At 43.9% G+C, this 213663-nt stretch overlaps 4 protein-coding genes and 1 pseudogene across 14 annotated transcripts; all 5 read right to left on the bottom strand.

Moving 5' to 3' along the window:
* Positions 1–368: 368 nt before the first annotated feature.
* Positions 369–25482, bottom strand: TEAD3 (TEA domain transcription factor 3). Of its 2 annotated transcripts, none has more exons than XM_053603701.1 (13): positions 24571–25482; positions 13194–13445; positions 11310–11374; positions 7961–8023; positions 7193–7204; positions 5534–5671; positions 5379–5428; positions 3912–3973; positions 3131–3264; positions 2754–2927; positions 2373–2513; positions 2144–2296; positions 369–1961 (listed from the first exon to the last, which is right to left on the bottom strand). In XM_053603701.1, the coding sequence occupies exons 2-13, from the start codon at positions 13198–13200 to the stop codon at positions 1848–1850; spliced, it is 1113 nt and encodes a 370-aa protein (XP_053459676.1). In that variant the 5' UTR covers positions 13201–13445; positions 24571–25482; the 3' UTR covers positions 369–1847. The 2 variants fall into 2 exon arrangements, with proteins under 2 accessions (XP_053459676.1, XP_053459675.1); XM_053603700.1 differs by lacking the exon at positions 7961–8023 and adding an exon at positions 8222–8284 and having other exon boundaries at positions 24571–25481.
* Positions 25483–25816: 334 nt separating this feature from the next.
* On the bottom strand, positions 25817–41437 carry TULP1 (TUB like protein 1). Its single transcript, XM_053603716.1, has 15 exons — positions 41391–41437; positions 41226–41277; positions 40776–40866; positions 40380–40544; positions 39427–39567; positions 38073–38174; positions 37877–37996; positions 37438–37556; positions 33430–33435; positions 33156–33326; positions 32885–32997; positions 31005–31116; positions 30831–30929; positions 28229–28400; positions 25817–26086 (listed from the first exon to the last, which is right to left on the bottom strand). The coding sequence occupies exons 1-15, from the start codon at positions 41435–41437 to the stop codon at positions 25953–25955; spliced, it is 1644 nt and encodes a 547-aa protein (XP_053459691.1). The 3' UTR covers positions 25817–25952.
* Positions 41438–94847: 53410 nt separating this feature from the next.
* FKBP5 (FKBP prolyl isomerase 5) lies at positions 94848–213172 on the bottom strand. Of its 9 annotated transcripts, none has more exons than XM_053603725.1 (12): positions 213012–213172; positions 164784–164898; positions 161695–161823; positions 145410–145554; positions 138552–138694; positions 137128–137242; positions 114475–114631; positions 109916–110006; positions 106071–106154; positions 98700–98885; positions 96042–96281; positions 94848–95356 (listed from the first exon to the last, which is right to left on the bottom strand). In XM_053603725.1, exons 3-12 carry the CDS (start codon positions 161797–161799, stop codon positions 95249–95251), a joined length of 1374 nt encoding a protein of 457 aa, XP_053459700.1. In that variant the 5' UTR covers positions 161800–161823; positions 164784–164898; positions 213012–213172; the 3' UTR covers positions 94848–95248. The 9 variants fall into 9 exon arrangements, with proteins under 9 accessions (XP_053459700.1, XP_053459699.1, XP_053459695.1 ...); XM_053603724.1 differs by having other exon boundaries at positions 161695–161820; XM_053603720.1 differs by lacking the exon at positions 213012–213172 and adding an exon at positions 212269–212379.
* On the bottom strand, positions 126019–127405 carry LOC128594861 (small ubiquitin-related modifier 1-like). The gene has a single exon (XM_053603731.1). It carries the CDS (start codon positions 127087–127089, stop codon positions 126787–126789), a length of 303 nt encoding a protein of 100 aa, XP_053459706.1. The 5' UTR covers positions 127090–127405; the 3' UTR covers positions 126019–126786.
* On the bottom strand, positions 180243–182512 carry LOC128594859 (ubiquitin thioesterase OTUB1-like; annotated as a pseudogene). The gene has a single exon (XR_008382642.1). The product of XR_008382642.1 is annotated as a ubiquitin thioesterase OTUB1-like (transcript).
* Positions 213173–213663: the final 491 nt, after the last annotated feature.

The raw sequence follows: 213663 nt of genomic DNA, 5'->3' as shown, positions 1-213663 counted from the left end.
TGAGGCTCTTACCAATGTGCTGGTTTAGCAGAGGCCCTGGAGCTCCCTATTGTGTAACTTTGGGCAAATTGCTTAGCTGCTCAGGCCAACACTGGGCACAGAAAAGTGCTCAATTTAAGGCAGGAGGGAGTGTGAGAAATGGAAGCTAGTAAAGCTCTTGTGGGGTCCTTGTATCACTGAGTTGAAGTATGGGTAGGGCTTGGGCCCCTCAGCAGAGATGGAGAGGTGCAAGGAAGGGAGGGTGACACACCGGAGCCTATGAGGAGCACTCACTTGAAGCTGTTCCAATCCAGGTCTGTCTGACACACACCTGGTCAAATAACTGATACACAAATTATATATATATATATATATATATATATATTTTTTTTTTTTTTTTTTTGAGCAGGAGCAAGGCCTTGGCCCCTGCCCTAGCCCCAAGCCACATTTATGATACAACCCATCATAGCTGGATTTAAAAAATACACAAAAATATATATAATATACATTATAAAACCTAGGTGGGGTCTGGAGGTGGCCTGAGCAATATGCAAACTGTGAAGACCATCAGAAGTTCACGCATGGTTGGGGGATGAGGAAGGAAAGGGCACAGTACTTCATGTGAATGCATAAATATCCAGGCTGGCCACTAGACAGGCCAGGCTGGCCCTCAGGGGCCTGGGTGCAGAGAAGGGGCCACAGGGGAAAGGTTAACCTTCAGTCTCAGAACTGGGAGCTGCTGTTCCAAGACAGATTGAGTTGGGGAACAACAGAAAGGAGCACTGTGCACAAAGCATTTGTCAAACCCAAGTGGAAAAAAGCCTTCTGCTAGCCCTGCTCCTAGTCTGGTCAGCCTGGAGGTTGGGACTGGATCTTCCTCTACCTGGTCTTCAATCCTATTTCTCAGCCTGGGCCTGCCTCTGGAGGGTGCTGGGGCCCTTGGGCACCTCATGCCCTGGGACAGGGCAGCTTGGAAGCGTGCCTAGAGGCTTTTGGGGCCTGGCTGGTTTACAGGCTGATAGTGTGCTAACAGGTGCTTAGTAGCTGCTCCCCTCCCCTCTTCCTGCCTAGTCAGAAATAGGAGCTCTACTGTGCTGGAGGACTCTGGGAAAAGGTGGTTCTGTCTAGGCTCCCAAGGAGGTGCCACTCCTCACTCCCAGTGCAGAGGCCCTCCCCAACCCTGTGGCCAGCTTCTGCTCCAGGGAGGTAGTGTAAACCTGGACTCTGGGGACAGGCAGCCCTGGATGAGAACTCCAGCTCTGTCCACCCCTCCTGTGGGTCCCTCAACTTCTTGGGAGTCTCAGCACTTCACTTAAAACAGAGACCCATGCTTTGCAGGGTCTAAGGATGGCACAAGCCATTTAAGGAGCCTTGGCACCAGGCCTGGCACATAGAAGGTGCAATAAAGTGGGGGCCCATCTGTTTTCTCAACCTAGCTGTGACTTGACACTCTCCTTCCTCAGCCTCTGCATGCTGACTCCCCCGTCTCCATTCTGCCTCACCTGCCATCCCACTCCCCTGGAGGGGGGACCAGTGGACACACATGCTGGAGCCCAAAGAGGTCCTCCATCCCCACTTCTTGCAGGTCACTCAAAGCTAGGCAGAGCTGAGTGATGGAGTCAGTGCCACTGCCAGCCTTCCTCTCTCTTCTCTCACAATTAAAGCGCAGAATAGTGGCAGGGAGTGTATGTGCTGGGGTAGTGGGGAGGCCTGCTGGGTCCTGGGCCTGAGGCCTGGCAGGTAGATGAGTCCTCAATCCTGGACCCCCCGGGGGTACCCAGGCAGGTATATGGAGAAGATGCTCCTCTTGCGTTCTGGTGGGGGAGTCAGAGGGTACCCTAGTCTTGAATAGGAAACACAGAAGCAAGCTAGTCTTTGACAAGCTTGTAGACATGATGCTGGGCCCCGTGCTCACTGGTGGAGACTTCAAAGACAAAAGCAATGACAAGCAAGGTCTCCTGGGAGTCCCGACTTGTGACCACCTGGAAGACAGGTAGGAAGATTCAGGAGTTCAGGCAGAACAGGGCCACAGGGCAGCGGCTGAGCAGACCCTTTCCTGGTTTCAGTCTCTCATCTGAGTGATGGGTCTGGCTACCTCACTTTGAGGCAAACCCCTGGCCCATGGCCCTCCCAGGAACCCCAGTGACCCCTACTGCCCCCACACCTGCAGGATGGTGAAGTTCTCCAGGACACTGTTCATCATGTACTTCTCAGGCAGGTGTTTAAGCTTGTGGATGAAGTTGATCATGTACTCGCACATGGGCGAGCGGTGGATCCGGTACACGAAGCGCCCATTCTCCAGCCTGGCATACTCGGTCTGCAGAGGGCCCCAAGATTGTATCACCCAGTTTGCCTGCTCCCAGCCCCACCACAGCACCTGGGCCACCACTCACCTCCACCTTCTCCACCACTTGCTTGCCAAAGGAGCACACCTTGGTGGAGACGCTGATGGTCATGCTATCAGCAGAACTGTACTGGGAGCTGACCCCATAGAAGGCTCCTGGGCCCTCCTGGATGGTGCTATTGAGGTCAGCCTGGGGTAGGCATTGGCGGGGGTGGGGTGGAGGGAGGGGCGCGTCAGGTGCTGGCAGAAGACGGAGGGAGGCTTCCTGCTACACCTTCCCACTGCACATAAGCATTCTACCCATCTCTGGTACTCTGCCCATGGGCCACAGGGAGACAGCAGCACTGGGGGCGGTGTGGCAAGCCAGGGTGTGCTGCAAATCTGGGCTAGGGAAAGGGGCTGGGAGCATAAAGGGCCCAGGGCAGCTCACCCAGAACTTGACGAGGAAGAAGGCGTTAGGGGGCCCCTTTTCATAAAGCTCTTTCAATCCACCCTTTTTCTCAGGGAACTTGTCGTAGATCTGGCGCACGTCAACAGCCTCCAGTGGTGGGTCTGAGAAGGCGGGGTTCGTTTGTCCGATATGCACAAACAGGTGTTTGCTGTACTGTGGGGAGGACCCAGACAGGGTCAGGAGGGCACTTGAGCATGCTGGCCCAAGGCGGGAAAGGGGGTGCTGCACAGTGACAGAGCTGCCAGTAGCTTCTCAGGCCAGATCCCAAAGCCCAACACCTTGAGCTGTGATCCTGGAACACCCAGCCAGCCTGTCCATGACTGTGTAAAGCCTCACCCCAGCCTCAAACACATTACCGTGTCAGGCTCTCGCTGAACCTCCATGAAGGCTGAATACTCTAGGAGCCGCAGCCGGGAGGAGGCAATGGTACGGTCCTGCCACACGGGCACAGAGGAAGCAGCTGGGGGGAGCGGGGCCAGGGGCTCATAACCTGGAAGGACAAGAAAGAACCTCATCTGCATGAGAATGGCCCATGGGTGCATATCAACCTGCATGGCCTGAAGAGCCTCTGTGCAAATTAGAGAACAGTGCCCCTTTTGGGCAGGAACATGGGTTGGATTTTAACTTTCCTACTGTGTGTCCTTGTACAGTGTACAACCTGCACAATTATATGTGGTGGCCCTAGTAGTATATAACAGGGACATTTTTTGTGTGTCAGTATTAAAGTGTGTTTAAATAAGAAACACAGAAGCAAAAGGAGTAAATAATTACCCAGAATTCAACCACCTAGAGAGAGTAAAACCCTATTAAGATTTTGGTGTTATCTCCTTACCAGGAGTTTTCTATCCATGGAGATATATGTTAACTGTAATACTTTGGGTATTTACTATGGCTGTGTATTGGCTATGGCTTTGTGTCAGAGTTTTGGAAGCAACAATGTACAAGGTAAAGGAGCTATTTCTGGCCTGTTCCAATCCCTTACAGATGCTATCTCCCGCTCCCTCCCAAAATACACACACACACACACACACACACACAGAGTTGGGCCCCAGCTCTCCTGAGCAGAGGCAGAGGTGCAGGTACCAAGGGAGAGAGATTTCAGGTTCGTGTGGCAACAGTTTCATGTGGGGAACTTACTGCTGAGTGTTGGCGGCAGGGGTGGCTGGATGGGGTAGGCTGGTTGTGCAAAGGGCTTGATGCTGTAGACAGGAGCAAGCCTGGTTAGAGGGTCACCCTCTTCCCCACGTTCCACCTGGCCCAGCCCCTCATCTGGGACTCCAACAGAAGACCACCTAGCCTTTCGCTTGAGGCTGAGAAACACATGGTGACAAGCTAACTCCTAAGCTTGTTTTCTCCCTGTTTTAACTTTTATGAAAACCTGATGCATTTCACAACTAATGTGCACATTCAAAGTAGCATTTCAACCCCATGCACCTACCCTCATCTTCAAAAGCTATTTAAGCTGAAGGTGTCTTACAATGAAAGTTGTCATAAAACCAGGTGTGGTGGCTCATGCCTGTAATCCCAGCACTCTGGGAGTCTGAGGCGGGTGGATTGCCTGAGCTCACAAGTTTGAGTTCGAGACCAGCTTTCAGCTGGAGCAAGACCTCATGTCTAAAAATAGCCGGGCATTGTGGTGGGTGCCTGTAGTCCCAGCTACTCAGGAGGCTGAGGCAAGAGAATCGTTTGAGCCCAAGAGTTTGAGGTTGCTGTGAGCTATGAGCTCATGGGTTTGAGACCAGCCTGAACCAGAGTGAGACCTCATTGCCAGGCGTTGTGGTGGGCGCCTGTAGTCCCAGCTACTTGGGAGGCTGAGGCAAGAGAGTCACTTGAGCCCAAGAGTTTGAGGTTGCTGTGAGCTATGATGCCATGGCACTCTACCAAGGGGACAAAGAGAGACTCTGTCTACAAGAAAAAAAAAAAAAAAAACATTGTCATAGAATTGAAGAAACCAAGCATACTTGACTTCCTGACTTAACTGGAGGTTGACTTAGAGATTTGAATGTAAGACAAGTGAAGGGACAGTGGGGTGAGTGGGCTGATGAACGCAGGCACATGGATGTGCAGACTGGCCATCAGCTCTCCCACTGCTGCCCTCCAGCACTCTCTCTTTTTTTTTGTAGAGACAAAGTCTCACTTTATTGCCCTTCGTAGAGTGCTGTGGCGTCATACCTCACAGCAACCCCCAACTCCTGGGCTTAGGCAATTCTCTTGCCTCAGACTCCTGAGTAGCTGGGACTACAGGCACCTGCCACAACGTCCAGCTATTTTTTTTTTAATTAATTAATTCATTTATTTATTTGCAGTTTTTGGCCGGGGCCGGGTTTGAACCTGCCACCTCTGGTATGTGGGGCTGGTGCCCTACTTCTTGAGCCATAGGCGACACCCCCGGCTATTTTTTTGTTACAGTTTGGCCGGGGCCAGGTTTGACCCTGCCACCCTCGGTATATGGGGCCAGCGCCCTACCCACTGAGCCACAGGCGCCTCCTGCCCTCTATTTTTAAATAAAATTTTGCTCAGCTGTTGCTGGAACCCAGAAGGGAGGGGAAGCCCCACATGGCTGCCAGGAGAGAGGGCATGGCAAGGATGAGCCACAATACTCACTCCTGAGAAGGTCCAGGCTGCTGTCCCAGGAGAGCGGGGCTGCTCCAGAACTGTGAAGGTGGAATGAAACCAAGGAGCCCCTCAGTACCCCTGAACCCCACTAAAATCCAGTCCCGGCATGCCCCACCCTAGCCCACCTCTCAGGATTCCCGTACCCGTGAGGAAGCAGAGAAGACGGCCTGGGGTAGAGGGGAGGGTGGGCTGAACTTGTTCTGCAGGACACTGGCAGAGACGATCTGGGCGGAGGACATGGATGCCATGCTCTGGAGGGCTTTGTCCTTGGAAACCTGGTCCTGGGGAGTGGGGCCAAGTGAAGCCTGGGCCAGGGGCAAGGGCCCCCTCCTAGGCCTCAGGGCCCAGGGAGTCCAGGTCTGATGCATGGTCTCAGGAGAATCTCTACCCCTCTCTGGTCTCAGCCTCCTAGGTGCACATCACCTCTGACCACACTCACAGTAAGAAAGAATTTTATTCCATAGTCTAGTATATATTGATATGTCTTCTTATTGTATGTCATACATACTCCTGTTTTCTATTCTGTTCCATCAGTGGTTCTCAAGGTATGGTCTATGGACAAACAGCACAAACATCACCTGAAAACATGTTAAAAATGAATTTTTTTCAGTCCCAGCAGCCCTTTTGAAGGCTAAGGTAGGATGGCTTGACACCAGGAGTTCAAGACCAGCCTAAGCAATATAGCAGGACATCATCTCTACTAAAAATAAAGTAAAATAAATTAGCCAGGTGTGGTGGCACACACCTGTAGTCCCAGTTACTCAGGAGGCTGAGGCAGGAGGATCACTTGAGCTAAGAAGTTTGAGGCTGTAGTGAGCTATGGCACCACTAAATTTCTAGCCTGGGTGACAAGTGATACCCTGTCTTAAAAAAAAAAAAAAAAAAGAGAGAGAGAGATGTACATTTTCAGGTCCTGGACCTACTAAATCAGAAATTCTGAGGGTTAGGCCCAAAAACATTTTGACAAACCCTCTAGACCAGCAGTTCTCACCTGGGTCAAGACCCCTTTGCTCCATTTGTAACAATGCAGCAATTAGGAAGGTTGAGAACCACTGCTCTAGGCGATTATAATGAGCACTAAACTTTGAGAACCACTGTATTTCATTTCTCAAAAATGCTGGCTTGGCGCCTGTAGCTCAAGCAGCGGGGGCTCCAGCAACAGACACTAGAGCTGGTGGGTTTGAATCCAGTCCCGCCTACCAAACAGCAATGACAACTGCAACCAAAAAAAAAAAAATGGCCAGGCCTTGTGCCGGGCGCCTGTAGTCCCAGCTACTTGGGAGGCTGAGGTAAGAGAATCGCTTAAGCCCAGGAGTTTGAGGTTGCTGTGAGTTGTGATGCCACAGCACTCTACCCAGGGCAACAGCTTGAGACTCTGTCTCAAAAAAAAAAAAAAAGAAAGAAAAAATGCTGCTTGTGGCCAGGCATGGTGGCTCACACTTATAATCCTAGCACTCTGGGAGGCCAAGATGGGAGAATCACTTGAGCTCAGGAGTCTCAACTAAGACCCTGTCTCAACTAAAAACAGACAATTTGGTTGTTGTAGTAGCAGACACCTATAATCCCAGCTAGTCAAGAGGCTGAGGCAGAAGGATCTCTTGAGCCCAGTAGTTTAAGGTTGCAGTGAGTTAAGATGGTACTCTAGCCAGAGCAACACAGCAAGACTCTGTCTTGGGGGGGCAAAAAAAGGAGTGTTGCTCGCAAACCTATTAAACTGATTCTGTAGTCTGTAATTGTAAAATCCTGTATCAAGTGCTCCTTAAAACCCTTCCCCCACCCCCAGGGGTAGCAGGGCTACTCACCAGGTTCATGGCCTGCAAAGGAAAGCAGAAGGGTGGATTAGAAGGATGCACATGAGGGCTCTATGGCTGGGGGATGTGTCTTTGCCTAGCTCCACCCAGTGTTCACCTGGCTTTAATTCCCAAGGAGCCCAAGGAAGCTGCTTAGAGGCAGCTGTGGATCCTCTCCATCCCCCTCAGAGGAAATGCCTGCTACTTAGGGGGCAAGCCCTGGAAAAAGGAGGATGAGGGAAGAACAAGCTGGCACCCCAGGCCTATCTGTGTCTTACGGAGTGAGTTATAGGCATGGGAGCAGCTGTGAGCAGGCAGAAGAGCACACAGCCAACATGGGGCCTGATGAGGGCCCAGATCATGACCCCCAGACTCTGACGTCCTCAGCAGCAGACAGCCAGCTCTGCAAGCAATTGCCATGCCCCCTTCTATAACCCCTCCAGCCAATGCCCCCCAGTGCTTCCTCCCTGCCCACCTAAAAGTCTCCACACAGTTAGTAAGCAGCACTCAGCAGGAAGGAGAAAAAGAAAAATGGAGAAAAGGAGAGGCAGGCCTTTTCCCTCTCCCTCACTGTAGGGCTGGCTATCCCTCAGTCTTCAGGGCCTATGGCCCTGTGTACCCTGACATGGTTCCTGGACTTGCTGCCGCCACTTGTGTTTCTGAGATCCCTTCATAGCCTCTTAGCCCCTCTCTGCCCAGGCTGTGGCCAAAGAATAGCAACAGACGTGGGCCCAAGAGGGTGCTGGGTAGGACCAGCCTAGGTGGCAAGGGGGCCCATACCTTCAGCTTGGACTGAATCTCCCGAGATTTCCGCCTGGCTAGAACCTGCAAGTGGCTAGAGACCTGCAGAGAGAAAGAGAAAGGAAGAGAAAAAGGAGAGCAGAAAGAGATGCAAGAACAGAGCTTCAGCCAGAAGAGAGGCACAGTAGGGCCAGAGAGGCAGCTAAGGCAGGGGCCTGAGCTGTGTAGAGATAGTGGTAGAGGTGCTGTAGGTAAAGGGCCCAGGAGGAGCTGGAAGCCCCAGTCAGGCACCCAACATACCTTGATGCCAACCTGGTACTCGCGCACCTTCTTCCGAGCTAGAACCTGTATGTGGCTGGACACCTAGGGGCCGCCCCACGTCCCGCCAGAGAGGAAAACACAGACAGTGAGGAGGCACAGCCACAAGGTGGCCACGGAAATAAGAGTATCCCAGCCTTCATCTCTGGGGGACCAATTATAAATGGGGGGAAATTTGGGGCCCCTCTGGGCAGACACCTTTGGAACTGCCAATTTTGCTCTCTCCTTGGCCATGTCTGCTCAAGAGCCTATAATGGCTTCCAGGGCCACCATGTGCAGTTGTATAGGTTGTTCACTGCATAAGAGCACCTGGCCCAAAGGGCACAGGTGAGAACTGAAATCCAGCCCAAGTTCTGCTGCCCAAGCAAGCTATATGCCCTGGGACGAGGCTGCTCTTAATTGGGCTTCTCTCCCCTCCCTTAAAGGATGTAACTTTTTTTCTCACTGGTGACCTCAGAGATACTAACTAGCACCACAGGGGCTAGCAGTGGCTATGACCCCCCTGTTGGCCTTTAGGTTACAGAACAAGGGCACATCCTTGACCAAAGATCTTCCCATATACTACTGTCTAGGTCCTCTGTCAACCGCAAAAACAACCCCAGCCTCTACAACCAGGCCTGCTTTCCTTGTGCAGCTTCTTGCCCCAACACACCCTCCTTCTCCCTGGACTAATTTATGCCAATATATATTTATGTGCACAGTAGCTGCTCTTAATTGCATTTCTTCTCCCTGAAGCCTCTACTGGCAAACCTGAGCTAATCATGGTCTGGACATGCATGCCCTGGGCTGTGTGGCCAGCTTGCACAACAGACCCTTGACTTTGTCAAGGATCTGACCCTAAGCCTCAAAGAACCCAAATGCCCCTGTTTTCTCCAGGAAACACCAGCAGATCCTTGAGGCTACTTCACACTTTCACTATCAGCAACTGCTCTAGGCTTTCTTTGCAAGTTGTTTTTATCCCCACAAAAGAAACAGTTTTCTTTTTGGAGATAGTTTCACTTTGTTGTCCTTGGTAGAGTACTGTGGTGTTACAGCTCACAGCAATCTCTTAAATCTTGGGCTCAAGCAAATCTCTTGCTTCAGCCTCCCAAGTAGCTGGGACTACAGGTGCCCACCACAACACCTGGCTATTTTTAGAGACGAGGTCTTGCTCTGGCTCAGGCTGGTCTTGAACCTGTGAGCTCAGGTAATCCACCTGCCTTGGTATCTCAGCGTGCTGGGATTACAGGCCTGAGCCACCACGCCAGGCCAACAGTTTTCTTTTTAATCACAGCCTAAAAGTTATGAAGCATGTGATGCTGGGCAGCCCCTGACACTTACCTGGTTAGAATCTAGGTGGGTGCCCCTCATGCTGCCTTACCCAGGAATCAGACATGTCCAGCAAAATTACCAATCACTTCATACTGGACACAGTAACTGATGTTTTACCAAACATAGTTACCATTGTTCTCAGTACTCTACACATACCCACCCATCTGATCTTTATAGCAAAGCTAAGTAGGTATTATTATAATATCCTTGACTTACAGGAGATAAAACCAAAACCAGAGAGGCTAAGCGACTTACCCAAGGTCTCACACAGCTAGATGCTAGAGGAGGATTCTCCCTAGGAGTTCTGACTTCAGAGCCCACTTGCTTCACCACCAAGCTATGCTATCATGACTTGTTTGCACCCTTAGCACAGAGGACCATCCCCAAATGGCTGACTCTCTGACAGCTCAAAGTCACATGGAACTTTATCCCAATTTAATATTTAGCTGTTTTTGTCAACATGTGGAGGCACTCTACTTGCCATCAATTACTGCATGTATCTATAAAAAAACTAAAACTGCATTTCTTTGCCAAAAGTCAAATGCCACATAAAAAATGACCAGTTGCTCTTTGCAACGCATAAAGACACGTCTTGTCCTCTCAACCATAGGATAAGTCCTCTCTTAAGAGGAAATTAGACATAAAAACCTAGAGTTCAAAGAAAGGACAAAGTTAGAGGGAGCCCCACCCTTACAAAATGATTAAGGCCAGTGGTTTTTAAAATTCTGAGCCTGTCAGTGGTAGGTTTGTAAAAGCTCATTGTCCAGGCAGCCTCTCAAGAGGCTATATGGGAACTGATATAATGGTGGACCCAGAACTAAGAGGCAGGGATATGCCTCACCTCTGCTGCCTGCACCTAGGTTCAAAGTAACCAAGCTCCATGATCCCTGGCTGCTTCCCACTCTGAGAACAGGTTCCTATGAACACCATCTTTTCAGTGAAGGCTGACTCCTTCAGATTTCCCTTCTGAGCTCAGGACAGCTTTCTGCTTCCAATGATGACAGTAATAATAATAGCAGCAGCAAATTCTTATATAGCACTTACTCTGTTCTCAGTGTCTTCGCATAGTTAATTTAATGGCTGAGGAACAAAGGCTGGGAGATAAACTCCCTTCCACTAATGATCAGATCCACCACCTAGCAGCTGAGGGACCTTGAGGAAGTTACTTAACTTCCCCATGCTCAGTTTCCTCATTAGTTAAAAGGGAGATAATTACTTATAAGGATGCTGAAAGAATTAAATAAATTAATAGAGTAAGCTCAGCATGAGTTTATGACTGTTATTTATATATCCACCTTCCTCACCTCTTCTCTGCCTGGCTAACTCCCATTCCCTTTTTAAAATGCCCCTTGATTGTCACCTTCTTCAGGAAGCCTTCCTGGCCCTCCCACCTCTCTGCCCTGTCCAGGTCTGGGTCAGACACTTGTCCAACAGCACCCTGAACATAACCTCTTTCTCTGGGACTATCTGGTTCCCTGGCTGGTCAGTGGGCCATTCAGGGCAGGGCCTACACAGGAGTACGAGCAACCCCATCTCTCCAAGAAAAGTGGAAAGAGTAAATGGAGCTGCTGGGGAGTATGTGAAGTGGCCAGGAGAGGGAGGCTAGGGGCGTGACAGGGCAAGAAGGGTGTCAGGCTGGGTGCGGGCATCTCTAAGGGGATCGGCAGGGCAGAACAGGCCTGGAGGGTGGGAGAAAGGGGCTGAACAGCAGCTAGTGGAGTGTGTGTGGGCAGAAGGACTCAGCATAAAATGTCTCTACCTGTTTTCTTGTCCGAGTCTTCCCCGTCCTCAATTTAATGTAGCGTGCGATCAACTCATTTCGACCTAGATTGGGGTGAGAACAAATTAGGACTGGGCAAATGGTGGGAGGCTAGAAGCAGGAGACCCCTGACCTTGCAGGAAAGCCACCCTGGGACCCTCCCCCAAACACTGATCCTTTCCCACTCTCTTCACTCTAAATCCTCCCAAGTTCACAGCAAGGCAGGCAAAGGTGGCTGGGGAGGGGGCTGCGGGGTAGGAGGAAGTGGGGCCGGCAGGCTTCCCTACAGAAAGACAGGGTGAGGGTGGTGCAGGTCAGCAGGACAGTGGCCAGCGGGACCTGTCCCAGCATGGCAACCTGCCATGCCAGCCCCCAGCAGTGCTGCCCTTCCTTGTCACCAGCTTCAAAGCTCTGAGTGTGTGTATTTGGCGTATGCGTGTGAATAAGGTAGTGGAAACATCTCACACGCATCCTCCATGCAAGTCTGAAAGAGCTCAGACTGGGCTCCTGTCCTAGCTCTGTCCGACCTTGCCATGGGGGAAACCTTGGACCAGTCTCTTTCCTTCTCTGTAAGGGAAGACCAGGAAGGACAGAAGGGAGCGACCAACAGCCTCTAACATGCCTGCTACACTGTGTCAAGATTTGTCACTGAGCATGTTACCATGTCCTGTGCCTGTCACTCCTATGTCACGGGTTACCAGCCATGTTCCCACCCAGTGAGAAAGAACCTTGTCAGCCTTAGGGTGGGGGGGCTCTACTCAGCACTGTGGACCCCTGTGAAGGGACAGAAGCTGGCTAGTGTACAAGGCAGGGGTACTTTCATATGTCAGCATCCTCAGGGTATACACGTCTGCCCCAAAAATCCAGGCCCTCTGTCCCCCAATCCCATGGCCTCCCCAGATTGGCCAAATTCTCCAAATTCCTCTCCGATGACAGAACCAGCCCCACAACTCCTCCCTTCCTGCTAGCCCCCTCCACCCCACTCTCTCCACCCTGGCTAAAAATACCCTGTGGGGCTGCCCCAGCCATCTGGGAGGTAGCAGTTGGGGCAGATGGCCCCCACCCTATGGAGCACCCTGGAACATTTGCCTGCCCCATTGGGGCTCTGGGGCTGAGGGTGGGTGTGGCAGAAGGGTTGGGCCAAGGGACACAACAGCCCATGCTACACCCCACACCCACCATGGTCTGGGTGTTAGAGGGAAAGCTGCAGCCCTGCCTCACTCAGCTAGGGGCTGGTAGGGAAGTTGGGGGTAGCTGGCAAGGTATCAGGCCAAGAAGGGTTAAGCTATCCCAAAACACAGCTCTAGGAAAGACTTCTCAGGGCTAGACAGGAGGGGACACTCCCTTCTGGAGGCAGGCAAGGTGGCAGAGAGGCCAGGGAAACTGCTGAGAAGGGGGAGGGAGCCTGAGGAATGAATGCATCCCCATGTCCCTCCAGCCCTCTTCCCAACACAGGCAGTTGTCACAGAGTGACTTCCCCCTTACACTGGAGGGAACCATGTGGGAACCTTCCCCCAGGACTCACCCCTCAGGCCTCCTTCCTACATCCTCCCAGGAAAGGACCCTCCACCAGGCCTCGCCTGGAGTATATTGGACTGACCCAGTTTCCTAGGTCCACTGAGTCAGCCCAAAACCTACAGGCCAATGGAGGGGAGGACGGAAGGACAGGCAGGAGTGCAGAGGTATGGGCTGCACTCTGGTAGGGGGCAGGCCAGGCTTGTTTATGAGGAGGCAGGTGGAGGACGATCCAGACACACAGGCTTACACGCCCAGACTTGCCAGGCAGGTGCTGGTGGCCTCCAGGACTTCACCAAACCGGTTAGGTGAGGGGGGGGGGAGTGGCCAGGGAGTCAGTCCAGTGTCTCTGGGCCTCCCTACACGCACCATACATCTTGCCCTCGTCTGACAGGATGATTTTGCGCCGGCCGCAGGGTGGGTAGATGGCCAGGGCCTCCTGGAAACTCTGCTCGATGTCCGGGCTCCACACACCCTCCGCATCGTTGTCCAGCCCTTTGTCCAGGCCCTCGGGCCCATCCTCCCGGGCCTCCCCGGGGCTGCTGCTGGCGTTCCAGCTGTTGGACGCTATTGTGCTGGTTGCTCTGGGCTCTGGGCCTGAGCCCACTGGGCAGCTGGAGCCTGAGGGTAAGACACAGAGGGTTCATGGCCAAGGTCTCCCTGACCACAGCAATCTCCTATCCCCTAGCTGCTGGCTTTAGACCTCTGCTCCCACTCCAACCCTACTCCAGGGGGAGGTGTTCCAGGGTGGGATGGAGGTAACCAGAAGTTACGTTACGTTCATTCACAGTTGTGTGACCTTGGATGAGTTACTTTACCTCTCTGAGCCTTGGTCCTATAAAATGAGGAAAGGGTTTCTCTGAGGTTGCAAGGGTTAAAATTTAAACGAGATCATGACAAGGTGCCAACTAAACGCCTGGCTCATAAGTGAGGCGATCAATGACAACATTAATAATGCCTTATTTTCATATTCATTCAATCCTCACAAAACTAAAGCAAGGAAGGCAGAGAGTAATCTCCATTATTCAAAGAGGGAAACTGAGGATCACATGCCATACAGCAACCAGAGACATCATAATGAGGAAGAGAGAAGGGACAGAGGGGCAGGGCTGTGTTTCTACAGCTTTGAGGGGCTTTAGGGCTCTTACTCTCTCAGCTCCTCTTCCCTGGTGTCCACATTCCTCACCAAGGACCCCACCCCTCATTCTCAATCTAGCATCAAAGCAACCCTGATGAGAACCCCTTGTGGGATGAGGGGGAGGCCCTAACCCAGGAAAGGTATAGCTTCACCTTGCCCAAATAGATAACTGATCAGAACATACCAAGGAACCTAAACCTGGGGCAGGAACTGCCCCTGAAATACTACTACTACTACTACTAATTATTATTATAATTAGGAGCAGCTGAGAAGGTGCCTGGCCCACATAGCCTGGCTCAACCCCACCCTCTCCACCATCCCACTTCCTGTTCCTGTACCTCCCCAGCCCACAGCAGCTCATAAACCACCCACATGCTGGCCCCTGGCCTGGCCCACATCGTGGATGGGCCAAGGCTCTGTAAACTGTGAGTTCCCTGCACTTGCCAGGCTGGGATATTAATTCAGACCACACCCAGACAATGCCCCCATCACGCAAAGCCCTGATAGACTCGCCCCAAAACCCTTCAGCCCCAATGCCCAATATATATCAAGGTCCTGGGAGCCTAGATCCTAGAACTCTGCTCTGGGCAGCAGGGAAGTGGGGCCAGAGGGACGATGCAGAGAGATGGGGTAACCTGTCAGAAACCAGGGAGAGGAACATGAATTCCAGGTCCCATTTGTTTAGTGAGGCTTGAGGCTGTCACTAGTGGAATAGGTAGGAAGGTCCCTGGCCTTAAAGTCCAAGACAGATTTGGAATTTATTTATTTATTTTATTTATTTATTTTTTTGTAGACAGAGTCTCACTTTATCGCCCTTGATAGAGTGCCGTGGCATCACAGCTCACAACAACCTTCAGCTCTTGGGCTTAGGCGATTCTCTTGCCCCAGCCTCCCGAGAAGCTGGGACCACAGGCGCCCGCCAGAACGTCCGGCTATTTTTTTTGTTGTTGCAGTTTGGCCGGGGCAGGTTTTGAACCCACCACCCTTGGTATATGGGGCTGGCGCCCTACCTACTAAGCCACAGGCACTGCCCCTATTTATTTATTTTATTTATTTATTTTGAGACAGCCTCAAGCTTTCACCCTGGGTAGAGTGCTGTGGCATCACTGCTCACAGCAACCTCCAACTCCTGGGCGCAAGCGATTCTCCTGCCTCTGCATCCCAAGTAGCTGGGACTATAGGCGCCTGCCACAACGCCCGGCTATTTTTTGGTTGCAGCCGTCATTGTTTGGTGGGCCCAGGCTGGATTCGAACCCGCCAGCTCAGGTATTTGTGGCTGGTGCCTTAGCCACTTGAGCCACAGGCACTGAGCCTATTTATTTATTTGAGACAGAGTCTCAGTTTATCGCCCTCGGTAGAGTGCCATGGTGTCACAGCTCACAACAACCTCAAACTCTCGGGCTTAAGCAATTCTCTTGCCTCAGCCTCCCGAGTAGCTGGGATTATAGGCACCCACCACAATGCCTGGCTATTTTTTGTTGCAGTTGTCACTGTTGTTTATTTAGCAGGCCCGGGCCAGGTTCGAACCCTCCAGCCTCGGTGTATGTGGCAGGTGCCCTATTCACTGAGCTATGGGTGCCAAGCCATAGATTTGGAATTTAGACCTAATATGATCAGTACCCATTATATGCTAGTTACTATTCTGGGATTTTACACACATTGACTCATTTAATACTCATAATAACCTTATGTAGTAGATACTGTTTTATTCCTACTTCACAGGAATCCAAGAAACAGAAAAGTTAAGCATCTTGCCCACGGCACATAGCAACTAAGTGCTAGATCTGGGTTCTGAACCCAAGTAATCTAGCTTAAGTCTCATAAACTTGTGGAATAAGGGGAAAGAGCTGAGAAACCCTGCCACCAGGAGAGAGAAAAGAGGCCCAGTTGCCATAGCAACTGCCTGGAGCCTGCCCATGGGGCCTAGACCAGAGGGTCCCACTCAGCCCACGCAGCTCCAGCATTAAGGACCCTCACACTGCTGTATAGCACTTTCTGTAAAGCCTCTAAGACCACCAGGAATATGTACCCCATGGCCAGTGGGCCTCACTCCAGGAAACTATATGTAGATCCCCAGCCCCCTCCTCACATCATAAGGGGAATTCTTAGAATAGAAATGTGAGGGGGCAGGGGTGTGCCAGCTGAGAGGTACCCAGCAACTCCAACATGGAAGCAGTTGGGATGCAGGGCCTTCCCTCACTGACATTGCCATGGGGCTGTCAGAGAGGAAAGAACAGAAGGGCTGCAGTGTGCTAAGATCCCTCCCAACAGAGTCCTCAACTCATTCCCTCCAAATCCTTCCTGAGGCCTCCCTGAAAGCAACAGGAGCCCAGAACATGGGGGGTCCTGGCAGCCCAGAGTTCTAAAGCAACTTTCCTGCCTCCCCTCATCTAGGCTGTGCCCCCCCTTCTTGGGGTGATGTCAGCCCAGCCCCGCCCCGCCCCCCGCAGGAGCACTGTGGCCAAATATGGCGAACACAGCAGCAGGCTTGGGAGCTGCGACAGACTGGGGGGGCGGAGCAGGCGGCCCCTGGCTGGGACCGCTGGCAGCTGGTGAGGGGGAAGGGATCTGAGGGGTGGCCCAAAGTACTCACTCATCAAGGAGAGAATGGGACCACCGTCCCTTCTCTCTGCTAGCTCCTAGGCACACGCAAGACTTTCTAGAAATGCTCCTGAGGCAGAGGTGCCAACACAGGGGCCCACAGGTGGCACCCTCCCATACACAGCCATGCACAGGAGCACACATGTGCAGGTATGCTGCATGGTCAACAACCCAATAAGAATATCTGCACCCCTGAGCTCACCCGCGCACATATACGCTGGCTGGCAGGCAGGCAGCTGCTGTGGGCTGGAGGCTGAACTGGCATCTCAGTCAGAGGGAGTCAGGAGAGGCCTGAGCACTGCTCCCCCAGTTACTGCTGTGGGTGAGAACAAAGACCAGCACATGCCCACCCTCTTCTTCCTAGACCCCCAAACCACTGGGACCCTGCCCAGAGTGAGAGAGGCGGGTCACAGCTCCCTGGACGGATGCAGGCAGGACTACAGCAAACGGAGGCCTCAGGTTTGGTGAAGGGGTTGGCTGAGGCCAAGCGGGCAGCCCCCCTGGGGTGGCAGCCCCAGCCCAGGGCAGTGGGTGTCAGTCCCCAGATGTCTAGAACCTCTGCCTTGCTGGGCTGTGCCACTAAGAGGGGAGAGAAGAGAAGGGGTGGGGCCTGGGATAGAGGGAGGGGAGGGGGAGAATTAAGGGCTGGAATAAAGAGAGGCCAGGTGGGAGATGGACCCAGGGGGACAAACAAGAGATACAGAGGTGGGCGGCGCCTGTGGCTCAGTCGGTAAGATGCCGGCCCCATATACCAAGGGTGGCGGGTTCAAACCCGGCCCCGGCCAAACTGCAACCAAAAAATAGCCGGGCGTTGTGGCGGGCGCCTGTAGTCCCAGCTACTCGGGAGGCTGAGGCAAGAGACTCGCTTAAGCCCAGGAGTTGGAGGTTGCTGTGAGCTGTGTGAGGCCACGGCACTCTACCAAGGGCCATAAAGTGAGAGCCTGTCTCTACAAAAAAGAAAAAAAAAAGAGATACAGAGGCATCTCAGAGAGTAAGAGACAAAAAAGACCAACCCTGCAGGAGTCACACAAGAGACCAGAAGAGTGAACGTTGGGAGACCCAGAGGAGGAGAAATACAGAGAGAGACAGCAGACAGGGTGCTGGAGACAGAGCCAGACCCAAGGACAGACAGACAGCTGGCTGGTGGGAAGAGGAGCAAGTGATCATAAACAACAAGACCCAGAGAAAGGGAGACACACAGCAGGGGGTGAAGGGGCAATGGGGTGGGGACCAAGAAACTCAGATGTGGACAGGAAGTGCAGGAGGCCCAAGCCAGGAGGGACCAGGAGAAAGAGAAAGACAGAGACCCAGAGGCCAGGAGACCCGAGAAAGGGAGTGTCAAGGGAGGCCACTGCTGGGGGCTGGGATCAGCCACACAGGGAGTTCCACCCTCCTTCTACCTCTTCACTGAACACCTCCATGCGCCCCTGGAGAGGCCCTGTTATGACACCTCGCACCTGCAGCAGCTATAGGGCCTGGTGAACTCAGACTGCTCTCTGGCTCAGACACACCGTTCATACCCTTCCCTTCTCCTGGGGCCCTCAACCTTCCAGGCTCAGAACCTTCTGGATGGCGGCAGGAACAGGAGCTAGGAGGCTGGGTAGCAGGCTTTGGGGCCCTTGGGGAGATAAGGGACAGCTTGCTGCCCACTCCCCACCCTGAGGCCAGACCTGCCGGAAGAACTGGCTGGACAGCTCCAGGATCCAGGCCAGAGCCAGAGCCAGGGCTGCCATAGGAAGTCCTGGACCCCCACCCCCACAGACCCTGCAGCCAGACCACCCAGCCCTATAGCTCCTTTCCTGGGGGAGTGGGGGGGGAATAGGCCTAAAGCATGGGGTGTAGGTGGGTACTCCTCACTCTTACCCCTCCCCTTGCGCCAGCCCCACTAGAAGGACAAACTGAGCTGTAACCTTACTTGCTCTAGCAGCCAACAGCTGTCTATCCTTACAGGGACTCCAGCCCCCAAAGTGCTCTCATTTTGACTAAGAACATCACACTAAAGTGAGGATGATCAGTGGAATCAGCAGTTTCCTCCCAAATCTCTGCCCTCAAACTTAAGCCACCTAGGCCAGGCTGACCTGCCAGGAGGTTGAGGATAGGGAGGGCAGCTGAGGAGGGTTAAGGGAGCCTCCCACCCCCTTTGCCTTTTCCTCTCTCCTCCCCCACCCACCCCCACAGCAGGCCAGCTGTTCTCCAGCTGCCAGAGGCTCCCACCCTAGAAGCGGCCAAGTTGGGGGCAATGAAGAGGGGATGGTGTCTGCCTCCTTTATCTCCAGCCCCAGGATCCCTGGGGGACCCTGCCAAATGCCCACACCCTGCCAGGCTGGGGAGGGAGTACCCTTCTCCTTGGAGCAGAGTCTCAATTTTTACAGGAGGAAGCAATTTGCAGATCCCACTAGGAGGGAGGTAGGGCCCTCCCCCTCCACCCTCTGCTTATTAATATGCTTCCAATTTGGGAATCAAGACTCTGCCCCTCCTCCCTTTCTACTTGGGACAGGGGCTTTCTCGGGGAGCAGCTCCCCAGGTCACCTTCTGCAAACCTCTGGGTCCTCTTCCAATAGCGGGTAGGAGGATAAAGACTCAGAGCCCTCTAGCCCCCTGCATAGAGGAGGGGCCCAGCTCCCAGCCCTCTGAGACTGTCCAGTCTCCTCACCTTGTCCCATTCCCACATACCCAGTGGGGGACAAGCTGAGCAGGCAACCCAGGTAAGTGGGTTTCACAGTTCTCAATGAACGTGTCAGGGCACTTGTACTCTGGGTCACCCAAAAGCTGCCACCAGACACTTGGTCAATCCCGCCACTAGTCACAATGTCTTCTACAAACACACAGGTGTCCTCCCTCTCATTCTCACACAGTCTCCTCACAGTACATTTGCTCTTATTTATTTATTTATATATTTTTTTAGAGAGAATCTCACTTTGTCACCCTCAGTAGAGTGCCCTGGTGTCATAGCTCATAGCAACCTCCAACTCTTGGGCTCAAGCGATCCTCTTGCCTCAGCTTCCTGATGAGCTGGGACTGTAAGTGCCCACCACAATCCCAGGCTCTTTTCTTAGAGCCAGGGTCTCACTCTAGTTCACGCTGGTCTCACACTCGGTGGGCTCAAGCAATCCACCCGCCTCAGGTGGCACCCGTAGCTCAGTGGGTAGTGCGCCGGCCACATACACTGGGGCTGGCAGGTTTAAACCCAGCCCAGGCCAACTAAAACAACAATGACAATTACAACAACGAAAAAGAAATAGACTGGCGTTGTGGTGGGCCCCTATAATCCCAGCTACTACCCTGTTTCCCCGAAAATAAGACCTACTTACAGGAAAGCTAAGATGTCCCCTGAAAATAAGACCTAGTGCATCTTTGGGAGCACACCTTAAAATAAGACACTGTCTTATTTTCGGGGAAACAGGGTAGGAGGCTGAGACAAGAGAATCGTTTAAGCCCAAGAGTTTGAGGTTGCTGTGAGCCGTGACACCATGGCACTCTACCCAGGGTGACGTAGTGAGACTCTGTCTCAAAAAAAAAAAAAAAAAATCCACCCACTTCAGCCTCCCAGAGTGCTAGGATTACAGGCGTGAGCCACCGAGCCTGGCCTGCACATTCACTCTTATTTTCACCTCTCTTTTTCTTTTTGTTTAGCAGGCCCAGGCCTGATTTGAACCCGCCAGCCCGGTGCACTGGGCTGACACTCTAACCATTGAACTACAGGCGCCCAGCCCCTCTCTCTTTTCTGTTTCTTTTCTTTACAGTACTTTGAGTTGCTGTTTTATCCTTTTTCTGTTTTTTTATTTTATTTTTTTTTTGAGACAGAGCCTCAAGCTGTTGCTCTGGGCTCAAGCGATTCTCCTGATTCTCTGCCTCCCAAGTATCTAGGACTACAGGCGCCCGACACAACGCCTGGCTATTTTTTGGTTGCAGCTGTCATTGTTGTTTGGCAGGCCCGGGATAGATTTGAACCCACCAGCTCAGGTGTATGTGGCTGGCACCTGAGCCGCTTGAGCCACAGGTGCCAAGCCCCTTTTTCTGGTTTTTAAAAAACTTTATTGTGGTAAAATGCACATAACATAAAATTTACCATTTTAAAGAGTACCAATGAGTCACATTAAGTGCATCCCTTCTTCCTGTTTTCTTTTTTTTCTTTTTTTGAGACAGAGTCTCAAGCTGTCGCCCTGGGTAGAGTACCCTGGCGTCATAACTCACAGCAACCTCCAACTTGGGTTCAAGCGATCCTCTTGCCTCAGTTTTTCTATTTTTAGTAGAGATGGGGGTCTTGCTCTTGCTCAGACTGGTCTTGAACTTGTGAGCTCAAGCAATCAACCCGCCTCGGCCTCCAAGAGAACTAGGATTACAGGCGTGAGCCACCATGCCTAGCCGCCTTCCTGTTTTTTTTTTTTTTTTTTTTTTTGGCTGGGGCTGGGTTTGAACCCGCCACCTCCGGCATATGGGACCGGTGCCCTACTCCTTGAGCCACAGGCGCCACCCCACCTTCCTGTTTTTATCAGTATCTTTTTCATGGTCTTCTACATAGATGCCATATGTATCGGGGGTCACAGGCCCCCATACATGTCCTACATGACACCCCACACCCTGTCTGGCACAACCCCTGAGGATGTTCTATACTGCCTGATAGTCTCAAACAAGCCCAAATAGTGACTACCCCGGAAGCCAGGTGCAGTGTCACCCCACGGTTTCTCTCACACACCGAGCTACCTTCTGGGGTCAGGGTCACTCACATACCATTTTCACACTCATCTCCTCAAAACTGCTACACTGTGCACATATCAGTGTAGTCCATTGTGCCACACACATAACACTGTTACAGAGTTGGCCACATCACCACATCATTTTACTCAGACATAGTGTCACAAAGGCCGACCTGAAGCCATCTCCCATACTGGGTCACAACACTCAACATCACAAGTAGTCACGCCACAGCATCAAATCACACAAAATGTCATGCATTCTGCTTCTGACACACCCCCTTATACAGCATCACACAAATCACAGAGTTCCTCACATACACATGTAGAGTAAGCATCAGAATCATACCCAGTGTCACCCACAGGCACACACAGATGGTCAAGCAAATGGTCTCCTTCATAGACGTGTCCTGTGTGATGGCCACGCACACATGGAGAGCACCACCCATACAAATTCTCAAGTACACATGTGGCAGCACCCTAAGATTTAGTTTCTCTCATGAATGTAAACTATCAGTAACATATGGAGAATGTCAGTTTCTCTCATACATAAGTCCTGCCTCACACAAGCGGTCCCATCCAGGCTCCCTTCCATGCACACATGTCTCACCCACACAGAATGTCCCACTCACGGCCTCTCTCTCACCACAGCGTCTTTCTCACATGCATCCAGTGTCACACACAGTTGCACTCTCATTTCCCTCTATCACTTCCTGTCCTTTGGGCCTGGCAGGGAGTACAGGAAACAATCAGCACTCTAGGAAACCCCAAGGGCTGTGCTTTGGGGATCTGCAGGGGTATGGAATTCTCTGGCCCTGGCCTCCAGCCCCTCCTGCGATCTGGGAAGACAGGCAGAACCCTCACTCCTCCTCTGGAGAAGCAGTACCCCTTCCTGCAGATAGCCCTCAACAGGCACAACACCAGGAGGGCAAGGGCAGGACAGGGCTGAGTGTGATAGCTGACCTCCCCAGCTCTGAACAGAGAAGCTCACTCCATGGTCCAGGCTGCCCAGAGGTCCATAGAGACCCAGATCTTCAAGGTCACCCCTGGGACCCCATAGCTTCTGCAGCTCCCATGCTGGAAGAGAAGGCTGTGACCTCCTAGCCACTTCCATAGATACAGTGGCCTTTGGACTCCTCCTGCTCCCTTTTTTCACTCTTCCCATTGTGAACTGGCCCCTTGCTCCTCTCCTAGTCCTAAGCAAAGCAGTGGGCAGGATTTCCAGCTTCCATACTGAGTGCTGGGGAGGAGGGTGCAGAGGAATCTAAGAGTGGGATAGAGCGTCATCCCATCCAGCCCTGCAGACCCCAACTCCATTGGGTCTCTCATCCCTTGATACCTGCTGCCTGCAACCTTTTCAGCCCTGATCACCTGGTTTAGTTATTCCTCAGTCCTTGGTTTGTCCCAGCCTTTTTCCTTAGACCACTGGTACCCATACACCGCCAGATCCCACAAGGATTAGGTTCCATAATAGGAGGAGAAGGAAAGCAGACTGGAAAACAGAGACTAAGAGAAGCTCAGAGAAAAGGGACCTGAGAAGTCATTTATTCCAAGCAGGGAAACTGAGGTAAAAAGGGGCCTGCCAAGATGTCATAATTAGTCAAAAGTCCAGCTAGGACCAGATTCTTGAATTTCTCGGCCTCCTCTGTTGAGATGTCTCCTCCTGGTTTTAATATTTCTTCTACTGGCAGAATGTACCATGGTGTGCAATCTGAGGGTCAGGGTGAGAGCAGTCTTCTCTCTCCTGGCAACCACTGACCATTCTACTAAGCCATTCCCCAGACCAAATGCACTAATTAGCATTAATTAGGGTTCCTTCCCTAGGGGAATGGGGGAAGGCCTAAGAGCTTGAGATTCCTACTGGCTCTAGCTTCTCCCTGAGGAGGGGGCATCCAGGACCTCTGAAGTCACCCTTACCAGAGAGCTCAGTCCTGGACAATTCATCTGTCCATTCTCAACAGGGTGTGCGGGGATCCAGATGACCACAGAACCACATCCTTTGAGAGTGTCCCTAAGGGAGAGGATCTTGGGAAAGGGACTATAGGAGTCTGAAAGGCAGGGGATATAATTCCCCCAAATTCCAACTTTGGGGAGTACTACCTTCCCTTCTTACCCCCAACATCCAGATAAAAGAGGTGTCCTACCCTCCCTCACACTCCCAGCACTGGGGTGGACCACGTGTACAGCTGGTTCTGTAACCAGGCCTCAGGAAAGGAGATACACACAGCCGCCATGGGCATCTGTGTGTATCTGGCCACTCTGAGCCATGTCCAGCTCCCACCTCCATCCCCTGTTCTCCTGGGCTACAAGTCCAGGCCTGACCTGGTCCTGCCCCTACCTGGAGAGGGAAAATACAGAAGGAGACACCACCTGAGACACCCTCCCCCAAGGCCTCATTCTCCCTTGCCCTGAAAGAATCTCTCAGCCAGAATCAGGGCCCCTCTCTAGGAAAGGAGGCAGTGGGATCTTAATAACACTGCCCCAGGGCCTTGGCTAGGCTGGAACACAGACCCAGCACGAACTCCTGGTCCTCCCTTCCCAGGCAAGAGTAAAGAACATGACAGACAGTCCATGGAAGGACCCACCAGCCACCCTCAAACCCTAAAGTCTAAACACGGGCCCTGAATAAGTGTGGCAAAGAAAAGGCCCCAAATCCAGCCCCCTTCGGAGCCAGGCTCCCCAGAGCTCAGAACTGAAACTCTGAACCTGAGCCCCGACACAGACAGCAGAACTGGTGAGAACTACAGCCCCTGCCTCTCAGGGGTCACAAGCCCAGAGCGCGCGACTTTGCTCCTAGACACTCCACACTCCACTCCAATCCAGCGCAGCCACCGGCACTGCGCGAACAAGCCGGAGGCCGGGCCCGAGGCCTGCGTGGAGCTGGGGCCGGGCGGGCTCTGGAAGAGCGCGGGCCGGGAGTCCAAAGGGCGGCGGGGCCCGGGACTGGGCGCCCCGGATACTAGCTCACCGGTGGCAGGCCCTCCAAACTCTGCGGCCCCCAGATCCCCACCCGGACACCCCAAGCGCGGACGGCGGGACAGACGATGGCAAGGGGTACACAATATCCTGGCTCCCTTACCTCCCCCGACCAATTCGCCCTGGTTGCGGAGGGGTGATGGGCGGGGCTTCCTGGAGAGATCTCCCCCCCACCCCCTTCTCTCTAAACTTCCAGCGACCCAGACCCCGGGCTCCAGCTCCGGATGGATAATAGCTCGGGGACCCAGCCCCACTCGAGAGTTGCCTCCCCATTTCAGAACCACCCAACCAAACCACCTCTCCCAAGCAGGGCCTCCTCCGGCGTCCGCCGGCTTACCTGGTCCGAGCTCAGGGGGGCGCTCCGGCCGGGCCGCTCCGCCGAGCCCGACGGAGCTGAGAGGGGGGCCGGGGAAGGGGGGTCGTGGGGAGGGGGCTGTCCGGAATGTGCGGAATGAGCCGGGCTGGAGCGGGAGGCGCCGGGCGCGGAGGAGGGAGTGAGCGGGACGGAAAGTTTGTGTTGAGAAGCCCGGGCGGGGGGGGGTGGGAGCTGCGGGAAGGAGGGGGCGGGGCGCGCGGGGGGCGGGCCCAGGCCGGGAGGGGCGGGGCCGCCCCGGCCGGCGCTCGAGCTGCCCACCCCGTGGCTTGGGGACCCCCGACCACTCCGAGCCTTCCGGCCCCTGGGCGCCCTTCGCCTCGCCCGCCGGCGCGAAACTCCCTAACTCCCCCTGCACGCCAGGCCTTATCCCCGTCCCCTGTACCCAGCCGAAATTTGGGGTCCGGCCTGGGTGGGGCTGAGGGCGGGGCTCTCTCCTCGGGGGCTGGGCTCCCGTCGGTGCCGGGGACCGTGGGTGCCGCGTCACGAGGAACCCGGCGGAGCGGGCGCCAATGGGCCTCTGGGCTCTGTACCCCCTCACCTCAGTCCCGAGCCGTCCAGGCGGAGCGCACCCTCCCGCCCGCGAGCCCGCCCCCCATTCCCGGGGCCCCAGACCCGGCTCCGCCCTGGCGGCTGCGCCCGCCCTGTCCGGACCCGGTTTGGCTGGTTCTCCCCGAGTGGTTTGTTTCTCGAATTTCGCCCTTTCTCTCTCTTCCCGGACCTCCGAGGCCCTCCCTGTCGGCCCGGCTCCCCGGGGCCCCCGCGGGGGGCGTCTCGGCACTGCGCACCCGCACAGTTTCGGTAGGACCCGCGACGGGCGCGGGGGAGGGGAGGCGGGAGCGCCCGGGGCTGGGGCGGGAGGGGGCGGGGAAGGAGGCGTCCAGCCCGCCCTGCGGACCCCTCCCGCCGCCCTCGTCTCCGCTGGCGCCGAGGAGCCACCACACCGCTTGACCGAGGACCGGCTTTATTGGGGATGTGGGTATCTGGCCCTAGTCCCGCACAACCTACCCTCCCCTCTGGGTCGGCCCCAGCTCCTCAGAGCCCTAGTGCGGTCCCGGTGGGGGTTAAAACAACACTGAGTACTGCTCCCGGACAGGAAGTGACTACGGCGTGGGGAGGAGGGGGTGGTCAGTGGGCGCAGGCGAGCTCGGCGACCAGATGTGCGGCTCCAGCTCCAGATGTTCTTCATCTCCGTCCTGTCTGCCGTCTGAGCTCCTCCTGCCTCGCCCTGTGCCAGGCTGGGGAGCGGATGCAGATCCCTGAGAGGCAGTGAGGGGTCATTCCCCAACAACCCTGCGAGCCTCCTGAATCCTTTCCCCACGCTGGCGGGTTCCGGGGCGCTGGGGTCACTCGCAGGCCAGCTTCCCGTCGAAACTGGAGAGGGCGATGGCGAAAGCCTGCAGGGCGCACAGCGGGTACCGGTAGTCGAGGGTGAAGACGTCCTCGGCCACGCGGCCAAACTGCAGCAAGATATAGTCGGCTGTGGACACAAGACGTGGGTGGAAGCGAGGTCTCCTGGCACCCACATCTTGGCAGACAGAGCTTTCGGCATTACAGGAAGTCTCTCTCCCTTGCTTTGGGGTCCCAACCATCAGCCACCATCTCAGTTACACCAGTCCCTGTGTAAAACCCCAGGACAGGGAATCTGCCTTACCTGTTGCTGCCCAGGGCCATGCCTACAGCCTACTTAGTCAAACTTACCTGTCAAATTTACCCAAGCCCAGAGCCCTTCCTTTCCGGCTTCTCTATTGTCTTTTGGCCCCATTCTTTTCTTTCCTCTCTCAGCCACCAAGTCCCACCCAGCCCCTATCCTGTCTCTGATCCAAGTTGCCAATTTCAATCTCCACACCTCCCTCAGCATCTATAGGAACAGGAAGCTGCTAAAAATACCCCCAAACTCAGGCAGACCAGGCTCCACTAGAAACATGATCTGGAGAACAGTCCCAAAGCCATGGGACAGGTGACACTGGGGCATCCCATCCCTAGGACGGAGTGGGGGAATGGGAGCTTACTCCCTGTTGCCCCAACGCTGTGAACCTGGGAGATATCCTATCCCAAACTTCCTCATCCTAGTGAGACCTCTCCCAGGCTTGTAACGGACATTTTTACTTAATTGTGTTGCGGGTACATCTTATTTCACTAACTTTTCAAAGATAATCCTTTGACCTCACTTAAGAGAAGACATAGAGTATGAAATAAAAAATGCTTGATTAATATTCCCTGCTACTAAAAGGCAACCATCTTTTTTTCTTTTTTGAGACAGAGTCTCACTGTGTCAGCCTTGTTAGAGTGCTGTGGTGTAACAGCTCACAGCAACCTCAAACTCTTGGGCTTAAGTGATGCTCTTGCCTCAGCCTCCCAAGTAGCTGGGACTACCAGTGTCTGCCACAATGCCCAGCAATTTTTTGGTTGCAGTCCTCATTGTTGTTTAGCAGGCCCGGGCCGGGCTTGAACCCACCAACTTCGGTGTATGTGGCTTGTGCCCTACTCACTGAGCTACGGGCGCGGAGCTAAAGGCAACCATCTTGAAGGGGTTAAGAGCATGGGCCCTGTAGCCAGACTTCCAGGGTTCTAATCCCAGCTCTACCTCTTACTAGCTATGTGACCTTGGGCAAGTAACTTAAGCTCTCTGTGCCTCAATTTTCTCATCTGCCAAATAGGAATAATAATACCTTCCTCAGCACTGTTGAAGGGATTTAGTGATTCCATATTTATAAGATCCTGAGAACAGTGTTTGCCACATAGAAACCAGTGTGTAAGTTTTGTGAAATAAATTTTGAGGGCTAATGTAACTGCCCAGAGGAGCCAAGAAACTTTGGGTAGAAGGCCGCCCTCTCTGAGCCTCAGTACCCTCTTTGACCTCAAAGGGGTTGGGCTCTCAGTGGTTTTCAAACAGTAGCAGCTCAAATCTCCCTTCAACACAATGTTGCCCAGAATGTTTCAGTATTACCCTACTGCCTTGGTCAGTGCTGGAATGAGAACCTGGAACAATGGGCCCCAAAACACCTCTTTGGATGATTGGAGTATCTGAGTCTCCTGGGAGCATACAATCAATGCCTATGGAGAAGAGAGTGACCTTGCTGGATGTCTCAGCTCCAGGGTAAATTTCAGGGCAAGCTAGTGTGTGTGTGTGAGAGAGAGAGAGGGAAAGGGTTGTGGGGAGGCTCCAGGGACAGTAGGGGTCCTGGCTCGGTGCCTGTAGCTTAGTGGTTAGGGCGCCAGACACATGCACTGGGGCTGGCTGGTGGGTTCGTACCCAGCCTGAGACTGCTAAATAATAATGACAACAACAACAAAGAAATAATTGGGCATTGTGGCAGGCGCCTGTGGTCCCAGCTACTTGGGAGACTGAGGCAAGAGAATTGCTTAAGCCCAAGAGTTTGAGGTTGCTGTGAGCTATGACGCTACAGCACTTTACTGAAGGTGACATAATGAGACTCCATCTCAAAAAAAAAAAGTATGGGGTGGTGCCTGTGGCTCAAGGAGTAGGGTGCCCGTCCCATATGCTGGAGGTGGTGGGTTCAAACCTAGCCCCAGCCAAAAACCAGAAAAAAAAAAAAAAGAAAAGTATGGGTCCTGCAGGTAGTGGGAAAGAGCCTGCCCTAGGCCCTCAGATACTCACGGTCATCAGCGTGGACAATCTGGAAGTTCTTAACTGAAGCCTGGGTGACCCGGCCTTGAAAGTTCAGGGTATAGGAGCCACTGTCTTCATTCCAAACAGGTGGCTTGTTGTGCAGTTCAATGAGACTCTCCAGTGTTTTGTTCTGCCAGCGCACCAGCAGCCCGTCGCTGGCCTGGGGTTCCCAGACGGGGAGTAAATAAGGATAGGGCAGTTAGAGGTGGCCATGATTGCTCAGGACTGACCAGAGAAGGGGCCTGGACACCTGTGCATGCCCTTGCGTGTGTGTGCAGTATGCAGCTTGGAGATCAACATCCATTCAGGGTATTTTCAAGAGCATGCTTGGCATCTGTGGTGTCCTGAGGACAGGGTGCATGTCTGTGAAAATGGGGCTTTGTGGGATGCTAAAGTGGAGGGCCAGAAAATGGAAAGGGACTTCTGGTACGCAGTAGATGCTTTATGCCTTTAGTACTCAAGTGGTCTTAGGAGATGACCACACACCACACGTGATTATAAACAGATAATTCAAGACCTCAGAGTAGAGGCTCACACCTGTAATCCTAGCACTTTGGGAGGCCTAGGAAAGAGATCCCTTGAGCCTAGGAATTTGAGGTTGCAGTGAGCTATGATGACTCCACTGCAGTCTAGCCAGGGGACAGAGTAAGACTGTATCTCCACAAAGAAGAAAAGACCTAAGAGGAGCACACAGTTGAGCTCGGGGAGGGAGATGGGTAAGTAAAAGAAAGGGTCCTTAGAGGAGAGTTTCTGAAAGGAAGGCCCAGTGTCTGTATAATGGTGCTCTTCATATATTTTTTTTCCTGAGTTTCCTTGTCACCTGTTCCTGGGTTAGAGTGAGTCCACTCAAGATTATCTCCTCCAAGAAACCTTCCTGACTCCACAGCTGACTTAGACGCTGCAGTTCTAAGCTTCCACAACATCTTGCTCTTACTATTCCTACCCCTGCACTGTGATTGACAGAATTAGATACTCTAAGGGTAAGAAGAATAGTATTTTGTTACATTTGTGTGCCTGCCTCAGTTTCCCTCACAATAGGGTGCTGTGAGGAGTTAATAAATTAATAGCACATGCACTGTTATTTGAGCAGTTCCTGGCACAGAGTAGGTGCTTAGTAAATACCAGATATTACCTTATCATGTTGATTTTGGATCTCCGGTGTCTGGCACTGAGTGTGTGTTTAGTGAATGTTTATAGAATGGATGAACTGTGGGGATGATGAAGAGACCTAAAGCAGCACCACATAGTTCTTACCAAGCCCAAAAAGGGAAGGAGGCACTGCCTCTGGAGGATTTCTGTGTTTATCCAGGCATGGAAGGAGCAACTATGGGACCCATAGGCTGAGTGAACCCTCAAGACCAGGCCTCCCATGGCTGGTGTCCCGAGGTCAGCCTGGCCTCTGATTACAGCATGACTTTCCAGCAGGGAAGGACATATGATCAGCTGACAGGGGTATTACTTTTCATTGTAAATGAGTACAGTGACATCAGTCTCCTGTGAGTATGGGGCATACGAGTCATCATGGGCTTATCTGCCCAGCAGTGCTAGCAGAGCATAGGACTGATGCTCTGAGGGAGGCCATGTCTCTCCAGGGCATCTCTTCACCTTGTTCTTTGCCCCATACATACACAAAACAATCTTTGCTTTTTAAAACAGAAGTCATGTGATTTCTTTGCTCAAAACTCTGCTAGGCTTCCCATTTCTTCCAGAGTAAAAACCGGTTATACAGGCCCTATCTGACCTGATCTCTCTCCAACACCCAGATACCCTCCTGTCACAGGGCCTTTGCACTGGCTCTTCCCTTTGCCTGGATGCCTTTTGTCCATCTATCTGTAGGCTCTCTGCCTCATTGTCCCAGAGGCCCACTCTGACCACTGTATTTAATATCAAAGCCTACACACACACACTTGTCATCTCCTGTTCCTGTTTGACTTTTTCCCATAGTCTTTATCACCTTCTAACACTCCACAGTTTACTTATTTATCATGATCATCATGTATTGCCTGTCTCCTTTCACTAGAATGCCAGCTTCTAGAGGGCAGATCTTTGTCCACTGATGTCTTCCAGGTATCCAGAATAATACTTGGCTCTCAATATGTGTGTTCAGTGGATATATAAATAAATGTAATAGATGAATTTGATTTAAACTCTGAAAAAAGCCCAAAAGCCCATTGTGATTATTTCAGTGAATTCAATAATAAAAAACTCTCCAATCCATTCCACAATTTGCCAGAATGAATTTGTGCTGCAGTGGTTCTCAACCTGTGGGTCACGACCCCTTTGGGGGTCGAACAACCCTTTCATAGGGGTCAATTCATACGATTCATATAATTCATAATAGTAGCAAAATTACAGTTAATGAAGTAGTAACAAAAATAATTGTATGGTTGGAGGTTACCACAACATGAGGAACTGTATTAGAGAGTTGCGGCATTAGGAAGGTTGAGAACCACTGTACTAGAGGGTGATGGGTGTGCTTAAAGGTTGGGTATTGGGTAAGCTGAGTCCCCCCCACCCATTGCTTCCCTAGAGTGGGTTACATAGATAGCAGGACCGTCAAGGACAGGGGTCAGAGAGATGCAGGGCTCACATTTCGGGGCCGGATGGGGACCCTCTCATTGTCCGAACTCATGCCAGGAATGATGACTGTCATGCGCCGCGGACCACGGAATCCCAGCACATTGGTTTCCTGGGAGGGAGATACCTGTCAGTCTGGCCTCTGTAATGGAAAAGGCCTGGCACATAGGACGGGCAGAGTTCTTACGTAGATCACAGCTGCCAGCTCCTGTCGAAGGCTCCCCACATCAGAGCTGCCTCCACGCTGGGGGTTCTGCCCATTGTCAAAGACAGTAAAGCGGTTCCCCAGGAGGTTGGACCTGCAAGCAGGGTGACGCTGAGGCTGGGGCTGAGGGGGATTCCACATCCCTGCCCTAAGACCCTTCTACATAGTCAAGCAGTTTTGAGAGCTTCTTGCATGAAGGGTGGAGATGTCTTGGGAGCAAGCAATTCTTGTCCCCAGCCCCAGGCTTCCCTCTATGGGGAGGTCTTTTTAAAAGTTGGACCTACAAGAAGACTGGGCAGTGTTCAAATCCTAGTTCCATCTCTTACTAGCTGTGGGACTCTAGCCCAGTTACTTAACTCTCTGAGCCTCAACTCCTTCTATAAAATGGGGGAAACTCTTGGAAAAAAACCCTTATTTGGGTGATAAGAGGATTAAATGGTTTCTAAATAGGTTACTTAGAACTATGTCTGACACATAGGCAGGCCTTATAAAAATTTTATTAAATACATAAAAGAAATAGGCTTGGCACCTGTAGCACAGTGGTTACAGTGCTGGCCACTTGGACCGAGGCTGGCAGGTTTGAACATGGCCCGGGCCAACTAAACAACAATTCGAACTGCTACAAAAAAATGGCCGGGTCTTGTGGCAGGTGCCTGTAGTCCCAGCTACTTGGGAGGCTGAGGCAAGAGAATTGCTTAAGCCCAAGAGTTTGAGATTGCTGTGAGCTGTGATGGCACAGCACTCTACTGACATAGTGACAGTCTCAAAAAAAATAATAATAAATAATAAATAATAATAAATAAATAAAAGAAGTAAGGCCCGCCTCAGGGATTTAACCTCACCTGCTGACCTCTCAGTTTTGTGGTGGGGATTAGAAGAGGTAGCACAGAGTAGGGCTGAATATTTGTTTATTCATTCACTCAGTTAATTTGTTGAGTAGGTACTACCCTGTTTCCCCGAAAATAAGGCAGTGTCTTATTTTAAGGTGTGCTCCCAAAGATGCACTAGGTCTTATTTTCAGGGGACGTCTTATCTTTCCTGTAAGTAGGTCTTATTTTTGGAGGATGTCTTATTTTCGGGGAAACAGGGTGTGTGTATATATATATATATATATACCAAGTGCCAGGAAGTCAAGCATAAACAAGGCATGGTCCCAGCTCCTCAGGGAGCTTATGCTCAACTGCAAGAGGGCCCTAGACAGCTGTGGGGATCACAGGGGTGCTCGTTAGAAATGCAGAATCTCAGCTCAGCGCCTGTGACTCAAGCGGCTAAGGCACCAGCCACAAACACCTGAGCTGGCGGATTCGAATCCAGCCTGGGCCCGCCAAACAACAATGACAGCTGCAACCAAAAAATAGCTGGGCGTTGTGGCGGGCACCTGTAGTAGTCCCAGCTACTTGGGAGCCAGAGGCAAAAGAATCACTTAAGCCGGAGAGTTTGAGGTTGCTGTGAGTTGTAATGCCACAGCACTCTACCTAGAGTGACAGCTTGAGGCTCTGTGTCACAAAAAAGAAAAAAAAGAAATGCAGAATCTCAGGCCCCTGAGGCAAGAGAATCACTTAAGCCCAGGAGTTGGAGATTGCTGTGAGCTGTGATAGCACAGCACTCTACACAGGGCAACAGCTTGAGGCTCTGTCTGAACAAACAAACAAACAAAAAAAAAAGGTCCACTGCAGACTCACTGAACCATTTCAACAAGATTCCCCTGTGATCTATGGACATCAAAGTGTGAGAGGTCCTGGGCAAAGGGGCATTTCCAGAGTGTCCAATGTGGTGGGCGCTCTGCCAGGCACAACAGGACAGAGGTGACTAGCTATGGTACTCTTGCTGACCCAAGCCTCCACCAGAAAACCCAGCCCCACCTCAGCTTCCCAATGAAGTTCTCCCCTCCCCGGGACAGGTTGGTAGGGTCGCTGGAGATGAGGTAATTGGCTGTCTTGCTCCGTTTCCGTTTCCTGCCAGCCAAGAGGAACACCTAGGGACAAGGGTGACAAGTGAGAGGATGAGAAGGGAAGATGAGGGAGGATGGAGGTGGGGCTTGGGAAAAGAGGCCTGTTTGTCCCATGGCCACATCCTGGCCCCAGACCCTCCCTCAGCCTGGGTCATGGAACCTCTGCTCTCCCGCCTACCCACCTTCTTCTCCGTGTCCAGGTGCAGGAAGTAGGAGGGGTACATGCCCCGGTCCATGCCCTTCTTGTCCCGTGTCAGCCGGCAACGAACCGTCCGGCCCTGGGGAGCAGGCCGGAGCACAAACTCCCGGGGTTCGTCCACCTCCACAGGGGGAGATGGGGCCCTTTCCTCCTTCTGGCGGGGCAGAGGGTGTGTGCATCAGCCCCAGAGCACCAGCTCCCCCACCCTCAGCAGGTCCCAGTGCAGGGTCGTAGGCAGCACTGCCAGGACAACTCACCGCCTTCTGCATGCAGAGAGAACAGAGAGGCCAGCTAGAGCCCAGCGTGTCTCTTGAGGCTCAGTACTCCCCATCATGCCTCCCAGCAGCCCAGCCCAGCTATGGAAGGAGGCTCTGCAGAGCTCTGTGCTTTATTATTTTTCTGTTTAGCCTGTGATTGTTGGTTAGGAGCCCAGGCTCTGAAGCCAGACTGTCTAGGTTCAAATCCTGGTTCCACTACTAACCATCTGTCATGTTTGTTAAGTTTAACCACACCATGACTCAATTTTTTCATCTGCAAAGTGGGTACGGTGGGGGTGGATACGTGGAACAGACCTTACTTAATTTAATACTTAACACACACTGTATAAACACTACCGATGCGCTCTAGTTCTAAGCACTTTCCAAATGTTCATTTAGTTAACCCTCACAGCAGCTCACTGAGGTCATGGTCCCCAGTGTACAGATGAAGAGGCTGAGGTTCTTCATCTTGGGAATCTAAGTAATTTGCCCAATTCACATAAACAACTAAGAGGTGGAGCTTCTAAAAGCTCGAGAGCCATTAGAAAGACCTTCCTTCATGTGGACACTGATAGCCAGTGGGCTGAGGCTGACAGAATGTATTGCTATGTTCTAAGCCCGTGTTAGCTACTACTACAATAGTTAGCATACAGTAAATACCCAATGAATGTGGTAACCAGCCTTCAGGAGGGCTCCCACAACCCCTGCCTCCTGGTACTTAATCCCCTGTGTAGTACCCTCCCAGTGTTCTGGGGTTGCTCTTCATGACCAATAGAATATGGCAGAAATGATGGGGGGATGTCACTTAACAAGGCCAGGTCATAAAAGATATTGTGGGCTAGGTGTGGGTGGTGCATGCCTGTAATCAGGAGTTTGAGACCAGCCTGATGAAAAGCAAGACCCCATCTCTAATCAGAGTAGAAAGACTCTGTCTCAAAAAAAAAAAAGAAAAGAAATGGATCCTTCCTTTCCACTCAAGCTTTCAGAATGAGGGCATCCCCAGCTGACATCTTGACTGCAACCTCATGAGAGACCCTGAGTCTGAACTATCCTGCTAAGCCACTCCTGGATTTCTGACTCAGAAATCCACTAAGAAAGCAAATGCTTGTTTTTGTGTTTGTTTGTTTTAGAGATAAGAATCTCACTCTGTTACCCAGACTAGAGTGCCATGGCATCAGCCTAGCTCACAGCAATTTCAAACTCCCGGGCTCAAGTGATCCTCCTGCCTCACCATCCCCAGTAGCTGGGACTACAGGGTCCTGCCACAAAGCCCAGCTAATTTTTCTATCTTTAAGAGAGAGTTTTTCTCTTGCTCAGGCTGGTCTCAAACTCCTGAGCTCAAGTGATCCTCCTACCTTGAGCCTCCCAGAGTGATAGGATTACAGGTGTGAACCACTTTGCCCAGCCAGTAAATGCTGGTTTTTGTTTTTTGGCCTTTTTTTTTTGAGACAGAATCTCACCATGTCGCCCTCAGTAAAGTGCTGTGGCATCACAGTTCACAGCAACCTCAAACTCTTGGGCTTAAGTGATTCTCTTGCCTCAGACTCCCAAGTGGCTGGAACTACAGGTGCCCACCACAACGCCCGCCACAATGCCCTATAGTAAATGCTGTTTTAAAACACTAAGTTTGGGAGGTGATTTGTTATACAGCAATACCTAGTTAATACACGAATGAATTAATAAGCACACTTTGCTCATTGAGAAACTTCCAATAACTATTTGGTAACATATGACCCTAGGATGGCCTGTTGACTCCACAAAGGCCCCTTCTGTCCTCAAAAAAGCCTGGTGTCTTTTTTTCTACTTTTTTTTTGTGGTTTTCGGCCAGGGCTGGGCTTGAACCTGCCACCTCCGGCATATGGGACTGGTGCCCTACTCCTTTGAGCCACAGGCGCCGCCCTTTTTTTTTTTTTTTTTTTAGAGACAGAGTCTCACTTTATCACCTTTGGTAGAGTGCTGTCGTGTCACAGCTCACAGCAACCTCCAACTCCTGGGTTTAGGGATTCTCTTGCCTCAGCCTCCCAAGTAGCTGGGACTACAGACACCTGCCACAATGCCCAGCTATTTTTTTGTTGCAGTTTGGCCAGGGCTAGGTTTGAACCCACCACCCTTGGTATATGGGGCCAGCGCCCTACTCACTGAGCCACAGGCGCCACCCCTTTTTTTTCTTTTTGAGACAGAGTCTCACTATATTGCCCTGGGTAGAGTGCCATGGCGCCACAGCTCACAGCAACCTCAAATTCTTGGGCTTTAGTGATTCTCTTGCCTCAGCCTCCTAAGTAGCTAGGACTACAGGCACCTGCCACAGTGCCTGGCTATTTGCCTGGTGTCTTTTGTCCTTATGTTCTGTTCTCCACATAAGGAGAGCCAAGCCTCTGAGCCCAACTTTCCAATAGGGAGAGCATGGCCTGCCAGCCTGGGTGGTGCATTTGAGGATTAAATGCTATTCATGAGCCACCAGGAAGCCCTGATGTGCTGTAGTTGACCATTTTTGCTTAGGGTAGATTTGTAGTGTGTGTGAGATGAGGCTGGTGTAGGGCAGCAAGCCCTTAGCTCAGGGGTAAGTGACCATCTGTTCTCCACTCGAGGCTGCTCTGGAATGTGATGTGGAGAAAGCCAGAGCTTGTTCAAACGCTTCCACAGCTGTAAATTTCAAAAGCCTACTGGGCTCGGCGCCTGTGGCTCAAGCGGCTAAGGCGCCAGCCACATACACCTGAGCTGGCGGGTTTGAATCCAGCCTGGGCCCACCAAACAACAATGATGGCTGCAACCAAAAAAAAAGAGCCGGGCATTGTGGTGAGCGCCTGTAGTCCCAGCTACTTGGGAGGTGGAGGCAGGAGAATCGCTTGAGCCCAGGAGTTGGAGGTTGTTGTGAGCTGTGATGCCATGGCACTCTGCCTGGGGTGACAGCTTGAGGCTCTGTCTTAAAAAAGAAAAAAAAAAAAAGCCTACTGTATTGAAAGCTGCTGTGCAGTTATATTCCTCCTGGGAGATAATAAACTGGCCTTTCAGTTTATACATCAGCATTTGGTGATCTTGGTTGATGTGAATCAGTCCCCCAAGACCTCACCACTCCTGCACAAATTAATAAACCCATAAAGCTAAGACCCAGGCCCTACCATTGAGGTGATTATTTATTTTTTGAGACAAAATCTTATTATGTCACCCTCTGTAGAGTACTGTAGCATCACAGCTCACAGCAACCTCAAACTCTTAGGCTTAAGCGATTCTCTTGCCTCAGCCTCCCAAGTAGTGGGACTACAGGCAACTGCCACAATGCCCAGCTTTTTTTTTTTTTTTTATAGTAGTTGCCATTATTGTTTAGCAGGCCCAGGCAGGGCTCAAATCCGCCAGCCTCAGTGTATGTGGCTGGCACCATAACTACTGAGCTGGTGTTGAACCCCATTGAAGTGATTTTGCCACTAGTGGAAACCTATTTTTCAAAGATTTTCATCACTTTCTCTCTCTTGGTTGGACCTTCCTCTTCTACTTACTCTAGCTTATGTGTGTTGGTTTCTGAGTCCTGTTTATGTGCAGGGGCAATATTCAAAATAATTAACAACCTGTTCTGCCTGTGAATAATGCATGTCAGAATGGACACTGGTATGCTGGAGGCCCCTGACAATCAGGTATTAACCTTTTAGTTGCTGGATTGTGGAGTTGCTGGGAGGTCAGGAAGTCCTGGGCTGGGTAGCAAGAAAGAACTGGTACAACTGACTATCAGTATGCCCAAAGCTGTGTACACATGTGTCTCTATGTCTGTGTGCACCAATTCCTAGGTACATGAGGGACCGTGAGGGCAACTCTAGCTGTGTCTGATGGTTACACAGCAGAGGGGAGGCTTCAGAGACCAGATGACCAGGCTGACCTCACAAATGCCTTCCTTCTCTGTTCCCACAAACCTGGTGCCCTTTTCTCAGATTTTAATCCCACGTGACACCAAGGCACCCTGCAGGCCTCTGCTACTGCTCCCTGAAGGGACCTCAGCCCTCTTCTTTGGGCCCCAACCTTTTTGCCTTTTCCTTTTGCTTTGCCCTTCTGATTGCTGTTCTTGGTCGCCACAGCTGCCACATCCTCTTCCTCCTCTTCCTCCTCCTTCCTCTCCTCTTCGAGGCCTTTGGGAGTGCCTGGGCATGGAAGAAGAAACAAAGGTGTTCATTCCCTACCCTGATTTGCAAAGTGCTTCCAACACTTGTGTTTCATTTGGATTCTGTCCACAGCCACAAGAGGGTCAATCTCATGTTCTCATTGCCAGAAGCTCAGAAAGGCTGATGTCTGCCTGAGACCACATAGCTATCAAAGCAGAGGTCATGATGCCCTCATGTTTTCTGAGTCTAGAACCCATACTCCTCACCTGGCCCTGCACCACATAACATAAGGATACCCCAGCTCCCCACTCCCAGGACCTCTTCAAGGTATCATGGCACCAGAAGCCATTGTCACCCACCTTTTTTCTTCAAAGCTTTTTCGGCAGGGCTGTCATCCCCAACCAGAAACATGGCTGTGGGGAGCTTCTTCTTCAATCTGCCCGGGCTCACTGAGGGGTCCTTGTCAGCCTCCCCAGACTCTGCAAGCATGGATGTGAAAAGGTCACAGCCCTCACCACATCCAGGATCCCTTATTCCTCCCCAGGCCAGGCTCACCTTTCTTCTTTGTCTTCCTCATTTTGGTCCCCTCTCCTACCGGGGCTTCATTCTTCTTAACTCGAAGAGGTTTGGATGTGGGGTCAGGGCTTCCTAGATTCCCTGGAAACGGAAGATGGGGTTAGACAAAGAAGGAGCCTACTGGGGCTGAGGGTTGCCTCCAGCCCACTTATCTGCCTTTCAGCACTCATTCGCTTCTTAGTTCTCAGGGAGGCTAGAGCTGCACAAGGTCCACAGTCTGCTTTCTGTTTCTCTTGGGTTTTTTCTCCCCAAGTCCAAAAAGATGCTGGACAAACAGCAGCAGATTTATAAGCAGTTAATGAATGAAGGCCTTCCAACTGAGCTTCCGAGTCCTGCCTTCTGCCCGTCTCTGCCTAGAAGCCTTCCCGGGCCACTGTTAGAGTATGCTCTCTCTCCCTCAGAGGCCCAGGGTTCTAGCACTGATAGCTGGATGATGAAGTGCCCAAACCAGGGAGCCACCACCCAGGGATACATCACCACAGAGAATTTATTCAGCAATTTCTGGCTGGGCACAGTGGCTCACGCCTGGAATCCTAGCACTGGAATCTCAGGCTGGTCCGGAGTTTGAGACCAGCCTGAGCAAAACCAAGACCCTGTCTGTACTAAAAATATAGAAAAATTAGCTGGGTATTGTGGCAGGCACTCGTAGTCCCAGCTATTGTGGAGGCTGAGGCAAGAAGATCATTAAAGCCCAAGAGTTTGAGGTCACTATGAGGTAGGCTGACACCATAGCACTCTAGCCAGGGCAACAGAATAAGAAGACTCTGTCTCGGGTGGTGCCTGTGGCTCAGTGGGTAGGGCGCTGGCCCCATATACTGAGGGTAGCGGGTCCAAACCTGGCCTTGGCCAAACTGCAACAGAAAAATAGCCTGGCGTTGTGGCAGGTGCCTGTAGTCCCAGCTACTTGGGAGGCTGAGGAAGGAGAATCGCCTAAGCCCAGAGTTGGAGCTGAGATGCCACAGCACTCTACCGAGGGCAATAAAGTGAGACTCTGTCTCTACAAAAAAAGAAGACTCTGTCTCAAAACAAAACACCCAAAAAGCAATTTCCTTTTACTATAGTCACTTTGATACTTTTATAAACATTGTAATAATAATTCACATTAAGTTAAAAACAAAAACTAAACATAAATTACAACTAAATCTTCTGCCATCTCTTGGCTCAATGTACCCTTACCCTAGGCAGGGCCAGGTGGGACTGGGGTGGAGGATGGCATATATTGATCTGTGTCCTTAAGGTAGAAACTATTAGAGGAAAAACCCTCTGGTCGGGGCACTAGGTACCTTTTCCAGGTCTCAACTCCTGTGTATCCCTCTGTACCCTTGACACCCACCCTTTGCACTCTGGGCCTTAGCCTTTCTCTCTTTCATGTCTGCAGAAGACTTCTCCTTGAGGGGCTTCTTAGGAGGCAGAGGGGTTTTCTCTTTCTTTTCTTCCTCTTCCTCATCATCTGTATCGTCTTCCTCCTCATCCTCTGTAGATAAAAACTCCCCGTAATGGGGGATCTGGTACCCCCCTTCTCTGGGGAGTCCAGTTCCCACAGACTGCTGGGAAGTGGAGATTGGGCAGAGGGGTGAGAGCCTGTCCTTTTGAAACAGGGACAGTAGGAGTTCTGGCACTCTCCTGGAAGAAGGAGGGTGGCCCCCCAGTCTCAGGGCCTACCAGTCAGGAGAGTGAGCTGGAGTTGGAAGAGTCCTATTCCTCCTTCCCTGCCACCCGCCTCTCTTCCCTCAATCTCCTCTTGTTCTTCCCTTTCTACTGCATCCACCGGGCGTCTTCCTGTCCTTTCTGTCTCTGCTTCTGACCTTGAGTCTGGGCTACTCCTGGCTCCTAGCTGTAGTTAAGGCAAAACCTTTAACTTCAGGCCCCGCACTCTGGGAGGCCCAGGCAGGTGGATTGCCTGAGCTCACGAGTTGGAGACCAGCCTGAGCCAGAGTGAGACCTCGTTTCTAAAAAATAGCCCTGCACCGTGGCCGGCGCCCGTAGTCCCAGCTACTCCGAGGCTGAGGCAAGAGAATCACTTGAGGTTGCTGTGAGCTGTGATGCCATGGCACTCTACCGAGGGTGACAAAGCGTGTCTCAAAAACAAAACAAACACACACCATTAACTTCGCTATGTCTGTTTCCCCATCTGTAAAATGGGGAAAAGAACAAGAGAATCAACCTCATAAGGTTGCTGTTTAGCACAATACCTGGCTCAAAGGCAAGGCCAGATACGTGGGGGCTGTTTTCTGCCGGTGCGGCTGTTCCAGTGCAGCCCCCGCTCTCCCGCCCTTCCTTCCCAGCCTCTCTCACCGTCCTCGGCGTCTGGGGCTCGGGCTACCAGGAAGGTTTCCCGGGGGTCGCGCTTCTTCGCCTCGGGGTCCCTGAGGAACTTGGTGTAGACGGTGGGCTCCGGGGCCTTGGCCGGGGCGGCGGCAGGCTCCTCCCGCGGCCGCCCCCTCCGCCCGGCTGAGCGGAGACGCGGGGTTCAGGCGGGGTCCACTAAGCTGGGGCGCGCCGCCCGCGGCCTCCTCACCCTGCGGGTCCCTCTGGCTTCCGTTTGCACCTTCACCCCCTCCACACACAGCCCTACACCCCGGTTTCATTCTCTTTCCCCCTTCCCCGCCTGTCCCCTCGCCCCGCGGATCCAGGGCACAGTACCTCCCTCGGGTCCCTTCCTGCTGCGACCCTCACCCGCGCCTCCAGCTCTCCGGGGCTTGGACCCCGTGGGGCCGGGGGACTCAGGGGCCTCCGGCTTCTTCTTCCTCAGCCTCTGTTCCGGGGCGGGTCGCTGCAGAGTGGGGGTCAAAGAGAGGCCAAGGAAGGAAAGGGGGGTTCCGAGGGCTGCCCGTCACCTCTAATCCCTTGAGCCGCCAGAAATAACTGCGGATTATCTGCAGGGACCGCAGCCCCCTTATTGGGGTAAGGAAAGATGACCCCTTCCACACACCACTACCTTTCCAATGCCCCAGAGTCCCAGTTCCTCTCCTGGGTGATCCGTGCCCCTAACACCTATCCGCCCCTCTCAACTCCAGATAAGCACCCCCCAGGTGCTGCTGAGGGGACCTTTCCCACCCCCAGACTCTCTACCCTGAATGGGTTTACAGGCAATGGTACCTCTCTGCTTCTTTTCCAAGCGGGGTGACATACCTGCTTGGGGCGCCGCTGGACCTCCGGGCTCAGGCCTTCTTCCTCATGCCCACTGAGGGTAGCAAAAGAATCAGCCTCTCTCTCTCACCCTTCCCTGCCCACCACCCCCAGCTCCTCCATCTGGATGCTCTGGTGTTCAGGTAGGGGTCGTAAGGGGCTTCAGACCTGTCTGAGGCCCACACCTCTCGGAGGGTTTCGTCCTGCAGCGGCATGGTGCATTCACCTATCTGCAGCCCCTTCTCTGGCCAAGCTGCAGGTGGAGGAGCCTACAGCTAATCCCGGCTCAACTTCACCCCCACCTCCCAGGACTCAAGAGGTGGAGGCCAGGCTGCACTGCGGGAGGTGAGACAGCTCAGGACCGGACCCTCCCCTACTGGCCCAGGCCTCCAGGGACCGATCTGGAGTGCTCCCAAGTTCTTCTCAGACCCCTACTCCATAGCTAAAGGTACCAGCTCCACGCTGCTGCCCAGGAGCTCTTTGGGTTATAGGTGCCCATCTGTAATTTGGCTGTGGTTAGTGTGGGAAGAAAATATCAGACTGGATCCTGTATTCATCTTTATTTCTCATAAAAAGTAAGAACTACGGGCAGTGCCTATAGCTCAGTCCACAGGGCGCCAGCCACATACACCTAGGGTGGTGGATTCAAACGGGACCCAGGCCTGTTAAGCAAAAAAAAAAAAGTAAGAACTACGATTTACTTATATTTAATATATGATTGACAGAGGCACATGTATATAATTTATAAAGAAATATGCTTATATTGGGGGTGTACACTTAAATATTTTTTTTTCTGATGGGTACTTTTTATTATTTTTTCTTTTTTGAGACGGTCTCAAGCTGTTGACCTGGGTAGAGTGCTGTGGCATCACAGCTCACAGCAACCTCAAACTCCTGGGCTTAAGCCATTCTCTTGACTCAGCCTCCAGAGTAGTGGGACTACAGGCGCCTGCCAGAATGCTTGACTAGTTTTTTCCAATTTTTTTTTTTTTTTTTTTTGTAGAGACTGGGTTTCGCTTGTTCAGGATGTTCTTGAACTTCTGAGTGCAGATGATCCACTCTCCTGGGCCTCACAGAGTGCTAGGATTACAGGTGTAAGCAACCTTGCCCAGCCTGTTTTTTTTTTTTTTTGAGACAAAATCTCACTCTGTCATCTGGGCTAGAGCACCATGGTGTCAGCCTAGCTCACAACAACTTCTAACTCCTGAGCTTGAGACATCCTCCTGCCTTAGCCTCTCAAGTAGCTAAAACTGCACGTACATGCCACCATGCTCAGCTGATTTTTCTTTATTATTATTATTATTTGAGACAGAGCCTGAAGCTGTCACCCTGGGTAGAGTGCTGTGGCATCACAGCTCACAGCAACCTCCAACTCCTGGGCTTAAGCGATTCTCTTGCCTTAGCCTCCCAAGTAGCTGGGACTATAGGCACCTGCCACAATGCCCAGCCATTTTTTGGTTGTAGTTGTCATTGCTGTTTGGCAGGCCCAGGCTGGATTCGAACCCATCAGCTCTGGTGTATGTGGCCAGTGCCTTAGTCACTTGAGCTACAGGCGCTGAGCCTATTTTTATTTATTTATTTATTTAGACAGAGTCTCACTTTGTTGCCCTTGGTAGAATGCTGTGGTGTCACAGCTCACAGCAACCCCAAACTCTTAGGCTTAAGTGATTCTTTTGCCTCAGCCTCCCATGTAGGGGAACTGACCCACAGGCCCCAGTGCCCGGCTATTTTTAGAGATGAAGTCTCGCTCTGGGTCAGGTGATCTCAAACCTGTGAGCTCAGGCTATCCACCCGCCTCAGCCTCCCAGATTGCTAGGATTACAGGTGTGAGCCAGCCCCTTTTATTATTTTTTTGAGATATAATCTCACTCTGGCACAATGGGTAGAGTGCCATGGCGTCATCATAGCTCACGGCAACCTCAAACTCTTGGGCTTGAGTAATCCTCTTGCCTCAGCCTCACGAGTAGCTGGGACTACAGGTGTCCGCCGTAATGTCCAGCTACTTTTAGAGACGGGGTCTCTCTCTTGTTCAGGCTGGCCTCAAACTCCTGAGCTCAAGCAATCTACCCGTCTTGGCCAACTTTTGAGTGAGTGCATTCTTTATTTCATTTAGTTCTCCCAAGAGTCCAGTGAGGTAGGCAGGATAGAGGTAGAGAAACTGAGGTGAAGTGACTTGCTCAGTGTCAGCCAGATAGTAAAGCAGCTAAGCTGGGGCTTGACTCCAGATCTGTCCCCTGTCAGAACTTTTGCTCTGACCCTTGCTATTTTGATACAGTCCCAAGGATTAGACATGGAGTTTGAATGAAACAGTCCGGGTTTTTGTCTTTCTTCACTTCCTTGCTCCATCTGTTACAGATTTGCCATAATTAATCTCTCTAAAATACTACTTCTTCACCTTTGCTCAAAAACATTCATTGGCTCCTATTGCCTGAGTATTGAGTTTAATGTGTTGGGGTGGCATTCAAGGTTCTCCCTGATCTGGCCCCAGTCTGCCTTTCTAACTGCAGGGTTGCCCCACGCCGTGCTTTTCATCCTGCCACGCAGGCTTACTTTGCTGCCTCTAGCTTCCTCTCCTGCCTTTCCTCAGGCTGGTCACTCCTAGAATACCCTCCCTATTCCATGAAACCTATCCAGCTCTAAACAGCCCTCAAGTCCCCACCTCTGGGAGTCTTTAGTCCTCACTTACCTTTGAATATATGATAAAAATGGCATTTATTGACCACCTACTGTGTGTCAGCCTGCTGGCTCCCATTCTTCCTCCACCCTCACAATAATATTTATGAGGCAAACACTAACACACTAATATTAAAGGTGAGGAAACTAGAAGCTGAGTCAGTCAATAAATATTTCCTGAGCACCTATTATGTGCTAAGTGCTGTGCTAAGTAAGTACTGGCCACACAGTGATGAACAAAATGGAGCCCTCCTGGAGCTTATATTCTTGTGAGAAAGACAAATAATAAAGACATAAATACTCAAGGGCGGTGCCTGTGGCTCACTGAGTAGGGTGCTGGCCCCATATCCGGCCAAACTGTAACAAAATAGCCGGGTGTTGTGGCAGGTGCCTGTAGTCCCAGCTACTTGGGAGGCTGAGGCAAGAGAACGGAGGTTGCTGTGAGCTGTGACACCACAGCACTCTATGGAGGGCAATAGAGTGAGACTGTTTAAAAAAAAAAGAAAAAAGACATAAATACCCCAATTCATTATAATTATAATGATCTCATTATTATTAATTGTTATAAATGCAAAAAAAAAAAAAAAAAAGAGGTTGCATGAACATAGCAGGTGGGATCCAGTCTAGATGTAGAGAACAGACAAGGCTGTGTGAAGAGGGAATTTTAAAACTGAAATCTGAAGGATTTCAAAGACGAAATGAGCATGCTCCAGGCACAAGACACAGCATGTGCAAGCTGCTTCCAGGTAGCAAGGAGCTTAGTGCATTGGAGCAGTGCCACTCCCAGGACCAGAGCAAGAGGGCCCTGCCTGAGACCTGCACTTCACAGGGCTCCTGAGGACTTGAAACTCCACACAAATACATTCCTAAGAACCAAGAGTAGGCCCTTACCCCTCGGGGGACCTGGGGTGCATGCTCATGTAGCAGGACCAAAAACCTGAACACCCACACTGCTCTGTCCCCAGGAACACTTCTGCATGTCTCTCACCTTCTGTCCTCAAACCACAGGTGCCTGTACCCAAATTTGAGGGAGGTGTGTGGGCTGAGCTGCAGCCAGTATCCCAGATGGAAATTACCTTGGGCTGAAGAAAGGATTTGAGTGGCAGAAGGTCTTAGGTAAGAGAAAAGATACACAACTTTCTCAGATCTTTCCTTTCTGGGTGCACAGAACAGGTAATAGGTGTCCATTTTTTGCTTCTCTTCATGATTTGGAGGTTCTTGTATATTAGCATGATGTTCATAACAGCTGCACATGGCAGCTAAGGAACTTTAGACAATATCAAACAATTCCTACTGCTGTTAAATTGGCATATATGTAAATCTTGACATAGCGTGAAGTATAATGGAGATTCCCTTTTTTTTTTCCCTCAGACAGCCACTCATTCTTTTGTTGCTTGGCCAGAATGCAGTGGTTTCATCATATAATAGCTCACCGCTACCTCAAACTCTTGGGCTCAAGTGATCCTTCTGCCTCAGCCTCTGGAGTAGCTGGGACTACAGCTGCCTGCCACCATGCCCAGATAATTTTACTATTTTTTTTTGTAGAGATGGGGTCTCCATCTTGCTCTGGCTGGTCTTGAACTCCTGAGCTCAGCATGCCTGCCTCAACCTTCCAGAGTACTAGGATTGCAGGTGTGAGCTACCAGGCCTAACCAGCTGAAAATATTCTTTATACTGAATATTATTTTACAAACTTACTTTTTTCTAAAAATAACAGGATGGATTAAAATGTCAAAAAATCATCTAAGTTATGCTGGGCTTGGTGGCTCACATCTGTAATACTAGCACTTTGGGAGGCTAAGGTGGGAGGATTGCTTAAGTTCAGGAATTCAAGACCAGCCTGAGCAAGAATGAGACCCCCATCTCTTCTAAGCCTCTTGAGTAGCTGGGACTATAAACACCCAGCACAATACCCAGCTAATTTTTCCTATTTTTAGTAGAGTCAGAGTTTCACTCTTGCTCAGGTTGGTCTTGAACTTCTGAGCTCAAGCAATCCTCCCACTTTGGCCTCCCAGAGTGCGAGGATTACAGGCATGAGCCATCTCACCGAGCCTATTAAAACTTTTACTATTTATTTTAGTCACTTTTGAGTAGGATGTAATAAAATTTTGTGTACTTTGAATGAAGTTGCATTCGTTTCAATTCCTTAAGAATTTGTACAGGTTAGCGGGCGTTGTGGCGGGCGCCTGTAGTCCCAGCTACTCGGGAGGCTGAGGCAAGAGAATCGCTTAAGCCCAGGAGTTGGAGGTTGCTGTGAGCTGTGTGAGGCCACGGCACTCTGCTGAGGGCCATAAAGTGAGACTATGTCTCTACAAAAAAAAAAAAAAAAAAAAGAATTTGTACAGGTCAACATCATAATAGAAAGAGAAAGTACCAAAGTGGAGTTCAGAAAAGAATAAAAAGAAACTTCCAGGTTTGGGTGAGGCTGGAGGGATGAGCATGTGGAGGGAAGTTAGGGGCAGTATAAACATCCAGATTTGGGTCAGGGGTGTGTTGAGGACTGGGAGCTGAGATTTAGTTAAAATGAGAGTTCTGTTTATGGGTAAGGTTCAGATGAGGAACACAGATAACTTCTAGTATCTTTTGATCTAATACCAGTACTCCAAGCTTTAAGAAAAACAGGCTAGAAGCTCTGTAATTATACCTTGTTTAGTCTAAAATGACATTTCTCAGCTTAATCACAGGCATTGAGTTACCAGACTCAATCTGTATGAATTTTAGCTATTTTTAAAATGAAATCTACTTTCAGAAAGCAAAGATTTGCTACCACTATCAATGCTGATGTCTCCTACCATGTCCCTAGTGCTCCTCACTTGGCCTTGAAGTGTCTCCCATGTCTGATTCAGAGAAGTAACTTGCTGAAGATCACACAGCTGGTAGTGGAGCCCTTCCACTGACCAAGCTCCTGCTGTGTGCCTGGTATTTACTTGTTTTATTTCTAGTCCTCACAGAAACTTTGAGAGGCAGGTAGGCAGTTTAAAAAATTTTTTTTTAATTTTATTTGGCATTAGGGTCTTGCTCTGTTGCCTAGGCTGGAGTGCAGTGGCATGATTATAGTCACCGTAGCCATGAACTCTTGGGCTCAGTGATCCTCTCCCCTCAGCCTCCCTAGAAGCTGGGATTACAGCACTCCATGCTGGATACATTTCTTCACCTCTCTGTGCCTTCATTTTTATTCTAGCCTGTAAAGTGATGACAATAGGTTCGGTAGCTCGGTGGCTAGGGCACCGAGCACATACACCAGGGCTGGTGGGTTCGAACCTGGCCCAGGCCTGCCCAACAACAATGAAAACTACAAAAATAACAACAGCAACAGAAAAAATAGCCGGGCGCTGTGGCGGACACCTGTAGTCCCAGCTACTGGGGAGGCTGAGGCAAGAGAATCTCTTAAGCCCAAGAGTTTGGTTGGTTGCTGTGACCTGTGACGCCACAGCACTCTACCAAGGGCAACATAGTGAGACTCTGTCTCAAAAAAGAAAAACATAAAAAAATTAAATAAATAAAATGGTGGCAATAATAGTACGTGACTCTGTGGAAGTTGTGTTAAATGGATTGATATGTACATGTGCGGTGCTTAGGACGGTGCCTGCCCTGTAGCAAGTGTCCTGTAAATGTTAGCTGTTAGCTATGTGTTGCTTTACCTTCATTTCACAGATAAGGAAACGGGAGGCCCAGGTCCCTAATGGACTCGACCTCAGGCCTCCCTGGCTCAGTGTATGTGGTGCAGAGGTGAAAGGAGGAGACTTTGGAGAAAGTCTGAAGTAGTGGTTAAGGGCTGGTGGATTTGCTTGAAAACAGCCCAGAGTGTTCAGCTTCACCCCTTCCAGCTGTGTGGCCTTGGGCACGTTTTCCCTCCAGCTTGGAGGCTCTTGCTCAGAAATCAAAGTCTCAATCTGGCAAAATGCATTAGAAAGGATCCATTTAGGTGGGCTTATCAGAAACCCAGGGTGGGGGTGGGTGAGGACTGTGGCTGCCTGAAGGTGTGTCCAGCCTCTTGCAAAACAGAGAACAGGTCTGAGCTTTGAAATGGCTGGTTTCTGTCGGCTTCAGTTTGTTGAGGTGATGTTGTTACATCACATGGCCCCCTGAGGACTGTTCTATAAGGAAGTTTCTCTCAGCGAACTCTGGGACTCCAGTGCCAGGGTCCTCTTCTTATTCTTGCTGGGCTCAGAGAGGTAAAAGGCTCTGTGGGGTCTCCAGGTGGGCAGCGAGGAGTGGGATTCAGAGTCCGGGCACGGCCCCACCTCGGCCTGCACAAGGCCTTCTGGGTTGTTGGTTGTGTTGGCTGCAGGAGCTGAGAATGGGTTGCCAGCCCAACTTTCCCCCATCGGGGTCACAACCTAGGAGAGAGTTGGCTGTGGGTGTGTACAGAGAATGAAACTAGGACATACGGGTGGTGCCTGTGGCTCACAGGAGTAGGGCGCCGGCCCTATGTGCCAGAGGTGGTGGGTTCAAACCCAGCCCCGGCCAAAAACTCAAAAAAAAAAAAAAAGAAAGAAAAAGAAACAAGGACATACACGTTTCTGCTAGAAAGCAGAATGTGACAAATGACGCTACTGGGGGAACTCCATGACTTTTTACCAAATGGAGGTGGATCTGAGCTGGCCTCCAGTGAAGTGAGGAGGCTGAGGTGTTCGCAGTACCAGCTCACACGCCCCAGGCGCATTCTGCTCTCTGCCTTCCGGAGCCACAGGATGCACGGGGAGGCCGCTTCTGTCTTAGGAAAGGCACCCCTGCTGGGCCCTCTACAGGAGAACAGTCACAGTCTCAGGTCATCCAGAAAGGGCCTCCACCCTCCAGAGGCCTCCACCCTCCAAGTTCCTGAAGACCTCCGGTAGAAACAGCAGCAGCCTCCCACCCCCAGTTCTCAGACCCAGGGCACCAGGACATGTAAATGGGGAGCAGGTCTGTTTCTGTCCGGTCGGCCAGAGGTCGACAGAAGAGATGGACAGGGCTGGAGCCAGAGGGAGAGACAAGAGCCAGTGCAGGCCGTTTTGGCATTGAGGAGGGCTCATTCAGTGCCCACTGGCACTTCTGGTACTGAACACACAGTAGGGAACAGAATGGGGGAAAGTCCCTGCTCTGAAACACTGACATTCTTTTCTTTTTTTTTGAGACAGAGTCTCACTATGTCATCCTCGGTAGAGTGCTGTGGTGTTACAGCTGACAGCAACCTCAAACTCTTGGGCTTAAGCTATTCTCTTGTGGTGGGATCACATGCGCCCACCACAACGCCTGGCTGTTTTTTTGTTGTAGTTGTCATTGTTGTTTGGCAGGCCCCAAGCCGGGTTCGAACCTGCCAGCCTCGGTGTATATGGCCAGCGCCCTCACCACTGAGCTACAGGCGCCGAGCCAACACTGACATTCTAAACTATCATGTAGTAAAGTGATACATAAGTGAATGGGAAATAAAGCAGGATAAGAGGAAATAGTAAAAGTGGATTGGAGTGACAAGTTAAATGGAGTGATCAGGGAAGGGCTCACTGAGAAAGTGACCACTGAACAAAGAGGTAAAGTGAGGGGGGCTGCAGAGCAGCAAGTACAAGGCCCTGAGGTGGGATGTGCTTGGCCACAACACAGAAATAGCAAGGGGGGTCAGCATGACCGTGCAGAGTGAGTAAGGCGAGGGGAGAAACAAGGTCAGAAAGGAACTAGGGTACAATGGGGCCAGCAATGGGGTTAAGATAACATTGGGTTATACTTGGTGAGAACTGGGGAGCAAGGGATTTGGGGTAGAGTCAAGAACATGGCAAGGCTGTTTGTTTTTACCCTCCTTTCAGGCTAACATGGCAAGACTTTTTTTTTTAGAGATGGAGTCTTATTTTGTCACCCTTGGTAGAGTGCTATGGTGTTACAGCTCACAGCAACCTCAAACTCTTGGGCTTAAGCGATTCTCTTGCCTCAGCCTCCTGAGTAGCTGGGACTACAGGCACCTGCCAGAACGCCTGGCTATTTTTTTATTGCAGTTTGGCCGGTGCCGAGTTTGCGACCCTTTGTATATGGGGCCGGTGCCCTACTCACTGAGCCACAGGCGCCTACCTGTTTTGTTTTGTTTTTGAGTGAGACTCTGTCACTCTGGGTAGAGTACCATGGCACCATCATTGCTCATAGCAACCTCAAACTCTTTTTTATTTTATTTTTTTTGAGATAGAGCCTCACTTTGTCACCCTTGGTACAGTTTAGTGGTGTCACAGCTCACAGCAACCTTAAAATCTTGGGCTCAGGAGATCCTCTTTTTTTTTGGCCAGGACTAGGTTTGAACTCGCCACCTCTGGCATATGGGACCGGCGCCCTACTCCTTGAGCCACAGGCGCCGCCTGCAACCTCAAACTCTTAAGCTCAAGTGATCCTTCTGGTCTCAGCCTCCTGAGTACCTGGGACCACAGGCGTGTGCCACCATGTGGCTAATTTTTCTATTTTTAGTAGAGATGGGGTCTCACTCTTTCTCAGTCTGATCTTGAACTCTGGAGCTCAGGCAATCCTCCTGCCTTGGCCTCCCAGAGTGTCAGGATTATAGGCGTGAGCCACTTTGTCTGGCCTTCAAATCTTATCTTAGTGGCTGCATCTAAAAAGTTATGTTTGGAAGATGACATTTAATGCCAGTGGGCATTGGTGGATGCTAAGAAGCCTTTGAAAATTGTTGAGCAGAGCGGCACCTGTGGCTCAAAGGGGTAGGGTGCCGGTTCCATATGCTGGAGGTGGTGGGTTCAAACCCAGCCCCAGCCAAAACCCACAAATAAATAAATAAATAAATAAAACTAATAAAAAGCAAAAAAAAAAAAAAAAAGAATGGCTATGTTCTTATTAAAAAAAAGACAGAAAATTGTTGAGCAGGGTGTGAGCTGAGTGGAACTGTATACTTAGAAAAGCTATCGAGAATAAAAAGTAAGGAGGAGAAGGCTGAGGTGAAGATGAATCGTTAAAGGAAGAGTTAGTGTTTAGATATGCTGACGGCTTGGATCAATGGTAGTGTTTGAAAAACTGGGTCCCCGGGCAGCGCCTGTGGCTCAAAGGGTAGGGTGCTGGCCCCATATGCCAGAGGTGGAGGGTTCAAACCCAGCCCTGGCCAAAAATTGCAAAAAAAAGAAAAACTGGGTCCAGGAGTCAGGTTTTAGGAAGGTTTTGAGGTCAGTATTAGGTTTAACACGCAGTTCAGGAACTTGATTATGGTTAGAGCTGGATTGGGCTGAGATTTGGGGCTGAAGTTTAAATTAGAGATGGATTTCAAGTCAGGAAAGGGATGACTCTAATGGCAGGACTGAGTGTCCTGGAGGAGGTATCTAGCATTTAAGGGTTCTGGGACATGACTGGCACCAGGATTAGTGTTTGATGCAGGGCTCTTAGATGAGGCATTTGGAAATGTGTGGGCCATTTTGAGTTGTTGCAATGACTGGAGTTGCTCGTGGTGCTTAGGGGCAAGGGCTAGAGAAACTGGATGTTCTGTAATGAGGGGGACAGGCACAGTGGTCTTGCCTCAAATGCCAGAGCACCTCTGGGAAACACTGATGGGGGAAGAGAAGCAGGCTGTATTAGGTTTGATCTCTGCTCTGCTGCTCTTTTCACTGGATGAATGTAAGTCTTCAGTCTCCCTGCACAATGAGATGATGATAGAGGCCTTGCAGGACTGTGAGAATGACATCTGCAGATGGCCTGGCACAGGGCTGCAACTGGGAGAGATGGATATTCTTAGAGCTCTATGCCAGGTTCAAGACCAACCTGGATAAAACTGAAGTTAGGTCTGGGTTTGGGTTAGTTTAGGGCAGCAGTGCCCAACCATAGTAGAGCTTTGAAATCACCCAGGGAGCTTTAAAAATACTGATGCTTGGCTTGGTGCCTGTGGCTCAAGCAGCTAAGGCGGCAGCCACATATACCTGAGCGGGCGGGTTCGAGTTCAGCCAGGCCCACCAAACAACAATGACGGCTACAACCAAAAAATAGCTGGACGTTGTGGCGGGCGCCTGTAGTCCCAGCTACTTGGGAGACGGAGGCGGGAGAATCGCTTGAGCCCAGGAGTTGGAGGTTGCTGTGAGCTGTGATGCCACGGCTCTCTACCCAGAGCTTGAGGCTCTATCTCAAAAATAAAATACTGAGGCTTGGTCTAAACCTCTCAGAAATTACAATTTAGGTAGTAAGGAGTAGAGCTTGGGCACAGGGAATTAAAAAAAACTCCTCAGGTAATCAGGCCTTCTGTGGGGCCTGAAAACTCTGTCTCTGAAATAGTGGTTCTCAAAGTGGGTTCTCCAGAACAGCAGCATCAACATCACTTGAGAACATGGTAGAAATGCAAATTATCAGGCTCTAGGGTGGGGCCCGGGCATCAGTGTTGTGGCATAACGTGGTGGTGGGGGCTAAGGCACACTCAAGTTTGAGAAGCACTGCAGTAAAGAACCGTCTGCCTGAGGCCCTCATCAAAAGACGGTAGCGCCGCACCCTGGGTAGTTCTCCACATTTCCCAGTGTGGAGGGAAGGGACTCTGTCCATCCTGTTCACAGCTGTATCTCCAGGGCTGGACGCGTGTCTGTCTTAAATGATTGAATGTTGAAAGAGAGAGAATGAAGGAAAGCGAGAGACAGAGAGTAAGTGTGGAGGGAACTTCCCAGGTACTGAACATAGCGGGGAGACCCACCCCATTTTTCTCTCCTTCTGTCTTGGTCCCATAGACCAATGTAAGTCTAAGTGCATCTAGTTTACAGATACGGATTTCTGGCACAGATCAGCCCTCAAGGCCTGCCCCTTCCCCTGGAGCTCAGTGGGAGAGATAGGAACGTATCCCACCACTGGTGCCACATCAATGCTTGGCACTTGTTCGAGTCTGTTTGACCCAGCTGTGGGTCAGACTATTTGACAGAAAGTTTACAAGACTTTTTTTTTACTTTTTATTTTGAAACAATTTAAAATTTACACACGAATTACAAGAATGGTATAAAGAGGGAGGCCCCCGTGGCTCAGTGGGTGGGGCGCCAGCCCCATATACCAAGGGTGGCGGGTTCGAATCCGGCCCTGGCCAAATTGCAACAAAAAATAGCTGGGTGTTGTGGCGGGCGCCTGTAGTCCCAGCTATTCAGGAGGCTGAGGCAAGAGAATTGGCTAAGCCCAAGAACTGGAGGTTGCTGTGAGCTGTGTTGCTCACTATTATTTTGCCCAGGCTCGTTTCAAACTCCTGGCCTCAAGTGATTCTCCCGCGTTGGTCTCCCAACAGGTGTCAGCCACCCTGTGCAATGTAATGTCTTCTATAGGTGCAGGTCTACATTTTACATTTGTTTTGTCTCTCTAGTTTCACCTTCTGAGGGACTGCCAATGGCAGTATATGCAATTTTCTTTTTGAGACAGAGTTTCACTGTGTCACCCTTGGTAGTGTGCTATGGCATCACAGCTCACAGCAACCTCAAACTCTTGGTCTTAAGTGATTCTATTGCCTCAGCCTCTCAAAGTAGCTGGGACTACAGGCGCCTGCCACAATGCCTGGCTATTTTTTTTTTTGTTGTAGTTGTCATTGTTGTTTAGCTGGCTTGGGCAGGGTTTGAACCTGCCAGCCTCAGTGCATGTGGCTGGTGCCATAAACACTGTGCTACGGGCACTTAGCCATGCATATGCGATTTTCATTCATGGGTAATTACTGTGATTTGTGGGTTGCTTTTAGCACACAACCTCCATGTAAGAAGCCATTCCCTGAATGGCAAGAAGCCACTCACTGGACATTGAGCTTAATTCACAGTGGCCCTGGGGTGAATAGGGACTATGAACATGACCTCAAGCTGGGCAGGACTCTGCTGATGGCAGGACAGAACCCAAACCAGGGCATATTCAAAAGAAAATTGGCCCACGGCGCCTGTGGCTCAGTGAGTAGGGTACCGGCCCCATATGCCGAGGGTGGCGGGTTCAAACCCAGCCCCGGCCAAATTGCAACAAAAAAAATAGCCGGGCGTTGTGGCGGGCGCCTGTAGTCCCAGCTACTCGGGAGGCTGAGGCAAGAGAATCGCGTAAGCCCAAGAGTTAGAGGTTGCTGTGAGCCGTGTAACGCCATGGCACTCTACTGAGGGCCGTACAGTGAGACTCTGTCTCTACAAAAAAAAAAAAAAAAAAAAAAAAAGAAAATTGGCCCATAACTGGGACTTCTAGGAGTGTTGTCACGTCAGGCATGGGTGTACCCAGGGGCTCAAAAGACTTCCTTGGGTCTCTCACCGTCTCTGCTTTCCACTGCATTGGTGGGAAAGGTGCCCTGGCACCTTCTTCATCAGTATCAGTCCTTCCAAGAGGGGCCTGACTGCTCTACGTGGGTCACTTGCTTACCCTGGATTAGTAGTCCCACAGGCCAGCTAAATCAAGTGTCCTGGATCTCTTTGTTTGATAGCCCTACCCTGTTGGGCAGTGACCACCTTTTTTTTTTTTTTTTGAGACAGAGTCTCACTTTGTTGCCTTCGGTAGAGGGCCATGGCATCACAGCTCAGAGCAACCTTATACTCTTAGGCTAAAGAGATCCTTCTGCCTCAGCCTCCCAAGTAGCGGGGACTACAGGCACCTGCCACATAGTCGGTCTAGTTCAGGGGTCCTCAAACTTTTTAAACAGGGGGCCAGTTCACTGTCCCTCAGACTGTTGGAGGGCCTCAGACTGTTGGAGGGCCGGGCTATAGTTTAAAAAAAAAAATCTATGAACAAATTCCTATGCACATTGCACATATTTTATTTTGAATTAAAAAAACAAAACGGGAACAAATACAATATTTAAAATGAAGAACAACTAAAGTTAAATCAACAAACTTATCAGTATTTCAATGGGAACTATGGGCCTGCTTTTGGCTAATGAGATGGTCAATGTCTGGTTCCATATTTGTCACTGCTAGTTGTAACAAGTGACGCAAGTGTGCATCAGTTAGTCCCGAGACTGAGAGGAGGAGTCGAGAGACAGAGAGGAGGGGAGTCAGAGAGTGCCACACACTTTCCACACATGCGCACTGTGGCAGGACAGGCAGCAGTGGCAAAAACACCCGGAGGACTGGATCAATGTCCTCGGCGGGCCGCATGTGGCCCACGGGCCGTAGTTTGAGGACCCCTGGTCTAGTTTTTAGAGCAGGCCATCCACCGGCCTCAACCTCCTAGATTGCTAGGATTACAAGCGTGAGCCACCATGCCTGGTGACAGTGATCATCCTTAGAAGAAAAAGAGGGGTTCTTTTGATAATTAGCGAATAATCCACATGGGGAGTTACTGATGGAATAGTAACACTACTATCAGCAGTAGCAGTTGTTGTAACATTCATTGAGATTACAGGCACTGAGGCCAGGTGTGGTAGCTCACACCTGTAATCCCAGCACTCTGGGAGACCAAGGCCGGGGATTGCCAGAGCTCATGGGTTTGAGATCAACCCAAGCAAGAAGGACACCCTGTCTCTAAAAAATAGCTGGGCGTTGTGGTGGGTGCCTGTACTCCCAGCTACTCGAGAGGCTAAACAAGAGAATCGCTTGAGCCCAAGAGTTTGAGGTTGCTGTGAGCTATGACATCATGGCACTCTATGACTCATGAGCAACAAAGTGAGACTCTGTCTAAAAATAAATAAATAAATAGAGATTACAGGCACTGGTCTAAGCACTTTATCTGTGTTAGCTTGTTCAATGTCCAATAATTTTATGTAATAGATGCTACAATATTTTCTTACCTATTTTACATTTGAGGAAACTCATAGGCACAGTTACTTGCCCAAGGCCAGTGCATAGCTGAGCTTCATTCCAGAGTAGCTCTGCTCCAGGCTGAGGCTGTCCCGAGGCCTCTGCCTTCCATAGGTGTGAGCCCCTGGGCCCACTAGAATCCCTCCTGAGCCTTACAAAGCCCTCCAGACTGGTCCATCAGAGTCTGTGGGTGGAGCCCAGGCATCGGTATTCTGCAAGGATCTCCAGGTGAACTTATTGTCCAGCCAAAATGGGAACTAGTAGATTAGAGGCCCTGCTGCTTTAGTATGAATAACTGGTTTATGATCCATCTGGGTTTGAGACTTGGCTTGGTCATTTCATGCTGTGTGACTTTGCGCCAGTCCACTTTACTTCTTTGAGACTCTATTTCCTCATCTGTGGAGAAGGCATTAGTCCCTCCACAAAGGGAAAGGGTTTGTGAGAGCAGAATGAGACAGTGTCTGTAAGGCTCCCAGCACAGAGCTGCACAGAACTCCTTCCTTCCTATTACACGTATTCGGGAGAAGGCGGAATAGACCAGGCCCTGGTCACAGGGTCAGGTACGCAGAGCCGCCCAGGGAGGCAGAGCTGCGCCGGTGACTCACCACCGACGGGATGGGGCTGTGGAACGTGCCTGGACCCCAGGTGATCCCAGCGTGGGCTTCTGCCCTCGCCCAGGGGCTTTCTGAATCCGCAAACCCAGGCGTGGGATGGGATGGGCGCGGTGGGAGAGGCAGTGTGAGCGCGCAGACTTCACCTCACCACCAGGTGGCGACACGAACCCACCCAGTGAGGGAGGACACCAGCTGTGCGGAGGGAGAGGACAAAGATACTAGAGGCCTTCTTTTTTCTTGGGTACTGGTTATATGCTTATGCCTTCTTTTCTTTCATTTACATTTTCTTAGTACAACAGTCTCGCGGTAGTGCCTTTACCCTCCTTCAAGGGGTGAAGGAACTGAGGTGGTGCTGGTAACCAGAAATTACAATGCGCACTCCAGATTTGTCTCTTAACCAATGAGTCAGGTCAGAGCTGCAAGGGCCTTTGGAAAGCATTAGGTCCTGTGACTGCTAAACCTGTCTGATGACGGCAATCATCTGAGGCTTTAAAAAAAAAATCAATTTCCTGAGCCCCAGGCTGAGCACTGAATCAGAATCTCCCAGGAAAAGGGACCCAGGAGTGTGTGTGGTTAATAAGAACACCTGCTTTGGAAATATAGACCTGTTTCTAAAGAGGGAAGGTAACTTTTTAAAAAAAACTTCATGGGCAGCTCCTGTGGCTCAAGGAGTAGGGCGCTGGCCCCATATACCGGAGGTGGTGTGTTCAAACCCAGCCCCGGCAAAACAAAACAAAACAAAACAAAACTTCATGAGGGCAGCACCTGTGGCTCAGTGAGTAGGGCACCAGCCCCATGTGCCGAGGGTGGCAGGTTCAAACCCAGCCCTGGCCAAACTGCAACAAAAAGATGGCTGGGTGTTATGGGGCACCTGTAGTCCCAGCTACTTGGGAGACTGAGGCAAGATAATCGCCTAAGCCCAGGAGTTGGAGGTTGCTGTGAGCTGTGACACTACAGCACTCTACTGAGGGTGATAAAATAAGACTCTGTCTCTACAAAAAAAAAATAATAATAACATGAATAAGAGATAGTTCTTTGTCATTGTTTAAAATTGCGTTAATATGTACTATATATAGGCCAGGAGTGGTGGCTCAGGCCTGTAATCCTAACACTCTGGGAGGCTGAGGTAGGTGGATGTTGAGCTCACAAGTTTGAGACCAGCCTGAGCAAGACTGAGACCCCCCACCATCTCTACTAAAAATAGAAACACTGAGGCAAGAGTATTGCTTGAGCCCAAGTTGGAGTGTGCTGTGAGCTATGATGCCTCAGCACTCTACCCAGGGCAACAGCTGTCTCAAAAAACAAAAACAAAACAAAACAAAAAAGCATGTACTAGATATAAGCGGAAGGTCCATAATTTACTAATGTCATTTATGGCCTCAGAATGATTTTCCCCAAAATGTCGATATCCAATTTTTGACAACTAAATAAAAGAAAGTGTCTCAGGCATGGTGGTAGCTAACACCTACTATCCTGGTGCTCTAGGAGGCCGAAGTGGGAGGATTGCTTCAGCTTGGGAGTTTGGGACCAGCCTGAGCAAGAGGAGAACTTTTCTGGTGGGAGATGGAGACCAGAAAGGATGGTGAAGCACAGCTTCATGCTGTGAAAGGAAGAAACAGGAGAGGAGAGTGGATTTTTGTACTGTGGCTGTGAACTGTGTATGTGAGTCCCTTTAAAGTCCTTTGAGAGACGTGACTAAAGAGTGAAATGGCTGGTTGGACCCAGTGGCTCATGCTGGTAATCCTAGCATTTCTGGAGGCTGAGGCGGGAGGGTTGCTTGAGCTCAGGAGTTGAATACCAGTCTAAGCAAGAGGGAGACCCTGTCTCTACTAAGAAAAATTAGCCAGGTGTTGTGGTGGGTGCCTGTAGTCCCAGCTACTTGGGAGGCTGAGGCAGGAGGATCTCAGGAGTTTGAGTTTGCTGTGAGCTATGATGCCATGGCACTGTCTTTTTTTCTAGACTCTATAAAAAAAAAAATAGAAAGAAAACAAAGAATGAAATGGCTTTTTAATTACTTTAGGCTGTAGCGTTATATTTCTTGAATGGCATGCTATTCTGACGTTGAATTGCATGGGACTTAGCTTTATTAGGGTTACACCCTTATTAATGAAGACTCAGGCACGGGGCTTCCGAACCTTCAACACCTTGGCTTCCTGGCTCCTTGACAGGCTGGCCACCCACAGCCATGGCCCCGGCCACACCCTGGACCCTGTCATCACCTGAAACTGCTCCACCTCTGAAATTACAATTCAGACGCTCTCTATAACGACATCGCCTCCACCGCACCTCTCCTTTGACCCCACTGGAATTAAATTAATGATGAATGTATTAATCTTAATGAAGTCACATTCAGCAGACTTTCCATTTAAGGTGAGTGATGTTGGGTTGTGAAAAGAAATCTCCCACCGTCTGGGGCTTTCATCCAGTTTTTTTCTTTCACTATTATTTCTTATATGCTTTATTGTTCTATTCTTCTTATTTATTTATTTATTTTGAGACAGAGTCTCAAGCTATCATCCTGGGCGATTCTTTTGCCTCAGCCTCCCTAGTAGCTGGGACTATAGGCGCCTGACACAACATCAGGTTATTTTTTGTTGCAGTTGTCGTTGTTTTAGCTGGCCCAGGCCGGGTTCAAACCCGCCAGCCTCCGTGTATGTGGCCAGAGCCCTATCCACTGAGCTACGGGTGCTGCCTTTATATTTATTTATTATTTATTTATTTATTTTGAGACAGAGTCTCAAGCTATTGCCCTAGGTAGAGTGCTATGGCGTCATAGTTCACAGCAACCTCCAACTCTTGGGCTCAAACGATCCTCTTGCCTCAGTTTTTCTATTTTAAGTAGAGATGAGGGTCTCGCTTTTTGCTCAGGCTGGTCACAAACTCCTGAGTTCAAGCAACCCACCCGCCTCAGCTTCCCAGTCCTAGGATTACAGGCCTGAGCCACCATGCTGGCCTACTCTTCCTATTTAGAACTACAACCACTTGGAATTGTTGATGGTGTGAGGTAAGAGTCAAGTTTGAGTTTTTCCTCATAGGAATGCTCAACCTGTTTATTGGAAGGCTATTCTTTCCTTGGGCTCTTTAGTGCTATATAAGTCACAGCCCAAGTGTCTATGGAAGTTTCTTCAACCTTTTTTTTTTTTTTTTGTGGTTTTTGGCCGGGGCTGGGTTTGAACCTGCCACCTCCGGCATATGGGACCGGTGCCCTACTCCTTGAGCCACAGGCGCCGCCTTCTTCAACCTTTTTTTTTAATCTCAAGGCACACTTGAACCTATAGTTAAACTTCTGCAGCCCACTTAAATTATGTTGATTAAAAAAAAGAGGCTCGGTACCTGTGGCTCAAGCGGCTAAAGCGCAGCCACATACACCAGAGTTGGCGGGTTTGAATCCAGCTCGGGCCCACCAAACAACAATGATGGCTATAACCAAAAATAGCTGGACGTTGTGGCGGGCGCCTGTAGTCCCAGCTACTTGGGAGGTTGAGGCAAGAGAATTGTTTGAGCCCAAGAGTTGGAGGTTGCTGTGAGCTGTAATGCCACAGCACTCTACCCAGGGACACAGCTTGAAACTCTTTCTCAAAAAAAAAAAAAAAAAAAGAGTAGGCCAGTTGTGGTGGCTCATGCCTATAATCCTGGCACTCTGGAAGGCTGAGGCAGGTGCATTGCCTGAGTTCAGAAGTTCAAGACCAGCCTGAGCCAGAGCAAGACCCCCGTCTATGAAAAACGAATAGCTGGGGGCGGCGCCTGTGGCTCAGTCGGTAAGGCACCGGCCCCATATACCGAGGGTGGCGGGTTCAAACCCAGCCCCGGCCAAACTGCAACCAAAAAATAGCCGGGCGTTGTGGCGGGCGCCTGTAGTCCCAGCTGCTCGGGAGGCTGAGGCAAGAGAATCGCTTAAGCCCAGGAGTTGGAGGTTGCTGTGAGCTGTGTGAGGCCATGGCACTCTACCGAGGGCCATAAAGTGAGACTCTGTCTCTATAAAAAAAATAAAAAAAACGTAAAAAAAAAAAAAAATTAATAAAAAAGAAAAACGAATAGCCGGGCATTGTGGCAGGCACCTGTAGTCCCACCTACTCAGGAGGCGGAAGCAAGAGGATCACTTGAGCCTAAGGGTTTGAGGTTGCTGTGAGCTATGATGCCAGAGCACTCTACCAAGGAAGACAAAGTGAGACCCCGTCTCAAAAAAAAGAGTAAAGAAAAGAATATACTTATTGTGCTTTGAACTTTTTTTTTTGTTGTTGCAGTTTGGCCCAGGCCGGGTTAGAACCCGCCACCCTCGGTATATGGGGCCAGTGCCCTACCCACTGAGCCACAGGCACGGCCCACTTTGAACTTCTTTCAAAAATAATTTAATTTAAATCTTTGAAAATGTTCAAGGCACACCTAAGATCCTCTCACACTGTACGGGTCTACAGCTACATCAGCTTGTTTCTGCGTTCTCTACAGTCTGTGTTTTAGTCTGTCTGTCCTTGCACAAATACCATGAATTCCATCCCATCTCTTCAGCCTCTCTGGGGCTCATGCCCCTCATTATCTCTTTGTTCAATCCTATTCAGTCGCCCTCTCCCTCCCAAGCAGCACAATCCCATGTAAGCCTGTGAACATGCTCTAGTCTCTTGGTCTTAGAATAAACCTCCCCAATCCCTCCAGGTCTTGCCATGGCCTTTTTTTTTCAGTTTTTGGCAGGGGGCTGGGTTTGAACCTGCCACCTCCCGTATATGGGGCCGGCACCCTACTCCTTGAGTCACAGGCACCGTCCCACAACTACACTTTTATTATTATTATTATTTTCTTTTAGCTGGGCCTGGGTTTGAACCCGCCACCTCTGGCATATGGGGCTGGCGCCCTACCCCTTTGAGCCACAGGCGCCACCCCACAACTACACTTTTAAATGGTTGTCTATGCCCGTGATTTCTTTTTTTCTTTCTTTTCTTTTTGAGACTGAGTCTCACTATGTTGCCCTTGGTAGAGTGCTGGGGGGTCACAGCTCACAGCAACCTCTAACTCTTGGGCTTAAGCGATTCTCTTGCCTAAGCCTCCCAAGTAGCTGGGACTACAGGTGCCCGCCACAATGCCCAGCTATTTTGTTTTTGTTGTTGCAGTTGTCATTGTTGTTTAGCTGGCCGGGGCCGGGTTTGAACCTGACAGCCTTGGGGTATGTGGCTGGTGCTGTAACCACTGTGCTACAGGCACCAAGCCTACACCTGTTATTTCAAATTTTTATTCTTGCTTATCCCTCTAGATAAATGAAAAACCATGAAGCCCCTCATACATTTTATTTATTTATTTAGAGGCAGAGTCTCATTTTGTCACCCTTGGTAGAGTACTGTGGTGTCATAGCTCACAGCAACCTCAAACTCTTGGACTCAAGTGATCCTCTTGCCTCATCTTTCCCAGTACCTGGAACTACAGGCGACTACCACAACACCCAGCTATTTTTTTTTTTTTTGAGACGGAGTCTCAAGCTGTTGCCCTGGGTAGAGTGCTATGGCATCATAGCTCACAGCAAACTCCAACTCTTGGGCTGAAGTGATCCTCTTGCCTCAGTTTTTCTGTTTTAATAGAGATGGGGTCTCACTTTTGCTCAGGCTGGTCTCAAGCTTGTGAGCTCAAGGAATCCACCTATCTTGGCCTGCCGGAGTGCTAGGATTACAGATGTGAGCCACACTGCTTGGCTGTTTTCAGAGACAGGGTCTTGCTCTTGTTCAGGTTGGTCTTAAACTCCTGAGCTCAGGCAATCCACCTGTCTTGGCTTCCTAGAGTCCCGTACACGTTTTAAAATTGCCATCTAGGGGTGGTGCCTGTGGCTCAAAGGAGTAGGGTGCTGACCCCATATACCAGAGGTGGCGGGTTCAAACCCAGCCTCAGCCAAAAACTGCCAAAAAAAAAAAAAATTGCCATCTAGTTCAAACCATCCTTACCCACCTCTGCCTCTCTAGTCTACCAGGTAGCCTCTCTTTACCCTCCTCATACATCCCCTCTCTCTGCAAAACAGCTTCTGATGCCCACAAGCCACGAAAGCCACTCTGCTCGAGGTCTGTAGGCCTCTGTGTCACTAAATTGCAGGGATACTTTCAGTCTTTGCCTGACTTGCCTTCTTTGCAGCATTGGAGGATCTCCATGCTCCCTCCTTCTTGACAGCCTTAGCCGGATGCCTGTGGCATCATGCTCTCTTGCCCTCCCACCTCTGTACCACACCCCTTATGGACTGTGGTGAGTGATCATTAAAGAGAACAACCAGAAGAAGTGGTCATGAGTACCTGGGTGCATGCAGCGGCTCCACCCTCCTTCTTCTCCCCGTGCCAAACCCATGCCAAGACCCCCTATACATACACAATGAAAACAATAATGTTGATCATTATAAAAATGTAAGCATGCTAAAAAGAAAAAGAGGGAAATGAAAATCTCCTGAAATTGGACGGCGCCTGTGGCTCAGTGAGCAGGGCGCCGGCCCCATATACCGAGGGTGGCGGGTTCAAACCCAGCCCCGGCCAAACTGGAACCAAAAAATAGCCGGGCGTTGTGGCAGGTGCCTGTAGTCCCAGCTGCTCGGGAGGCTGAGGCAAGAGAATCGCGTAAGCCCAAGAGTTAGAGGTTGCTGTGAGCCGTGTGACGCCACGGCACTCTACCCGAGGGCGGTACAGTGAGACTGTGTCTCTACAAAAAAAAAAAAAAAAAAGAAAATCTCCTGAAATTCCTTTACTTTGAGAAAATCCACCATGATGATGTTGGTACCCATATCTTCATTTGCTTCTGTGCATTTATATACATTGGAACGTATTTATAAAAACTTTACAAAACTAGTTATCAGAGACAATTGTCCTTTAAAAATTTTTACTTATTTATTCATTTGACTTTCCTTTCCTATAAAAACAAATTTTTCTTTTTTTTTTGAGACAGGTCACAGGCTGTTGCGCAGGCTAGAGTGCAGCGGCATCATCATAGCTCACAGCAACCTCAAACTCTTGGGCCAAAGCAATCCTCCTAGTAGCTGAGACTACAGGCACCCACCACAACACCTAGCTAATTTTTCTGTTTTTTTTTTTTTTTTTTTAATAGAGACAGGGTCTTGCTCGCTCTTGCTCAGGCTATTCACGAATTCCTGGCCTCAGCAGTCCTTTTTAACCTTGTAGTGTGGATCCTGTCTTGACTTTCTACTCTTTTTTTTTTTTGAGATAGAGTCTCAAGCTGTCACCCTGGGTAGAGTGCTGTGGTGTCACAGCTCACAGCAACCTCAAACTCTTGGGCTTAAGCAGTTCTCTTTCTTCAGCCTCCCAAGTAGCTGGGACTACAGGCACCCACCATAATGCCCAGCTGTTTTTTGGTTGTAGTTGCCATTGTTGTTTGGCAGGCCTGGGCTGGGTTCGAACCCACCAGCTCTGGTTTATGTGGCTGGTGCCCTGGCCACTGAGCTACAGGTGCCAAGCCCAGACTTTCTATTCATTAATGGAGTCATGTTCAAAAACACTGGTGTATATGTAGCATTATCTTTACTACATTGTTTTTTTTTTTTTTTTTGAGACGGAATCTTATTTTAATTTTCTTTCTTTTTTTTTTTTTGAGACAGTCTCATTATGTCACCCTTGGTAGAGTGCTGAGGTTGTCACAGTTCATAGCAACCTCACACTCTTGGGCTAAAGCGATTTCTCTTGCTTCAGACTCCCAAGTAGCTGGCATTACAGGCACCTGCCACAACGCTCAGCTATTCTTTTTGTTGCAGTTGTCACTGATGTTTAGCTGGCCTGGGCTGGGTTCAAACCCGCTAGCCTTGGGTGTATGTGGCCGGCGCCCTATCCACTGAGCTATGGGCGCCACCCCGGAGTTTTATTTTGTCATCCTTGGTAGAGTGCCATGGTATTACAGCTCACAGCAACCTTAAACTCTTGGGCTCAAAGTGATTCTCTTGCCTCAGCCTTCCAGTAGCTAGAACTACGGACATCTACCACAACACCTGGCCATTTTTAGTGATGGGGTCTCGCTCTGGCTCAGGCTGGTTTTGAATTCCTGAGCTCAGTTAATTCATCTGCCTCAGCCTCTCAGAGTGTTGGGATTACAGGTGTGAGCCACCACACCCAGCCTACCACTGTTTTTATAGAAGATTGTGTTCATGTTATATACGGATCCCACCTTTTTCCTTATTTAACTTAATACTTCACATTAATTAGTATGTCTCTAGTTCATCCTTTTAAATGGACGGATCATATTCCATGCTGTGGGTGCACCCAATTTATTCACCATTGATCCATTAAGGAGTAACCCTTTGCTTTGCTGTTTGGTTTGCTTTTCACACTGTGACTAATAATGCAGTAAATATTCTTGTACATATCCATTCTCATGTGCTCTTGCTTTTATTTTTATGAATTGCTAGGTTAAAGGGTGTGCATATTTCAGTGTTGTTAGATACTTGCAGATTGTTTCCAAAAGGCTGTCACGAAACACGTCTTTACCAGCAATGAATGAGAATGACATCATTTCCCCCATATCCCCACAAGCAATAGTTATCATTTGTGGGTTTGTTTGTTTGTTTTGAGACAGAGTCTCACTTTGTTGCCCTCAGTAGAGTGCCCTGGTGTCATAGCTCACAGAACCTCAAACTCCTGGGCTCAGGTGATTCTCCTGCCTCAGCCTCATAAGTAGCTGCTGTGATTACAGGCACCTACCATAGTGCCCGGGTATTTTTAGAAATAGGGTCTTGCTCTTGCTCAGGCTGGTCTTGAACTCCTGGCCTCAAACTATCCTCCTGCTTCAGCCTCCCAAATTGCTAGGATTATATGTGTGAGCCACCATGGCTGGCCATGATTTTATTTTTGTTTGAGCTGTGGGAATTTTGTGATAGTACACTGTTACTTTTTTTGTGACAGAGTCTCCACTTTGTCACCCTCAGTAGAGTGCCATGGCATCATAGCTCACAACAACCTGAAACTCGTGGGCTCAAGCAATCCTCTTGCCTCAGTCTCCCAAGTAGCTGAGACTACAGGTGCTTGCCATAATGCCCAACTATTTTTAGAGGTTGGGTCTTACTCTGGCTTCGGCTGGTCTTGAACTCCTGAGCTCAAGCAATCCAGCTTGAGGCTCTGTCTCAAAAAAAAAAAAAAAGGTATTTCAGAGTATATATTTTATATGTTTTGAATATTGTTTACATTTATGTGTTTAAACCATCAGAAATTTATTTTTATATGGCTTTGGCAAAATGTAGAGGTTCTACCTCGTTTTCTTCCTGATGGATAACTAGTCAGGTCAGCATCACTGACTATATAAAGTACCATCCTTTTCTCACCAAATTGAAATTCTACCACTGTTGTGTATTAACATCGACTCATGTATTCTCTTCTATGGGATCTGCTCATGTATTCTCTTCTGACTTCTTTTATTCTTTTCTTTTTCTTTTTTTTGAGACAGAGTCTCATTATGTTGCCCTCAGTAGAGTACTGTGGCATCACAGCTCACAGCAACCTCAAACTCTTGGGCTTAAGCGATTCTCTTGCCTCAGCCTCCCGAGTAGCTGGGACTACAGGTGCCTGCCACAAGACCCAGCTTTTTTTGTTGTTGCAGTTGTCATAGCTGTTTTTTTTTGGTTGTTGTTGCAGTTGTCATAGCTGTTTAGCAGGCCAGGCCGCCAGCCTCACTGTATGTGGCCAGCTCCCTACTCACTGAGCTACAGGAGCCGAGCCTTTTTCTGTTATTTTCTTGACCATTCTTACAAAGGTGCTGGGGGAAGTCAGTGTTCTGGAAAAGTCAGCCTTCTACCTCTCAGCGGGCCAGACAGTAATCTGGAAGATTTGTGAAATCTGGGCAGATCCCCTCCTGCATACAGTGGGTGTTTCTGCATTGCACGATCACAGACATGTCTCCCCCCTCCATTATCCTTGCCAGGCTCGGTCCACCTCTGCTGTGTGGCAGACACCAGGACTAATCTCATTACTCTCATTAGCCCTTTTTACACTGCTCATCACAAGAAGCCTCAGATGCCTGCTCAGCCCACCTCCCTGTTTCTAATCCCCATCTGGCTCTACTTCTATTTTCTCAACCCCTCAGCTGCTGAAATCCTCCACCAAGTCCTCTGGAACTCAGGCATGAGAAGGACCCTGGGGGCGGCGCTGTGGCTCAGTCAGTAAGGCGCCGGCCCCATATACCGAGGGTGGCGGGTTCAAACCTGGCCCCGGCTGAACTGCAACCAAAAAATAGCCGGGCGTTGTGGTGGGCGCCTGTAGTCCCAGCTACTTGGGAGGCTGAGGCAAGAGAATTGCTGAAGCCCAGGAGTTGGAGGTTGCTGTGAGCTGTGTGATGCCACGGCACTCTACCGAGGGCTATAAAGTGAGACTCTGTCTCTACCAAAAAAAAAAAAAAAAGAGAAGGACCCTGGGATTTGTTTTCTTTGAACATCTTCTTTACCTTCTAGCTCTTGGGAAACACTCACTGAGGACATGCCTCCCCACCACTAACTCTTGTGCAGGCCATTTTCTCTCCCTCTCCTCCTGCCCCTGGGCCAGGAGATGGGATCAGTGTCCCTCTTGTGTGCCAGGAGATGGGATCAGTGTCCCTCTTGTGTCACTTCCAGAACATGACCTTCCCTCTTCCCTCTCCCCACTCCCAGCTTTAAGTCTCATGCTATTTGGCAGTATCATTGCTGCAGACATTGGATGACCTCGGGTGGCCCCTTCTCATTCCTCCGGACTCCCCATCCTGCCCTCTGTTGTAACTCTTGCCATAATTCTTGATTCGTTTGATGTCCACATAGGTGATCCTTCCCACCCCCGCCTCCCAGTCCCTCCTCCCATGGCTTTGCCCCTCCCCTGACCTCAGCACTGTCCCCTGTGGTCAGACCTGAGGCTTTGCTGATGCCAAGGACAGGCCTCACAGCCTGGGGACTGCTCTTCCTCAGCTCCACCTGAGATCTGAGCTCTGGGCATCTTCTCCCACTCACCTCCCCGTTTCTGGCTCTCCATTGCTTTGGGCACCCCCTCTGTCTATCTTGTATTTTAGGGTTTTAGTAATCTCCTAGTTGCATCCAAGATGGCTTTTCTGTCACTGTCTCACATTCCCTGATCTGAGATCACTTGCCAGGGACTCTGGAGGTAATGTGCATCAGTTACCTTCTGTTGATAACTCAAGTGTCATAGAATAACTACTGTTTTATTTCCCCACGATTCTGAGGGCAGTGATTTGGCTTGGCTCAGCAGGCGTTCTTCTTGTCTTGACTACCTGTCACTCACATGGTGGCAGTCATCTGGTGGCTCAACTGGGGCTGGATGAACAACCCAAGATAGCCCTCGGTGCTGGCCATCAGTGGGGACTGTCTCTCCGTGTGTCCTCCTGCCTTCCAGGAGGTCAGCCCAGGCTTCCTAACCTGGCAGTCTCAGGGCTGCAAGAGAAGGAAAGTGGAAGCTTCACAGCCTCTGGAAAGCTGGCTCAGAACACCCACAAAGTCACAACACATCTGTCACAAGTCTGACTCTGATTTAAGTGGGTTAAGTAGACCCCTAACTCTGGATGGGAGTTGCAGTCGAGTCACACTGCACAGGGGTGTGGCTACTGAGAGAAGGGGGATTTATGGGTGTTTTATTTGCAGTCTGTGACAGTATGTCAGCTTGTACAGCTGGGAGAGGATGAGCAGTCTGCTTGGTTGATTGACTATAACTTGGACCTAATATGGGCTCCATTCAGTGAAGGTGAGATGCTAGCACTTTCCCGGAATAATGTAGAATACGGAATCCAAAAGGAAGAGAGAAATGTGAAGTGGATTTATCACATGTGACCAGCATATCCCCTCCCCATTGCATCTCCTGCAAACTCCCAGAGGGCACCACCAACTCTCGGCATTAGAAATACATTAGTGAGGGGTGTCCAGTAACCTTGTACAATTCTTTGCTGGCCAGGGGTAAAAGGAGCAGACCTACTAGTGAGATGGGCTCCCACATTTCAGTAGGAAACCTGGGGTCCTGGAGAAGCAAAAGCCAAGAGTTTGCTTTAGTCACCAGAGACATAATGGACACTGGAGAATGGTAATCAGAATGTCTTGACAGGCATGTGGTGGCCCGTCGATCCTGGTATCTCTAGGAATAAAATCGATACAGCCTACTAAGACATTGGTTGACCTGTAGAACAGAAAAAATCCAGGTCTGGTGGCCAGAAACCTGACTTGGTTTCCATAATAATGGTCATAGTCTTTCACCCAGATTTTGGACCTAAGGCATTTCATAGGCCTGGAGCCCCTTAATTGACCTGTGGGCCAGGGTCCCTTTGAGATAGGATCTTGCAAAGTTCTTTTATTATTATTATTATTAATTAATTTATTTATTTTTTTATTGTTGGGGATTCATTGAGGGTACAATAAGCCAGGTTACACTGATTGCAATTGTTAGGTAAAGTCCCTCTTGCAATCATGTCTTACCCCCATAAAGTGTGACACACACCAAGGCCCCACCCCCCTCCCTCCGTCTTGCAAAGTTGTTAAGCATGTCCTATATATACATCTTCCTCCAAACGATCCTGTAGCTATTTGCCAGGGGAATTGTATCTTGGGGAAAGTAACAGTTGTGGACATTTTGGAATTACTAGACACTGTCTTTGAATTGTCTTTGATTCCTGGAAACCAAACAAGCCAGTAGAGGCTTATAGTGGCCAGATGATAGATGAAATTTTGGCTAAACTCTAAAGCACAGTGAGCCAAATAGGACCACAGACCCAACCTGTGATTATTTCCCTAGTTCTTGAAGAATACTTGGCATGTGATAGAATATTCACATTGGCTCTTAGGACCATTATAAAGGCTAGTGTGGTCTGACGAATCACAAGAAAGGACACAGCATCTTTCTCTTCCTCTCTGGATAGCAAACTAAGAGCAGTGTTGCACCCCTAGGAGACTTCCAGGATGAGGTTACCTGTGACACTACCATTTATTGCAATTGTTTGGCTTATGCAGAAGGCAGATGGCTTTTAGAGAATTTCTGTAATTTATCATAAACATAATCAGATAGTGACTTCAACAGCAGCTGCTGTGCCAGACGGGATAACTTTTTGAAGCAAATCAGCATAGCCCCTTGTCCTCCAAAATACCTCTATAGATCTGTCAAATGATTTTTTCTCTATAACAATTTGTGAGTATTATCAAAAACAATTTAATTTCACTTGGTATGCCCAACAGTTTACCTTCACAATCTTGTTCTCTCATTATCTGGTTCTCATAGTCTGCAGAGGTTTTTTTTGGTTGTTGTTTGTTTTTATTTTTATTTACTTATTTAGTTTTTGAGACAGTCTCACTATGTCACCCTCGGTAGAGTGCTGTGGCATCACAGCTCACAGCAATCTCAAATTCTTGAGCTTAAGCGAGTCTCTTGCCTCAGCCTCCCGAGTAGCTGGGACTACAGGCACCCACCACAACGCCTGGCTATTTTTTGGTTGCAGTTATCATTGTTATTTAGCAGGCCCAGGCCGGCCTCAAACACACCACCTTTGGTGTATGTGGCTGGTGCCCTACTCACTGAGCTACGGGTGCCAAGCCATGTTGTTTGTTTTTAATTAACTCTCTGTCACCCATGTCTCACTCTGTCACCCATGCTGTAGTGCCATGGCATCAGTCTAGCTCACAGAAGCCTCAAACTCCTGGGTTCCAGCAATCCTCCTGACTCAGGCTTCCGAGTAACTGGGACTACAGGCACTTCCTACCCTCCTGGCTAATTGTTTAATTTTTAGTAGAGACAGGGTCTTGCTCTTGCTCAGGCTGGTATCAAACTCCTGAGCTCAGGCAATCCTCCTGCGTAGGCCTCCCAGAATGCTAGGATTACAGGTGTGAGTCACTGTGCCCAGCCTGTTTCCAGAGTTTTAATCATCTTACTATCTCACAGATCATTACTGCATTAACATAACATTGTTTTGAATGGGCCTTATGAGCAGGTAGTAGCAAGGACTTCAGATTCTTTAACAAAGGCCAACCAAGTTAGAGGGTAGAGATGAAGGCTGTCCTATCCTAGTTAATACAATATTTTAGGGCGGTGCCTGTGGCTCAGTCGGTAGGGCGCCGGCCCCATATACCGAGGGTGGTGGGTTCAAACCCAGCCCCGGCCAAAAACAAACAAACAAACAAAAAAATGTTTAAATCCAGACGTAAACGTATGGCTTCGTTATTAACTTCCTATATAGTCCATTACTATATTATTTCCATTATCAAGTAGCATCTATTTATAAAGATGCTTTCTCTATTTAAATTTCAGGCTAATACGGCCTTATAAACAATTAGGCACTCCCTACCATGTTCGCCCTGCTTGCGTTTGTTAGGTAAAGTCCCTGTTGTAGTTGTGCCCCTTACCCAGGAGGTGTGCCGTGCCCCTGACATTGTGCCCGTTGGGTGAGAGCACAAATGACATCTGTTGTTTTTTTTCTTTTATTTTTTTTTATTTATTTATTTTTTTTGTGTGTGGTTTTTGGCCAGGACTGGGTTTGAACCCGCCACCTCCGGCATATGGGACCGGCGTCCTACTCCTTGAGCCACAGGCGCCGCCCGTTTTTTTTCTTTTAGACAGAGTCTCACTATGTCTCCCTTGGTAGAGTGCTGTGGCATCACAGCTCACAGCAACCTCAAACTCTTGCCTCACCTTCCTGAGTAGCTGGGACTACAGGTGCTGGCCACAATGCCCCGGTTTTTTTTGAGACAGAGCCTCAAGCTGTTGCCCTGTGTAGAGTGCCTTAGTATCACCACTCACAGCAATCTCCAACTTCTGGGTTTTAAGTGATTCTCTTGCCTCAGCCTCCCAAGTAGCTGGGAACATAGGCACCCGTCACAACACCTGGCTGTTTTTTGGTGGTAGTTGTTATCATTGCTTGGCAGGCCCGGGCTGGATTTGAACCCGCCAGCTCTGGTGTATGTGGCTGGCGCCTTAGTTGCTTGAGCTACAGGCTCTGAGCCAGGCCCTGCTATTTTTTTGTTGCAGTTGTCATTGTTGTTTAGCTGGCCCAGGCCAGGTTTGAACCTGCCAGCCTCTGTGTATGTGGCTGGCACCCTACCTACTGAGCTATGGGGTTCCACCACCAAATGACATCTTAATGTTCTCTTTCAATCCATGAACACAAGAGTTTGTCATTTATTTAAGTCTTTTATTTTTTGGATATGTTTTTATAGTTTTCAGTGCTCATGTCTTGCACTTCTTTGTTAAATTAACTCCTAAGTGTTTTACCCTTTGGTGCTGTTGTGAATGGAATTGTTTTCTAAATTTTATTTTCATTTTGGATTGCCATTGCTATTGAATAGAAATACAACTGATTTTTTTTTTTTTAGAGACAGAGTCTTACTGTGTTGCCCAAGGCAACCTCCAGTTCTTGGGCTTAGGCAATTCTCTTGCCTCAGCCTCCTGAGTAGCTGAGATTATAGGTGCCTGTCACAACGCCCGGCTATTTTTATTGTTGTTGTTGTTGCAGTTTGGCTGGGGCCAGGTTTGAACCTGCCACCCTCGGTATATGGGGCCCGTGCCCTACTCACTGAGCCACAGGCACTGCCCTACAACCAATTTTTATATATTGATCTTATACCCTGCAACTTTGCTGAACTTGTTTGGTTACTCTAATGGTTTCTTTGCAGCAGATACCTGATTTTTGGTAGGCATGTGGCTGCTCACAGCATGGCCTGCACTTCAACTTCCCTTGTAGTTTGATATGGCCAAAGGATTTTTTTTTTTTTTTTGGTTTTTGGCGGGGGCTAGGTTTGAATCTGCCACCTCCGGCATATGGGACCGGCGCCCTACTCCTTGAGCCACAGGCGCCGCCCGATATGGCCAAAGGATTAAGTTTGGGCCACTTGATATGAGGAAAGTGATGTGTGCACCTCCAAGTTGTGCTGGCACGTCTCTTCTGTCCTCTCCCTTTTGACTGGAATGGTCAGCCGGCTTGGCCTGGCTTCCAAAGATCTGCCATCTGCTTTTGCAGCTAGAGTTTCTCTGGATTATAGGCACACTCATCTGTTTATGTATCGTCTATGGCTGCTTTCCTGCTGCAATAGCCATGTCAAGTATTTGTGATAGAGACCCTATGGGCCGCGCAGCGTAAAACATTTACCATCAGGCCCTTTATAGGAAAATGTTTCCTGACCCCTGGTTTAGAGGACTGCTCCGCAGTAGGATTAAATGATCTTGTCTTTCCAGAATTGGTTTTATAATTATTGGTATTGGAAGCATCACCATCTTTGGTTTTACTTAATTTCTGTTTCAGGCTGGTAACCTGCTGCTTCTCTCCAATGAGAGCTCTTTTATTGTCATGATGCTCTGATCATGAAGAACAATTGATTTTATTAGATCTCCCCACCCACCCCCGTAATTCTTCTTCCTGTTCTGGAATTCTCTGCCTTGTTTTTTTTGCTTCCTCTGTAGCTAACAGCTTCTGTCCTCTCTCTTCTTGGTCTCTCTTCTTGTGCAGAGCCCCATCCCCTGCTGACGCAGTACTTCATGTCTGCTCCCTGCATCAAGGTTCTTCATACCTTCTCCACTGCCACCCCAGGGCAGATCTTAGCTATTACCTAGCTCACATCTCATCACACAGTTTAGATTAAAAATGGTTTCTTTTTCGGGCGGCGCCTGTGGCTCAGTCGGTAAGGCGCCGGCCCCATATACCGAGGGTGGCGGGTTCAAACCCGGCCCCGGCCAAACTGCAACCAAAAAATAGCCGGGCGTTGTGGCGGGCGCCTGTAGTCCCAGCTACTCGGGAGGCTGAGGCAAGAGAATCGCTTAAGCCCAGGAGTTGGAGGTTGCTGTGAGCTGTGTGAGGCCATGGCACTCTACTGAGGGCCATAAAGTGAGACTCTGTCTCTACAAAAAAAAAAAAAAAAAAAATGGTTTCTTTTTCAAGGGCAGTAGTTTTAAAAAATTGAGCATAAGTTGGGTGTGGTGGCTCAGACCTGTAATCCCCACCCGCTGGGAGGTCGAGACAGGTGGATTGCCTGAGCTCATAGGTTCGAGACCAGCCTGAGCAAGAGCAAGACCCTGTCTCTAAAAACAACCGGGCGTTGTGGCTGATACCTGTAATGCCAGCTTCTCAGGAAGCTGAGATAAGAGAATCACTTTGAGCCCAAGAGTTTGAGGTTGCTGTGAGCTGGGATGCCATGGCACTGTACTGAGGGTGACAAAGAGAGACTCTGTCCCTCCCCCCCTCAAAAAGAATTGAGCATAATTTACATACAATAAAATACACTACTGTTATTCCATTTGATGAGCCAGGAGAGGTGGCTTATGCATGTAATCCTAGCACTAGGCGCCTACCGGGTAGATCACTTTACCGCCTAGGCGGGTAAATCACTTGAGCTCAGGAGTTCGAGAAACCAGCCTGAGCAAGAGTGAGTGAGGCAAGAGGATCACTTGAACCCGAGAGTCTGAGGTTGCTGCGAGCTGTGACATCATGTCATTCTACCAAGGGGGACATAGTGAGATTCTGTCTCAAAAAAAAAAAAAAAAAAATTCCATCCAGCTCAAAGTACTCAGCTGAGGATCTTTGGGTGTGGGGCCCAGCAACAAGAGTGTCTTTTAATGCTCCCCCAGATGGCTGTAATGTCTGGTCGGTAAGGGCTCCTACGTGGAGTCTTCTGGCGACACAGGAAGGCTGAGGAGGTCGCTCATTCATCTTTTGCCTCCTATAGTACCTGTTCTGTGTTCTCAAGTCAGGTATTTTTTGTTCTCTTGAATTTGATGGTGTTCTCTTGACACCTGGTTTTGTTTCATTAATGGTTCTTTTTTCTTCCTTAAAGCTTTACTTAATTCCTTGTTACAACATATAATCTTTTCATAAAGCGCTGGCTTTCCATTCCTTCACATTCTTCCCTTCTGGCTAGTTTTTCTATTTTTAGTAGAGACAGGGTTTCACTCTTGCTCAGGCTGGTCTTGAACTCCTAAGCTCAAGCAATCCACCCATCTTGGCCTACTGGCGTCCTGCGCCCAGCCCTTCAATTGTATTTTAAAGCATCTCTTCAGACAAATTCTCCTTCTGTGGATTGGTTTCTTCAAAATACATCATAGCTGCTTTGCTCTTTCAAATAATTAAAGATTCCTGCAGAGGCTGTTGTATCACTTGATATTTTCTCTTTATAGATAGGAAAGGTGCCTGGAAGAGAATGGCAAAGGTGCCGATTCCCAGTAAGGCATAACAATTTTAGGCTCCCAAGGTGCCCCATGAATACCAGGAGTTCTGCATCCAAAATAACTGTTCTCTCCTCAGTGGTCAGGAGTGTTATTTCTTGGCCATATCAGAAGCATTGCCATCCTTCAGCTGTGAGCAAACCACTAGCCTCTCCTAACAGGTGGAATCTCTTTCAGCTCATCCATCTAAGCCAGCGGTTCTCAACCTGTGGGTCGCGACCCACAGGAACTGTATTAAAGGGCCGTGGCGTTAAGAAGGTTGAGAACCACTGATAAGCTCTTGTTCTGCCTTCTCTGGGGGAGTCTTGTCATTCTCTGCTGGGCCATGACCCTCTTGGTCTTTTTTTTTTGAGACAGAGTCTCCCTTTGTTGCCCTTGGTAGAGTGCCATAGCATCATAGCTCACAGCAACCTTAAACTCTTGGGCTCAAATGATTCTCTTGCTTCAGCCTCTCAAGTAGCTGGAACTACAGGTGCCCACCACAACGCCTGGCTATTTTTAGAGATGAGGTCTTGCTCTGGCTCAGGCTGGTCTCAAACCTGTGAGCTCAGGTAATCCACCCGCCTTGGCCTCCCAGAGTGCTGGGATTACAGGCGTGAGCCACTGCGCCTGGCCCTTCTCTTGTTCTTATTCATGGCTGTCTTCAATTCTAGCATCTTCTGGACTTGCTGCTAGTTCCTGCGTGGATCTCAGGAGTGGCCATAACAGGTGTGTCCATGTCTGTCTGCACCTGACCTAGTCACCATTACCTCCAAGCAGGAGCACACTCCTACTTCACCTCAACCTCCCAGCAGGTGAGTGCCAGGGCCAGGTAACTAGGGCAGAGGCCTGGGGAGACTCTAGTGCTGGCCTGGGGCAGGGGCCCAAGACCATCTTTAAGCCAGAAAGATTGAGAGGAGGAGGATGAGGAGAAGTTGAGGTCTTACCTGCATCTCCAAGACTGGGTGTTGTTATTATCTGGTTCTGGCCATCAGGCAAATCTTTACTCAGTTGCCTGAACCCTTCCCTTCCTTCTTCCCCTCACCCCAACCCTGCAGGACAGGGCCAGCCCTGTAACTCCCAGGATGAGAGTGGCCCTCTAACCCTCTGTCCTACTTCTACTCCATTCCTCTCTTAGCCTTAGGCCACCTGCAGGCCTGACCCCAGACTATAGTCTTAACTAGGCCAAGAGATCTTATCACCCAAGAACTTTATCTGAATCATTTTTTATGGGGAGTGGATTGGGGGCGTGTCTCTCATTATGTCGCCCAGGGTAGCCTCCAATTCCTGGGCTCAAGCAATCTTCCCTCTTCATCCTCTGGCACTTGAGCTTCCTTACTAGTTGGAACTACTTGCTTCTGTGCCTGAGGTAGGGCTCTATTATCTGAATCTTGGGGAGAGGTAAATAGGGGCAGGATAGGGGCAGGTCAGCCCCAGGTGCTCATAATAAGGGGGTAATGATCTGTAGAGAACTTCAAAACAATAATAAAATTGATTTGCCCATCTCCTCCTTATTCTTTTTTTTTTTTTTTGAGACCGAGTTTCACTATGTTGCCCTCAGTAGAGTACTGTGGCGTCACAGCTCACAGCAACCTCAAACTTTTGGGCTTACGCGATTCTCTTGCCTCAGCCTCCCGAGTAGCTGGGATTACAGGCGCCCGCCACAACGCCCGGCTATTTTTTGGTTGCAGTTTGGCCGGGGCTGGGTTTGAACCCGCCACCCTCGGCATATGGGGCCAGCGCCCTACTCACTGAGCCACAGGCGCCGCCCTATTATTGAAAATTTCTTGTATAGAGAAGGAGATGTCAAAGTGATCTACCTGGGGTGTCATAGGTGTTGGTGATGCCACAGAACACAGCTACTTGGGAGCCCAGGAGATCTGCTGTAACAGACCTTCTCCTTTGGCTTCTCCTCTCGGATGGTGGGGTTTTGCCTTCTAGTGTTTTCCTTGGGAAGGCCTCATGATAGCAATATTCTTTGAGTTTTATATGTTTGAAAGTGTTTGGGCTGGGTATAAATGTCTGGGTTACATTTGCTACTTTCAGGATTTCCAGGTTTTGGCTGCTGCCCAGTCCAGTAAGACTGGATGATAGCTGTGGAGATACATGAGCCAAGCCACAGACTCTTTTTTTTTTTTTTTTTTTTGAGACAGAATCTCAAGCTGTCACCCTGGGTAGAGTGTTTTCAGCCTCCCAAGTAGCTGGGACTACAGGCGCCCGCCACAGCACCCAGCTACTTTTTGGTTGCAATTGTCATTGTTGCTTAGCAAGCCCAGGCTGGGTTCGAACCCACCACCCCGGGTGTATGTGGCTGTCGCCCTGCCGACTGAGCCACGGGTGCTGCCCACAGCCACATTCTTTTTCTCAGAGGTGATCTGGTCTGTTTGCCTGTCAGTTCAAGGGATTCTGCCCTTTGAAGTTCAGTTTCTTTACTAGTATTAATTTAATTTAATTTAATTTTTTTATTGAGACAGAGTCTCACTCTGTCATCCTGGGTAGAGTACTGTGGCGTCATAGCTCACAGCAACTTCATACTCTTTGACTTGAGCAAGAGGGACTAATCAAAACTAGTCCCACTAGTTTTTCTATTTTTAGTAAAGATAGGGTCTTGCTCTTGTGCAGGCCAGTCTCAAACTGGCCTGCTCTTGTGCAGGCCAGTCTCAAACTCAAGCAATCTACCCACCTGAGCCTCTCAGAATGCTAGGATTACAGGCCTGAGCCACCTGCATTTATTTATTTATTTATTTATTGAGACATAGCCTCAAGCTGTCGCCTTGGGTAGAGTACCGTGGCATCACAGCTCACAGCAACCTACAACTCCTGGGCTCAAGCAATTCTCCTGCCTCCACCTCCCAAGTAGCTGAGACTACAGGTACCTGCCACAACGCCCAGCTATTTTTTTGTTGCAACCATCATTGTTGTTTGGTGGGCCCAGACTGGATTTGAACCCGCCAGCTCAGGTGTATGTAGCTGGCGCCTGAGTCCCTTGAGCCACAGGCACCGAGCCGAGCCACCTGCATTTAAAAGTGTTGACCATTTATACTCACTTTTATTGGGACACGGTCTTGCAAGATGTGTAATCCTGTATTCTCTCTGTGGAGAGAAAGAAATGCTGGAAATGCTTTCAGGATTCTGTTAAGTTCCTTCTTCTTTTTTTTTTTTTCCTTTTGTTAAGTCAGATAAACATAGATCATGAATACATTTATGCATTTGTGGGGTACAATGTGTTGTTTTTTTTTACAATTTGGAATGCTTACATCAAACTAATTAATATAGCTTTCACCTCATTTACTTAATTATTGTATATTGTGTTAAGACATTTATGTTCTATGCTTGATAGATTTGACTTGTGTCCTTACAATATGTTCCAAAGGTCTGGTCCCACCATTTACCCTCTCTCTATCAAACCTCTCCCCTCCCCTCCCTTCCCTGTCTACTTCTCTCCTTCATCCTGGGCTATAGTTGTGATCTATCTTTCATAGGAAAGTGTAATTATACATTGGTTTCATAAAAGTACTGAGTACATTGGATACTTTACTAAGAAGAATATGTTCCAGCTCCATCCATGTAAACATGAAAGAGGTAAAGTCTCCATCTTTTTTAAGGCTGCATAATATTCCATGGTATACATATACCACAATTTATTAATCTATTCATGGGTCAGTGGGCACTTGGGCTTCTTCCATGACTTGGCAATTATGAATTGAGCTACAATGAACAATCTGGTGCAAATATCTTTGTTGCAACGTGATTTTTGATATTTTGGATATACACCTAGTGGAGGAATCAAACGGCAGGTCTACTTTTTGATCCCTGAGTGTTCTCCAAACTTCTTTCCAAAAGGAACTTACAGCTTGCCTTCCCACCAGCCGTGCAGAAATGTTCCCTTTTCTTCACATCCATGCCAACATCTGTAATTTGGGGATTTTGATGTGTGGTCTGCTCTTACCGGAGTTAAATGATATCTCAAAGTGGTTTTCATTTGCATTTCTCTGATGATTAAGGATGATGAGCATTTTTTCATGTGTCTGTAGGCCATGCACCTGTCTTCTTCAGAGAAGCTTCTGTTCAAGTCTCTTACCCACAATGAAATGGGATCACTTGTTCTTTTCTTATTAATAAGTTTGAGTTCTCTCTGGATTCCGGTTATCAGACCTTTGTCAGAAACATAACTTGCCCATTCTTTTGATTTTTCTTCCTTAGGAACCACAATCACATATTTATTAGCTTTCTTTTTTCTTTTCCTTTCTTTTATTTATTTATTTATTTATTTTTTTTTGAGACAGCGTCTTACTATGTCGCCCTCGGTAGAGCACCGTGGCATCACAGCTCACAGTGACCTCAAACTTTTGGGCTTAAGTGATTCTCTTGCCTCAGCCTCCCAAGTAGCTGGAACTATAGGTGCCTGCCACAACGCCCAGCTATTTTTTATTGTTGCAGTTGTCGTTGTTTAGCTGGCCCGGGCTGGATTCGAACCTGCCAGACTTGGTGTATGTGCTACGGGTGCCGAGCCCCCTTCTGTGTTTTTAATGGCATCTGTTTTCCTGGCAATACTTTAAGTTTTCTCTCTCTTCCATGTTGCTTTAACTTCTTTCTCCCTCTTATTTTCTGGGGTTTGCCAGCTCTCTTTTGCTACCTTTTGTTGTCTTGCCATTCTCATCCCTCATTTTTAGTCTCTTCTTTGTGCTCTGGTTTTATGGAAGAGTTTCTTTCTTCCTCTCTTTTTTCCCTTCTTCCTTCTTTCCTTCCCTCCTCCCTTCCTTTGTTTAAAATGAAATACTTGATTGAATTTTCACCTCCTCAGTGGTAACAATTTTCTAGTAAGTGTTTGAGTTTCTAGGCTTTTCTTTTGTTTTCACTTTTAAATCTAGAATGTGCAGCTAGAAGGTTTCTAGGTTTATCTTATTCCTTTCCTCTTTTTCCTTCCAGTATCTTTGCATAGACATCCCTGCCCCCCCCAACTGATTCCTCTTTGATTATTCATCTTTGGCAGCAGTGAGCGTTCCAAGTAGAGTAAGAGCCAGGGCCTTTTTCCAAGGAGAAAGTAAACTCTAAACAGAGCTGTCAGCTGCCAGGCTGGCTGTTGAAGGCATGCCCTAGCATATACACAGAGACCGATGGCAGAGACTGGCAGGCTACTGGTTCCAGACTGCCAGGCTACTGGTTTAAGAAAACTCTGACCACTAAGCCAACCAAGAAGAGAGTTCATTGCTCATACACAGCACAGAGTACAGACTTGCAGAATTAGTTCGGAAAAGTCACTAAGAATGGCAATTACAAGAAACCCTTGGGATGGAAAAGAATATTTCTAGAGCTGTTATATATTATTAAAAATGTCAATTTTTCAACAAAAATTATGAGACATGAGGCTGGGCACCCTGGCTCACACCTGTAATCCCAGCACTCTGGAAGGTCAAGGTGGGTGGATTGCCCTGAGCTCAGAGGTTCAAGACCAGCCTGAGTCAGAGCGAGACTCCCGCCTCTAAAAATAGCCGGGTGGGGTACCCATAGCTCAGTGGTTAGGGCACCGGCCACATGCTCTGGGACTGGTAGATTTGAACCCTGCCTGAGTCTGTTAAACAAACAAACAACAACAAAAAAAATAGCCAGGCATTGTGGCGGGTGCCTGTTTAGTCCCAGCTACTAGGGAGGCTGAGGCAACAGAATCTCTTGAGCCCAAGAGTTTGAGGTTGCTGTGAGCTATGAAGCCACAGAACTCTACTGAGGGCAACATAGTGAGACTCTGTTTCAATAAAAATAAATAAATAGGCTTGGCACCTGTAGCTCAGTGGTTAGGGCATTGGCCATAAACACCAGTGCTGGTGGGTTTGAACATGGCCAGGGCCTGCTAAGCAACAATGAAAAAACAAAAAAAGGGCAGCGCCTGTGACTCAGTGAGTAGAGTGCTGGCCCCATATACCGAGGGTGGCAGGTTCAAATCCAGCCCTGGCCAAACAAAAAAATAGCCGGGTGTTGTGGCGGTGCCTATAGTCCCAGCTACTTGGGAGGCTGAGGCAGGAGAATCACCTAAGCCCAAGAGTTTGAGGTTGCTGTGAGCTGTGATGCCACGGCGCTCTACCAGGGCAACATAGTGAGATTCTGTCTCTAAAAAAAAATTCCTGGGGAGTTGTCGTGGGCACCTGTAGTCTCAGCTACTTGGGAGGCTGAGGCAAGAGAATCCTTAAGCCCAAGAGTTTGAGGTTGCTGTGAGCTGTGATGCCACAGTACTCTACTGAGTTCAATGTAGTGAAACTGTCTCAAAAAAGAAAAAGTCCTAAATTTTTATAAAAAGCACTAAACTCATACTTCATTTCTTTTTTTTTTTTTTTTTTGGAGACAGAGTCTCACTTTGATGCCCTGGGTAGAGTGTTGTTGCATCATAGCTCACAACAACCTCAACTCCTGGGCTCAAATGATTGATCCTCTTGCCTCAGACTCCCAAGCAGCTGGGATTACAGGCATCTGCCAACCACCCTGCTAGTTTTTCTATTTTTAGTAGAGATGGGATCTGGCTGTTGCTCAGGCTGGTCTTGAACTTGTAAACTCAGGCAATCCATCTGCTTCGGCCTCCCAGAGTGCTAGGATTATAGGCGTTGCCCCTGACCAAACTGTGCCTGGCCTCATAGCTAATTTCTCTATGGCAGCTAGTAGGCAGAGGGATGGCATATTTAAAATGCTGAAAGAGAGCTGGGCACAGTGGCTCATTCCTATAATCCTAGCAATTTGGAAGGTCAAGGCCCAAGATCACTTGATGCCAGGAGTTTAAGAATAGCCTGGGGAACAGAGCAAGATCCTGTTTCTATAACAAAAAACTCTAAAAAGTAGTTGGGACTGGGCATGGTGGCTCACACCTGTAATCCTAGCACTCTGAGAGGCTGAGGAGGATGGATTGCCTGAGCAAAAACAAGGCCCCTGTCTCTTCTAAAAAAAAAAAAAAAAAAAAAAAAAAAACAGAAAAAACTAGCTAGGTGTAGTGGTGCACGCCTATAGTCCCAACTACTTGGGAGGCTAAGGCAAGAGGATTGCTGAAGCCCAAAAGACTGAGATTGCTGGCTGGGCTCGGTGTCTCACACCTGTAATTCTAGCACTTTGGAAGGTGGAGGCAGGTGGATTGCTTGAGCTCAGGAGTTCAAGACCAGCCTGAGCCAGAGCAAGACCCCATCTCTAAAAAAAATAGCCGGATGTTGTGGCAGGCTCCTGTAGTCCCAGATACTTGGGAGGCTGAGGCAAAGAGATTGCTTGAGCCTAAAAGTTTGAGGTTGCTGTGAGCTGTGACACCATGACACTCTGCTGAGGGTAACAGAATGAAACTCTGTCTAAAAACAAAAACAAAGAAAGATCTACCCAATAACAACTGACAGGAGGGGGAGCCCTGTTAACCCAAAATTCTATATTTACAAGCAATCCTTCAAAAATAAAGGAGTCATCAAAACATTTTCAAACAAAAAATGAGAAAATTTATTGAGACAGAATCTCTGTCTAGAGTACCATGGGTCACCCTAGCTCACAGCAACCTTAAACTCCTAGGTGCAAGCGATCCTCTTGCCTCAGCCTCCTGAGTAGCTGGGACTACAGGCCCCACCACAATGCCCAGCTAATTTTTCTATTTTTAAGTAGAGATGGGGTTTTATTCTTGCTCAGGCTAGTCTCGAACTCCTAAGCTCAAATATTCCTCCTGTCTTACTCTCACAGAGGATTACATTTGTGAACCATTTCATCTGGCCAAAACTGAGATAATTTATTGCTAGCAGATCTACCTTGCAAGAAATACTAGAGTCCTTTCACTGAAATGAAAGAACAGTAACAGTAACTTAAAGCTATATGAAGAAATAATTAACCTGGTAAAGGTAATTACATTGGTAAATATAAAAGATAGCATAAATCGAAATATATATATATATATATTTTTTTTTTTTTGAGACGGAGTCTCACTACATTGCCCTCAGTAGTGTGCCCTGGCGTCACAGCTCACAGCAACCTCTAACTCTTGGCTTAAGCGCGTCTCTTGCCTCAGCTTCCCAAGTAGCTGGAACCATAGGCACCCTCCACAACGCCCGGCTATTTTTTGGTTGCAGTTGTCATTGTTGTTTAGCTGTCCTGGGCTGGGTTCGAACACACTGGCCTCAGTGTATGTGGCTGGCACCCTACCCATTGAGCTATGGGAGCTGCCATAAATGTATCTTTTCAGGTTCCCCACTCTCCACCATTTTACAATTCATACACATAATTACAAACTTTCTAGTAGCTGCATTTTTTTTTGCAGTTTTTAGCCAGGGCTGGGTTTGAACCCACCACCTCTGGCATATGAGGCCAGCACCCTACTCCTTTGTGCCGCAGGTGTTGCCCAATGTATTTTTCTTTTTGAGACAGTGTCTCAAGCTGTCCCCCTGGGTAGAGTGCTGTCGCATCACAGCTCACAGCAACCTCCACCTCCTGGGCTCAAGTGATTCTTTCACCTCCACCTCCCAAATATCTGGGACTACAGGCGCCTGCCACAACACCCGACTAGTTTTTGGTTGCAGCCATCATTGTTGTTTGGCACCCCGGCTGGATTCGAACCCACCAGCTCAGGTGCATGTGGCTGGTGCCTTAGCCGCTTGAGCCACAGGTGCTGAGCCTTTTTTTTTTGGTTGCAGTTGTCGTTGATTAGCTGGCCCAGGGCATTCAAACACGCCACCCTTGGTGTATGTGGCTGGTGTCATAACCACTGTGCTACGAGTGCTGAGCCTCATAAATGTATTTTTGTTTGTAACTTTTTTCTCCTTTATGATTTGAAGACAACTGCATTAAACATTAAAATTTGTCCCCGTGGGCACACACGTATAAAGGTGTCATTTTGTAAGACAATATAGCACAAAGAAGAGGGGAGGAAATGGAGCTATACAGAAGCAAAGTTTTTGTATACCTTTGAAATTAAATTGATATTAGAACAAACAAGCAAAAATATGTTGACAAGAACTGTAATGCGTCAATGCAGATCAAATAGGATAAAATCTCACCCAGTCTTTGGTTGTCTGGCAAGCTGTGTGTGTTATGTGAATTATATAGCTGATTAAAGCTTACTCAGCAATGCTTAATATTCTTCTTCAGAACAGATCAAAACTGGCAGCGCCCATAGCTCAGTGAGTAGGGTGCTGGTTACAAATACTGAGGCTGGCGGGTTTGAGCCTGGCCCGGGCCAGTTAAAACAATGACAACTGCAACAACAACAAAAAATAGCGGGGCATTATGGTGGGTGCCTATAGTTCCAGCTACTTGGGAGGCTGAGGCAAGAGAATCACTTAAGCCCAAGAGTTTGAGGTTGCTGTGAGCTGTGACGCCATAGCACTCTACTGAGGGTGACAGCTTGAGACTATCTCAAAAAAAAAAAAAAAGAAAAAAAGATCAAAACACATTTTACCCCAAACCTCTGTTATTGTCATCTGGCTCATCAAAGTTATTAAAACTAAATTAAATTTGCTTAGTTTTATTTCCTGGACTTTAGAAGTGAAAAAGATACAACTAATCTAAGAGACCAGGAAGAACTAAGGATAATCAGGAAAGAATTAAAAAATATTAAATCCTATTTGTCAGAAAATCAAATGAAATGATGCATGTAAAGTTCTTATCAAGATGCCTCAATAAATATAAGCTTTTAAAAAAATTAAGTCAGTCAGGAGTGGTGGCTCACACCTGTAATCTTAGATTTTCGGGAGGCCAAGACGGGAGGATTGCTTGAGCTTAGGAGTTTGAGACCACCCTGAGCAAGAGCAAGACCCCATCTCTACTTAAAAATAGAAAAACTGGGTGTGGTGGCTTACACCTATAATTCTAGCACTCTGGAAGGCTGAGTCAGGTGGATTGCTTGAGCTTAGGAGTTTGAGACAAGCGTGGGCAAGAACAAGACCCTGTCTCAAAAAATATCTGGATGTTGTGGCAGGTGCCTATAAGTGTCAGCTACTGGGGAGGCTGAGGCAAGAGGATTTCTTGAGCCCAAGAATTTGAGGTTGCTGTGAGCTATGACGACATGGCACTCTACCAAGGGTGACCAAATTAGACTCTGTCTCAAAAAAAAAAAAAAAAAAAAGCAAAAGAAGTAGCCAGGCATTGTGCTGGACACCAGTAGTCCCAGCTACTTGGGAGGCTGAGGCAGGAGTATCACTTGAACCCAGGAGTTTGAGGTTGCTGTGAGCTAGGCTAATGCCATGGCAGTCTAGACTGGGGCAACAGAGTAAGGCTCTAACTCAAAAGAAATAACCCAGTTAAAATAAAATAGATCCATTTGATGGGTGGCGCCTGTGGCTCAGTGAGGAGGGCGCTGGCCCCATATACTGAGGGTGGTGGGTTCAAACCCAGCCCCAGCCAAACTGCAACAAAAAAAAAATAGCTGGGGGCGGCGCCTGTGTCTCAAGGAATAGGGCGCCAGTCCTATATGCTGGAGGTGGCGGGTTCAAACCCAGCCCCGGCCAAAAGAAAAAAAAAAAATAGCTGGGCGTTGTGGCGGACGCCTGTAGTCCTAGCTAATCAGAGGCTGAGGCAAGAGAATCTCCTAAGCCCAGGAATTGGAGGTTGCTGTGAGCTGTGATGCCACAGCACTCTACCGAGGGTGATAAAGTGAGACTCTATCTCTAAAAAATAAATAAATAAACAACATAAAATAGATTCATTTGAATCTAAAAAAAATGTTGAATTAAAAAACAGTTACAAAACTACCTGTTTTCAACAGGGTTCTTAACTGGTCTTCAGCTCCTGGCCTCAAGTGATTCCGCTACCGCTGCTTCCCAAAGTACCAGGATTATAGGCAGGAGTTGTGCCTGACCCAAGGTCCTTAACTGTAAGCAACAGGAAATGCTTCTGGACTGAGAACTGCCCAGGGTGGTCAGACCTGGCACTGGGCATGCAGAGTGTGCTGTCTTCTGGCTTCCAGGGATAACCCAGGTGCGGTGGAGCCACTGTGGTCCTACACACAGGGATCTCAGGAGAGACAGGAAATATTACCCCAAGTTAGCCAAGCTAAGGAGGGGTATGACTGGGAGCTCAAGAAGACCCAGCTTATCAAAGCTGCTGCAGCAACAAAAACAAGCTGTGTTTCTGAAGACCCAGTGATCAGGGAATTCATGATGATGAAAGGAGGAAACAGAGTACTGGTCAGATCCCTCAGGACACGGCCCCTGCCAGCTGTGAGACGTGCCATGCCCGGAACAGGCAACCACTGAATGCAACCCCACCGCCACCTTCCACTGTGCACGGGAAGCCTGTCCTCACAGGTGGCCCTTCTACCAGGTCCCCGTGCCCCTCGCCGACCGGCATGGCTGCTTCTTGGCCATGAAGTGGATGATCACTGAGTGTAGGAAAAAGAAGCCCCAGCGAGCACCGATGCCCGAGAAGCTGTCGCTAATGCTGCCAGTGACTTTTCACAACCAGGGCCCCATGGTCAAGAGAAAGCATGACATATACAAGATGGTGGAGGCCAGCCCCTGGCCCGCTGCCGAGGGGGAGAGGTTCCCAGAGGGGCCCAGGGCCTCTGGTGCCACCCTGAAAAGTACCTATGGGCTGAGGATGTTGTTCCTTCCTAGGGGTGGCAGGCCTCAGGGGAAGGACGGAGCGGTGTGTCTGCTGTCGGTAGTCCTTGCTCTGGGGCTAAGACCTGCTCTTCCTGCCCCATCCCTCGTAAAGAGGAGAAGTATCAACTCGAGGATTTCCTTAAGGAACTCAGGGCCCAGTCTTTTCCCTTGACCTGAGGTGGACCTTCCGATGATATAAAAGGAAGCAGTTTTAGTATCAGAAAAGATTTATTAGAAAGTTCATCACATGTGATACAGCACTGCTGTTCATTATAACTAACTGGAGGAAATTTATTATTATTATTTTTTTTGTAGAGACAGAGTCTCACTTTATGCCCCTTAGTAGAGTGCCGTGGCATCACACAGCTCACAGCAACCTCCAGCTCCTGGGCTTAAGCGATTCTCTTGCCTCAGCCTCCCGAGTAGCTGGGACTACAGGCGCCCGCCACAGCACCCGGCTATTTTTTTGTTGTTGCAGTTTGGCCGGGGCTGGGTTTGAACCCGCCACCCTCAGCATATGGGGCCGGCGCCCTACTCACTGAGCCACAGGCACCGCCCATCTGGAGGAAATTTAAATAAAAAGCTTCTGACTTAAAAAGAAAAAAGATTCATTGGGAGGACACTGGGAAGTTGACAGAATCAGTGAGAGAGCTGAAGAACGAAGACCCAAGACCAAGCCATCACTGCTGTCAATCCCCAGGTCTTTGGCTGGTGTGGCCGTCACTTGGTGGCTGGGGACAGTGATAGTGAAAGCTGCCTCTGCTACCCTGGAAAACTCTCCTCACAATGGCTTCTGCCCTGGGCAGCCCCCGCTTCTCTGAAATGCTAGTCCTGAATGTCAAGTTAGGGAAATCATGTCAGCCTGGCAGAGCCTCGACACATGCCTACCCCTAACAGCAAGGGCAGGCAGGCAGCTGACCTTTTAGCTTTTAGTAGGAAGGAGGCCCTGTCTCCTGTATAAGAAGGGTCTTTAGTCACCGAGCTGCAAAAACAATGACAAATGGTCACATAGCTATCATTTACGTAAAACTTACAGATACTCAAAGCAATCAGGGGTCCTCAAACTACGGCCCACGGGCCACATGTGGCTGTGTGATTGTATTTGTTCCCTTTTTTTTACTTCAAAATAAGATATGTGCAGTGTGCATAGGAATTTGTTCATAGTTTGTTTTTTTAAACTATAGTCCGGCCCTCCAACAGTCTGAGGGACAGTGAAAGTTAAAAGTTTGAGGACCCCTGGTAGATTGTAGATAAATACACAGGTGGGAAAAATACAAACTCATTCATGGGAATGAAATGCACTGTCTCCAGGAGAGGAGGTACCTCTGAGGGGAAGGCTAAGGGAAAGATGTGAGACTTTAGTTATATCTGTAATATTTATTTTCTTAAAAATAAAACCTTTGGGGCAGTGCCTATGGCTCAGTCGGTAGGGCACCGGCCCCACATACCGAGGGTGGCGGGTTCAAACCCGGCCCCGGCCAAAACTGCAACCAAAAAATAGCTGGGCGTTGTGGCGGGCGCCTGTAGTCCCAGCTACTCGGGAGGCTGAGGCAAGAGAATCGCTTAAGCCCAGGAGTTGGAGGTTGCTGTGAGCTGTGTGAGGCCACAGCACTCTACCCGAGGGCCATAAAGTGAGACTCTGTCTCTACAAAAAAAAAGAAGTTTTTGTTCGGACATTGACTCTACTGTGGCCAGTAGAAATGAATTAGTGGATCTGTTTCTATATATAATTTTTTTTTTTAGACAGAGTCTCATTATGTTGCCGTTGGTAGAGTGCTGTGGTATCACAGCTCCCAGCAACCTCCAACTCTTGGGCTTAAGTGATTCTCTTGCCTTAGCCTCTCAAGTAGCTGGGACTACAGGTGCCACCGCGCCTTGCTATTTTTGTTGTTGTTGTTGTTTGGCAGGCTTGGGCCAGGTTCGAACACGTCAGCCCCAGTGTTTATGTGGCCAGCACCCTAACTATTGAGGTACAGGCACCGAGCCTATAATTTTTTTTTTTTTAGAGATAGTCTCACTTTATCACCCTTGGTAGAGTGCTGTGGCGTCACAGCTCACAGCAACCTCCAACTCCTGGGCTTAGGCGATTCTCTTGCCTCAGCCTCCTGAGTAGCTGGGACTACAGGCGCCCACCACAATGCCCGACTATTTTTTTGTTGCAGTTTGGCCGGGGTCAGGTTTGAATCCACCACCCTTGGTGTATGGGGCTGGCGACCTACTCACTGAGCTGCAGGTGCTGCCCAATATAATTTTTAATAACAGGCAATCAGTTGCCCCTTGTCCATCCCCCTCCTACCCAACAAATGTTTAGCAAGTATTTAAAGTGTATGGGCTTGAAAGGTTACCAGTCTGTTAGCCTGCCAGGGTTACTGGGTCTTAGCGTGGCTGTGGGCATGCTTTCTGGAATATGATGTAAGCTTAATATATATTTGCTATTAGTACTCAACCACACATACGGAGGACAGGAAAAAGACTTGAACAGACATTTTTCCAGAGATGGAACACAAATGGTGAATGAGCACATGAAAAGATGGTCAACATCACTGACCATCAGAGAAATGCAAATCAGAACCCTGACACCCATTAGTCTGGCTACTATTAAAGAATGCTAAAAATAGGGGCGGTGCCTGTGGCTCAGTCGGTAGGGCGCCGGCCCCATATACCGAGGGTGGCAGGTTCAAACCCGGCCCCGGCCAAACTGCAACCAAAAATAGCCGGGCATTGTGGCGGGTGCCTGTAGTCCCAGCTACTCGGGAGGCTGAGGCAAGAGAATCGCTTAAGCCCAGGAGTTGGAGGTTGCTGTGAGCTGTGTGAGGGCCCACTCTACCGAGGGCCATGGAGTGAGACTCTGTCTCTACAAAAAAAAAAAAAAAAACAAAAAAAAATGCTAAAAATAACGAGTTGTTGAGGATGTCGAGAAACTGGAATCCCTGTGCACTGTTGGAAGGATTGTAAAATGATGCCATTGCTATGGAAAACAGTATGGTGGTTCCTGAAAAAATTAAAAATAGAAATACCATATGATCCAGCAATTCTACTTCTGGATATGCACCCAGAAGAATTGAAAGCAGGGTTTCAAAGTGATGTTCATATACTTGTGTTCATAACAGCATTATTCATAATAGCCAAAAGGTGGAAACACCGGAGTATCCACCAATTGCTGGATATGTGATATATACTTACAACGGACTGTTCAGCCTTAAGAAAGGGATTTTTTTTTTTTTTTTTTGCTACTAAATATTCTACAATGGCTTGGCACCTGTAGCTCAAGCGGCTAGGGCGCCAGCCACATACACCAGAGCTGGCGGGTTTGAATCCAGCCCAGGCCCGCCAAACAACAATGACAACTACAACTTAAAAATAGCCAGGCTTTGTGGCAGGCGCCTGTAGTCCCAGCAACTTGGGAGGCTGAGGCAAGAGAATCACTTAAGCCCGGGAGTTTGAGGTTGCTGTGAGCTGTGACGCCACAGCACCCTACCTAGGGTGACAGCTTGAGACTGTGTCTCCCCCCCAAAAATAAAAAGAAGAAATAAATAAAATAAGAAATACTCTACAATGCATTGAAAAAGGGGAAATTCTGACAGAGCTACAAGATGGATGAATAAGGGCAATGTGCTAAGTGACATAATCCAGTCACAAAAAGACAAATACTTGGGTCACTATGAAAGTTTCGAGACAGACTGTTTTATGGTCCATTGTTTCACTTCCAAGAAACACAGTGAAAAGTATTCTTTTTGATTCACCTGTGCAATTTTCACCTTGCTTGGCTTATTGGTGTTGCTAGCAAGGCTTTGCTTCCATCTGCACAATTTTACCTTTCTTGATTTTTGTGTATCTCCAAACTTTTGTAATGATCCATGTACTATACAATTCCACTTACATGAAGTATCTGAAGTAGTTAAATTCAGAGACAGTAGAATCTTGCTTACCAGGGTTGGAAAGGGGCAAGAGGGAATAGTTTAGTGGGTACAAAAAATGGTTTACAGAGTTTCAGTTTGTAAGATAAAAAAATTTTGGAGATTGCACAATAGTGTAGATATACTTAATATTAACTAAACATTTAAAGGTAAAGATGATACATTTTATGTGCTTTATACAATTAAAAATTTAAAAAGTTATATAGGCCGGGCATGGTGGATCATGCCTATAATCCAGCCCTCTGGGAGGCCAAGGTGATAGGATTCCTTGAACTCAGGAGTTTCAGATCAGCTTGAACAAGAGTGAGACCTCATCTCTACTAAAAACAGAAAAATCACTTGGGCATTGTGGTGGGAGCCATTAGTCACAGCTATTTGGAAGGCCTATGCAGGAGGATCACTTGAACCCAGGAGTTTGAGGTTGCTGTGAGCTAGGCTGACACCACGGCACTCTAACCTGGGACCTAGGGAAACTCTGTTTCAAAAAGAAAAAGAGTTATATAAATATTAGCTATTATTATCTTATAGGTGAGGGAACTCAGATCCCAACACAGAGCTAGACCTAATCCAGCGCTCTTGCCCAACGTTAGAGGCCTTTGGGTTCCTTGGATTGAGGGAGCCCTGTTTTGGAGCTGGCACAGGAACACCACACCCAGACGTGTGGCACTAGCACTACCTGCATGTCGTCCAGTCTCACCATCATGCGGCTGAGCTGGGTTGTCCATGTTGTCCTTTGGTTCTGAGGCCCAAATGCACAGCCTGAAGGTGGAGTGGTTTATTTACTTCCCATCATGTTTTTCATTGTTGTTTTTGAGACGGAGTATCATTCTGTCACCCTCGGTAGAGTGCCGTGGCATCATCATAGCTCACAGCAACCTCAAACTTTTGGGCTTAAGTGATTCTCTCGCTTTAGCCTCTCGAGTAGGTGGGACTATAGGTGCCCACCACAATACATGCTAGTTTTTCTGTTTTTAGTAGAGAAGGGGGTCTTACTCTTGCTCAGGCTGGTCTCCAACTCCTGAGTTCAAGCAATCTGCCAGCCTTGGCCTCCCAGAGTGCTAGGATTACTGGGGTGAGTCACCGTGCCTGGCCTACTTCCCATCATGTTTGATAGCAACTGGAGGGTGTACTGTACCATTACAATCTGCCCTTTGTCATCAAGATGTAACTGGGTTCATAGAAAGCTTAGACACCCAGACAAAACCCTTGAGTGACTGCGTGCACATGTGTGCATGTGGGGGAAAGAAACATGTACCAACCCACTCAAACCCTGCAGCTTTCTTTGCAGTGAGAGTGTGCTGGCAACAAAGGGCTGGGGCTCCCCAGAATAGTTGGGAAATGATACCTTTCTAAGAGGGGAGTAGTTCTAATTAAGACACATGAAAAACACGTTTCCCTGAAACTCCATCCTTCCTAGTGACTGAAGAAAACAAGGTGGGGAATGGTGTATCTGTCCATTTGCCTTGTTAACAAAGGAAACTGTTTTTTTTTTTTTTTTTTGTAGAGACAGAGTCTCACTCTATCGCCCTCGGTAGAGTGCCGTGGCCTCACACAGCTCACAGCAACCTCCAACTCCTGGGCTTAAGCGATTCTCTTGCCTCAGCCTCCCGAGTAGCTGGGACTACAGGCGCCCGCCACAATGCCCGGCTATTTTTTGGTTGCAGTTTGGCCGGGGCCGGGTTTGAACCCACCACCCTCAGTATATGGGGCCGGTGCCTTACCGACTGAGCCACAGGCACTGCCCTGGTTTGGTTTTTTTTTACAGCTGCAGTCCAGTGGGCAGTAACTGAAAAACAGACTAAGGGCATAGTTCCCTGTTCCCAGACTTCTGCCTAGAGTGCTTTGTAAGAGAGAGGCTCTGCTCCAGCAGGGCCCTAGGCAAGAGGGCCAGTGTAGCTCAGGGTGGCCCAGTGTATTCCACACCAGGGTACTTTTTGCAGCTCAGATGTCAGGAGAGGAGCATGGAAGGGAATAATGGTTGGCTGGGGGGAGCAGTGAGGAAGGGCTCTCACAGCACAGCTGGTCTGGATGCCAGCTGTGGGGCAGGTTCTAGCTTGACTTAGCCTCCAGAAGGGCTCTGAATGAGCAGGAAAGCTGAAGAGGCAGAATTGAATTTCCTGCTGTTCCCTAAGTTTTGTAGGTGTCAGTAGCAGATGGTAGATGCTCTGCAGTGGTACAGCCGTCTGCATGCCTCGTTTTTCACTTGTCTGTGAGGCACTCACACCCAAGGGGTCCCGTCTTTCAACCTCAGTGAAACAGTGGTTGGTTCTCAACAGACAGCCTGCATGTGTTAGGGGGCGCCAGGACCAGGAGGGTGGTCCTAGAAACACTTAAACACTCTACTTTGTATTTCATCTGCACATTCAATTAACTTTGAATTTTAGAACTGCAATAGATCTAGATTTTCTGTTTCTTTCTTTTTTTGTTTTTTAAGATAGGGCCTTGCTTTGTCACCCAGGCTGGAGTGCAGGCTGCCTCTGAATTACTGAATCACAAATTTTTAGCCGGGGGCTGGGCAAGGTGGCTCACACCTGTAATCCTAACACTCCCAGAGGCTAGGTTGAGGAGTGGATTGCTTGAGCTCAGGAGTTCAAGACCAGCCTGAGCAAGAGCAAGACCCTGTCTCTACTAAAGATAGAAAAACTAGCCAGGTGTTGTGGTGGGCACCTATAGTCTCAGCTCCTGGGGAGGCTGAGGTAAGAGGATCCCTTGAGCATGAGACTGAGGTTGCTTACATATGAGATATGCTTACAAATTGTAATAATATATACCGATAGTTAGCCAGTCTATTGTATCTTTATATCTTGTAATTGCAGAAGCCAAATGTGACTTGAGTATTACAATTTTAGTACAGATTTTTCTTTTCTTAAAATGTGTATACATTTTTTGTACCCTCTGTACTTATTAAAGAGCACCATTAAATTTGATTTCATTGAACTACTTTAAAATTTAGCTTACAAAGGTAAAATACCCAGTGGTTAATGAAAAAACAAAACCCTCTTATTTTTTGGATTATTTGGTTCATTTTAACAAAGATGTATCATCCTACTGCCTTTACCCCAGTGTTGATTTCAAGTTGTAAGTTAGAGCAAAGAGCACGCAGTGTTAACGCTTGCCAATTTTCTGATGTCTCATTTCTTCAAGTTGGCCTGAACTATATATAGTTTTTCAACCAAAATATTTTTCCCTGAAAATTATTTAAGCAATACCAAAAACAATGAGAAATCACATTTGTTTTCTTGGATTTATTTAAGGAACACAAAAACAGTGCATCTAAATGATTTTTAAAAAAAACAATTTGTTTTTAATTCATCATATGCTGACTCACCAACCCATATGCAGTTTAAAAGGTGGTTCAAAGACATCTGATTTCTACCCAAATTGTTTCAGATTACTAAATTTGATACAAGAACATGTGAAATTTCTTCCTGGGTGGTGACAGGCACCTTGTACTCATTTGCTTGGAACCATTCACACACCCTTCCCCCATCCCCCACACACAGTCTTGCCCATTCCCTAGTGACCATAATACACACTTGGGAAACAGCTGGCTGGGATCATCTGATTTTTGGTGGAGTTTTGTTTGTACCTGCAAAATGCTAACTGGCCTTGTGAGGATCAAATTTCAATCTTGGATTTATTGGAATCATGTTCCAGTTAACAGAGCTTCAAACACCAAACAGTTAAGCAAATAAGCAAAATCAACTTTTGCTTTTCATGTATCCAAGGCGAGATTAGGGCTTTTCAAAGAAATAGTTCATGAAAAAAACCAAAAGCATAAATGAGAAATTAGAGAGGTTTTTAGTGAGCATTAAAGGAAAAAACTCACAATTTGATTCCATTTGTTCTAGGGAGAAGAAAACTGGTATGAAAGAAAACAGCTTCATTTTTAGGTTTTGTGGTGGGTCCTAACCTAACAATGAAAGTTTTTTGTTAAAACCATCATAAAAATTACAACTAATCTAAAATATAACAGCCAGTGTTCTTTAGGATTTAAAAAAGTGAGATATTCCAGGTTTAAGCAAATGGTTCATAGGGTTGCCAAATGCATTCCCATGAGAGTTTCTTAAGCTGTGGGAACAGAGCCATGCTCAATCTCATTTGCCCACAAGGACTAAAATTCAACGACATGTACGTATCTATTTTAAGACCTGCCCTAGTTCAATACTCAGGTATTGGGGTTTTGGCTAGATATGTCTGCTACCTGCATGGGAAGCTGTTTTCAATTCTTTCATAGCTCATACCAGAGCACAGACGGTATCAGGGCAGGAAAAGAAAGCAACTTTATGTCAAACCTGCAGGTAAAATCCTTAATGTAGAAGAGCAACTAATTTGCCAGCCCCACAGATTTTGTTTTTACAAATTAAGGTACTTAGTAGTAAAAAGTCAAAAAAATTTTTTTGCATGATAGAGGAGTGAACTTTATTATTCACTTTATTATAAAGAAAGAGAACTTTATTATTTGCCATAATAAAGTTCCATAAACCAGGATATAAATGCCTATGAGCCAGTAATTTAAAAAAGAAGATTAAAAAAAAGTGCATCAATCCTAAATGGATATGTAATAAATCCACTCCAGGTCAAAGATAGTATAAGAACAAGTCTTAAATTCTTAATAGCAAGGATTAGAATGGAAATAAGAAGCTGAACAGCAGCAAGGCTAGTACTATGTATCCAACATTACTTCCTCGAAGGAACAGAAGGGGGGAAAGCACAATTCTGAGTGCTCATTCTGCATTTCAGCATCTCAGAACTTTATCCAAAACAGGAAAAGCTAATCCAGAAACTCCAGTCTGTTCATTATCATTGCTGAAGGGTGTTTTTAGGAATGACAGAATTACTCCCCAGGGACAGGCTGTGTGTGGCAGAAGCCCACTCTCACTAGGAGGCTGGCTAAGAAGGGAGTCAGGGAGGCAGCTAAGTCAGCAAGCAAGTGGCCTCCGAGGTTCTGGCTTTCAAGTCTGTGACACTGCTGTGGAACTGAGGGGACAGTAGACCCATCTACTGTGGGTTCTGTTGGTTAAAAATGCAACAGGTTGCATTCATAGCACTTTAGTTATTTAAAAAAACAAAACTTCATCCTTCTTCCCCCACCCCACCCACCTGTAGGAAAGGAGATATTCATTAAGCATTTTTAAAAAAGATTTCTGTAGTGCTATTAAAGTTCAAATGTAAAACCTAACAGAAGCCCCAAATTGTTAGGATTATCTCAAGGGATCCTGAATTGGATATTGTAAGTTGACATAAAATGAAATGAGCTGGACTCAAGCTGTTGGCTCAATCTCTCCACACCAACAGTCCCTGGTTTTGTTCCACCTGGAGTGGTCCCATGCCACCCCCTCAATGAACCCACCGGGCAGCAGCAGGGTGGCTGTTTGGGGGAAGCTACTGGTTTTGCCATTTGCTTCCAGAATCACATAGACTATAACAAACTTTACATTAAACACTGTTTAGTCCTGAGTTGGGTGAAAGCCCATTGAGGAGGGGGCTGAGTTCATTTGGACTCTCTTCCCTCCCTGGCGTGGCGTCATACGTGGCCTTCAGTTTTCTGGTCTTCCATTACTTGATTTTGTGTTTCTTTTTCATTGGTGACCCCTTCTAAAGTCTTCTTGCCCATTGCTTTATTGGCCTCTTCCTAAGGAAGAAATAAGAAATCAAGAGACTTAGAGAAAAAAGATGTGAAGCAAATAAATCCTGTCCCCTCCAGATTATCAGGCCCACAACAAGAGTATGTTACAGTGATTCTATTTAGGTTGTCCAGTTGGGCAGGTCAGGGCACTGCTATCAACAGAGTGCAAGGTTTTGCTTTTCTTTGGTTAAAATCGCTAGCTTGCCCCACAGGACAGCTGTTGAATTAAGTCCATATCCTAATAGAGTCAGGGCAGCAGGAGCACAGCAGAACTCTGCCGGAGGGGAGACCCACCAGCATCTCCTATCACAGTCACCATGGTGGGGCTCTTAATAATACCCCATTTCTCAGGGAAATCAGAAGTTTCAACAAGGAGGAATTATGTGAAGAAAACCCTAACAGATTTAAAAATTTTTAAAAATAACAAAAGCTTTAGTATGTCTCAAGAGAATTTACTTTCTTCATCTCTTGGAGGGACCTACACCTTGTACCTTCTGTTGAGTGGCACTGCCTACTCGACCTTTGGATCCACACCCGCCTCAGATCAGACTGGAAATTGTGTTCCCTATTCTTATGTCTCTCAAGTTGTTGAACTGTCTGTCCCTGTCCCCTATGCTTAACCCTCTTAAACAAACCTCAAAGGGGCAAGGTCAGTTCTTGTCTAGGTGAAGGCAGAGGGTTCCACACACACCTTAGCGTCCTGCTCTGCAAACTTCTTGAACATATTGGCGTAGATCTTGCGGTCTCGCTCGTTGTGCTCCTTGGCCTTTTTTTGGCACATGGAAATCTGCAGTCTTGCAGCCTTGTTCTGGGGATTTACTTCCAGCACTTTCTCAAAGTCTCCCTTGGCTGACTCAAATTCATTCATCAGCAGCTGAGCTTCACCCCTCCTGTACAAGCCTTTCTCATTGGCACTGTCCAGTCCAAGGGCCTAGGAACAGATGGTCTGTCTTTTAGAATGGGTGAGTTTTTATAAGAAGATCAGTAAATAGCTTACCAACGCTCTTTTACCAAGGGTGATGGAAAGGTGTTTTTTAAAAAATGGGGCTTGGGTGGTTCCTGTGGCTCAGTGAGTAGGCACCAGCCCCATATACCGAGGGTGGCGGGTTCAAACCCGGCCCTGGTCTAACTGCAACAAAAAAATAGCTGGGTGTTGTGGCCGGCGCCTATTGTCCCAGCTACTTGGGAAGCTGAGACAACAGAATTGCCCAAGAGCTGGAGGTTGCTGTGAGCTGTGACGCCATGGTACTCTACCGAGGGAGACAAAGTAAGACTCTGTCTCTTAAAAAAAAGAAGGGGGGGGGTCCTCAAGGTAATTATATACTACTGACCAAAACATACTATTAAAAGGCCAGGCGAGGTGGTTCACACCTATAATTCTAGCCTTTGACAGTTTCAGAGGCCTGTGAACTGGCTGAGGACAGTGTGCTGGAACTGTCTAATGCTGTTCTCTTTTTTTTTTTTTTTGAAGAGACAGAGTATCACTTTATGGCCCTCGGTAGAGTGCCGTGGCATCACGCAGCTCACAGCAACCTCCAACTCCTGGGCTTAAGCGATTCTCCTGCCTCAGCCTCCCGAGCAGCTGGGACTACAGGCGCCCGCCACAACACCCAGCTATTTTTTGGTTGCAGTTTGGCCGAGACTGGGTTTGAACCCGCCAGCCTCGGCATATGGGGCTGGTGCCCTACTCACTGAGCCACAGGCGCTGCCCTAATGCTGTTCTCTTGGCCTCTGGGAAGCTGAGGCGGGTGGATTGCCTGAGTTCAGGAGTTTGAGGCCAGCCCGAGCAAGAGCAAGACCCCATCTCTACTAAAAACAGAAAACTTAGCTGGACATGGTGGTACACACCTATAGTATCAGCTACTCAGGAGGCTGAGGTGAGAGGATCACTTGAGACCAGGAGTTTGAGGTTGCTGTGAGCTATAAGCTTGGGCAACCGATTGAGATACTCTCTCAAAAAAAAAAAAAAAAAAAAAAATCTGGGCAGCGCCTGTGGCTCAGTGAGTAAGGCGCCAGCCCCATATACCAAGGGTGGTGGGTTCAAACCCGGCCCTGGCCAAACTACAACAACAAAAAAATAGCCAGGCGTTGTGGCGGGCACCTGTAGTCCCAGCTACTGGGAGGCTGAGGCAAGAGAATCACCTAAGCCCAAGAGCTGGAGGTTGCTGTGAGCTGTGACACTACAGCACTTTACAGAGGGCAACAGAGTGAAACTCTGTCTCTAAGAAAAAAAAAACATCAAAATATACTACTCAAATTATTTTCTGTATTTAATGTAATTTCTAGAAATATTCCAAGGAGACTGGGTGTAGTGGCTGGAGCCTGTAATCCACAATTTGAGAGGCCCAGGCATTAAGATTGCTTGAGGCCAGGAATGGAGGTTGCAGTGATCATACCATTGCACTCCAGCCTGGGCAACACAAGACTTATTACTCAAACAAAAAAAAAAAAGGAGGAAATATGTATAAAATGAAATGTCTGGTCCTGAGAGAGAAGGTCAACGAGAATTTTAAGAAGGTACTTTTAGCTGGGCACAGTGGCTCACACCTGTAATCCTAGCCGAGGATTTTGGGAAGCCAAGATGGGTGGATTGCTTGAGCTCAGGAGTTCGAGACCAGCCTGCGCAAGAGCAAGACCCCATCTTTAAAAAAATAGCTGGGAGTTGTGGTACCAGCTACTTAGGAGGCTGAGGCCAGAGAATCACTTGATCCCAAAAGTCTGAGGTTGCTGTGAGCTGTGACACAACAGCACCCTACTGGGGGCAACATGGTGAGACTCTGTCTCAAAAAAAACAACAAAAGAAAAGAATGTACTTTCACTTTCTTATATGTTTCTACGATGTTTGAATTTTGAATAACTATATTACTTCTATAATTTAAAAAAAGTAGGAAGTTTGAAAAATGTAATTAACCATAACAATCCTTTCTCAGACAAGAATTTAGTGTGATGTCATAGGAAACACTAATTCACAAAACTCAAAAATGTGAGAATATACAAACTAGTTGCCTTTTGTTTTTCTTATACACCAATGAGAAGCTTCTACCCACAGTGTAATATATACTGTTCACTCTGAGACAGGTAACTGAAATAAAGGCATCAACTAGTGTCTGAGTATTGTAACAGTACGTATGATGGTCTAGGTATCAGAGAAATCTCACTATAATCAAAATTTTCCAAATTTCCCAATTCATACTGAGAAACAAATAATCCCAAACATACAAATAAAAAAAACAAAGCAAAATGAAAAATCTTCGACCTGTGGCCGAGAGGAAGAAAAAAGAAGACTAAATATGGGATGGAGCACAGATCTGGAGTTTCTAGATCCTGGCTCACAGGAGACGCTCCTTACCTTATCGCAGCATTCAACAGCTTTGGTGTATTCTCTGAGCTTCAGGTAGCACATGGCCAGGTTCAGAAAGGCAGCCAGCAGGAAAGATTCCGAAGCTTTGGACTCCTTTTCTGACAAACCATATTCCATCTCTAACCAGGATACTATCTTCCCATACTGAATCACCGCCTGCATGTACTTGCCTCCCTAGAAGGAAAAAGCTAGCAATTACTTGTACTTGGCTCTTCAGGGGGTACAAAAGACAAGGAAATCCTCAAAACAAAACAGCCCCTCAGTAGGGAAAAACCAACCTCAGTAGGGGTGGTTTCCTTCTGCCTTTGGCAGTTTCATAGGCCTGTGAGCTGGCTCAGGACAGTGCACTGGCCCCGTCTAAAGCTATTCTCCCAGCGTCTCCTTCCCGTTCCCGCAGCAGGCATACACTGAGGCTTCTGGGCTACATTCATTGGTTATTAGTCTTTCAAGAGGATGTGAGAATTGTTAGACTGTGCCACTAGTTTAAGTGAAGGGGAAGTTTCCTTTTTCCTTCTTATGTTCAACATTGCACACTCAATGCTATATATCTAGCAAGTGCCAATCCCGAACACAGCAAATCTTATCTCAATGAGTCTCTATTGCAACTATTAAACTGTCATTTTTGGTGCTAAAGCACCTCTAGACAATAAATAAGTAAATGAGTGTGGCTGTGTCTTGGTAAAACTGTACTCACAACAGCAGGCAGTGGGCCGCATTTGCCTCACATGCTGTCGTTTGCTGACACCTGATCTACAGGCGATGGGAATATAAATAGTTGACGATAGACTCCAACATGAATATCAACTACAAAACCCCGTAATCACACAGATGTGTCAGTCAACTATGTGAGAAAAATCTTTTTCCTATTCATATTTTTGCTCTTTATCTGATCAGTCTGATTCCAATAACCTAATGATCACACGACTCCTTACGTATGTGTGTGTGTGCATACATCTATGCTGTATACAAGAAACTCTGGAGTTGAAACGATGCGTTCACATTTTAGATAAATGAAAGGACGGAGTGACAGCTGGTAAATACACAAATATCCTGGGGTACTGGTGAGGGTTCTCCTTTGCAAGATAAGCTCAAAACACAGACGACACATCCTACCAGATGGTAGGAGAGCAGCCAGAGCCATAAGGACGTCTAACCAAGGAGCAGTGTGAAGACCATGTCACTGGGATTCACCATCATCAAAGCAGTGAGTACATCTCATTGCAGAGTTGTCTCTCCCCACCTTGACCCAGTGACTTGGAGTAAGAAGAGAAAAATCAAAGAGCAAATCTAAGAGAATGTTCCTGTTACACAGAACTTCAAGTGGTGGCATAAGAAATGAGCTCCACAGAAAGGAAGCCTTGTTGTCAATTTTCTGGTAATGAAGACAGGGTAGACCTGTTCTAATCGGAGGGCCTGCGTCTGAATGAGGGCTGTGCTACATCCTCTGAATATCCTACTCCACAAGGTACTTGTTTAGGGGAGGGGGGAGACTCATGGAGCTTTCAGTTTTGTTCAAGAAAGCAATGCAAAAGGATTTGGGGATACTATGAAGAAGGAGGGCATTAAAATAAAAGTCTGTTACCCTTTCTGCCTCAGAAATTTGTGATACAGGTTATTTGTAAGAAGATGAAACCAAGCCCCTTTATTATACATATTGAAATTCTGTTTTTTTTTGGTTTGTTTTTTTTAGACAGGGTATCACTCACTCTGTTGTCTAGGCTGGAGTGTGGTGATGGTGGCACAATCACAGCTCACTGCAGCCTCGAACCCTCAGCCAGCAGTTCTCAACCTGTGGGTCGTGACTCCATTGGGGGTCGAATAACCCTTTCACAGGGGTCGCCCAAGACCATCCTGCATATCAGATATTTACATTATGATTCATAAGAGTAGCAAAATCAGTTATGAAGTAGCAACAAAAATAATTTTATGGCTGGGGGTCACCACAACCTGAGGAACTGTATTAAAGGGTCGCGGCATTAGGAAGGTTGAGAACCACTGGCTTAGGCTCAAGTGATCCACCCGTGTTAGCCTCCTGAGTAGCTGCGACTATAGGTATGTACCAGCCCAGATCAGTGCTGAAATTCTTGAGGAAATTTACACTTGCTATAGATTGAATTGTCTCCAAAACTAAATTCATACGTTAAGTCCTAACCCCCAATGTGATGCTATTTGGAGATGGGGACTTTTGGGAGGAAATTCGGTTTAGAGGAGGTCATGCGAGTGGAGTCCTCCTGATGGGATCAGAGCCCTTGTAAGAAGAGACACCAGGGATGTTGCTTGCCCTCTCTCTCTCCACCTAAATGCACCTGAGGAAAGCTCATGTGAGGGCACAGCAGGAAGGGGAGATAAACAACCCATGGAGACGTCCTCCCAGGGCCCTGATCCTAGACTCCAGCCTCCAGAAATAAATTCCTATTCTTTAAGCCACCCAGTCTATGGCATTTTGCTATAGCACTTGAGCTAAGATAGTATTTACGTTTTATCATAGTCTCCCACTCCTTTCTGGGACACTACAGAAAAATGAGAATAAAGTCCTCACCAGTTTCAGTATTTTTTTTTCCGTTGTCTTTTCACTTGCTGGTTTGTGACCTCTTTGAGGACAGGCAGCATGTCTTATCTCTTTTGGAATATCCAGTATTTAATGCAAAGAGGCCCCTTAATAAAGGTTTGCTGAGTAAATATTAAAGTCAAAGGAATATAACTACGGAATCAAAACTTTTTCCATCACTAGCAGCAAAAACAGATGTGGGGGTAGAAATGGAAGGTACCATTTCATTCTGATTAGGTGGAGGACCGGCACTTCCCTATCACACCCAGTCCCTACACTTGCTCTCTTCTCCTCATCCATGTGTAATGTACCCATTAGCTTTTCTGATTATCTCCTAACTATTGTCATAGAGAAAGAAAAAAAAAAGACACAGGTAAGACAAAGACCTAGATCTTCCTTCAGTTGGTTCTGAATAATCAGAATGGTAGAAGGCTATGGTTTCTAAAAATACAAATACTAGGCTTAACAGTTCCTTCACGTTCATAGTACATTTGAATTTTTTGAAAGTTCTTTCATATATATCATATGTAATTTTATTTAGCTTTCAGCTTACAACGATCAAAAGTGGTTTTTGTTTTGTGGTATTCCTGCTTCTGAGGTACTAATAAGTTCTCAACTTGGGGTGTCCCTGAGGGATATATGGCAATGTTATCACAACTGGGAAGAGGGTGCTGCTGGCTTCTATTGGGCGGAGGCCAGGCACACTGCTGAACATTGTCCTACAATGCACAGGACAGCTCCACAACGAAGAACTATCTGGCTCCTAATCATGCTGGAGTTGAAAAATCCTGGGCTAAAAGAATACAGGAAGGAGAAAAAAGGGTAGGCTCTTCTCAGGAGTACTTTTTTAAAGCCCAAACCCTTGAGTCACAGATGGCTAAGTCATTATTAGTGGTGTCTTGGTTCAGCAAGGGTTGTCAAAACATAGCAAAGCCTGGTTTGTCTGAAAAGGGTTCAGTGGTTGAATGATTTCTGCTAACCAGCTTGCTTTAGAAATGCTGCCTTCTTGGCATCGCCTGTGGCTCAGTTGGTAAGGCGCTGGCCCCATATACCGAGGGTGGCGGGTTCAAACCCAGCCCCGGCCAAACTGCAACCAAAAAATAGCCGGGCGTTGTGGCGGGCGCCTGTAGTCCCAGCTACTCGGGAGGCTGAGGCAAGAGAATCGCTTAAGCCCAGGAGTTGGAGGTTGCTGTGAGCTGTGTGAGGCCACGGCACTCTACAGAGGGCCATAAAGTGAGACTGTGTCTCTACAAAAAAAAAAAAAAAAAAAAAAAAAAAAGAAATGCTGCCTTCTTCCCAAGAAAACCACAAGGGGGTGCAAGAACCTCACATCGCTGCACTCTTGGCACTCAGTTGCCAAATCAGAAAAAAAGAGAAACACTAACCAGGTGTGAAGTTAATGCGATTGTTCCACAGAACACTGTCTGTCTATGAGGGCAAAATCGTGTGTGTTTAACTGGCTTGCACAATGACTGGCATATGTTGTTACCTATGCTTAATAATCATTTTCAGAGCCAAAATGAAGGGTTTCCTCTTATTTTTCTTCTCATTAGTGTTCAGTGGTTGAAATGAGGATTTTATAATCTAAACAGCAAAATCATTCCCATTTAAAAGCTGAGTACAGCTCAACTCTAGTAAGGAGAAAGATTTTACCACGTTAGTGTAAACCAAACACAGGCCAATGGAAACCAATGGCATGAAATACAGATTTTTAGTTCAGCCCATCACTGCACTCACCCACTCATCTGGACTCTGTGCATGTGCACAAGGTGCCAAGTTAAATACCCTGGAAGGACAAGGCCTGGGAGGGCAGCGTAGCAGATCGAAACCTGCCCTGGTCTAAAAGGGAAGGGAAGGTGTGCAGGAAACTATCTTCCAACTATTTTAAAGTCTTACAACTAAAGCTAGGATCACTGCCGGGATCTTTTACCTATAATTATAAAGGTGCCTCCAGGGATGTTTTTAGTGGTACAAAATGTTCAGAGACATTCTGGGAGAAAAGTCTTAGGTCAGTGGTTTTGAACCTTTCATTAATTTTTCCCCACTGGACTAATGTTTTGAAAGATTTTGTCTATCAAATTCCATGTTAAAAATAATTTGTTCCATATGTGTGACTGCTGATCCAGATTTTATCCAAAGATCAGTAATTTTAAGAAGGTTCATAATGTTATGAAATACACAAATCTTTGTTGCAGTTGTAATGCTAATAAGCAACAAAGTTAAGTAACTGTACAAACACTTGAACACTGCTTTCTGCTACTGATCATCCATCCTGGCCATCCCTCTGTATATAACCAGGACACACCCATGTGATACGTGGTTTCATAACATCATTTCATTACCAATAAAGTTCTCTAAAATTCTGTGTCATCAGCTACCAGAGCTTCTGAATAGCTAAACTGTTTTAGTTTTACTGCCCTGAGTTGCTATAATTCTAGTCAAATGCCAAAAACCTCAAACCCTTTCTGTTAATATTCTATTTAGAATTTTTGGGAAATGTATAAAATACAATTAGACTTTTATGGATTCAGGAATATAAGAAACACTGTTCAACACCCATAGTCATAAGGCATTTTATAGATATTTTTCTTTTTTATTCCAGTGCATTGTGCATTTGGGTATGCAAATAACCCATTTGGAATCTTACTTAAATACTTTAGAAGTATCCAATATACCTCAATTATAATTTAAAAAAAAATCAAACTTGCTCTTCAAAGTTTGGAAATCCATAGAAACTTAGGGCTGGGAGAACACGGGATCATTTAGTTTAACTTCTTCACTTTTCACATGAAAATACAGAAGACCCTCCATAGCTGACCACCTCCCTACATTCACTACCCCCTTAAGTTGACTTAGTTTTCATAAGACGGGACATCACAACCAGTACAGCAGGCCTAGTTCCTTATGTTGACCACTTCTGTATGTTGACCAGTTTGTTACAGTCCTTTGGGTGGTCAACTTACAGAGGTTCTATTGTATTATTATTATTATTATTTTCTTTTTTTGAGACAGAGTCTCAAGTTGTTTCCCTGGGTAGAGTGCTATGGCATCATAGCTCACAGCAACCTTCAATTTGGGCTCAAGCGATCCTTTTGCCTCTGTTTTTCTACTTTTAGTAGAGACGGGGGTCTTGCTTTTGCTCAGGCTGGTCTTAAACTCGTGAGCTTATTAGGCAATCCACCTTTGGCCTCCCAAAGTGCTAGGATTACAGGTGTGAGCCTTTTTTTTTTTCCTTTGGTGAGACAAGAGTCTCACTCTGTTGTCCAGACTAGAGTGCCGTGGCATCAGCCTAGCTCATAGAAACCTCAAACTCCTTGGCTCAAGAGATCCTCCTGTCTCGGCTTCTTGAGTAGCTGGGGCTACAGGTACCCACCATAACACCTGGCTAACTTTTCTATTCTTTAGTAGAGATGAAGTCTTGCTCTTGCTCAGGCTGGTTTTGAATTTCTGAGCTTAAGCGATCTTCCTGCCTCGGCCTCCCAGAATGCTGGGGTGAGCTATATAACCTTTTTGGACCTTAAATGACTTTTAGTCATTTGAAAAGTCATCCCAGTTTTTCCAATTCCAAATGCTTTCGGGGCGGCGCCTGTGGCTCAGTGAGCAGGGCCCCGGCCCCATATACCAAGGGTGGCGGGTTCAAACCCAGCCCCGGCCAAACTGCAACAAAAAAATAGCCGGGCGTTGTGGCGGGCGCCTGTAGTCCCAGCTGCTCGGGAGGCTGAGGCAGAAGAATCGCCTAAGCCCAGGAGTTGGAGGTTGCTGTGAGCTGTGTGACGCTACGGCACTCTACCGAGGGCAATAAAGTGAAACTCTGTGTCTACAAAAAAAAAAAAAAAGATGATCTACCCAATTCCAAACGCTTTCTGGCAATCCATACAATATTTTAGTGTACATAATAAGTAATGATAAGTAAATAAGTAGAAGTATATAAATAATTATGTATTATCTAAACCATCAACTTCAATTTTGTCTGATTACTTACTACCTACAGTAAATAGTACGTTCGAATCTGCGATCTGATATCTACTCTAACACAACTAAACAAGTTTTACACAACAAAACTTATTCTTACAACATATTGGAATATACTTCCACTAAATTGATTTCATGACTCAATGGTGAGTCTCAGGTCAAAGTTCAAAAAAACAAAGATCATATGTTTTGCCCTCTAGCTGTGCTGATTTTATGTTGATTATATATTCTCACATGATTCTCTAGTTGTTTCATTTGGGTTAACATTGCCCTGTGTACAACCTCCTAATGAGGTTATAGTAGATGCTCAGTAAAGACTTTGTTAAAGTACGGCTTGGTGCCTGTAACTTAGTGGCTAGGGCGCCAGCCACACACACCAGAGCTGGAGGGTTCGAATCCAGCCCCGGCCTGCTAACCAACAATGACAACTACAACCAAAGAAATGGCCAGGTGTTGTGGTGGGCGCCTGTAGTCCCAGCTGCTTGGGAGGCTGAGGCAAGAGAATTGCTGTGAGCTGTGATACTGCGTGCTCTATCCAGGGCGACAAAATGAGACTCTGTCACAAAAAAAAAAAAAAAAAAAAAAGTAGAATGTATAAAAGTGGATTTGTATTCTTTTTTTTTTTTTCCTCACACTAATTCTTTTCTCACATTTCTTTTCTTTCTTTTTTTTTTTTTCTCTCACATTTCTTACACTGAAAGATAGACTTGTAAAAATTCTGGCTTATTTTTACCAAGAAGGATATGTCAACAGAATTCAGAGTAGGGAATATCCACACAATTCAATGACACTTGAGTAAATTCCCTGAGGTGGAAAAGATTGCCCAGGGACTCACACACCTTGAAGTATAAGGTTCCCTTCTCTTTGACAATGGCAGCCTGCTCCAATTTTTCTTTGGTATCCATCTCCCAGGATTCTTTGGCCTGTGTGTAAATTTGTGACAACAGTTAGATGAACAGGGAAGGAAAAGCCTATCAGTTGACATCCATTAGAACAAGCAGGAGCTACTTCTAGTGTATACTCAAAACTGTGTATACTAAAAACACTCTTGCTGTTGAAATTGTGCATCACTGCCAATTTACTACTAGGCTAATTCTTTTTGTGTTATTTAAAGAACTCAACTTTCCACGATGACCAAGCTGCAGCTTGATCCACGTTGCTCAAGAGGGAGGACAAGGCAAAAACATAGGAAGTTGAGCACTGTTAAAAAGTGCACCTTGAGAATTATAAGGTGAAGCCACACAAAGCTAGGGCCCTGTATTTTCCTCTTACAAATCTCTCCACTAAGTTGTTTTTCTCAAGCCTCAGTTTTTCAACTCTAAAATGGGAACACTACTGTAGTCAAATGATAGTTGCATATTCACATAGAATTTTCTTTTTTTTTCTTTTGAGACAGAGCCTTAAGCTGTCACCCTGGGTAGAGTGCTGTGGCATCACAGCTCAAAGCAACCTCCAACTCTTGGGTTTAGGTGATTCTCTTGCCTCAGCTTCCCAAGTAGCTGGGACTACAGGCAGCCGCCACAACGCCTGGCTATTTTTTGGTTGCAGCCATCATTGTTGTTTGGTGGGCCCAGGTTGGATTCGAACCTGCCAGCTCTGGTGTATGTGACTGGCGCCTTAGCCACTTGAGCCACAGGTACCGAGCCTCACAAAGAATTTTCTTTTTTTTTTTTTTTTGTAGAGACAGAGTCTCACTGTACCGCCCTCGGGTAGAGTGCCGTGGCGTCATACGGCTCACAGCAACCTCTAACTCTTGGGCTTACGCGATTCTCTTGCCTCAGCCTCCCGAGCAACTGGGACTACAGGTGCCTGCCACAACGCCCGGCTATTTTTCTGTTGCAGTTTGGCCGGGGCTGGGTTTGAACCCGCCACCCTCGGCATATGGGGCCGGCGCCCTACTCACTGAGCCACAGGCGCCGCCCCTCACATAGAATTTTCAAATTTCAGGTCAAGTGGTTCTCTTGCTATTCTAAAATAACCAGACATACTAAAGCCTCCAAACTGTATCAACTTGAAGATGTACACTTGGGGAATTTCAAGTCAAACGTATAATTAGAAGGTAAAGCTCATGCAATGACATCACTTCAGAGCCATAAATAAATGACTGCATTATCATCTGCTAGTCTAGTATGTGTATTATTAGTCTTCTTCATTACAGATACAAATCTAGAAATAACTGAATTGCTAAATATATTTACAGCTGGATTTAGAAGGATCATAAAGAACCAAGAGAACAACCTGGGATCCTTTAGGGAAAGTGACAGTGGGTGTGGTCAGTACTATTTATTGCATATGAATTTGGAAGTTTAAGTAGGTAACTGTAAAATTCTATTCAAAAGACAATTAGTATGTATTCCTGGTGTAATAGTCCTCCCAGCCCTCTGCTTTTTTTTTTTTGTCAAGACAGAGTTCTACCCTATGCCCTGAACAGAGTGCAATGGCATTGTAGCTCACTGCAACCTCAGACTTGGGCTGTGGGCATCCTGCTGCCTCAGCCTCCAAAGCCGCTGGGATTAAAGGTGCCCAGCTGGGTTTTTCCAGTTTTTTCATGAGTCGGTGTCTCACTCTCGCTCTGACAAGCCCCACCCCTTTGCTTTTTAAAAAGTGAATAATGAGGGCGGCGCCTGTGGCTCAGTCCGTAAGGCGCCGGCCCCATATGCCGAGGGTGGCGGGTTCAAACCCGGCCCCGGCCAAACTGCAACCAAAAAATAGCCGGGCGTTGTGGCGGGCGCCTGTAGTCCCAGCTGCTCGGGAGGCTGAGGCAAGAGAATCGCCTAAGCCCAGGAGTTGGAGGTTGCTGTGAGCTGTGTGATGCCACGGCACTCTACCAAGGGCTATAAAGTAAGACTCTGTCTCTACAAAAAAAAAAAAAAAAAAAAAGTGAATAATGAAGAGGGTTGCTAGTCTTTCTGGCAACCCATGTTGCTTCTTAATGTATCAATAATTATTTAGCAACAATGTAGCTCAATTATTTAAAAACCTGGTTACAGTCTGATCCTGGGTTTTGGCACCAATCCCCTGACCTAGTTCATAAGGGCCCTTTGTAATTTTTATGGGCTTCAGTCTTTATGGAGGATAAATATATTCCTAACACTATGGGGCAGAGAATTTAATCACATTGCCTCCAACATCACACACCTTCCTATGGTTTAAAACATATCATGCAGCACTGCATGAATGTACTCTTGGAGTGATGACAGGGCACAGGTACGTTGTGGCACGCCACAGTGAGATGCTCCTAAATAAGCATCCACTGGGCCATGGGTGGGGGCAAGGGGTTACTTTATAAAAATGGAAACAGAGCCTCATGCTTGTAATCCCAGTTTTTGGGGAGGCTGAGGCCAGGAGTTCAAGACCAGCCTGGGTAACATAGTGAGACACTGTCTCTATAAAAAATAAAAAAATTAACCAGGCATAGTGGTGCACTCCTGTAGTCCCAGAGACTTGAGAGGGTGAGGCAGAGGGATCACTTGAGCCCAGGAGTTCAAGGTGGCTGCAGTGAGCTATGATCACATCACTGCACGCCAGGCCTGGGCAATGGAAGAAAGGAAATAGGAAAGTTAAAAGTATAAACAACCACATGCTAAATATTACTTTTCCCTTATGATAAAAACATAATATGCTATGAAGACAGCATAAAGAATCAGTGCTGAGCTAGCAGGCCTTCAGAAAAAGTTACTGGACAAGAAGTGAAGGTCGCAACCAGACCATTTGTTTGTTTTGGGGAACATAAAGTAGGAGGGGTAGGACCAGAACACCACCACCTGGGAAAATTCCAAAGCAGTCCTTCACTCATTTTCTCAACCTAAAGGCACAGGCCTACGGGACAAAGCTGTTTCAGTCTAAAAAAACATATATAGTCACGTTTCTAGTCAAAAGCTTAATGTACAGAACAGGGAGGTGCGTGGGAGCACCATGTGGGAATAAAAGAAGGAATATAAGATGCAGTCCTTGAGGAGCTCCAGGGGGCTGCGTCTCTGCAAATGCAGGGGGTGGTCCATGTTGCTTGTGCCCAGTGCAACTGCTGCTGGAGCCCCCACAGGTGAGCCTGAGATGGAAACATGGGCAAGGACAGATACTACTTCTGGAATGAAAGGCAACTGCCAAATTCTCTCTCTTTTCCACTTGGATAGGTATGAAAAGAAAAGGCCTAGGGCTGGCAGGTTTTTTTCTTGTATCCCTGGGCCACAGGGCTGGTGGTCCCTGTGGCCTTGCAACAGGAATGACTACTTGGAACCCCAGTACAGGCCTCCTCCTGACTCCTGGGAAGGGCACAGCACGTTCAGCACTGGAAAGCTGCACCTCACTCCCCCAAGGAGCTGCTTGGCAGAATGCGAACCTTTTTGTCCTCAACCCAGGGAAAAAAAGTACAAAAAGAACAAGTCTAGGACAAATAAGGGAACAAGTCTTGGATTCTGCCCAAAAAAGTTTAAAAAAAAAGAAAAAACTGACACAGAGGAACAAAATAAGAACGTGGAGCTCCTCGGTTGTGTCAGCTGTGCTCTGTCACCATCCCGTACTTCAGGAGCCGTCTTGGAGACAAGAGACAAACTTGATAATGAAAAGCACAATACACAAATAAAGCCCAGCTAGCTCCACCACCCACTGATATAACATGCTGATTCACAGGAAGTAGATGGACAAGGAATCTACTGTGATTTTAGAGAAGTTGGTATTTTCTTACCTTTTCGAAGCTCTTAAGTGTAACTTCATACATAAGCTCAGCATTGGGTTCAATGCCAAATTTAGGCTTCCCTGCCTCTCCAAAACCATATCTGAAATGAACAGTAAAAAACCAAAACTTTAAAAGAATTGATGTATTTCCAGGCACTTCCTTCAGTATTTTTAGGTATCATATTAACAAGCAACATACATCAGAAACTCTGAAGACAAACCAGATGTTGATGTGAAGACACAGCACCAAATACCACTGCTGTGGTTAAGTCAGAAACCAGGCTGAATTTAGTTTTCTTTTCTCCCTCACATTCAACATGTAATGCAACACCTGTCCTCTTTAGGAGTGCTTGCTTAATGTGATTTTAAGTATCACTGCCTTTACATCTAGCTCTTTTTATAAAACAGCCATCATTTAGCTATTAGGAATTTCCTCCTAAGCTTTATCAGCAGGAAGGCCAGAGAAGACCCAGGCACTAGAATTATTACAGTGGTGTTTGTCAGAGGTATGTTTTAATAAACTTTTAACTTTAAAGTGCTGTCACCTTCCAACAGTAACAGACAGATAAGTGTGTGTGATTGGGGGGTGGGAGTAAGGCTTATGAAACAGGAAAGAAATAAGTTTTCACAGTATTTCTTTTAAGATTTTTAAAAAGTACTCTAGGAAACACAAATAAGGAGTATATAATCTAAAATGGCAGCCCTAGCAAGCTCGTCAAGAGAAACCTCATGGCTCTGTACCTACCTATCACATTGTAAAATGCCAAACCCTTTCGCCAAAACTTACTGAATAAAATAGGGTTATACAATTTTTTTTTGGGGGGTCATATAAGCTCTCTAACAAATTAAACGTACTCAAGAAGCAGATATTTACTAGAATTTACTAGAACTCTATTGCAGCTCTTTCTCCAATTCTCTCTGAGCAAAGGGACGAGAGTGGGAATACTCCTATCTTACTGCTTATACCTCTTTCTTTACCCTTGGCCTGAATTTTCCAGGAACAAAAAAAGCTTACTCACTCACTTCCACTATTACACAAGAAAATGGAAGCTGGAGCGAGAGCCACAGAGATACAGGGAGAGCTGGTGGGAATGAGGTGTGGTGGTTTTAATAGCAGGGCAAAGGGTATCCTCAGCAAAGAAATAAAAAATGACACAATTACCGGTGGCCAATTTTAGGAAGTGATGGCTAGTTTTCTACTTTGAGCTTGTAAATCTATATACCTTGTATTTCATTTTTGCTATCTGGTAAATAAAGAACATTTCTTAACTGCTAGAGACTAGATAGGCAGGTGAGTCCTACTAAGCACGCATTTGAGAGCACGCTGTGTTTGGAGTCCTGTGCTAAGCAGGTACACATACAATGGATGATCTAGCACTTGCCTTAGACCAGTGGCTCTCAAGCAGGGTGCTTTTAACCCCTCATCCCTCTAGGGGACATCTGGCAATGTCTAGAGACATTTCAGGCTGTCACAATTAGGAGGGTGATACTTGTATCCTGTGGGTAGAGGCCAAAAACACTGCTGAATATCCTACAATGCACAGGACAGCCCCCCACAACCAAGAATTATCCAGCCCCAAATGTTAATAGTGCTGAGGATGAGAAAACCTGCCTTAGAGAAACTCAACAACAGGGGTCCCGTGGCGGGGGTGGGGAGAGCGGGGGGTGGATCAAGGGAGTTGCCCAAGTGCCCTGACTATTATTGACAGGATGAAAGAAGACTAACAGAGGATATTATTTCTACAATCTTTCCTGGATTAAAATGAAGCAATTTTGTCAAGAAGTATGTGGAGCATGTCATCCTGGAGCAGCATCAACTCTCAACAAGCTGTTCTGGGACTTGCCTGACTCAGGCTAGATCAGGAAGGGCAAAGAAGAAACCAGGGCACCAAATTCATCTAACTGAAACATAAAATACCACAATGGAATTCAAGGACTTATCCAAAAGATAAGCTGGGTTATAGTAACAGAATGAATTCAGTATTGATGTCTTTGAATTAAAAATTGCCTCCAGAGGTCAGAGATACAAACGATGACTATTCACGACCATTAAGCCTTTATGTGTGCACAAGAGGCTCTTGTGCTACAAGGTCTCATGTCTCCCTTTTTGCAGATGAAGAAACTGAGGCTCAGAGAGAAGTGCTTCCTGTGAAGTCACACAAAGAAGCAGTGGCATAGCCAAGATTTAAACTCAGTCCCTGTGTGTCTTCAGAAAATTGTTTACTACACTGCCTTATATTCAGCACCATTGTTCTTGGCAGCCTGTTTTTATTTGGGGTTGGTACAGGACAGAAATACAAGGAAAGGAAGGGAAAGAAAAAAGTTAAAACTATGCACACTTTACCTAAAGCAAAAAAGATTACTCAGCCACTGCACTTAAAACAACATAGAGGGAAGATATTGTTCCAATGAGAGCAAAAACTGGGTTCTTTGGAAGTATTTTATGAATTCCTTATTATGAAAATATTCTGCCAAAATGTCTACCAGAGTGAAAGGAAAGGTGTGTCTTGAAATTTTTGGAGAACGAAATACAGACGACACTGGGAGCTTATGTTTCCAACAGTCCCATCAGATGCGATGCTCTATAGAAGTGCGACTCTGAAGAAAACAAGTCAATTCATTGTATGCACCACAAACACGCGTGGTGTGTAGTGTGCACACGTGTGGTGTAATTTCCTACACACATGGATAGTATTGTGCGATGCACATACAGTCTCATGTTGCAGAGGTTGTACTTTATGTAATTCCACAACATACCAGCTAGCACCTGGAACAGAAATAACATGTTTGTTTCTAACGATGCTAAATTATACAAACTTTTATTTGTAGAAATCTATGAAAACTTGCTGACTACTTTTATGCCTGAACAAAATATGAAAAATTTTCCATATGTTAAAATGGGATTTTCTTTTTCTTGTGCTCGGAGGGTAAGATGGAAGAGAAAGACGGCCATCGCAGTAGCAATAAGGGCTCGTCTCCTGAGGGACTGTGTGCTGCATATTTTTGCTGAGTGCTTCAGGTGCATTATTTCATTTAGTCCTTCACAAAGTGATGAGGGAGACACTGTTATTCCCTTTTATAGAAGGGGAAATTGAGGCACAGAAGAGTTAAGTGCTTTGCCCAAGTGCATACAGCTGGTGAAAGCAGAGCAGTGTTTAACCAATTATGATACAACAGTTTAATCCTGCAAGAACTATCTGTGTTAAAAAATCCAAAGACAATTTCTGTTTCTCTTTGCCATTAAACCTGAGATATCTATCCCCACAATTGCCTTGTCAGCTAGGTTAAAATGTAATGAACTAAATCATAAAAGACTATATGCTCACAACGCATTAAGAACTTATCCTTAATGAAAATATACATTAGACATAAATCTTTCCCATGAGTTTAGAATTGCTATAATTTTGGAATGTTGATTAAAAGTAATGAAAGATTATGTGGATGTAGAGGAGATAGTTTTCTTTATGCTCTATTGGATGAAAAAAAAGTTCCTTCCAGAAACAGAGAAATAGCTTCACCCAAGAGTGAACTGCAACTATAAAGTAAAGAAACACACTGAAGTGGGACTACAACAGTGGAAAAAGGAATAGGGTAGAGAAAAAGAAGGCTTATATAAAAGGTGCTTCAGTGCTCAGTGTAGTAGAGCATTTTGGAGGGATTTTCAAGTGGTAATGGCATGGCTAACACATCAACTCAAAAATATGATTATGAATCAGGTGTCAGGGCAAAAGTAAATTTGCCACTGGATTACTATAGAAGCTACACAAAGGCAAAAGACTGTACAAAAGGCATGGTACTACGTATAGCAAAAGCAGGTCATTAGGATTCTCAATAACTCAAAATTATACTGTCTGAAATCCATGGAGCCAGAGGGAGGCTATACTAGATCAATAGTTGTACTTTCATGCAAACAATCAAAATACCCTTGTTTCTCTCAGGGGTCTATTTCTCAAGATAAAAGGATTACATAAATGGTATAATTTTAGATCTAACAATAATACCAAACATGTGTTCACAAGAGAGACTGTCAGTGTCTGATAGTTCTAAGTCTGGAAGTGCTAATGGATATCCTTATAATGGAAAAAATGTAGGCAAAAGTGAGTCATCTCCATTGCCTTCAGATCCAGGAAGAACACCCTTTGTGTAGGGACTCTCTATATGAACAGGTGGCACAAAGTCAAGTGGTAGTAAATCATTCAAACGCTTCTTTGAGTCCCATCCTCCCATGTTTTACTGTCTCCTGCTTAATTTAGAGATAAGGGGAAGAGAGGGCAAGAGAACCACATGTAAGAAGGGTCAATAGCTCCCTGTCTTGGCAACATGGTGGGCAAAACAAATAATATAAAAAGCAAAACTGGTCTTTCCTTGACACACATCAATCAAACATGCTTACAAAACCTCCATGATATTGTAAGGCCCATTAATTTACCTGATGAGGAACTATAGCTTGCTTCGTTGCTATTGTCATATCAACTTAACTGAAAATGTCAAAATGTTGAATTTTGAAAAACAAGCATATCCCTGTTCTGTAGGTAACTTCACTGTGCTCTGAACTGTGATGCAGCTTACCGTGATCCAAGATATAAAACACATTGTTCTTCTCGTTGCATTTTCTCCAGGGCTTTGTCAATTCCAATTGGAATGTCGTGGTCTTCTCCTTCACCAACAGTGAATACCACATTTCTGCGATCAAACATCCTTCCGCCACAGTGGCCTTCCAGATGAACTGAGGGTGAGGAGAAAGGCCAGTCAACAAAGGTGCTCCTTAGGACTGGCTAATTTAGTGGAGTGACAAATGAGGCCAAGAATGTAGCAAATGCCATTTCCCCTTTCCCATTTCATCAAGAGACACACACCATGTCTTGCTGAAGCTTAGTCTACCCAGTCCAAACGCTTAAGAGCAACCATATTTTTCTTTCTGTTTCAAGCTATACTTATAATTACTGATAACTGTATCAGTAAGACAGCTTAGTGAGTAACACAATAAATGGGAAACACAGGTTTAATCTAAGCCTACTAGAAGTTTCCTCATAGCACAAGGTCAAGAAATATTTGATTATTTACTAGATAATTATCAAAATTCCACAAATTTAATTTCAAATATATAATAGCTCAAATACATAATATAACTGCATTATGGCTTCAGATGCTTAGGCAAGAAAAAACAACCAAGTGGCTATTTCCCCAATAATATACAAAGGTTAACTGAATACAGAAGCTCTTTAAGAGTTATAATTTCATTCACAAATATAATTGGATAAGAATGGAAAATCCAAACGCAACATCAATAAGTAATTTAGCTGTATCCTTTGGTAGAAATAATAAATGTAGCCGGGAGTGATGGCTCATGCCTGTAATCCTAGCACTCTGGGAGGCTGAGGCAGGTAGATCGCTTGAGTTTAATACCATCCAAGTAAGGAGAATTCTCAAAGAACTCAAACTAGACCTTCCTTTTGACCCTGCAATCCCATTACTGGGCATCTACCCAGAAGAAAAAAAATCATTTTACCACAAGGACAGACTGCACTAGACTATTTATTGCATCTCCATTTATAATTGCCAAATTATGGAAACAACCTAAATGCCCACCAATCCAGAAATGGATTAATAAATTGTGGTATATGTATACCATGGAATACTATTCAGCCACTAAAAAGGATGTGACTTTACATCTTTTGTATTAATTTGGATGGAGTTGAAATACATTCTTTTTAGCAAAGCAACACAAGAATGGAGAATTAAGAATCCAATGTACTCAATTCTGATATGAGGACAACGGATGCCAGTACGTGGAGGGGGATGGGAATGGGCTATCGGAGAGAGGGAAGGGGGTATGGGGCCATGGTGTGTGACACACCTCTTGGAGACGAGACACTATTATTAGAGGGACTTTACCCAGCAAATGCAAGCAGTGTAACCTGGCGCTTTGTACCCTCAATGATTCCCCAACAATAAAAAATAAGAATAATTATGATAAAAAAAAAAAAAAAAAGAATTCTATGCTTACAAACAAAAAAAAAGACCAGCCTGAGCAAAGGCAAGATCCTCTAAAAATAGCTGGGCATTGTGGCAAGCGCTTATAGTCCCAGATCCTCAGAGTGCTGAGGCAAGAGGATCACTTGAGCCCAAGAGTTTGAGGTTGCTATGAGCTATGATGTCATGGCACTCTACCCAAGGCAACAGAGTAAGAATGTCTCAAAACAAACAAAAAAAAAAGACAGAAATAATAAATGTAATGTGAGAAAGCATCAATAGACTACTACAGGTTCACAAATTAAATTCTGAATATAGATATACTTTTTTTCTTTATCAGTTACTCTTTTTTTCAAGGAAGAGCAATTATCTAAAACTTTACAACTACTTTTAATATTAAGGATATTTATTCCTTTCTGCTTAGGTTTTTGACTCAATAAGAAAAATGATGGCTTGTATGCTAGTGTAACAGTCACCAAACAATTATAATAATTTGCCTTTCATAAGAAAATTTCTACTTCTGTTATGTAATGACCTATATTGAAACCTATTTCCTAAAATGCTGCTTTTCTTTTTTTGAAATAGAGTCTTATTCTCTTGCCTAGGCTAGAGTGCCAGGGCCTCAGCCTAGCTCACAGCAACTTCAAACTCCTGGGTTTAAGTGAACATCCTACCTCAGTCTCCCAAGTAGCTGGGACTATAGGCACACACCACAATGCTGGGCTAATTTTTCTACTTTTAGTAGAGATGGGATCTTGCTCTTGTCCAGGCTGGTCTTAAACTCCTGAGTTCAAGTAATCCATGTGCCTCGGCCTCCTGGAGTGCTAGGATTACAGGTGTGAGCCACCACACCTGGCCAATGCAGCTTTCCTTAGATGGTTACTTTAGAGAGACTAAAAATCCCTTGTTCTATTATATTCATTCCATATCCAATAAGACAATTATTATCTTCCAAATAAAAATTCATTTCAACTTACTCCACTTTTGAACAACATGATCCCTCGGAGGTCCTTGGAACTCTAAAATTCTGTGATTCTATGACTCAGTAAGAGAACTCTCAGTACAGTCCAGAAACCAGCTTCAAAGCTAGTTCCTGTAACCATTTGACTGAATTATTTCTAGCCCAGGCCTAAGAAATGAGAGAAACTTCAGCATCAACAGCAGTAGTATAGACACTGGACCAAAATGCCACCTGGACATTTATGCTCTAAAACTCAGTATTCTTTTCTAACTCATTAGGATTAATACTATCTTGATTTGTTCTCATCATAGACATAGAATAGAATTTAGGAAGCTTGGGCCAAACAAGAGAGGGCCTGACTCCCAAGTCAGCTCCTTCAAATAAGGGCTAGAGCTGGACTGGGTGGAGCTGGCTATGGCATTTTGTTTTATGTCCACACTCAAGAATGCAGATGATTCCCTCTGTTATACTCACTTTTGGAATACTGTAGATAAAATCGAACTTAATTAACTTGCAGCATATTACAGGTTCTTCTGAATTGGAAAATATTTTAAAATAAATTCAACTTCATTATTTTCAAATACAGACATGCATCACGTAAACATGGGGATAGGTACATTCTGTGAAATATCATTAGGCGATTTCATCTTTGTGCTAACATCATAGAGTGTACTTCTACAAACTTAGATGTATAGCCGTTGTCACTGGGCTACACACCTGTATAGCAGGTTACTCTGCTGAATACTGCAGGGCACTGTAACATAATGGTAAGCATTTGTGTATCTAAACATAGAAATGGTACAGTAAAAATATGGTATTATAATCTTATCAGACTGCTGTCATATATGTGGACTCTCTCTGCCCAAAATGTTACACGGTGCATGACTGTACACACGTACTAGAGATGTTCTTTGGGGAGTCTCAGGCTTAAGATATTTTTACTAGAGTAAAAGGTAATGTTTCTAAAGGTGTTAAGAATCCTCAAAAGTTTGCATTCCCAAGTATTTTAAAATCTGCTCAAGAAATTTAGACTAATGAATGAGACCTGGCATAAAGAAAGATTTGCTGAGCAAAGTGAACTTTAGTTCATATATTATGGAACGTCTCAAGTGTTAAGATACATTATCCTGACAGCTCACAACTTAGTTTACAGGTCTTTTTGTCTGAGTCTTATTGTTAGAAGTATCATCTTCCTCTCTAAAGGAAAGTACATTTAGTGGGGGAGGAAATTATCAGTACATTTTTTTGTGGCTTTTGGTTGATCAAGCTTGAATGTGTTTTCAAAACAGGAAATCCAGAGACTCTGCAAAGGATTCCTGCCTGTGTGTCAGTTTCCTAGGCTGGTTTTCAACTTGATATAGGTTCTTGATATTAAAATTACATAAATAATTTCAGAAGTTCTCTTTAGATGTGATAAGCCATCATTAGGAGAAAAAGGATTGGCTACTAATAAACATGTTGGGAAAGATAAATGAAAGAAGCAAGCTAAAAATAAAAGGTCAGACCATAACAAAGGCATAATTAAAAAAGCAAAACATTGGGCGGTGCCTGTGGCTCAGTGAGTAGGGCACTGGCCCCATATGCTGAGGGTGGCGGGTTCGGACCCAGCCCCGGCCAAACTGCAACAGAAAAATAGCTGGGCGTTGTGGCACGCGCCTGTAGTCCCAGCTGCTTGGGAGGCTGAGGCAAGAGAATCCCGTAAGCCCAAGAGTTAGAGGTTGCTGTGAGCCCTGTGATGCCACGGCACTCTACCAGAGGGCGTTACAGTGAGACTCTGTGTCTACAAAAAAAAAAAAAGCAAAACATTGCTTGTAGCTAGTCTCTGAGCAAGACATAAATGAAAGAACCAATGTTTGTGGCCACCTATTAGGAAGGTAAAACCTCGTGATGGCTTATATAAATACTTTCTACTTTATATATTATGAACTAATCTTTTTTTCTGGAAAATCTAACTCTTCAAAATTGAACCTGAGCAAGCACTATCTATAGTACCGTAAAATCTCAAACTGATATGCATGCACACACACACCTCAGTTTATATGTGTATAAAAACCACCCTGTAATACTGTCAATATCTGGAATGTCAGGGCAAAAGGAGGTATTACAGCCTGAGGGCGTATATAGGCCATTGATTCTTTACATCTGCAAGTAGTAAAAGCTATTGCCGGGTTAACTGGTTTCTAAACTTGGACCGCTGGTATGACAAGTTCTATAGCCTGCTGACAAGAACTCTTCCCACTGTCAGTGTCCACTTCAGGGGCCCCTCTCCTGAAGATGTGCAGGAGTCCTGGCTTCCTGAAGTACAGATGTCCTAGCTTCCACAGGTTCAGGTACTCTTTTTTTATATCATCTTAACAATTGCTACAAAACAAAATCATGGCAGCTCTGGCTGTGGAAGACCTATGGTTACTTTTGACCTGGCATCTTCTAGTGCAAATACTCACTTAATAAATATTTAATAATAACTATCATGACTCACTGGGAGCTCAGTCTCTAGGGCTCAGGAGGTCTGTTGCTAATCCCAACCAGTGTGATTTACAGGAAGTAAATCATCTATGACGTGCCCAGAGAGAATAAAAGTACATACAGGATGCTTCTACTTAGGGCTTTTTTGGTACAGAAAGAAATAAACAAGTTAAAAAGAGACAAAATCTTTTCTTGTCTTAAAGTCTATGTAACTGAAGGGAGGGGAGGTCCTTCAAACCCCACAAAGTCAAACCAAACCAAATTACCCAAGCTTAGCTGCGTAATCCGAGTGTAACCACATCAAGTGAGCTGCAAAACATCACTTAAACTAGAGCTCTGACTTATTGTTCTCTTACTGCCCTAGAGCAATTTTGTTTTGAAGAGCACAGAACACCCTGTTCTGAATGTGGCTGGCACATGAACTCGATGTGCTGACAGCAATTTGTACTCCGATTAAAATAGGGGGGAAAAAGGAAAAGAGAATGCACAGCAGTAACAAAAACTGGAATGCAAGAACCTCAAACTACAAAATTTGTATTTTAGGAAGCAAAACTGAGAAAGAGACTTCATAACTTAAAAAAAAAAAGTGCTGTAAATGCTCCAGCCTAAAGATGTTAGCTCTGGTAAGTGTCTGTTTTTCCCTTTTCTAATTATAGCAGTTGGTGTCTGATAGCTTTGCACTCATTCTCAAAACAATTACTGGGTCATGGGGATCTGAATGGGAATGTTGTAATGGCATTACTACTAGACAAAACTGGTCATCTGGCCAGAGAAAACCAGGTTGTGACAGGTTACTCCTACTAGGCAAGGGTTTTCTCTGCTGCCTAATTCATGCCAAATGAGCTTCTTTCTGCCTGTGTCTCCTGTCTAAGAGAACAGTGCATCTGAGAGAGGAGGATCTTAATAAGCCCCTGAAAAAACAGGCGAGGCATCTTAATCACTGATAAGAGAAACAGTTCCATCAGGCCTGGTGGTCACATTTCTCACAGCTGCCCATCTTCCTCCTCTGCACCATTTTGTACTATTTAAGATGAATGAACATCTCTTACTGTAAGACTGCCTGTAGGCTGAGAGACACATGCTAACTGAGAGCAGGTATAGAACAAAATAACATTCATGCAAATGATTTCTATTCCATAGTCCGGACAAAAAGATAAATTCTCCACCAAGTACAGGCATGTGATGCACGTCTGTAGTCCCTCAGCTACTCAAGAGGCTGAGGCAGGAGGAAGCACTGAGCTCAGGTGTTTGAGTGTAGCTTGGGCAACACAGGGAGACTTTATCTCTAATAATAACATTTAAGCCTGATGTGTTAGCTCACCTGTAATCCTAGCATTCTGGGAGGCCGAGGCAGGTGTATTGCTTGAGCTTAGGAGTTCGAGACCAGCCTGGGCCAGAGCAAGACCCTGTCTCTAAAAGTAGCCAGGTGTTGGCTTGGCGCCTGTGGCTCAAGCGGCTAAGGCGCCAGCCACATACACCAGAGCTGGCAGGTTCGAATCCAGCCTGGGCCTGCCAAACAACAATGAAGGCTGCAACCAAAAAATAGCCAGAGGGGTGGCGCCTGTGGCTCAGTGAGTAGGGTGCGGGCCCCATATACCGAGGGTGGCTGGTTCAAACCCAGCCCCGGCCAAACTGCAACAAAAAAATAGCCGGGTGTTTGGTGGGCACCTGTAGTCCCAGCTACTTGGGCAGCTGAGGCAAGAGAATTGCCTGAGCCTTGGAGCTGGAGGTTGCCATGAGCTGCGACACCACTGCATTCTACTGAGGGCGACAAAGTGAGACTCTGTCTCTAAAAAAAAAAAAAAGTAAACTAAAAAAAATAGCCAGGCGTTGTGGCGAGCGCCTGTGGTTCCAGCTACTTGGGAGGTAGAGGCAAGAGAATGCTTGAGCCCAGGAGTTGGAGGTTGTTGTGAGCTGTGATGTCACAGCACTCTACCCAGGGCATTAGCTTGAGGCTCTGTCTCAAAAAAAAAAAAAAAAAAAAAAAAAAGCTGGGTGTTGTGGAGGGCGCTTGTGGTCCCAGCTATTTGAGAGGCTGAGGTAGGAGGATCATTTGAGCCTAGGAATTGGAGGTTACTGTGAGCTTTGATACCATAGTGCTCTACCAGGGTAAGAAACTGAAACTTTTGTCTCATGAAAAATAGATAAAAAATAAAAATAAAATAAAATAAATTTTTCCAGTAAAACGAACCCTTACCACCACTCACTCTTCCCTTCACACCAGCAAAGCACTTGAGTTCCTTAGGAAGCCATTCCCATTCTAACACTAACGACTGTGGCTTTAGGCAAGGTAATTTAAATTATCAGAAGCCCAGTTTCTTCATCTATAGAATAGGGATAATAACAATTAGCTAACTCATAATTGTTGAGAGTATTAGGTTAGGTAATGAATTAGAGCTTTTAACTCAGTACGGATGTTCATTCATTCATATGTTGCAGTGTCTGCCATGTGGAAACACTGGGTTAAGTGTGGAGTTCAGAGATGAACTCAGTGTATCTTAGCTATGGTTATTTCCTGTAATTAGTGGTAAATTATACCAGATTAAACATGTTTTAGAATTCCATATAATAAACCATTTAATGGCTCCAGACATAAAGCTGTCAAAGTATGAATAAAACTCCTACTTGTGCCTCCCAGTGCCCAGAACACAGTTCAGGGCTAGAGAGTAAATATTTATTTAATGACAAGCCTGAAAACAGGGCATTAAGAACAGGGTGGTAATTTTCGGTAATTTATGGGAATTTTTCTTTTTTAATCTATTGGTACTACTATTAAATTCCGGAGGCTATTCAAATTCTAGAATGATATGAAGCTTTTGTTTTTTAATACTATTCTAAAGTAAGCTGGATCAGTTAGCTGGATTTTTTTTGTAACTAAGAAAGACTATTTTCTACTATGGATTTTATTCTACCTGAAGACTGAAGACAGAAGAAAGTAACTATATAAACCCCAATTTTTAAAATTTTATTTATTTATTTTTGAGACAGGGTCTCATTCTGTTGCAGGGCTGGAGTGCACCCTCAAACTCCTGGGCTCAGGCTATCCTTCTGCCTTAGCCTCCTGCGTAGCTGGGACTATAGGCACATGCTACCATACGTGGCTAAGTTTTCAATACTGGCTCTTGCTCAGGCTGGTCTTGAACTCCTGGATTTAAGTGACCCTCGTACTTCAGATTCCCAAAGTGCTAGAATTACAATATAGCCACCGCATCTGGTTCCCTAAATCCAAAATATTTGAAAGAATAAACATTGACCATTTTAAGCCAAGTGCTATACTACATTTTGTGAAAACACATCATAAAATGGGTTTCAAGAATTTGAGCTCTCTCCCTGGACTTATTTGCCTGGACATTCATAAATACTTCAAAAGAATGTGAAAAACAAAATTAAAAAAAACCTCACAGCTTTAGCACATCTCAACATGGGTATACCTAGAATCTTTCCTCTGTTTTCAATTTTTTTTTTTTTTTTTTTTTGGTGATAGAGTCTCACTTTGTTGCCCTCAGTAGAGTGCCCTGGTGTCACAGATCATAACAACTTCCAACTCTTGGGCTTAAGTGATGCTCTTGCCTCAGTCTCCCAAGTAGCAGGGACTAAAGGTGACTGCCACAACACCTGGCTATTTTTTGGCTGCAGTTGTCATTGTTGTTTAGCTGGCCCAGGCTAGATTCGAACCTACCAGCCCAGCTGTATGTGGCTGGCGCTGTAACCACTGTGTTACCAATGCCAAGCCTCAATTTTTTTCGAGATAGAATCTCACTTTCTTATCCCCTAGAGTGCCATGGTGTTGTAGCTCATGGCAACCTCAAATTCTTGGGCTCAAGAGATCCTCCTGCCTTAGCCTTCCAAGTAGCTGGGATTACAGGTGCCCTCCATAACACCCAGCTAGTTTTTTAGAGCCGTATTTTCACTCTGGCTTAGGCAGGTCTTGAACTCCGGGGCTTAGGCAATCCAACCACCCCGGCCACTCAGAGTACTGGAATTATAGGCATGAGCCACAGCCCTGACCCTCTATTTCTATTTTTTTTTTTTTTTTGTGGGGGGAGGTTATAGCTCACAGCAACCTCAAACTCTTGGGTTCAAGCTATTCTCTTGCCTTAGCCTCCCAAGTAGCTGGGACTATAGGTGCCTACCACAATGCCCAGCTATTTTATTTAGAGATGGGGTCTTGCTCTGGCTGATCACAAACCTGTGGGCTCAGGCAATCCACCCACCTTCGCTTCCCAGAGTGCTAGGATTATAGGTGTGAGCCACTGCGCCCGCGCCCCCATCCCCCCCTTTTTTTTTGAGACAGAGTCTCATTTTGTCAGCTTTGGTAGAGTGCCATGGTGTCATAGCTCACAGCAATCTCAAACTCCTGGGCTTAAGTGATTCTCTTGCCTCAGCTTCCCAAGTACCTGGGACTATAGGCACCTGCCACAAGGCCCAGCTATTTTTAGAGACAAGGTCTCACTCTGGCTCAGGCTGGTCTTGAACCTCTGAGTTCAGGCAATCCACTCACGTAGGCCTCCCAAGTACTGGTATTACAAGGCATGAGCCACCTCGCTGGGTCCCCTGGCCTCTATTTCTAAATTTTGGTACCTTTTTGTTTTTGGTGTTTCCTTTACAAAGAACATATAGCTAGGTTTCGTTATTCTCACTTTATGAGACCTTTTGCCTTTAACAGGTGACATTACCCCATTCATATTTTTTACAATAATTGATATGAGTAGCCTTATTCTTGTTTTAAGTTTTCCATGCAGTTATTTTATATTTTTCTTTATAATTTTTTCTGAATTGATGAGGTTATCCTTGTTCTTCTATTTTCCCACTCCATATAGTGTGGTTTGGAAGTTCTACATGCTATTCTTACTAGTATTTTCTTTCTTCTTCTCTGGCTGTTTTTTTTTTTTTGCAGAGTGTCACTCTGTTGCCCCACACTGGAGTGCCGTGGCATCAGCCTCGCTTACATTTTAAACTTCTGGGATCAAGCAATCCTCCTGCCTCAGTCTCCCAAGGAGCTGAGACTACAGGCACCAGACATGAAGCCCAGCTAAATTTTCCATTTTTTAGTAGAGACAGTGTCTCACTCTTGCTTAGGTTGGTCTCAAACTCCCCAGTTCAAGCAATCCTCTTTCCTCAGCCTTCTAAGAATGCTGGGATTATGGGTATGAGCCACCGTGTGCAGCCTCTTATGAGTAGTTTCCAATAGATTTTTGAACAGCATAATTTCTCCTGGAATAAGAAAACAATTTTAGAGAATTCTGCCTCTCCTCTTCACTTCTTTTCCCAAATCTTGTTAAAGTGGCTGAGAACCTAAGTTCAGACTGTGGCAGTGACTCCCAACCTTTCTGGCACCAGGGACCAGGTTCATGGAAGACTACTTTCCACAGGTGTGGTGGGGCAGGGTGGGCGTGGGGATCCGACTCGAGGTGCAGCTCAGGCAGTGATGTGATGGGGAAGCTTCACTGGCTTGCTGTTGACCTCCTGCTGTGTGACCACATTCCTAATAGGCCATAAAGCAGTACCAGTCCTGGGGGTTGGGGATTGCAGTTTCAGGATATATATATATATCCAATATGGGTTATATTTATGGGAATTACTTTTTTGCTCACTATTGTTTCTTATGCCTTGAGTTGTTAGTTCTTCTTTTCATGTTTTCACTATTTTTTCAAGAAGTGTGAGTTTGTATATTCCAAAAAGTTAAATTTTGTTCCCATGCTTAAATGACAGTTTGGCTAAATACAAAACTTTAGTTCAAAAAACTTACAGCTATAGACTGTCTTTAGTATTTGTGTCATGAATAATATTTTCTTTTTTTGAGACAGAGTCTCACTTTGTCACCCTTAGTAGAGTGCTGTAGTGTCACAGCTCACAGCAACCTCAAACTCTTGGGCTTAAGTGACTCTCTTGCCTCAGCCTCCCAAATAGCTGGGACTATAGGCGTCTGTCACAATGCCTGGCTATTTTTTTTTTTTGGTTGTTGTTGTTGCAGTTGTCATTGTTGTTTAGCTAGCCCGGGCTGGGCTTGAACCCTCCAGCCTCGGCTGGTGCTGTAACCATTGTGCTATAGGCACCGAGCCCATGAATAATATTTTCATTCCTTTACACCTAGCTTGCTCCTCCCTAGAAGAGTTCAGAAATTTCTTTTAAGCTGTGGAACACAGAAGTTTTACCAGGAGGTAGCTGGGTGAAAAAGCATTCTTTATTTCTGCTTGCCACTATTAATAGGCCCTTCCAATCTCAAGACTCTTTATCTTCTCTAGGAAATTTTCTATCAGATATTTGATTAGATGCATATTGTCTCCCCTGGATTTATCATCGATGTCTTCTAATTTCTCTTTAACCTTTCTTTCATCTCTAATTTCTTGTTGCCATGTTCTGAGATTATTCTTGACTATCTTTCAGAGCATCAGTTCAGATTTCAGGAACTGTCCATTTTGTTCTTCAATCATTCCTGAGTTTCAATTATTTATTTATTTATTTTTTTGAGACGGAGTCTCACTATGTCACCCTTGGTAGAGTGCTGTGGCGTCACAGCTCACAGCAAGCTCAAACTCTTGGGCTCAAGTGATTCTCTTGCCTCAGCCTAAGTAGCCGGGACTACAGGAGCCTACCTGTATTTAACTGTTACTGTATGTAACTTCTGGCTTTTTTTTTGTTGTTGCTGGGACTACAGGAGCCTGCCTGTATTTAACTGTTACTGTATGTAACTTCTGGCTTTTTTTTTTTTTTTTTTTACAAATATTGTTTATTTTAATGAAGCTGGTACAGACAATATCCATTTAAAACCCATATCCCAGGCCAAAAAGTACAAATAAAACCAAGAAGAGCAGTGTTCTGTTGTATACACTTCTGCATGAATAACTTTATTATTTGCTAATGAAAATTAGAACTTTTCTGGGATCTTCCAACAAGATTTTTTAAAAATCTTAAAATGCCTTCTCTTCAATGAAGCCATCTTTGGAATTAGTCATTATTCTCACCTTATCTGTAATCTTGACTCCAACTTGATATTCCTCTTCTTTTGGTCCAAACCCTCAGATTTAAAAAGTAGCTTCAAGTTAAGGAAAGGTCATTTTTCTACAGTTCAGTTCTCTGAAAAACTTCCATCTCCACTGAAAGTCACAGTCCAGGAGTGAAGCATTCACATGCTACAACTTCACGGCCAAATGGAAAGTCATTATGAGTACTTCTTGCATTGGTTGATCTTATTTATCACCACAAGCCTGAAAATGCACAGTCCAGAAAACGGTGGCCTCTCTGTGCACACATGGAATTTTTTAAAAGGAGGGGGCAATATGAAGGGGACTGAGGCTTGATCACCAAAAATCAGCACAATGAAAACAAACAATAATGAATAATGAGCACTAGAATTCAAATTACCAGATGTTTTAAAGAGATGAGGTGCCAGTTTTCAATTGTTTTGAACACCACATTACAAAAGAACTATTTTTTAAAAATAAAAAAGGATTGAGGGAAAAGAAAAAATAAAAGAATATCTAAACTGTTGAATGACCCCCCGTTTGTTCCTGATAAACTTCAATCACATCTTCCACCATTCCCAGTTCTTTTGGATTATGATTATCAGCAATTCTCTGTCCTTCAAAGAGAAACCTGAGTGAATTCATTGGAACTCCCTGTCTTTGACAGTATGATTCTTTGAGTTTCTTGAGATGTGTTGTCATTTTCACTTTGAAGTGAATCTCACTGCTATCCTGTCCAATGACTTTGAGTTTAATGTATTCTCCTTCCTTCTTATCCCCCAAGTCTTCGGTTGAAGGTTTTGCCTCCTGGTCAGACATGATGACGGTGGCTTCACCCGACGGTCTCCGCACAGCAGCAGCCTCGGGTAGGCAGAACCTCGCTCCGGGGTTTACAAATCTCCTGGCTTTTTTTTTGTTGCTGCAGTTGTCATTGTTGGTTAGCTGGCCGGGGCCGGGTTTGAACCTGCCATCTTCAGTGTATGTGGCTTGCGTCGTAAGCACTGTGCTACGGGCACCAAACCTGAGTTTCCATTTTGATAATCATATTCTTAATTTCCAGACACTTTCTTGTTTTCCCTTTCCTTTTTCAGGAAAGTTGGGTTTCTATTTATGAATTTAATATCCTGTTAACTATCTCTGAAGATAGTCAACTAGTATTTTTAAAGTTCTCTTCTTTTTCTTCTGTTAGTCCATTTTAGTGCTTTTCTTCTTATGGCATTTGCCGATGATTCTTTGTCATCTGGCCATAAAGGAAGGTTTCAGAATGATCAAATGATTATCGCTAGCTGGCACCATTTCCTAAGCAGTTGGATATGCTTCTGTAGCAGGCCTCTTCCCAGAGGGAGGGCTGACTATGGGGATCTACAAATACTCACTGAGCACAGTTACAAGCTAAGCATGATGTGCACAGGAAGGTTAGGACACCCTGCTGATATATGAAGAAGTTTTAATTCAGGAGAACACTTTAGCATCATTTATTGTTGTAAAAAACTGTCTTTTCACTTCTCCCTCTTTAAATCTGTTTTGAGGTGGCTGGTGGCTCAGTGAGTAGGGTGCTGGCCCCATATACCGAGGGTGGCGGGTTCAAACCCAGCCCTGGCCAGTTAAAAAACAGCATTGACAACTGTAACAAAAAATAGCCGGGCGTTGTGGCGGGTGCCTGTAGTCCCAGCTACTTGGGAGGCTGAGGCAAGAGAATCGCCTAAGCCCAAGAGCTGGGGGTTGCTGTGAGCTGTGACACCACACACTCTACTGAGGGTGACAAAGTGAGACTCTGTCTTTTTTTTTTTTTTAATCTGTTTAAAAGTTTAAAGATACATTACATTCTCATTCTCTAGTCTCAGTCCTAACACTCAGAGTCATGTAAGGCAGGTTCCTATTTTATTTTAGAAAGTAGCCTTACGGGTTTCAGCTTGTAAGCAAGTCACAGCTAGACCCTAGAGAAGTGGTTTTCAGTCCTTGACTGCAAATTAGAATCACCTGGGCAGTTTTAAAAAATACTTGTGCCTGTAGCTCAGTGAGTAGGGCACCAGCCACATGCACTGAGGCTGGTGGGTTGGAACCGGCCGAGGCCAGTTAAACAACAATGACAACTGCAACCAAAAATAAAATAGCTGGTGTTGTGGTGGGCACCTGTGTCCCATCTACTTTGGAGGCTGAGGCAAGAGAATCGCTTAAGCCCAAGAGTTTGAGGTTGCTGTGAGCTGTGACGCCATGGCACTCTACCCAGGGCAACAGAGTGAGACTCTGTCTCAAAAAAAAAAAAAACAAAAGAAAAACTTGTGCCTGGAGTTTCATATTTTGAGATCTGAGATACTTATTTAACTGGCCTGGGTATCAGAATTTGTGATAACCCCCAGGAAATTCTAAATTCAACCAAAGTAGAAAACTACTGCATTAGAGGTTTCCTGGCCCAGCTGTTCCATACTGTTTTATAACAACTCAGATGATTGCTGCATAGCCTGCTTTGGCTCCCTCGCTCCAACTTACTTGTCAGTTTGGAATTCTGCCTGAGCTTCTTGAGAAGAACGGTATGTACCTTTGTAGAGGTCTTTACACCTGTTTGGGGTCGGGTTTGCTGAGTCTAGTTTTCATCAGTCCAATTTTATCTACTTTATATATTCCAGAAATTCTTCACAGTATCTGATCCATTTCTTATATTCTTCCATTTTCCAGCACTATCACTGATTTCTTCCTCTTTTTTCAAAATCTCCCCACCCCCTACATTTCAGTGGAATTTGGAGAGGGAAAGAAGGTGAGAAGGGAAGGAAGTATTCTAACCGACCACACTGCTGAAATTTTCACATTTAAAAATATTGCCAACTGCTTTCTTTGCATTCAAATGTGGCTGAAAGCACAGAGAGACAAGAGGACTACATATAGCCAGCATTTTTGATGGGCCTTTTCTAACCACTGAAGCTGACAAATCAGAAGATGTGAGAGATTGGGAGTAGGGGAAGAGGAAATGGTAGTGATTTATAGCCTAATGTCAGATTGGATTTTCTATGAAAGCAAAGCTTAAAAGTAGCAATGTCACCACGACTGTCAATTAAACTTAAATATGATGACTAAAGCATCAGCCCCATAATCATGTCATTTAAAGCACCTTAGAACACAGTGACTCTTTTTAATGGAAAGGACAATACTGAATAGAAATCCAAAATGAGGGCGACACCTGTGGCTCAGTGAGTAGGGTGCCGGCCCCATATGCCGAGGGTGGCGGGTTCAAACCCAGCCCCGGCCAAACTGCAACAAAAAAAATAGCCGGACGTTGTGGCGGGCGCCTGTAGTCCCAGCTGCTCGGGAGACTGAGGCAAGAGAATCGCGTAAGCCCAAGAGTTAGAGGTTGCTGTGAGCCGTGTGACGCCACGGCACTCTACCCGAGGGCGGTACAGTTAGACTCTGTCTCTACAAAAAAAAAAACAAAAAACGAAATTCCAAAATGAAACGGTAATTGATGCGAGAAAAAGTACAGTGGAACAGAATCTAAAAATTGATTTGCAAGCATAAGAATCTTTACATAAAGAGTAAAAATCAACATTTCTTTGATAAAGAATAAGGTATGTCAAACTAATGTAAGTTCTCTCTTCTACAAAGACAAAATATGAAAAGGAAGGAAAAGATCATAATTCAAAAGTGTCTTTTTGATTCAGCCATAATGTTACTCTTCAAAAAAACAAAAACCTAGAGAAATATGATTTCTTTCAGAACACCATTAAGAAGAAACATAGTTAATTTGAAGATTGCTATTAGAGACAAATTAGGTCAACTGTAGTAGAGCCAAGAGGATTTGCTGATGGCTTAGATGTAGGATGTAAGAAAAAGATAAGAAAAGATGGAGACTTTACCTCTTTCATGTTTACATGGATGGAGCTGGAACATATTCTTCTTAGTAAAGTATCTCAAGAATGGAAGAAAAAGTATCCAATGTACTCAGTCCTACTATGAAACTAATTCATGGCTTTCATATGAAAGCCATAACCCAGTTATAACCTAAGAATATGGAGAAGGGGGAGAGGGAGAAGAGGGAGGGGAGGATGGGCGGAGGGAAGGTGATTGGCAGGATTACACCTGCGGTGCATCTTACAAGGGTACATGTGAAACTTAGTAAATGTAGAGTATAAATGTCTTAACACAGGTTCAAACCCGACCCCAGCCAAATTGCAACAAAAAAATAGCCGGGCGTTGTGGCAGATGCCTATAGTCCCAGCTACTTGGGAGGCTGAGGCAAGAGAATCGCCTAGGCTCAAGAGCTTGGGAAAAGAAGAGTGATGACAAAGAAATGATACATACATCATTTCCTACTTAGGAAGTCTGTTCTCCACAGAGATACGGGTTAGCAATTCAAAAACCACTTTACATATATATTAATACCAGGATTGAACAAACAAGTAGCATGTCGTGAAGGTTGCTGTGAGCTGTGATGCTACAGCACTCTACTGAGGGCAACAAAGTGAGATTCTGTCTCTAAAAAAAAAAAAGAGGGAAAGCAGGACATTTTAACCTTGATAAATGAAGATATTTAACAATTAACAATTAATTAACAATTAATTTCTATAAAATTGATTTGTTCCACAAAACCAAAAAGGGCTTTTAGGAGAAAAAGTAAAAATAAACCATGTATTCTAAAATTTCTCAGGACAGTACTTTCTAACAAGATGAGAGACAAAAGATTAGTCATGGCTCTTTCTCAATAGACACAGAAAAAAATAAAATTATATAAGAGATTATTCAAACACATTTTTAAAAGTCCATCCATAGTATGCTAGGCCTTAGGAAAAAGAGAAGGGGATAGAAGAAAGAGGTTTTAAAAAGTCATATATCTGGTACTTTCTGCAAAGGAAAAAATAACAAAATATAGGAAGAAAAACCAGGAACTAATGTAAGTGATTAGACTGGAGCAGAGTAGAAATAATGGTGAAATGGGGGCTGGTTAGTAGGAATAAGGGCAGAATATTACCCCTGAGAATACCCTTTTTGCACAGTTTAGAGTTATTGTAATGTTTCACATACCCCCCAAAACAAATGGGGAGTCCAAAATGGAATACAAATGGTAACAAATGAACCCAACTGTGTTATGACTGAATAACACAATTACACTGAAGGAAGTGAGGAAGAAGAATTGACCTAAGTGGGAAAAGAAGAGTGATGACAAAGAAATGATACACACATCATTTCCTATTTAGGAAGTCTGTTCTCCACAGAGATATGGGTTAGCAATTCGAAAACCACTTTACGTATGTATTAATACTAGGACTGAACAAATAAGTAACATATTGTGGATAATGAGAGCCAGGTTTCTCACTATTAAAGAATCAGACGTTTCAAATGAGCACAGGGAGAAGAACCCTATGGCACTGGATTGGAAATGAACTGTCAGTATGTACTCATGGTTCTTACTATATACACAACCTGATACAGAACTATATACAGAGTACATACATTTTCCAGCTCTGTCTGCTAAGAGGTTCCAGATGCAATGATGTCTCATAGTAGGAAACCACCTGGCAACCAGATCTTAGTTCCTAAATATCATTGTCCAATAAAAGGAATCAGGGCTTCTTGGAGAAATGATTGATTCTAGGCCTGAGGCAGGGAAATTTTAAGATGAGCCTAGAGCATCTTGTGGTAAAGAAAGTAAGGAAGTGGCGGCGCCTGTGGCTCAGTGAGTAGGGCGCCAGCCCCATATGCCGAGGGTGGCGGGTTCAAACCCAGCCCCGGCCAAACTGCAACCAAAAAATAGCCGGGCATTGTGGCGGGCGCCTGTAGTCCCAGCTGCTCGGGAGGCTGAGGCAAGAGAATCGCGTAAGCCCAAGAGTTAGAGGTTGCTGTGAGCCGTGTGACGCCACGGCACTCTACCCCAGGGCGGTACAGTGAGACTCTGTCTCTACAAAAAAAAAAAAAAAAAAAAGAAAGTAAGGAAGTGCTTTAAAAAAAAAAAAAAAGGTGTGTTGAAAGGACACAAAGGCCAACTTTTTTTTTTTTTGAGACAGAGTCTCACTATGTCACCCTTGGTAGAATGCTGTGGCCTCACAGCTCACAGCAACCTCAAACTCTTGGGCTTAAGCGATTCTCTTGCCTCAGCCTCCCAAGTAGCTGGGACTACAGGCGCCCGCCACAATGCCCAACTATTTTTCCATTGTCATTGTTATTTAGCTGGCCGGGCTGGGTTCCAATTCATCAGCCTGGCTGTATGTGGCTGGTGCTGTAACCACTGTGCTATGGGCACTGAGCCAACACAAAAGCCAACTTAAAGGAGTTTTCAATGGTCAAATCTGGGACAATGTGAGCAACAACATAAAAGTAGTATTGAATAACTTATCCATTGGTCCAGTTCATACTGATATAAATAACTGAATAAACACAAGGGGGAAAAGGGGTAGCTCTTCCTCACAGTGGAATTCCAATTAACAAATGTAGAAGGAACAGTGGACATAGAAAAATTACCATTAGTGAAATACTGCAGTAACAGCTGTTGCATGCAAAAATCACTACAGGATGCTAAAATGAGCATGCTTGAAAGTGTGATATAAAACAAGAACGTCTGTCTTCTGATTAGATACTTTGTAATTACAAAGAGACAATAGTAATTTTGCAGTACTGAAACATGGCAGACTCTACCTTAACCCAGTGGTCTAGTTAAGAGAACCAGTAGGAGTCATCAATATCAATGTATCTCTTTTTGTTTGTTTATTTATTTTTTTAATTATGTAGGCTAGTCTCTAGTGGGAGTGGAGAAATGTCTCTTGATAATAAGAATATCATCACTTTGGGTATTTTCCCCAAAGTACACAACCTCAATCTAATCATTTAAAACATCAGGCATCCCCAAAGGAGGGGTAGTCTACAAAACGGCCAGTTGCCCTCAAAAGTATGGGAGTCATAAAAAACAAAACACCAAAGAACTAACAGTGGCAGGAGGACAAGGAGCCTTGACAACTATATACAACGCTAGATCCTGAATTTGATTTTGAGCTTGGACCAGAAAGGGACATTAGTGTGGTAATTGGTAAAATTCAAATTAGATCTGTGGAGTAGATAATGGTATTACATCAAAGTTAATTTCTTGATTTTGACAAATGTACTGGGGTTAGGTAAGATATTAACAGTAGGGGAAACTGGGCAAAGTATATAAAGAACTCTTTATACTAGTTTTATACTTTTCCATATATCTAAGATTATTTCAAAACAAAGATAAAGAAACATACTACCACTGAAAATATTACTAAAAACAAAAATTTAATCTTTAATTTAGCTTGCTTCAAAGTTGTCTTCACAGTGGTAGTTTTGTGGTACTGTTTATAACTGGGAAAATTTTTTCTTAATTTAATTGACAAAACCCTCCAGTTTAGAAATATAAACTGTTGAATCTAGGGAGTTCCTGTGTCATAAGAATAAACTTTTGTATATATGCTTAAAAATTTTCATAATAAAAATTTAAAATACATATTATAGACAAACTTTTTAAATGCTTGTTAACACAGTGAAGGTAATTTTCTATTATTGCTATAATTTTCATAAACATTTAAAATTCTACCATGGATTTTAGTCTGGTTAGATGCAGCTAAGGCCAGAGCTGAGTCTGGAATCCTATCTTGCCACTCCTGGTCTGCGCTATTTCTCTGACATCATAAACCGAAGCTCTTCATTTATTCAAAAACTTATCCTGAATGACAATAATCTTAAACACTTCAACTGCAACAACACAGTAGTAATATTTATAACTGCTTGCAAAAATAATGAATTTAACTATAATAATTTGCTGGACCTATGTAAATAAAATATGGGTCTAAAGTAGTACAAGTATGTAAGTTAAAAATAAGACATTCAACTACTCTAAGTTTACTGTTTCAAATGAACTTTTTTTGGCTCCTTTTTTTTTCTTTCCTTCCTTCCTCCTCTCCTCTCCTTTCTTTTCTTTCTTCCTTTCTTTCCTTTTTCTTTTTGTTTAGAAACAGGGCCTTACTATGTCACACTGGCTGTAGTGTGCTATGTGGCATGATGATGCTCCTTGAGACCTTGAACTGACGTACTTGAGTGATCCTCCTGACTTAGCCTCCCTCCCAAGTAGCTGGGACTACAGGCATGTGCCACCATACCTGGCTATTTTTTAAAATTTTTTGTAGTGATGGGGTCTTTCTTTGTTCTTCAGCTTGGTCTCAAACTTCTTGCCTCAAGTGATCTTCACATCTCAGCCTCTCAAAGAGCTGGAATTACAGACCTGAGTCACCACATACTCCCAACCCTACTATTTTTTTTCTTTTTTTTTAAAGAGACAGGGTCTTGCTATGTTACCCATGCTGGGGAGTGCAGTGGCTATTTACAGGTGTAATCATAGTGTATTCCCTGGTCACGTGATCTTCCCAGCTTGGCCTTCCAAGAAGCTGGGATTACAGGAGCCCAACACTTCATCTGGCTTTTGTACTCTTTATTATTTATTTAATTAATTTTTATTTATTTATTTATTTATTTTTGAGACAGTCTCACTATATCACTAGGAGTAGAGTGCCGTGGCATCACGCTCATAGCAACCTCAAACTCTTGGGCTTAAGCCATTCTCTTGCTTCAGTCTCCCAAGTAGCTGGGACTACAGGCGCCTGCCACAACGCTCAGCTATTTGTTGGTTGTAGTTGTCATTGTTGTTTGGCAGGCCTGGGCTGGATTTGAACCTGCCAACTCTAGAGTATGTGGCTGGTGCCCTAGCCGCTGAGCTACAGGCACAGAGACTAATTATTTTTTTTTTAAGAGACAGTCTCACTTTGTCACTCTTGGTAGAGTGCTGTAGTGTCATAGCTCACAGCAACCTCGAACTCTTGGGCTCAAGTTATTCTCTTGCCTCAGCCTCCCAAGTAGTTGGGACTATAAGCACCCACAACACCTGGCTATTTTTTAGAGACAGGGTCTCGCTCTGGCTCAAGCTGGTCTCGAACCTGTGAGTCAAACAATCCACCTGCCTCAGCCTCCCAGAGGCTGGGATTATAGGTTAGAGCCACTGTGCCCGGCCTATTTATTTATTTAGAGACAGAGTCTCACTTTGTCACCCTGGGTAGAGTACTATGGTGTCATCGTTCACAGTCACCTCAAACTCTTGGGCTCAAGCAATCCTCTTGCCTCAGCCTCCCAAGTAGCTGGGACTACAGGTGTGTACCACGATGTCTAACTAATTTTTCTATTTTTAGTAGGAACTGGTCTTGCTCTTGCTCAGGCTGGTCTCAAACTCCTGAGCTCAAGTAATCCTCCCAACTTGTTCTCCCAGAGTGCTAGGGTTACAGGCATGAGCCACACTTGGCCTCACAACTCTCTATTAAAGGACTTCAGTTTAACAATAGTGCCTTTCAAACACTTATCATGTCAAGTCTTTATAAAATACCAAATGTGTGTAAGGCACTGTAGGTGATGCTGAAAACAAAAAGATGAAGAAAGATTCTGGTCCCCAAACATTCACTATCTACTAGGAGAAATTGGCAAATGTTGATTAGAATACAAAGTGACAAGTAGTACACATAATGGTATATTCAGTGTGCTCTGTGAGGGTGGATGAGTAATGTTATTCCTCAGAGGTGATCTTACTCATACTTAGGAAATGAAGAAGTGGAATAGCTTCAGGTTACTCAATAACCGGCGTAGCAGTACTTGAATAGATAAAGAATAGAATGAATATTACCCAAATTTGATCTAAAGGATGAATTATTTTTCTTTTATCCTGATGACAGATTGAAAGTTCTGAAAGGGGGCGGCACCTGTGGCTCAAAGGAGTAGGGCGCCGGCCCCATATGCCGGAGGTAGCAGGTTCAAACCCAGCCCCGGCCAAAAACCACAAAAAAAAAAAAAAAAAAAAAGAAAGTTCTGAAAGGGATTATAATCATCTACTGCTCTGCATAGTAACTTTGTTGTTTTTTTTTTTTTTTTTGAGACAGAGTCTCACTACGTTGCCCTTGGTAGAGTGCCAAGGCGTCACAGCTCACAGCAACCTCAAACTCTTGGGCTTAAGCGATTCTTGCCTCAGCCTCCCAAGTAGTTGGAACTACAGGCGCCTGCCACAATGCCCAGCTATTTTTTCTTGCAGTTGTCATTGCTGTTTAGCTGGCCCGGGTCTGGGTTTGAACCCGCCAACCTTGGTGTATGTGGCTGGCACCATAACAACTGCGTTACCAGTGCCAAACCCACCTAGTAACTTTGTAATTATCAGAGATGACATCTTTGAATTCACTTTTCTTACCTGGGGTTAATAAATCTTACTTCCTAAGGTTACTGTGAGGAATAAATGCATATATGAGGTAACTAATACAGTTGTTGGCACTCTGAAGAGTCTACAGGCTGAGAATTCCTTGATGAACGGAATTACTTTTTGTTTTAGAGACAAGGTCTCACTCTGTTGCTCAGGCTAGAGTGCAGTGGTGTCATCATAGCTCACGGCAAGCTCAAACTCCTGGGCTCAAGTGATCCTGAGTAACTGGGACTACAGGTGTGTACCACTACACATGGCTAATCTTTTTTTTTTTTGGTAGAGACAATGTCTTTCTATAAGTTCCTTAGGCTGGTCTTGAACTCCTGGCCTCACTTGATCCTCCCACCTCAGCCTCCCAAAGTGCTGAGAATAAAAGTGTGAGTCACCAAGTCTGGCTAGGATTACCTTCTATTTATTTTTTAGTTTGTAGAGGCCAGTAGGGTGCCGGGCACATGTATATTGAATTAATATTTCAAGCCATTATTAGATAAATGTTGAATCTAAAACTATTCTTAAGATATAATCAATATATGTATTTTCTATACATAGATTTTTTTTTCAATCTCCATTTCATTCACAGAAATGGAACCCAGCTTTTAAGGACTAGTTCCCTTTCACAGCAGACTCACCTTCTACTGTTGCTCCTTCATTTGGGTTTGAGTATCCCTCTCCTTTCCGTTTTATTCTTCGGATAATGCCTCCATCTTCTAATAAATCCTCTCCTTTGAAATCAAGAAGCTCAATCTAGAAAGAAAAAAGGAATTCGGCTGAAAAAGGCCAAATAAGCCAATTTAACATATGTAAAGGCAAGGGCACCTCTTTTTTTTTTTTTCAGTTTTTGGCCAGGGCCGGGTTTGAACCTGCCACCTCTGTACATGGGGCTGGCACCCTACTCCTTTGAGCTACAGGTGCCACCCGAGGGGCAACTCTTTTTGCCAATTATTTCATTTTACAAAATGAAACTCTGTCTTTTTAGAAAAATGTATTTATCTATGTATTTTATTTCTATTTATTTATTTATTTATTTGAGCCAGAGTCTCACTTTGTTACCCTTGGTAGAGTGCCGGGGCGCCATCGCTCACAGCAACCTCAAACTCTTGGGCTCAAGCAATTCTCTTGCCTCACCCTCCCAAGTAGCTGGGACTACAGGTGCCCGCCACAATGCCTGTTAGAGACAGGGTCTCACTCTTGCTCAGGCTGGTCTCAAATCCATGAGCTCAGGCAATCCACCTACCTCAGCCTCCCTGAGTGCTAGGATTATAGGTGTGAGCCACTGTGCCCAGCCTACCTATGCATTTTTAGTTATTAGAAAAGTAGGAAAAAAGAGCACTACTTTTCAATACTTGGAAATAATTTAATTTAATGATAATCCAAAGACAGGAAATGCTAGAGAAATTGCCTTGTGGGCAAAAAGCCAGAGCTGCAAGGTGCTGGTGCAGAATCATTTTGTCTTGATGCTGAGACTACCTTTTTCCCATCCCAGATTTACGGTGTTCCCTTCTTAAAATATAAGAATAACTCCTGTGAATCTAGCCTACAGCTGACTAAAGGTATATTTTACCTAATTAGGGTGGTTCTTAAAAATCCAAGTTTTGCCTATTTTATAATTCAACACAGGATGAATAACACCATCACTACTGATAGCTTCTATGAAGGAATGAGAATGTGACATTTAAACATTTACAACAGGAAAATACCTTGCAACTTGGAATAGGCATAGTTCAACATTGATCTCCAACATTTCCATCCTGTCTTTTAGTCAGTTTCGAGTATTTCACACTCACACCACTAACCAGAACCTTTATTTGTAAGTCTAGTTTGTGTCTTTTGTTTATTTGGAAATGATCTTTTTGTGCTGGAGACACATTTCTAAGAAAGCAGTGGTATACACTCCTTACGTTTATGGGAACCAATTTACGAAGCCAAGCTCCAGAACAATTAAGTTGGATCTGATTCTAAATAGCAAGCTTGGCTCTTTTCCACTGCCTATTGCTTCAAAGCCATTCCTATTGTAGAGCAGATGCTGACAAGGCAACATCACACACATACTTGCCTCAAAAAAGAGAGTTGCATTTGAAGGAATTTTAGGGAGATTGCCAGCTGAGCCATATGCATATTCTGGTTTGCACAGTAAATGGCAGATCTCTCCTTTCTTCATGGTCGCCACTCCAAGGTCCCATGCCTTGATAACCTGGCCTAAGAGAAAGGAAAAAGGGTGGTTGAAAGCTACAGGCCATATTTTAAAAGATTTAACTTTCATAAAACAAAAGTTCAAAAAAATTTCCCATTCATCATGCTATGTATTCAGCTAGAAAGTATGGGCTGTAAGACAACAGTGCTCAGTAAAGCTACACACATAGAAATAAGTTACAATCTTTTGAAGTCTATCAGAGAAGACTTCCTGATAAGAGGGATGAAAGTATTATTAATTCAACTACTCAAAGTCTTTGAAAAGCAGCAGCAACATTAATCCATGAAATGTGACTGTGTTGCGATTGTTGCTTAATTTTCATTTTGACCATAATAATAAGTAATGTTTTCTAGGCAGAGACAGAACAAAAATAGTATTGAAAAATGGAGTCTGTTCTAAGGTAGCTTATAATTTAGTTGGGTAGACAAAAAACAACAAAACAAGAAACAGTCAGAAAAGTATAAATTGCATAAAAGGGGCCGTGAAACAAATTTCTTCTCAAAGTTCAGAATCAGAAAAGTGTTTCTTTAAACAAAGAGGTATGTGTCCTTTTGTAAAATTACAAGAACTACAGAGTCAGAATACTTTCTTTTTTGCCTACTTCCAGGAAACTAAAAGTTAAAAATGTATTGCCTAACTATAGAACTGTACACTCATATTAGATTATATAATTGTAATCTCAACATTACAGTTCCTATGATGTGCATCATTAACTTTATCTTACTATAAGCAGTCTCAAATCCTTTAGGAAACCACAGAAAATTTAGGCCACTTAAAAGAATAAAATACAAAGGAAGGGCTTTGTCAATTAAAAACTTAAGTATTCAAAGTGAAATCAGATAAGCAATAACCCTCAGATGAAGTGATTGATTTATTGATTGAGAAAAAAATCTAACTCCACTGCCCCAGCTAATGTGCAGTGGCATCACCATAGCTCACCGAAACCTCAGAGTCCTGGGCTCAAGAAATCCTTTTTTCTCTGCCTCCTAAGAAATTGGGACCATGCTCAGCTAATTTTTCTATTTTTTTTTCTTGAGATAAGATCTTGCTCAGGTTGACCTCAAGTGATCTTCTTGCCTCAACCTCCTAGATTGCTAGGATTATAGGTGTAAGCCACCATGCCTGGCCTAAAAATATGACTTTTAATAACTATATACTAGTCTATCTTTTGAATATATCATAATTTCATTATTCTCATTAATAAAAACTTAGGTTGTTGTTATTTTTATCATTATCAAGGTTTTTGTTTTTTTTGAGACAGAGCCTCAAGCTGTCACCCTGGGTAGAGTACTGTGGCATCACAGCTCACAGCAACTTCCAACTCCTAGGCTCAAGCGATTCTCTTTTTTTTTGAGATGGAGTCTCAAGCTGTCGCCCTGGGTAGAGTGATGTGGCATCACAGCTCACAGCAACCTCCAGCTCTTGGGCTTAAGAGATTCTCTTGCCTCAGGCTCCCAAGTAGCTAGGATTATAGGTGCCTGCCACAACGCCCAGCCATTTTTCGTTTGTAGTTCTCATTGTTGTTTGGTGGGCCCAGGCTGGGCTCAAGTGATTCTCCTGCCCCTGCCTCCCAAGTTGCTGGGACTACAAGCACCTGCCACAATGCCCGACTATTTTTTGGTTGCAGCCGTCATTGTTGTTTGGCGGGCCCGAGCTGGATTTGAACCTGTCAGCTCAGGTGTATGTGGCTGGTGCCTTAGCTGCTTGAGTCACAGGCACTGAGCCTATTATCAAGTTTTAATAAACAACTTTTTATTTATTTTTTTTTTTAGAGAAAACAACTTTTTATTTTTTTTTTAGCAGGCTAGGGCCTGCTAAACAGCAATGACAACAACAACAACAACAACAAAAATAGCAGCCAGGCATGGTGGCTCACACTGATAGCAAATAAAAATTATGAAGGCCAAGGCAGGAGGATCATTTGAGGACAGAAGTTCAAAACCCGCTGGGGCAATATAGCAAGATCCCATCTCTAAAAAAAAAAAAAAACCTTTGCATCTACATCTCTATATAAATTTCTTTGTAAAGTAAAAGCCTCTAACCAGACACAGTCAGGACTGGTTGGTAAGTTAATTAAAAATAATTGCTTTAAGCGAGGAATCAAAAAATATGTATACCTCAAATATTTTCTTTTCTTTTTTTTTGTAGAGACAGAGTCTCACTTTATGGCCCTCGGTAGAGTGCCATGGCATCACACAGCTCACAGCAACCTCCAACTCCTGGGCTTAAGCGATTCTCTTGCCTCAGCCTCCCGAGTAGCTAGGACTACAGGCGCCCACCACACGCCCGGCTATTTTTTTTTTTTTGGTTGCAGTTCAGCCGGGGCCGATTTTGAACCCGCCACCCTCGGTATATGGGGCCGGCACCTTACTGACTGAGCCACAGGCGCCACCCACCTCAAATATTTTCTTAAAATATATTCAAATATATGGCTCAGCACCCATAGCTCAGTGGTAGGGCACTGGCCACATGCACCTGGGCTGGTGGGTTTGAACCCGGCTAGGGCCTGCTACACAGCAATGACAACAACAACAAAAATAGCTGGGCATTATCATAGGCACCTGTGGTCCCAGCTACTTGGGAGGCTCAGGCAAGAGAATCCTTTAAGCCCAGGAGTTTGAAGTTGATGTGAGCTGTGACGCTATGGCACTCTACTAAGGGCTACATAGTAAAACTCTGTCTCAAAAAAAAAAAAAAAGGCTCAGTGCCCGTAGCATAGTGGTTACAGTACCAGTAACATACACTGAGGCTGGTGGGTTTGAACCCAGCTTGGGCCAGCTAAACAACAATGGTAACAATGACAAAAAATAGCTGGGCGTTGGGCGGCACCTGTGGCTCAGTGGGTAGGGCGCCGGCCCCATATGCCGAGGGTGGCGGGTTCAAGCCCAGCCCCGGCCAAAACTGCAACAAAAAAATAGCCGGGCGTTGTGGCGGGCGCCTGTAGTCCCAGCTACTCGGGAGGCTGAGGCAAGAGAATCGCGTAAGCCCAAGAGTTAGAGGTTGCTGTGAGCTGTGTGACGCCATGGCACTCTACCCGAGGGCGGTACAGTGAGACTCTGTCTCTACAAAAAAAAAAAAAAAAAAATAGCTGGGCGTTGTGGCGGGTGCCTGTAGTCCCAGCTACTCTGGAGGCTGAGGCAAAAGACTCGCTTTAGCCCAAGAGTTGGAGGTTGCTGTGAGCTGTGACACCACAGCACTTTACCGAAGGTGACATAGTGAGATTCTGTCTCCAAAAAAAAAGCCATGGCCTTGCCTTGACTATGGCTCCACATCATCTTTACTTATATAAATTACACTCCATTGATTACACTTCAGATACCATTTGAAATTTACAATTTGAGTTTCTTTATGATAAAGCAAGAACCAGAAGACACTCGTGGCTGGGTGAGGTGGCTCATGCCTGTAACCCTAACACTCTCAGAGGCTGAGACTGGTGGATTGCCTGAGCTCATGGGTTCGAGACCAGCCTCAGCAAGAGCAAGATCTCATCTCTAAAAATAGCCAGGTGTCATGGCAGGTGCCTATAGTCCCAGCTACTCAGGAGGCTGAGGCAAGAGGATCGATTGAGCCCAAGAGATGGATGTTGCTATGAGCTACGATGCCATGGCACTCTATCTACCCAGGGCAACAAAATGAGACTGTTTCAAAAAACAAACAAACAAACAAAAAACAGAAGATATTTGTAAAGCAAGCAGTAGGCAGAATACTTCTGGTAAAAATGAGTCCTCAATGACCTATTTACCTGCCCCTAATTCAATAGCCATTTTTAAACTGCTTTTAGAATTTCATCTCAGCATGCCTTTTCAAAACATTCAACCTGGTTTTCATAGAAATAATTTTTCTTTCTTTCCACGCTAATTTCAGTGTTTTATATATCTAATGCAATTATATAATTATGAAAAGTACAGTGAATGTAAATAGATTTCAACTGATTTTTTAAATGGAATAGCTGCATTTTATTATTTTGGATTAATGTAAGGGTACATAGGCTTGGCAGGAAGGGACATTGTTTGCCTTTTAGGTAACATCTGAGTTGCATTTGAGTCCTTTACCCAAGAGGTGTGCAATGTACGCCTTCATTGTACCCGTTAGGTGGGAGCATAATGAGACCTCTCAACTGATTCTTAGTAATAGTCTAAAAAAGAAAAAAGTAGCCTACAACATCTGCAAACTGCTCAAACACAGCTAGGCCTCAGTGTTGTTTGAGCTGGCCTAGGCCCCAGGGAGGCCATATTATTCTCCTGTTGGACATAAACAATCTCACAAAATATCAGTACCAGACAGGTCATGCTGAGGGGGTGTTCAAGTGAAACGAGAACAATTGAAAATTTTGTCTAGTCCAGAAAAAATAAGGTCATTGTGAACCCTACAAAACACTAAACATCCACCTCTCCTTGCTAACATGAGTGACTATTGCTTCTCTACCTCATTAGAGAGCTTTAATCTCACTCTATTCTAATTGGTCCCCCTCCTGAGATGATTCATTAAATAGACACCCAAACATAGGATCACTCCATATTCTTTTTTTTTTTTTGAGACTGAGTCTCACCATGTCGCCCTCAGTAGAGTGCCGTAGTGTCACAGCTCACAGCAACCTCAAACTCTTGGACAAACGATTCTCCTGCTTCAGCCTCCCAAGTAGCTGGGACGACAGGTGCCCACCACAATGGCTGGCCATTTTTTGGTTGCAGTTGTCATTGTTGTTTGGCGGCCCGGGCTGGATTCAAACCTGCCAGCTCTGGTGTATGTGGCTGGCGCCTTAGCCACTTAAGCCACAGGTGCTGAGCCTGTATAATATTTTAGAACAGCGATTCTCAACCTTCCTAATGCCATGATGTATTTTCACTATTATAAAGGGGTTGCGACCCATAGGTTGAGAACTGCTGTTTTAGAACCACATTCATTAATACTTACTGATCTCATCAGTAAAGTCTTAAGTTTTAAAAAGCTGTCAAGCTCACACTGGCAGATACAAATTCTCTGAAACCATATTTTCATTTGAAAATTCAGTGGTAGCCAGGAATAGTGATTTGTGTGTATAATTTCAGCTACTCAGGAGGCTGAGGTGGGAAGATCACTTGAGGCCAGCCCAAGACCAGCCTGGGCAACACGGCAAGACCCCATCTCAAAACAACAAAAACATAATACCTCGATGGCAAAGAACACTGTCAGTTGTCTTTCCTCGAAGGGACAGCTTATTCCTTTCATTTTCGGGATAAAATATCCACCAAATACTGAATAATCAATTCTAGACAACCACAGTTTGCCCTTTCAAGTAAAAATGGTGTTTCGTGAAAAAAAGAAAAATGCAGCTATTTCAGTTCTCAACTAAAACAAGTGTCTAAGTCTTTTCCTTGAGACAACCGCCATACTTCCGTATATGCAGACGAGTTCTAATGTATGCTTCCCTTTCTGTCACAGAATATCAAAACCACATGAAACTCAAGGATTAAGTTTTAACAAAATTAATAATTTTTAGTGCTTTATCAAGGACATTCTTAAGTGAAACTAGCTTTTTTCCTTTATGTAAATAGGGAATGAGTGGTAGTGAAAAATACCATGACTATTAGTATAGCTGGACGCCACTGCCTTGATTGGTGTTAAGAAACTAACAGGGGGCGGGCGCCTGTAGTCCCAGCTACTCGGGAGGCTGAGGCAAGAGAATCGCTCAAGCCCACGAGTTGGAGGTTGCTGTGAGCTGTGTGAGGCCACGGCACTCTACCGAGGGCCATAAAGTGAGACCCTGTCTCTACAAAAAAAAAAAAAAAAAGAAACTAACAGGGGGTGGTGCCTGTGGCTCAGTGGATAGGGCGCCGGCCCCAAATACCGAGGGTGGTGGGTTCAAACTCAGCCCTGGCCAAACCGCAACAAAAAAATAGCCGGCATTGTGACGGGCGCCTGTAGTCCCAGCTACATGGGAAGCTGAGGCAAGAGAATCTCCTAAGCTCAGGAGTTGGAGGCTGCTGTGAGTTGTGACACCATGGCACTCTACCAAGGGTGATAAAGTGAGACTCTGTTTCTAAAAAAAAAAAGAAACTAGCAGGGTTTTTTCTTCCTGATCTTTGAATTTTTATAACTCAAAAAAGCTTAATTAATTTTTTACTTAGCTTTCTGACTTTGTACTCTACCTTCAACATCTTCACAATGACTTTCTGTTCCTCCATTAGAAAAGCACCCTGCAGGCAGTGCCTGTGGCTCAAGGATCCTGTCATGTCATGGACACATGTGGCACACATGGAGCCACCACAGGCTCTGCCGACATGTTTTAGTTTTGGACAAACTCCTAAGAGCTTTAGGTCTCACACCACAAAGTCTGCCTGGGTATACATCACAGGTAGATTCTGGTGCTTTCCCAACCTCTACCAGGTTAGAGGTACATTGTAGGAAAGCCTACGATGCTGTATCAAATGCTGGACCTTCTGAGTGCCTCTTGACAACATCTTTGGAAGGAGCCGCAGTAGCAGTGTTTACCACTGCAGCTTTTGTGCCATCAGTGCAAATGTCAAACAGTAAAAACGCAAATAACATTTTAGTATTTTTATGGAAAATAAATAAATATTACGGGACTTGTAAGAATATCTCAGGGAAGCCCCAAGGATCCTTGGACCGCATTTTGAGTACTGCTACTCTCTTTTGGCAAGGACAGGATCCACTGCGCCTATATAAAACAAATATGGTAATAAATCCAAGCAAAACACAACTCAAAAAATACCCTCTTACCTTTGCCAAGACTAAAAACAAATGGTTCGTTTCTATCATGACTGGAATCAAACTTCTTTCCATTAGATAACTTTCCTTTGTAATGGACATAAACTTTGTCTCCAATCATTGGTGTTTCCTCACTACTTCCCTCTCTTTTGACAATCTAGAAGAGACAACATCAAGAAAAAGGAAGGAAACTTTTTACTTATAATCAGAGAATGAAAAGGTCATACAGTGCATCCCAAGACACTCGGGCAGGTCTGCGAGTATACTACCATCCATCCTTTCTAAAGGCTTCCGTCAGAGTTCTTGCAATAACACTCACTATTAGAAAATTGCCCTTTACTAATTTGTTTTATGTTATATTTCATTCTATTCCTGATCACACTATTCTCTCAAAAGAATTAACCAATAAATCCTGCTTCACTGTGTTAATGCCTTATCCTTTGACATTAAAATCTCTCAAAACACAAACTTGTGAGCTAGTCCATATACAGTCTCAGACATAAAGATTGGTGGACTTTTAGAAATACTCAAAAAGAAGTCTAAAGCAAAGTTTCAAATGTGTGATTTTATTTATTTCCCTCCTTTGCTAAAAACACTAGCTGCTCACTAAAGTCGGCTAGTTTGGTTTAATTTCAGAAAGTCCATTTCTTTGTATAAATTTACACTTCCTATTATTTGAAAAATACTCAATCTGTAAAAAACATTAGCATTACCGCACAATTTAATACGATACTGGACAACTTGTTTTCTAGTAAAGGAAATACCAAAAAAAGTTCCAAACTGAAAAGTACTGTATTAGCTATCGTAAAATCCAGTATATTTACTTTGTTCTTGGCAGAGCAAGTTGCTAATGAAGTTGGTCAGTTCTGGGAAAAGTAAATCAAATTGAGGTGTGTGGTCAATTTAGTCTATTGATCATCTGTGCCAAATGAATTATTTTTAGTAGATTAACAGTGGATGATAGTTAACATCTGACATTTCTTTGGGGGAAGGGTTTAAGTTTTTATTTAAAGAATTCTGGCTCAGCACCTGTAGCTCAGTGGCTAGGGCGCCAGCCACATACACAGGAGCTGGTGGGTTTGAATCCAGCCCTGGCCTGCCAAACAACAATGACAACTACAATCAAAAAATAGTTGGGTGTTGTGGTGGGCCCCTGTGATCCCAGCTACTTGGGAGGCTGAGGCAAGAGAATGGCTTAAGCCCAAGAGTTTGAGGTTGCTGTGAGCTGTGATGCCAAAGCACTCCAGCGAGGATGACATAGTGAGACTCTGTCTCAAAAAAATAAAAAAAATGAATTCAATTATTTGCTTCAAAATTGAGTTGCATCCCTCTGCCTAACATGAACACTATGAACTCAGAACTTAGATTCTACAACTTTCTTATGCAAAAGCCCAAATACCTCCCCCCCCCCCGCCTCCCCGCAGACAAGAAGGTTCCACTCTGTCACCCAGACTGGAGTATACTGGCATGGGCATAGAGTCAAATTTCTGGGCTGAAGCAATCCTCCTGTCTCAGTCCCCTGAGTAGATAGGACTATACGCACCACCACGCCTGGCTAATTTTTTAAAAATTTATTTTGTAGAGAGGGGGTATTGCTGTTGCCCAGGCTGGTCTCCAGAGATCCTTCCACCTCAGCCTCCTAAAGTGCTGGGTCAGGCATTAGCCACCATACCCCACCGCCAAACACTTCTTTTTTTTTTTTTTTTGAGACAGTCTAACTTTGTTGCTTTAGATAGAGTGCCATGGCATCACAGCTCACAGTAACCTCAAACTCTTGGGCTCAAGTGATTCTCTTGCCTCAGCCTCCCAAGGAGCTGGGACTACAGGTGCTGCCATAATGCCCAGCTATTTTTAAAGACAGGGTCTTGCTCTTGCTCTTGCTTAGGCTGTTCTCATGAGCTCAGGCAATCCACCCACCTTGGCTTCCCAGAGTGCTAGGATTATAGGCGTGAGCCACCGCACCTGGCTCCCACTCTTTTTTCTTTTCTTTTTTTTTGAGACAGAGTCTCACTATGTTGCCCTCAGTAGAGTGCTATGACATCACAGCTCACAGCAACCTCAAACTCTTGGGCTTAAGCGATTCTCTTGTCTCAGCCTCCCAAGTAGCTGGGACTACAGCGCCCTCCACAATGCCTGGCTACTTTTTTGTTGCTGTTGTCATTGCTGTTTCACTGGCCCACGTTGGGTTTGAACCTGCCAGCCCTGGTGTACGTGGCCGGCACCCTGACCACTGACCTACGGGTGCCAAGCCCCCAACTATTGAAAATAAAAGAAATAGTCATTATTGCCCTTTCAGGATTTCAAAAGAAAAAAAAGTTTTAAAAAATTAATCTAAAAAAAAAATCACAAGGTATTGCATAAATGCTCATTTTCATGAACTCCATGTGGTACGTGGGAGCCTATGGCTAACTGTTAGCCTCCTATGTTTCCTCCAGAACAAATAATTGGGCACACAGGATGAATGGCTACCAGGGAGATAAAGACTCATTCCCATCAGCAAGTGATACTGTGCTTATCAGTTCAGGCTTCCTCCACAAAGATGAACCTGTGTCTAAATCTGGAGTTGCCTTAAGTATTATACTAGGCTCCATTCATTAAAAAAATGTCAAACTAAATTTTACCTTCCTATATTACTAACTTTCCAGACCTGCCTAGGTTCGTTCATTTTAAAATGTATTATAGTTAATAGGAGAGATTAGTATAGAATAGGCTAAGTGTCCTGGTAACTCCATTAGAGTGGTGGTATTATTATTATTCCAAATTTATATATAGGAAATTTAATCACAGAGAAGTTAAATTACTCTAGATCATAGTTACTAGACCTATTTAATCTTTTTTTTTTGCAGTTTTTGGCCAAGGCTGGGTTTGAGCACACCACCTCCAGCATATGGGGCTGGGGCCCTACTCCTTTGAGCCACAGGCGCCGCCCATAGACCTATCTAATCTTAATCAAAATCCCTCATAGTGAAATCTGAGGTCCTACGTGGTATGATTTAAAGGGCTTCCAATCTCAAACATTTCTTAAAAACCTAAAAATCCTGTTGTCAGATATACTCCCTAAAGTAAAGCAGGGTCTCAGGCATGTTGAGGACTGTGTTTACTAGAAATGGGCACTCTGAAAAGATCAAAGAGAAAGTCTAAGTACAGGCAGGGAGATGATGAAGACAGCTTGCAGCATCTCTACTAGCTCTGCTTTGGGATAATTATATGGTGGAGAAGACTTCAGAAAGAAGATATGGTGATATAAATCTATAGCATAAAATCCTTATTCTATAGATGCAAGTCTCTAAAATTTGGCTTGGCACATAGCAAGCAAACAGCAAAACATATACATTCAGAAGAGATCTAGGCAAAGAAGAATGGCTTTCACATAAGCAATATTTTTTATAAGATAAGACAAACTTAAAAATTCTATTTCTGCTCTACTGGCACAAGATATTAAAACTCTGGAAAGTGGTAATATTTAGAATATATAAGATAATCTTTTCAGGAAAAGTAAAACAAAATTATACAAAACTTTTATGTGTAAAGTAGCACAGAAGAAATAACTATTTAATGTGACTAACGCCACTTAACCTCTCTCAGCTTCAATTTATTTACTTCTAAGATAAAAGAATCACCAAGGGCAGTGGCTCACACCTATAATCCTAGCATTCTGGGAGGCCAAGGTGGGTGCATTGCTTGAACTCAGGAGTCTGAGACCAGTCTGAGCAAGAAGGAGACCCTGACTCTACTTAAAATAGAAAAATTAGCCAGGTGTTATTGTGGATGTCTGCAGTCCCAGCTGCTGGAGAAGGTGAGGTAGGAGGATCACTTGAGCCCAGGAGTTTGAGGTTGTGAGCTAGGGTGATGCCATGGCCCTCTAGCCTGGGAGTTCTAGGGCAACAGAGTGAGACTCGGTCTCAACAACAACAAAAAATCCACATTTTATTTATATTTTACACCACTGTGAGATACAAATTTTAAAAATACATGAGAAAATGATTAATTACAGAGTAAAATGTACATAATACAATCATGTATTGCTTAAGGACAGAGATACATTCTGTTTAGAAGATACATTTAGATTAGGTGATTTTGCCATTGTGCAAATATCATCAAATATACAGTATAAAAGAAAAAATGGTACAACCTTTGTATAAGGCACTCACCGTAAATGGGGCTTGCAGGACTGGAAGTTGTTCTGGGTCAGTCAGTGAACGAAGAATATGAAGGCCTAGGACGTTACTGTACACTACTCTAAACTTTACCCTCTACAGTTTAAAATTTATTTTTAAAATTTTCTTTCTTTAATAATAAATTAACCATAGCTTATTATAATTTCCTTACTAGATAAACTTTTTAATTTTTTTAAACTTTTGACTCTTTTTAAATAACACTTAGCTTAAAACACAAATACACATTGCACAGCTGTACAGAAATATTTTCTTTATATCCTTATTCTGTAAGTTTTTTCTATTTTAAAAATTTTTAATTCATTGTTTTACTTTTTATTTTTTATTATGCATATTCACACAGTAAACACATAATTTCTTGTACAATATTTGAATGTTCTGAACGTTAGAGTTTAAATACATATATAATATCAGTTTATTTTCTAAAATCTTATTTTGATGCATATAATTTTATTCTTAACCGACAAATAAGGACAAAATGTTTACATATCTGATAGAGAAAAGGGATGAATAGAAAAAGGGAATAATAATGATGAAATAACATTACTTTTATAAATTATCTTTTTTTTTTTTTTTGAGACTGAGTCTCACTTTGTCACCCTTGGTAGAGTGCTGTTGCATCACAGCTCACAGCAACCTCAAATTCTTGGCCCAGCGGTTCTCAACCTGTGGGTTGCGACCCCTTTGTAACAATGAAAATACATCATGGCATTAGAAAGGTTGAGAACCACTGGCTTAAATGATTCTGTTGCCTCAGCCTCCCAAGTAGATGGGACTACAGGCACCTAGCCATGTTTTTAGAGATGAGGTCTTGCTCTAGCTCAAGCTACTATGTTTTCCCGAAAATAAGACCTACTTACAGGAAAGATAAGACGTCCCCTGAAAATAAGACCTAGCGCATCTTTGGTAGCACACCTTAAAATAAGACACTGTCTTTTTTTTTTTTTTTTTCCATCTTCCCAACCCCCGCCCCCTAAGACACTGTCTTATTTTCGAGGAAACAGGGTAGTCTCGAACTCATGAGCTCAGGCAATCCACCTGCCTTGGCCTCCCAGAGTGCTAGGATTATAGTTACGGGCCCCCATGCCCAGCCTCATGAATTGCCTTGAACCACATTTTTATTTCACAGATTTGGCCTCTGAGTGATTTTGGATTTTTATGTGGTAGCCCTAATGGGCACAAACTTTCTTTTCTTTTCTTTCTTTCTTTTTTTTTTTTTTTTTGAGATAGTCTCAAGCTGTTGCCCTGGGTAGAGTGCCATGGCATCATAGCTCACAGTACCCTCCAACTGTTGGGCTCAAGTGGCCCTCTTGCCTTGGTTTTTCTATTTTTAGTAGAAACTGGGGTCTCACTTTTGTTCAAGCTGGTCCGGAACCTGTGAACTCAAACAATCCACCTGCCTCGGCCACTCAGAGTGCCAAGATTATGGGTGTGAACCACTGCGCCTGGCCCAGGCACAGATTTTCTGATGATTAGCAAAAATTTATTCTCTTAACTTCATTATTATCTCATGTTCAAGTGAATTTATTGCTGCCACTGAAACCATGTATTTACCGAGAAACTATTTGCTATTTATTTTTAGTTATTTTTAATTGTTAAATATAAAAAATAAGCAACACACTCTGCAAGCTAGTAGTTTAAAATATTTGGGGAGGGAACCTGGTAACTACTTTTGAATTTTTGGTTTTATAGGTATAATGAAAAGAATCCACTCTTCTACAGTATGCCTCATACTTCAGCTATACTTATAATTCAGAATAAAGTATTCTTATTTATAAATCCAATCTGACAGTACCCAAGAGTTAGGCTTAAAAGCTGCTAAGTTTTTTTTTTTTTGTAGAGACAGAGTCTCACTTTATGGCCCTCGGTAGAGTGCCGTGGCCTCACACAGCTCACAGCAACCTCCAACTCCTGGGCTTAAGCGATTCTCTTGCCTCAGCCTCCCAAGTAGCTGGGACTACAGGCGCCCGCCACAACGCCCGGCTATTTTTTGGTTGCAGTTTGGCCGGGGCCGGGTTTGAACCCGCCACCCTCGGTATATGGGGCCGGCGCCCTACCGACTGAGCCACAGGCGCCGCCCAAAAGCTGCTAAGTTTTATGTTTAGCCCACTTATTTGAAGTAAAAATGTTTCAGTGATCCCATAAAAAAAAATTCCTCAAGGTTTGTTTGTTTTTCTTTTTGAGACAGTGTCTCATTCTGTCACCCTGGGTAGAGTGCCACGGTGGCACAGCTCACAGCAAACTTGAAATCTTGGGCTCAAGCGATCTCGCCTCAGCCTCCAGAGTAGCTGGGACTATAGACGCCCATCACAACACCCACCTAGTTTTCTATTTTAAGTAGAGACAGGGTCCTGCTCTTGCTAAGACTGGTCTTGAACTCCTGAACTCAGGGGATCCATCCGTCTCGGCCTACCAGAGTGCTAGGATTACAGCCGTTAGCCACTGCATCTAGCCCCCTTGAAGTTCTTTAAATGAGTTCTGACTTATACTGGATGCAGAATATTGAACACATAGAATAAGTCTTTAAGAAATATGCCATGTACAGTCTGCTATAGTCAATAATATACTATAAAATTTTATAATATACCATAAAGTTGGAAATGACAGTATGCATGAACTTTGAAAATATAGGGCTAAGCCTAGAGTCAAGTCTTCTGACTCCAAAGCTATCTTTCTTTCTACTTAGTTAACTTTCAAATAACTTCACCAATATCTAATCAAGCCTTCTTCATTGTGGGAGGATTGGCCTGACATTATTCACAAAAGATTCTGATTTAATTCTATTGACCCTAGAATTTGAGACAGGTGTATAACATATTTAAACTTTAGCATCTAGAAACATTATCTGTTAGACAGGAAACTTAGTAACTATGAAGAAATATAATATTGCTACCTGATAAAAGAGAAGACACGTTCATATTATGAAAAAGGAAATTCTTATTTTGTATCAAAGAGAAAATGAAATAACCAGGTTCTTGGATCCCAGCCTGAGCAAAAGCGAGATCCTGTCTCTACTAAAAGTAGAAAACAAACAAAAAACTGAGGCAAGAAGATCGCTTGACCCCAAGAGTTGGAGGTTGCTGTGAGCTATGACAGGACAGCACTCTACCCAGGGTGACAGCTTGAGACTCTGTCTCAAAAAAAAAAAAAATCTTGGATGGAAATTTTCACTAAATACAATTTATAATTTAAGTCTTTTCTGTGGCAACTTGTAAATATAAATTATAAGTACATATAACTGATTTTCTATTAAATTGATGTGGTATGCCTGACAGTCTTATATTTTCTTTGCAAGTAATATAGCTAACCAAAAAATCCATTTCCTTGAATGGACAAAGCTCAATGGCCTCTCCTCATCATGTCTAAATACAAAGTTAAATGATTCCAAGTAGTGAAGGATTTTAGTTGTAATGAATGACTTCTATAATTAGTGAACATGTATCACAAGAAATTAACTTCTGCTTCATCCTTGGAAACACTGAATTTTCCACCACACCAGCAACTCAGTGAAAAAGAATGATCTTCATTCTAAGACATTTCTTCAAGATATATTTGAACATCTACTGGTCTTAAATTTCTTAAATTATCTTCATGCCACTGCAGGTCATACTCTTTTTTTGTCTTTTCATTCTCTAAAATTTCCATGCCTGATTGATTTCAATGAACTTCTGTATACATTTCTCCACTGTTCCTGCTGGTACATTTGTACTTTATTTATCTGGATGATACATTAATGTAAAAATTTTTTTCATTTTTTTTATTGTTAAATCATAGCTACATACATTAGTGCAATCAAGGGGTACAATGTGCTGGTTTCATATACAATCTGAAATATTCTCATCAAACTGTTCAACGTAGCCTTCACGGCATTTTCTTAGTTACTGTATGTACATTTGTATTCTGCCTTTAGTGAGTTTCGCCTGTACCCATTCTAAGATGCACCTTAGGTGTGGCCCCACCCATTGCCCTCCCTCCACCCTAACCTCCCCCCTCCTTTCCCCTTCCTTGGCCCTTTCCCCATAGTCTTGTGCTATAGTTGGGTTATAGCCTTCACGTGAAAGCTATAATTTAGCTTCATAGTAGGGCTGAGTACATTGGATACTTTTTCTTCCATTCCTGAGATACTCTGCTGAGAAGAATATGTTCCAGCTCCATCCATGTAAATATGAAAGAGGTAAAGTCTCCATCTTTCTTTAAGGCTGCATAATATTCCATGGTATACATGTACCACAATTTGCTAGTCCATTTGTGGGTCAATGGGCACTTGGGCTTCTTCCATGACTTAGCAATTATGAATTGGGCTGCAATAAACATTCTGGTACAGATGTCTTTGTTATATTGTGATTTTTGGTCTTCTGGGTATAAACTAGTAAAGGAATTATAGGATCAAATGGCAGGTCTATTTTTGATCTCTAAGTATTCTCCAAACATCCTTCCAAAAAGAACGTATTAGTGTGCATTCCCACCAGCAGTGTAGAAGTGTGGCCTTTTCTCCACATCCACACCAACATCTCTGGTTTTGGGATTTTGTTATGTGGGCTACTCTTATTGGGGTTAGGTGATATCTCAAAGTAGTTTTGATTTGCATTTCTCTGATGATTAAGGATGATGAGCTTTTTTTCATGTGTTTGTAGATCGTGCATCTGTCTTCTTTAGAGAAGTTTCTCTTCAAGTCCCTTGCCCACCCTGAGATGGGATCACGTGTTCTTTTCTTGCTAATATGTTTGAGTTCTCTGTGGATTCTGGTTATTAAACCTTTATCGGAGGTATAACTTGGAAATATTTTCTCCCATTCTGAGGGCTGTCTGCTTGCTTTACTTACTATGTTCTTGGCTGTGCAGAAGCTTTTTAGTTTGATCAGGTCCCAGTAGTGTATTTTTGATACTGCTTCAATTGCCTGGGGAGTCCTCCTCATGAAATATTCACCCAGGCTGATTCCTTCCAGAGTTTTCCCTGCACTTTCTTCAAGTATTTTTATAGTTTCATGTCTTAAGTTTAAATCTTTTATCCAGTGAGAGTCTATCTTAGTTAATGGTGAAAGGTGTGGGTCCATTTTCAATCTTCTACAGGTTGCCAGCCAGTTCACCCAGCACCATTTGTTAAATAGGGAATCTTTTCCCCACTGAATGTTTTTAATTGGCTTGTCAAAGATCAAATAACGGTAAGTAGCTGGATTCATCTCTTGGTTCTCTATTCTATTCCCGACATCTACTTCTCTGATTTTGTGCCAATACCATGCTGTTTTGATCACTATCGATTTATAATACAGTCTCAGGTCTGGTAGCGTGATTCCTCCTGCTGTGTTTTTATTGCTGAGTAATGTTTTGGCTTTTCGAGGTTTTTTCTGATTCCATCTAAATTGAAGTATTATTTTTTCAAGATCTTTAAAATATGACAATGGAGCTTTAATAGGAATTGCATTAAAATTATATATTGCTTTGGGTAGTATAGATATTTTAACAATGTTGATTCTTCCCAGCCCTGAGCATGGTATGTTTTTCCATTTGTTAACATCTTCAGCTATTTCTTTTCTTAAAGTTTCATAGTTCTTTTTGTAGAGATCTTTCACTTCCTTTGTTAGGTATACTTCCAAATATTTCATCTTCTTTGGCACTACTGTGAAAGGAATAGAGTCCTTGACTGTTTTTTCAGCTTGGTTATTGTTGGTATGTATAAAGGCTACAGATTTATGGGTATTGATTTTGTAGCCTGAGACATTGCTGTATTCCTTGATCACTTCTAAAAGTTTTGTAGTAGAGTCCCTAGTGTTTTCCAGATATACGATTATATCATCTGCGAAGAGTGAAAGTTTGATCTCTTCTGACCCTATGTGGATACCCTTGATCGCCTTTTCTTCCCTAATTGCAATGGCTAAAACTTCCATGACAATGTTAAAGAGCAATGGAGACAATGGGCAACCTTGCCTGGTTCCTGATCTAAGTGGAAATGATTTCAATTTAACTCCATTCAATATGATATTGGCTGTGGGTTTGCTGTAGATGGCCTCTATTAGTTTAAGAAATGTCCCTTCTATACCAATTTTCTTAAGTGTTCTGATCATGAAGGGATGCTGGATATTATCAAAAGCTTTTTCTGCATCAATTGAAAGAATCATTTCAATTGGTCCTTATTTTTTAGTTTGTTTATGTGCTGAATTACATTTATAGATCTACGTATATTGAACCAGCCTTGAGACCCTGGGATAAATCCCACTTGGTCGTGGTGTATAATTTTTTTGATGTGTTGTTGGATTCTGTTTGTTAGGATCTTATTGAGTATTTTTGCAACAATATTCATTAGTGATATTGGTCTATAATTTTCTTTTCTTGTTGGGTCTTTCCCTGGTTTGGGGATCAAGGTGATGTTTGCTTCGTAGAATGTGTTGGGTAATATTCCTTCTTTTTCTATATTTTGGAAGAGATTTAGTAACATAGGTACTAGTTCTTCTTTAAATGTTTGGTAGAATTCTGACGTAAAGCCATCTGGTCCTGGGCTTCTCTTTTTACGGAGATTTTGTATAGTTGATGCTATTTCAGAACTTGATATAGGCCTGTTCAACATTTCCACTTCATTCTGGCTAAGTCTTGGTAGATGGCATACTTCCAGGTATTGGTTGATTTCTTTCAGATTTTCATATTTCTGAGAGTAGAGTTTCCTGTAGTATTCATTAAGGATTTTTTGAATTTCTGAGGGGTCTGTTGTTATTTCATCATTACCATTTCTGATTGATGAGATTAGAGATTTTACTCTTTTTTTCCTGGTTAGGTTGGCCAAAGGTTTATCTATTTTATTGATCTTTTCAAAAAAAACCAACTTTTGGATTTATTGATCTATAATTCTTTTGTTTTCAATTTCATTTAATTCTGCTCTGATTTTGGTTATTTATTTTCTTCTGCTGGGTTTGGGGTTGGAATGTTCTTCCTTCTCCAGTTGATTGAGATGTCCCAGTAAGTTATTAACTTCCTTTCTTTCCATTTTCTTGAGGAAGGCTTGCAGTGCTATAAATTTCCCTCTTAGGACTGCCTTTGCAGTATCCCAGAGGTTCTGGTAATTTGTGTCTTGATTGTTTTGTTCCAAAAATTTGGTGATTTCTTTCTTAATCTCGTCTATAACCCATCTATCCTTCAGCATAAAGTTGTTTAGCTTCCATGTTTTTGTATGGGTATGTGGGTTCCTGTTATTGAGTTCAACTTTTATTCCATGATGGTCTGAGAAGATTCAAGGAATAATTTCTATTTTTTAAAATTTCCTGAGGTTAGATTTGTGGCCTAGAATGTGGTGGATTTTGGAGTATGTTCCATGGGCTGATGAGAAGAATGTGTATTCAGTTTTGTTGGGATGAAATGTTCTGTAGATGTCTGTTAAGTCCAGACGTTGAATGGTTAAGTTTAAATCTAAAAGTTCTTTGGTTAGCTTCTTTTTGGAGGATCTATCCAGCACTGCTAAAGGGGTGTTAAAATCTCTAACTACTATGGAACTGGAGGAAATCAAGTTGCTCATGTCTGTTAAGAGTTTCTCTCCTATGATTTAACAATAAAAAAAAAAAAAAGAAAAGAAAAAAAAGTTTCTCTTATGAGTTGAGATGCATTCTGGTTGGGTGCATAAATATTAATAATTGAAATATTATCATATTGAGTATTACCTTTAACAAATATGAAGTGTCCATCCTTGTCCTTCCTTATTTCGGTTGGTTTAAAGCCTATTGTGTCTGTGAATAGGATTGCAACGCCTGCTTTTTTCTGCTTTCCATTTGCCTGGAGTATAGATGACCATCCCTTCACCTTGAATCTAAATTTGTCTTTTAATGTAAGATGCGATTCTTGTATGCAGCAGACATCTGGCTTGAGTTTTTGTATCTAGTCAGCCAACTTGTGCCTCCTTTAGAGGACAATTTAAACCATTCACATTAATTGAGAATGTTGATAAGCCTTTCGAGAGTCCGGTAGACATTTTTAATCCTTTTGCGACTGTGGAAGTTGGAATTGATCAAAATTTTCTGGGTGGGTTTACTTTTGTGGTGGAGGATTACGCTGGTCTTTATGGAGGATAGGTCTGAGAATATCCTGGAGAGCTGGTTTAGTTATGGCAAATTTCTTCAACATGTGAATGTTATTAAAGTATTTAATTTCTCTGTCATAAATGAAGCTCAGTTTAGCTGGGTACAGGATCCTGGGTTGAAAGTTATTTTGTTTTAGGAGATTAAAAGTTGATGACCATCCTCTTCTAGCTTGAAAGGTTTCAGCAGAGAGATCTGCAGTTATTCTAATATTCTTGCCCTTGTAGGTGATGGTTTTCTTTCGTCTGGGTGCTTTCAGAATTTTCTCCTTCATATTAACTTTAGTGAAATTGATTATGATGTGTTTGGGGGATGTCTTATTTGGATTGAGTCATGCTGGAGTTCTGAAACTGTCAGCTATCTGAAATTCAGAATCTCTTGGCATGCCTGGAAAAGTTCTCCTTCATAATCTCATGGAGAAGAGACTCTGTGTCTTGTGAAGCCACTTCCTCACTTTTGGGGCTCCCTATAAGACGAATTAGCCCAGAGGTCTCTGAGAGAGTGATCTGTTTTTGCCCTTCATTTCTCTTCGTCTTTGACAGTTTGGGAGCATTCGAAAGCTTTGTCTTCAATGTCAGAAATCCTTTCTGCTTGCTCCATTCTGTTACTGAGGGATTCTACTGTGTTTATCAGATCTTTGAGGGCTGCAACTTCTCATCTCAATGTGCCAAAATCTTTGGTCATTTGGTCTTTGAATTCGTTGAATTCTTGAGATATCTTTTGGGTTACTGCTTGGAATTCTAATTCGATCTTATTTGCTATCCAAATTCTGAATTCGATTTCTGACATCTCAGCTATTTGTTTGTGCATGGGATCTTGTGCTGTGTCTGCCCCACTGATCCTTGGAGGAGTTGATCTACTCTGATTATTCATATTGCCAGGGTTTTTCTGTTGATTTCACGTCATGATTGTTTTTCACTGTTGCCTCTGGCTGTCCTCAGAGTTGGGGAGGTGTTTCTCCAAGATTAGATTCCAGCGGGATCACTCTATTGTTGCTGGATCTTTGTAGGGAGTGGCCCTGTGTAGTTCCTCTGGGGCTGCCTCAGCCAGGGAGTGCTGGTTGTGGAAGCAGCTCTGGAGTATGACACACCCGGATCCAGCAACAGGGCGGGAGGTGGTGCGCATGGTTCTGGGAGTGTCTGGTGCCCAGTGACTTTGGCATAGAGAGCCCAAGGCTCCAGCAGTCTCTGGCTAGGAGAAGGGCTCTGTGCAGAGGCAGGGAGGGCTCCGGAGGACACATAGCTACCAGAGTCCCTGGCCAGACGAGTGGGCTGGTGTGGAGGCAGGGAGGGTTCAGGAGGGAAGACACAGGGTTCCGCAGCTCCCGCAGTTCCTGGTCAGGGCATGCGGAGGCCCAGCGGGCATGGGTCGCGGGTAGGGGGTTGTGGCGCAGCTATTATGGAGGACTGGGTGGTGCCAAGCCCAGGAGTTTGAGGTTGGTATGAACTGTGATGCCACAGCACTCTACCCAAGGGAACAGCCCGAGGCTCCAGTGTGCCAAACCCAGTCTTACTCTGCTCCTGAGGGTTAAGGCTGTAAGGCAGCTCAGTCCCCACCTTTATGCTGCTCAGTCACTAGGTTACTAGCTCCCGCCTGATCCTTGCTCTGCGACCCTGAGGGCGGAGCTTGCCGGGGCAGTTCTCTCACAATGGCTCCCTGCGGCCCACAGCCGAAAACTATTAACTCCGTCTGGCTCAGTGGCTCAGTCTGGGGCCCTAGACAATGCCCAAAGTTCTCCGCATTCCTGCTCAAACTCTCCCCAAGGCAGTTCAACTGAGTGGCAAGTCCAAAAACACCAAAACAGTTCACAGGTAAGGCCTTTCCGGTTTGCAGTCTCACTGCTGCTTGTACTTACGGCTGCCGGCGGGATTAGGTTGATCGGACACACACAACCACTTGCCAGTTTTCCACTGTTTTTGTCCTCCTCTTGGGGTCCAGAAGTCCCTTGCTGACTCCCTGTATCCTCAAAGGGATGATTATAGGCAGATCCCACCAGCCAGAGATGCCTGGAGTCTTATCTCCCCAGACTCACCGTGCCTTTCTTCATGTGCTTGCTTCCTCTTAATAATAAAGTCTTGGATGTTTTTCATGTGCCTGGAGTCATTAATATGAATTTTTGATACTTTCGTTTCAGGTCTGACACATTTGCAGATGGATCTGCCCCCAGAATGCTGTAGCAATCCTTTTTTGGTATCTGCTCAACTGCCATCATCCATTGAACCAAAGTGTGCCTTCTCAGATCAGCAAACTTCACATAGCCACTGGTGCCCACTCCAAGGCCCTGCAGTCCACCAGAACTCAGAAAGTTGTTTTACTTTTTAAGCTTTTTTGTTAAAAATTAAAATACAAACACACACAATAACCTATGTTTACACAGGGTCTATCACATAAGCAATATTTTGAACATCAATATCACTGTTTTCCACCTTCATATCCTGTCCCACTCGGAGACCTTCAGGGACAATGACATGCACAGAGCTGGCATCTCCTATAGCTTCTTCTGGAATACTTCCTGAAGAGCCTGTCTGAGGCTGTTTTATAGTTACTTATTTTTTATAAGTAGAAGATATATACTCTAAAACAAAGATAAACAGTATAGTAAATACACAAACCAGTAGCACAGTCATTTATCAAGTTACTATGTCCTATACACAACTGCACATGACGGGCAGCTCAGCAGGTTTGGTTACACTTGTGTTGTCACAGCACTCCAGTAACACACTGCACGACCACGGTACAGCAGCTATACAATATTACCAGGTGAGAGGAAGTTTTTGGCTCCATCATAGTTTTATAGGACTACCATTGCACATGCAGTGTGTTTAACAACCAAAACGTGCACACTACATAACAAGTAGGAAAGCTAATTCAAAAGTAAGACATATTCACTGGTAAGACCTCAAAAAAATATCTTTACTGCTAATTGGAATACTATTTGTATGTAAAACTAAATCATTTTCAACTTTGTAAGTTAGCTTTTTTCCCCTTTAAAAAAGTATTTAAAATTGTCATTAACTACTTTTAGTATACTAAAATGATACATTACTATAGTAACCCATTTGTATACTCTGAGAATAAGGAGACATAGCCCTTCAGAATCAGTCATAAGTAGGACTTGAACCCCAGGATCTGCATTTACTAAGATATATGAAATTGGGCAAGTTAATTTACCTAGCCTGGCCTCAATTTCACCATTTATAATCTGAAATTAAAAATAAGAGTCTCAGCTACTCAGAAAACTGAGGTGGCTATTGCTTGAGCCAGCCTGGGAAACAGTGAGATACTGTTTCTAAAAAAGATAATAATAATAGGCCATTCGGGTGCAGCAGCTCATAGCTACAATCCCAACACTTTGGGAAACTGAAGTGAGAGGACTGCTTGAGGCCGGAAGTTCAAGACCAGCCTGGGCAACATAGGGAGAACCCCATTTCTACAAAAAAAAAAAAAAAAAAAAAAAAGGGCGGCGCCTGTGGCTCAGTGAGTAGGGCGCCGGCCCCATATACCGAGGGTGGCGGGTTCAAACCCAGCCCCGGCCAAACTGCGACCAAAAAATAGCTGGGCATTGTGGCGGGCGCCTGTAGTCCCAGCTGCTCGGGAGGCTGAGGCAAGAGAATCACGTAAGCCCAAGAGCTGGAGGTTGCTGTGAGCCATGTGACGCCATGGCACTCTACCGAGGGCAGTAAAGTGAGACTCTGTCTCTACAAAAAAAAAAAAAAAGCTGGGTGTAGCATGCATGTATCTGTAGTCCCAGTTGAGGAGACTGAGGCAGGAGTACCACTTGAGCCCAAGAGTTCAAGGCTGCAGTGAGCTATGATCTCTCCACTGCACTCCAGCCTGGGTGACAGAGTGAGACCCTGTCTCTTAGAAAATAGTAATAGCAAACAAAATAAATAAAAATAAAAATCTCAGTGTTATGAACTGAGAATCTATAGTGTTTAGCACTTAGTGAGCCTCAATAAATATCATCCATCCCTAGCTCCCCTTAAAAAAAAAGGTTTTATAAACAATCTTTCCAGATAGCAGATTAGCAGATTTCCCTGTAGGTCACTCAATTTTGTAGCCTCACCTTTAATACTCCTCTGTCTTTTTTGGAGGTAATATCCTCTCCCTGTTCAGCAACAGTGGCTGCTGGGCTTTCTCCATTGTTCTCGGCACCTTCATCAGTAGTCATTGTCTTTTATAAGTAGAAAACCTGCTGAGAAGAAACAAGTTTTAGCTAGGAAAAATATCACTTTTTTATGCATCTTAAATGCCCCTAGGCATTGAGGTTTACCTAACCTAAGATAAACTTAGGACCAAATGAAAACAAAAGCATTTGCCATAAGCATGTCAAGATGTCATCAAGTATGGAAATAAAACATCATCCAATTGTTTAATTTGTCATCTAGTTCTGGTCCCAAATTAGAAAATGGTACATAGTACAAGTCAGATTTGGTGGTGATTATATTCCTTAACATGAATAGAACAGTGAGAAGTGCTCCTTTCAGAACTTTGAAAACATCCTTTTCTTATAGCCGTGTTCTTGAGAGAACTAAGAACTTCTTAGGCATCTGATAAAAGAAGTGACAATCTATCACAGTAGTAAACAGAACAGGCTTTAGAAGCTCACAAACCTGAGTCTAAGTCCTAGATCCAAGCTTTTGATATTAGCTATTTATTTAACCTCACTGAGCTTGAGTTGCTCACCTGTAAAATAGATATAGTACACTGTTCATAGCGTTAAAGTGAAACATTAACAAGATAACATATGTTAAAAGATTAGTGGAGATTCATAACTAAAAATGCACGTATACTGCTTGGCGCCTGTAGTTCAGTGATTAGGGTGCCAGCCACATGCACTGGGGCTGGTAGGTTCAAACTCAGCCCAGGTCTGCTAAACAGTGGGTTTGAACATAGCCTGGGCCTGCTAAACAACAGTGACAACTACAACCAAAAAAATAACCAGGTGCTGTAGCGGGCATGTGTAGTCCCAGCCATTTGGGAGGCTGAGGCAAGAGAATTACTTAAGACCAGGAGTTTGAGGTTGCTGTGAGCTGTGACGCCATGACACTCTACCCAGGGTGACAAAGTGAGACACTGTCTAAATAAATAAATATAAAAATGTAAGTATTTATCACCATTACTAGGTCTCCTGCAGGGCCACATTTTTTTTGAGACAGAGCCTCACTATGTTGGTAGAGTACTGTGGCGTCACAGCTCACAGCAACCTCCAACTCTTGGGCTTAAGTGATTCTCTTGCCTCAGCCTCCCAGGTAGCTGGCACTACAGGCACCCACCACAATGCCCAGCTATTTTTATGTTGCAGTTGTCATTGTTGATTTTAGCTGGCCTGGGCTGGGTTCAAACCTGTCAGCCTTGGTGTATGTGGCCAACGCCCTTATTCACTGAGCTACGGGCGACGCCAGGGCCACATTTTTCATCTCCTGCTTTCCCTATGACATTGAAGGCCCTGCATAATCTGGCCCTAACCTGTCTTTCAGTTCTAGCTTCCCCAATTTTCTTTTACTTTCTTTCATGAAGCTCATGGTCTAGCCACACCAGACCAATTCCACTCCTGTAACAAGTCTCGTGCTTTCCCATATCCAGGATTTTGGATACTCTCTCTCTTTATCCTTACACATTTTCCGCTTCAAATGCCATTTCCATCATACCAACCTTGACCCTATTATGTGGAGGTCATTTTGTCCTTTTAGATACTTCCTTAAATTTGTTGTCTATAACATATTTATAAGAAGACATGCCTATGCTTATTAAATTTAAAAGATTCTTCAGAGCCAGGGCCATGCTTTGTTCATATTTAGATTCACTAGAATGCTTCTACCTTTTAAAATGGTAAGACAGAAAGTGCAAGAGATTTATAATAGAATTTGGGGGTTCTTCCTCTGCTCCTTACAAGCTATTTAATGTTGGCAGCCTGCTTTAACTTTTCTAAGACTTTGTTCCTTGCCTGTGTAATTAGAATAAAAATAACTACTTTCATGGGTGACCTCCTGGATTAAATGGTATAATGTATATTTTAAAAGTATACTATTCAAATATTAGCTCTTATTGTTATTGTCTATCACCTGACACTTTTACATGTAAAGCAAACCAATGTAGCAAATAGGCTAATTAACAGGCTAAACAAAACACACCTAGCCACTGCCATGATTAATTTCACATTGCTCTCTGATTGGGCAGGGAAGACTAAGACTTAACCTCTTAGTACTAATGGCTATTCCACATTAGGCTAATAACTAACTTAAGGCTTATCTCCTGGGCCCTCTTGTCTACACAGTCAAAAATAGCTATTTTGTACTCATGAAAAATGTCTTACTGACACAATGAATATTTTGACAACTAAAACATACATCCTGGTGTTTTAACTCATTTCCAAAGGACCACTGTTGACTTCAGTGTCAACAAAGACACAAATCGAACTGCTGTGCCCAAAAATCTTCAAAGAGAACACCAACAACCAGGGTTTAAGCCCCTTTGCTTTAGTATCCAGTACAGTTTATACCAAATATAAAAGACCTAAATGTTTGGCTCAGGATAAGTAAAAGGCCAGAACAAATTGTTCCTAAACAAACAACAAAAATTAAGTACCTACTTCTACATGATGGGCAAGATAATCAGAAAAATTAGATGAACAAGGTTGAAACCTAGTGCTTATAACACATGTCTCTGATGCACAGAAACTTGTAGAAGGCACCTCAACAACAGACGGAAAAGATCTTCCAAATATGTTGGGGGCCATGGACTATATCCCTTGGAAAACACATGCACACACACACAAATTTGCTAAGACTTCACACATATACTGATATCCATCAATAGACCCTTGGGTAAATTCTGGTTTAAAGTGTTGAGCAAATGAAAAACACTAGATGTAAAGTTACTGAAAAAGGACAGCCACACGGTTTCAAAGTACTATTAAAAAGGGAAAAAATACCTTTCCAATGAAATGATCTAACTGATAATCACCTCAACAAGCTTTCTACAACACAACCAAACTCTGCATCAACAATAATGAAATGGGCTCGGCACTTATGGCTCAAGCAGCTAAGATGCCAGCCACATACACCTGAGCTGGTGGGTTCGAATCCAGCCAAGACCAGCCAAACAACAATGACAACTACAACCAAAAAAATAGCCAGTCGTTGTGGCAGGTACCTGTAGTCCCAGCTACTTGAGAGGCTGAGGCAAAAGAATCGCTTAAGTCCAGGAGTTGGAGGTTGCTGTGAGCTGTGATGCCATGGCACTCTACCCAGGGCGACAGCTTGAGGCTCTGTCTCAAAAATAAATAAATAAATAAAATAATGAAACAGACTTATATTACTGTGTCTCCTGGTGAGATGTAGTAGGAAGTATACATCACTAATGTGGTATTTCTTCAAAACATTTAACCAAAAACTAATCAAGAAGAAAAGACAATAAAATTGTAGAACATTTTATACACAACTGACCTAGACTTATGAAAAATGTTAATGTTATAAAGGACAGAAAAAAATAAAAGAAGGGTGGGGAGAAAAACTGACAGAAGACCTTTTCTGGAGTAAAGAAGACTGCAGAAATAAAATAACCAAGTGTAATCAGTAATTCTTGGCTGGATTCTGAATTAGGGGAACAAAAACTTATAAAAGGACATTTTTGGGAGAATTATAAAAATTTGGAAAAACAGGCTGTATACTAGTTTATTTTATTGTATTTATAATGTTAGATCTGGAGTGGTCAGTACTGTGGTTTTATGTAGAATAATAACCTTGTTCTTAGGCTACTGCTGATGAAGTAGTCAGAGGTATTACGATGTCTACCACTTGCTTTCAAATCACCGAGAGAGTGATTTGCACATAGGTGCAAATGTCACAAAAAATTAAAAACAAAGCATTGAACAAATATAACCACAATATATCCGAAGACCAGGCTTTCTTTTGAATACTCATGATTTGGAATTCAGCTAAATTTTTAAATGAAAATATTATCAATAAAAAAACATTTTTTTTTTGGTCTTACAGCTTTGGAAACAACACCTTGCTTAAATTCAAATGAATAAGGAACTTGTATAAGTTTATCTGCTAGCTTTATAAGTCTCAGTTGATAAAAGAATTTGGTCTTCATTTTTTGTTCCAACACTTCAAAGGACACAAGTAATTTCAGAGAATGGCTCTTGTCAAATAATACGGAGTTCTTTTGAAGAGAAGTACACAAAGATGAAAACAAGGAAATAAACTTTTCTGAGCTGTCAAAAACATAGATAAGTCTGGAGAAATAAAGAAATGAATTGAATTTTCCAAATATTTCCCTGTAATTCCAGTTTAGCCATTAGGAGTATAGGTTTTTGTAAGCAAATAAAAAAACCTTTTTTTCTTTGATCAAGTGTTACATGAACAGACAATTCCTAATAACCTTCAGAACACACTGAGAAAGTTTCTTTGTTTTCATGAAATAGACTTTTCTTCTTTCCTCCGCCCTGGATTTAAAATCACTATGTAGCTATGGATATTAATCTATGATAAAGCTTATTGTGCTGAACCGTACAAAGGTGGAAAATTGCTACCTAGTGCATCAGAAAGGGAACACACAGTTTGTTCTATTATAGACATGCCAGATAAGCATGCACTCTCCAAAGTGCTAATCAGCAAACACCTGAGATGTAACTGAAAAATAAGAATATGCTTAATATTTCATTAACAGTATACTAAAAACTTAAGTTAACATAACTAAATCAGATCTCCCCAAATGAGAAGTCATTTTAAAGCCTTACCCACTGATTCTCCATATATATTATTATGCTGTTGTTCTCTTTGTTAGAATATAGATATTGTGCATCAGATTATGCTGTCTAACAGAAGAGTTTTTAGAAAGAAGACAATTCTTTGGTAAACTCACTTTACTTCTCAGTACAAATAATTACTGAAGAAAGCAAAGCTAATAGACCAAATTTGCTCAAACTCTGTTTAGTTGAATTGCTGGTTTTGAATAAACAAGAAGCCAAGGGTTATATTAATATTTTAAAAAAACCTAAAAGAAATAATTCTATTCAAATGTTAATCTTACACAATAAAGAAAGAACCTGAATATAGTATTTTTTCCCCTCTAATATGATTTTACCCTACTTGGCCTCAAAAAAGTGAAAAGACAGCACTAAGTCACCAACTTTCTCTAAGATGACTCTGAGATGACAAGAAAAGGTTTTTAAAATTTGTAAAACTTAAGCTGGAAAACAAAAAAAGGTGTAGAGTATCATTAAACTAGAACTCTGGGGGGAATTCCTGGAAACTAGAAAGCAGATGAGATCAGACTGAAGGACAGAAAGAACAAATTGCCTTCCAAACACTGACTGTAAGAACAGTTCCTCCCTAGAGAAGCTCTAGGCCTGGGGTCAGCATAAGAAAAGAGCAGGCTTGGGCCAGGGGAATTAACTAGGAAAAGCAGCAGCTGTGTTTGTGTTAGTTAGGCTAGGTAGGTTTATTTCCCTCCAGAATGTACCCAGGGGCTCTCATCTGTTTTTCTCTGGAAGACATAAGAATCATCTTTATTCTTCAATTTCAGATATATCACAAGGATATGGTTGAGATATTTGTCTTCTTTCTTTAGATCCTGCAGGGCCCTTGACATCCTGGCCCTTAATTGCCGAAGGCAAGTCTTTGGGGAACTCCAGGAATTTTTTGTTACTTCTTTTCCTATAATGTGTCTGTCCTCTGCTTCTAAAGCCTTATTAGACAGACTTTGGACATTTTAATATGTAAATGAATTTCATGTTTAGAATTGGATCCCATCCCCAAGATCCTGTATCTCATGTATATGCAACTATTCCAAAACCTGAACAAATCTGAAATTCAAAACACTTCTTGTCCTAAGCATTTCGGATAAGGAATACTTGACCTATAGTAATTTTGGCAGCAGTTGAACAGTTTCAAAAACTCAAACCATCACTAAAGTCAGCAATATTACGACTATAAATTAAAAAGAACTTCAAGGGCAAGCCTGGTAGCTCATACCTCTAATCCTAGCACTCAGGGAGGCTGAAGCAGGTGGGTTGCTTGAGCTCAGGAGTTTGAGACCTGCCTGAACAAGAGTGAGAACTCATCTCTGAGAAAATAGCTGGGGGTTGTGGCAGGTGCCTGTAGTCCCAGCTGCATGGGAGGCTGAGGCAAGAGAATCACTTGAACCCAAGAGTTTGAGGTTGCTGTGAGCTATAATGCCAAGGTACTCTACTGAAAGTGACAAAGTCTTACTTTGTGAAAAAGTAAAAAATAAAATAAATAAAATAAAAAGAACTACTGCACTTAGTATCTGAAGTTACTGCTCTATTCCTCTCATTGCCCTTCAGTACCATACTATTCAAATAAAACCGTTTACTGTTCTTTTACCTCCTAAGGCAAGCGTCTGGATCCTTCTCTGGTACTTTCTGGACTCACTGCCTCTTATCTCTCACCTGCTGTATCCAGCTCTAACCAGGTCATGAGACCCGTTAGCTCAAAGGTACATCTGATAGATATCACTGTTAAAGCTATGTCAGACACTGCTAGTAATTAATTCTCAATATCCCCTTTTCCACTTGTTCCTTTAGTATAATAATAAAACCTCCACTTTTTAACCGGGCAGGAAATTTCCCAGAACAAAGCCCCAGTTTTTTCCTTGTAGTTAAGTGTGGCCACGTGACTACAGTCTGGCCAATGGGATGTAAGCCAAAAAAATATCTTTAAAGGGGGAGGTGGCTAGCTCTATGAGCAGATACTCTAAAAAAGAATATCTGAGTCGAAAGATGAAGAGTAAGTAGCAGCTATTCACCTATTTATTAAACAACAGAAAACAATTTCCTTCTCCACAAAAGGAAATTCATATGGGCAAGAAAGAAAGGCTCCTTCCTGCTGCCTTTAAATAGAGGAATGAGCCTCTATTACTTGCCCATGTTTTTGATAGAAAAGTCAAATTTCGGGCGGCGCCTGTGGCTCGGTAGGGCGCCGGCCCCATATACCGAGGGTGGCGGCTTCAAACCCGGCCCCGGCCAAACTGCAACCAAAAAATAGCCGGGCGTTGTGGCGGGCGCCTGTAGTCCCAGCTACTCGGGAGGCGGAGGCAAGAGAATCGCTTCAGCCCAGGAGTTGGAGGTTGCTGTGAGCTGTGTGAGGCCACGGCACTCTACCAAGGGCCATAAAGTGAGACCCTTGTCTCTACAAAAAAAAAAAAAAAAAAAAAAAGAAAAGTCAAATTTCCACCTGTGATACAGTGATAGAACTAATTCATTGGGGGCTCAAACAATTTGGTTCAGAGTCTCCTGGTGATTACTTTTTTTTTGGAGACAGCTGCACTTGGTTGCCCTGCGCAAAGTGCTGAGGCATCATCAGAGCTCACAGCAACCTCAAACTCTTGGGTTCAAGAGCTCCTCTTGTCTCCAGCCTCCTGAGTGGGTGGAACTATAGATGTGTGCCACCACACCCAGCTATTTTTCTATTTTTAGTAGAGATGGGTCTCATTCTTGCTCAGACTGGTCTAGAACTCCCGAGCTCATGCAATCTACCGGCCCTGGCATCCCAGAATGCTAGGATTATAGGCATGAGCCCTAGTGCCTGGCCCCCTTGATGATTTCTAAGAATAGGTCAACAAGGTAACATATGACAAAAATATGAATGCTGTATACACAGAGAATGTGTTCCAATTCATTTTTATACCCCCACCACCTCCTATAAGTAAATGGTATACAAATAGCCCTCAATAAATGGTGAAATTGTGATTTTCAAAAGCAGTCAATATATATAAAGATAGTAAAATATCAGATACTATAAATAATCAGTGCTGAAATAATATATTACAAGTTGGCTATATTTCTTCTCTAAATTTAATCTGAAAAACCTAATCTGGAGAATCACATTGTACCCAAGTGTTTAACTATAAAAGTAAAAATAAAATTCTGTTCTAATCAGGAGGGGTAATTAAATAAACATAATTAAAATCTCTCTGAAGTGTATTATACATCTGTGCGTACACAACACATAACAGATTTACCTTACTAATTACATTTAGTTTAAACATGGATAGTCAAGAACAGCACCATGGCTACATGTCTGAGTATACATTAACTAGCAACTGGAGGAAGAGATGTTTCAGAGCTGGGATGCAGACAGAAGAAACAGAAGACCAAAGTTTTGCATCTTCTTATAACATGGTGTATAACATAAATTGCTTCCCAAAGTCCATTATACTATATATGTCTAAGAGAAAAGCTGTACATGAATAGCCATTTTGGGTCTGTATAGAAAAACCAAAAACCTTGGTCACCTTAAATCCTCATCCTAACAGTATAGAAAGAAAAGAGCCAAGAAACTCAGATCTACCGGTAAGTAGCTGTGGGATCTTTGGCCCTTTTCTCAGTTTCTCCATCAGTGTATATTTCACAGCTTAGGCCAGAACATCCAAGGTATTCCAAGTCTAGTATTTTATATTTAGAATTACTTTTTAATGACTGAATACATGTTTTATAGAGAAATTAGGTTTGATAAGGAGAAGGGAAAACAATTCCCAAGGAATGGAAAAAGTTATTTTAGTATACAGAATTTACTTGCTATTACAACCCTCTGGCAAAACATCAATTCTGAGCTTTACCTGCTTAGATACAGTATTAGTTTTCTAGAGCTGTCATAAAAAGTTACCACGGACTTAGTGGCTAAAACAATACAAATTTATTATCTTATAGTTCTGGAGGTTAGAAGTCTAGAATGGGTCTCCAGTGGGCTAAAATGAAGGTCTTAGCAGGGCTGCATTCCTTCTAAGACTTTAAGAGAGAACCCATTTCCTGGCCTTTTCTAGATTTTAGAGAGGCTGACCCCATTTCTTGATTCAAAGGCAGCAATGTAGCATTTCAAAGCCAGCTATGTTGCATTTATTTGATCATTCTTCTGTAATCATCTTTCCCTTTGACCACATCCAAGAAAGTTTCTCTACTTTTTTTTAATTAAATCATAACTGTGTACAACTATGGGGTACAATGTGCCGATCTGATATACAATGTGGAATGCTTAAATCAGACTGATTAACGTAACCATCATCTCACTTACTTGTTTTGGTAAGACATTTGTACTATACTCTTAGTAGTTTGGAATGTACCATTGCATTATGCACTATAGGTGAGGTTCCACGAAATACTCCCTCTCCTCCCGCCTATCCTCCTTTCTCTACTTTTACGAACTCATGTGATTAAGTTGGGTCCACCTAGATGATACAGAATAATCTCTCTACTTCATAATCTTTAACCTTACTCACATCTGCAAAGCCCCCTTCTCCCCTGGAAATTAACAAATTCCAGGGATTAGGACATGAACATCTTTGAGGGACCATCATTCTACCTACCACAGAAATCCCTAATCATCCAATTACAATCATCAGAATTTCTCGTAAAACTATAATTCCGTTAGCATCCTCCATTTTGTACATGGAGGCTTACAACATTTTTTCCTTATCCTTTATTTACCATTCAGTTGGATAACAATGTTTAATCTGACAGTAAAATAAAATCTAACATTTGATATTTATCATTCTGAAAATACAGAATTTCAGAAAACACAAATTGATGCATTGGGTTTCTTGATTTTCTAAGTTAAAATTATAAGTAAACGTGATACATGTAATGCATGTGTTTTACCACTGCAAACTTAATCACTGAAAAATTATTTTCAAAATGAGTTCAAGTCTCTTATGTGATTCTGAAATGTGAGCAGCATGCTATAAACATTGAAGAACACATCGAAAGTACTTTAACAGATTTTGAGATATAATAATAAATTGCACATATTTAAAGTACAAAATTCGATAAGTTCTGACATATGTACGTAAGAATGTATATCCATGAAGCCATCACCACAATCAAGATAATGAACTTATCTGTCACTTGTAAAAGTTTCCTCATTTCCCTTTATAACTCATTCTTCCGTAGTTCAGGTCTCTGAACTGCTTTCTGAATAGTCCATATGTTATAGAATTTCGTATAATATGTCCTTTTTTCTGGCTTCTTACTCTTACTGTAATTATACTGAGAATCAAACATGTTATATTTATCAATAATAGTTCTTGGGATTTTTCTGAAAAAGAGTCTTGCTCTGTTGCCCAGCCTGGAGTGCAGTGGTACAAGCATAGTAACTGTGAACTTTGAACTCCTGGGCTAAAGCCTCAGCGCCCTGAGTAAGTGGGACTGACTATAGATGCATGCAACCACGCCTGGCTAATTTTTTTTATAGAGATGGGGTCTTGTTATGTTGACCAGGCTGGTTTCAAACTCCTGGCCTCAAGCTATTCTCCCACCTTGGCCTCACAAGTGCTGAATTATGGGCATGAATGCTGCACCCGACTACTCATATTTATTGCTAAATAGTATTCCATTGTATGGACACACCACAAATCTGCCTGCTGATGCACATTTGGATGTTTTAAATTTTTCTCTTTCAACTAGGCACCCGTAGCACAGTTGTTACAGCTCCAGCCACATGCACCAAGGGTGGCGGGTTCAAACCTGGCCCAGACCAGCTAAACAACAATGACAACTGCAACCAAAAAAATACCCAGGCATTGTGGTGGGAACCTGCAGTCCCAGCTACTTGGGAGGCTGAGGCAAGAGAATCGCCTAAGTCCAGGAGTTTGAGGTTGCTGTGAGCTGTGATGCCATAGCACTCTATCAAGGGCGACACAGTGACACTCTGTCTCAAAAAAAAAAAAAATCTCTCTCACAAATAAAGCTGCCATGAACATGTGTACAGATCTTTGTGTGGTCACATACATTTGTTTTTCTTGGACAAAAACCTAGGAGTAGAAAGGCTGAATGACATGGTAGATATCTGTTTAAATGCTAAAGAAAGTACCAAATTGTTTTGTTTTGTTATTTCAAGACGAACTGTCAAGCTGGCACCCTGGGGTAGAATGTCATGGCATCATAACTCACAGCAACCTCCAACTATTGGGCTCAAGCAATCCTTTTGCCTCAGTTTTTCTATTTTTAGTAGAGATGGGGCCTCTCACTTTTTGCTCAGGCTGGTCTTAAACTCATGAGCTCAAGCAATCCACCCATCTCAGCCTCCCAGAGTGCCAGGATTACAAGTGTGAGCCACCGCGGCTGGCCCAAATTGTTTTTCAAAGTGGCTATACCATTTACATTCCTACCAGAAGTGTATGAGAATTTCATGTGCTCCACATCTTCACCAACACTTGGTACTGTCAGCCTTTTTAATTGAAGATGTTCTACCATGCATGTAGTAGTATCTTATCGTAGTTTTAATCTGCATTTTACTAGTGACTAATGATGCTGATCATCTTTTCCTGTGCTTAATTACCATCCATGTATCTTCTCTGATCAAGCATCATTTCAAACTTTTGCTTAGTTTTTTACTGGGTGTTCGTTTTCTTGAGTTTTGAGAGGTCCTTATATATTCTGAATACAAGTCTTTTATCAGATATATCTTTTGCAAATATTTTATCCTTGTCTGTCCCTTATTCGTTTATTTTCTTAAAAGTGGCTTTCAAAGAGATACTCTTAAAGTCCAATTTATCATTTTCTTCTTTTGCAAATCATGCTTTTGGTATCGTACCTAACAAATTGTTATCAAACTCAAAGTTACAAAGATCTTCTTCCAGAGATTTTATAGATTCAGGCTTTATTTAGGTCTATGATCAATTTTGAGTTAACTTTTATATATAACGTATGGATCAAGATTCATCTTTTTTTTAAATATGAAGATCAAATTGTTCTAAAATCTTTTTTTTACTATTAAATCATAGCTGTGTACATTAATGCTGCTCTAAAATCTTTTTTTAAAATTCAATTTTTATTCAACCACCCTTATAACCTTACTCCAATTAAGGAGCTATGTTTATTATCTTTATAGTCATCTAGTTACTCCCTCATTACAAAATAAATTGTTCATTGGTGTAGAACAGTGACTACCACACAACAGGTACACAATTCATTTGCTGAATTAAACAAGTCTTTAGAAACCACCAACAAAGACTATCAAGAGGAAAAAGTTAGCCTTATTTCATAGAACCAGGATAAATTATTAGGAAGTTAAGAATAAAATTCAAGTTACTTGACAGCACTCTATGGAAAATCTACACATTCCTATAATAGAGGCCTTCTAAAGAACCAATTATATCATTCCTTGACTTGTGGATATAAGTGAGTCTAATAGTTGTGTAGGTCAATCTGAAGCCATGTCACTAACTGTCATCTGACCATGATGGTCATAGCCAGTGAATAAGGTCAGCAATTACTCTAGCACACTAAGGCAAAAATAAATACTCAAGCATGACTCTAGCCTCTATTAAAACCTTTGTTAATGAATGATGATCCAGCTCAGCACCCGTAGCACAGTGGTTACAGGGCCAGCCACATACACCTAGGCTGGCCAGTTCGAACCTGCCCCGGGCCTGCTAAACAACAATAACGGCAACAAAAAAATAGCTGGGCGTTGTGGTGGGTGCCTGTAGCCCCAGCTACTTGGGAGGCTGAGGCAGCAAGAGAATCACTTAAGCCCAAGAATTTGAGGTTGCTGTGAGCTGTGATGCCACAGTACTCTACTGAGGGCAACATAATAAGACTCTGTCTCAAAGAAAAAAAGAAGGATGATGATCCTCTTTCCATTTAATTGCCTTGGCAACTTCTTCAAAAATCAATTGATGGGCCTGTAAAGTAGTATAACCTTGATAGAAAATTGTATGAAGATTGTAAGAGGGTCTTTACCTAACAAATGCAATCAGTGTAACCCTGTTTCTTGTACCCTCAATGAATCCCCAACAAAAAAAAAAAAAAAGAAAAAAAGAAAATTGTATGGAGATACCTCAAAGAACTTAAAGTAGACCTATCATTTGATCTAGCAATCCCAGTGCTAGGCATATACCCAAAGGAAAACAGGTCATTTTATAAAATGGGACACCCACACTTGAATGTTTATAGCAGCACAATTCATAATCACAAAGACATGGAAACGATCCAAGTGCCTACCAATATAATATATGAATGGATTAATAAAATGTGGTATGTGGATATTATGGAGTACTACTCAGCCATAAAAAGTAGTAATCTGGTATCTTTATGATGACTTGGAAAGAACTGGAAATCATACTTCTAAGTGAAACATCACAAGAATGGAAGAACAAACACATGTACTCAATACCAAATTGGAAATAATTGATCAACAATTAAATGCACATATAGAAGTAAAACTCAATGAAAACCAAGCTAGGGGAAGGGGTGATATAAGTGTATCAATAACAAAGGGGTAAATTCACACTTATTGGGTACAATGCATATTATGTGGGTGAAAGGCACTCTTACAACTTTGACTCGACCTGTATAAAAAAGTATGTAAACATAAATATGTACCTTCTAATATTCTGAAGTTTAAAAAAAGAAACAAAAAAATTTTTTAAGTATAAAAAAGTAAATGTAGCCAACACGCAAAAAAAACAAAGTATCAATTAATCAAATTTTTTCCTAGACTCTTCTATTCTCTTTCACGGATCTATCAGTTTATATCAATTACCACCAAGGCCATGTTTTGATTACTGTAGCTGTAAGTTCTAGAAATCAAACGGTGTTAAGTGTTTCATCTCTGTTATTTATGAACATTGTTTTGGCTATTCTAGGGCCTTTGCATTTCTATTGCAGTTTGGCCGGGGCCGGGTTCGAACCTGCCATCCTCAGTATATTGGGCCTGCACTCTTCTCACTGAGCCACAGGCACCACCTGGCCTTCGCATTTCTACACTAATTTTACAGCCAGCTATCACTTACTACAAATTGCCAGCCGGGACTTTTTTTTTTTTTGCAGTTTTTGGCCGGGGCTGGGTTTGAACCCGCCACCTCCAGCATATGGGGCCCGTGCCCTACTCCTTTGAGCCACATGTGCTGCCCACCAGCTGGAATTTTTTATTGGGACTGCAATGAATGTGTATCTTTGGTGAAAACTGACAATACTGAGTCTTCCGATCTTTCTCTCCACTTATTTAGATTGTCTTTAATTTCTCTGCAATGTTTTATAGCTTGCAGTGCAGAGGTCTTATCTCTTACAAAATTTATCCTTAGGCATTTAATATTTTATTTTCATGTAAATGGTATTTTTTAAAAATTTATTTATTTTTTCTTTTTTGAGTCAGTCACCCTGGGGCTGAGTGCCGTGGCCTTATAACTTGTTGCAACCTCAAACTCGTAGGCTCAAGTGATCCTCTTGCCTCATCCTCCCAAGTAGCTGGGACTGCAGGCGCCTGCCACAATGCCCGGTCAATTTTTTTAGAAATGGTGTTTTGTTCTTGCTCAGGTTGGTCTGGAACTCCTGAGCTCAAGCAATCCACCCACCTTGGTCTCTCAGAGCCACCACGCCTGGTCCTAAATGGTATTCTTTTTAAGTATCAGTATCTGTTTGTTCATTTGTTAGTACACAGAAATAAAACTGACTTTTCTATATTGATCTTATATCCTGCAACTTTGCTACGCAAACTTAATTGTTCTACTAGCATTTTTGTAGAAATCATAGGCAATCATCCATGAATGGATGGTTTTACTTCTTTTTCGATCTGGGACCCCTTTTACTTCTTTTTCTTACCTTAGTGCACTGGCAAAACCCTCCAGTGCAATGTTAAACAGAAGTGGTTACAGTGAACATCTTGTCCTACTCCTCATTTTGGAGGAAAAGCATCCAGTCTTTTAGCATTAAGCATGATTTTAGCCATTGGTTTTTCATAGATGTTTTTTTACTTATCAGACTGAAGAAATTCCTTTCCGCCCCCCTAGTTTGCTGAGTTTTTATCAGCAAGGTCTATTAGATTTTATAAAATGCTTTTCCTCTATCTACTGAGTTAATCATATGCTTTCTCTTTTCTATCTTGTTAATGAGGTACATGATATTGATTTTCAAATGTTAAACCAACTTTGCATTCCTGGGATAACCCCTATTTGCCCATTGTATTTATTTTTAATAGTTTTAAAATGTACCACTGCATTATGCACATTAGGTCAGGTCCCCCCAAATACCCTCCCTCCTCCCCGCCCCTCTCTTTCCTCTTCCCTTCTACTTTCTGGACTATAGTTTTTTTACCATTCATATGAATGTGTAGATGATTATATATTGATTTCATAGTAGTGTTGAGTACATTGGATACTTTTTCTTGAGATACTTTACTAAGAAGAATATGGTCCAGCTCCATGCACGTAAACATAAAAGATGTGAGGTTTCCATCTTTTTTATGGCTGCATAGTATTCCTTGGTGTACATATACCACAATATGTTAATCCATTCATGGGTTGATGGGCACTTGGTCTGTTTCCATGTCTTGGCAATTATGAATTGGGCTGCAATAAACATTCTGGTGCAAATGTCTTTGCTGTAAAATAATTTTTTATTATCTGGGTATATAACTAGTAGAGGACTTGCAGGATCAAACCGTAGGTCTACTTTTAGTTCCTTGAGTATTCTCCAAACTTCTTTCCCAAAAGGTCATATTAGCTTACATTCTCACCAGCAGTATAGAAGTGTTCCCTTTTCTCCACGTCCTCACCAACATCTGTAGTTTTGGGATTTTGTGATGTGGGCTCAGGTTGTTTCTTCTTGAGTGAGTTTGGTATTTTGCTATTTTCAAGAAATCTGCACATTTCATCTAGATGTCTAATATACCAGGCATAAAGTAATTCATATTATTCTCTCATCCTTTTGCTAATTATAGGATCTATAGCTTTGTTAACCTTTTCATTTCTGATACTGGTAGTTTGTATCTTTTCTCTTTTTCTGACCTGTCAGGATAGTGGTTTATCAATTTTTTTTGGTCTTCTCAAAGAGGCAGCTTCTGATTTCACTAACTTTACTATTTTTCTGTTTTCTATCTCATTGATTTTATTTTAACCCATTTCTTCTGCTTACTTTGGGTTTAACTTTCTCTGTTTTCTAGTTTTTTAAGGTAAACGCTGAGGATACTGACTTTTTGAGGACACTGACTTGTGAATTTACTTCTTCTCCAATATAGGCATTTAATGCCATGAATTTTCCTCTGAGTATCTGCTTTTACTATGATCCATAATTTTTTATTTGATTTTCATTCAGTACAAAGTACATTCTAAATTCGCCTTTGGGCCGAGCACAGTGGCTTACGACTGTAATGCTAGCACTCTGGGAGGCCAAGGTAGGTAGACTGCCTGAGCTCATGAGTTTGAGACCAACCTGAGCTAGAGCAAGACCTCATTTCTAAAATAGCGGAGCATTGTGGAGGACACCTGTAGTCTCAAGCGAATTGCTTGAGCCCAGGAATTTGAAGTTGCTATGAGCTGTGATGCCACGGCACTCTTCTAAGGGCAACAAAGTGAGACTCTGTCTCAATAAATAAATAAATAAATCTTTGGGTTTTTTTTGACACGTGGTTTCTCAGAAATGTTTTAGTTTCTAAATATTTAGGAGTTTTCCAGGTACCTTTCCGTTAATTGATTAATTTCATTCCCTTTTGGTCAGTGTATATACTTCATATCTGAAGTCACTTCAAATTTACTGTTTTATGACTCAAAATATGGTCTTAGTGTCCACATGTAATTGAAAAGAATGTATTCTGCTCATATTGGGTAGAATATTATATAAATACCAATTAGGTCGGTTGATAGTGTTATTCAGGTCTTCCAAATCATTGATTTTTTGCTACTTGTTTTATCAATTATTGCAAGAAAATTGAGGTATTGAAGTTTCCAACTATAAATGTGGATCTATTTCTCTTTTCTGTTCTATCAGCTTCTGGTTCGTGTTATTTCTAAGCTCTGTTATTAGGTGCATGTTTAAGACTATTAATTTCTTTTTTTGAGACAGAACCTCAAGCTGTTGCCCTGGATAGAGTACCGTGGCATCACAGCTCGCAGCAACCTCCAACTCCTAGGCTTAAACGATTCTCTTGTCTTAGCCTCCCAAGTGCCTGGGACTACAGGCACCCACCACAATACCCAGCTATTTTTGGTTGTAGTTGTCACTGTTGTTTGGTGGGCCTGGGCTGGATTCATACTCGCCAGCTCTGGTGTACGTGGCTGGCACCTTAGCCGCTTGAGCTACAGACACCAAGCCAAGACTATTAATTTCACTTGATGAATTGACCCCTGTATGATATTCTTTATTCCTGGCAATGTTCTTTGCTCTAGTTTGTCTGAAATTAGTATAGCTATTCCAACTTTCTTTTTTGCATGGAATATTATTTTCTGCCTTTTACTCTTAGCCTATTTGTATCTTTTGTACACACAGTGGGTCTGGCTTTTTATACCAATCTACTAAACTGTGCTTTTTCATTGAGGTGTCTAAATCATTTATATGAAATGTGATTGACATGGTTGGTATAAATCTGCCATCTTCCTATTTTTTTCCCCATTTATCACATCTGTTCTTTGTTCCCTTTTTTCTCTTTCTTAGCTCTCTTGGTTTATAATGATCACATTTAGAAAATTTTTTGCAAATTCATCAAAAATTTTTAGCAAATTCATCAAATTTTTCTGTAACCCCTCCTCTGTGCAAGACTACAGTTACAAATCTATTAGCCCATGTGAAGTTGTCCCACAGCTCACTGATGCTCTATTCACTTGTTGCTGGTCTTTTCCTCTTCCTGGGTTTATTTTGAATAGTTTCTATTGCCATGGCTTGAAATTTTCTACTCTTTCATCCTGTAATAATTTGCTGTTAATCCTATACAATATATTTTTCATTTCATATATCTCCAGATGTTCAATTTGGGCCCCATCTTTCATATCTGTATTTAACAATCTCAATCTTTCCTTTTCTGAACATATGGAATATAATAGAACCTCTATAAGTTGACCACCCAAGGAACTGTAACAAACTGGTCAACATACAGAGGGGTCAATATAAGGAACTAGGCCCACTGTACTGATACGTACATGTGGTGCATGCCCAGTCTATTAAAATAAGGTCAATTTAAAGAGGCTGTCAATGTAGGGAGGCACTCAGCTATGGAGATTCTACAGTAATTAATAATTGTTTTAATGTCTTTGTTAACTAATTCCATATCTGTGTCATTTCTAGGTCTTTTCCTTTTGATTTTCCTCTTTATGGGTTCTATTTTCCCACTTTGCAGGCCTGATAATTTTTGACTAGAGACTAAATGTAAATTTTACCTTGGTAAATACCAGATGTTTTTGTTTTTGTATAAATATTGAGCTTTGTTCTGAGATGTGGTTAGGTTACTTGGAAACAGTTTGATTCATTTTGTGTTGTGTGTGATTTTTTTTTTTTTTTTTTTTTTGGAAACAGAGTCACACTCTGTTGTCCTGGCTAGAGTGCTGTTGACTAACAGCTCACTCATGAAATCTCAAACTTTGAGGCTCAAGAAATCCTCTTGCCTCAGCCTCCCAAGTAGCTGGGACCATAGGTGCCAGACACAATCCTGGCTAGTTCTTCTAGTTTTTGTAGAGACAGGGTCTTACTCTTGCTCAGGCTGGTCGCAACTCTTAAAATCAAGCAATCCACCCCCCTCAGCCTCCCAAAGTGCTAGGATTACAGGCAAGAGTTTGATTCATTTGAGGCTTTATTTTAAGCTTTGTTGGGAGGATCGGAGTAGTCTTCAGTCTAGGGTTACATCCATCCCCCTAAAGAGCAATACCTTTCTACCTGTTGTCCTGTATCTTTTTTTTTTTTTTTCACCACCAGCATCCCCTTTAATAAAACACAGAAGGTCATGTGACAGGAAGAAGGGAGTTGAAATATAACCATTTACCACCACAAAAAACCTCTGTACATGTCTAGCGCCTGGCAGAGGGGAGGGCAGGCAGGGCAGTGGCAGGCTGGGCCAGCCCTATTTGTAGGGATGTCATAGTGTCCAGGCCAGTAGAGAAGGTAGACCTTGGGCTCAGAGCCCTTGGGGAAGATGTGTGGGTTGGTGGTGCAGCCCTCGCTGAGATCCATGTACTCCACCAGGATGGACACACGAAGGGCCTGGGCCAGTGCGATGATGTGGATGTGGTTGCTCTCCTTGCACGTGGGCTCCACCTCCTGCTGGCAGAACTCCTTGACAGTCCGCCCACCCTCGATGAAGTCCTCGAAGAATTTGCTCTCCCGCTGCAGACAGCCCAACGTGAGCAGCAGCAGGTAGACCACAAGGTAGTCTGAGGTGCTCTGGTTGTTGAAGGCCAGCAGGTCAGCTACTGAGGTCTGCTCCACTTGCTCGATCAGGTCCATGAACGTGTTGTGGAAATCCTCAATTGTGAACTCAGTGAAGCCCTGGGACACCAGGTCCTCTTTGCTCTTGGCAGACACAACCTTGAACCGCTGTAATTCCTTGCTATCATCCAGCAGCGCCTCCAAGTGGGAGAATCCAAAAGCTTGATAGAAGCAGTTCCCATCAGGCCTGGTCTTCCGGATGCACAAGTACTTTTTGTGGAGGTCCTTGATCTTCTGTTGGTAGATGTTGTCATCCTCAGCATACTCCTTGTATAGGACCGAGAGCTCCAGCCGCTCTGACACCAGCGGGTTTTGCACAGCAATCTCTTGCTGAATTCAGTCCTGCTGAGCCACGATGACTTCATCATAGGCCAGTTAACACCTTCAGAGTCACTGCCTAGCGGCTCCTGCTTCTGCTGCTGAGGTTCCTCCACCGCCATCTTTAAACAGCGCTGCACTGCCCTGTTGTCCTGTATCGTAAGAGGTTTTTCTGATCTGGTTTGTGTAAGCACAAACTATTCTTGACCCTGCAGATCTCTGAAGCTCTCTCCCTATGCAGCTCTCCCCTCTCCAATCTCTAATATCTTAACCTCCCTAGACTCCAGATCCATCTCCTGAACTCAAGGAGACTGCTGGGCTCTGTGTAGGGTCCTGCTTACCCTGCAGCCCAGCATTCTCCCCTGGATGTACGCTAGTACATATAATTATAGACTTCACCTTGTTTGTTTCTGCTTTCTCTGGTTCACTGTCCTGTACTGCCTGTTGTTCAGTGCATGAAACTGTTGCTTCATATACTCTGCCTGGGGCTTTTGTTTGTTTTGTGATTACAGCCAGAAGAGTAAATCCAACAATCTCTGTTATCCCATCTGTGCCAGAAATGGAAATCCATGAGTACAAGGGAAAAATAGCAAAAAACACAGATTTCATGAGTGGAATTTCAGTAGGGAAAAAATTGTCTTATAAAATAAATGCTGTTTGAACAAATTTTAATAGTCTGAAATTTGAAGGGTATAATTTTTATATGACACTACAAAAGTCAAAGCCTGTAACTGATAATAATAAATCTCTCTCCTAAAATGGCAGGTACTTTATTTTATTTGAGACAGAGTCTCACTTTGTCACCCTTGGTAGAGTGCCATGGTGTCATATCTCACAGCAACCTCCAACTCTTGGGCTCAAGCGATTCTCTTGCCTCAACCTCCCAAGTAGCTGGATTACAGGCGCCCACTACAACGCACAGCTGTTTTTAGAGACAAGGTCTTGATCTGGCTCAGGCTGGTCTCAAACCCATGATCTCAGGCAATCCACCCGCCCCAGCCTCCCAAGTGCTAGGATTACAGGCGTGAGCCACTGCGTCTGGCCCCAGGTACTTTATTTTAAAACAGCAGGCAAAACTAAGGTTTTGTACAAAACATGTTTATACAAAATATGTATAAAACATTTCTGGAAGTCTGTTTAATTACAGCATCTTCTTTTACTTCTTTATATATATTTTAAACCTTACTAAGAAATGAGAATAAAAAATTAATTTTACATTTCAAATAAATAACCATAATTAAAAACTCTTAAGTTAACAACTGTTTTCCCCTTCTCTTGATTAATTAAACTGAAAAATATGCAGGGGAAATCCTCTTCAAAGCCATGATACAAAAGTTAGCTATAGGGCGGTGCCTGTGGCTCAGTCAGTAAGGCACCGGCCCCATATACGGAGGGTGACGGGTTCAAACCCGGCCCCGGCCAAACTGCAACCAAAAAATAGCCAGGCATTGTGGCGGGCGCTTGTAGTCCTGGCTACTCGGGAGGCTGAGGCAAGAGAATTGCTTAGGCCCAGGAGTTGGAGGTTGCTGTGAGCTGTGTGAGGCCACGGCACTCTACCGAGGGCCATAAAGTGAGACCCTGTCTCTACAAAAAAAAAAAAGTTAGCTATAGCTGATACTTGTATTAATATCTTTAGCAGGTCTTGAAATTTTTCTTTTGTTTTGGAACAAACCTCAAATGCCCACCTATTATATGTAATACCTATCAATACTTCAATATACTGAGATTTTAACACTGCTTAAACTAGAAAGAAAACCCCCAAACTATTTAGAACATAAACATTCTGCCATGTACTTAACCAACATGTGAGCAGCAGTCTGTCACCAAGCCACATAGCTTGTTTCTCTGTGTACCTATATAAACTTTTAACTAGCCGTAGTGTCATATGCAGGTCTCGGCTCTTAAAGAGCATTTCATAAAAAAAACCAAAAACCTATAAAATCTATACAGATGCAAAGAAACCAACAGAACATAACATGGGCAGAGAAGACAGTGAAGAGCTCTGCTTAGACAACTTACTCTTCTCCCTCCCAAAATCACTTTCCATCAACAGTGGCTTCTGTGGCTCAGAACACATTGTCTGGCTCCTTGCTTGCTTGCTACTCTGCCACCATTCATCCCACTTATCAATGGCAATTACACAAAATAGCCAGATTCCCCAAATTTCATCTAATAGTTCTGAGGAAAGCCCTAACCTAGGATATGAGGAATAGGCTTTTTAATGGAGTTGTGAGAACATGGAGGAGAAAGTGAATGAAACTGACTGAAGAAAGAAAGAAGAATTCAAGGAGCTGAACCAGTCTCGGATTGGCTCATTCTAACCATAACCTTATACCCCAGCTCCTTATCTTCAGTCTTCTTGCAAAGTTAGGTAACTGGTTTTTATCTATAGAACTAAGGGTTGCATCTCAAGTTAAGAATTTATTCTGGCTTGGTGCCTGTAGCTCAGTGGTTAGGGCACCGGCCACGTACACAGAGGCTGACAGGTTTGAACCTGGCCTGGGCCTACTAAACAATGACAAGTGCAACAAAAAAATAGCCAGGTGCTGTGGCGGGTATCTGTAGTCCCAGCTACTTGGGAGGCTGAGGCAAGAGAATTGCTTAAGCCCAAGAGTTGGAGGTTGCTGTGAGCTGTGATGCCAAGGCACTCTACCAAGGGTGACATAGTGACACTGTCTCAAAAAAAAAAAAAAAAAATTATTCTGTTGTCCAAAACTTGGTTAAAATTCTAAAATTATAAGTGTAATATAGTTACAGAAAATTTGGGAAATAAAGGAAAAGAGAATCATAACCAAAGTATCATCGCAATTTAGGGGAACTTTAAAAAAAATACTCTATTTTTTAGAGTATTTTAGATACAAAGCAAAAGTTAGCAGAGTAGACAGTTCCTACATACCTCCTGCCCACCCCTTAGCCTCCTCCACTTCTATTAACATACAGCACCAGAGTGGTACATGTATTACAACCACTAAACCCACACTGACAACTGTTAACAAGCAGTGAACCTACGTCATTATCACCCGCAGTCTGTATGTTAAGATTCAATAAATTGGTGTTACACATTTAATGGGTTTAGACAAATGTGTGATATGTATCCACCATTATAGTATCATACAGAGCAGTTTGACTCCCCTAAAAATCTTTCATATTCCATCCATTCATCCTTCCCTCTCCTCTAAACCCTGGCGAATAATTTTTATTTTTTTATTAAATCTTAACTGTGTACACTGATATATTTAAGGGGTTCAGTATAGTGATTTGATATACAATGTACAATGCTTACATTGAACTGATTAACACATCCATCACCTCGCTTACTTATTTGTTGTGGTAAGACAATTACACTCTTTTCTTAATAGTTTTGAAATGTACCATTGCATCATGCACATTAGGTCAGGTCCCCCAAACACCCTACCTCCTCCCACCTCCCGCCCTCCTCTCTGCTCTCTCTCCTCTTCCCTTCTACTTTGTAGACTATAATGTTTTACCATTCGTATGAATGTGTAGGTGATTATATATGGATTTCATAGTAGTATTGAGTACATTGGATACTTTTTCCCCCCATTCTTGAGATACTTTACTAAGAATATGTTCCAGCTTCATCCAGGTAAACATAAAAGATGTGAAGTCTATTCTTAGTAAAGTATCACAAGAATGGAGAAGCATGAATCCTATGTACTCAATTTTGATATGAGGACAATTAATGACAATTAAGGTTATGGGGGGGGAAGCAGAAAGAGGGACAGAGGGAGAGGGGTGGGGCTTTAGTGTGTGTCACACTTTATGAGGGCAAGACATGATTGCAAGAGGGACTTTACCTAACAATTGCAATCAGTGTAACTGGCTTATTGTACCCTCAATGAATCCCCAACAATAATAAAAAAAAAATGGAAAAATAAAAAAGAAAAAAAGAACAAAAAAAAGATGTGAAGTCTACATCTTTTTATGACTGCATAGTATTCCATGGTATATATATACCACAATTTGTTAATCCATTCATGGGTTGATGGACTCTTGGGCTGTTTCCATATCTTGGCAATTATAAATTGGGCTGCAATAAACATTCTGGTGCAAATGTCTTTGCTGTAAAATAATTTTTGATCATCTGGGTATATACCTAGTAGAGGAATTGCGGGATCGAACGGTAGGTCTATTTTTAGTTCCTTGAGTATTCTCCAAACTTCTTTCCAAAAAGGTCGTATTGGCTTGCATTCCCACCAGCAGTAGAGAAGTGTTCCTTTCTCTCTGCATCCCACGCCAACATCTGTAGTTTTGGGATTTTATGATGTGGGCTAATCTTACTGGAGTTAGATGATATCTCAAAGTGGTTATGATTTTTTCCCCTTTCCAGAATGTCCTACAGGTGGAATTGCATAATATGCAGCCCTTTTAGGTTGGCTTCTTTCTCTTAGTAACATGCATTTAAGTTTGTTTGCCATCTGTGTATCTTCTTTGGTGAGGTGCCTGTTCAGATATTTTGCCCATTGTCTTTTCATGGTTTGATAGATTACTTTTTGACGCATTTTAGCAATGAATATTTTTTTTTTTTGAGGCAGATTTTTATATGTCGCCCTCAGTAGAGTGCCAATGCGTCACAGCACAAAGCAACCTCAAACTCTTAGGCTTAAGCTATTCTCTTGCCTCAGCCTCCCTAGTAGCTGGGACTATAGCCATAATGCCCAGCTATTTTTTGTTGCAGTTGCCATTGTTCTAGCTGGCCTGGGCTGGGTTCGAACCCGCCAGCCTTGGTGTATATGGCTGGTGCCGTAACCACTGTGCTACAGGTGCCAAGCGATGAATACTATTTCATTGCCTGGATGTACCACAGTTTATTTATCCATTCCCCTGCTGAAGGACATCTAGGTTGCTCCTAAATTTTGGCAATTATAAATAAAACTGCTATAAACATCTGTGTGCAAGTGTTTAGTTTTGTATGAAACTGCCAGACTGTCTTCCAAGGTGGTTGTACCATTTTGCATTCCTGCTAGCAATAAATGAGAGTCCCTGTTGCTTCACACTCTTGTCAGCATTTGCTATGGTCAGGGTTTGGAGTTGTAGGCCAGTCTAATAAGTGTGTAGTGGTATTTCATTACTGTTTTAATTTACAGTTTCCTAATGACATATGATGTTGAGCACCTTTTCATGTTTGTTTGCCATCTGTGTATCTTCTTTGGTGAGGTGTCTATTCAGGTATTTTGCCCATTTTTAAATCAATCTGTTTATTTCTTAATGTTTTAAGAGTTCTTTGTATATTTTGGGTAACAGTCCCTTATCAAATCCATCTTTTACAAATATTTTTTCCCAGTCTCTCTCTTGGCTTCTCATTCTCTTGACAGTTCTTTTTAGCAACCGTTTTTATATACATTTTTCACATAGTTGCCATCACGATGTACATATTTTATATTGTGCTTCTTCCAACTTAACACTAAAGACATTTTAAATTGTTATTGTTGTCCTTATTACTGTAAGTTTAAATGACAGCATTATATTCTACTGAATGATCACTAAATTGATCAATGAACTCCCTGCCAAATGCTTAGCTGGATGTGTTGTAGAAATTAACAGGGGGATTTTAAAATTCATATGGAAATGTAACGAACCCAAAATAACCAAAATGACCTTGAAAAAGAACAAAGTTGCAGGACACACTTCCTGGTTTCAAAATTTACCTACCCAAAGCTACAATAATCAAGACAGTGTGATACCAGGGTTAAGGACACATAGAGTAAGGGAACAGAATTGAAAGTCAAGAAATAAACTCCTGGCTCGGCGCCCATACCACAGTGGTTACGGCGCCAGCCCCATACACTGAGGGTGGTGGGTTTGAACCCGGCCTGGGCCAACTAAACAACTGCCACGACAACAAAAAAATAGCTGGGCATTGTGGCAGGCACCTGTAGTCCCAGCTACTTGGGAGGAGGCTGAAGCAAGAGAATGGCTTAAGCCCAAGAGTTGGAGGTTGCTGTGATGCCACGGCGCACTACGGAGGGTGATGTAGTGAGACTCTGTCTCAAAAAATAAAATAAAATAATAAACTCCTACTGAGAGTGAAAGTGAGACTCTGTCTCAACAACAAAAGAAATAAACTCCAGCATAACACTATACATTTGTGAACATTTTTGTGCCTACCTTTTTATTATATCATATAATTGAGAGTATGGTTCTTAAAATACTTTGAGAGAGAATCAGCCGTACGATCTTGGGCAAGTCACTTAACTTTTTGTTCCTCAGTCTCCCCATCTTAAACATGAGGTTAACAGTATCAACACCTCTTGGGGTTCTGAGGATTAAATTAAAATAATGTACATAAAGGGCTTCCAGGGGTCCTTAAACTACGACCTGCGGGCCACATGCGGCAGTGTGATTGTATTGTTCCCGTTTTTTTTTTTTTTACTTCAAAATAAGATATGTGCAGTGTGCATAGGAATTTGTTCATAGTTTGTTTTTTTTTAAACTATAGTCTGGCCCTCCAACAGTCAACTGGCCCCCTGTTTAAAAAGTTTGAGGACCCCTGATTCATGGTGCCTGTCACATAATCAACTTTCAACATTGTGCTAATAGTAGTTGTGATTGTCATTCTAGTTCGTATTATTTTTCTCAAGAGGACTTCCAAAAGTAGTATGATTGGGTCGAAAACCATGAACATTTTTATGCATCTGAATATATTCTACCAACTTACACCTCAAAATGGGTACACTAATTTTTGGTGCTAGGAGTAAGTATATGCCTGAACAAGGGTTACTGTTATCATCATGTATTACAGTAAATTTATTAATTTAATAGTCATTCTCATTTTAATATTTATTCATTTTGCTGATTTTGCCCCTTAGCAGATTGAAAGCCAATCATTTTCTAATTATCCTAATCAATCCTGTACACCATGAATACCTATTGAATACAAAATGTATGCAAAACCCTATTTTAGGGGCTACAAAGGGAAATGAAATAAGTTAGCCCAAGTATTATTTGTGAGGTAAAGCAAACAAACATTTTAATTTAAAGTAATTATGATAAGGTATAAGAGAGCGACAAAGTGTTTACAATGGTCCAAAAAAGGAAAAGATGGCAATGTTTGAGGTGGTTCTTGAAGGATGGGCATAATTTCAACTGGGAAGGGTGTGGCAAGAGTACAATCAAGGCTGGTAAAAGAACACAGTACATTCTAAGACTATGTGGCTTGAGTACAAAGTGGCTAGAGGATGGAATGGTGAGAGAACAAGAGTACAAAGAGGACCCTCTAAAACAGCCAGAGACCATGTGAGCTGAGGGGGAAGGTTTCTCACAGAGCAAATTGTGCAGAAAGACACGAAGACACGAATCATCATGACCCATCCAGGGAACTGAATGTGTTCCAATTTGGCTAAAGTGAAGGGTACATGTGGGAAAGGAGCAGATGATGCTAAATAAATAGGCAGAGGCCTGACTGTGAAGGACCTTGTGTACCAGAATAAAGCATTTGGACTCTATTCCAAAGGAAACAGGGATACAAAGCATTTTTAAGAAAAGAAGTGACAATCAGACTAGCTTTCTGAAAAATTACTCTGGCAATACTGCAATAGCTTCTCATCTCACAAAGAATAAAATCCAAAGTCCTTATGTTTAATACACTACGATGATCACTGCCTATCTCCGAAATAATTTCTTACCACTCTCACTCAGTGGCCTTCTTGCTGTCCCCTCCAGTTTGCCCCTCCTCAGGGCCTTTGTACTTGCTGTCCCCTCTACCTGGAACTCTTCCCCAAGATAGGAATGTGCATAGCTTGCTCCCTCACTTCTTTAAGGTCTCTGTTCAAATATTTTCTTATCAGATAGGCTTTTCCTGTAACCTGCCATAAAAGAGCAAGAAAGTATTATAATCAACACCACTATTTTTTTTCTCGACTCACCACTTGGCAAATATATTTACAGCATTAGTGTATTGCCTGTCTCCCCTTACTAGAATGACAGATCCTTTTGATTTCAACCCTAAAATACTGACATTGTTATTACTGCAATGTCCAGACAGAGAATCCAAGGGACAGAGAGGTTAGGTATTTACCCATGGAAATATTGCAGTGAACAGAGGAACCAGCCTGCACTCTGACCATTTCACATACTGACTCTGGGAGTGTCACAGGTCCCTGACTCTGATTCTAGATAAAGTTCCTGTGAACAGGCTCCATGCTGACAAGCACTAAGAGAGCAAAAACTGAATTCACACTATGTCCTAAAAGGAGCCTTATAATTATTGGCCAAGTTTTTGAAAGCGAGGAAATATTTTTTTAATGATCAATTAAAATGTGCAAAGTATCCAGACTTTTATCTATCCAAAAATCAGCCATATTTTATTTTAGATCTACAGATATTCAAATAAGATGAAGATATTTTATGAAACTAAAAGGAACACAGCATATGATACCCAAACTTTTCCAAGACCCTTTTACAAGTTTCACGTTCAATTTCAGGAATAAAATTTAATTACATCTTCAAAATAATCATCAAAATTTTCTGAGGTCCCATTCCCAAAGAAAGAACATGGAATCTACCAGGAAAACATCCAGTAAATATAGTATCATATGTAGACTAAAAAAAAATGAAAGTGAGGTCTCAGTAACATTTCTCTTGATTCTTCGTACTCCACATCTTTCATTATTGTGAGTATCCCCTTTTCAAAATGTAGTTCCCCAACCAACAGATTTCCCCCTATCAACCACCTCATCCCAGAATTCACCCACTCTTAATTCCAACCACTACTTCTATTAGAATAACTCCCAAATCTAGTCATCATTTCCCCCCTCTTCTTCTCCAGTATTTGATTGATTTCTAATTGCCTTGGCTATAGGTGTCAGAAGCCTTTTATGTCTCTGTTTTTAAAGAAAAATTAACTATTTCAAAATTGGCCCCTTCTCAATTTACTTCATAATCTGTATTATCTAGCCATTCTTCTAGGTTTACAACTTTAATATTTTTATGCATTTAGTCAATAGGACCTACCATCTAGTCACTATGTTTCCCACTATCTTACTTTCCAATTCCATAGCTAACACCATATTCTGAGATTTTCAATTTCCTTTATAAATTACCAGTTTTCCATCCAACCTATCTCCACCCTACTCACTCACTTCCACTCATTCTATACATACTTCCAGTGAAATCTTTCATATAGCACACTTACCACATTATTCCCCAATTCAAGGACTTTAAATAGTTCACCGGCACAACAAATCTAACCTTCTTGAACCAGCATTCATGGCCATTTACCCCTTTAGAATGTCACTGGAAAATGTTTACCTTAAACATTCTAAGATGAAAACCTGGAAAATCAACATCATAATCTTCCACATCTGAATCTGTGCAATGCGCACTATATTTCAATATAGGACATAGTACACCATTGTCCACTTAACTTCAACTGATCACAACAGACAACAGAAATACTGTCTCTAACTCACAATGGTTCAACTTAAAACTTTCAACGTTATCATGCCTGTAATCCTAGCACTCTGGGAGGCCAAGTTGGGTGGATTGCTTGAGCTCAGCAGTTTGAGACCAGCCTGAGCAACAGTGAGACCCCATCTATAAAAATAGCCAAACGCTGTGGCAGGCACCTATAGTCCCAGCTACTTGGGGGGCCAAAGCAAAAAAATCACTTGAGCCCAAGAGTTTGAGGTGCTGTGGGTTATGATGTCATGGCACTCTACCAAGGGCAAAAAGTGAGACTCTGTCTCAAAAAACAAAACAAAACAAAAAAAAACCTCTCAATAAAAAATAAATAAAATTTTCAAATTTATGATAGTATAAAAGCTAGAAACCATACTTTAAGTACCCATACAACCGTTCTATTTTTTCCACTTTCAGTAAAGTATTCAATAAATTATATGAGCTATTCAATACTTTATTACAAAATAGGCTTTGTATTATATGATTTTGCCCAATTGTAACGTAACACTAATGGAAGTGTTCTGAGCATGCTTAAGGCAGGCTAAGCTAAGCTACGATGTTTGGTAGGTTAGATGTATTGAATGACTTTTTGACTTAAGATGTTTTCAATGTATAATGAATGGATTTATCAAGATGTAACCCTATTGTAAATTGAGGAGCACCTGTAGGCCACTTAATCTATCATCTTCTGAACATCTTTCTAAGCCACAAAAAGAATATATCATTATCATAAAAATAACACAACATCCTCAGCAAGAGTACACACTGGTACAATACTTTTTAGGGAAAATTTGCCAACATCTATAAAAAGTTTAAGTGCAAACATCCTTTAGCCCAACAATATCACTTTCAGGAAATAACCTGGAAAATATTCTTACAGAAACAAGCAAAAGTATATGTAGAAGGCTATGAAACATGACATTGTTGTAATAGTTAAAAAAAAAAAAAAAAGGAAATTTCCTTAAGAGATCGTTAATATACATCTATGTGTAAATATTACACAGAGATTTAAAATGAAGAAGCAACTATACATAAGTTGATATGGAAGGATGTTAAAGAATGGCATGAAGAAAAACAATTTCTAGAACAGAATTTTGTATATATTTTATTTGTATAAAGACAATGCATATGCATGTGTAAATGCATAGAAAATAACTAAAAATATATTAACCCATTAGTAGCTTTTATGAAAAATGACCATTTTATTAAATTTTCAATAAGAAAAAGCAGAGTACAGCAAAAGCTCTTAACCTTAGATGACTATTATTAATCTTGATTATCAACAGTACAGGAAACATGAGCTATTAAAAGAGCTTAATGAGGCCAGGCTGAGTGGCTCATGCTTGTAATTCCAGCATTTTATGAGCTCAAGGTGGAAGGATCTCTTGAAGCTAGGAGTTCAAGACCATCCTGAGCAATAGTAAGATCTTATCTTTACAAAAAAAAAAAAAAAAAAAAAGGCTCGTGTGATGGTACATGCTTTTAGTCCCAGCTACTTGGGAGGCTGAGGCAGGAGGATAAACTGAGCCCAGGTGTTTAGAGATTGCTATGAGCTAAGCTGAGACCCTGGCACTCTAGACCAGGTGACCGAGCAAGACTCCATCTCTAATAAAAGAAAAGTGCTTGATGAGAAACTCATCAATTCATTCAGCAACTATTTAAGGAAAACTTAGTGTATGTCAAGCATTATGCCTAATGACCTCTAAATCTGTGTTCTCACTATGTTAATTATGTCTAGGGCCCTCATAAAATAGATTAAGAGAATCATTATATTAAAAAAGGCTTTAAAATGATTAACCCCTACAGTCATTAAGAGCACAATTTGTAGAAAGAACAATTCAATAAGCATCCTTTCAATTAAACAAATAAAAAGTAACTTGGATATTAAATGAAGTTTAAGAGAAATTAGTTAACATTCCAAAAGGAAAAAAAATTATAGGAAATTTTCATTTTCTTCACTAATATATATCTTTATTAAATTTTTCTATAACAGACATGTAATACAATAAGAACATAAAAATTATTCTAGAAAGAACCCTGTACTGCGATAGCAGATCAGCCACTATGTAAAGTCCAACTCCTATTTCCCACTATACCAGGCCCTTTATGGCCTTGATGAAATTTCTTGTTTTTGTCCAGAGTCTGTTCTTCCCTTTCTGCTGGAAACAGTACTCGAGATTTTCCTCTAAGAAACCACTGCTCCTCATCTCCTGACTTTCTAATAAATAGAATTTTCACTTAATATGGCCTCTAAACGTATTGTGTGACTAGGACTTCAAATCATAAAACTGGCAGTGAAACAGTCATTTACCTCTTTTGTTAAAATGTACAATACGAGAAAATTTTCATTCCTAAGAAGCTACTAAAATTGCATGGTTGTCTCAAAGAATGTTAAATCCTTATTAATCACATCCTGTTAAAATAGCTAAGTTTTGGTTGGACATGGTGGTTTGTGTTTGTAATCCCAGTACTTTGGGGAGGCTGAGGCAGGAGGATAGCTTGAGCACAGGAGTTGAAAACCATCCTGGGGGGAGAAAAAAAATGAACAAGCAAACCATCCTGGGCAGCATACTAAGCGCCCATTCCTATAAAATATAAAAAATGAGCTAGATGCACCTATAGTTCTAGCTACTTGAGAGGCTGAGTTAGGAGTATCACCAGAGCCCAGAAGCTTGAGGCTGCAGGGAGCTGATTGCCACTGCCACTGCCACTGTATTCTAGCCTGGGAGATGGAGTGAGACTCAAAACAGCAAAGTACAGAAAATTAATTTTTTTTTACTAAGTAAGAAAAGATAGGTCTACCAGACATACATATCAATCATGTCTCCTCTGCTAGAAATTTTTTTATAACTTCAGATATAAAGATTTCTATAGCCCAGGCACAGTGGCTTACACCTGTAATCCTAACACTCTGGGAGGCCAAGGCAGGAAGATCGCTTGAGCGCAGGAGTACAATACCAGACTGATTAAGAGCAAGACCCTGTCTCTATGAAAAATAGAAAAAGTAGCCAGGCATTGTGCTGGGTGCCTGTAGTCGCAGCCTCTCAGGAGGCTGAGGCAGGAGGATTGCTTGAGTCTAGGAGTTTGAGGTTGCTGTGAGCCAGGCTGACACAACTGTATTCTAGCCTGGGGCAACAGAGTGAGACTCTGTCTCAAAAACAAACAAGCAAACAAACAAAAAAACCTATAGTTAGTTTTTTATGAGGCACCTAAAATGCTGCAATACCTAAGAAAACACTTAAGATCATACTTAACATTTCAAAAAAATTTGATCGACTAATCCTTTATTAACACTCAGAAAACTATAGAACAGTGATTTTTCAACCCATGTGCTGTGAAAATTTTTAAAGATTGTTAATTAACTTATTTCAGAACAAGTTCAAAAGCACAGTAAATATATGCTTTTTATTTAGTCTTTTTTTTTGGATCAACATCATTTAAGTGTGCCGCGAAACTTTAACTATAGGTTCTAGTGTGCCGTGAGATAAAAGAGGTTGAAAAACACTTCTGTAGAGTACATTAATAAATCACAGGAAAACAAAGTTCAGTTCAACATAAAAAAGTAAAACTTAACCATAACTTCCTAAGAATGCAATGGGCTAGCTTATACAACAGGGACTTTCCTCTTCCTTGGAACTAAACTAAAACTCAGTAATTCTCTGAAAATAAGACATCCTTGAAGAATTCAACTGATGTGCCAGCTGTTTTATTTCTTGAAAGAGTATAGCTGAACACTATAATACTCTGTTGCATTTTTTTTTTCTAGCATTGCACAATGTTCCTGGCCTACGATGCACATACTGTATCCATTTTATTTAAGCATCTGACAGCATTATGGTAAGAATCTTTAACATTCATCTCTAATTAAATACATATATAAAATTTTCAGTCTTCAATGATCATGGATTTCAGGAAAGAATTACATACATTTTTTCCACACAGTTTAAATACAACACATTTCCTGAACTTTTAGCTTTCAGTTTCCTGTTCGTCAATGGCTACAACTCTAGGGGCAATACATAAACATATCCCCATCCATGGTATTTCCACTTTGACAACAGTGGATATGAACTTAATATGACCAAATAAAATAACAGTACCCGATGGCTAAAATAGCAACAGCAGAAATTTATTACTTTTATAAAAATAGAAATTATGTTCCTTATATAAGAATTCACATAACAAAACTCATTGATACTTTAGGACTCAGAAAAAGTTTCTCTCTTCTGAAAAACTGATAAGCTGTCTTTATCAGACAGTAACTATAAAATCCGTCCTGTTTCCTTTTTTCTCTTACTTGCCAGGAAACTCAGAGCTAAATTTAATGTTCAAACACAGAAACTGCTTTGCCTCAGATTACCAGTGTAAAAATTTCTTCCTACTCCCTCATTCTGTTATTTCTCAAGTGATTTTTGCTCATTTTCTGACTTTTTTCAAATTTCAAATTAAGATGAGGATACAAATTTTTAGGTTACACTGTTTTCACTTCTCTGACTTTGTTTTTAATGCTGCTTTCCTTTTGTTCTTTGATTATTAAACTATCAAATCCTTTTCAATAAATAGATTAATATAAATCATAAAGTAAAAAAGAAACAATGACTTCAATTTATATGTTCACATCACTCCACACTTGTTTATGTAACATTTAGGTTCTAAAATGTATTTTCCTCTTTCAAAGTTATCTCACATAATTCATATGATTCACTTTTAGAAAAGCCAATGACAATTTTTCAAAATAAAAGAAATGAAATGACCCAAGAATTGAAATTTAAATTGCTAAATTAGAGATACTGGATTAGGAAGATTATAAATTTTTTTTTTAATTTTTGCTTTCAATTTCAGCTGGCTTTCACTCTTCTTAGTTTGAAGTTGTTTTTTTTCTTAAGTTTTTTTTTTTTAATTTTATTTTTTTCCCCGTTCTTCCTTTAGCAATTCTCTTGCCCTTTGCCTCCCGAGTAGCTGGGATTACAGGCACCTGCCACAACACCCAGCTTTGCTTTTTTTTTTTTATTTTTGGTAGAGACGGAGTTTCACTCTGGCTCACTCCTGCTCATACTAGTCTCGAACCTCCAAGCTCAGGAAATCCACCCGCCTCGGCCTCCCATAGCGCTGGGACTACAGTCGTGAGCCACCACGCCCAGCCAGATTATAATTTTTTTGTTTTTAATTTACTAATAAAATTGATCTGGCAAAGATAACTGTCATAAAAATTAATTCACATAGGGCGGCACCTGTGGCTCAAAGGAGTAGGGCGCCGGCCCCATGTGCCAGAGGTGGCGGGTTCAAACCCAGCCCGGGCCATAAACTGCAAAAAAAAAAGAAAGAAAAAGTAACTCATGTAAAAGTGTACTAAATTCTCACATATTGATTATCAGCATCCTTAGTTACAAAATAGCAACAGGTATAAAAATGTTGAAATAGTCTAAAATCTATGAAAAAAGGGAAAAAAACTCAGTCACATTTGTTTAGAAATTATAAACGTACACATATGCATAAAAATGTTTAGTATTACGGTAATAGCAAAATGTTTGTTACATGAAAGTAAAAGTGAAGTATTAATTAAATGAATAAGAAAAACATAAACATGGAGATGAAAAGAAACTACAAGGCAAACTGACAAATCTAGCTAACAAAAATATACAAATATACAAATATATGCAAACGAAAATATATCATGAATTAAACAAAATATCTAGAATATAATCATATTAAAAATGAAAAAGATTAATGAATACACTTTATAACAGAGACAATAGTCTATAGGAATGCATAACATAATAAACATAGAACATGAACATAAAAGCTCCTCACAAGCTTTAGGGGACACAAATAAAAACTAGAAAATGATAATAAATGGAAGGAACAAGGTCACCAAATGTAATGTATATAAAATGAAAGTGGCAAAAAATCAATTATCCCTTTCTCTCTCAAGCTAGGCAAATTGTAGAGTTAATACCCAAACAAGTTAAATTATAAAACTTAATATCTAAGAATGAAGTTAACAGCAAAATTTATTTACTACAGAAATTTAGAAGCTAAGGCTAGCAACCATCCATAAATACATAATTTAACAATTTTCTCCAAACAATAAAATAATTTAACATAAGAAAACATCTTAAAAATAGAAACGTATAGGCAGCGCCTGTGGCTCAAGGAGTAGGGCACCGGCCCCATATACGGGAGTTGGTGGGTTCAAACCCAGCCCCAGCCAAAAACTGCAACAACAACAAAAAAAATAGAAACGTTAAATTTCAAAACATTACTTAAAGGGGCTAAAAGAAAACTACATACACACACCCCAAAAACAACTTCATCCCTCCAAAAACATTTTTTTTGAAGCAATTCTCTTCCCTCTTAATAGCATAATTAGAAGATAAAATATGTTCTAAAGGGTAATCATTCAAATACAAAACAAGTCACAGATCAGAGAAGAGGGGGAAAAAATCCCCTTCTTCCTTCAGAAAAACGAAGACAGGAAAAAGAAACCAAATCATGGGAAATATAAATGGTCTGATACAAGGCACTGAGGATATGGAAACATGTTTTTTTTTTTTTTTGCAGTTTTTGGCTGGGGCTGGGATTGAACCCGCCACCTCTGGCATATGGGGCCAGTGCCCTACTCCTTTGAGCCACAGGCACCGCCCGGAAACATGTTTTTTTTTTTTGTATAGACATTTGTGGATTATACAATTCAACCTCACAATGTTTAACAATGATTTAAAAAATTAGTATTTCAGTAAAAATGAATCTAGTCTGAAAGCCTGTTTTAGAAGGAATGTGGCAAAATCTGCACAGGTCTTGGGTCTCTTTATGGTACCCAGACCACTTTTGCCTTCTTTAATCATGGGAAAGAATACAGACCATGAAAAGATTACCAGTTGTAAAACAATTTCATAAAATTATGCTTAGAGTGACTAAAATGTACCTTTACACTATACAAATTTTCAAAAAAGCAGAGAGGGCATATTGCCACATAAAAACAATATATTTCAAAAGAATAAAAGGAAGGAATATGATAGTGAATTGGTGATTAAGAACTAACATTTATACATGGGAAAAATTATCTGCTCTGTAAAAAGGGAAAAGAATAGTTAATGAACTAGTGTGGGCAGCCACTAAACTTAGGGCCTTATACATTCTATCATATTGTATCTAGATAGGAAAGAGAAGAATATGCTTAAAGAAAGTTACCACCTTTTGTGTGGCATATATTAAAATGTTAAGAAACTGAAGACAGCTCAGAGACTTTTGCTGCAATAGCACAAGTGCAGGACTGGGGCTGTGAGATAAAGTTACAAGGGTTCCCAACTTTTCAAGCTAATATGACTATCATCAACAGCTCTGTAAAAGAACCTGTGTCCCACGGTGATAGAAACAAAAAGTCCACATTTTGGAGAATACTATTCATGTTTACAACACTATCATATTTATAATTTACAACTCTAAAAATGAAAGAAATAAACGCTTTTCTTCTCAAAGTGGATTTTGCAGTATTGTTCTTTTTGTTTTGTTTTGTTTTGAGACCGAGTCTCACTCTGTCCCCCTGGGTAGAGTACTGTGGCATCACAGCTCACAGCAACCTCAAACTCTTGGGCTTGAGCAATCCTTTTGCCTCAGTCTCCCAAGTAGTTAGAACTTCCCAAGTAGCTAAAACTACATGCATTCATCACCATGCCCAACTAGTTTTTTCTAATTTTAGTAGAACTGGGGGTCTCACTCTTGCTTAGGCTGGTCTTGAATACCTGAGTTCAAGCAAATCCACCCGCCTTGGCCTCCCAGAGTGCTAGGATTACAAGCATGAGCCACCATGACCAGCCTGCAGTATTGCTTTTTAAGCATTACTTTAAGAATATTTATGCTCACTGAAGAAATGTAATCACCAGCTTCTCATAAATAAAGATGATTATCATATTATTCCTGGTAGTAAAATTATTTTTTGTCTTTGTATTTAATGGCAATAGCAAAAACATTATTGATAGTACTAAAATTCCTACCCAGCTGGTTGAGAATCACAGTAAGATGACAGTAAAAAAACAGCCCTATTTTAGACCTGAAAGGTGCAGATCTGCTCATTAATTAGCTGTAGATCTTGAGCCATGTGACTTTTCTTCCTTTGTACCTCAATTTCTTCATCCATAAAACAAGATGGCTGGACTAGGGGATATTCCCTTTTCTTCTTTCCTTTCTCCCTCTGTCTGGTCCTGTCCACCTTATGTCTTTGGGATTTAGTATCTAGACTGGGGTTTTAAGGATATAGAGGAAAACAGCAGCAGAAACCCTAAATTTTGGAGAAAAGGAATAACAATTATGTAAACAACTAGCATAGACAGTAAAAGAGAAAGTTATCCAAACACATTTACAAAAAGAAATGGACAAACTAAAGAGGTACAACTGTTCAGGATAGAACATCATGAGCTTTACTGTCAAAATTCGTTTGAATAGAAGCTTCAGTTATTTTGAAATCAAGAAGACAGTGAGGCTTGATACCTGTAGCTCACTGGTTAGGGCACCAGCCACATGCTCCATGGATGGCATGTTCAAACCCAGCCCAATGACAACTGCAACCAAAAAATAGCTGGGAGCTGTAGCAGGTGCCTGTAGTTCCAGCTACTCGGGAGGCTGGGGCAAGAGAATTGCTTAAGCCCAAGAATTTGAGGTTGCTGTGAGCTGTGACACCATGACACTCTACTGAGGATGACATAGTAAGACTGTCTCAAAAAAAAAAAAAGAAAGAAAGACAGTGAGAAATGCTAGAGTTCCCTAGAGTATACGTATATGGAAAAGATACCACACTCCCCAGCTTAATCATTCTTAACACTGTCCCCAACATAATCATCTACAAGTTATCCCTCTCTAGCCAATTTGGCTTTATCATTTGAAACAAATCTAGAATATCTCCCCTTCCTTACCACTCAAAGTTCTTTCTGAAATACATTCTCCATTTTCTCATTCTTATTAATAATTTATCAAGCTTTAACAATGTTTGAGGAACAATTCAAAGTGTTTTACATGTATTAACTCATTTAATTCTCTCAACAATCCTAGGAGGGAGGTTAAATAGCACAACCAGGATTTAAACACAGGCAGTCTGACTTCAAGTAGCCTGGCAACTTGCCAAGTCAAAGCTCAGGTCAAGTTCTATCACCTTTCTAAAGTTCTCATCTGCTTAGCAATTATTCTTGCCTCTTAAGCCCTTATGGAAATCATTCCTTTGCCGTTTACCATGGGATCTAGGTTATTTATCTTTTGTGCATATGTTTTATCTTTTCTGAGAAGAGCATCGTACCCTATTTCTTTTATAACACTGCTTAAAACCTAGAATTTAATAAATATCTGTAACACGGGAGTGCTTATTAATGAAACTATGAAAGTATTTAATATTTATTGGTGATACATACCAAGCACCCACCTAAATGCTTTGCGTGTATCATCTCATTTAATCTTCATGACAACCCTGAGGTAGGTATTAATCTTGTCCCTCACCCTCATATTATAGATGAGACCTAGAGAAATTAAATATCTTGTCTAATATCACAGAGTGGTAGTGATAAGATTAAGTCTTACTTAAGAGTGTACACCATACTCTTAATCCCTGCCTACCACAAAACACTTTCAAGGAAGGATCAGTCTTAATAATTGATTCAACTTGCACTTACTCAGCAGCAGTACTTTAGCATTACTGACTGCTAAGGATTCAGAATTAGAGGTACAGCTGCTGCCTTAAAGAAACTCACAGTTCATTAAGACTGCAGGACCAAACATATCACTGGTAGAACTGACATCATTATAACTTAAGACTTTAACTTACATTTTATGGTAAATTCAAAAGAATCCTTGGAAATTCTCTTTTACACCATTCCTTCTCCCTCCAGGCTTGTCCACTCCTTTTTACCCTAGAATTGTCCACTCCTTTTTACCCGAGAATTCACCTCCGTAGTTGCTATATTATAAATAGAAGAGTCCCACTAAATCCTAATAACTACTGGGACATCTGAATTTAACCCAGTGATAGCTTGGATTCAGGGTCTGATTGATGAATTCCAAGCCCATAATGAAATATGGATAATGAAGGACAGCTGGGAAAAAGCAGCAGAGAAATGAGATTTGAAAGTCACACTGTAAAGCAAACATCAAAAGAAAAAGGGAAAAAAAAAGGAAGGCAGACACAAATAGAAGGTGAAAGTAAGGGGCCAGAAGAAAATTAGTGGAGAGATACAGACATAAATCAAACCCGTTTCACAAATGCTGACTTCTTTAATCGTTTCTTTTCCTAACTTCTAATGGAAACAGGAAAAATGTGTATATGAAATAGCTACCGAAAAATCATTAACTAGGAACAGCACATAAAGTAGGATTTTTTTTCTGAGAAACCATTCTTCTTAAAATTTCAGGGCTGCAAAGGGACTCAAAGACACTATCTAACCCAATCTATTCATTTTACAATTAGAGTAAAACACGCTGAAGATTATATAGCTACTTAGTAGCAGCACTCGTGAATCTCATTTCAGTGTCTATTCCTACCTCACCAGGCTTCCTACCAATGGTATTCTTTTTCTCCTCTTCCATCCTCAATAATCATTAAATTGATTTCTGCATAGTATTTCAAATCTCCATATTTGTAGTTCCCTTAGAATTAAATAATCAGATATTCTGAGTTATCAAGGGTGATAAAGTATTTTACTCTCTTATCCTCCAAAGTCAGTAATCTTAAATTAGGTCTTGGCTCCTACTAGGAGGAAATTCTAACATTTCCAGAAGACCAGAAAGAAAAAGATCTCCAAAAGCTGACCAAAAACAAACCAAGCTGGTAAACAACCCCCCAATCTGGAAAGGAAGCAGGTTCAAGACCCCCGAAGACCAGACAATCACAGTGTGAAGTACAATGGATATCACTTGTTTTCTCCTTTCTATTTTATATCCTCCCAACAAGTGTCAATTACAGAAGCCTGTAGAGAGAAGGTAAAGTAATGAAATAGCTTATCATGTCACTTTCAAGAAAGGTGGATTTTTTTTTGGCTGGGTGCCTGTAGCTCAGTGGCTAGGCCACCAGCCACATACACCCAAGCTGGCAGGATAGAACCCAGCCCAGGCCCGCCAAACAACAATGACAACTGCAACCAAAAAGTAGCTGGGCATTGTGGTGGGTGTCTGTAGTCCCAGCTACTTGGGAGGCTAAGGCAAGAGAATAGCTTAAGCCCAAGAGTTTGAGGTTGCTGTGAGCTGTGATGTTACAGCTCTCTATAGAGGGGCAACATAATGAGACTGTCTCAAAAGAAAAAAAAAAAGGAAAGGAAAAGTGGATTTTTAATGGGAACTATTTTGTTTAAAAGTAATGGGACAAGGGCTAGGAGAAGAGACTTTAAGTAAACCCACAGGCCTGTACTTTTATGCATAAAAACCCTAGCAAGTCCTAAAAATGTGTTGTACTACTCACTTCAGCATTTCCTCTAATACAAAGCATTTGCACGTTCTGGGCCAGCAGGAAGTCATCTTGGACCATATCTATGGTCTAAGAAATTCTGCTGCTCAAATCTCTTCCAAAACTGTGAGCCCTGTCAGCCACCCTTCACCAGGTTACTTCAGCTGAGTAATCTGGCAATCTTTCCTATCACCTAGTTTACATATAATTATTACCCAGGCTTTAAAAATTATGTATCGCCTATAAGGCTGACTGAAGCCTTCTCCAGAAGAGAAGAAAAAGTCCTGCTTTTCTTTTAGGAACTTATCTTCTGCTTTAACATGTTAAACAAACTGGGACAAGTACAATGGAAATGAAAGGGACAAAAAGATAAAGAAACATTATAAAGTTAGAAACAAAGGGATTTAGTGACTCACTGACCTTAAGAAGTAAAGGAAGAGTCAAAAATGACCCCCGAGAACAATGAAGTCATTAACAGCTAAGGAGGGAAGTCAGGAAGAGAAGGGGTTGGGAGAAGTGGGGAGGTGTTGGTATATACTGCTGCCACAGAGATGGTATTTAAATTTGTTCAAGATATAGGTGAAATTTTAGGCATTAAGCTACGTAGATTTGGGGTGGCAGTTAAAGCACTGCAATGATTTGAGTTTTTAGAGGAAAAAAAGGCAACAGAAGAATATTTAGACTACTGCATTCCTGAGATACCACACTAACCTAACTTTCTAAATGAATAGTACCATAGCTATGGTGTATTTGAAGTAATTTATTCTAATGAAAAACTTAAAAATTATATTTCTTTCTCTCTTCCAGGATATGAATTGACAAAAAGGAATTAAAGATAAAAGGCCAGGTGTGGTGGCTCTTGCCTATAAACCTAACACTCTGGGAGGCTGAGGCAGGTGGATCACCTGAGCTCAGGAGTTCAAGACCAGCCTGAGGAAGAGCAAGACCCCATCTCTAATAAAAACAGAAAAACCAGCTGGGCATAATGGTGGGTGCCTATAGTCCCAGCTACTTTGGGAGGCTGAGGATCACTTAAATCCAAGAGTTTGAGGTTGCTGTGAGCTATGACGCCAGAGCACTCTACCCAGGGAGACAGAGTGGCACCTATAGCTCAATGGGTAGGGCACCAGCCACGTATACCAGGGCTGGTGGGTTCAAACCCAGCCTGGGCCAGCTAAACAACAATGACAACTGCAACAAAAAAATAGCCGGGCATTGTGGTGGGTGACTGTAGTCTCAGCTACTTGGGAGGCTGAGGAAAGAGAATCACTTAAGCCCAAGAGTTTGAAGTTGCTGTGAGCTGTGACACCATAGGACTCTCCTGAGGGCAACATAGTGAGACTATCTCAAAAAAAAAAAAAAAAAAAATTAAAAATAAAAATAAATTTCATAATCATTTGTCCAAAGTCAAGTCTCTGAGCTAAAACACACTGTTTTTAACGTTTTTTATTTATAAAAAACTTTTCAAAAAAAAAAAAAAAAAGACACAGAAAAATCTGGTAAAACAATACTACCACTATTTCACAATATTTGTGAGAATTTAACAGTTTTTAGAAGCATATTAAGCAAAATGTCAATAGTTAATGAATCTGGGGAATAGGTACATGAAGGTCTCATTAATGAATCTGGAGAGTGGGAACACAGAGGTTCATTATACTATCCTCTGTAGTTCTGTATATGTGTTAAACTTTCATGATTAAAAAGTCTAAAAGGCTATCTTAAATATTTTTTAAATTCTATCTACAGTTAAGGCTGACAATTCAAAACAAAATCCTAGCAGATAAATACTTTTAAATAATATTTTCTTCATTCTGGATAGTCCAATGAAATCCATATTAAAATAGACCATAAAAGGGAGAAAATGCCTAGTGTGTTGTTTCAGAGAACACGAACATGTTCATTAAATGAAAATGAACAATACTTTTATCTGTACTGACTGATATTAGACATCGGTCAGTCTTCTCTTCAATGAAATTAAGTTTTTGTTGAAAAATATATAGGCCACGGCTCAGCGCCTGTGGCTCAAGTGGCTAAGGCACCAGCCACATACACCTGAGCTGGCGGGTTCGAATCCAGCCCGGGCCCGCTAAACAACAATGACGGCTGCAACCAAAAAATAGCAGGGCGTTGTGGCGGGCGCCTGTAGTCCCAGCTACTGGGGAGGCGGAGGCAGAAGAATTGCTTGAGCCCAGGAGTTGGAGGTTGCTGTGAGCTGTGACACCATGGCACTCTACCCAGGGTGACAGCTTGAGGCTCTGTCTCAAAAAAAAAAAAAAAAAAGAAAAGAAAAATATAGGCCACATAAATGTTTTGATTAGTAAAAGCAAAATGAATGTTTATCTTGAATACCAATGATTAATTTGGGTTTGTTCGTTTTTGAGAAAGGGTCTTGCTCTGTTGCCCAGCCTTGGGTGCAGTGGTAAAATCATAACTCACTGAAACCTCCAGCTCCTAGGCTCAAGCAATCCTTCTGCCTTAGCCTCCTTAGGATTACAAGCACAAGCTGGTACACTCATATAATTTTTTTTTTTTATTTTTTTATTTTTTTTGTAGAGACAGAGTCTCACTGTACTGCCCTCCGGTAGAGTGCCGTGGCGTCACACGGCTCACAGCAACCTCTTAACCCTTGGGCTTACGCGATTCTCTTGCCTCAGCCTCCCGAGCAGCTGGGACTACAGGCACCCGCCACAACGCCCGGCCATTTTTTGGTTGCAGTTTGGCCGGGGCTGGGCTTGAACCCGCCACCCTCGGCATATGGGGCTGGCGCCCTACTCACTGAGCCACAGGCGCGGCCCCACTCAGATAATTTTTTAATATTTTTGTAGAGATGGAGTCTTGCTATATTGCCCAGAATAGACTCGAATTCCCAGCCTCAAGCGATCCTCCAGCTTTGGCCTCCCAAATAGCCATGATCAGTGGGGTGAGCCACTATACCCAGCCTCGCAATTATTTGTTGCCAAAATCTCATTAGCCCTCCAGTTATTTCAAACATCTTTCACTGTATTTAATAACCAAATAAGCAACTTTATACCACATATGAAAAAAAGATTTTAAGAAATAAACTAATATCCATTAAGTATACCTAATTCTAAATTGTCAAGAACATATATTAAAAATTATACAAAATAAGGCTGGGCACGGTGGCTCATGCCTGTAATCCTAGCACTCTGAGAGAACAAGGTGGGTGGACTCCCTGAGCTCAGGTTTTGATAGCAGCCTGAGCCAGAGTGAGACATCACCTCTAAAAATAGCCGGGCATTGTGGCAGGCGCCTGTAGTCCCAGCTACTTTAGGAGGCTGAAGCAAGAGAATCACTTAAGCCCAGAGTTGGAGGTTGCTGTGAGCTGTGACGCCATTGCACTCTACCAAGGGTGACAAAGTGAGACTCTGTCTCAAAAAAAAAAAAAAAAAAAAAGAAATCATACAAAATAATAAGTAGAGAGAAGTTGAATTTTTTTTTTAATAATTATCATTGTTGGGCGGCTCCTGTGGCTCAGTGAGTAGGGCGCCGACCCCATATACCGAGGGTGGCAGGTTCAAACCCAGCCTCGGCCAAACTGCAACAAAAATAAATAAAGAAAAATAATTATCATTGTTTAAGTTAAGATTTAAATAGACTTAATTTAAATCAAATTACATTATTAAGGATATAGGAACACCAAATCTAGCAGATAGTGACATATTCAGCATTTAGAGTACCACTTACTGAAGATTAGAGACAGTTTACATGTTAACAAGAACCAAACGTTCCTCTCTACAATAAATAGCACCACCCCAAAACAACAACTTGATTTGTTTACCTCCTCTTCTCTCTGGTAAATTCCAGGACAGTAAAAACTGTACATGTCTGTGCAAAACCTAGCACATTGTAGGTGTGCAGCTCTTAACAGGAATAATCACCACCTTTAATTCCCAGAAAGCTATTGCTATGGTTCAGTCTCATTCCCTAGGTGACATGCATAGGATAACAAAATAAAGTAGGGCTTCCTTGCTGGCAGTTACCTTGAATTATTTTTAGGTTCCTGTTTCTTCTAACAGAAACATGTGAACATGAAACTTGGTAAAAAGCAGCGTAAATACGTACACATGTATTTGCCTGGGGAGACAAAGGACAGTCAACAATTCTCTTTTTTCTATATCATTAGATCACTGGTTAATTCCTAATTGAGGTATTTCACTGTTTTCAGGCAAGATCATTTTCACTTCCAACAAATTTAGCTTTTATTCCTTTATTAAAGTAAATTTTATATACTGTAAAATGCATAGATCTTAAATATTCAGTAAGTTTGAACAAATATGTACAATTGGTGAATCTGGATAAAGGTAAATGGAAACTCCCTGTACTAGTCTTACAACTTTTCTATAAGTTAAAAATTACATGAAAATAAAAAGTTACTGGAAAAGTGTATAACCAAAGTGGTAACTGAATTACCATTCCCCAAGTCAAGCTACATAATATTCTATTGCCAGAAAATTCCCGTGACCCTTTCTAGTCAATCACTGGAGGTAACCACTGTCCTGATTTCTATCACCATACCTTAAAACAGTCTTATAATAATCTTAATATATTAAGATTGCCTGTTCATGTATTTTTCATAAATGCCATCACATAGTACCTACTCATCTATGTCGGCTTCTCTTGCCCTGAACAACATTTCTGAGATTCATCTATGTTGTTGTATGAATCAGTAGTTCATTCCTATTGTGACAAAAACTGTGAACATTCTGTATTAGTCTTTTTGTGGACACATATTAATATTTTAATCCTCTTGGTGCAGTAAAATTTCATCGAAAAAGAAAAAGAGGGCTGGCTTATGCCTGTAATCCCAGAACTCTAGGAGGCCGAGGCAGGAGAGGATCCCTTCATCTCAGGGATTCAAGACCAGCCCGAGCAAGAGTGAGACCCTATTTCAACTAAAATTAGAAAAAATTAGCAGGGTGTTATGGTGGACACCTTATAGTCCTAACTACTCTGGTGGTTGAGGCAGGAAGATCTTCTGAACCCAGGAGTTTGAGGTTGCTGTAAGCTAGGCTAACACCAGTGTACTCTAGCCTGGGCAACAGAAGTGAGATTGTGTCTCAAAAAAAAAAAAAAAAAAAAAAGAAAAGAAAAGAAAAGAAAAAAAGAGTTTATATATAAATAAGCCTGGGAAATAAGGCAGTATAGATCCATACACCTATCTACACAAATATACATAGCAACTATATAATTACATATAATATAAAAATATATATTTCACATTTACATACGCATATTTGTGTATACATATGTTCACAAATATGAGTTTGACTAGTTATGAGAAATCTACTTCGAGCCAACAAAAATATTTTAAAAGAACTTATAAAGTTCATAGTGAAAATAAATCTAAACTGGAAAAGATGACCATCTCAATTTTTCTTAGTAAATTTATAAAGTAACCTAAGAATAATTCAGAAGAGAAACAAATTTTCTCTCCATGTAAATTACCCTGTTAGGATTCAATGAAACACCTTTTATGACAAATATCTCCCATGAAACTAGAATTTCAGAACATTAAATGTACCCATCTACTATATTTTTTATGCTAGCAATAAAACCTAAAATATATATTAAGATTATTTTAAGACTGTTTTATTGTCTTGCTTTTATAAAAGAAAGTTAAACATGGAAATAATTTCATTGGTTAATATTTAATATGAGAAAAGAATATTCCATGTTGATTCAGAATATATTCCAATAGACTTGATTTCTAAGATGTTTTCTTCATTCCAAAAACCTACTGCAGCAATAAATCTTCGATTGAGACACTGAGACTTTCAAATTCCACTGTGTAATATTCAGCTGATAATAGAGGAGGTACTTTAATTTCCAGAACTAGAAACATTAAGAAACAAACACAAATTTGATTTTTGAAGAGATTAATTTGAAATTCACAACCTGCTTTCAATAATCAGATGACCATTTTCATTTAGCATCATCTATAAATTGCCAAGATTGTAGCAGAATGCTATGATGACTCTGACTCTAGAAATTTGCCACTGCCCACTTAGGAAGGGAATTACAAAAACTTCAATTCAAATGTACTGTATTTTTAATCTTAAAAAATATTCTTAGCATATGAATGTTCCCTTACCTTCCCAGACATGACTTCCTTAAAAACACATTATTTAACTCTGAAAATACATCATTTTCATTTCTCTAATAATTGTACCTTTTTCCAAAAGAAGGAAAATAGCCTTAAGCCTTGATTTTGATTACAAAAATGAATGCAACTCTAAACAGTTACAACCACCAACTTTAATATCTTTGGCCCGATTATTTTAAAAAACTAAAATAAAATTTTAGTCTTAATTTTTAATATGTAGTGCTTCCAGACCAAGGGTAAAAAACAAGTACCCCAAATGTATAAACCCCAACACTCCCTCTGGTGGTCCTTCACTCTCATTAACCAAATGTTTTCCTAAAGACTTTAAGTAAATATTAAGTTAAGCATAAAATGTAGGTCAATTCTCTTTTTTTTTTTTTTTTTTTTGGCCGGGGCTGGGTTTGAACCCGCCACCTCTGGCATATGGGACCTCCTCTGGCATATGGGACAGGTCAATTCTCATAACAGACTATTCTAAGGGGTACAAATTATTTTGAGTACTGGAATTTTAGTGTTCTAAATATTGCTAAAATATCCATATTAATCTGTTAGCTACAACCTGTTAGTAAATATGGCCCTACTATAAATTATTTTAACCCATCTTCATTTGCAGAACTATCTTTTACACATAAACATCTTATTTGAAAATTAAATCACTTAAGTGGCTTTTTGGGGTTTGTTTGTTAAGTTTTCTTTTGTTCGTTGTTTTTTTTTTTTTTTTGAGACAGAATCTTACTCTGTTGCCCTGGGTAGAGTGCACTGGCATCATCATAGCTCACAGCAACTCTTGGGCTCAAGTGATTCTCCTGTCTCAGCCTCCTGAGTAGCTGGGACTACAGGCATGTGCAACCATACCCAGTAGTTTTTCTATTTTTAGTAGAGATATGGGTTAGGGGGGTATATTACTCTTGCTCAGGCTGGTCTTGGAACTCCTGAGTTCAAGGGATCCTACCACCTTGACCTCCCAGAAGTGCTAGGATTACAAGCATAAGCCACCACACTGTCCTTAAGTGGTAATTTTTTAAATCAATAGTTATGCGACTTATATACAATCATCTACCCAGACTTAATCTTCTTTACACTTTTGGTGATACAATGTAAGAATTTTTTTTTTTTTGGTAGAGACAGAGTCTCACTTTATGGCCCTTGGTAGAGTGCCGTGGCCTCACACAGCTCACAGCAACCTCCAACTCCTGGGCTTAAGCGATTCTCTTGCCTCAGCCTCCCGAGTAGCTGGGACTACAGGCGCCCGCCACAACGCCCGGATATTTTTTGGTTGCAGTTTGGCCGGGGCCGGGTTTGAACCCGTCACCCTCGGTATATGGGGCCGGCGCCCTACCGACTGAGCCACAGGCGCTGCCCCAATGTAAGAATTTTAAAATGTACTAAAATGTACCATAGAAAAATTCAAAAATATAAAATACTGAAAAAATAAAATCTAATTAGTTCATCAGCTACATTAGAAAGTTCACGTTTCAAAATTACAAAGTATAAATATTTAATTTAGCATACATTTATACGGAATTTAGTGTGCCAAAATATGTACAATAGAGATTCTGCTTCAGAAATTGTGAAACATTGGCTTGGTGCCAATAGCACAGTAGTTACAGTGCCAGCCACATGCAACAAGGGTGGTGGGTTCAAACCCAGCCTGGGCTAGCTAAACAACAAGGACAATTGCAACAAAAAAAAATAGCCAGGCATTGTGGGGGTGCCTGTAGTCCCAGCTACTAGGAACCCTGAGGCAAGAAAATCACTTAAGCCCAAGAATTTGAGGCTGCTATGATCTGTGACGCCACAGCACTCTACCAAGGGTGACAAAGTGAGACTCTGTCTCAAAAAAAAAAAAAGTGAAACATTATATTAAAGGCCTAGAGAGGATATTCTTTTTTTTTTTTTTTTGGTTTTTTTGGCCGGGGCTGGGTTTGAACCCGCCACCTCTGGCATATGGGACCGGCGCCCTACTCCTTGAGCCACAGGTGCCGCCCTAGAGAGGATATTCTTAATGCCAGGTACTATATACATATTCTATTAAATAAAGTAGTAATAATGTTTATAACAGTGTCATTTGATCTATCCTCAAATTTAGCTATTTTAATGTAAGCCTATAAGTTGTGTAGCTTTATTTAAAAATATTTACCACCACTCATCGCCAAACTCAAAAGACGCTATACCTTAGGGCAAATGTCTTTAAAACACTCCCAATGCTGGTGGCGCCTGTGGCTCAAAGGAGTAGGGCGCCAGCCCCATATACCAGAGGTGGTGGGTTCAAACCCGGCCCCAGCCAAAAAAAATCCTCTCCTAATGTTTATTGTGTAGTGTGAAAATTCAGCCTATGCTTAATAATTAAAACATCTAAAAACTGAATTTTAAAATAGCTTTTAATTAAACTTAAGTTAATGGATAAAGTTAATGAAACTAACTTTTATAGTCAAAAATACCTAAAATATGCTTTTATGTACGTAAATTTATATAAAGTAAAACTTTATGATATGTAGTATGTTTATGTATCATCAAAGGATAAGGATTAGAAACTCTCTAATTACAAATAGTATTTGAGTTAATATATTCCTGTACACTAAAGAGCAATTATATAAATGATCGAAAACAATGAAAGCCCCAGTTTTATAAGATTCCCTACAATTATTTATATAAACTCCACTCTACATGAGGATGAGTCATTGTTCAACCAATCTACCATCACTAAGCATCAAAAAGCCAACTTAGCTTTTAACAGCAGTAACTTCTATAGATATACAAAAAGAACATTCTTTCTTTTTTGGACCAATTCACTCTAACCTGAGAAACTTTTAGAAAACTAAACTAACCTAACCCCAAAATATACATTATTTTCCAATCCAAGAATAAACAGAAATTGAAGATTTAGGTACCTAATTCAGTATTTTTAAGTTTTTCAAGTTAAAACTGATCAAAATTATATTTAAAAAAGAATTCACCACAAATTTCCTAACTGAAAAAAATTAAAGATGTGTACACATATTTATGTTGTTAAATGTTGGAAAGACAAAGACCTCACAATATAAGCATGTTGTTTCAGAGAAATAAAACAATTTATAAAGACCATCTTTGATTTTTTTTAAAAATTTCAAATAGTAACAATTGTTGCTTGAAGAGTTCACCTTACAATGGCAAACTCTTATTAGCTATTAGTTAACTCTAATTAGCTAAATAAGTAAAATGACCATTCTATAAACCACTAATCAATTAGCATAATTAAGTCAAGATAAGTAACTTTGCTAAGTTAAATTTATATCTCTTAAGTATAATCATACCCAATACAGATACCAAATGATCACACATTAGAAGAAAATAATCAAGTAAACTAAATCAAATGTTTCTCACAAATGATACATAATAACCCTCATTTAAAAAATGTATTTTAAAAATATATTACGTATTTCTACAGAATCCCTAAATTTGTCAGGGCCATAACTGAAGATTGTTAAGTAGAGGTCAGCTGGGAGAGAGATAAACAGAAACTGTTAAGTGAAAGTATGACAATAAAAACTTCCCATCATAATAACTTCTAGCCAATCCTTGATTTCTGACTCAAGCAGCTACCATAATTCTGCAAAAACCCTGATGAGGGCGGGGACCAAAACTCCCAGACTATTAAAAATACTTAACCAAAATATGGTCGAACTTTTACCCTTGGCCACAATCTAACAAAATGGGAAGACAATGAAAATAAACACTACCGTCTACCCTCAGACAGGCAAAGAAAGCTCCCATTCAATACTAAGCCTATTCCACTGGAAAACATACTCCTGAAAAGTAAATCCAAAACCACCAGCTCAAACTGCTTCATGCAGAATTTACTGAATGGCGGCCAAACGCTGTACACACTGTTCTGAACCACACTGAAGGATATCTAGAGTTCTGCATTCTCCACTTACAACTTGTACCTTACTATGCTTTTGCCACCCCTGCGGAAAACAATTTTTGAAATGTGACTAATATGTTCCTCTTGGCTCATTAATTGAAAAAAGGCAATCTATATGCCTTTTTTAAACAATACTGTTTTTTGACTCATCTTGTTGCGGGGGGTGTCTCACTAGCCCTACCTAATTTTAGACGATCAATAAAGCAGAAGCTGTTTCAATGTCCCAGGATTAAGCTAAACAAGGAACCCTACAACAACTTTTAGCCGGCTTTCATCTGGCGCTAGAATAATACTGGTCACCTGTTGGAACCGCGTTGCACGGACACCCCCCAACAAGTGGCGGAGAGCGGCGACGCCGTTCCCAGTCACGAGTCGCAGGGCAGCAGGTGAAGGCGGTGAACGCCCATCCACGTCCAGCGGGCGGCCACCCGGAGCCAGGCAGTCAGCAGCGGGTTGCTCCGTTATCCTCGCCCTCCACCAGCCCCGCCAGGTGAGCGAGTCTGCTCCGTGCCCACGGCGTCTCGGCGGTTGGCTCACCCCGGGATCGAGTTCTTCGGCTGCCCGGGCTTTGGAAAGCCAAGTTTCGCTCCCGCCCGCGGCAGTGGGGCTCAGACCCTCTCCGAGGATCCCCCCGTCGGCTGCGTGCGGCAGCGGTCACCGGCCCGTCCGGCCTCAGGCGAGTCGTGGGCCGCAGACTAGAGCCGGAGCCGGACCTGTCACACGGGCGGGAAACAAAAGCCGAGTGAAGACGAGCGGGCGCGACCGACCTCGCCTCCGCGAGGGGGAGCACGGCGGGGGCGGGGAGCGGCTCCGGCGGCCACGCGGCCCCACAGCCCGGCGGCGCGGCGACGGGCTCCGCAGTGGGGCTGGGGCCTCCGGCGCGCCCACCTCCTGGCTGCGCGCCCCGACGCGCCGCTCTCAGGCACCGGAGCCGCGTGAGGGGGCGGGGAGGCGGCGCGGCCACGCCGGGACCGGGAAGGAGGGAATTCGGCTCCTCGGGCGCGGCGCCCGCCGCCCCATCCCTGCAGCCAGGGCGCTGGTACCTGTCGCCGCGGGGACTTGCCGGCTCCGTCTCTCTCCACCTCACCCTCGCGCCGCTCCCCCTTCAGCCCGCCCAGCAGGCCGCCCGCGCGCCGGACACCGCGGCCCAAGACTGGCAGCGCCCGTGTGCCTGCCCGAATCCCCCGGGCAGCGCCGGGTGCTGTCCCGCCCCCGTCGGCCGCAGGACCCGCTTTCCATAGGGCCCCGGGGCTGTCAGTCCGCCCCCAAAAGGCGCGCGGGCTGTCGTTCTGCTTGTCCGGATTGGTGGCCGCGCGCCGTCCATGGAAATAAGGCCCCGCCCCCATTCATTTGCTTCTCCGCCTCCCTACGCTGCCCACGTGTCTGGCCCTTGCCCATTGTGGGGGCCTTAGAAAAGGGATGCTGGAAACTGAGAGACATCCCCTCACAACGTCCCTTACCTCCAAAGAAACTAATACCTACACAAGCTAGTTGACTTCACATCTGCATGATCCCTCTGAAGGCTCTCTCTGCCCATATTATTTGTCCACCAGGCATGCCCTGAGGCTGGAGATGGACAGGCCAGGATGTTTGTGCCCACCAGGTTAGCCTTAGGAAGCAACCTCAAGTCAAAAGATGCCCAGTCGGGACTGGGGAAAGCCCATCTCGAGAACCAATTTAGCACATAGCACCTCC

This window comes from Nycticebus coucang, chromosome 9, assembly GCF_027406575.1.
Source record: "Nycticebus coucang isolate mNycCou1 chromosome 9, mNycCou1.pri, whole genome shotgun sequence".
Taxonomy (NCBI): Eukaryota; Metazoa; Chordata; class Mammalia; order Primates; family Lorisidae; genus Nycticebus; species Nycticebus coucang.
This window is presented reverse-complemented; position numbering and strand designations above follow the sequence as displayed.

Excerpts from the sequence above, each read along its gene's own strand:
- TEAD3 (XM_053603701.1), bottom strand. Across the intron at positions 2,514-2,753 it reads TCTTCCTCGTCAAGTTCTGG|GCTGACCTCAATAGCACCAT; the intron begins GTGAGCTGCCCT and ends TGCCTACCCCAG. Across the intron at positions 1,962-2,143 it reads AGAACTTCACCATCCTGCAG|GTGGTCACAAGTCGGGACTC; the intron begins GTGTGGGGGCAG and ends CCTGTCTTCCAG.
- TULP1 (XM_053603716.1), bottom strand. The coding sequence starts at position 41,437 with ATGCCGCTGCAGGACGAAACCCTCCGAGAGGTGTGGGCCTCAGACAG. Across the intron at positions 40,867-41,225 it reads TCCAGCGGCGCCCCAAGCAG|CGACCCGCCCCGGAACAGAG; the intron begins GTATGTCACCCC and ends CCCACTCTGCAG. Across the intron at positions 31,117-32,884 it reads AACTTCATTGGGAAGCTGAG|GTCCAACCTCCTGGGGAACC; the intron begins GTGGGGCTGGGT and ends CCCTGCTTGCAG.
- LOC128594861 (XM_053603731.1), bottom strand. The coding sequence starts at position 127,089 with ATGTCTGACCAGGAGGCAAAACCTTCAACCGAAGACTTGGGGGATAAG.
- FKBP5 (XM_053603725.1), bottom strand. The coding sequence starts at position 161,799 with ATGACTACTGATGAAGGTGCCGAGAACAATGGAGAAAGCCCAGCAGCC. Across the intron at positions 145,555-161,694 it reads AAGACAGAGGAGTATTAAAG|ATTGTCAAAAGAGAGGGAAG; the intron begins GTGAGGCTACAA and ends TGTCTCTTCTAG. Across the intron at positions 106,155-109,915 it reads CACTTAAGAGCTTCGAAAAG|GCCAAAGAATCCTGGGAGAT; the intron begins GTAAGAAAATAC and ends ATTTACACACAG.